This window comes from Macaca nemestrina, chromosome 9 (assembly GCF_043159975.1).
Source record: "Macaca nemestrina isolate mMacNem1 chromosome 9, mMacNem.hap1, whole genome shotgun sequence".
Lineage (NCBI taxonomy): Eukaryota > Metazoa > Chordata > Mammalia > Primates > Cercopithecidae > Macaca > Macaca nemestrina.
Window position 1 is genome coordinate 57,238,240 of NC_092133.1, and position 285,063 is coordinate 57,523,302.

General features: G+C 37.4%; 2 long non-coding RNA genes and 1 other non-coding gene across 4 annotated transcripts; 2 read left to right on the forward strand and 1 right to left on the reverse strand.

Moving 5' to 3' along the window:
• Positions 1–12,211: 12,211 nt before the first annotated feature.
• Positions 12,212–78,890, forward strand: LOC105466179 (uncharacterized). The gene is made up of 3 exons (XR_978029.2): positions 12,212–14,133; positions 14,601–14,726; positions 75,234–78,890. It is a non-coding gene; the product is annotated as an uncharacterized lncRNA (long non-coding RNA).
• On the reverse strand, positions 56,732–176,264 carry LOC105466180 (uncharacterized). 2 transcript variants are annotated; one of them, XR_978031.3, is made up of 7 exons: positions 176,158–176,264; positions 168,774–168,836; positions 128,369–128,498; positions 123,066–123,146; positions 97,330–97,458; positions 93,738–93,987; positions 56,732–56,866 (listed from the first exon to the last, which is right to left on the reverse strand). It is a non-coding gene; the product is annotated as an uncharacterized lncRNA (long non-coding RNA). The 2 variants fall into 2 exon arrangements; XR_011607776.1 differs by lacking the exon at positions 56,732–56,866 and adding an exon at positions 93,253–93,317.
• Positions 105,886–105,977, forward strand: LOC112423919 (small nucleolar RNA SNORD55/SNORD39). The gene has a single exon (XR_003014525.2). It is a non-coding gene; the product is annotated as a small nucleolar RNA SNORD55/SNORD39 (small nucleolar RNA).
• Positions 176,265–285,063: the final 108,799 nt, after the last annotated feature.

Consider the following 285,063-nt stretch of genomic DNA (forward strand, 5'->3'; position numbering starts at 1 on the left):
TGGAACATCTTGGTTGCTGCGAGTAGGGGGTTGTCTATAAAATGCATTACCGTAATGCAAAATAAAGAACTCACATAAGAAAGAAAGCTGAAGTGCCAGGGAGCTCATAGAACATTTAATCATCTTTAGAAAAGAATTTGTTCCTATTTCAACAGAATCAAAAATCCAAAGTGATGATCAGAAGAAAGAATGACCATATACTTACTCTCTGTGTTTATTTCCTTTGAGAGACTCATAAGGTCTGTGCTGGAGAAGATCTAAAGACCATCTAGTCTGTAGTGTTTCCCAACATTTTTGTTTTAAGACTGTAGCAGCCCTTGTTGAAGTGAAGTCCTCCGTAGAGAGCTTGCATATGAAATAGAGAATAACTAACCTGCATGGGAATGGAGGCAGAGCTCCTAGAACCTGCCTGCTTGGTTTCCCACCTCTACTCCATTCACAATCTCTGCTTGCACCAAGGTGTTAGCTCAGGGTTCTTGAAGGTTTTAAAAATCATAGACTATGGTGATCTCATAGAATCCTTTATTTTATATAAAAAACTGAGACCTAAAGGAAGAAAATTATATGTTTAAAATCATTAACTTGGTCAGGTGTGGTGGCTCACCCCCATAATCCTAGCACTTTGGGAGGCTGAAGTGGGAGGATCACTTAAACTCAGGAGTTCAAGTACAGCCTGCACAACACAGCAAGACCTCATTTTTACTTAAAAAAAATAATTAGCTGGGAGCGGTGGTGCACACCTGTAGTTCTCAACTACTCAGGAGGCTGAGGTGGGAGGATCACTTGAGCCCTGCAGCCTGGGTGACAGAGTGAGACCCTGTGTCAAAAATAAATAAACAAACATAAAATCACAAGCTAATTACTGTCAAAACAGTAATAGAACCTAGGTGTCCTAACATCCAATCCATTGTGCTTCACTTACAGTATGGTAGCTCCTCATTTAGCCTGTTTATTTCCTTCAGTAGTCTCAGTAAAGAGAAAACAGGGAAGTACAACCGCCCATAAAGGATATTATTGCTGCTACTGCTACTACTACTACTTCAGCTATTACTATTTCTACAGAATGGAAAAAGGAAAACAAATAAATACATCCGTGATGAAAATGTTAATATAATCCATATATACAACCTGACATGATGTGCTTCTCTCTTCATAAACACGTATTTTTAATAGACCAAATTCTGATTGTATTTGAGGAGATATCAAATATAGAAGAAATTCTTCAACTAATGAAGATGATTAACTGCATCTGTTCTTTTAAATATAAGGTTGACTTTCAGTAACTTACAAATGAATCATTTCATGCTTTTCTATCTGAAATTGATTACGTGGTCCTTGAAAGAGAGTGACAACAAAGAAATGAAAATGCTTTTCTAAGCACTTAAACCATATCTTAGAATTGGGCAACAAAAAGAAGACATCATTGGATACTATATCTGACCTTTGCTTTTGCTACTAGCAACATAAAGTAATGCCATTTACTGCACAGGCAAGTAACAGATTCTGTTGACTGATAGGCTTTTACATGTGCTTGCCAGTGTATTAGTTTTCTATTGCTGCGTAACAAATTACAAAAAGCTTTGTGGCTTATAGCAACAAATTTATTTTCTCACAGTTTCTGTGGGACAGGTTTCTAGATACAAGTTAGATGATGGGTGCCCTGTTCAGACTGTCACCACGCCGAAATCAAGTTGTCAGTCAAGACTTGAAGTCCCCTTGTAAGCTCACTGGTTGTTGACTGATTCATGTCTGTGTGGTTGTATGACTGAGGCTCCTGTTTTCTTGCTAGCTGTTGGCTGGGGACTGCTCTCTGTTTCTAGAGACCACTCTCTTCTCACAACATGGATGTTTTCTTGAAGGCTAACAGGAGAATGTCCCTCTGACATTCCACCTTCTTTTATAGAATACTCTGATTAGGTCACGCCCAACCAGAATAGTCTCCCTTTTGATTAACTCAGTCAGCTGATCAGTTACTGAATTATGGATGCGATATCCCATTACATTCACAGGTTCCCCCCATACCTAAGAGGAGGCAGGGGTTTATTCAGGGCTTGCACATCAGGGAGCTGCAATCTTGGGGACCAGTTTAGAGTACTGCCTACCACATTTGGATTTTTCTAAGTTATGGCCAAAGTAAATGAACATCAGGCAACATTTTCATTTAAACCAAGTTTGTATCTTTTTAGCCCAAGGAATAAATTTCCACAGATATTTGATTGTTGGGGGAAAGATGCAGGCAGGAAGGAAAGAAGTGAGAAGATCCCTTTCCAAACTAAGAAATACTTTCTTAGAAATTAAAAGTTTACACTTCAGCAGGTTTCTCAAAAACACGGAACTCAGTATTTTAGTGTGAAAATGTTTTTCCTGGGAGTCATTATTGTCATTAAAATTATTAAAAACAAAAACAAACAAAAGAAATCCTCTAGATTAAAATTCCATGTATTTTTTCTTTTTTTGTTTTTGGTTTGTTTGTTTGTTTGTTTGAGATGGAGTCTCGCTTTGTCACCCAGGCTGGAATGTAGTGCCATGATCTCAACTCACTGCAACCTCCACCTCCTGGGTTCAAGCAATTCTCTGCCTTAGCCTCCCGAGTAGCTTACAGGTGCCTGCTGCCACACCCGGCTAATTTTTGCGTTTTTAGTAGAGACGGGGTTTCACCATTTTGGCTAGGCTGGTCTTGAACTCCTGACCTTGTGATCCACCCGCCTCGGCCTCCCAAAGTGCTGGGATTACAGGCGTGAGCCACCGCGCCCTGCCTCCATGGTTTTACTCTATCCATGAACATAGCTCAGATCTTGTTACCAACTTATAGGGATACAAACCTAAGAAGCTTAATAACTTTCTGACTAAACATTCTGAGTTATAATAAGGTAGAGGTGGGCACTATTTTAGCAAGTGTGAGGTATCTATTAAATAGAGAATAATTTATGGTCAAAACAATTTTTGCTATGTTTCACACAAAAAAATCATGTAATTTCTGACAATTTTTGCTTTAATTTAATTTGATGAAGAATTCTTTCCCCCTGATTTCAAGTTCTTTCAGTTTCAGGTTGAATTCTTTAAAAACTCTTTCAGACTTTACCATAAGTCAAAACCATCTCAGTGGGACTTCTGGAGCTGACTCCATTTCAGTGGAAGTTTGCAAGCTTCTGTCTATTGGGGTTAAGTTCAGATTGGTTATAAATTCTGAAACTGTGGTTTTGGTTTCAGGGAGGAGTGCCAGCACTTGGTTCGGTTGTTCTACAAATGCCTTTGGGCTCTAGTTTGCGGCCTAGTGTTTCAATGGAAGACAATACATGAGGAATTTGATTCTACTATAATTTGGCCATTCTTTGTGACTCTCATCAAACCTTAGTATTTTGTACTTAGGGTACGTAGTATTTCAGAGCAGTTGCTGAATGTGGCCCCCCATTTCAGTACTTTCAGCCCACAAAGCCTCCCAGATAGATGAGAAAATGGAAAACTTGAAGTACAAATGTGAATTATTCCTCTGTGTTAATATTATTGCCCTTCCTCTGCCCATGCCTCCTTTCCTTCCTTCGTCTCTCTCTGTCTCACAGTCTGTCTCTCTTTATTCACCCCCCAAACTACTTTGAAAACAATAACAGCAGACAAAGAACAGAGAAAAGAAGGGACCTACTCATTCTCAAGTGTCTAGGGTTGGACAGAGCCACATATAAAATGTGTGGTCCCTGGTCCCTAAGTCCTTAGAGCTCTGCTGAGACAAATGTCAAAGACAACAGCTGTGCAGCAGCTTCTCAGAGGAGTCAAAATTTGGCTACATCTTTAGGGATTCAGATCCTTGTCTAAAGAAGATTTTCTGGCCCTTAAAATTGAAGAAGTTATGACATATTACTGAAGATGTGTTCCCTCCTCCCCCCCGAACCCCGCTTCCTCTCTTTCCTTTATTCTGTGTTGGTGGTAAATATTTTATCACTGTGAAAATAACTTGGGTGATGGATGATTCTAATAGGTGTTTCACCCACCCTTACAATGATCTAGCCAGGCCCAGTTGTTTAATAATTATGACCCATGGTTAAATTGTTTCAATGACATTTGCATTGCATTCTGTAGATAAAATACCTAGGATGAATTAGCCCTGACTGTATTGCTCTTGGTATTAGTGAACTGGTTTTTAAACTGGCCAATACGTGGTCACCTAGGACATTTAACCTCAGTATGAGCAATGCGTTAAGTAACTCTGACATCATAAGGACATACGTTTTTCATCTTGTCTTGGGCCTGAGAAAGGCAATCAGGGCATTTTCTGAAGCCACTCTTGTCTTTGTCCCTTGGATGAAGTGATTCTGGTTCAGAGGAAATGGTATGAAAAGATTATCACCACTGGCCTTGTGTGAATTTGAGGAAAAGTACATGGCTCACTTTTTGACATTAAAAAATGTACAGCCAAATCAGTGCAATACTGTACTTGTATCTCAAAAGTTTTGCCACTAATAAGATTATATTTTTCTTTTAAATTAGGCACATTAAACTCTAAAATTCAGACAAACCTCTTTCTATCCTACTCAGAACCCTCTGAGGAGCTTCATGACGTCAAAGATGTGGGAAATTTAACTGAGTTAAGTGTTTTATACTAGACTTAAGTTTTGAATTCTCATTGGAGTAGTGATTTTGCAGAGTTCACATAGCAATTTCAGAGTTTGTGGCATTACCAAAGAGTCACAGGACCGTAGCAGAAAATGGATAAATCAATAAGGCTCTCATGCCCAACATTCTATTTTCTCTTAGTTGATTGCTTTCTTCCAAAAAATAAAAAAACTCAAAGCCCTATATTCCCCCAAAGTACTACCTTGTGCTAAAATACTGCTTTTTGAGCCTAAAATTTCCTGTTCTTGCTACTATGTAAAGCCCATGGTTCATATTAATATAGATTATTGATTTCACTAACTCTCTCTGGTAAACTTGAGGTATTCTGGATAAGAACTTAGACTAAGTGTAGAAGTAGACAGCAAGTGGTTAAACCTGGGACACATGCCAAGTCTCATAATTCTTATAATCATATTCCTTAGGTCAAATCTAAAAATCATGTGAAGATGCCACGGCCCTTTTTTCCCAGCGCTACCAGTCACACTTCCTAAATCTTCATTTTCAAGGAGGGTGACCTTCACAGACTACATGGTTCTCCAGCCAAATATATGCACTTTCCCGCTAGATCCACCAAACAAATAAATAATCGTGAAGCAAGAAAATACAGTCTCTTAACTACAGTAAAGTCATCCTGAATAGGTACAATAGAATAGGCCCAGCACTCCAGACAAAATGCTCGTTCCCCTTTTCTGTTGTGCATTTCAAGCCTGGTGCATGAAAAAAAAGACTTCATGATTACATGAAAAAGGATTCTCCTGATTTAGTGACAGTAAGACCTGTATTTTTCGTGTCTTCCAAACACACTGATTCAGGTTGTCTTTATGTAACAAGCATTTACTCTGAACCTACTAAGAACCTGGCACCATGCTGAGTGCTTAATGAACAGTTCTTGCTTTTAGCAGCTCACATCTAGTATAGCAACAACTGAAGTAGCGGGTAGCTATAATGTGATATTGTGAGCGCTGAACTAAAGAGATACAAGTACAAATAGTTTTACAAATGCTGAAGAAATTGAATGAGTCAAGATTGGGTTCACATGCAAATGACAGAAAGTCTCAGTTTAGTTCTTTCCACATAGACAATTTTTGGCAGCAGGCAGTCCAAGCAGCCCGCTGTCTCTACAGTCACCAGGAACTCAGCTTCCTGATATCTAGATATTCTGCCGTCATCAACACTTGACTTCCACCTCATGGCTATTCAAGCATCAGCCACCAAATCAATAATCTAGCAAGCAGAAAGAGGAAAGAAGTGAAGAATGCCATGCCCTCCTCTCTTTAATGACACTTCTAGAACCGGCACAGCACTTCTGACTACATCCTGTTCACCAAACCTTGATCACATGACTGGCCATATCTGTCAGCAAGAGAGGCTGATACAGTCTTTATTCTGGAAAGCCATGTGCTGGTTGCAAACTGGAAGTTCATTAACCAAGTAATAAGAGAGATCGGTTACTAGAACATGATGGACTTTTTCTGCCTCAGGATTTCAGACCTGGGAGAAAAAGTTTTATCTAGAAAGGAAGAGCATGTCTGGAAGGCTTCCTGGAGGTGACATTTAGCATGGGTTTCCGAGGAAGGGAAGGAGTATATTGAATAAAAAAACAAAGGAGGCACTATATAGGCAGAGGGAGCAGTACCAGAGTTGGCACTCAGAAACAGCTAGCCTGAGAATGAAATGTAGTCAGTCACAATAGATCCATTTTATGCTGCGTGAGGATCTAAAGGAAATATTTCACAATGTTCTCAATATCTGAGCAATTTTGTCTAATCACATGGATCTAGCTGCTAAAGACTAAATTATCACATCATGCTCACAGTAGTGAAACATAATTAGAAAATATATTTATTGAAATCATTGTCCATGTATATTAAATTGGATAATCACTTGTTAAATTAGGAAAGATATTCAGAAAGTTAATTAATTCTGGATTTTGATTATGACATGTAGCAAGTGTGAAATAACCATCTCTAAGGCCATTTACACACATATTCGTTTATTAATAGGCATCACAATAGCATAACATCTTGCTTAAAACAAAGAAACAATGAGTCCTGAACAGAAAAGCACACAACACAGAATAGGCAGGATAGCACAATGATAGTAATAACAACAGCACACACTTAGTAAATACTTGCTATGGGCCAGGTATTCTTCTAGGCACTTGGCATATGTGAGCTTCCTTAATCTTCATGACACTGCGAGCTAGGTTTCTATCACTGTCTCCATTTTTATCAAGGAGGAACTGAGGCTCAGAGAGGTTAAGTAATTTGCTCAAAGTCCCTTGGCTGATATATAGAGACACACAAACACAAATCCATGCAGCCAGATCCTTAACCACTCCACTAGGTCACCAATGGAAGAAGGTTATGGGATAGATCCCACCTCCATGACTAATTAGCAACGAGACTCTTGGGAAAGTTATTTCACCCCTCTTTGTCTTAGTTTCTTCGTTATGGTGACTGAATAAGAGGCTGTATGTGAAAGTTATGTCCTGGGGCCTGGCACAAGTAAGTGCTCAGTAGTTAAAAGGGCCTGGCATGGTGGCTTGTACTTGTAATCTCAACTACATGGGAGGCTAAGGCAGGAAGATCACTTGAGCCCAGGAGTTTGAGATCAGGCTGGGCAACATACTGAGACCCCTACTTAAATTTTTTTTTAAATAGCTAAAATGTTTAACGAGATCGAGTTATTAATTATAAACACTAGCCAATATTTGGTCCCTAAATACACTAACCAAAAGGCAGACCAAAAACTATTTCTGACACACTGTTAAATTCTCTTTCAAAAGAATAAAATCTCTCTTTCTTCTACCCATTTACCCCAATCCCCTGAGGTCTGCCTCTCTGCTGGTTCTTGAGTTTGAGCTGCTTTTTACAGCCATCTGTTACAGTGTTGTGTAACAACAAACAATATCCTCCTAAAAATGTTTACAAATGCTTCTTACATTAGTGCTGTATATTTTTTCATTATGCTGTGGCATCTCCATTGAAAAATTATTTTAATCATTGCAAACTGAATTACACAAGGATAATGCATAAAGAGATAGTACTTAAAAGGCTGAATGTACATTAATTGCTTCAGCTAATGAAAGAAACATGACTTAGCCAATGCACACAACATGAATCCTAAGATGCATGGACAATTGACTACGGTAATAAAACAAGTATTAGTGTGTTAAATCTGAAATCCTCATTATGCTTCATGCAGCAAAACCAACTGTGTACCTGCTGTTCAGTGTGCATTTCCTCCTCTTGACACCAAAAGCTAATTACAGAACGAGGCACAGAGTGAAAGCATGTGACCTACGTTTGGGGACCTTCAACAGCACTGCAAAGTTATGTTTGGTGACTTCTTATTTTCTTTTTAAGCTGATAAAATATGTGTTGGTCGAAATGATTTTGGAATATCTCGATGTTCCGTAGGCAATTTTAATTAAAATATGAATTATTTATATATGCACACAGTTTATTTCACTTACATTGGGATCTTGTTTTATCTCCCTTGGCTCTATCAACTAGTAAATTATTAATGCAAGGATAATTTATGTCACAGTGTTCAAGATGCTGGCCATTGATTTCTTTGCCTGTCTTTCATTTCATGAACCCAAAGTAAAGATGATGATAAAATCATGGCATTTAAGAGATAAGAAGAGAAGTAAATGTCTTATTATTACTGCTTATCTAGAATCACAGAGCATAAATGTTATAGTAAATTATAAACAGATTGCATTAACCTACCACCTTCCATTTATAGAGTAAAAGTATCATGTTATTAGGAACCTCACAAAAAGCTGATATACTTTAAACCAGCACCCGCATTTTTGAGAAACTTTGAGGGCACTAACAATATACTTCAAGGGATATGAACAGTTGGCTTAACTCAAAGTAACTGCTTGATATGGGTTGGCTTTGCGTCCCTACCCAAATCTCATCTTGAATCTCATAATTCCCACATGTTGTGGGAGGGACCCAGTGGGAGGTGATTGAATCATGGGGTTGGTTTCCCCCATGCTGTTCTCATGATGGTCAGTGATTTCTCATGAAATCTGATGGTTTTATAAGCATCTGGCATTTCCCCTGCTTGCATTCATTTTCTCTCCTGCTGCCCTGTGAAGTGGTGCCTTCCACCATGATTGTAAGTTTCTTGAGGCCTCCCCAGCCATGTGGAACTTTCAGTCGATTAAACCTCTTTTCTTTATAAATTACCCAGTTTCATATATTTCTTCATAGCAGCGTGAGAACAAACCAATTACCATAAGTGGGAAAAGAAAATATTTCTTTTCTAGTAGAACCAGATCTAGAAAATAAATCTTTTTCTCTTTTGTAGTTTATACTATATGTTGTCTTTTTAAATTATTTTCTCAGTAAAGCCTTGGATATGTTCAAATGTATTTCTTTTGTGTTTCTTCCCAGGTTTGTAAATTGATGACTTTGGTACCAACTAGCCTCACATTTTGGATGGACACAAGGGCCTTTCAGAGTTCAATTTTTAAAAAAATGATGGGCAAAATTCTCTTTAATTGGCAATACTTTAAGAACTCAGTGCAGATCAGATTTTAGGTGATTTATTTAAATGTTTTTGTCTCTGAAGAAAATGATATACTGGCTTATTTCTTGTTTCAACTAGCTTGCATATATTCTTTTGGTCAATATTATTTCAATTTTTCAATTTTTCTAGTTCATTTATCAGAGTTCTTTAGAGATACCATTTTGAAGCATCTGTGAAGCCAAGTCAACAGCAGCCATACTTCAACAGCAAGAGTATAAATTAAGTAGAAACCCCAGGATCTCAATAAGTGACATTCTGGGAAATTTTACTCTAGGGGTAGATTATGGAAAAGTGGAAAATTTGTGGGGAGAGGTGAGAGAAATTATGGGAAATGTTTTTGATCTATTTAACATATGGTTCTAAATGTTAATGCACATCAGAACCGCCCAAAGAACCTTTCATACATTTGGTCTTCAGGACCTACTCTGCAAAGATTCATCACATTCCAGGAGGGTCCTGGAAATCTGTATCATTCACAGATCACCTGAAACTAGCATAGAAACCATCCAGAAGTGTTTATTTCCAAAAATTAAACATTTTTACTCATTTAGTTACTCAACAAATATTCAGTGAGCCTTTAAACCCTGCCCCCAATCTTAGCCCTCAAGGAGGGCTTGAGGGAGTCTGGTGAGGAAAGTAGATAAGAAAATAGCCAATTTCAATTCAGCAAGATAAGTGGATAAGAATGGGGTGTTCTGAGAAACATGGATCATTTAACACAGTCTGAGGTATCATAAAGGGTTGGAGGAGATGGTGTCTAAGCTGAAACCTGCAAGGTAAAGAATAAGCAAAAGGTAGGAGGACTTAGCCTGTGTGTGTGTGTGTGTGTGTGTGTGTGTCTGTGTGTGTGTGTGTGTGTTGTGTTTTGCAAGGAGGCTGTGGGTTGTGGGGCTGGAGGAGAAGGTGTGAGAAAGGTTAGAGAACTTGTAAGACACATTTTCAGGTCTCAAGGATCTTACAATATAATTGGGGAGATAAGTGATGGCAAAAGATTTTGGTAACAGATGAAGACAAGAGAAGTGACTTCCTAGGAAGCCTTTTGATCAATTAACAATTGAATAATGCAGACTCAGCATGCTACAGGATTTCTCTGGAGAAAATATCTAGTTTCTTTCAGCAGTAAAATTCTGTGATCTACAAATTTCATTCTGTAGTGGGAAAAAAAGACTTCATAGAAGAGATAGGGATTCCACTGGGGATTGAAGAATGGGTAGATTTTTATAACTTCTTATTTTGATAGAATTTTAAGCTTAGAGAAAAGTTACAAAAATACTATAAATCACCTTATGTTGTATCCATATTCACAGACTTACATCTTGCCCTATTTGCTTTTGTGCTCTTTCTTGCTCTGTACACACACACACACACACACACACACACAGGCACACACCCACACAACACAGAGCCATTTTTTCTGAACCATTTGAGAGCAAGTCAGAGACATTGTGCTTCTTTACTCCTGAATACTTTGGTGTATATCTCCTAAGAAAAGAACATATACCTACATCTCACAGTAAAATAAACTTATGATATTTAATATTGATACAATGCTATTATCTAATTGACAATCTGTCATCAAATTTTATCAGTTGCTTTAATTATGTTCTTTATAGGCTTTTCTTTCTCAATGTAAGATACAATTCAGATTCATGCATTGCATTTAGTTGTCTCTGTAATTGTCCTCTCACTTAAACAGCTCTTTAACTTTTCTTTGTCTTTATGGATCCTGGCATTTTTGAGGAATACAAACCAGTTATTTTGTAGAACATCCCTCAATTTGGGTTTGTCCATTGTTTATGATTAAGTTCAGGTTATACACTTTTAGACAGAAAGAAGAGAAGTTAGGTTGTGTCATTCTCAATTTATTATAAAAGGAGACACACAGTATAGGTTTGCCTGAATAGTGGTGATGCCAACATTGATAACTTGGTGGGGTGTCCACTAGCCTTCTTCACTAGCATTATTCATTTCCCCCTTGTAATTAATGATAATTTTGTGGGAAATACTTTGAGGTTATGTAAGTATCATGTTCCTTATCAGGCTTTCATCTGATAGTTTGAGCATCCATCGATGATTTTCTAATCTATCATTGCTTCTATATTTATATTACTCCATCTATGTTACTATAAGGAAGAGCTTTCCTGGCTCCTCTGTCTATTTATTCATTTATTTATATCAGTATGGGCTCGTGGATTTTACTTTTTTAATGGATTATAATCCATCACTGTCATTACTTATTTTGATGTTCAAATTTTCTCCGATTTTACCACTTGGAGTCCCTTCAAATTGGTTTCCGTGTCCTTTTGCTAGGCTCCATTGTACTTTGAACACTTTCTTACTTTCTGGAGCAGTACACTACTTCAAGCATATGTTGTATTTTTCCTGTTCAAATCCTAGAATCTACCTTATGTCCAAGAAGTACTGGTTCCTGGTACCAAAATCTAGGTGCACTCATTGCTACTGTGGTCACAGTTTTTCTAGATTCCCTTGGTGGATAGGCTAGGATATAGATATTTCTATTTCTCTATTTATTTATCAGTATTTTAAAAACCATGAGTTCATTCTGATAATGGTTGATTCTAGTCGTTCTTGCCTTCATATTTCTCCAATCTCCAACAGTGAGAAGCCTAACTCAGAATACACGCATTTTTAAAAGGCGGAGAGAAATAAGGAAGTTTTTCTGACCTTGAAGAGTCTGTGAGATACCCAGGTGGAGATGGGCCTGGACCTGAGTTATTTCTATCAATGAGAAAATTTCCAATGACTTATGGCAATTTATGAAGTAGAATAAATGTTAAGAATGTTACAGTTGCAGGATCTGCATTGGACAGGAGATTTTTTATTCATATACATGCCTTCCATTTTATACACAAAGAAAACATCATCTCTGGCTTTCATTGGTGGAGGATGGAGAGCCCCCTCAGTGCAAGAGGCTTGCATTGAAGTTAATGGCTTCTTGTTTTTAACAGTGAGATATTTAAGGTTAACGTCTTACTGAACTATTTGTGGTGTCAGGTTTCTGTACCAGATGAGCTTGACCATAATTCTTATAAAACAAAACTCTCCTAAAAAAACCTTCTTTCTAATAAATTTGGTTAAGGAGTTCATCTGTCAAGCTAAATGGTAAAACCTCTTCAAAACATAATTGCCGAGCTTTTGTTCAGGACTGAAGAAGTCTCTTTTTGTGACCTGTCTCCCTTCATAATCTTTCTAATCATGGACAGTCATTACAATGCTAGCCGTGGTTGAGCAAGATTACTTTTACTAGTGATCAGTTGAAGGTAACTTGAGACTGCAAAACCCGATGCCAGAGTATCAGACAACTGGAATTTATTTTTCAGCATGTGGTGAGAGAAAAATCATTTTAAAGCTTTTTGCTTTAAAAAGTGTGTGGGGATCACAAAATGTTTCCTAGTTAGACCAATGACTATTTGCTTCTTATCGGAGAAGGTACACTGAGTACTGGATGAACAAATTCTCTCAGCTGAGGGGTGTGATATTGTGACAACTGGAAAGAAATTTTCCCTCTTCCAAGTGAAAATAATGGTAGAAAATAATACTTTAACTGAAACCTGGGCCCAAGACACAGACTATTTCTTATAGGGTAACAAAGCTTGGAAGAACTTCACTCGATGACATGAAAGGTGTCAAGATCTAAGCTAGGCCAAAAAAATATGCCTGAAGCAGGGAAGTTAAATATTTACATCAGGACTAATGCTTTTTGCCTTTTAACTGGAAGGGCAAGAGAGATTAACACAGGCCTGGCTTCTGAAACAAATATTTTATCTATTTGGTGAAGCCTATTTCTGGGATAAATTTTTCTTTATATCTGAATTAGTTTTCCAGCCAGAACCAGACTAATCAATAAGCGACGCAGGCATAGATTGATGTCTCCTGTTCCCCTCCTCTTATGATCTCCTCACTTACTCCCCAAAGCCTGACACTCCATTAACAAATGGCTGCATGTGTTCCATACTCATTTTGTAATACAGAAAACAAATAATGTAGATGAGATATTTAACATGGTGCATGTCACATAGAAAATAACAGTAATGATTATTATTTCACAGTTTCAAAGGTAGCTTCACAAAACTAGTTTTTGAGATGTCACATTATTTCCTTTAGGTAAACTTAAATTCAACTCTGAGTCTTTTTCTTTGTTCTCTTTCATTGGTGGGAAATTTTCTTTCAGTCATTATTAGGCTACCCCCTCCTAGTCCTGTGACCTAATAGAGAAAAGAGTAATTGTCTAAGCACATATGGCCTCTCACTGTTAGGGAACCCTGGCATCTTTGCCTTGCTTGATCCTGGGACTTTGCTGCACACTCTAAGGCCAAGGGCCAAGACCCCTGTGGGCCAACATTTAGTCCCTCTCCACTGAGGTCCCACAAGCTCTCTTTAGTACTAGGGGTGAGTTCAGACCCAGTTCCTGAGGGACCCTCAGAATTTGTCCTGGATTTGGGGGCTCCCCTCTCTCCTGTTACTTTCTTCTCCCTCATTTATTCCTATGTCATATTTGCAAAGTCTCTCTCCTTTCACCCCTAGAGCAGGGTCTCCAGATTTAGAAAAAAATAAAAGAAAAGTCTGCCCAATTAAATTTGAATTTCAGATTAACAACATTTTCTTTTTTTTCAGTATAAGCAAGTTCCATGCAATGGCTGGTATAAACACTAAAAAAAAATCATTTATCTAAAATTTATATTTAACTTGGCATTCTATATTTTATCTGGCAGCATTAGCCTAAGAGTTTCTGCTTTTGAAAGACCCAGGAATGGAAGTTGTGGGTAGGGTCAGATCTTTCAGTGCAAATATTCATTGAGACAGAAGAACAATCTGCATAGACTTAGAAAGGTACAGGGGAAAACCCAGGATTGACAAAACACAAAATAATATCCATAAATAATCCTGTTACTCTCATTATCATTGTAGTTTCCATCGTCATCGTCATCATTATTCCCATCATGATCATTGCCCAAGGTGAGTTGTTGCTAAAGACTCAAGCCCCCTGGGGAAGGCCATAATTCATGGATCTTTTTCTGAATACAGTTTAAATTAAGATAAAAGAAAGGGAGAAACGAGGAGGCACGGGAAGGCTGCAGGCTGAGTCGGTGGAATAGAAAGCAAGGGGAAGAGGTTAGGGCCAGAAAGGCAGCTTTACAGCTCATAATTTCACTGGTTGACTTGACTTGGGCAGCACAGGCTGGTAGAACACACTCTAGCCTGACTTCATTGAAGTCCCAGCACCACCACCACTAAGCCATGTAGCTTTGGGCAGGTCACTTGACTTGTTCCTCCAGTTGAAATCTCTCATGAGATTCAAACCCAGCAATGCACCCAAATGTTTCGTACGTGCCCCAAAGCAACATGTACAAATACAAACTCATCTTCCTCTTCTCCAGACCTGCCATCTCTGTATTAGTGAAATGATACCACTGTCTTCCCAGGGATCAAGGCAGGACACCTACAAGTCATCTCAGACCTGGCTGCAATGTCTTACCCATGGTGATTGCCACAGTGAGTCACCTGGCTGGTGAAGCCTACATCCTCTGCCTCTTTCTCTGCTATGAAAGGTGAGTAGCTTCTCAGACAGAAGAGGTCCATCTGAGGTAGGAGCTGGGACTTTAGTTTGGAGGCAGGGCTGAGACTCCAGACCAGATTGAAGACTGGCTCAAACAGGGAAGAGGAAAAGCACCTCTCCATAAGACATGCCCAACAGTGCCATGTCAGTTTACCATTGTCATGGTAACACCCAGAAGCTACCATCCCTTTCCATGGCAGTGAACCAATGATCCACAAGTTACCACCTCTTTTCTAGAAATTTCTGGATAATCTGCCCCTTAATTTGTGTAGAATTAAAATTAGGTATAAATATGACTGTAGAACAGCACCTGAACTGCTACTCTGGGCATACTGCTTGTGGATCAGCTCTATTCTTCAAGAGCAGTACCTCTGCTGTATACTACTACCTCAATAAAAGTTGCTGTCTATTACCACCACTTTGCCCTTGAATTATTTCCTGGGCAAAGTCAAGAACCCTCCCAGGCTAAGCCCCAGTTTGAGGGTTTGCTTGTCCTGCATCACATTCATACTTTTCCAGGAGGACAAAGACACAATAAAGTATTCAGAGAAAGCAGAAAATGGTTCTTCTGTACATTTAGGGGAAACGTTGAATTACATATCCTCCTGTATTTTTACAATGACTTTGTGATACTCCACTCTACCTTTCTTTTTTTTAATTGATTTGAACAAGTCTCTGTTCCTGTCTATCAAAATAACAAACAGAAAATCATTTTACTCTCTTTTTCTCCATGGACATTTTATCAGAAGATGTTGAACAAAACTAGAATGGCAGGGTACTACTAAGGGATATTTACAGCCTGGGGAACTTCTTGGGTCTTCAAGAGCTAAAAAATACATATTGGAACTTATCATAATGGTAATCTTCTTAAAATACCCCAACGAACAGAAAATTATTTTGAATGAATCCATTGAGTTTAGAACCCAATAGAACACGGTAAAAAGGCTTCTGAAAAGAAGTAACCAATCTTCTCTACTCTTGAAATAGCCTTTTCTTTCCCATGGAACGTAGAGAAAGAAACCAAATAAGTGGGAAATGGATGAGAAAGCACAATCAATACTAATTCATGGTTCCTGCTTTGAAAGACAGCAAAAAATCATTCATAATCTCAAGCCCTTTTCTAGTTGTGTCATACAAAGGCCTATGGTAAAAGGATAAGAGGAAAAGCAGGGTCATTATCCATGTTTGAAAAATTGTTAAATTGTTTGCGAAAGGAAAAAAATCTCTTCTTAATAATCTCGGAGACACAGGACCTAAGTGAAATCAATTTTGGGTAGTTTGGGATCATTCTAGCCCAGTCAAGAGAAAGTTTCAAAATGGACTGTAGCAATGAGGTTCATTTGTTATAAAACCACCCTAGAGGAGAATGCATATGTAGGCACACGAACACACATACACCTCATACTTTGTATTTTTAATGTATTTGTGTATATAAAGTGTTCTGTGTTTAAAATTATATATATATATTATTGACACTCAAAGTATAAATTTTTGACACTCTCCCAGCAAAAATTAGATTCAGAATTAAGTTTAGATCTTTGGTCAGCTTTTGGTAGGGTTTGCAAATAATCGAATATAGAAAGCAAGTGTTTTCTGTTTTCTGAGTTCTATAAGAATCCAGTGTGTGTATATTTGCACGTGTGCATGCATAGAATTCTTTCCCTTATGGTTTGCGATCATCCTACTCTATGCCTCTCAGATATTTAGCTAAGAAAATGATTCAAGTTTCATTAATGTCATTCCAATATCGGATCCTATCCAGAGCTGTTGGTGTGTTTGATGGAGACATAGCTTAAGCAACTGTTTATTGAGTGCCTGTTAGGTAGTAAGTACCTTCTTCATGACAATCCTGCTAGTTCAGATTTTTACCCATTTTTCAGGTTAAGTCACTTACCCAGGATCATGTCTGACCTCCAAGTAACTAAGTTGGAATTCAATTCTATGGTGCCAAACTTGGAAGCCCAGTCTTCCCATGGCTAGTGATGACTCTATGGATCCTGGAGACAGACTGACTTTGAATCCTGTCCCTGTTGCTTTCTAGCTGTTTTACCTTTGGCAAATTACATAACTTTTGTGCCTTAGTGTCCTCATTTGTAAAATGAAAATAATCGTCATTTTAATATTATTTATTAATTTGCTAATCATTTATTAATTTAATAAGAAATTGCTTAACAAGATTGCTGGGAGAATTAAATCATATAATATATATAAGGTGCTTATCCCACCCATTGTAAGATCCCATCTATATTGGTCATTGTCATGATTATTCTGTACTTTGGCAAGAGATTCAAGCCTTGAAGCTCTCATGGCACATGGAGATGCTAGTTTACTAGCCATTTGCCCCATAGACTGATTGGTTCATGGCTAGCAGCAACTACTTTACCTGTCCTATCTCTACATGCTTCTAAATGGGGTAGGGGAGGGACCCCAGGATATGCACATCGAACACAGCCAGGATTTGTCCAATGCATTGCAGGCGACAGAGAACTGGCAAGCCCATGTTTACTTTCTAGATTACTTGGGAAAACTTGAGAACTTGGTGATGGTAGGATGGCTTTTCAGTTAGAATAACCTCATTCAAAATCATACATATTTCTTCCTTTTGGGAAATATAACTTGTTTGATTCTAGTGTCCAAAACATACCTTCTCTGAATGCCTCCCACCGTGGCGCCCGAGCGAGAATGAGGTCATAAATATGCAATTATTCTTCTCTGTGGAATTGACTCTACCAGGCTCATTTACAAAGTTACTCAGCTGTGACTTGGCCACTTAAATAACCCTGTTGCCTAAAGATATCCCTTATTCTAGCCATTTGCCCTCTAAACCATGTTCATGTTATAGAAAAATACAAATACAAGCATGTTCTGCACCAGCAGTATTACAAAGCTGTATTTTGTCAGTTGTAAATTATATCTGGTTTTGAGAGAGGAAAGGGAGATCAACAATTCTATATTCTATGAAACAATTTCATAAGAAATATTAGACCCTCATAATTCAGAAGTCTCATATGCTAGTTTTATTTTGTTCTGGTAGATTTTAGAAGCAAAGAATTCTCTGGGTGCCTAAAAGTAATGCCTAGGTTTCTGTTTTTACATATTTAAGCTATGCATTTAGATACAATTCAAGCATTCCAGGGTGTTAACGGTGTTTACAAAGAAAACTGCCAGAGGCAAATTCAGGCAGTTTCTTAAATTAATAATGCTTTTGTTCAAACTCCAATTTTTTCTTCCAGTTCTGCTAGAACCAGTGTGCATCTTCCCCATTTATTCAGAGGATAATGATGACAATTTCCATTTACACATTGCATTTCATCTGGAAGGCACTCTCTGTCACACACTACATCACTGTCTTCCACCTTCGGCACAGCAACAGGAAATGCAAACTGCATTATCAGTCATTGGTCAGTGAGGAGAAGGGAACCCTCAAACCAAACACTGCGCCAGAGGCTGGAAGAAAGGCAGGAAGGCCAAAAGGGCAGTCAACACATTGCTGTGTTTGCTTGGAAGATATGCCTGGTTCAAGGAGCAGAATGTCTTCCAGTGGCCACCCCTGTATCTCTGTAGGAATAAGTAGGATTGGGGAGCTAGTGGTTTGGAGCTAGACAGATGTACATTTAAGTCATTGGCCTATCACTTTCTTGTCAAGTGTCTTTAGGCAAATCAGCTGATCCCTTTGAGACCTGGTTTTTGCATCTCATTAAAGGGGAAGAATAACTCCTACTTTCCAAGGTTATATATGTTGAATATATATGAGTAAAGCATGTTACAGGGGGTTACTAAATGGTCTCTAGGATTTGCTGTGATTACTAGTGTTGCTATAGTCACTGTCAGTCACTACTACCTATACAGTTGGATATGATAGGTGTTGTGGACTCTCTTCACTTGTCTGATCTTCAGTCCTACCAATGGAGACAATTGTGGTTTTCACAAAACAGGGAGGAGTGTTACCACCCAAGGCCCAAATTATAATGCCCTTTTATGGGGTAAGGAGAACATATGGTGTTCCATGAGCATAGGCTACACAAATGCTTTACACAGTAATTGTCACATTTTGATTTGCCTAAAAGTCATCTGAAGAGTTTTTAAAAACACAGATTGAAGGTCTCTGCCCTAGAGTTTCTGATATGGTAAGTTTTGGGGCCCAGTAATTTGCATTTCTGAAGAAGTTTCCCGGTAGCACTGCTCTGGGGACCACACTCCAAAGACCGCTGCAATGCCGGGCACATTAAAGGTGAAGTCAGGGATAGGTTGAACACCTGCAAAAGGTAAAGACTGGGGGGCAGGGCAGGTGTCAAGATCCTGTGGCCCCTATTTCACAGTTGCATCTATACTTGCTTGGCTTGGCTTGACTCAGGGTTTCTGTCCTTTCTCCCCTTCCTCCTGGCTTTCTCTTTCTCTCTCAATCTCTCTCTCTCTCTGTAGGATTTAATACTTTTTATTTTAATGTCACTTAAGCACAAATATAAAACTAGTTACAGTTACTTTGTGCCTATAGCTCTTGCATAGTCAGCTGGGCCATAACAAAGCACATGGGCTGGTGGTTTAAGCAACAGAAATACATTGTCGCCGTTCTGAAGGCTGAAGGTGGAAATCAAGGTGTCAGCCGGGCTGGTTCCTTCCAAGGGCTCTCTCCTTGGCTTGGAGATGCTGTCTCCACTCTGTGTCCTCACATGGTCATTCCTCAGTGCATGTGTGTATCTTAAACTTGTCTTCTTATAAGGACATCAGTCAGGCAGGATTAGAGCCCAGACTAATGACCTCATTTTAACTTATTTACCTCTTTAAAGATCTTATCTCCAAACATGGTTGGTTATGTTCTAAGGTACCAGGGGCTAGGACTTTAACATGTCAATTTTCTGGGATGCATTTTACTGGCTTCCTCTTTCTAACCACTCTTACCCTCATGGAGTGACTCTTTCCACTGAGTTGTCTCCAGACTGGCTGATGAAGAGACAGGGAAAGAGGGCCTCAGATAGTAGAAACAGCATGCTAACTGGCCTGAAAGCTGGATTCCAGTAGCTAAAAGCAATTCAACTTTGTTGGAGCCTAGAATGCAAAGAGATAGCAGCTTGGGAGCCTGCTGTGTAGTGACACAGGTAGAAGTCGGGTCACCAACTGGACTTGATCCTAAATACTATGGGATATTACTGAAGGGCATTTATAGGAAGTGACACTACTTGGTTTGTAATTTAAAAGGCTCACTCTGCTTGCAGTGCTAGAAGTTGACTGGAGAGGCTTGAGCCTGGAGACAGGGAGACTGGAGAAGGGGACGTTGTATGTGTCTAGGCATGAGACCATGGAGGCCTCCACCTGGGTGAAGCAGCAGGGTGGGAAAGACTCATTGAATCACTGTTTAATTATGGTAGGATTTGTTGAACCATTTCAGTCATTTATTCCAGTCGTTTATTGTAGTGACTCCCACGCTTTAGTAGACAAAGCAATCTGAGCAGGTCCCTGCAACACAGTTTTATGATTCAGTGAGTCGGAATAAGGTCCAAGAATTTCCATTTTTAATAATCTCCCAAGAGATGCTGATGCTGATGCCACTGGTCTTGGGACCAGACTTTGAGAACCACTGACTTACTACTATTTTGCTACCAAGAGAATTATAGCCTTGAACCCTTCCAGCTGATAGGGCCTCAGCTTTTGGTAACCAGCATCAGTGTGCTTAAATAAAACATTGAACCTGTTTGCTAAGATTCTGCTCCTCCACCATCTGCATCAGTTCACCAAGCTCTCTCAGGCTCTAATTCGTCTTCGTGAACCATCAGCCTTGCTCTAACTTTTCCAACAACTGCTTCCTCTCAGGCTTCACTTGGCTTCTACAGCAAATGGAACCTGCTCATCCCCAAGAGATTCTAATTAACTCTCTTGGGGCCAACTCCCTGAGTGAATGACTTGAATAACTCAGCATGATTGCAATGTTTTATTTATTTAAAGATTCCAAATTTTTCTACCCTGCATGCCTATGTTAAACAAGGACAACCCAAAAAACAATCATGAATTAAAGAAATGCTTCTTTATACCCCGAGTTGTTCCTCTGTTCTCCGACTCTTTCCATGTTCCTTTAACTTTCACAGATGGCCAATCTTTCTTGATTTTAATTTGGCAAAGGCCCTCCTTAAACATATTTTGATGATGGTAATAGAAAATAAAAATTAACTACAAGACTGCTGTCCTAATCTGTCATTAACAGGTTTTTCTTCCTTTGGAAAGATTAGCAGAGTATGAGTCATTTCAGAGGACTTCTTTTTCTTTTCTTTTCCTTCCTTTGTTTCTCTCTCCCTTACTTCCTCCCTCCCTTCCTTCCCTCCTTTCCTTCTTCCTTTCTTCTTTTTCTTTCTCTCTCTTTCTCTTTTACTTTAATCTTCCTCCCTCCCTCCTTTCTTTCTTTCTCTCTTTCTCCCTTCCTCCCTTTCTTTCTTCCTTTTTCTTCTTTTCCCTTTTTTCCCCCCTAGGCCCAACCCTTCCAGTCTCCGTTTTTTGCAGCGTCGAATTTCTTGCCACAAAATTGATGGGATTGCCGCATTCTCTGCAATGACTATACAGGCTCCCTTCTTGATCTCAGAGAAGTGAAGCCTATCCTTGTTACCTTCAACTCCTTGCACGGATGAGCAACTTGGCCATGCAGGGACTTTAGGGCCTGCGAATGGATTCCTCGAAGTACTCTGCAGGCATTGATTAAAATGGGAAAGAGAAGGGCAGAGAGACGAGAGAGCCAGCAGAGGCAAATAACATATTAGTGCTCCTTTGTGCCTTACTGAAGTCAAGTCTGACTTCATAGTGTCAGTCAGGGAAGGAGGCCGGGATTCTAAAGAGGAGAGATGATTAAGAGGGAAGCAGAGAGGAGGATGAATTCAGAACCAAGCAGGGAAAAAAACCTCATATCAGCCATTATGATAAAATCAAGTAGGTGTAAGGAAATGAATGGGCAATTTGAGAGTGAAAATTATTTTATATCAGGCAGAAGACTGGATTCAAGAGTACTTCTAGCTTCAGGTATCTCTCACCATGCAATGTATTGGTGTTGAGCTGTAAAATAAAGTACTTAGAGTCTAACTTTCCCATTGATGTTATTATTAATATAATTCTATAATATAAATACATTTAATATATACTTATATGAATATAAATATATTTATATTTTAAATATAATAATGTTACGTGTTTACAAATGATTCTAAGTTATATAAATTATTTCACTAAGCTATACGTATCTTTCTAATGAGTGAGGTGAGGACTTTGGATGAGCAAGAGGATGAGTTGTAGGCTGCTTCTGTGGCATACTGGGTGTTTTAGAGAATTGAATGGGATTTGACTTTACTCTTTTTCCTTGTTTTTGTTCTTACAATCTGATTTTTAAATAATGGATCCTCTCTTTCTTTCTACCCTTGGTGGAAATAAGAAGTATTTATTTCATACTTAGAAGTCCATAGTTTCCACATTTATAATGCCAAATTTAATCTTCTTATCTTTTGCCTAATTTGAGCATAGAAATTTTTTTTTTTCATTAACTTGGATTCCAGATTTGCAATCTGTGAGCTTTTGGATAGTGTCACTTAAGAAAAAAATCAATCAAGATAGGGTCATAAAATTTTTGTCCACTTAGGGAAACAAAGTGACATTGAGAATTTTTAAAACTTCAATTAAAAAACGAATTAATTGCAATTTAAGACAAATCACTACAGTATAAGCTGAATATTTGCTACAGTAAACAGAAATATTGTCCGTAAAGACCCAGATGAACTCACTTTGTGTCTAAGTCAAATTACCTAGAGTATTTGAATGAGGCAAAAGCATGTAAAAGTGATGGTCTCCTACCACGGATTTTGCCCAGTTCAGTCTGGCTGTTTTCCATTGTGTCTGACTTCCAGAGGTTTTGTAGTACAATATTCAGCAGTTCTGGTTGAAAACACTACATTTCACCAATAGGTGTCACTGTCTAACACATGATATATTCAGACATTTAAAAAAATTATTATGTATGAATTTCAAGGTTCTGTAATTCTAATGAATTCCGTACTTTATCAGTGTGGCAGTGTAGAAACGTTGAGCATTAAGTTTCTATAAAGCGAAGACTCCAGAGGCTGCTGGGGGCAGAGGAAGGAAGTGGATCAGATACAGAATTCTAGCATGTTAGCTATTTCAGGGAGAAGTTAAGAGAACAGCATGGATCTTGAGCTCACTGGCACCCAGAAGACTGTGAACAAACTGACGACATAAATAATTTGAACAATTGCTTCTTGAGGTTCAATTGGTTTTCTCCCCCTTTAATCAGTGAAGAGTTACCCTTGAACACTTGACAAAGCAGGCAGTATTTACGGATTAGAAAAAGGAAGAGAATCACTGTTTGGTCAAATTCTCTTAAATATTTAAAGGCCTAAGTAGAATTCCCCTAACCCTTTTTTTTTTTTCTTTTTTTTTGACAGGGTCTTGCTCTATCACGAAAGGGTCTTGCTCTATCACTCAAGATGGAGTGCAGTGGCATGACCAGTGCTCACTGCAGCTTTGAACTCCTGAGCTCAAGCGATGCCCCCACCTCAGCCTTCCTAGTAGCTAGGACTACAAGGTGCATGCCACCACACCCAGAAATTTTTTTAATTTTAAATTTTAATTTTTTGGTAGAGGTGAGGCCTTGCTGTGTTGCCCAGGCTGTTCTCAAGCTTCTGGCCTCCTGGGATCCTCCCACCTCAGCCTTCCACATTGCTGGGATAGCAGATGTGAGCCTCCACACTGGTCACTTTCATCTTGATGGTACAAGAGGAAAGTTGCTTTTTCATGAACTTTAGTGAATCTCATGGAAAGTTTATTTTTTATCAACTGCTTTAAAAATTATTACGGAAGTTTTTGAACCTATACAAAGTTAGAGAGAATAGTTTAATATACCTTGATGAGCATATGACACAGCTTTAACTATTATCAACATATGGTCAACCCTGTTTCCTCTGTACCTTCTCACCCCTGCCTTACTCTTCTCGATGATTTTGAAGTAAATACTAGACATGATATAACTCTACCCCTATATATTTATGTATGTATCTCTAAGAGACAAGGACAATATTTTTTAACCATTTGTAATATCTTAAAAATTAACATTATTTTAAACATCATCTAATATGCTGTCAGTATTCAGCTTTTTTCTTACTGCTCCATAAATATCTTTTCTTTTTTAATTGGTTTATTTGAATCAGGATTCAAATTGCATTTGGAGGATGGGTTTTATCAAACTCTTGTAATAGTTTTCTTCTCTCCTTTTAAAAATGTTATTTCTTTGCTGAAGAAGCTGGATCTTTTGTTTCATAGAATATCCTGCAGTCTGGAGTCAACCTATTACATCCCTGTGATGGCATTTGGTATGGTCATCTATCCTTTGTGTATTTCTTGCAAACTGAAAGTTATATCTAGATGCTCGATTACATTCATGTTCAATTTTTTAGAAAACACTTTTTATAGATGATGCTCTATATTTGTCATTGTATCACATAAGAAGCATATGATGTTACACACACACACACACACACACACACACACACACACACTCTACTGTATTTAACTTTTTACTTTATTTTATTTTTTTTAATGTTAAGATTACCTAAGAGTTCAGGTGCTGTCAGCCTGATTCATGGATCTTTCCCCAAATAATTTTAGCAATCATGATGACCATTGTGTTGACCTATTATTTCATTGGGGATTAAAAATGGTGATATTCTAATTCAATCATCTCTTCCACAGTTCCTAAGTGGAGTTCTTCAAGAATTCTTCCTCATCAACTATTTGTCTCCTTTCGAATATAGTTTGTGTAGGAAAGGCAGGATAAATGTCTTTTTATCTCCCCTTTATTTACCAGATGTAAAATGAGGAGTTGCTGCTTTAACAGCTTTCAAATGAGACTAATGGGGTGTTTAAAAAATATATCCTTATTACCTCGATTAAAAAATTTTTGATGTGTTTTAATCTATTGCAGCTATCCTACTTTCTGGTGCACAAACTATCTCATCTTTAGTTGATAGGAGTTTTGCTTTAACTTGACTCTGATTATCTCTTGACATGACCCTAGTGAATGAGGATAGCCTCTTTGCTTTCTGGTATGACAAGATGTTTCAGGCTCATATTGCAAATTTACTTTACCAGACCTGAAATCAGTCACTTCTCCAGTGATACAAAGTTCTTTTTGTGGAGATAGTATTTAGAAACCACAATCTCAACACTAGGGGTGCTCTGTACCACTGAGGTGGTCATTGCTTTTAGACCTTTTGTGTAAATAGATGTAGGTGATACACATACACACACACATGCACACACACATTAAAAAATACATTATGAGAATATTAGACTTTTAATTTATTTTATTTTATTTTATTTTTTTTTTTGAGATGGAGTCTCGCTCTGTCGCCCAGGCTGGAGTGCAGTGGCGCGATCTCGGCTCACTGCAAGCTCCACCTCCCAGGTTCACGCCATTCTCCTGCCTCAGCCTCCCGAGTAGCTGGGACTACAGGCGCCCACAACCGCGCCCGGCTAATTTTTTGTATTTTTTTTAGTAGAGACGGGGTTTCACCGTGGTCTCGATCTCCTGACCTTGTGATCCGCCCACCTCGGCCTCCCAAAGTGCTGGGATTACAGGTGTGAGCCACCGCGCCCGGCCTAGACTTTTAATTTAAATGCAAATCTACAGGTCTCATTGAACAATATTTCCATTTAACCATGTTTCAGGCTTTTATAAGATTCAGTTTAGAGAAAATTGAATTCATGACACTTTGTTTGAGTTTAATGACAAATATTTATGTGATTTTTTTAGTTGCTATTGTATGTATTGAAGTTATTCTTAATATTCAGTGTATAGAAGAGCCATTACTTCTATGGTTCCAAGAAGTAGAAATATGAATGTTGGAGAGAAAAATAGATTTGCAATGTATGGAACCTGAAGCTGGTTTCTGAAAAATTCTTCTAATCATCAGACATGCTTAATTTTTAGTGGAGGAGTCAGTTCTCATCAACATCTAGTCAAAATAAAAGTGTTCTACTGTTAGGAATATATTTGATAAAGCAGTATATGTTACTGTAAAAGCAACATACACATTTTTAAAATTTATTTTATCATAATTCTTGTTTTTAGGGTACAAATTTACAATGGGAGTATACAAACAAGTACATATTTTTGTGAAGTTGCATATTTTATGTATCCCAGCTATCAATAACAAGACAAATTTTGATTTATTATTATAGAAAAGATTAAGGGCTGTGCATGGTGGGTCACACCCATAATCCCAGCACTTTGGGAAGCCAAGGTGAGTAGATCACTTGAACCCAAGAGTTCAAGACCAACCTTAGCAACGTGGTGAAACTCCATCTCCACAAAAAATACAAAAATTAGCAGGGATTGGTGGCATCTGCCTATGGTTCCAGCTACTCAGGAGGCTGAGGTTGAAGGATCACCTGAGCCTGGAAGGTGGAGATTGCAGTGAACCACAGTTGTTCCTCTGCATTCCAGCCTGGGCAACAGAGCCAGACCCTATATCAAAAACAAAACCAAAAAAGATTAAATTATCTTTCTATTCTTTTATAGGAATTGATATTAGGAAATTATTCTTATAGGAAGAGATGATAAAAAGATTTATAGTCAAAACTGTAAAGAATGCATATATTATAAAGGTATCTTAGGTACTTAGTTTATAAAACTGTATTGGGTTTTTAAAAAATTTTGTGACAGTGAGTATTTGTCAGCTGTTTCAAATTCATTGTTTGTTGTGATTTCTTAATTTAAACACATAAGCACTTCCACCCCTAATTTGTATTTTAAATTTTATACTATTATTTTTCGAAGTGGTTCCCCCAAACTGTAGACATCCCAGATCCCACCAAATCTGGAGTCGCCAGGAGTTGGTTGTTTTTCATTTAACCTTTGCCGTTTTTCGCCCTTCTCTGCCCTATTCTGTGCCCTGGGACCCTACAGATAGTCTCAGCTGGGCTTGCTTGTTCTTTGGCTTCAAGAAAAGAAAAATTTCAGAATATTCATTCTTTCTGCTTCCTTTTGTCTCTCATCCTAGTTGCAGTAGTGAATGTACTCCACTAAGACCTCAGGATTTGGTGGGAGGCTCACACTTCACAGTTTCAGCTTTTATGGGGCCTTGTAACACCATTTTCCCCTTTTTCCCTTTCAGGCCTGAGATATAAAGACGTTCTCCCTGATTTCATTATCCTTACTGATTTCCTTAATTCTCTTCAATACTTAACTATTTACTTCTATTGTTAAATTCTTTAGTTAAACTCTCTCGAGTATGGATTTTTTTTCTGCTGGAACTGATGTGGATATTGAGGTTAAGCCTGAGTAGAGAAGTCTGGGATGAGGAATTAGCCAAAGTTTATTGCCTCCTTTTGGTGCACGTGATACCTCAGTTTGCAAGTTCCCTTTGCATCAAAAAGCTCTTTTGTATCTAGACCCTGTTCAGGGCATGGGGCTCTTTGGCAAGGCAAAGATTTCCTGTGCTTAGGTTTTAGGCTGCACTGGGACACCAGTGCCTCCTGCCACCACCTGTGGGCATGCCTTTTTTCTAGAGTGTCACAACAGCATATGAGTCTTTGATACCCAGGATACCTGCATTCAGTCCTCTTTGCAATGTCTGGAATTATTCCCCTTTTGCTTGCCGCTCACATGGGTACATTCCTCTCTTCCCTCCTTCTCTAGTATCTTTAGTATGGTATCTGCCACTAGTCAGATATTTATTTTCTATAAGAAGAGTTTATGATTTCACATAACTTATGGTTTCTGTCTTGCTAAAATCTCTGAGGCAAAATGTTGAGGACTGAATAAAATGAGTAAAAGGGAAAAATATACAGAAAATCAAAAAACTTAAAATTATGTTGTTATGTCCCAAGACTATCCAAAATTTTTGCAGGGTATTTATTAGTGTGATACAAACTGCTTCCTGGGATCCATGTAGGGCAGATCTTGGTCTGGTTATTTTCAGATCCATACTCTGTCTTTTTCTTCTGCCCTGGCCAGTATTATAAGAAACTACATTTGTCAGGCTTCCAGTCCTCTAGTGTCTGTGCGGGTTTGGCCAGTGTGATACACTGGTACAAAGAATGTATAAAGTAGAGAAGCCACGGTATGCCTTCTCTTTTCTCTACTTTTGGTCAGGTCTTTGGCAGCATCTCTGCACGTCTTCTATGGATCCAGATCCTGCTGGAACACACTGCTCCTCATGATCCAACTTCTAGTCTATAACTACCTCCTGGATTTGAAAGCATGGCATTTTCCTGTGTTTCTCCAGCCCTTTTTGTTGTTGTCAATCTCTGGGATGCCTCACCATCTCCTATTTGACTTCTCAGTTCTTTAATCACCTGGATAATCCCCTAGATTAAATTTTATCTGGTTGAAATCGCTAGAGCGATTTCTGTTTTCTGATTGAAATTAAAATAACACATCATATTTCTCTCCAGTGGAAGAATTTATCTTCAGCTGAGGCTTCATTTCTGTCTGAGATTGTCTGTATATGAAAAATAGCAACCTAATCAATCTAAATAAAAAATGATTTATCAACAGTACACAGAGCTCATGAAATTCAAGATTGATTGAGAGTACGCAGAATGTGAACTCTGTTCTATTGTCTACTCTGGGCAGGTTTAGCCCTTAGATAGTTGTATGGATAAAGAGACCAAACTGATTCAGCAGCTGGCTATTTTACTGCAGCCTCAGGTCTGCTTGTACAAGGTTTCTGGAAAAAACTCTTTCCTCTTTCCAGTCCATGGTTGATTTCAAGCAGTGACTTTGACAAGGGGGAGAATGTAGTTATATAGCTATATGATTTGTTACCCATTTAGACTTGACCAGAGACAATGGGAGGACAATGGGGGTCCTCCAGGTCAATGGTACCTGGAGGACTTCCCCAGATACTTGCTTATGTTTACTGTCAAATTTCAAATTATTTTGCTTTATTTTAATCTATGTAACTAACTCCTCCCACACTTCTTTCCAGACCTCTTCTAATTAATTTTATTTTTGCTTTATTTTCATGTATGTTTTTCTAGTTAGAGTATCTTTAGCATGGGGAAATATCTCTGCGTCCTGGACAAAAAAAGAATGGGTCATGCGCAGACATTTGGTCAAACTTCAGCTATAATGGTGAGGTCTCATTTTATTTCATGCAGCATTCTTCAGTTTTCCCCTTATTATTTTGACTGTGTTTCCATAAGATCTTAGTGACTTAAAAATATTCCTCCAATTTTACTGACTATACATATTTTATTTTTAACTCTATCTTTTTCCAAAGCAATAGCTTCCTCCTCTGATCTATACTGCTCCATCAACAAATCATATTTTAGGATGAATAAGAACCAGGGCAGTACTAAGGACCCTCCACAGCAAGAGTCTGTGAATTTCACTCTAGTGCCCCAATATTAATGTGTCTCAGGTCCCATCTGCCTCCAGTTCTGAGTGGTGGGCAACCTGGGCTCAAAGATGTGAACAAGGTAGTCTCTAGGTGAGCATTCTGTCTTTGTCTCTTAGTTGATAGCTAGCTGTTAAGAGATTTGTATCTTAGAATTTTATCTATTTCTTCCCCTCTAAATCACAAGAATTGGCTTTTCCTGTATTTTAAGAAGCAAAATAATAATACCAACAATGGTCATTTTAACTAGAAGTGTTATTACTTTTAAGAAAAATGAGAGTAATTATAATAAAGTACTGTAAGCTTCAGAGACTGAATAACTCAACTCATGGAGAACTTGGCTAACTGAACACCTTGGCTGCTCGACACCCCTCTCTTATTGACCCTATTGCATAGGTTGGTCTCGATGTGTCCTCCAGAATTGCTACCAAGAAAAAGAATCATAAAGTGGTTGCCTCTGGTGGGACTAACCTGTCGATTTGTAATCCCTAAACCCCAAAAGACCACAGTCTGGATCTCTTCTGTTGTTCTGCAGAAATAGAAAGATGTTAATCAAAATTCCCACTGGTCGTTTATTCACTGATTAGTTCATGTGTATTAAATAATTTGCACAATCAATCAATAGCAACCTAATTGAGGCATTGAGGTCTACTGATGCCTTAACCACAGGTAGCAGGAAAGGCTTGAAAATAGCTACAGGTCCGGAACTTCAATAAGAGTCACATGTAAACCAGGGACCCAGGCATTAGAGATCACCAAAGAACAAAGAGTCTAAGGGAGGTAAACATCCATGAATGCAGCTTTTGCTGAGATGGTACCTTCACATTTATTTAGATGGAGAACAAAGGCCACTTTTCAGATTGTATGTATCAAGGCGGCACTGCCATCCTAAATATTTATAATGTTTATACATATTATAAATATTTTTATTTATAAATATATTTATAATGCAAAGTTTCTATTATAAATTTTTAATTATAAATATATTTATAATGCAAACTGTTTGTATTCTAAACAATTACATACAATTAACAAGGGATTATGTAGTAACTAGGGTTATATGTATGTTTGTGTGTGTGTGTGTGATCTAATTCTCTAAAGGAGTTTATAAGGGCAAGAAGAGTAGAAACCCCTTCTACCTCAAACTATACAGAGTAAGGCTCCTTTCTTACCTACCACTCCCACCCAAAATCTTGGGGCTGGACTAAATGTAGGTCATGGCGGAATTTGTTCAGAGCACCAGTTACAGATCAGCTTAGATTAGTTATAGAATAAATGGATTGTGAACCACAGGACCTCATGTGTAGAGAGAAAGAAAGGCTTTCTACATAACTGGATTCCCCATAGGCATATTACTGCAAAGTATTTTGGTGGAAAATAAAGCCACCTTAAAAATTAGCTGACAGGCAACCTATATTAATAGTCATCAATTAGAATCATTTCAGACAGACCTGAGAATTCTGTTTACTAATAACCAGGAACCTAGGACCCAGAAAATGAAAGTAAAAGCCTGCTAAACTTCGTGGAACATAGAGAAAGAGGAGCCAAAGAATTTTGAAGCAAAAATCTCAATTGGGTCAGTGCAGAGATAATTCACCTACCACATGACTAAAGGTTTCTATCAGCTTCTCTACAAGCTAAACTTAGATCTTAATATCAGACACCTGATGCATAGTATTTATAGTTTCTTATAGATAATGATGCCTAATATTACTATTCTCTTTAGCATTTTTTCTACATAAGTTTAGTCATCCGTGATTTATTAATTTTGCTGCTTTCATTAAGTTAGAAAAAGTCGAGTTAAGAAACTGGTCCGAGTGTCGTTGAAGAAAGAGATCAGCACTGCAGGATCGTATGAGAGTTCAGTAAAGAATCGATTCTCAGTGTGCTAAGACCGGGTTAGGAGCATTACAAGAGGAATGTTGCTGTAGCGGGGGCTTCTTTAGGACTGGGTATGTCACAAACCACATACAGGAATCAAGTGAGAGACCAGTTTCCATTGAAATAAGTGGCTAGAAAGAGGCATAAGTTGCAGCAGAACGATTTGTTGTTGGATGGTCATTAGGTTTAAAGATGGCCGTACATGAAGTTGTTAGTTGTGTGTAGTGCTCAAAGAAACTTAGCTCAATTGCATAACAGCTGTGTGGCTTTAGACTGGGCATTTATCCATTCTGTGCCTCTGTTTCCTCCTTTGTAAGCAAGGTTGGGCATAACAACTCTTTATGGATTCTTGTGAGAAGTTGATGAGTTAGTACATGAAAACCACTTGGAAAAACCATTCAGTAGAGATTAGCTCTTGACATTGTTACTAGCTCTTGACATTGATAAGAATTAATTACATCAATAATTTATTTCACTAAAATAAAGGCTGATATAAAATAAAGACTACTGGATATACTGGGTATAATCTACTGAGTATGAGTTTGAGAATACTCATACTCAGTAGGATATAAGTTTGGAAATATGGCTTCTAGTCATGGCTCTGACAATTACACCCCAAGTGAGCAATAGAATTTTAGAACTGGAATGTGAAAGTGATTCTGAAATTATCTTATTCCAATTCCTCAATTTATGTAAAATATTAGGGCCAGGGGATTCTTGCTCAAGGTCACACAGCTACTTGGTAGCAGCATGCATTCCACTCTACTGCCTTTCTTAAATAAACTTCACCCTTAACTTCCTCATGTGGAAGTCAAAGTGTTGAACTATGTTAATTATTCCCCCAATTCAATTAAAATATAGGCCCTTTAAAGCTCAAATCATTAAATTAATTAACAGATATTTATGTCTAAAAATATCTGAACATATGTTTGTTCTATAACACAGCAATTCCACCCTAGATATATATCCAATAGAAATGTGTATATCAAATGATAAGAACTAGAATGTTCATAAGAACACTAGTTATATTACTCCCAAACTGGAAACTACTTAAATGTCCATCAACAGTTGAAAGGGTAAATATACTGGCACATTCACACAATGCAATATATTGCAGCAAGGAGAATGTATAGCTACAGAAACTACCAATGAGTCTCATCAACACAGTATTAATCGAAAGAAGTCATACCCAGAGCAATTCATGCTATGTGATCCTATTCATATAGAGTCCAAAAATAAGCAAAACTAAACTGTGCTGTTTGAAGTGGGGATGGTAATTTTCCTGATAGGAGTTAGAAACTGAGAAAGGGTCCAGAGGGGTTCAGAGGTGAATAATAAGATTTTGTCTCTATTTTATTTTATTTTATTTTATATTTTATTTATTTTTGAGTCAGAGTCTCATTATGTCACCCAGGCTTGAGTGCAGTGGCATGATCTCAGCTCACTGCAACTTCCACCTCCCATGCTCAAGAGACTGTAGTGCCTCAGCCTCCTGAGTAGTTGGAACTATGGACGCACGCAACCACACTCAGCTGATTTTTATAATTTTAGTAGAGACAGCGTTTTGCCACGTTGGCCAGGCTGGTCTCGAACTCCTGGCCTCAAGTGATCCACCCACCTCGGCCTCCCAAAGTTCTGGGATTACAGGTGTAAGCCACAACTCCTGGCAGGTTTTGTCTCTTAATCTGGGTTTTGGTTGCATAGATGTGCTCAGTTTGTGAAAAATCAATGAGTTTTATGTTTATGATCTGTGTACTCCTCTGTACGTGTATTATTCTTCAATAAAAATAAACCAAACACAGTAAAACAAAAAATATTGAGTGTCACCTCTTGTCAGCCACTATTCTAGGTGCTGGAGATAATGAACAAAATGGACAATCTCTCTACCCTCAAGGAGGCTACTTTAGTGAAGAGTAAAGGAGACAGATTTGCATGATGAAAGGAAGCTAAAGTTATTTTGAAACTGTAGTTGGGCAGTGATTGCTTCATTTATTAAGTAATTACATTGTAGCTGCCATTGTTGTCTCTCAATTTATGGATTCTGATATTATAGTTAAACATTCGACAGTATATCATCTCTCATTCTGTCTCCGAGAGCTTCTTTTAAATACGATTTTTAAAAAAATCTCAAATGGTTTTTCTTTTCTTGGCTGTCTGCTACTTTCCAAGTGGTTTTAGACTCATTTTTCATCAGTATGTCAATGGGCATTGCCAATTACCACAAAGTGCTCATTTCTCATAAAAAATAGAAACAGCAAACTAGAAAAACTTGCTACAGCAGCCAGTGGTATATGGGACCTATTACAGCCATTTAAGTAACCTCACTAGTGATCTGTTTACGAAAGAAAGACATTTGCTTTTTAAGATCTATTGCCCATTTAGCAACCTCACTGACAAAGGCAACGTTATTCAATATTATTGTCATATGTTTTCAAAGTTGGACTTTAATTGCCTTTCAGACAAAAAGGATACTTTAATTATTAAGCTTAATTGTGCAGAGAGAACAATTGCAAAAACTGGGATATGCATTGATGTTCCAATGTGCTTTTTTTTTTTTTTTTAATGGGATAAATGAAGCCCAAGAATCAAACGAAAAATGCTAAGAAAATAGATGAAGAACTCTTTAGGAAAGTACAGATGTTTATTGGTACCATATATAAAAGCCCCTAGACGATGAAGATTTTGATTAGCCTGTAGATAACAGTGCACTTTTCTTTATCACCTTTGATTGTATCAAAATGTCCCCGTGGACTGAAGGAGTGCATAAAGCCTCTAGCTTGAGTTTATAATGAGGTTAATGGTATTATTTAATTTAATGTTTTATGAGCACCATATTATTTAATAAAGATTTCTTATAGAACTTATGGTGACATTTCTTGAGTTGTTATTGCAAACGATTGTTTTCTGGCAGTCTTCTCTTCTCACATCTCAGTTAATAGTGTTATGTGGCCCCGTTGACCGTTTTGCACAGCATGGCTCTGCCCACAGGTTACAATTGATTGGAGGAGGGGACAACACACGTCTCAATCAGAGCACCATTTTCAGATTGTAGCCACAGTTGATTGGTCAAAAGGTTGGTATGTGACCCAAGCTTGCCCATTTCCTTCTCCAAGAAATTTGGTTTGGGTTTTAGGGAGAGAAGGTAGTTACACTTTGGCTGATGTATGAGTGTGATTGTTGTTTGTGGACATTTTTTCTGCCATGTGCCATACTCTATAACAGAAATGAGTGGTGCAGGTGTGTTGTGGGGAGCAGAGTTGGGGAGTGGACATTATTAAAGTCATCCCTGTCCCTGGTTCCTGTCCATTCACAGGGCCAAGTAGCATTCCAGTTTTTGGATTCCATGGGAACATTATTTACTCTGAAATGGTAGAATTGGTTTCCGTACTTGCAGACAACAGCCTTGCCTCATGTAGCTTTCTGACTTTACACCGCTCTCTTCCACCTGAAATAATATATGGACAACACTTTGCAAAAGTCCAGCAAGTCGGCTCAGCTTCCTTTTGAAATGAAATATGTTTTAAATAAATAAAATTTAAAAAGGGTTAAATAAATGTTTTAGAATTCCTAAAAGGGGTTTATATTTCATTTCACATTTGAAATTATGTTTCACTTAATGATGAAGGGTAATTATAGAATCCATTCCATTTTAAAACTGAAAGGGATCTCCCTCCTGTTTTTTTTTTTTATCCTGGCTGAGGAAACTGGGACCCAACGAGGTCAACCTACCTAGATTTCATGGTTCATCAGTCCTAGTAGGGCTTTTCATTTGAGATAGTAAAGTGGAAGTACCTAGGCGGCTACAAAATCTGAGCCTAAAAGCAGAGAGCTAAATTCAAGAGAGAATGGAAGCCAGGGATGATGGGACATTTGTCTGGAATGCATGGAGAGTGGGGTTGTGAATTCGGTGTCAAGATCCCAAACATCGAATTCCATTGCATGCCTTCTCGTTGCTTGACATTGCCTGCTACTTTGTTTTTAGCAAAGACATCAGAAATCTGCATTTTAGCAAAGACATCAGAAATCTGCACCTCCTTTCCAGCTTTGAAACTCAGAACTCTTCTCCCTATCCTTCCTTAGCTCTCAACCTCTTTGGAGGGATCCTTAGGCTAGGGCTGAATGAACAACATCTTAGGAAGGTATCTGTGTTACCAGTTCTTTGAGAAAGGTGTGTATTGGTGAGATTGAAGACAGGTATGTAGATGAGGATGCACTTTAAAATAACGTATTATCAAAAGGAAAATAAATTCTGCATGATGAACTCATCTAGTCAGAGGTGATAGAGAGCTAAATAGAAATTTGTACGTTTTCTAGGTGGACGAGGACACTTTTCTGAATTTCAGTCTCTTAGGTGGGCAAGCTACTTGACCTCTCCAAGGTTCACTCATTTGCCATTTTAAAGGGGTGAAATGCACTTGCAGAATTTAGCACTGTAAGCACTCGCTATATGTTAGTTATCAACACTGGATAGGATAATACCGAAAGGGTAAAATTTTTAAAAGGTAAAATCATGACTCTCACAGAGATATAAAATCAACACATGTCAAAGATTTCGTTTAACCCATTATTAAGTGAATACAGCTGGTTCAAAGGGAAATCTAAAAAGCAGACTCATTTATAAACCAGTAATATTAAAATTAACTGCTCTGAACAGTGCATAGTTTTCTTTTGAAGGCACTCAGTAATCTTTCTTGCTTGTTCCAAATTTCCTGCCATTGCTATAATTATTATTAATTACCCTGACTGAGTCCCCCCATTCATGCTCACTTACCAGGAAGGACTCTAATTTTGACATATCATAAATCTCATGTGCCTAAAATCCACATTTACAATATAAATATTCTTGCCTGTTCTAGGTAGATTTTGCAATAGAGTTCCACTACTACAGCCCTTTATTATCAAGCCTTCAATTCTTGGCCATAACTTACTAGCTTGGATTAAAGTCAAAGGGTGAAAAATATGTTGAGGCTTAAACAAGAAAGAAAAACGGAAGTGGTCACGCTGGCAATTTACCTATTTAGAAAATGTCTGGGGCTATGAAAACTAAATCCACTGTTGGCAGAGCATGCTCAAGCAGGAGAGTCTATTTGGTGTGGGAAATAGTACTCAACCTTCCATTTTCAGCAATTTCATCAAATCTCTCCTGCTCGCTCAAATATTTATTTAGTCTCCTATAATTTATGGTAACCATGGCACTTAGTATTACCCAGGTGTTAAATCAAACACACAAAAAAGGTAAAAAGAATAGTAGAGAAGTATCGAGTGATGCCCAAGGGAACTTATTAAGTGTATTTCATTTAAATAATCCAATTCAACGGATTGAGGCAGAACTCTTTTCTTAAAAAAAGTACAACTTGAAAGAACTTGGCTCAAATTGGAGCAGTCACCTTACCTGCAAGCTGCCCAGATCATTAATTTTAATAATTTCTATTGCACACTTCTGAAGTAGACTGCATTGGTTGTCCTTTGCACTTGTTCTGTGATGTAATTAGGTTGCTATTAGGATCTACACTTGAAAGATGCACAATGAGGTCAGTGATTTGCACAAGGGAATAGTCAGGGCCAAAGACACACATTCTATTTCAGCCAATTTTTGTCTCACTTCTGTGGAACCTGGGATTTTTTCTTCTTAGAAACAGACCATTTTAGAAGGTTAGCCACGTGATCTTGAAGTACTGTCCTACAATCTCGTATCCTTCTCAGAAACCCCCTAGTTTCATGCCTTCCTCTCTACTAGTCAACACCAACTCCATGCACCTTCATAGATTCAGCTAGTCAACTTACTTATTGATTGCCACTCTACCACATCTAAGAACAATTTTTAGAAGAGGAGGAGGAATATTCAATACCATTAATCACCAGAGAAATGCAAATCAAAACTACAATCAGATATCACCTCATACTTGTTAGGATGGCTATTGTCAGAAAAACAAAAGATGAGTGTTAGTGAGCATGGCATGTGGAGAAATAGGAACCTTTGTGTGCCATTGGTGTAATGCTAATAATTAGAATTTTGTGGGCTTCTGAGCATGTTTATCAGCATTTGAACTAACTTAGTAGGAGAGAGATTATTATAATTGACTCTTCAATACTAATATGTTAATATTGTAGGATGAAGAGAGCATAGACTTTGGAGTCTCAGTCCTTAAGTAGTTACTATTTAGTAAATAAAAACATTACTTAATGTTTCTGAGCCCCAGTTTCCATACCTTTAAAATGGAATGAAAATATCATGTGGAGTTGCTGTAAAGATTATCTGCGATACATTGAACATACCTGGAACAAAATACATGTTCACTAAATAATAGCTATTATTTTTAACTTATAACTTTAGACATAAGTCTTCTGTGAATTAAGTATTCTTATTTTTTATCTACCACATGTTAGAGAAAGGAGAATGTGAAGGTTTAAGTACGGCATGCTGCTGTTTTTTTTTTTTAACTGTATAAACTAGGTTATTTACTAATTTGAGTGACATTTATCGAATATGTGGATAATCTGTGACAAGTGTTTTGTTTTAGGCTAAGTTTTAATAATGTATCAGCAATCTACGTGAAGTCTCCTCTCTTGGGTGGTAATTGCTCGGTGAATGGAAAATAATTTTATTGGCATTTTCAGCTAAATCTGGACCATTAATTCAAATGCAGTAATCCAGGGAAATATTATTATAAAGACAAATAAAAATTAGTAGCATATGTTGGAAAGTAGGACTACACAGAGAGTGAAAAGTCACAGGTTCCAGTTCACCTGCCACACATAATTGCAAATGTGACCCAGAGTCATCACTTAACTTCTTCGTGTCTCCATTTAATCTGTGCTGTGACCTGTTGAGCCACATATTCTCTGATGGCAGATGTGTAGAGGCACATAGAGTCTATGCTAATTAGAAGTCAGTTACCAAAACATGAGGAAATAGATTCAGATTATCTGTGTTTTGAATACTACTGTTTCCCTTAATTAACATGAAAATCAAGGATATTTATAATCACCACTAAGAGTGATCACACTAGCATTTCTGTAGGGCTTTGTAGTGTATAAAGTGCTTTTCAAATACATTGGCTTATTTGGATTTCACAGCAACTTGTGAAATAGGTATTACCATTCTCTCTCTTTGACGGGTGTGTGTGTGTGTGTGGCGGGGAGGGGAGTGGGGGGACAGAGAGAGAGAGAAGTAGGGGGTGGGTGCAGGGCGGGCTCAGAGAGCAAGTGCACAGGAGTGCACGAGGGCTTGTGAGCATGAAACTATTGTAGATATGAGATCAGTAACTGGCTTGTTCTAGGGCATTTACACTCCTACAGCTTTGCTGTTCCAGTCATCCTAGATCTACTTATTTTTAGTCCAAGCCCATTAACTTAGGAATAATATTGGAAACTTTGCGTTGATAAAGTCTATGAATATGGCTCAGGGTAACTCAAATAATTAATCAATAATTCAAAGAACCATTGACTTTTATCACGTAGAAACAGATCTTATACCCTTTCCAGACTTCCTATTGTCTCTAAAGATGACTTTTCCTGGACAGGGCACAAATAAGATAGTTTAATGACTTTCTCGACAACTGAAGGAAAAGTGGTCAAAACAATTTTTCCAGTTTAAAAAAAATTAAAAAGAGCTTTAATCTCATCACAAAAACAATACATATTTACTGCAGAAAATTAGAAAACACAGAAAACTACTTCAATTACACAAGCCAGAAGGCACTTCTCTTGATATTTAATAGTGTCAGTGATGACAACTGTGTTTGGTGCTTGTGCTTAAAATTAGCCACCTGTAATCAAAAAAGAATACTCATCTTTCACTTTTTTTCCCCTGAACCTGAATTTGGCTTCAGAATCTTTCCCAACACAGTGCCAGTGGGATCCATAATACTTGATCAGAGTTGGCCTGTGAGTTTAAACCTATTTTCTATCTCTCGTGCCTTTCCAAAGTCTGTACTCTAGCATACACAGAAGCAGATACATATATTTTAATAAAATTAACTTATTTGACTGGCTTCAAAGCATGCACCTGCCTTATTAAAGTGATGCCTTCCATCCTGTTTTTTATAAAAGGTACAACTCTTGAACACCAATCAAAGGATTTTCTCTGCAGCTTCAGGGAATGGTGAGATAAGAGTAGAAAGTTAAAAGGACTTATACCGACAATCATAAAAACAGTTCTAAAAATGAACTTTAATTTGAACAGTTTAAGTGCAAAATTTTCAGAAAGAGACCTTTGTGGTGAAACTACTTAATACCCAACATTTCGTGTTAAGTCTGCGTGCGTTCCAAATAAGGTGTCCCCCCGTCCTTCTAAATTACTGAGCATAAAAGCTGTAATGTTATATGTTCCCGAGGGGCAGAGAGTAATTCAGACATGAAGTAATTTTAATAGAAATCATTCCTCTTTTCTTGGCAAGAGAAGAATTTCGGTAGGAATTTTTCAAAATTACAAAATATCCTTCCCTGGGGGATCCATGCCGCCACTTAGCAGATTTCTCATTTCATTTAACACAAATATTTTGATCCTCAAGGGGAAATCTGCTCAGTTACAGTTTCTGCGTTACTGTCTCCCAAAGATAAACGAGGTGCTTTTCTCCAAAATGGACACAGGAGAGGTAAGGTGGGAGGAAAATAATATAAATCCCGGGAAGAAATTTCTAAAACCGATTGACCAAAGCCCTTAAGAATGGAAACAATATTCAATTTCTATTTCATTTTCATCTCAGAATGCTTTCAAACAGGAGAGATACTATTTTTTTTCCCCCTGGGAAAATTAGCTTGAAAATCTGCCTGGAGGGAACAAAGAAGAAGGTGATTTTGAAAGGCAATGGGGCTTCTCTTTCCTTCCTAGTTCAGGTTATCACAGTGGCCTTCTGGAAGGATGGGCAGAGAAGACTTCAGGCCTGCATCCGGTTTTAGCTGAAAAGTGTTCTCTCATAGAGAAGCCATGTCTACTGGGGAGTTGTGGGCGAGGATGCTTTCCATTTGCTGACCTTGAACTGGGTGCCATCGTTAGCATTGAGTGCTAGCACACCTGTGAAGAAGATGCAATTTGTCATCCGTGCCTGTTGCCAAGTGTCCTCTGCTCTCCAGATATTCTGAAACTGAGTATTTAAACCTGCACTTCTCAAGCAATGTTAAAAATGATAGCTTGTCGTATTGATAATTGTATTGGGATTCCACTTTGCCAAATGACAGGCAGACTGATCTCCCATTTGGGATGGTGAGGTGTAAATGGGTTACACTCCATTCTCTAGTGGTCCTGTAAAAAAACGCTGGGCTTGAAGTAAATAACTAGTGGTGATAAGCACCAGGAGTTGGTAGGGAAAATAGGTATTTCTGTGTTCATCAAACTAGGCATCTCTCTATTCTGTCACTCTGAGAGACTGACATTGCTTTTAAGGTCAACTTTAGCACCATGTTTTAGTAATAAAATCATTTCTTTCTTAGAAGGTAATGCTTTTAAGGCTTTCAGTGGAGGAGGCACTAAATGAGCTTTCAACTAAACTTTGGTGTCTTCAAATAAATTCAGGTTCAAAGCCCCTTACATGCTAACCTTAAGCATCAGGTTTCAGGTTCCAGCATTTGAATTAAAAACTCTAAACCTTAAAAACATGAAGCCATAGACCATGTATATCTTTTCATCATTTTACCCCAGTAATGATCACAGTGGCTGGGTACATAGTGATCAATACGTGTTTTTGCCCCAGCAGTCTAGAAGCGTTAGCAACACCAAGGGAAATTGCTTAAGAAGACTAATCAGAGCTCTGCTTCAGTCATGCAACATGTCTTCATGCAACCATGGATTCATGGTCATTACAAAAATTCAGGGTCAGAAACGATTCTAACATACTAGTAGTCCGATGTCACAGTGATCTTTATTTCCTAATAGAATATTAGAAGTTTCATTGCTTGACAGATAGGCATCAGTGTCCAAGGTATTTGCCAGATGTTTTGATATTAGGCTGTAAGCCCTTCTGCAGGAGAAGAAAAGCAGCTCCCCAAAACCACAAGCAGCCATTAAAAAAAAAAAATTACTCTTTAGAGTTTTTATGAGCATTTAAGTTCTAAGAATTTTTAAAGTGGTATGTAAAAACACCATAATGTCACAACTTTAAATTAGATTTCAAATGAGCTCCTTTGTAAGGAAGCAGACTTTATTAGGCCAATAATCTCTTTACTCTTTTCTGTTGTTAAAGTGAACTAAATATGGCCTGAGAAGGACTCTGCACTTCTACATTGGAGTCCATGTGGACAAACTGCAGCCTAGCTTAATAGCTAGACAACACTGAAAACCTAATTTAGGATTATGTGCCTGTAGCTGAGTCTTGACCAATCCCAGTACTGCTGAGTGTTCAAACTGTGTAAAAATAATGCAAATGCCCACTTGTAACTAATCCAGCCGTTCTGTAGCTCACTTCCAATTTCTGTACCTCATTTCCCTTATTTTGTCTATAAACCTTCTTCCACTATGTGGGTATGCTGGAGTCTCCATGAATCTGCTGTGACTCTGGAAGCTGCCCAATTCATAAATCATTCATTGCTCAATTAAACTCCTTTAAATTTAATTCAGCTGAATTTTTTCTTTTATCACTGTCTTCTGTGTTGACTATTGTCAATTTTAGGCCTAGCAGAAGTCTCTCCTAAGTCAAGTACATAATTTAAGCCCTATACTCATGAGGCCAGGAAGAGGGTTAAATTTCCTTTGGCCAATTTCAAGAAGAACAAAAGCTCACCTAGTTCTTTTCATTTTTGCAAATGTGTGCTACACAACTTGTCCCCTGAAATGTGGAACAAGAGAATATGACTACGTGAGTATCAACACATCTCTACTACTAGTGAATTAATATTAATAATAGTAGTTATTAATATTAAGAACAAATATATTTTGAGTGTTTACTATGGACCAAACTCTGTGCTAAGCATTTAACATAAAATCTTCATGACAAACTTGTAAGGTAATATAAACAATACCCTTTTATAGAAGAGTAAGATAAGGCTCATAGAGGTTAAGTGTCAGATTTGAAGCCAGGTTTATCTAACTCCACGACCACCTTCATTCTGTTATGCCAGTCTGTCTCCCATACTACTACTTGTGAAGTAATTTATTATTGATAAAAGACTTTTAAAATTTATTCCGTTTCATTGAGTGAGGATTACTCATCAAGTGCATGATCTTTGTGGATTCCCTTATAAGTAGGGAAGCAAGGTTAAAAGTAGTGCAGTTCATCCAGATTTGTGCAGCTGGGACAAGCTGCATGAGGTAGGCCCAGTATCAAGGTACTCTCACTCTTCATCCTGTGCCGTTTTCCTTACATCAAAGACATCCAAGATTTCAGGGTCGGTGAATGTCCATAGCTTGCTACCAATGTACTTTTCCTTGGAGGTGCAACTTGAACTGAGAATCAGAAGACACAGCCAAACTTAGCAAGTGTTTATCAGACATACTGCATTAGGCATTTCATCCACATTCCTCAACTTCTAGGAGTTTACACAATGCAATACCCAAGCATACTTATGAAAGTTAACTCTTGGAAAATGGTATGCAATTCATATATGTGAACCCAAGTATGAAATAAATGAGTAAACATATGCATAATTAAAAAAATTACTAAGCACAAAAAGGATTCAAACTGTAATTTCTGCACAATTCCTCAGTTTAAATGATGGATCCCATTTCAACTCTTGCCAGTTCTAAGATAAGTAAACTGTTATTTATACTTAGCATGAGAGAAAGACCTGAAAGACTATACTATATAGGTGAGTTAGAAGAAAGATGAAAGATGTTGGGTGGGCCTGAGAAAAACTGTTGGTTCATATTTCTATGACCTTTTGCTAAAATGAGTTATTCAAAGATGGGGACCATGTGTTATTTTTAACTTCTTACCCCACTTCCTCCAATGCCCAACAATGTCTAGAAACAGTATTCTAACCAACAGTAATGAATGGGCTTGGGCATTTGTTTACCCCTGATATTGAAAGTAGAATAAATGGGGTATGTGGATTTTTCTGGAGAGTATGTTCACAGATCTTGTTGGATCCTTGGAATGTATGACTCCAAATAATAATAATCATCATAATAAAACCTAAATTTACCCTCCATCATGACTGCATGTTAAAATCATCTGTTCAGCTCTTGAAAATTGTGGATGGCCCCTCACTGGGACTACTTAATCAGAATATCCTGGGAGTGGACGATGAGGGGTAGAAATCAACAGGTTAGTACAGTGCACTAAAAGCGTTGACCATCCCTAATCTAGAACATAGTATTGTCAGCTATTTGAATGAGGAAGGAAAATAAAACTTGGAAAATCGTGTGTATGTTTCTTGAGGGTGGTGTAAGTGGAGAAGGAAAAAACAAACAGAAAAAAATATTTGCTTATCCTCAAATTTAATGGTTTTTATCTTTTGCTTTCTGTGAATAGCTTTTGATCTATTTTGCCAATGCTTTTCTTATGAACTGCCGCAAATATTTTCTATAAGTAGGTGGAGGCGTGGTATAGTGTTTGTTTTGGATTATTAACTGTTGTTTTAATGGCAATCAAGAGAAACAGATTTTGACTAGTTAAACAAAAAATGAGAGTATTGAAATGATTAGGGATTCTTACACAACCGGAGAAAAAGCGGAAGATCCAGGCCTCTGGGAAAGCCAGAACATAGAATGCCTTAGGAAGCCCCTGAAGACCTCCACTCCCTGTGTTCCTCTATCGAGGTTCAAAATCTGAGAGGCCAGAACTGGTTCAGGTGTCTTCCAGCTATGCCCAAAGGATGTGTATAGCCAGTGGGAGTCCACCTTTGTGTATAGGGAACAATTCCAGGAAAAACGTTTCAGAAACTTGCAATCATGGCAATTGATGTCTACTCTATTCATCAACGAATTCTGGTCTAACCTATTCAAAGACAACTTTCAAGATATAAAAATGCAGAGGAGATAGAAAAGTCATGGCTTCAGAGGAGGAAGTCCACTAGAGGATTACATGTATGGGTTATGGGTTGGGTTGGTTTTGGTTCACATTGAGACATGGTTATCAAAGGACAGCGATTTTATGATACTTACCCTCAGACAACTAGTAAAGGATCCACAGTATGAGCCATATGACTGGTTAATGCAGGGCTTACATGGTGGCTGGCAGGCCACAGAAATGGAGAGGGCTGGGGCCTAAGCAGGGTGTCTCAACTTCAGCACTGTTGATATTTGGGATCAGGATAATTCTTGGCTGTGTATGTGTGTGTGTATATATATGTGTATGTACGTGTGGGGGTTCTGGCCATTCTAGCAGCACCCATTCCCATCATGCTTATATAAAGAAAACTAAAGAAAGGAAAAGGAAGTTGCCCTTTTGAGAAAATTGAACGCTTCTCCCCTCCACAGGATGCAATTTACTATGTGCTAACTTCCCTACAGTCAGAAATGTCTAAGAAATTTATCCCATTAAGTAAGGGATGGGTGATGCTGCCTCATTTGAAAGTTGTGTGTGATGCTGCAGGGGTGTGGAGAAGGGTGCGGGGGAGATTGGGCCCGAGAGATGGAGAACCCAGGAAGGGGTGCAGGGAGCACCTGCAACAATCAGTATGCCAACAAGACCTGGGAGCTGGTGAGAGTAGTTGGGGTTTAAGTCAACTTGCTGGGAATTCCAAGAGGGTGGAACAGAGGAGTAGGTGGCTGAGGGGTTGACATGCACACCTGCTGAGGATTGAGCCACATTTAGGGCCACAGAGTAGAAGAGGAGGCCAGTTTGCCTCGGGGTATTCTGAAAAAAAGTAACACATGTGCCTACAAGAAAAGCCAGTGTTTGGAAACTGGGTGCCCCAAAACTAAATGGTGTTCAATTGAACACGCATCAGAAAGGAGACAGAGATCTCATTACCATGGACACATGGGTGGTCCAATTATGTTAATCAGGGTTTATGGTCACAATGGAACCAAATAAAACTGACTTGATGTAAAGTAATGGGGCACCTGGTCTAAGGATCCTTAAATTCTCTCGACTAGAATCAGGATTGGTCTCCAAGCCTGGAGGTAGGCTGAGCCTGAAGTGCACGGGGGTTGGAGGTTTGCAGGGCAGAAGGGTGGACAGGTCATTATCTCCAGTTCAGTCTCATAGATGTTCTATGCTTACATTGCCTGATTGCTGGACTCGCACCGAAGCCCCGGCTTCTACAAGAAAAAGGGTCTCACCTTGCATTCTATCAATAGCACCAAAGGGAGTCTTCATTTCCAAAGGTAATTGCCGCAAACGTGTTACACAATATCATTCATTACTTGCTAGGATTGAGTGCTGAAAGTACATTTCACAAGATAATGAAGTTGTTTTCCAGGACTGAAATAACCGGTTTTCTGACTCCTAGGTTCATCCCACATTAGGTGTATTACACACACACCTGTCAAAATAAATAACTTACTTGGGATGTGTCAGAACTCACAACAAGATGATGAGAAATGTGTAGGGTTGTAGAAAGCAAATCAGAGAGGCTGAGTGAGTGAGGGGAAAATAATGGTCCGTGTAAGCAAAGGCATAGCCCAGCAAGAGAGATGAAAGCATAGTGAGATTTTAAAATGTCCACATTCCCGTTCTTGCAGATTTCAGTGAACAGAGCCACATGTGGTCACACCAAAAATATTGGTTGGAAATGAATTCCCGGCTGCAGTGGTGTCTCATGAAGCCAGCTCTGTAATTTACAAAGCAGCCAAAGCCATACAACTGAAATGGGAGTTTTCAATCAGGTAGACTGAGACTAGTGTGGGGGAAATCATACACTAGTTGGAGAAATACATTTTTATCAGGCAACAGGTGCCATTGAAAAAAAAAAAGAAATTGAATAATCTGTTCCAGACAGGAAGAGTTGCAGGCACGGGTTTTCAGCTCTAATTATTAGATGGCAAATTATTTTAAAGGAAGCTTTAGGAAATATTCAGAGTAGCTTCCAAGGAGAAATGATGAGCTTAGAGAGGCATGGGAAAACCTGGTAGCAATAATAATAATAATGATGATAATAATAATAAATAATAGTAACAATGAAGGAGGAGGAGAAAGTGGAGGAGAAGAATAGGAAGAGGAAGAGGGAGTGGGAGAGAATGAGGGAGAAGAAATAAATCTTGCCTGATCCAACTAAATAAAGGAAAAAGTGAAACATGACATATACAAAGTCTAGACAAACAAGCCAGTCACAATTGGAAAAGGTGGTAGGAACGGGAAGATGAGCATGAGAAACTATTGCAGGGTTAAATATGCTTCAATAGCAGCAGTCATGTCTTTTGTGGCATCCTTGTTGAGCAATACCATGTAATAAAACAACTTGAGTGGCACCAGCAATTTGCAGCCATGTCTGTTGTGTATCTAATGAGCTCCAATTCAGTGCAGCAGCATTCCAGTCAAATGGACACGTGGAGGGCCCAGTTCTGCCGCCTCTGGGCTAACAAAGTCTGAGAAGGAACTGAGCATGGGCAGTTGGCCCAGGCATCTAAGGCTCTGGGTGTCCCCCGACGCTCCCCCACCCCACCCCCACAATCCTGCTGCTTTTTCCTCCTCAGCACAACCAATCATAGTTCAGGAAATTTTGTGATCCAGCCATCAAAACCTTCACTTTGCCAAAGACAGAAGAAAAATTAGTAGAGACAGGAAATTCCTGGAAGAGAAAGCTGCTGTGAGAGCTAATAAACCCATATTAGGGTTTGCTTTTTAACCTCCAATAACACGACTGTTATGACCATTACTGACAATAATAAAATGAATAAAAGAGATTGAATCATAGCAGTGAGGAAAGAATCATGGACTGTGAGGGCAGAGAAACATAGATTCAAACCCTGCCTATTGAGGGAAAATTGCCTACTCTCTCTAAGCCTGTATTCTATTGAAGAACACTATTATTTTGTAAATTTGCAAAGATTAAATGAGTATTAATTAGAAGTGCCTTTACTGAGTGCTTTCTACCTGTTAGGGCTTATGTGAAAGTATCTACAGCATCTCAGTTAAACCTCACCTTTATAAGATAAGAACTATAATTTTCCCCATTTTATAATTGGAGAGGCCAAGAAAGACAGAATAACCTGCATGAGGTTACAGAAATACTTAGTGGCGGAATGGGCATTTGAAGTAGGTCTGTTTAGCTTCAGAACCTGTGCTCTTAACCTCCACGTAAAAATGCCCAGTGTAGCCCCTGACACATGGTGAACAGCTCCTATTAGTACCGCAACTGCTTTAAATCCATTCTGGAACAAGAAGGCACGTAAAAAAAAATAAAAGAACACTTATTGCTGGTGGTGTTTTTTCCATCATAGGAGGTATAAAATGCCCTGCTGGTTCTCACAGACATTTTGCGTGGAAAATTGTGAAGACTTTGCCTTCACAGGGAAATGAATTAAGTAAACAAAATCAAATGGCAGAAAAACTTCTCTTTTCTGAAAGGGCTTAGGGAAATGTGCCACTAAAACATGAGGCCTCTGGAAGAGGCTGATGTTTCTGCTGCAGTCTTAGAAGACTTGGAAGTATAGGCTCTCTTGCAATGGGTTGATTAGATTTTTCCAAGGATGCTCTTTTACAGACTCAATAATGTTAACTGTGAAAGTCCAAACAACATCAAATTTAATCTCAAATTGAAAGCTTTTATTTACTGGAAAATCTGGGGTGGACAAGATTTAAGAAAGAGCTTTGAGTTGCCTGTGGCAGTTGACGTTTCCTTGGGACTGGATTTGCTTAGATATTTTATTTCCTTCTGCAGTTGTACTTTTTGATATAAGAAACTATAAACATTATTAAAGGAGATAATTTATATGAAAAAAGCTCCTATTAAATAATTTTACACTTAATTTCTTAATTAGGTAAGAATTACTGAGTTCTGGCTAAGAGAAAAATAAAAAATAAAAACGGTGAGAAAATAGGCCAGGTGATTAGCAATCTATTTTTAGGACTTGACAGGCCAGTTTTATTCCTAAGAAGAAAAAGGGCTTAATCTATTTGTAGAAGTTGATCATAGCCCAGAGCCATTTGTCACTGCAAGTTAAAAACCTCTCTGCTAACTTACTACTTTAAGCAGCCTATACTAATCCCTCTGGAAACCCAATCTTTTTACCTTATCACCAGATGGTACCAGACATCTTTAAGGGGGAGAAGAGAGGTGAATGGGAATGTTTACTTTTTGATTTTTTTACCTAAAAAATGAATCCATTTAAAATGTTAAATGCTGAAAGAATGAAATGTACAGGGCAGGTGAACCAATCTTCCATGATCAGCAGTTTCATAGCATTTGTTGTCTTTGGCTAGGATCTTTTTCATCTTTTCTAAGAGATTTAATTTGATAATATCAGGAAAAGACAGTCTTTCTAGAGTCATGCTTTAAATTGTAGAAAAATATACATTACATAAAAGTTACCATTTTAACCATTTTAAATACACAACTCAGTGACATTAAGTACACTCACAGTGTTGTGCAATCATCACCATTATCTATCTCCAGAACTTTTCCATCACTGGAAACAAAATATTAAACAGGTTTTAAAATAATTATAGATTTCCAGAAAGTTACAATGATAATGTAGTGAGGTCCTGATAACACCTCACCCAGTTTCTTCCAGTGGTTATAGTTTATACCTTTGTCCATTCAGGCTGATAGAACAAACTACCATAAACTGGGTAGCTAATAAACAACAGATGTTTATTTCTCATGATTCAAGAGTCTGGGAAGTCCAAAATCAAGGTGCCAGAAGATTTGTTGTCTGGTGAAGGTCTGCTTCCTGGATTGTCAACTACTGTTTTCTCCCTGTAACCTTACATGGAAGAATTGCAAAGGAGCTCTCTGGGTTTTTTTTGGTTTTGTTTTGTTTTGTTTTTTTAAATAAAGGCACTAATCCTATTCAAGAGAGACCCACTGTCAGACCTAATCACCCCCCAAAGGCCCCACCTCTTCATATCATCACATTGAGGAATTAAGTTTCCGCATATGAATTTGGGAGGGACATGAACATTTCATCTATAACATCTTATATAACTATAGTTCAATATCAAAATCAGGAAACTGACCTTGGTAAAATGTGTGCATGTAGTTCTAAGACAGTTTATCATATATGTAATTTATGTAACAACCACTGCTATCAAGATACAGACAAGTTTGAATGAAGGGTACGAACCTTACCTCTATTAAAGTCCTTTAACGAAAGTCTTCATAACCCCTGTTTATAATATAGTTACCTTATATATTTACTCTCTATATGTTGGGAATCACACCACACTTACATCTTTTGCTTTAACCATCAATTATAATCTAAAAGTCAAGAAGAGAATAATGTATTTTATTTACCCATATTTTTGTTCTTCCTGCTGTTATTTCTTCTTGATATTCCAAGATTCTTTCTTTAATCACTTCCTTTCTGTTTTAGGAACTTCCTTTATGAATACTCTACTGGTGACAAATTATCTTAGTGTTTGTTCATCTGAGAGGGTCTTTACTTCCCCTTTATTCCTGAAAAATAATTTTGCTGAACATAGAATTTAGCACTGACAGTTTTGTTCCATGACTTGAAAAATGTATCACTTCTTTCTGTCCTTTCTGTTAAATAGTTTCTGATGAGAAATTCATTGTATTTGAATTGTTTTAATCGTATAGATAAGGTGGCTTTTCCCTCTTGCTGATTTCAAGATCTTTTTCCTTTATTTTTCTGAAGTTTGAGTATAATGTGTCTTTGAATGGATGTTCGGGTTTAACCTGTTTGAGATTTACTTGGCTTTTCATTTATTGTTTATTACTTTTGCCAAATTTTGGTCTACTTTTTTTTTTTTTAATCACCACCCTCTTCCTCTCCTGGTATTCCAATGACATGAATGTTAGCTCTTCTGTTTTAATCCCACAGGTCCCTCAGAATTCGTTCAGTTTTTTTGTTAGTTTGTGTTGGCTCTGTTATTCAGACTTGGTCGTTTCTGTTGCTCTATATTCAACATAACTGATTTTGTTCCTCTGTTTGCTCCATTACTCTATTGAGCCGATCCATTGAGTTTTTAATTTTGGTTATTGGATTTTTCAGTTCTAACATGTCCATTTGGCTCTTCTTTATGTCCTCTATTTTTTTTTTCTTTTGCTGTAACTTTCTACTTTTACTTTTCTTATTGTAATGGCAATTGCTTATAGAATCATTTTTTGGGACAGTTGCTATAAAACATTTGTTGGATGATTTTTACATATGTGTTATCTTGGTGTTGGCATATGTTAATTGTCTTTTCTCATTCAAGTTTAGATTTTCCTGGTTCTTGATATGATAACTGATTTCTGATTGTATGCTGAGTATTTCAATATTATTTTATAAAACTCTAGATGTTATTCAAGCCTTCTGTTTTCACAAGCCTCATTTGACACTACACTGGCAGGTGAAGGGGAATCCTGCCCATTACTCCAGGTGAAAGCGGACATCTAAATTTTGCAGATCACCTTCATTGACATGACTGTGTCATTCTTTGAGCCCCAAGGTTTTCTCTACCTTTTGACATCTCCTTATGTTTTCCCTCTCTATAATGTAGTGGAGAGTTTTTAGTTGTAGTTAGCAGGAAGAATAAGAAATGTGTCTATGCCATTCCATCTTGGTCCTGAACTGGAAGTCCTCTGGTCATTTTATTTTATTTCATTTTTTTGTGTAGTTGGTGAAACATAGCCTCTGAGTGAAACTATAGCAATAATGATGCTTTAGGTTGAATAATTCAGATGCTTGTAGACCTTACCAGTTTATTAACTTCTTAATGAATTGCACACTTCCGGAGAAGAGCAGCACCTATTGGTCAATGACTGTTTCTACCACATAAGGCAGAGGCAAACTATTTGTTTTTATAAAAAATGTGTAAGGAAGATTAATATTATTTTCTTAAAACCTCAACTGATTTTTTTCTTAGAAACCATTTAAAGAGTCTGTTTAAACACACCTGAAGACTTGCAAATGATAGCCTCATTCTAAGCTTTCGGGTCTTGACAGGGAAGAATTATGCCCTAAAGTGACACATGTCATTGATTATTAAATAAAGACACCATGGAAGGGAATGGAAAGCATAGCCTTCAGTGTATTTTATTCTTCTTCTTGACTAGAATAAATCTGCTGAATTATGAGCTTTAACTATCATGTCACAGAGAAAGCAGCCAAGGTTGAGTACACCTTCTAATTATAGGCCCAGCTCAGCAGGAACACCCAGTTGCTACCAGCAATCCAGCCAAATCATAACCTTTTCTTAGAATGAAAATATCCTTATTGTAGTCTGAAAGTTAGCAAATGGATTTAAGAGCTTTTAGTTTTAAGTTTCTATGATTCCTACCTCCAATGACACTGTGTAGGATGATATACATCCGAAATTGGACATTTTTTTAAGAGTCACATAATAACATTTTAGTCTTTTGCAAGCTGCAGTCTGTTGCAACTACTAACTCCACCATCATAGCATGAGAGAAACCAGACAACACAGAAACAAATGTGTGTGGCTCCATTTCAATAATACTTTATTTACAAAACAGGGAAGTGGGCTAGATTTGGCCAGTGAACCATAGTTTACTGACTCCTGGTATACAACACCATGGGGCAGGATACTTTACTGAAATATTAATTTATATTTTTTTCCCTATAGATTCTTATTTTTTCATTCCCCTATAGACAGCTTTTTTCAATTTTCATACATAAGAAATCAAAAGTAGCCTGAAATCAACTTTTCTTCGCCCTTCCTCTGAAATGCAAGGCAGGGGTTGCAAGCTGACATCTGGAAGCTTGAATATGGCCAATGACACATTTTGCTTGGCCCAAGTGATGTTATTTGATCTAGTAACCAGTATTTAACAATCAGGGTGTTTTATATAAAAACACAGATTCCTGACTTTTCTTTAAAAAATAAGCAGATCTGGCACAATGGGGCCTACATCCCTCATGGTAACAACTGGCTACAGCTGAACAACAAATACCTGTTTTAAACAGTTTTCCCCAGTTCCCACTACTCCTTGTTATCTTCTGAAATAAATGCAGCTGTTAGATGACATTATATTTTTCCTTGACTTTTTTATGATAAAGAATTATTTCTTTATCCTAGTCCCTATACCAGTCTTTATATTAATACACATAAACCTTTGAGTGCCTTCTTATCTGCCATCCTTGATCTGAGACCATTGTAAGAATAATGCTAGGTGTCCCAGATGAAGATGGATGAAGAAAAAGACTTTAAAAGAATAAGAGAAAGAAGACATTTCTCTAAACCATCAAGTGTTAAGATGACTGTGGAACCCCAAGGCAAATAGAGTCAGCAGTATTCTGTGTGGCTCTGGATGTTTTAAAGCATGTTGCAAATGCTTTGGTACTCTCTGTATGAGACTGGGTCAGCCATTGTGACGGTCTCAAGGAGAATGTTATGGAGGTTATACTGGGTAACTTTTGTGGCAAGAAACCATGCCATGTCTTCAGGTTTCTCTTTGGCACTCCTTCTGATAGCCTTCACCAACTATGTAAGAAGTATGGCTACTGCGAGGTGGCTATGTAGAAGGACAACATAAAGAGACCCCATTGAGAAAAAGATGTCCCAGGAACCCCAGCGGTTCTGGCTCCCAGCTTCCTGAACATTCTCAGCCCAGATCCAGATATATAAGTGAGAAACCTTCAAAATGACACCAGCCTCAATCTCCATCTGACTGCAGCTTTATGAAAGACCCTGAGCAAGAACTACCCGAAAGAGCCAGTCAATCTTCAGAGCAAGATAAATGGCTGCTACTGCTTTAATTTTTTTTTTTTTTATGCCAAAGAGATGCCTGTGCTCTGGTGTTCATGGCAGCATTATTCACTGTGTGTGTGTGTGTGTGTGTGTGTGTGTGAAGTGCAATTCTCAATTTGTGTTCCAGTCCAGGGCTTTGGATGAAGATTTTGGAAAGTTCTTGGCAAGCTCTCTGAACTTCTTTCCACTTTGTGTAGTTGCATGGTAAACAAATACATACACACCACAGAGAGTTATTTCTCTAAAGTTCCTCCCATCTTGTTTATGCTCCTACATACAATATCTTGAAATCACAATTTGGATATGGAAATGTGTGTGACATCATTTTTGAAAAGAAAGGTGGTGGGTTCAGAGTCACTCTGAGGGAAAAGGATTTTTAAAAGTAGTTGAGAAAGGAACCTGGGGGGAGATTTAAAAGTGAGAGAGGAGGAGTTTGATGAGGTCCCAGAAAGCTTTCCTGTAAATGAAGAACAGCTAAATGAGCCATTTGTAAGCAAATAACTGAAGAACTGAAGAAAAATGAGGAGGGGACTGGTTTTTGTTCAGGCCAAGTAATATAGGTAGTGCTAAGTTTGGCAGCAGCAGAACTGAGAAAACAGCAAGACTCTTAATTGCTATTTCTAAACCTTCTTGTTGAGGAAAGAAAGAGGAGAAGCTGGGAAAAGATGTCTGAGTGTTCCTTCTACTCATCAGACGTCTCCACAAAAATAGATGGTTAAATTCTCTTTTGGCCCCCATAATTCCTATAACTTCAGCTCATGGGCTCTGGGGAAAAGGAAGTATTGTAGGATTTCTTCAAAATAAATTCTTCTCAAATCCTTGGCCCCTTATATTAAGAAGTCAAACATGTGCCTGCAGAGACTGCCATATGCAAAAATGTAGCAAAAAAAATATTGTGCAGCTGAAACTACGATATACAGTCTTCTGTGGAAAGCAATACTCTCAACAGACTTGGCCTCAGAATTTCATGTATTAAGATGATAAAGTGGCTTATGAATGACAGAAAGACAAAACCAAGGAACAAAAAGGAAATTTGAAGCAGCATATCTTCACAGTCTCTTTAAAAGGCATCATCATTTCATCTGTGGTAGTAAGACCTGGGCCATCTGCACCTGAGTTACCCAAGACTCCCCTTGAATACTTCTAATTACAGGGGAGAGCACAAATTCTGTTTGAGGTCAGGAGAGAGATAACGGCATTCTGATCCCCTCACCTGAGTATGGCAAGAAACGAGCACTTTTGGTTCTCAAAAGTTCATTCTTGTCACAGTATGTAGAGAAAATTACCTCAGAATCATGCCCTGGGCCTCCCAAGGGCCATAAATTCAAGACAGGAGATGATTCTGGAAGGCAGTGAATTTTTTCTCCATTAATTTGCATCCCTTAAGACACCCAAAATGAAATGGTTGTTAGCAGCAAGATGAGTGGTTCCAGAAAGCAGCATGGATGGAAATAAAGGGTTCCTTCTTTGGTTGAAGTTAACTATAAGTGTCTAAGAAAGGAATTGCCAGGAAAAGGTACTAATAGAAACAGATGGAAGGAAGGAAAAAAGGAAGGAAGGAAGGAAGGAAGGAAGGAAGGAAGGAAGGAAGGAAGGAAGGAGAAAGACAAAGAGAAAGAGGAAGTAAGGAAGAAAGAAAGGGTGGGAGGGAGGGAGGATGGAAGGAAGGGAAAGAAGGAGAAAGAAAAGAAGGAAAAAAGACCCTTGAGAATTACGTTAGACATCCAGATATAAATGAACCTCAAAGGACCCATCAAATCTAACCAAGATAAAATCAGAAGTGTCTTATTCATAGCCTTCAATTAAAATAGTAGCATTTATAATTACCATACAGTGCAATGACCCAATTTTTATAAATAATCTGAATGTTGCTTTTAAAGGCAATGGTGTCAGAAAGAAATAAATTCTTCTGAACAAATCAGTCGATTCCTTGCACTATTTCTATAGCAACTAGAAACAAGATACAAGGCTTGGCATCAGGAGATTCTAAGTATGAAAACGCAAACCATTTCAGATTGTTTATCAAGTTCGGTACAAATAATAAAGCAGTTAATCTCATTGGACTTCCTAATTAGACTTTTAAAAGTCCTTCACAGTTTTGTCAACATCATCAAAGGAATGAGTTTCCACCCTGGCGCCCTTGAACACCTCAGAAGGCTCAAAGTTAATATTGGGGTCCTCAAGCTATTTGCAGTATTTCAAAAAGCCTAATGCAAATGGCACATTTATCTGTGTAACTGTTATGAGTTCTGAGCCTACATGATCCAATATCTACATAGAATCACATTCAAGCAAAGCATAGTCCTAAATAGCATTTAAAAAGGGAGTTTTATTTTTCATCTTAAACACATGAACAATACTACTCCATAATCCCATCCATGTTTCTTGGGTCCCCCTTTCTCTCTTCTCTTTTTTCCCCACCCTGCACCACTCAGAGCCTTGCACTCAGGAAAACCCCCTAAAATGCTTCCTCCACCTGCGGCTCTGGGAACTTTTCTCTTTCACTCTTGTCCTTTTTTCCTTCTTCATTTTGTTTTCCCCCACTTGCTTCTTATGTAGCTTTCTCTACCTTCTCTCATACTCTCTTTCCACCTCTTCCTCTTATCTTGCTTGACTTCCTCTTATCTTGCTTGACTACCTATTTTCCTGTTTCTGCCTCTTCCAAGGGCAAGAAGGAGCAGTCTGCTCAGCCGTGGAAACCAAACAGAGACAGCAGCAACCTCAGTTCGTTTATTGAGTGGAAAAGTATCTGTTAATCATTTGAGCATTTTACAGGGATTTTTTTCTTCAAGTGACATCTTATTTTCTAAATCAAGGATAGGAACTTAAGCCCTTCCTGGTTGACTTTCTCCTTAGCTATTCCTGCCTTAGCGGTGCCCCTGTGGTACCTTCAGAGAATCTCCATGGCACCACCACATATAGTTTTAAAAAAAGTTGTAGAGTGATTGTTTTCTTGACCACTGGTTTGGCACTGTCACATTAAATAACTTTTTAGGTGTGTGTGCCATACTTTCCAACCAGACTGCATACTCTTTGGAGATAAGAGATAAGGACAGGCTATCTTTTATACTATGTTAATGTATATCAACATTGTTAACACACATACATGTTAATGTTAATACTATAGAGTTAATGACACTAAAAATCATGGGCTTACTTTTTTTAAGCAAATTTATTTTTTTTAGCACAAGGCACTTTCTCAAGTGTATGCCAAGGGCAATTATTTTATAAAACATTCTACAATAGAAGTATTCTGTGCAGGTTATGAGAAAAGCCAAAAGTATATATACCCCTTTGGAGGTTTCTGGTACCGGTTGGTCTCTTGCTTAACTTGTTTATCCCATCAGATCTAACATGTACTTAGTGGCTCAGTCCATTTGTGCTGCTATAAAGTACCTGAGACTAGGAAATTTATAAAAAGAAAAATTTATTCCTTAGAGCTCTGGAGGCTGGGAAGTTGAAGATCAAGTCCTAAGCAGATTTGGTGGCTGGTGGGGGTGCTCTGTGCTTTCAAGGTGGCCTCTTGTTACTGCATCCTCACGTGGCAGAAAGAGTTAACTCCATGTCCTCAGATGACAGAAGGCAGAAGGGAAAAAGGCCTAATTAGTTCCCTCCAGTGCTTTTTAAAGGATATTAATTTTATTTGGGAGAGGAGAGCTGTCATGATCTAATCACCTTCTATCAGAAGGCCTCACCTTCTACCATCACCTTGGAATTTCACTTGCAACTTACGGATTTTGTAGGGACACATACATTCAAACTATAGCACTTGATCACAAAACCCCCTTCTCCTTTCAAAACGTCCCTCAACGTCCCACAGAGTGAACATGGAGCTCCCTTTGGTAAACTGTGGCCTGAGATCATATAAGCCAAGACATGTCTAAGATAAAATATTTTTCTTGTGACTTTTCTGTTTTTTACTTTATCTTTTCTTAACAAAAGTTAATATTGTAATCAGGTGTGAAACGGAACAATGAAAGCACAGGGGTAAAAACACACAACTCTAAAATGTTCATTTTATACCATCTGTAGTGTGTTTAATTCTGGCAGCCTTTGTAGAGTCCATTTTCTCCTTCTGCAGGTCAGGCTTGAAGTGATACATGCTTTTTGTTTTCTCTGGACACCAATCAGAGAAAGTTCTTTCAACATCTGGTACTGCTTAAAAGCTAAAAAAGAAAAGGAAAAATAAAAAAATTCACTTCATGAAAAAGCTATTAGTAGGCAGGGAAATAAGGCCTTGGTGTTCTCACAAGGGAAGGAACACTTAAGGACAATTTTTAAAAAAATAAAAACAAATAAACTAGAAATTTGAATGCAACTGATATCTATCTCCATTGACAGTTCATTGTCTGGTATATAAAATGATCCACAACAAAACACTGTTCCTTTCTTACATAAAGAAGAAGCTCTCAGACACGCGAAAAGGACAGCCCAGGGGGGAAATATGGGAACACTACATTGAATTATGTTAAATGGGTCACGGTCAGTCACTAAAAGGACATTTCCTAAGAAGCAAATAATCAGTTATTCAAGAGTAGCCCCACAAAGTAAAGAGAATGGTGAGGAACAGACAGCTATGATCACAGGCAAGCATCCTGCTCTGACAGAGGTCTCATTCCTGGGGAAACTGCTGAGATATTGCTAATCATGCTCAAGGGGGAAGCCCTTGCATTTTATTGAGGCCATGAAAGATTAGAAATAAAATTGATAAACAACAAAAATACAGAAGAAATCACTCACTCATTCAAGAAACACTTTTTAAAGCACCTCTCAGGGAGCAAATGGAAACACTGAAAATAGCATGATATCTTTCCTCCAGGAGTTTAGATCATAGTAGGGAATAAAGATATTTGCAGGGGTAACTCTAAAACCAGGTAAGATGTGATAAATTCTGTAAGAGAGACAAATTGCTCTGAAAGTTCAGAGAAGGATGAATCCTTTAAAAAAAGTTTTTTTTTTTTCTTTTACAATGTACTGATAATTTATGTGTAAGTCATTGTTTAGAACAAAGATAAATAAAATGATCTCTACTCTCTAGAGACTAGTATCTCAAAGGATCATTCACAATTCTAATGATCTTCTTTGTACCCAACCACCCACCTTTTAAAATGGGGTTTAGAAAAATATGGCCTTTTGGGACATATCTGGCCCACTGCCTGTTTTTAAAAATAAAGTTTTATCGGAACAGGGGCACATCCTGTTTACATATTGTCTCTGGCCGCTTTCAAGCTACAACAGCTGGGGTAAGTGATTGCAATGGAGATAGTATAGCCAGCAAAGCTGGAAATATTTAACATCTGGCCCTTTACAGACAAAGTTTTCTGGCCCCTGTACTAGAAGACAATCAAAAATATTTCATCTATTTGATTATGATAAGGAATGTGATAAGGAATCTCTTTCCTATACTATTTATGTACTAAATAATCTCCATCACAGATGGTGGGTGATTGTTCTCATTTCAACATGATGTTAGAAAGTGCATCTACAACTCACGCTCTTATTAGAGCTTGGGAGCTCCTTTAGGATGTCAGCATTTCCTTATTACCCAGATACATTAGAATCTAAGTTCCATGCTTGTTTTTCCTTCACCATTGTAACCCTGTTGCTGGGTGCTAAATTAACATTCCTATGATAAAAGCAGATTAGGCCTGGAGAGATCTGTAAACTCTTCCAAAGTCACACAAGGAATGCTGGCACCAGAAATAGTACTCGGGGACTTTCCTTCCCCAATGCATGTTACCTTGTCTTTTCTAGAAGTTTCTCCCCTGGGCTGTTGCAATGGCCTCTTATCTTGTCTCACAGACTATATTCTTGCCTGCAAAAATTCATTGCTATCAGAAGGACAAAAATCTCTAGTGCTTTGCCATTATTGAAACCTTACCAACATTTCAAGGTTTAGCTCAACTGTTCCTCATTTATCATGACTGCTAAACTCTCTCACCGTCCCCTCCAAATGAAATGCTGTGTGCCCCCAGAATGTCTATTTGTTGTAGGGAAAAATGTGTGCTGTAGTAGAAAAACATGTATTGTTTAGAGCATCGTCTTCCAAGTTATCTGATTCTAGCTTTTCATTGCCTTTGAGCTATTTTACAACTCTGTAAGTTGCAGATAACTGACAGTAATGCAAAACAATTCTTGTTTATAAATATGCAAACAATGCTATCAGGTGAAGGTTCAGTTGACTTCCCTCCCCACTGTGGAAGAAGTCAGTTTTTTTCTCAATTTGCTCGTTTGTTACAATATTCCAGATCAATACATGGATTCTATATACTTACTCTTTTACTTCTCCTTTCAATTGGTTTAATATCTGCCTGACTCCCTCATTAATAATGATTTAGGCTGGGTGCAGCAGCTCATGTTTGTAATCCCAACATTAAAAATTAGCCAGACATCATGACATGTGCCTGTGATCCCAGCTACTCTGAGGCTGAGGCAGGAGAATTGCTTGGACCCAGGAGTTTGAGGCTAAGATGGTGCCACTGCACTTCAGCCCAGATGACAGAGTGAGACCCTGTCTCAAAATAATAATAATAATGACAAAAATTGTTAACACATTTTCATTTTATACCTGTATGAGAATCATGATTTGACCTTTTAAAAAATTGCCACTTAATACCTTTGCTTGCTGTTTGGTTTTCAGCTACTATATGCCAAGCTTAGTGCTAGGAGCTGGGCATACAATGATAATCAAAATAGTCACGGTTCTCGCCTTCAAGAAATTTATGTCTAGTGGGGAGATAGAGTTGAAAAAAGAAAAAAAAAACACACACACACACAGATATAAGAAAATATTTAAGCGCCATAAGGAAAAATTACAGAATGTTCAAGAGAAAATCACAGAGAAATTGGTTTAGAGTTGCAGTGAGCAGTGAGGAAGTTAAGCAGGTACCCCTTAGAAAGTGTCATCAGAGCTGAGGCCTGAAGGTGAGAATTAACTAGGCAAAGAGAAGGAGGAGGAACAGTTCAGGCAGAGGGAAGGTACAGGACAAAGTCCCTGGAGTGGGGTGGAGACGAATTGCAACATAAGAGGGACAGAGTGACGGCAAATGAGGACCCTGGATACCAGATTAGGCAGGGCCTAGTCCCCATAGTCCATCGTTTGGATGTTATGTTCAACAGGAGGATGTTAAAAAGTTGTACAAAGATCCCTCCATTTTCACATAGAGAATGGGTCCGATTGGAAGCAGGGGTTGTTAAGAATATACTAGGTCTAATAGTATTTCTATAATATCTTTTTTAAACACTTATTTCAGTCTACCTCCTAATATAAGGGTGAGTACTAGAGTTAACCTCCTGAACTGAGGACAGAGATCATGTGTTATTTATTTCTGAAGCCATCTAGTTTTTTGCTTACATAAAAGGCATGAGGTAAATGCTCATTGAATTGAACACCAGTCAGCATTCTGATAATAACAAGAGCTAACATTTATTGGGTGCTTACTATGATTCAGACACTGTACCAACAGCTTTGCATGAATTATGTAATTTAAAACTCATAACAATTCTATCAGGCAACGTTGATAATTATTTTCATTTTACACATGAGATAACAGAGGCTTAGGGAGGTAAAATAACTTGCCTGAGGTCATGTAATCTGCATGTTGGATAAAGGCAGTTTTGTCTAACTCTAGAAACTGAGCTTTTAATCAGAAGCTGTATTCCTTCCCATTCAAATATTTGAATATCAAGTTTACCAAAGCAGATACCTGTCTTTCTTTTTAGCCCTTCAGAAGATTTATTAGGTTGGTGCAAAAGTAATTGCAGTTTTTGCCTTTACCTTTATTGCAAAAACCTGAATTACTTTTGCACCAACCTAGTACAATCTGACACCTCTTTTTACAGATTGCCTTCAAGCTCTGAGTAAACATTTTGGAAATCACAGCCTCTTTCAGACGCTGTTGTTTATACTTTCTGTTGTCCCTTCAAAGGGGTTTGTCATTAACATCCAGCACAGAATCTGTCTTACATTAGTGATTTGTGTCATCTCCAAAATAATTTTATGCCTAACAACATCACCTATATTGTTTGACAGCAGAAGTCAAACCATGAGAAAAATAGACCCATTCACTGCAGCTCCAGTTGAAACATAGATAAAAGAATAAATATTTGCCAAATATAAAGGAGCCAAATTCAATAGGGAAAGGACCATTCTGTTTCAAATTCTTTGGGAATCTCAAACAATGTAGGAAGGGAAGAAAAAATAAAATGTAATTGAGTATTTGACTTCATTACATTAATGCATCTTCACTGCATTCATCTAATCAGACAATTACACGGGAAAAGATATAATAGTACCAGATTCACTCCACATGAATAAAAAGCAATTTTGGATTATCTTGCTATATTGACTTCTCATCACAAAGAGTTCAGTTTCTTTCTCTTGCATGTAGCTGGGGAAAATTATAATTGCTTTAACTGGTTTTGATTGACCAACTGCTTTAACAGGACCATAAATATAGATGTCAGAACAGCAAACGCTAAATGTTTATTTCTGTGATCCTTCTCTAGATATTGACAATCTGACCCATGAACCCGCCAGCAGGTAATCTCATAGATCATTTTCTCTACGGGAGATTCTTGCAGTTGGACAGGTTTGTCAATACCTCTCACAGAGGGTTTTGATCAAGGACTGCTTTGTAATTGTCTGGAAGATACATTAAACACCTCACTTTCCCCAGGGTTCTAAAGACAGAACAGTCACTTCAAGTGTAAATTGCTCACACCAAGATTTTTCTATCTGGCTATTTTAAAAAGCATGTTTCAGATCCTTGCTGCTTAAAAAATTTCACAACCATATAAATATGACTCTCATACATTTTTCTGAAGCTATTCCCTTGCTCATCAAATCAGAGCATTAAAAAAAAAATCTCTAGTTGACAAATCTTTTTAAATTTAAAGAATATGTCTGCTTGTTGCTCTAGCCAACCAACTCCCACCTTAGAAATGCCGTTAGGTGTTCATATGTTTCTATTCATCCTGACATGGATATACATTAATTGGCATGCAAAACAAATAATGGACAAAATCATCAGGGTAATTTATACCATTGACTCTCTTTTATCAAAAATACTTAACAAAGTGGGGGAGATTTCATGGAGGGTGTGTGTGGAGCCTCAAATGATAGTATGAGATAGTTGAAAGGGAAAAACAATTGAGTAGGAAATAGAAGAAAAGAAGAAAATGTAGGAACATTGAGGGCAGACCTGCTCCTTACACAGATGAGAGGCAGAGAAGGTCAATGGCATTGTCTTCCCCTTCCTTGTACCCCTCCTGCCTCCCCACATTGATCCCAATTTGTATGGAAAGTCAGGATTTGACTACAACATCTGTTCAGTTCCTTCTCTTCCCCAAGCATTTTTTTTTCAATATTTTTTTTTTCTGATGTCACTGTTGCCAAAAATCTCTTTTTGTCAGGTAGGCAGAAAAGCAAAATGGAGAACATCTGTTCTGAATTATTTTTCCCTGAGCATGAGTTACGAGTAGGGGGGAATAATAGAACACTTCTAAATTATTAACAGGGTTGTGAAATTTCAAACACATTGGTAGGGTCTACAGTTGAGGGGTGGGAGTAGGGTGGGAATTACAGCATTTGTATAAGAAAAAGTCTGCAAAGTGTACCCCAGTCTGATCAAGACACTAATCAACGTGGACTAGCTGGTGCCATAGGTCATTAGGAAGAAATAACCCAGTGCACAATTAGATCAGCACAGTAAAGAGAAGAATTTGATCAATTTTAACATGGGCATAATCACCCAATTGCCTTGAGAAAATGCTAAGCTCTGCTACCTGAGAAGACACCTGTGAATCCACCATTCAGATGACAGCCGTTTTCTCTCTAGCTAAGTTTTTATGCTGAACATCAGAAATTCACTGAAAGTCTCTGTAGCATTAAGCTCAGAGGCATTCAGGGTATACTGGCCTTAAAATAGGGTCAGTATTAGTATTTATTGACCAAGAAAGCTATTATAGATGATGAGGAGGAACCTCTTTCTAACAAAGCCTAGTCCATATACAGTACAGTTAAAACAGGATTCACATTTGAGAAGAACTCATCATGAAGAACAAATAAGCATAAAAAAGACAAGAGATTTAACAGGGAGGGGATTTGGGACTAAGAAGACTCCTGACAACCATTCTCAACTTACTGTATTGACATTAAAAATTGCAAATTTAGGAGGCAAAGGAGACAAAGTCAATTCTTCCATATATTTCATTCTCCTGCTCTAGGAATTAATAAAACAGCTCTTAAACACACAGGTGAAAGTGTGAATCTGAGACCTAATGAATACTGGAAATGTTCCCCAAAATTCACAATTTGAGAACAAGTTGTCATGAATTAGTTTTATCTCATCACCCTATTCAAATGGATTATAAAATAAACCTAAATTGCAAGCTTCCTGTGGGCAATCTTATCACATCTTTGGGGTCCAATCTGAAATGGGAGTTGTGGTATTTGTTATGGTTAGTAAAAGAAGTTACATTTCATGTTAAAATATTCATACAACACCTCTCTTTATCCCTTCTAGCTCTCATGTGAATATGGTGAGAGCTATGGCTAAATCTCTAATCATAGCTGCACAATGACCAAAAATTCACTCATCACGTATTCCCTCTCCAAGTCCTTCCACAGAGGGGTATATCTGCATACTGGTAAGAGATTGGACTTCACAGAGACAAGTTGAGCTGGAGTCTCATCTCTTCTAATTACTGATGATGTGACCGCAGACAAGGTTATGTCATACCTTTGAGCCTCAGTTTCCTCATCTATAAGTTGAGGATAACAATATATGTACCCTGAGGAGTTGTGAGGATAAAATGATATAATGTGAAGTGGTTGGCCCAGTGTCCAGTGAGTACTCAATAAAAATTGGTTGTTGCCATTAAGCCACAGTTTTGACCTGCTACCTGTAAACTTAGATGATACATTGTTTCTGTTTTCTTTAGACTAATTAACAGTCTTAAACACTATTAAGCAAGTGTCCAGGTGGCATCGGGTCTCTCATATGTGAACAGTAAGAGAAAAAGCAAAATTGTGTACATGCTTTAGTATTTCCAAAGCTCTTATGCTTATCGTCTCCTTTGATCTCCACAACATTTTGTGAAGCAAAGTGAATATTCTTATCCTCATTCTGCAGTTGAATACATTGATTTACAGGGCAAAGGGACTTGATTGTATTCTCTGCAGTAGATTCAGATTACGTTCTCAGATCTTTTTACTTTCATCTAGAATTAACAAAAGAAAGCTGGTTATCTCTGGCCAGCCTTGAAGTAGGCTTCTACTCGGCCAAGTATTCTGGTTGAATGTGTGTATTTTCCCAGGTTGATGTTAATCCTATCCTGGACTCAGCTGGCTTATGAAGCTCCTGGAGCAACCCTTTAATCTATCCTCCAGGTATATCCTAGAAAACAAGACATCATATTCTTCAATGTAATTTTCATCATAAGGTCAGTTGGAAGAAACCTTACCTGAAAAATAATTTTGCATTCATCTATGATCAAAATATTATTATTAGATGAAATGAAATTATCAAAGTGAGAGAGTCATAAAGACGTGCTTCTTGGCTGCTTATGAAATTGGTTTTATTGAGTGGTCATCAGTCATTTTTTTTTCAATTTAGTTGATTCATGTAAAAATAAAAATAATTTTAAGGAACAAATGTGTGATTATTACAGCAATATGATAATATTGTCTGTTAAACTCATTCTACCAATATTTGAGTGACCACATTTTGCCATGGTTTAGGTTCTAGGGATGCAATAGTGAACAAGGCACAGTCCCCATTCTCAGACAGGTAAGCAGGAAAATGCTTCATAGGGTGGTACATACATTACAGTGAGTGAAAGCACTTAAAAGGTTTGAGAGTTCCCAAAGTTTGGGAGTCCCCAAAACTACCCTCTCTTCTGACACCAGTTGAAAGTTTGGGGGACTCTAAGACCACCTCAGGATCAATAACTTGCTAGAAGTACTCACAAAACTCACAGAAAGCTGTTTTACTCATAATTATGGCTTATCATAGCAAAGGGATACAGACGAAAATCAGCCAAGGGAAGCAGTGCATGGGGCAAGGTTCAGGAGAATTCCAAATGCCAGCTACCAATTGTTCCTGCCCCCCAACAGTGGAATCACAGACATTGCAAACTTCTCCCAGTAGCAATGTGTGACCATACATATGGAGTATTAGTGTCCTCAGAAAAGTTCTCCTGAGCCCTGATGTGCAGAGTTTTTATTGGGGCTCAGTTACATAGATATGGTTGACTATTCATGTTCCTGACCTTAATTTTCATCCTCTATGGAGGTCAAGTCTATACACCCCATGGTGATCCAAAGCCCTCATTGTAAATCGCACTGTTAACTTACACTATTAGGTGTGGCCCAAGTAAACAAAGACACTCCTATCAGGCAGAACTTTCCAAGGACTTAGAGATTACCACCAGGAATCAGGACAAAAATCAGGATTGTGCAATATTAATTCTTCTCCAAACAATCACCACACCAATTTATAGTGGCAAAGAAGACTTCTTAGAGTGAAACATTGTAAATGGAGATCTGGAGGACAAGGAGGAGTTAGTCAACAAATTCCAGTCAAAAGGAACAGTGTATACAAAAGCTCTGATTATTATCTAAGGAAAAGCTTAGATTATTTGTGGTACTTCAGAATGTCTGGAGCAGAAGGTATGAGAGAGCAAGTAGCCAAAGATGATCCTGGAGAAGACAGCTGGGGACAGATCTTGTGATGCTTCAGCCCCTGCGATGTGCTGCAGCCAGCTTGATAAAAGTTCAACAGAGTCAGTTGCTAAATAGAAATTTTTCAAGCTATTGTTCAACAGTTATTATTAAAAATTAAGTTGCTGGGTGTGGTGCTGCCCAGGTAGTCCCAGATACTCAGGAGGCTGAGACATGAGGATTGCTTGGGCCCAGAGTTCAAGGCCAGCTTTGTGCAACACAGTGAAATCTCATCTCTCACTCTCTAAAAAATATTTAATTATATAAACTTATGACTAAGTAAATCATATTTTTAAAAATCTTTAAAACTTATCACTTCCTAACTACTGACTTTACTATTATCTAGGTTCTTGAAGTTATTTATATCTATTATATCTGTATAGTGGAAATTATTTCCAATCCACTTTTGGTAGCTTCAAGTTGGCCATGTTAGGATTACTTATACTTCAGTAACTGGCAAGTGCTAAAAGTCAGGCCCCCTGTCTGTTTCCAAGAACTGATGGTTAAACATTTACCAGCACAACACCTCTCAGAAGCAATATTTCTGTATTGCTTTTGAGCACAAAAAAGATAGCTGGCTGGGCGTGGTGGCTCATGCATTTAATCCCAGCACTTTGGGAGGCTGAGGTGGGTGGATCACTAGGTCAAGAGATGAAGACCATCCTGGCCAACATGGTGAAATCCTGTCTCTATTAAAAATACAAAAATTAGCTGGGCGTGGTGGCTTACTCCTGTAATCCCAGTTTCTCAGGAGGCTGAGGCAGGAGAATTGCTTGAACCCAAGAAGTGGAGGTTGCAGTGAGCTGAGATTGTACCACTGCACTCCATCAAAAAAAAAAAGGGGGGGGGGGCTAGAGATTTTAAGTTGGGAATGATACAAACTTTGTTCATTGAGAAGATAATTTAAGTTTCTAGTGGGAGATGGATTTACTGGACACGACTGGATGGAAGGAGTCTAGTTGAAAAGTTGTGAAGATTTCTTCCCTCATAAGGACATATGGGCAAAATCTGTCTCCAATCCCAATACCAGGGACAGCTACATCTCACCAGAATATCTGGCTTTTCATCTTATGCATGCTATAAATCTCACAACTGGTCATTTTTTCTTCCTCTCACTTGGAAGTATGAAACTAAATTTGTGGTCCTCCACTAACAATTTATGCTATACATGTTTTATGCTCTTTCATTTTCTCATCCTTATTTTTCCCTTTGCTACAATGTTGTAATTTTTAAAATTTATCCAACTGTATTGTGTGTACTTCTAACACAAGATAGGCAGACTCTAGATGGATAAAGATTTAAAAGGCAGCCTGTGTCCCCCTAGGTTCACATTTATAAAAAAGAAACATCAATAAAAACCCACAACTTTTTGTTGTTGTTGACTGATCTTTCACTGATTTTAGCTTGGGCTTGAGTTTGTCCATATGAACAGGGAAAAGAGAGGATATTTTCTCTCCCTATTAAATCTGAAAGGGTTTCATTTAAAAAGTGAACCACAGGCGGGGCATGATGGCTGATACCTGTAATCTTAGAGGTTTGCAAAGCCAAGGTGGGAAGATTGCTTGAGGCCAGGAGTTTGACACCAGCCTGGGCAACACAGAGAGACCCCGTCTCTACAAAAAATAAAAACACTAGCCAGGCATTGTGTGGCATGCACCTGTAGTCCCAGCTACTGAGGAGGCTGAGGTGGGAGGATCTCTTGAGACAGGTGTCTTCAGGGTCAGCTAGGAAGGAAACACATTGCCCTTTTTTCTACCATGATGACATTTTACGTTTGTTTTACATTTATCCTTTCATTCAATCTACTAATCACAACAATTCTCTAGGTGGACATCTTTAATCCTGCTTTAGAGAGGACAAAGTAAGGATTTGGAGAGGCTAAAGAACTTGTCCAAGTAGCAGAAACAGGATGTGGGTTCATGCCATCTGCCTCCAGCCTATCCTTGTTTCCTTCACAGGAAATCCTCTACACAGAGTTCAAGTTCAGCTTTGAGCCACTAAGAGGAGGAATTGGGAAGGGAGAGAGCTGTGATTGTCTGCAAAGCTAAGCAGAATAGGCATTTCAAAGCTGTTCATGTGGGACACCAACAAATCTTGGATGTAAAGAACCATCATACTAAATTGTATTTTGGAGAAATCTCAAGACCTTTTCTCCTATCTTCATTATCACTTGGTTTCTGAGAAACAAAAATAATCATGGTAATAGTTATAATAATGATAGAGCCCTTTACTTGAATTGTTAATGAACTCACCCCAACCCCATGACTGTGTTGTAGGTACCATTATTATCCCCATTTTATAGTTGACGAAACTGAAAGAGAGCAAGTTAGGTATCTTGTACAGGATGAATAATTAATATGTGCTGAAGCCTAGGGATACCAAATCCCCAGAGCTGTCTTGCAAAACCTATTATCTGTCAAGGTATTGGGATGATCTATGGACTTAAAAGCTACAGAACGTAGGCCGGGTGAGGTGGGTCACACCGCCTGTAATCTCAGCACTTTGGGAGGCCGAGGTGGGCTGATTATGAGGTCAGGAGATCGAGACCAAAATGGTGAAACTCCGTCTCTAATAAATATACAAAAAAATTAGCTGGGTGTGGTGGCACATGCCTGTAATCCCAGCTACTCGGGAGGCTGAGGCAGGAGAATTGCTTGAACCTGGGAGGCGGAGGTTGCAGTGAGCCAAGATCACACCACTGCACTCCAGCCTGGGTGACAGAGTGAGACTCTGTCAAAAAAAAAAAAAAAAAAAAAAAAAAAGCCACAGAAGGTAAAATGTGTATTTTCTTATGATTGTATTCTAAGGAATATTCTGCATATTTATAATATCTGCCATCTACAGCACATTCACATAGAAATTATAGCATTAAATCTCATTATTCTCAAGAAAATAATTCCAGGTATTAGAATTCAGAAGGAGGAAGGTGTCCCCCTTTAATCTTATCCCCACTGGACCCAAAGAGGTACTAAGGTGTTAAGCACAATGTCTAAAATGATCTGTATGTGTTGGAAGTGAGGAACCACACGAGTAGGTGTGGAGAAGGGCAGCGGGTCAGATGAGACTGATGTATTCAGTTTGCTGCACAGATTCTTGGAAACATCTCATCTTTTATTGTAATTCCAAAACTGTTGTAAAGAGTTTCACTTGCATCCTGTAAATTAAGCATTTCCATAAAACTTAAATTTTTTCTTTGCTCCTGACTCCCAACTATAATTAGAATAAGCACAGGCAAAAAAAAAAAAAAAGAGAGAGTCACATGCTTAACACATATATATTTATTGAATTTCTAAACTAATTGTGGGCAACTGGAACATTTTATCTTTCCTTTTGTTGCTCTCTGGAGAGCTCACATTTAAACAACGAGGTCACAGATGGTACCTGAAAAAGTTGGGGTTCTGAAACTGCTTCAATGTGCCCCAAAAGATAAAGCCACCAGTCCCCTCTGATTCTTCCTGACCCTTAACAGTTATTCTCCTTGTTGACATATGGATTTTGATATATCATACCTTCTTAGACAAAGAACAGTGATGCTTCGGTTCTGCGCTATAATGGATAATGTGGGGCTTTATTTGAGGTTTATTTTGAATAAAGAGATTTTTCATCCTATAATTGGGGATTAAAGACAATAGTGATATTGTCCGAAACTTCCCTGACATTCTGATGTCTATCTGCCAAGGTCCTAACATACAAAACACTTGCTCCCTTGTGGTATACTTCACAGACAGGTAACTTTAAAAAATAACAGCAATGAAACTCAACAACCCTCTCTGCAGGTGCCATGCAATAGAAAGAACTCAGTTAACTCCATTCATAAATGCACTCTGTATCTGAGAGAACTAGGAGAATGTTGTCTCCCACGTTCTAAACCCCATGCCAGCTGCTCCTTCCAGGCCTCCATAATTAATACCCTGGACTTCAGCCACAACCTTCTCACTACTACAGGTCCCTGTTTTTTTCTGTTTCCTGTGTCCTCTCCGAATCTCACTGCTCAGTACTCTGTCTGTGATCTCCTTTAAAGGCAAATTTAGCCATGTCTTTCCTCTCTACAAAGCCCTTTAATTACTTGGTTGCCTGCAATTTAAAGTTTTACCTTCTTAGCCTGGCACATAAGACCTTCCAAGGTATGACCTTTGCCCATCCTGTAACTTTTCTCCAGGTACTAGGTCTAATCGTTATAGCTAGACCCACCTACTATACATATATGAGTTAATTTTTACAAAAATCCTATAAGATTGGAAACATATTCCTCATTTATAAATGGGGATACTGAACCTCAGAAAGATGAAATAAATTGGCCAAATAATGGCACTGGGATTCAACATTTCATGGCATCAACATATTTTGACCAGTTTTTCCCACTATCTCATAGTTCTGTCCTTTGAAACTACATAATGTGGCTAACAAATCCAGTTTAAGAAAACGATGCCTCCCTCTGCACTTCCACCATATTTTGGTTGGTCTTTACACAGAAATTGGAGCATCTCATGGAGCCCTGGGCTCAAAGGATTTGGAGCCAGGAAAAGGCAAAGTCCCAGAACTTAGGGAAGACACACTCTTAGTGTCTCATTCCTGCTTTCCGCTCCATCCCTTCTCCCACTGCAGACTGGATTTCTCACTGTGTCAGCAGACAGCCTTATCCCAACCCCGAGGTCAAGAGAGAAACCTACATTTGAATAGGATTTTAACTGTGATTCCAGCTCACCAGGAGGAGGAACTTGATTGGCTCAGCTTGGATCAAGCGACCACAATGTTTAATCAAGTGCAAACCATAAACATGACTGCCTAGGGGCCATCTTTATGAGTGATAAAAAATGACCACAAAAAACTTAAACATTTAATTTTTTTTTATTAGTCAATAAAATATAATCACTGGATTTTGTTCAGATTAGGGTCCATGTTTTTAGTCTGGTTAATTCTATTTTTTTTTTTCCTGTTGGGTATTATTTCAAATTACCTATGTGCAGATATACATTCAAGGAAATGTTGGGTTAATGATAATATAAAAAACAGCTTGTCCTACCAATGCCTAGAACTGCCATCATTCACTAAAGTGGCAGCATGCTTGTCTCCCCGTCACATCCATTTCCTTAGGAAAAGAGTAACTCTTCTAACTCCTTGCAGAAAATTTTACACTGATGAGAATGAGAGTAATGCCTTCCTTGAAACCAAGTTTAAAGAAGGTGAAATGAGGCTGGGCACAGTGGCTCACACCTGTAATCCCAGCACTTTGGGAGGCCAAAGCAGGCAGATCACTTGAGGTCAGGAGTTTGAGACCAGCCTGAACAACATGGTGAAACCCCATCTCTACTAAAAATGCAAAAATTAGCCAGGCATGGTGGCAGGTGCCTGTAATCCTAGCTACTTGGGAGGCTGAGGCAGGATAATCGCTTGAACCTGGGAGGCGGAGGTTGCAGTGAGTCGAGATCATGCCATTTTACTCCAGCCTGGGAGACAGAGTGATACTCTGTCTCAAAAAATAAAATAAAATAAAATAAGGTGAAATGTTGCGTGGAGTCACTGGTACCTACCAGGAATGAGAAGGACACTCCACCAGAGGCCAAGGATCCAAGCTGCAGGCTATACTTTTCACAGCTGTGTTCAGATGTAGAACCACAAAGGCAGGTTACACATTTGCTGAAGACACATGCTCTGATCATGCCAAAGCCTGTAGTAATTTTTAGGCAAAGATAGGTGTAGTGAAAGCTGTCTCCTCCTGGTTTTTTCCTCGAAATAGCTCAGGGACAATGGAAATTGCAAATTAACAGCCACACCTGCTTGACAGCAGCTGTGGTCTCCTGTGGGCTAGGTTCTTAATGACTCCACTGGTGAGGTAAGTGTAGGGTCCAACATGAATGCAGAATCATGTATGATACAGACTCAGACACATCATAGTTACATCTACATGAAAGCAAGTTATTTCTTTTTTCTGGGTCTCAGTTTCTTCATCTGTAATATGGGAAGAATAATATCTTCCTTACAAATTTAAGTAATAACTGAGCAAAAATACATGTGTATGATGTATATTACATTTCAATGGATACAGCAGGCACATAATAAGTGGTAGCAATGAAGCTATGTATTTGCTTTGCTCTATCTTGGTTATGAATAACATGAATAATTGGTAAAGCCTCAGAAGAAGATGCTTATCAATGCTTTTGTGATTGCTCTCATCACTATGTTCATTGGAAAGAAAAAGTAATCCACATCAGTGACGAAACAGTCATTTCTTCTTTTTCTTTTTTTTTTTGAGACAGAGTCTTGCTCTGTCACCCAGGCTGGAGTGCAGTGCAATGGTGCGATCTCTGCTCACTGCAAGCTCTGCCTCCTGGGTTCATGCCATTCTCCTGCCTCAGCCTCCTGAGTAGCTGGGGCCACAGGTACCCACCACTATGCCCGGCTAATTTTTTTGTATTTTTTTTAGTGGAGATGGGGTTTCACCCAGTTATCCAGGATGATCTTGATCTCCTGACCTCGTGATGCACCCACCTCAGCCTCCCAAAGTGCCGGGATTACAGGTGTGAGCCACCGCCCCCAGTCAACAGTCATTCTTTACTATTCTTATTTGTGAGCACTCACCATGTGCTGCCATCTGGAGGCCAGGCTGGTAGAGAAGGGACTGGGTCCAATTTCAGGTCTATCACTAAACTCGGCAGCTGTGCAAGCTCTGAAAAATGGCTTAACTTATCTGTGCCACAGGCTCTTCATCAAACATCTGACTTTTATCACAGATTTGTTGCAACCAATAGAAGTCATAGCTGGAAAAGTACTTTGGGGATGTATCTACAAGATACACAGCAGTAAACATGCTGCTGCGATATTCACCCAGACAGACTCCCCATAAATAGAGAACACTCTGGGAGAAGTTCAGAAGGAAAAACCCTGATTTCTGCAAGAAAGCTAGCTGCCTTCTATGGGCTAAATCTACAGATTTACTCTTATTGGAGTTAATTCAATTTTCCCAGGAATAGGAGTAAAAACAATTTCATTAGGATCCTTGACTATAATTCTTCAAACATACACTGGTGCTTGTCAGCTAGTCATTACTTAGTTGCTTGAATGTGCATGTTCACAGATACTAGTATTCCAAATTTAAATTTCCTCTCCTAGGCATCAACCACACATTTTCTTCTCATTGCTCCTCAGGAGGGAGCATTTCCTCATGGAATTCAAGGCCACCATATTGGTGGAACTCCAGGGGAAGGGAGTGAGGGGTCACAGTCCTCGCCCTGACTGTGGTTCTTTCTTCTTATTTTTTTTTTTTTTAGAGCATGTGAGGTTGGGCTGACACTACTTTTGCTTCAGGATACACCCTTTATCATTGTCATCATCACCATCCTTATAAAGTATCAATAAATAGCAAATACTCTTCAAATCTATGGTGAAAGTGGTCATATTTATTTTTCAGCAACATTGTTTGAGTTCTATATGTCAGAATAGCATGAAGTTTTCTATCTCTTGATTTGATTCTCCATTCTTTGAATTTTCCAAAAACCAAAAATTAGGTTCTAGGAGCACAAAAAGAATATGAAAGTCATTCAGACTTACACATACACTCAATATCAGGAGAACAGCATGGGGGTAACTGCTTCCATAATTCAATTACCATCCAATGGGTTCCTCCCACAACATGTGGGGATTATGGGAGCTACAATTCAAGATGAGATTTTGGTTGGGACACAGCCAAACTGTATCATTCTTCTCCTGGCCCCTCCCAAATCTCATGTCCTCTCATTTCCAAACACAATGATGCCTTTCCAACAGTCCCTCAAAGTCTTAGGTCATTCCAGCATTAACCCAAGAAACCAAGTCCAAAGTCTCATCTGAGACAAAGCAAGTCCCCTCTGCCTATGAGCCTATAAAATCAACAGCTAGTTAGTTACTTCCTAGATACAACAGGGGTACAGACATTGGGTAAATATACCTGTTTCAAATGGCAGAAACTGACCGAAACAAAGGGGCTACAGGCCCCAAGCAAGTCTGAAATCCAATAGGGCAGCCATTAAACCTTAAAGTTCTAAATGATCTTGTTTGACTCCATGTTTCACATCCAGGTCATGCTAATGTAACAGGTGGGTTCCCATGGCTTTGGGCAGCTCTGCCCTGTGTGGCTTTGCAGGGTACAGCTCCGCTCCTAGTTGCTTTCATGGGCTGGCATTGAGTGTCTATGACTTTTCCAGGTGCATGCACAGTGCAAGCTGTTGGTGGATCTACCATTCTGGGGTCTGGAGGACTGTGGCCCTCTTTTCTTTGCTCCACTGGTCAGTGCACCAGTGGGGACTCTGTGTGGGGGACTTTGACCCCACATTTCCCTTCTGCTCTGCTCTAGCAGAGGTTCTCCCATGAGGGCTTCATCCCTGCAGTAAACTTCTGTCTGAACATCCAGGCATTTTCATACATCCAGCCAAAAGTTCCTGAACCTCAATTCTTGTCTTCTGCATACTCACAAAACCAACACAATGTGGAAGCTGCCAAGACTTGGAGCTTGCACCCTCTGAAGCAATTGCCAGAACTGTACCTTGGCCCCTTTTAGCCATGACTGGAGTGGCTGGGGTGCAGGGCACCAACTCCAGAGGCTGCACACAGCAGGGGTCCCCTAGAACTGGGCCAGGAAACCATTTTTCCCTCTTCCAGGCCTGGGATGGGAGGGGCTACTGTGAAGTTCTCTGACATGCCCTGGGGACATTTTCCCCATTGTCTTGGTGATTAGCATTTGATTCCTCATTACTTACGCAAATTTCTGTAGCCAACTTGAATTTCTCCCCAGAAAATGGGCTTTTCTTTTCTACTGCATCGTCAGGCGGCAAATTTTCTAAACTTTTATGCTCTGTCACCTCTTGAATGCTTTATTTCTTAGAAATTTCTTCTGCCAGATACCCTAAATCATCTCTCAAGTTCAAAGTTCCATAGATTTCTAGGGTAGGGGCAAACAGCTGACAGTCTCTTGCTAAAAACAGCAAGAGTGACCTTTACTGTAGTTCCCAACTAGTTCCTCATCTTCATCTGAGATCACCTCAGGCTGGACTTCTTTGTTCATATTACTACCAGCATTTTGGTTGAAGCAATTCAACAAGTCCTGAGGAAGTTCCAAACTTTCCCACATCTCCCTGTCTTCTGAACCTTCCAAGTTTCTAGGAAGTTCCAAACTTTCCCACATTTTCCTGTCTTCTTCTGAGCCCTTCAAACTGTTTCAACCTCTGCTTGTTATCCAGTTCCAAAGTTGCTTCCACATTTTTGATATATTATAGTAGCACCCCATTCCTGGTACCAATTTACTGTTTTAGTCCATTTTCATACTGCTATGAAGAAATAGCTGAGACTGGGTAATATATAAAGAAAAGAGGTTTAATTGACCCACAGTTCCATATGGTTGGAAAGGCCTCAGGAAACTTACAATCATGGCAGATGGGGAAGAAAACATGTCCTTATTCACATGGTGGCAGGAAGGAGAAGTGCTGAGCAAAGAGGGAAAAGCCCCTTGTTAAGCCATCAGATCTTGTGAGAACTCACTCACTATCACAAGAACAGTATGGGTGTAGCCACCCCCATGATTCAATTACCACCCACCAAGTCCCTCCCATGACATGTGGGGATTATGGGAGCTATATTTCAAGATGAGATTTGGGTGGAGACACAACCAAGCCATATAAGGTCTCTTAGGGAAGAAAGAGGCCTTAAAAAAACATGGGTAAATAAATCGAAATATCCCTGAAGTTCGTATGTGATTCTCTGAGGAGGTGAGCTATAATATGAGATAATAAATAAATAATAATAAATATATGTTTACATAAGGTGTCATGTTTCTCCAGGATTCATGTCTTTCAGAACCTGAAGCATGGTAACAGGTGATGTGCTGAGAAGAAAAGGAACTTCACTATCCAGAAGTCTCATCCCATAGCATCTTCTACCATTGAATTTAGAGCTCTCCTGGGCCAGCAAGTAACCACTTCCACTGAAAATCCTCAGACCTGGCCTGTTAAAGACAATAAGAGTGAACAAAACCCTAAACTGTACCAAGATCCATGATGAAAACACAACTGACAATCAGTTTGGAACCAATGGCCTCTTGAAGTATGAGAGATCAATCTCAGTGTGTCTAGACCACATAATGACATCTTATCCCCATGTATCAGGAATTAGCAGAAGACTCTAGTGAATAATCTCCTTGTTGTAGGCAAAGGTACTTGTCCCCTGAGATGATCCATGATGAACAGGGATATGATATCCATGGACATCTTGGCCTACTTGATTATTTTTTGAATGTTGTATCATTGTGTATTGACTATTTATCATGGCTAAGGTTAGAGAACAGAGAAGAGAAGGCAGTAGCAGAAACTGGGAAATTATGCTTTAATAGGTCAAAGTCAAACAGTCTCGTTTCTTAGGAAAGCATCTTAGTATGCTCCCCTGCCATCCTACTCCTTCTGACTCTGACTACTCCATAGTGTTTATTGTCACCACTAACAATGTATGTCTCTAGGGTCTGGCAGACCTCAAGAAAACAGTGAAAATTCCAATGTCAATTACTCACAAATAATTGGTTTTTGATGGAATCACGAAGTTGGGCTTATTACTGGCTCCTTTTATGTGAATGATTAAAAAGCCAACAGGTGTATCAAGACACTAAAAAATCAATGGCAGTTCTTGACTTGCTACATACAGGAAAAAAGATGAGAGAAAAATAAACTTAAATTGTTAGCTCGTTGCACAGAGGCTTTTGGCTGAGAAGTTCAAATTCAAGCTAATCCACCTGTTTCCAGTGTGCTGGAGAGAGATATTCCTTGTCTATGATTTATTATGTGTTCTTTGTTATATACGGGCTTTGTATGTGGTCTCCGAACTTTCATTGTCAGGTAAGATGAGACCTATTGGCAGTAGAGTCCTATACATTTGGTTTGGAGCAATGGAAGTAGTGTTGAATGAGGAGACAGGAGACCTGGTCCTTATCCTGCCACTGTTTTTTATTAGCTGTGTGACCTGGCATAAATTGCTTAATATCTCAGGTCTCTATTTCATTTTATAAATGAGGAAACTGCTTCCTGACTTCCTGGCCTTACAAGGTGGTTTTGAGGTAATTAGGTAATGTGAATTAGGAAATTAGGTAATATGAATTAAAGAACTTTTGTTTAAGCACTTTGAACAAAAAGGATGCAAGCAGTTAACACATTCAAGGGCTCATTATTGCAGATAAAATTGGCTCTGGGCTTTTCTTGTAACTCCATTCGGGGCATGCTGCCAAATCTAACAAAACCAATCAATTCCCAAGCACCATTTTAAAGACTCATATTCACATACGCTCTGCCTTTTGACCTCACCTCTATACTAAAACTGGTTTCCTGAAGGTCAACAGTGATTTTTCTAATCAGTACATTTAACATTAACTTTTCCTCAGTTTCTATCCTCAACTTCTCCACAAGCTATAATGCCACTTGTCATCTACTCCTTGAAATTTCCTTCCACTTAGGTGAACCTGAACTCTTCAAACTCCTCTCTGGTGTCTCTAACTGATTTTTCTCCACTGATTTCTTTTTCTATTCCTCAAATTCAGGCATTCTCCCAGGTTTTGCTCTTGTTCCCCTTCTCTAAGCCCTTGGCAATTTCTTTTATTTCAAATCTTTAAGTTGTGCCATAGTGCCCCTCAGAACCACCATGTCCATTTGATGTCAGCATCATCATCCCTTCCATGATCTATACACATGATCAGGACTCATATTCTTAGTACAGAGGTGACAAACTTCATTTAGTTTGGTCTTATGCCTCTGTCCCACCAGTGATTAATCCAACCAATGTTCCTCCAAAATATTCTGATTTCCCCCTCCCCTCTAGGCCCTCATAACCTCTCACCAAGAGTCCTTTAAAATCGCCAACCTATGGGGGTAATCATCTTAAAAGCAGAGCTTCAGTCATTTCTGATGACTCTATTATTCATACATATCCTCCTCTGACTTCCCCATCCCATACAGGGCACCATAGCCTGGTAACTGTATGTTCCCCTCACCTGAGCTACAACCTACCTGTTGGAGGATGCATTCATGACTTCCCCACATATGTTCAGGATTCCAACCAAACTTAATTTTCTAACCCCAAACACCCAATATTTATCACACAAATAAACAAATGAATGAATGTATGTATATTCAGTTTCCTTCATTTCTTGTGTCTGGGCATAGTTTTTTCTACTTACTCCATCAGCAACATTATTTCCGGTCTTTTCCTCTCTCAAAACCCTGTTGATTACAAGACTCAGTACAAATGCCCCTCCTTCTTGAAGCTTTCCCTGATCCTATCAACCAACGTAATCACTCTCCCTCTAGAATTAGGGTGTTATTTCATGATCATATGGTACTGGTTACAGTCCATTGTATTCCTAGGTGACTTTCCTATTCCTCCTCTTAGATCAAGTACTCTCTGAAAGGTGAAACCATGCCTTTTTCATTCTTGTCACCAATAATGTTGTGCATACTGCCTTATATGTAGTTGAATTAAATTGAATGATATTGCTTAGGGAAACTCTCAATTTTGGTTGATTTAAAACTGGCTCTTAAGCTATTAAAACATGAGCAGAATTATTGGTTTCCCAGGTCAGATCCATTATCTGTAATAATATTCAATTGCCTTCCTTGGGTCTATGTTACTTAACTGAAGCTTACTGAGCACAAGTGTTCACCAAAAATCATCATAACTCTCACAGAAATTATTTAAATATAAAGTTATCTTCACTTTATAAATGTGGAAACTGAAGCTAAGAGAGGTTAAGTAAAATTAAAAGATCACACAGCCAGTAAATAGCAAAGTTGAGATTTGAGCTGCAAACGATGTGATCTTAGCCTTGACTATATAATAAATATTAAGGCCAGATATTTGACTGCATCCAAGTTTTTCTCCCTAAGCCAAATTAACTTGTTTATCCATGGATCTTAATTTAGCCTCTTGCAAATCAATTTATATTTTTAACTTGTGCTACCTCTTGTTTTCATGAGTTGAATCTTGTCCTAATCTCCTTTGGCTTAGATGCAACCTTTTGGAAAGTGTTGCTATGTCTGAATGTACTCAGCTGTTCATTGAAGTAGATAAAGCCATAGATGTTTCCAGTGGCAGCTGTCTGCAAACTCCTGCCATGTTTAAAAAAATAACTTAGAAAACTAGGCTCCTGGGGCCAGAGAAGCGTGTGTAATTTATTGTAAGATGGAAAATACTTTAGGAAGCCCAAGAGGCAAAAGAAATCTTTTCACCTACTTCCTGCAGGAGCTCCAAATGGCCAGGCTTATATTTTTCCAGTTGCAAAGGCAGATTTTTCCCTCTGAAACTCACAAAGGCCTTTGTGGTAAGTATGAATTGATGGAAAAGCACACTGAAATAACTTTCATGCTTGTACTGTTTGCTTTCTATAAATCTGATGAGCAATGACCCCTAGCAATGACATGTTATTTCAAAATAAAGCCATCAAATCCATCAAACAAACATTTATTGAGCTGCTACTCTGTGCCTATCTCAGATTATGGTTGGGGCATGCTGTGGGCTTCCTAGAATCAGGAAGTCAGATACATGGCAAGAGCTCAATAATCATGTTAAATTGAAATCAGCATGGCCTTGGAACTCAAGTGTTTGCTCTGAAATAGCCTTTATTGTTTCATATAAAAATGGGAGAGGTAAACCAGGTGATCCAAAGGTCCCTTTCAATTTTTAAACAACACAACAAAAGAATGTTTTCAAAAATTATTCTGTACTCTGGTGGCGTCATCAACAAGGCCATACAGAATGCATAATCCTATGAATTGTATGTAGATATATCATACAGGATGGTGAATTAGCCATGTAGATGATTCCAATGCAGTAATTAGAGCCAGTACAGGCTGTATTCAACAGTATATAATTTAAATAACTAGTGAGAATAAACAATGGTAAAAATATGTCATTTAGTACATTTAGCAAGGAAAAATATAAAATACCCAGGAATAAACTTACATGAAGGATGAATAATATATGTTGACAAAACTATAAAACTTTACTGTGGGATGTAAGTAAGATGAAAAATGGAAAAACCCAATATGTTCTTGAATAAGAAGTCTCAATTTAGTTAAAGTAATCTGTAAGTTGAACCCCATTTGGGCTCTTTTTGGGACTACAATTAAAGTTAAATTAGAGATGACTCATAAGAATGACAAGTTTGAGAATACCCAAGCAGTTTTGAAAAAAAGACTACTGACAGTAAGTTTCCCCAACAAACATCTCTTTGTGTTATAAAGCTACAAAAAAATCAAAGGAGTTTGGTATTGATATCAGAAAAGACAGATAGATCAATAGAAGAGAATAGAAATCCTAAAAAGCATATATTCTTGTAAAAATTTAGTATATAATTTAAAATAAGCAGATATACCAGTCAGAATAGGCTAAGGCAGGTAATAAATTATTCCCAAACTCAATAGATTAATACAGTTGACTCTTCAACAATGCAGGGGTTATAGGTGCTGGCCTCTACACAGTTGAAAATCTACAGATAAACTTTGACTCCCCAAAACTTAACTACTCACAACCTACTGTTTACTGAAAGTCTTACTAATAACAAAAACAATTGATTAGCATGTTTTTGTATGTACTATGTATTATATACTGTATTCTTAAAATAATGTAAGCTAACAACTTATTAAGAAAATCATAAGGAAGAGAAAATATAGTTATTATTCATTAAGTGGAAGTACATCATCCTAAAGGTCTTTATCCTCGTCACCTTCATGTTTTGTAGGCTGAGGAGAAGGAGGAAAAGGAAGAGCTGGTTCTGCCAGATCATCTAATGTCAACTATTTTCTGGTACTGCTTCTTCTATGTCTTCTTCCTTGTTGCCTGATACTGGTTTGGAAGCACTTATCTCTATCAAGTTGGCTTCTCTTAATTCCTTTTGGTGTGGTGTCTATTAGCTCTTGAATTTTTTTTCCAAGATCCGTATTTTGAAACTTCTCCTCCCAACTTTTTTCATCATATCCACAATCTCTTTCATGAATTTCTTGATGGACTCTGCTGTAAATTCTATATCATGCACAACATCTGGATACAGTTTTCTTCAGCAGAAATTTATTGCTTCAGGTTGGATAGCATTCCTGGCTAATTTTTTTTCTTTTTTTTTAACAATGGTGCCATTTTCAGTGGTGTAATTCTTCCAGACTTTCATAATGTTCTCTCTATCGGGGTTCTCCTCCATGGTGTTAACATAGAGTACCATGTGTAATGAGCCTTAAAGATCTTTATGACCCCGATCTAGAGACTGAATCAGAGATATTGTGTTTGGGGGTAAGCATATAACTTTGATGCCTTTGGCATCTGGGTGGCCAGGGGAATTATTCAATATCAAAGGAACTTTAAAAGATAGTCCCTTATAAGCAAGATATTTCCTAACTTCAAAGACAAAGCATCAATAGGACCAATTCAGAAAAGGGGTCCACATTGCCCAGGCCTTCTTGTTGTACAACCAAGAGACTGGCAGCTGGTGTTTCTCTATTACCTTCAAGGCTTGGGAGGTTAGCAGTTTTATAGATCAAGCAGCAGTTCTGATCATAAGTCGGACTACATTTGCCCAAAGCAGTAGAGTTAGCCCACCCCTTCCTGCCTTAAATCCTGGTGCTCACTTATCTCCCCACTAATAAATGTCATTTGTGGCTTTTTCCCCCCAGAATAGGACACTTTGTCTGCATTAAAAACCAATTCATATATCCTTTCTTCTCAATGATTTTTTCAACAGGGTCTGGGAATTCATCTGCTGCCTCTTGGTTGGGAGAAGCTGCTTCTCCTGTTATCTGGATTTTTTTAAAACTAATCCTCTTTCTAAAATTATCAAACTATCCTTTGCTGGCATTAATTTCTCCAGCTTTAGATCCATCACTTTCCTTTTGCTTTAAGTAATGACTTCACTTTTTCTCAATTCATATTAGAATCTATAGGCATGTCTTTCTTATAGCAATCCTGCACCCACATAAAAGTTGCATTTTCAATATGACAAAAAAAGGTACTTGCAAAAAGTAGATTTTTGCACCTGCTTGCATAATTACAGTGACAGCTTCACGGATTTCCTTTCTTTTCCTTTTTTTTTTTCTTTTGCAATGATCCTTACGCTGGATTCATTTTTCCTGAAATGATGGACAACCACAATTGCAGACCCCAATCTATGGTACATAACAAGCAATTCTTTTTCTTGTAATTTCATGACGTTTCTCTGCTTCTTGGGAGCAGTTCCAGTATCACTAGGAGCACTTTATATGATTACCATGGTGTTTTTCAAGGTTTAGGGTATTGCACTGAACATGAAAAATATGCAAGACCCATGAGAGATCGCTTTTTAGTTTCATGCACAATTTACTGGAGTAATGAACTGCTCACGTGGAGATGATTAGCTTCGCACATTGTTTTATGCAGATACTTGCCACACAAGTTCACTAAAATAACTACAGGAGGTGGCTATGAAATTATTACCATAGTATAGTATGCCCTATAGTTAATTTTACACAGTTATCATTTAATACTGCATCTTTACATTTGTTTACATTTCTCTCAATCAAGAATGGCACCATGTACAGTCTAGGTTTATGTGACTAAGTTTTAATAAATTTTAACTTTTTATAATATATTTGTATATATTTTATGGTAGTAAATGATTAAAAAACTACCTACATATATTTTATGTGTTCTTGACATAGTTACCTTTTTATTACTTTTTTTATTTCAAGGCTATGTTGTTCATCTGTGCATTTTTTCAAATTGTCACAAATCTCCACAAAATTTTCCAACATATTTTTTGGAAAAAAATTTGCATATAAGTGAACCCACATGGTTCAAGCCTGTGTTGTTCAATGGTAAACTGTGCAACCAAAGTTTATATCATGGTCACTCCATATAGCTCAGAACAAACCACAGGCTGAGGAGAGGAAAGGACTTTGCTCCACCAGTCATTAACAGATCTAGGCTGATCTCCACTATCCTGTGGTTGAAATATTTTTAAATATGTGACCTCCCTGATTGCAAGACAAGAGGGCTAATAGGGATCTCATGTGTGTTATTAAATGTTTTTCCTGAATATAACAATCTAAAGAACTTATGACCTGCAAGAGTGTTGATAAATTGAGTAGGTTATGGATATTACGTGAGGAATGAATGTTTCTGCCACAATGGAGAATATATGAATCATTTTTCAAAAAGTAGTATCTAAGTAAACTTATTCAACATTTTGATTAGCCGATGAACATTTTCAGATAAACTAAAGCTAAGATAATCTGTTGTCAGAAAAAAAAAAACCCAAAACCAAAAAAAAAAAACAAAAACAAAAACCCAAAAATGCATTATAAGAAATGCTACAGTAAGTTCTTCAAGCTGAAAGGACATGACCGCAGATGAAACATGAAATCTAGATGTACAGAAAGGAACAAAGAACATAAAAAATGTCAAACACATGGGTAAATTGTACATTTTCTTCTTCCCTTAATTTCTTTGAAAGACAATTGATGGTTTAAAAATGTTAACACTGCATTGTGGGGTTTGTAACACATGCAAATGTAATATATGACAATAGGCAAAGAACCATTCTTTTAATTCCTATAATTAGAAAGAATTATGTTGTTGCAAGGTAGTTATATTTTCTGTGAAATGATACACTATTAACTATAAGTAGACTATGACAAATTATTGATATATTTGGTAAGCTTAGAGCAACCACAAAAAAGTTATAGCTAAAAGACAATAAAGAAATTAAAAGAGAATACTAAAATCTCTTCAATTAACCTTTTCAATTAAGAAGGCAGAAAATTAGCAACAGAGGAAGATCTACAACAGAAGATAAATAGACAACAAATAACAAAACAGTAGACATAAACCCAACTGTATCAATAATTCCATTAAACATAAATGTTAAATAAGGAGACAGAGATAATCAAATTGGGGAAAAATACAAGGACCAATTATACGCTAATGACTAAAAGATGCATATTAAATACAAAGATGCAGAGACTTTGAAAGTAAAAAGAGTGGAAACTGTATCATACAATGGTAACTATAAGAAAGTTTGTGTGGCGATATTAATGTCAGGCAAAGTAGACTTAAAGATAAGGAATACTATCAGAGATAAAGAAGGACATTTTACAAGTAATAAACTGGTCAATTCATTAGGAATACTTAACAATCCTAAATGTATATGCATCTAATCATAGAGATTTTAAAAATATGTGAAGCAAAAGCAACCACCTCTAAAGAGAGAAACACACAGACACAATTATAGTTGGAGCATTCAAAATACCTTTCAGTCAGTTATATAATGAGGAAAAATCAGTAAAGATAAAGACAAGTTGTACATCAATGACTGATGATTAAATATTCTTGTTAAGTGCATATGAAATGTTTATTAAAGTAGACCATATGTTGGAGTATAAAACGAGTCACAATAAACTTTAAAAACTGAAATAATTATGGAGTATGTTTTCTGATGACAAGAAAAATAAACTAGAAATAATAATAGTATGTTCTCAAACTCCCAAAGATTTGGCTATTAAACAACACACTTCTAAATAACCCATGGATCAAGAAAAAAACCACAAGGGAAATGATAAAAAAATTATGCATAACTTTCCATCAACAACATTAGATGAAATCTATAAATAGCTTAAAACACAAAACTACCAACACTTATAAAAAATAGAAGAAATAGAAGATCTGTATATTTCTTTATCTATTACAAACTAAATTTATTTAAATATCTTTGTTTAAAAATACCTCAGGCTCATTGATTTCAATGTTAAATCCTATAAAACATTTAAGGAAGTAATATTATTCTTACACAATTTTTTTTTGGTAAAAGAGAGGAAAAAAGTATACTTTCCTAGTCATTTTTAAAAGACCAGCACAACCCCAATAGCCAAACCTGATGAAGATATTATAAGAAATAAAAATAAAAGAATAAGCCTCATAATTATAATTGTGAAATATTAACAAATGAAATACAAAAATATGAAAAAGAAAATATAGCATTACCAAAGGACTTTTATCTCAAGAATGCAAGACTGAGCTACCATTCAGATATCAATTAATGTAATTCACAACATTAGTAGAATTAATAGAGCATAGCTTTATAATGATACAATAGATGTAGGAAAAACAGTTGTCAAATTAAACATTCATTTAATTTTTTAAAAAATAACTTCTCACTCTAGGAATAAAAAGGAATATTCTCCATCTAATAAAGGGACTTACAAAAAAAAGGCAAAACAAAACACAATGACCAGTAAATACTTAGTGTGGAAAAATTGCATACTTCCTCCCAACATCAGGAACTAAGCAAAGATATTTGCTCTTACCATTTCTATTCCATTTTGTACTGGAGGCCCTCGCTACTGCAATAAAGTAAAAAAGAGGAAAGTCATAAAGATTGGAAAGGAAGAAGTAAAACTATCTTTATTCACAGGTAACATGATTGTTTATGTAGAAAATACTAAGGAATCTTTAAAAATACCCTGATAGAACTAATAAAATTATGTAGTAAATTTCTAAGATTCAAGGCAAGTATACAAATAAATTTCTGTATTTGAGCAATGGCAAATGGGTGTAAAATAAAATTAAGAGAAATAATTCATTTCTAAGAGTATTAAACATATAAAATATTTAGACATAATTACAACAAAGGATATGCAAGATGCCTCTACCAGAAACTAAAAACATTGATGAGAAAAATAGCAGAAGACCTAATAAATGAAGAGACATACCATGTCTTAAATTAGAATACTACATATTATTATTAAGATGTTCATTTTCTCCAAATTGGTCTATCAATCTAAAACAATTCAAAGCAAAATCCCAACACACTTTTTGGCAGAAATTGACAAGATGGTTTAAAAATGTATCTAGAAATTCACAGGACATTGAATAGCCAAAGCAATTTTCAAAGAGAAAAAGAGTTGAAAAACCCACAATAGCTGATTTTAAGACTGTATAAAGGATATTGTAGACAAGTATGAGGTGGTATTTGCATTAGGAGTGATAAAAGCATGAAAGGAACACAACAGAGTCCAGAAATAGATATACACATAAATGATCATTGACTTTTTACAAAAGCTCTAAGACAATTCAGGGAAGAAAGGAAAATCATTTTAACAAATGAACTGGAATAACTGGATAAGCATATGGATAAAAAATAACCTGAGGCCCTACCTCACACCACATCAAGAAGTAATTTGAGATAGATTAGAGACCTAATGGCTAAAGCTGTTAACTCTAAAGAGAAGGAGACGTGAATGAAGGAGAGGAATTCTAACAAAGTCATGAGGATTTTTAAAGAATGAAAGGACCCTGGAATCATTTTTTTCCACTTTGTAGACAACAAAACTGGCCCAGAGAGGTAAACAATTTGTCCAATATCACACTGGTCATGTATTTTGTTTGACATCAGTATTCTCATTTTATGTACTCCTCCATTTGAGGATTTTTCCAGAAAGCTAATCTTAATAGTGCCGGGGTACCCTAACTGTATCCCAAATCCAGCTGTGACAGTTTATTGACTGCATTCAAATCTAAGGCTGCCGCACATCAATCAAAATAGAGAGTTAGGCAAATTAAAACTGCTGGTTTGATATATGGAAAAAAGTAGCTTGGAATGGGAGTGATGGTGCCCCATATCTGATCCATGACACATGATCTATCAATTAAAGAACCATTTAATAAATCGTCTCCTACATATCAGGGAGTCCCAGAGGTACAACAAATGGTAAAACATTATTTCAGTCCAGAATCTGCAGACATATTTTTGAAGTTACATGGTAATATTAATAGTTTTATGCAAAACACTTTACATATATGAATTAATTTAATCCTTATAAAAATCTGGCTGTTAGGAATCTTTTTTGTTTTTCCATTTTACAGGCCAGAAAACTGCTTACAGGACTATTAGGTAGTGGGGTCAAGACTCAAAATCAGGTCTTCTTGATTTCAGAACTCAAATTATTATCCTTTCTACAGTACACTCATACTATTACTACTACTAGTACTACAACTACTACAAATGGACACTAGTTATTGAATTCCACCTATACTGGGTACACTAAACTATACATTATAGATATATGGGCACATATATTTGATTAACAGATGTTGGGGATTGGTTCTAGAATCTCCTGCAAATACCAAACACCATTGGATGCTTGTATTTGTCCATTTCGCACTGCTGTAAAAATACTATCTGAGACTGGATAATTTATTTTAAAAAGAAGGTCTAATTGACTCACAGTTCTGCGTTGATGGAGAGGCCTCGGGAGACTTAAAATCATGGTGGGAAGGTGAAGGGAAAGCAAGGTCCATCTTACTTGGCAGCAGGAGAGAGAGCGAAAGCAAAGCGGGGAGCTGTGGAACACTTTTAAAACCATCAGCTCTCGTGAGAACTCACTCACTATCACAAGAATAGCTTAGGAGAGCCATCCCTATGATCCAGTCACCTCCCCATCAGGTCCCTCCCTGGACATGTGACGATTACAATTTGAGATGAGATTTGGGTGGGGATGCAGAGCCAAACTGTTATCAACGCTTACGTCTCTGATATAAAATGACGTAATATTAGCATAAAACCTACACACATCCTCTCATATTCTTTAAATCCTTTCTAGATTACTTATAATATCTAATACAATGTAAATGCTGTGTAAATAGTCGTTGTGCTGTATTGTTTAGGGAATAATGACAAGAAAAATAGTGCACATGTTCAGCACAGATGCAATTAAAAAAAAATATTTTCTATCCACAGTTGTCTGCAAATAGAAAACATTAAAAAAATCCACAAATGTGGAACCCTCAAATATGGAGTACCAACTGAATATATATCTATTATATCAATTAATTTATCCATAATATATATTTTAATATATGTTATATTATAGATATCACATATTATAGTTACAACATATTATATCAGATATATTACATATCATATAACATATTATATATAAAATATATATTATAGATATTATATTGTAATTATAGTGTATAAAAACTAGATTAATAGATACAATAGATACATTATAGATGAATGATAGCTATCTCATATATAGATCTATGTGACATAGGTCTACATAAGATATAGATATATAGATATATAGATAAATATCATATATATCTTAATTGTGTAAACTCTCTGTTCTCTGTAGAAGAGGTTTACTGTTCCCACAAAGATGAAACTAAGATTCAAATAAGTTCATATATCTTTGTATTGCGAAGTGAAATAAGCTAGGCACAAAAAGACAAATACTTGATGATCTCACTTACACATGAAATCAAAGTTGAACTCATCCAAGTAAAGAGTAGAATGGTGGCTATCAGAGGCTGGGTGGGAGGAGGGAATGGGGAGTAGGAAGATGTCATCTGAAGGGTACAAAGTTTCAGTTATTCAGGAGGAATACGTTTTAGAGTTCTATTGCACAGCCTGGTGAGTGTAGTTAATCATAATATATTGTATATTTCAAAATTGCTTAAAGAGATTTAAAATCTCTCACCACCAAAAACAATAAGTGCATGAGGTAATAAATACGTTAATTCATTTAGCTTCATCATTCCACAATGTAAACATATATCAAAAGGTCACCCTGTACCCCATAAATACATATAATTATTTATCAATTAAAAATAAAAAAATCATACGAGGTGAGATGTTTACCCAAAGTCAAGTAGCCAGTGAATGATATACCTAATATTTCAACCTAGATATATTTAGAGCCAAATTTAGTGGGTCAGCCATTGCAACGACACTGTCTTACTGATATTGGAAACTACTAGCTTTCACAGCACTGAATACAGTGCTTGACGAAACCCGAACAACTGACGAAAACCAGATCAAGGCACAATTTCCTGGATTTTAAAAGAAAACACTCCGTACGACCATCTGGGTTTCAAGAAAGATTGAACTTTCCCTGGGAAATGAGTACCACCATTCCCATCACCTGTACAATGCCAGGCACACAGGCATGATTGAAAATATTCATCTAATGCAAGGTGATAATACATTTATGTTATATGGTAGTATAAAGAGTTGAGATTTCCAAATGACTCACTCTATTTAGTTTTATCTAGCTATTTAGCATACTAAAGTAAATGAATGCAGCCTGCCTGGCTATCAAACCAATCTCTTAATTCCAAAGCTCCCAAACGTGTGTTATTTTTCTTTCTTTTTAATACAGGTCAGTGGTTCCAATAATGTCACTGATAAAGAAGTCAAAGCCTTTTAAAATTAATGTTTCACATGCCCTCAGAAATTCAGTTTTTATTTTAATTTAAAACAGAAGTTCTTTTTTTTTTTTAAATCATACTTTACATTCTTGGATACATGTGCAAGAACATGCAGGTTTGTTACATAGGTATATATGTGCCATGGTGGTTTGCTGCACCTATCAACTCATCATCTACATTAGGTATTTCTTCTAATGCTATCCCTCCCCTAGCCCCCACCCCCAACAGGCCCTGATGTGTAATGTTCCCTTCCCTGTGTCCCTGTGTTCTCATCGTTCAACTCCTACCTATGAGTGAGAACATGCGGTGTTTGGTTTTTTGTTCCAAAACAGAAATTTCTCCCTCCCTCTCCTTTTTTTCAGGGAGTTTCCTATTTGAAAGCAGTCAAGTGTATGTTATCATTATACTGAAAGTCTCTGAATGATTTTGAAAAAGATCAAAGTCCTTTGTTAATTGCTAAATATAAGATATTTAATCATTTCATTGTGATTTATTGGGCTCAAATAGAATATGACAGCCTCCTACAAAATTAATGTAATGGTAATAAGTGAATAAAGTAGCAAAATATAATACGATTTTCAAACGTTAAATCAACATAGATTGTGGAGGAGTTTGTTAAACTCAGTACCTTACTTCTTTCTCTTTCTTGAGAATTAGAAATTTGTTCAGTTGACCCTGAGAAGAAAAATTGTGCAAATACAGACCTCTTGGTTGCCTCAATTACATCAAAACATAAAGAGGATGTTATTTTGCTCTTCACAAAATCAAGAGCTATTTTGTCGAACAACAAGAAGTTATTTGACCAGTTCTTTCCCTCCTACTGTCAGTAGTCAGGTAACAGTCAGCTGGGAATGTTTTACACGTCCTCTGCTTTCTTGTATTTTTAGTTTTGATATTTGAATCTATGTAACTGAAAGCACACTCACCACAGTGTGCTAAATCCCAAGTGGATTTCCATGTTTCTTCACCAAAAACTCTATGAAAGCTAAGACTAATGTCTTTAAAATGGATTTTTGAATCATTTAGTCTTATATTTTGACAGGGCTATAGTTTTATTATGACTTCAGTGGGCAATGGCTGGATCTCAGTATTTCTCCCTTGTGTTGATCTTGAAGCAGTGAGGACACAAGGAAAGAGTCATTCATAAATAAACTGACTGTACATTTCCTATAGCCTTGCCTCCCTGGTTTGGAGACTCTAAGGTCTTCAGTCTTAACCTCCATGCTCCTTATGGTGATAATAAAAGTATTTATCTCAGAGGGTGGTTTCAAGGATTAAATAAGATGAAGTATAGGAAGCACTTAGATTAATACCTGAAACTTATTAAATACCCAATAAATGTAAGGTATTACTACTACTAATATTTTAAATAATGCCTTTTGTATTATGCCATTATTACAATTTACTACATACTTTCACATCTATTATTCCAAGCACTTCAAGTTGAAGAAAAAAATTTTTATTTCCTGGGATTATTTAATTGGTTCAGACTTAAATGTAGAAAAATGAGGTAAATACTATAAAGCATTAATTAATGAAAATCTAAAAATCCCAGCATTCTAATTTTATTGGCATTCTCTGCTCTCAGTTTGTAGGAGAAAGAGAAAATATCCTTATATCAAGTACTTATTTTTTTAAAAGTTAGTTTTAGAGAAATTTAGGAATGAGATATTTTTTCAATGCTGCTCTATTTCACATCATTGTTCAAAACACTAGTCAATGCAAATCATTGATTGCAACCAATGTTGGAAAATTAACCTGTTAAATCACTTACTTACGCATCACTCTTAAATGCCTACTAAGTGCCGCCACACTTGAGGTTCCTAAGTAATCAAAGATACATACAATTACATTTAATTTTATTCAACTTATTTTAAGTTAGAAATATGTAGTAATGTATTTTTAGGGGTTTCAACAACAAAGGCTAATCTAAGAGTATTTTAAAGATGAATTTATTTAATGGAAAACAAAATTAAGTATTAGCCAATTCTATAAAAATTCAATTGAGGTTTTGTTATAAATAGAATACAGAATAGCTTTTCCATTAAGTGAATATTGTTTAGATTTTTCTAGAACAATCTTATTTAAATGAAGAAGCTGTTTTTTTTAGTACTGTAGACTCATTCTATGAGGCCATAGTTATTCGGAATAATAGCAGAGCACTTAACAAACAAACATTGAGATAGGGAAACAGTAGTCTCCATAAATTTGTGACAGTGAAGTTTTTACAGACTACTTTGCATTAATTTTTAAAATAGCCATACTGATATTTATAAATTTGAATGCATAATACCTTTCAATGCAATCACCTTGAAAAACACTAACTTAATTTCAATGATACGGGTATCACTCCAAATAATATTTTAAAATCTTTCAAAGAATTGGGCATTGCACATTTTAAAAAAATCTCATTGGCAGCAAATTTTCACTCTTTGAGCCTAAAGTAATCGACAACTAGCACTTTAAACTAGTAAATAACTAATATATATGCTGTCATCCTTGAGGAATGATTCAAAGTTCTTTACATAAATATATGAAGTAATATAAATATTCACCTCTTTTCTCTGGTATTCTAAGATACTTTTACATTTAATCTTTAATTCTCTGTGATTTATTTTGCTGTATGATGCATGACAAGGCTACATCCTGTTCTTCCTAAATTGTTATTTTCTCCTGCCAGAGAGTTTATTGAATGAGTTTTCCTTTTCCTTACTGGTTAAAAATATTACCTAAAATACCTTGGGAAGAAACTGCCCAGTTGGTGATGGTCACATTTCTCTGAAAACTGCCCGCACTCCCAACTCCCAAGCCATAGAGGGGGATCACTGTGTCCTGATGGCCTGGACCGATCATATTTCTCCTAGGGATTTGGAACAGGGACTGAGAGTTAGATGGTCCTTGTGCCTGGAACTGAGAACATCTAAATGGAAACTGAGGATACTATGTGCATGGAGAGGCAGGTCTGCCAAGGGAAAAGGAGAAAGCAGATGTGCACCGAAAGACAGTGATAAGAACCATGTTGAGGAGCTCAGAGCATGGAGACAGAGTGAGAATGACTCAGAAAATTCTTGACACTTCCTGATTCCAGCCACTGTGAAGTCTCTGCTTTTGGGTGCCGGAGAGTAGCCTTATGGTAAAATTTCACTTTCTTATTCATGTTAGCTAGAATTAAGTTTCCTTTGTTTGAATTTAAGAAGCACGTTGACTAAGTGTACCGGGTTGAATTGTGTTCTCCCCAAATTTATGTCCACCTGGAACCTGTGAATATGACCATTTTTGAAAATAGAGTCTTTGCAGATATAATTAAGTTAAAAAGAAGTCATACTGCATTAGGGTGGGCCCTAACCCAGTGACTAGAGTCCTTAAAAGAAGAGGGAAATTTGGACACAGACACAGGGAGAATGCCATCCGCTATGGAGGCAGAAATTGGGGTGACACATTTACAAACCAGTGATCCCCAAGGATTGCTGATAACTACCAGAAGCTAGGAAAAGGCAAAGATGTATCCTTCCCTAGAGCTTTCAGAGAACAGATGGCCCTCCTGATACCTTGATGTTTAATTTCTGACCTCCAGAACTGTGAAACAACAAATTTTTGTTGTTTTAGCCACCCAGGTTATGTTAGTTTATTTGTGGAAACCAATATACTAATAAAGTATTTTTAGAACACACTAGACTCTAGTTTTTAGTTTTGTTTAATTGGTATGTCTGCATAATCCTACAAGAACATCACACTGCTTTGTTTTTGCTTTTTAGTGTATTAATATATGGACTGGCAGTTCCCTCATTATTTCTCTTCAATATTTTCTTGACTATTATTATTCTACAATGACCCTGGGCTCTTTTGACAAAGTCCAGGAGGCTTAAAAAATAATTTGTTTAATGAGTTTTTGTTTAGCTTTTTACTGTTAGTTTATCAAACTATTTCATTTTGATCAGAAAGAATGATGCCTACACTTCCTACTTTGGGGAATTTATTAAGGTTTCTTTCCGGCCTGGTATTTTGACAATATTGGCATTCTTTTGTGCATGTGAGAGTAGGATTTTTCTTCTCTTGAAAAACAAAAAGTAAAATCATTGCTGTTAAGCACATGATTTATTTAAATCCTACTTTTATCCTTATTTCTTATTTCCCTAGTCTATTAAAAACAGTGAGGTGGGTACATATTTCCCAATATGACTACAATTTTGCTAAATAATCTTTACATTTTGGCTTATGTACTTAGATGTCATATTATTTAGTGCATTATAATTATATTTCCAGCATTCATTTTAGAGTATACTTTTCATCACTACAAGATATTTAGCTTTCCCTTACTGACGTGTCCTTGACTTGAATTCTGCTTTATTTTCTATTAGTATCATTGGCCTCTTTTCCTTTAGAATTTGTATAAATTTCCCCAATGTTTTATATAGCTTTTTCTATTTTTTATTGTTTTTAACTACCAAATAAATGCAACCTTCAAAAAATTCAAAAGTGTGCAAGTATGTAGGGAAAAATCTGAAGATTCTTACTGTATCAGTCACCCACTGCAACCTCTATTCCAATGCTAATCACTTCTACCCAAATAATTAATGTCAACAATCTTGTGGGTTTCTTTTCACGTAACTTTCTATTTATTTGTCACTATATATTTATTTACTACTTTATCCAGATACCTGTAAAATAAAAATAAAGTTAATAAATGATTTATATATAAAATACAAATTTACAAGTATGTATTATAAATAATAAACACATAAATATGAGCTCTTACATATGTTTAGTCATACTGCTCCCACTTACATATGTGTGAAGGAGCTAAAGACAGGCCAGGAATAAAGGACTCTGCCCACCGAAAACTACCCTGAGTGCCATATGAAATATAGAAATCATCTCTTAGAATATAGAGGAGACACATTCAGACATTTAGACTAGAGGACCTAAGTTTTCAGAAGGGGGAACCCCCTAGGAGATGAGCCCACCTCTATGGCTTTTATTCTTTGGTCATTTGTTAATTCTGGGCATTAGGCAGGAGCTGAAACAGTGGACTTTTCACCTACAAGGAGCAACTACTGGAAAACAGAGAACAAGCAAACCTTTTTGTGTAGACTTGCTGGAAATCTCAAGCACATCACCAGTTTGTATGTGTGGACTTGTGGTAGGTAGGGGAGGGTTTTCAAGTTCATGGCTAATTTTTCTTTCAGGATACTTGCTAAATGTGGAAGGAGTATTTCCAGGGCTCCATCTCAACCTTGACTCGGCACAGTCCCTGATTGGGTTAAAGTGACTTGACATCGCTCTATTGATCTAGCAGGAGACTGAACATTTTCTGAAGGAAGGTGTCTCCTGAAATTACTAAATATTTTTAACATAGAATATGCAACATTCAGAATACCAGAAAGCAAGGACACATGATTAAAACCAAGAAAAAAATGCACAATAGAAACAGATCCATAGATAATGCAGTTATTAGAGTTAGCTAAAAATGTTTAAATTATCATAATTAATACATTCAAGGAAACAGAGAGAATGATAAAGAAAAATAGATAAAAAGATGGTAAGTTTTATCAGAGAATTAGTAATTCAAATGAAGATTTCAAATGAATATTCCAGAAATTTAGAAATGAAGGGTGTTAAATAATTTTTCTGAAACTGTTTTTTCATTCATTAACTTCTTACAGACATACTTTACTGGTGACAAATACAGTTCGGTACTTCTTTCCATCTAGATTTGTCAAAAAGATCACTCCACGGAAGTATATACAGGTATCACTTGCTCCTTTTTATGGCTGCATATCATATGGATATACTATATGTGATTTAACCAGTCCCTTAGTGAGGAACATTTGAGTTGTCTATCATTTTTTTGTTATTGTAAATAGTGATGCAATAAGTAGCCATGTGATGCGAAAACATATACTATTTTCAACAGTATACCTTTAAGTTAGATCCCACAATGTGAAACTCTTAAGTCAAAGGATGAATAATGTCTCATTATTTTGGGGTCACATTTTTTTTGGTACACCTAGAAAAAACTATTATCTATATTATCTGCTATTAAACTAAGTTAACACCTATTATTAAGATCAGTGAATTTCCTACTGATTCTTATTTGATACCACTCAACGAGAAATCTGGTGAGAAATAAAGAGTGGCAAGATTTTGCTGTTTTTCCAGGTACTTTCCAAATGTCATACGAAGTTCCCAGTCATTCTTTTATTCTATAAATATTTATTGAATCTTATGCAGCAAGGATAGATTCATTTTCAACTAGCCGTTTAGATGTTTGATATGGTTCTCTCAACTTGATTCTCCATGATACAGCTTAGAAAACAGAGAGAATTTTAAAATACATCTTCAGAAAACGCACATTTATAAAAGTTACATTAAACAAAGTAAAATAGCAAGGTCTGCGCATACTCCGATATTTTAGCAAAAAGAAGTTCCATATCTTGAAAATAAACTATTCCTTGAGATAGCGAAATATAATCACTTTTCATGGACATATTTCAGGAAATAATATCTTTGGAGATGATTCAGAAATTAAGATAGTTCATTACGAACAGTTTTCAATCAATTCGGAAAAGATAAGCAGAAAGATGGAGGAGACAAAAAGCAGACTTTGGAACTCCAAAGACAAAGTTTGAACTCTGCATTCATCATTTTCTTCTGTGCCCTTGGATAAGCCTCCAAGCCTCTCAATTTCCTTACTTGTACAACAAGAGTGAAGCTATCCTCACTCCAGGGCTGTAGAGCAGTGACTGAGGCCTGGCTCTTGAGGCTCCAGTATTTCTCACCAATGGCAACAAGTGTTAAAAACCACAAATGTTCGAAACAACAAACGTTGCCATTGGTGAGAAATACTGGAGCCTCAAGAACCATGCTTTTTCCCTCCCTGCCAAGTCAACAACACACCCACTAACAACTGCATTCTTAGAACTTCAGCAAGTGCATTGCCACTGTAATACTTGAATTTCATATTTTATGAAAAAGACTTTTCCAATACTTAGTCCTTTGCTCTATCAGGTAATTGGTAGAGCTTTGACAGTGTTTCTTTCCTCTGCAGATGAACCAGTGTCTATTTGTATTAATGGAGATTTTCTTCATAAGCACCTCATCCTGTATCAGTAGATCTTATAATAACTATGCATGCATGCCCAGCTACCTGAAGAGGCTGTGACCTGAATGTATGACATATCTTCTGACTAATGTAGGGCATCATTGTGAGTTACCAGTCACTTGAAGGTCCGGTTATATAACATCTCTTTTAACCTCCTGTGTGAATAAAATATTCTTGGCATATTAAATAAGTCACTTGTCAAGAAGGCAAAAAGGGAGCTCTTCACTGAATGGATGAAGTGACATGCTCATATTCTTCCTATTATTTTATGGTCTTGGGATAATAAGAAAAGCCTTCTTTTTTTTTTTTTTTTTTTTTTTTTTTTAACGAAAATGCATTGTTTTACAGGGACAGGAAGCCTTAAATGCTGGTGAAACTTTATTGTTTATTCTTCTCCAGGGGACCTTGCTCTCTCATTCAGTAATTTAGGAAGCACAGTCAGTTTCTTTTTGAAGTAGGCAGAAAAATAGATTGATGCTCATTAACCAAGATTCTCAGTCCCAAGGTTAACTGAATAGCTCTCACCCCCATGGAAAGTTTGCTTGACAATTTGAAGGACAGAGCCTACCTGGGTTCTAAGGCCAAGGTTTTCTCCAAACTCATCTTCTCTCTTGTGAAGCCATTGAGCTTTGGGGGATGTTCCAGCAAGCAGTTTATGATGCACAGTAGCTTCACTCTATTCAATCCAGACTCCAGATGGAAGTAATCTGCATTTTATGATTTGACTGCCCCCATCACTATTCACTTTTATCCCCCCTACTCTCTTCAACGATTACATTCATGTTTCCCAAAATGTGCTCCATGGAACCCTAATACCTAAGAATGTTAATAGACATTACACTTGGTAACACTGGCTCAAGCAAGGATTAATTTGTTCATTTACTGTGGGACCCGTCTAAATTTATATTCTTTAGTGTCTAAGAGAGGACTACAATAAGCTATATTTTTTCAAGTGTATTTTGTAATTACACCATTTCCCATCTTCTTTTTGTTGACATCTTATGGAGTATACTACTTCAAGATATTCAATTTTACTAGAAATAAATATTCAATTTTACTAGACTAGTATCGTATGGACAATTAGGTTCATATCACAGATCTTTCTACATGAGTTTTCCTGCCTTTGCACTACTGCATCTATATTAGTGTCATTAACATTTATATTGTTTACCATATGTGAAGAGGCACCTTTAGGCAATTGGTTCCCAAATTGTGTGGTGATATCTTTAAAAATCAACAAAGACCATTTATGTATCTTCCATGTGTGGTGGTAGGATGGTGAAGGGAGGCTCCTCCACCTCTCAAAGCTAAGATATTTCTCTCTATAACCGAGGTTTCTGAAATTCCCTTGGTACTATTTATAGGCGCTCATGTTTTTAACCCGAATATCAGGCAGTATGTTTTTGTGGAGCAGCAACAATTAACTGGCTAAGATTTTAGTTGGGATAAGTTGTGATGAATGCATTGTCATATCAGCAATCAGATTTTGGGGCAACAGGACACAGCATAGTGAAGTGTTGATTAGAGGTAAGAGAAAGAAGGGAATAAAGAATTAAATGTACAATTACTTTGGGGTGAAGTCCAGGCAGCTAGAGGAGCAGCAGACTATGAATCCAGATACATCCAAGCCCTGTTTCATCACTTAATAATTAGGCCTTGTGTAATTTACTTTATTTCCTTAAGCTTCAGTTTTCTCTCTGCAAAAGAAAGACAATAATAATATCTACCCTGCAGGGTATGGAGAATTCAATGAGAAAGTACGTCATTAGCATCAGCTATTATTATTATAGTTACAATTATTAACTTGGTCCTTTGGATGGCACATCAAAAATAAAGCAGTTATTTACCAATGAATCACATGCTTTTGTTGAAGGAAGGAAACTCAAAGGGACATTGTTGAGAAAAGTGAGTGAGTTCTTTGTCATTGACATTCTCTCTTTCATGCAACTCAAAAATTGTGATCCAAACATCTCTATTTATAAATGTATTACATCATTCAAAAGGAAGAATGGAATTCTTTCCTTAGACTCGAGAAATTGATGGATCCTGTGATTGATATACTTGTATTCAATCTTCAACTTAGAGGTATTCAATTTGATCATCTATTTTTGGAGTTTAAGGAAGATACATTTTACTTGTGTGTGCTTCCTAGGTTTTGTTGGTAGTCAATATCTAATTCAATGAAATGTTGCACCATCAACGATCTGTGAAACAAGGCACTTCCAAACCAGAATTCAGAATTGTCCTTTAAACATTCCTCCCTTCACTTGTTGGCACAGCTGTTGTGTTCTATCCAGGAAGACCTGGAGAGTACATTCTCTTTGTGACAGAGATTTGTCTTTTTAGTTCTGCTTTAAAGTTATTAAGAGAAGAATCAAGCTGACATTGAATGCTGATATATAAATACACTGAGGAAGAAAAAAGTCCTCTTGGGATAAAGGCGTGGATGAAAATGTCTCTCCAGATAGCTTGGTGAAAAATAGAATTATTTTTATTGATGTGTCAAATAGAAAATCATCTTGAAAAAATTCTCTTTCTTATTTCCTTTCAACCATTTTTCTGTTTTGTCGTCATGTAATCATTATGAACGGATACTTACTAAGCATCTAGTAAAAGCAAGGTGTACTGCTTAGCTCAAAGATTTTTGTTTAGCTCTTTGAAATAGTTAAAGTATTTAAAACACAGACCTGTCTCCTGGTTGGAGCATTAAAACAGAGAGACACACATATAGGCCACATATAAAACCAAAGGAGTGATATATAACCAAAATAATAGTCCACATTTATTAAGTGACTACTATGTGCCAGGCATTTTTTCTGTGTTTTATGATTATTAGCCATTCAAAGCTCAGACGTTTTATCCCTATGGTATAGATAAGAAAATCAGGGTTTATGAGTTTAGTAACTTTGCTAACAATTTATTGCTAGTAGATATTGGAGACAAGGTTTGAGCCAATCTATCCTCTGAGTCCTCTCAACCAACATAGCACACATATAATAAAATGTATTGAGATACCTAGAAGATATAAAATACCTTAAAGACTGTTACTGATACCAAGAAGAACAAGGATACTTTACCATAACTATGGAGGCCACTGCAGTTTTAGTTTTACAAAAATTTGACCAGAAACAGAGTGCTCCCATATATTAATACTTCCTCTTCTTCGCCATTCCCCACCACCACAGTTTTCCCTATTACTGACACATTGCATTAATGTGGTTCATTTGTTATAATGTACATGATGAGTAAATATTGGTACACGATTATTTAACTAAATCTCATAGTTATATTAGGACTCTCTCTGCATTGAATGGTTCTATGGGTTTTATCTCATGTATTCTCCATCAGAGTATCATACAGAATACTTTCGCTGCCCTAAAAATCCCCTGTACTCCTATTTATCCCTCCCTCCTTCCCTCTCCTTAGCCCACTGAAAACCACTAATCTTTGTACTATCTCTATAATTTTTCCTTTTCCAGAATGTCACATAGTTGGAATCATAGAGTATGTAGCTTTTTCAGACTGGCTTCTTTCCCTTAGCAATATGCATTTAATGTTTTTCCATGTACTTTGAGGGCTTAAGATCTCATTTCTTTTTATCACTGAATAATATTTTGTTGTCTGAATATACCATAGTTTAACCATTCACCTAAAGAAAAGTGCCTTAGTTGCTTCCATATTTTGGCAATTATGAAGTTGTAATAAACATTCAAGTGCAGATTTTTGTGTGGACATGTTTTCAACTCATTTAGGTACCAAGAAACGTGATTGCCAAATCATATGCTAAGATTATGTTTAGCTTTGTAAGGAACTGCCAAACTATCTTCCAAAGTGGCTGTACCATTTGCATTCAGCAACAAATGAGAGAGTTCCTATTACTTCACACCCTTGTCAACATTTGGTATTGGCAGTGTTTTGGATTGTAGCTATTCTAATAGGGGTGTGGTGGTGTCTCATTGTTTTAATTTGCAATTGCCTAAAGATACATGATGCTGAGCATCTTTTCATATGCTTATTTGCCATCTGCATATCTTTTTTGGTGAGGTGTCTTTTCAGATCTTTTGCCTATTTTTTAAGGGTTGTTTTTTTTATATTGTTGAGTTTTAAAAGTTGCTTATTTTGGGTAACAGTTTTTTTTTTTCCTTTGCGTGTTGCAAAAATTTTCTGCCAGTCTGTCACTTGTCTGTTCATTCTCTTAACAATGTATTTGAAGAGCAGAAGGTTTTAATTTCAATAAAGTTCAAGTAATCAATTACTTTTCGATGGATTGTGCCTTTGTTGTTACATCTAAAAAGTCATCACAGTGGCCAAGTCAGCTTGATTTACTCGATTTTGTCTTCTAGAAGTCACACAGTTTTGCATTTTACATCTAGGTCTATGTTCCATTTTCAATTACATTTTAAGAGAGCTATAAAATCTAAATTGACTTTTTTTTTTGCGCATATGGATATCTAGTCATTTCACACCATCGTTGAAAAGACTATCCTTTCTCTATTGAATTGCCTTTGCTCCTTTGTCAAAAATCAGTTAGCTATGTTTGTGTGGGTCTATTTCTGGCCTTCTACTCTGTTTCATTGGTCTATCTATCTGTTGTTCACTAATATCACACTGTCTGGATTACCGTAGCTTTGCAGTAAATCTTAAAGATGGGTAACGTCAGGCTTTCAACTTTCTTCTTCCTTTTTCAATATTGTGTTGGCTCTTCTGAATCTTTTGCCTTTTCATATAAACCATCTAATCAGGTTGTGGCTAGTCACAAAATAACTTGTTTGGATCTTAACTGGAACTGTGGTGAATCTGTAGATCAAATTAGGAAGGCTGATATCTTAACAATATTGTGTCTTCCTATCCATAAACATGGAATATCTATCATCTATCTATCTATCTATCTATCTATCTATCTATCTATCTATGTCTTCTTTGTATTCTTCATCAGAGTTTTGTAGTTTTTATATTTATATACACATGGTTTTTATATTGATACAGACATACACACACAGAAAGAGAGACAGAGACAGAAAGAAACAGAGTGAAAGATTACTTACACTGTATAGATCCTAAAAGAAATATAAAACTATATGCTATGAAAATAAGCTAATATAATCCCTTATTTTTAAAATGGAGAAACAGAAGCCCAGAAAGAAGATGAGATTGGCCCACCAACTGATTAGTGATGGAGGCAGGACTAACACCCAAGTTTTCTGACCTATAGAAGAGTCAAAGACTAATAGACCTTTTTTGTTTTTTTAGTTTGGTTTTATCATAACATCATGTAGATCCTTGTACTAGTTACCTATTGCTGCCTAACAAATGACCTCAACATGTAGCAGTCTAAAACAACAAAATTTATTATCTCACAGTTGTAGGCCAAGAATTCAAACCTGGTTTACATGACTTAGCTGAGAGCCTCTGGCAGAACATACATATTGGGTTAGAACAAGATGTAGTCTCATCCAAAGAATCAAATGGGTGAGGATGCACTTTCAAGCTTATCCATGTGTTTATTTGTGGGCCTCAGGTTCTGGTCACTTTGTCCTCTCCAAAGGGCTACTGGCTTCCCACCAGATAAATGATGAGAGAGAGAGAGAGAGGAAGGGAGAGAGAGAATGAGGTCAAGATAGAAGTGATAGTCTTTTATAACCTTGAAAATGACATCTTGTCACGCCTGCCATATTCTATTCATCAGAAGTGGGTCACTAAATGAAACCCATGCTCAAGGGAGGCAATTAGACAAGAATGTGAATACCAGGAGGCAGGAACCATCAGGTGTCATGTTCGAGGCTTCTATCATAACCCTGCTTTCTAGCTTCAGTCTTTTGGCAACAAAGTAATCAAGAGATAGAAGCAATTGATGGTGGAATCACACTCAGTAGCATTCTTTCTTTACTCAGAGAAGAACTGAACTATTGATCATGGAGGAGGTGACCACTGATACTTCTGCATAATAATACACTTTGATCTTTCATGAAGTCACCAGCAAGCTCTAATTTAAGATCCCAGCAACACTGTTAAATCTATTCTTCTCTGCACATACAGGCCTGACCATATGTAGTTCTCTCATCAGAGGACTTTCTACGCAAAAAAAAAAAAAAAAAAAAAAAAAAAAATCTATCCCATATCAGAAAAGACTTTAAAATTTCAAAAACCTTTAATCTGAAATGGTTTTCTGATACACCTTTTTAACGTGGTTTTAGAACACATACATGCAGAGAATATATGATTATAAAACTCAATAACGCTAAACTGGGAGCATCATAAAAAAGCAAAGAGAGATATATCTATTTTTTTGTCTCTTAAAAAAATCACCTTGTCTTCAAAACAGCCCTGTGAGCTATATAATACTATTATTTTGCACATGAGAAAGGGAAATCTGAGAATTTGCTCAATTTCATGCATCTTTATTTGACCCAGAACCTTGATTACATGGTGGCAGGATTAGATTGAGGTAATCTATATGCCTCTGAACCAAACAAGAGAGAGAACAAAAAATCCTGAAAGAGGGGAAGAAATCCTCGTGTGCCTTCATCTCATAATTGGACACTCCTTCTTTGGCCACTTTCTTTGAAAAGATTCCTTTTTAAAAAGACTGCTGGAGGCAGAGGGAAAAAATGTGATTTAACCTAGGGCTTAGAATAAGTCCTGTGAATCTCTAAAACTTTGTTGGAGATGTCATACACTGGAAAGAACTATACTTAAAAGCTTCAGGCTTTTCTCTGATTCTCCTTTTATATGATTTGTGAACATAAAGTCATTATGCAGATGTTCTCTGCACTGAAAGACCACTTTGATAAACCTTGAAGTTTTTCAAAGATAAAGCAAATTTGAAAATAGAGAGATTCAAGAAAATGTGGACCCAAAAACTGAACAGTTCTCCATAATAATGTAGAAAGCTATTTTTACTTTAGTTGGCATTTCATCCTATTGTATTATGTTTCCCTTAGGAAAAATGTGTTTTCCAAGTTAACATTTAGATTGATTAAATTCCAAAAAATATTTACTGTACTTGGATAATGGGCATGAATTCTTTTTCCATAATTGGGGCAGAGGTCAAAAAGACCCAGGAGATAGAAGGTGTCATGGCAATGTTTTCATTTGATCTTGAAATGAATTGGATTGAAATTTCTAAAGCTCAATTTTGACTGTATTGTAGAAGTATCACATATGGTGTTTTCCAGAATGAATAAACCAGGCTTTTCAAAATATATTGATGTTATCTATTGTGCTAATTTCAAGGAATGAAGAGAGGCAGATAAGAAGGCCTAATTTCTGTGAGACCTAGTGGGAATTGCTCTGAAAAGAATGGACTTCCCTGATGCCAATCACTCCTGGAAGAAAGGTTGCCTTCCATGAAAGAGTAAAAGGGTCCAGATATGCCCTCCTATTGTTATCAACTAGAAAACAGTACAAAATATATGAAACAATTGTCTTCCATCATTGTACAACAGACAGTTCAGGGCTGTGATTTCTGAAAGAAGATAAACAAATAAAGTGAGCTCCACAATTGCCCTGGCTTTATGCCTGGAGGCATTTTAAAACTATGGCACAGGGAGGGGGAGTCCAAACATAGTCTAGAAGCCTTGTTGATTTGGAGATACAGCAATTGGAAACCAGAAATGGTGAGGTGGCTATAATTTGAAAGGCAGATTACTGAGAAAGGGACATATGCAGAGAAATAGCTCCAGAAATATGTGTGTGTCTGTCCTTGGTCTTTGACTAAATACCAATCTGCACATGCAAGAGTGACACAAAGTTGGACAAAGAACAACTTCTGAGAAAAGAAAATTTAGTAGGGTGGGAGGGCAGGGGGTGCAAACCAAACAATTCTCAGATTTTTTTTTTTTTGAGATGGTGTCTCATTCTGTCACCCAACCTGGAGTGCAGTGGTAGGATTACAGCTCACTGCAGCCTCACCCTCCCCTGGCTCAGGTAATCCTCCCACCTCAGCCTCCTGAGTAGCTGGGACTATAGGCATGTATCACCTTGCCCAGTTAATTTTTTGTATTTTGTATAAAGATAGACCTCTGGCATGTTGCCCAGGCTGGTATTGAACTACTGGGCTCAAGCAATCTGCCTGTTTTTGCCTCCCAAAGTGCTGGGATTAAGGCATGAGCTACCATGCCCAGCCAATTCCCAGGATTTATACTGAATTTGGCATCATGTAAATTCCAAAGCCTCATGAAGAAACCTGAATGATTATACAGTTCATCAAAGACTCCTAAAGGAAAAGCTATAGTCTACACTTGATGAAAATGGTTAAATTCAAGACTCAAAAGGATCAAATTGATATGCAAATTGTTTAATTACATGTGGGAATACAGTAAACATTATTTAAAGAAACATAACAAAATTTAGAATTCTACAAAATAAAATCACAACATCCAGGATCCAATACAAAATCACTAAGTGTGCTAAGAAGCAGAAAAGTTTAATACATAGCCAGGATAAAAATGAGTCAAGAGACATCTGGTTTTTAGTCTGAAAAGTAAAGAGCTTGAAAGTTGTCACTCCCATCCTCACAACAAGAGAAATATTGAACAAACTAAAAATCAGCCACTCTTCTTAAATCCGTCAGAGAATTGATGCCACAGGACAAACCACTGGTACCCAAATTACGAGATCACAATTAACCGCAGCAGAAGCCCAGGAGCAGAAACCTTGGTGGCAACCAGTATTGGGGTAGGAAAACTTAAACTGTAATTGATAAATTGCTAGAGGCTCAGTATGGGTGAGTGTGAGAGTTAAAAATTCCAGATAGAGAGAGTAGTCTTGGGGAGGGGGACACATATTTATGTGAATTTAACTTCTAAGAGCTCTACAAGTTCTCACAGCGAAGATTAGAGAAAAATCTCCTTGTGTTTCAGCAGGAGAAAGGGAAAAGCAGACATTTTGGAATATGCCCAGATAATTTTGTTTTTCTTAACAATCTCTCCCTTTGAGAGAAAGTATTTTACCACAGTCTAGCGAGCTGGGGTTTTACTAGGGCCTAATTGACCCAAGAGAAGGGAAACACCCAGTCCCTACTAGCCTTTCCGGTTCACCAAAGAGTGAAACAAAACAAAATGTTATGAAAAAGCATTTGTGAGTGTCACAGCTTGGATATACAAGCAAACTAAAAGAATGAGACCAAATTATAGGATGATAGAATACTTTACCTTTCCCCACATGTTACAAACACATTAATAGGTCTTTTGTATAATAAAAGTGTAATGTAACTATGTCTCAGAACTTATTTAAGAGGAAATCTCTAGAAAAGCCTCAAAACAATAGGGAGACAAAAACAGTACATCAGAGAAAATTATTGCATCTGACATCTACAACTGTAGCAAACAATAAATACAACCTAAGCCCTAGCCATTTAAACATAAAGCCTCACACTCCATGCCTACTTAGTTCAGTTTGGTTTACCCAATACATCATATCTGGCTTTCAAAAAATTACAAGACATACTAAAAGACAAAAAAGACAGTTTGAAGAGACTGAGTAAGCATTGGAACAAGACTGAAATGTGGTAGAGGTGTTCAAATTATTGAACCAGTAATTTAAAATAACTATAATTACGGCCGGGTGCAGTGGCTCATGCCTGTAACCCCAGCACTTTGGGAGGCCGAGGCAGGTGGATCACCTTAGGTCAGGAGTTCAAAATCAGCCTGGCCAACATAGTAAAACCCCGTCTCTACTAAAAATACAAAAAATTAGCTGGGCATGGTGGTGGGCACCTGTAATCCCAGCTACTTGGGAAGCTGAAGCAGCAGAATCGCTTGAACCCAGAGGGTGGACAATGCAGTGAGCTGAGATCACGCCATTGCACTTCAGGCTGGAAACAAGAGCCAAACTCCATCAGAAAAACAAACAAACAAACAAAAAACCACTGCAATTAATATGTTAGGCATTCTACTGGAAAAAGTAGACAATATGCAAGAGTAGATGGGTAATGTAAGCAAAGAGATGGAAACTCAATATTGTTAAAATATCAGGAAGAATGAAAAAGAAATACTAGAAATAAAAAACACTGTAACAGAAATAAAAAATACCTTTGATGGTGTCATTGGTAGACTGAACACAGCTGAGGAAAAAAAAATCAGTGAGCTTGGAGAAGTTAATCAAAACCTCCAAAATTGAAATGCAGCGTATGATGACACCTTGGTAATGCTGCCGATTTCTGAGTGTGCAGTGAAGAGGTGAACTTTGAAAAGTCACATATGTGAAAAAAAATGCACAGAGCGAAAAATGAAAAATACAGAACAGAATACCTAAGAACTGTGAAACAATTACAAAAGGTGTGACATATATAATAAGAATACCAGAAGATGAAGACAAAGAGATAGGAATCCAATGAGATATTTGAAATCATATTGATTGAGAATTTCTCAAAGTTAACACCTCCAAACAACAGACAGGCACCAAAAAAAAAATCAACCCTTAGGCATATAATGTTCAAACCTCATAAAATCAATAACAAAGAAAACTGAAAGAAACCAGAGTGTGAGGGAAGCACCTTCCCTGTAGAAAAGCAAAGATTAGAATTACATCAGACTTCTCTTCAGAAGCCATGAAACAAAAAGAGAGTAGAATGAAAATATTTAATGTGTTGAAGAATAAAAATAGCCAAACTAGAAAATTTTGTATCTATGAAATTATGCTTCAAAAGTGAAGAAAAATTGAAGACTTTCTCAGACAAAATTAAAGGAATCTGTTGCCAGTAAACCTACCTTGCAATAAATGTTAAAAGAAGTTCTTCGGAAAGAAGGAAAATGCAATAGGTTAGAAATTTGAATCACATGATAAATGTGGATCATAAATAAATACATTTTATTTTTATTATTCATGATTTACACAACATATATCTATTTGTTTAAAATAATAAATAGCAACAATATATTCAGTGATTATCACTTACTGATAAATAAAATGAATGGCAGCACTGTTACGAGATAGAGGAAGGGGGAATTGAAAATATCCTGTTGTAATGTAACTACAGTATCTATGATGTGGTACAGTGTTATTTCAAAGAAGGCTTGGATTAGTTGTAAGTGTACATTGCAAACTTAAAGGAAACCACTAAAAAAGTAAAAGTGGTATAATTGATATTGATAATTGACATTTTGAGTCTGATCTTCCAATGGGAGAGATACACAATGAGCAAATAAATAATAAGATATGTAGTATATTGAATGATATTGTTATGGAAAAATTAAAGCAATGTATATGTTTTGTTTTGGGCTTTATTCAAACATATCAACCATAACAAGTTATCTCTGAGACAACTAGGAAATTGGAATATGTACTGGTAATTTATGTTACTGTCAACTATGTTACATTTGATGATGATATGGTGGTTGTGTTTCCAAAACAAAACGTGTTTATCATTGAAAGATGCAGACTGAACTCGGATGGACAAAGCAGCATGTGGAGACCCACATCATGAACTATTGCTCCAAGAACTACAACAGGAACATACCAGGAAAGCTGAGATAATCCACAGATCCTTTGAAAAAGGTGGATTGCCACTGCAGGCTCCGTGGAACAGTTGGGAAATGTGAGTTGGCTTGCTTTCTCAGCCAGGAGGTTTGTGCTCTGGGCAAGCTCTCAGCCGTGCTCACTGGCTGCCTGGAGATAAACTCGGTGCTGTTGGGGAGTCAGACTGACCTTTTGGGCTGTGGGTTACATAAGAGCTGGGTGGGGCCTGTGACTGCTGACTTTCCCCCCACTTCCCTGGTGACCTGTGTGATGCAGCAGAGGCAGCTATAATCCCCCTGGGAACAACTCCATTGGCCTGGGAACCACACCCCCATTCCCCACAGAGGTCGCAGCAAGTCCCGCCTGAGGAAAGTCTGAGTTCAGACATGCCTAACCCTGCCCCAACCTGATGGTGTTTCTCTACTTGCCCTAGCAGCCAAAGACAAAGGACATAATCCACTGGGATGTCTATGGCCTTGCCCACCACCTGAGAAACCTGAATACTTATCCAAATGCCACCTAGGGCAAACTTGTATCCTCCCTATACAACTGCAGCTGATGAGCTTTTCAAAGTGCCACTTCCTGGATGGAGGCAAACCAACACAAAACTAGTGCACTTAACAAAAAACAACCAAGGACCTTTCACTCCTCTGCTACCCCACCAAAGCAGGTGCTGGTATCCATGGCTGAGAGACCTGAAGATGGATCACATCACAAGACTCTTTGCAGATGCTCCCCAGTACCAGCCCAGAGGCTGGTAGCTACGCTGGGTGGGTACATCCAGAAGAGAAATAACAATCACTGCAGTTTGGCTCTCAGGAAGCCCATCCCTAGGGGAAAAGGGAGAGCACCACATCCAGGGAGCACCCCATGGAACAAAAGCATCTGAACAGCAGCCCTTGAGTCCTAGATCTTCCATCTGACATAGTCTGTCCAAATGAGAACAAATGAGATAAACAATTCTGGTAATATGACGCAAAAAAAAATTCTTTAACACCCCTACAAGGTCACACTAGCTCACCAGCAATGAATCAAAACCAAGACAAAAATCTCCGAATTGCCTGAAAAAGTATTCAGAAGGTTGACTCTTAAGCTCATCAAGGAGGCACCCGAAAAAGGTAAACTCCAACTTAAAGAAATTGAAAACATGACACACAATATGCATAGAGAAATCTCCAGTAAAATAAATAAATTTTTTAAAGAAGACATTCACAACAAAACAAAACAAAAACAACTTCTGGAAATGAGGGACACACTTAAGAGAATTGCAAAATGCACTCAAAAGTTTCAGCAATCAAATTGAACAAGTAGAAAAAAGAACATCAGGGTTCAGAAACAAGGATTTCAAATTAATCCAATCTGATGAAGGCAAAGGAAAAAGAATTTTAAAAGACAAACAAAGCCTCCAAAACGTCTGGGATTATGTTAAATGACCAAACCTAAGAATAATCGGTATTCTTGAGAAGGAAGAGAAATCTAAAACCTGCTTGGATCTAGACATCCAAATACAAGAAGCTCAAAGAATACCTGGGAAATGTATTGCAAAAAGATCATTTCCCAGACACATAGTCATCAGGTTATCTAAAGTCAAGATGAAGGGAAGAATTTTGAGAGCTGTGAGGCAAAAGCAAGAGGTAACATATAAAGGAAAACCTATCAGATTAACAGCAGATTTCTCAACAGAAACCATACAAGCTAGAAGGTACTGAGGTCCTATGTTTAGCCTCCTTAAACAAAACAATTATCAGTCAAGAATTTTGTATCCAGTGAAATTAAGCTTCATAAATCAAGGAAAGTTACAGTCTTTTTCAGACAAACAAAAGCTAAGAGTATTTATCTTTACCAACCCAGCACTATAAGAACTGCTAAAGGGAGCTCTAAATCCTGAAACAAATCCTTGAAATCCACCAAAATAGAATATTCTTAAAACATAAATCTCACAGCACTTATGAAACAAACAAAAAAACCCAAGATATTCAGGTAACCAATAGCTCGATGAATGGAATAGTACCTCACATCTCAATACTAACATTGAATGTAAAAGGCCTAAATGCTCCATTTAAAAGATACAGAATGGCAGAATAGATAAGAATTCACCAACCAAGTTTCTGTTGTCTTCAGGAGACTGACGTGACACATAAGGACTCACATAAACTTAAGTTAAAGGGGTGGAAAAAGATATTCCATGCAAATGGTCACCAAAAGCAAAGAGGAGTTGATATTAGTTTATCAGACAAAACAAACTTTAAAGTAAAAGCAGCTAAAAAAGACAAAGAGGGACATTATGTAATGATAAAAGGACTAGTCCAACAGAAAAACATCATAATCCTAAATATATATGCACCTAACACTGGAGTACCCAAATTTATAAAACAATTACTACTACACAAGAAATGAGATAGACAGCAACACAATAATAGCGGGGGACTTCAATACTCCACTGACAGCACCAGACAGCTCATCAAGACAGAAAGTCAACAAAATCAATGGACATAGTCTATATCCTAGAACAAGTGAATTTAACAGATATATACAGAACATTCTACCCAACAACTAAAGAATATACATTCTTTCATCAGCACAAGATAGACCATATGAAAGATCACAAAACAAGTCTCAACAAATTTTAAGAAAGTTGAAATTATAGTAAGTACTCTATCAGACCACAGTGGAATAAACTTGGAAATTAACTCCAAAATGAACCCTCAAAACCATGCATATACATGGAAATAAAATAACTCCTGAATGATCATTGGATCAACAAAGAAATCAAGAAGAAAATTTAAAAATTATTTGCACTAAGTGATAATGGTGACACAAACTATCAAAACCTGTGGGATACAGCAAAAGTGGTGCTAAGAGCATTAAATGCCTACATCAAAAAGTCTGAAAGAGCACAAGTAGAGAATTGAAGCATCAAATTCTTTTTAGACTAAAGTTAGCATTAACTACCAGCTGGTGTTAATTTCTGCTTATACTTAGAGCGCTCAGAAATTGTATAATTTGTGTGATCCTTGTTAGTTTAGCAGCATTTTGTCCTAGCTGAAACATGATAATGAGATTTTAAAATTTTTTTAAAGGAGCTCAGTGGTTAAAAGTCAGCTTACTTAAAATGCTAACATACAAGATGTGTGTGTATGCGTGCATGTGTGCGTGTTTGTATTTTGAGGACTTTGTTTTTGTTTTTGTTTGCTTGTTTGTTCTTCTCTCTTAAGATCTTGCTTGTTTTTTTGAACAATTTTTTTTCTTCTCAGTTGACAGAATTTTGTTTTCACCTGATTTTTTGACTAAAATGGTTATTGCAACAGAGGCTACTTTCAGGTTTTTAAGGAATAATGTAGTTTAGACACTCAGAAATGTCTTTGTTTAAAAAAAATCTTTTAAGTGCGCTGTGAAAGTATCTCCCTCTAGCACCACCAGACATTTTCTCTTTGTATTTTAGAATGTAAATTTTGCTATTTGATTATCACCTGAGTTGTTTCCTTTAATATGAAAATTTAAGGCTATTTAGCTGACAACTGCTTACGGTTGTAAAACAGGTTTATCAAGAATCTGAAAGTCTAACAAAAAAAAGTGGGAGGTCTTTATAAATCTATAAAATGTATCTCTACTGGCATGCCTAATATGTCTATGTATTTATATGTTGTGTACACAATGTTTCACTACTAAGATATAAAAGAGCTCCAATTGGCTTTTAAAAAGTGCTTAAATGAGATACTAAAACAGTAAAGACTAGTCAAATGCCTTTTCAAATTTATGTGGTTTAAGTAAAATTTTTAATAAATAAGCTAGCCTTAAAATTATTGGTAAAATAATATTAGAAATGTCTTAAGGATTTCCAGCATATGTTTTGGTTTGCATTTATTAATAAAGCAATTTCATACTTGTCCCTGCCAAATACTGTAAGGTGTCAAAATTTGACACAGGGGTTACAAAACTATAAACCCAGTCTAAAACAGAATGATCTTTGCTTGTGTAATTTTTAATAAATAAGGCATTGATATCAGTTTAATGAAAATAGCTGCATCTTAAATTTAGTAAGATTACCATAACTTCTAATCTTGTGGCTTTAAGCAGTCTAGTCCACAGGCAATAAGGAGGCTTGTTTTGGGAAAGTACTGTTATCATCTTTGTTTCAAAGCTAAACTACAAACTAAGTCCTTTCCAAAGTTAGTTCAGCCTATGCCCAGGAATGAACAAGGACAACTTAAAAGTTAAGAGGAAGATGGAGTCAATTAGGTCAAATCTTTTTTCACTGTCTCAGTTATAATTTTCAATGGTGGTTTCATAACTTTAAATGATGATGATCACAGTTTTCATAAATAATCTAGGTAATCAATTATAATAATTTGGTAAATGTAATGAGGTGAATACTTATAGATAAACTAAATTCATAATTTCTAAATTAATAATTTAGAATGCAAATTTATATTAAATTAAATAATAGATATTTCATTATTTGGGTATTTTCCGATAATTATATATTGTAGGAAAACATTCTTGCTAAAAAAGAAAAAAAGGTGTGTCCTTTTTTAAAAAAGGTGAACAAGTTTTGTCTAATTCAAAGATTATTTAAAGGTTATGTGTAAAACAAGATAAAAGGAACCAGAAAATAAAAAGAGATCCAAAGAAAGTTATAAAAATAAAGAAGTATTTTTTGTGGTAAAAGAGCTTAAAGAGAAATAATTTTATATGAGAAAGAATCTTGTATGGTAAATTTAGTCCTAAAATAAAATGATTGTTTAAGAAGGAGGGATGTTCAGGACAAAACAGAAAGTCCAAGCATGTCATGAGTGGTTGGTGCAAGTCACAATAGGGGATTTATATTAAAAAATATTTAGTGTGATCAAGTTGTCATATTGTTATTAAGTTTTGGTTTGCTTAGAAAAAAACTGATATTAAAATTTTTGAAAATTAGGGTTATTACATCTATGTATCTCCCTTTGTGTGCTTTTAAAGTCCTTATGACATTGAGTTACAGGACTTTGACTCCTGGATCTAAAAATGACACCAAGTGCTGCTAAATCTTAAACGTTGACAGCAATTAAAGCCTCATCTTCAGGCCCCATAGAAGATGCCAATCAAAATAAACTACATCCTTGTGACACCGGGCAAAAAATTAAAGCTATTCAACTCTTCAAGGCCCAGGGACTATTGTGGAAGAGGTGGGCACATAAGATTGTGAGGGCCAATTTTGAGATAAAATAAGTTCAATTTTTCTATAAATTAATCATTAATGTCAAGGGCATATTGATGTAAGACTGACATATGGGTCCCTCTGTCAGATTAATGATATTTTCTTGAAGCATTAACTAACTCTTTAATACGGGTTACAAAAGGCTTATGGAAATTATATCTTATGGTCAAGATTAAAATGTTACATATTAGTTATAAAATTTTGAAAAACAAATTTGATTGGCTGCATGTTGTTTTTATTAGGACTCATTGTTTGGAAAATTAAGTCTCCTCTCTCAAAGAATAAAAGTTTTAACATTTTTTTTTAATTTTTAGAGTTATCACTTTGGTTAAATGAATGATTTATTTTATAATGACCTCTGATCCTATTTTGTGATATAGTAATAATAATATAAGAATCTATTTCTTAAATTATTTATTTTACAAATACCTCTGATCCTATTTTGTGAAATAATAATTATAATTCTTGTTATTCTTATTGCAAATAACTGTTTTGCCATAAGTTAAAAATAATCACAAATAGTTTCCGAATTCTGGAGAAATCAACTGGAGAGAAATATGCTCCAAATTTTGTTCATAAGAGTATACTAAAAGCTATGAATGATGTGCTTTCCTTTAAGGAATCAAACTTGACTTATGGAGCCAATAAAGCCCTTAGAAAAACTGGCCTCATTTTGTGTACACAGTCCACGTACAGGGTTTCTAACCTGTGGTAACTAAAGAATGTCACTTTCTGACAGGCTCAGAAGTCCCAAGTTTATCTTGAAACCTCAAGAGAAGAAAAAATTCACCCAACTCATAGGTATTTGATGACACAAACCTGTGACTGGGCTTGGCTTTAAAAATTCTTATCTGAGGTTTTAAAAATTCCACCAAAGCCATTTTAAAAGTCTATGTAAAAAAATAATTATTCTTGCTCCACCATATGCAGATAGTTAGGCCAACTGTAATAAAGCAAGCCAGTTCTACCATGATTTGTTTTTAGTAGAAATGGAAAACTGGAGAAAGAAAAATTATGTTTCAAAACAATAGTATACCTGTTGTTACATTCTAGTCTTGCCTAATGTTTTTTCAATTTTTATTATTTTCTACAGTATGAACCAAATTCTAATTTTTCTTGGATACATGTCTTCAAAATAATGTTTTCAATTTTTTCCTTCTTTTTTTCCATTTTTCTTAATTTTGAGTCACTGAAAACTAAGTTGTGCTTTCTTAAAGCCCTCCGAACTGAAGCCAGAGAATATAAACTTCTGAAGAAAACAGCAGCAGCCTATTTACATACATAAGCCACTTTCATACCTGCCTACTAGTGTATGGACTTCAGAGTAATGTGGCCTAAATCAATTTTTCCAGGATTATTCTTTTGTTTGTTGCTGTTTTTCCTCCCTTCCTCCCCACTGTTTCTCTTTACAGGACATGGGACTTCACAACCTGCCAAAAATTACCTTTTGGGACCTACCCATCTAAAAATTAACTGTTCTAGCAATGAGAGATTGGATGAAACCTGAGACCAGAGACTCATTTTCTTGCAAAATGTTTTCTCCAAAATATTTTTTAAAAGAAAAAGGGGAAAATAAGAAAGGAAAATATCTTGGGCCCCCAGAATCACTAGGTTAAAAACAAACAAACAAAAAAAACTCAAGCTGGAAACTGCTTAGGGCAAAACTGCCTCCCATTCTGTTCAAAGTTATCTTTCTGTTCACTCAGATAAATGCATATCTGATTGCTTCCTTTGGAAAGGCTAATCAGAAACTCAAAATAATGCGACCATTTTTCTCTCATCTATCCGTGACCTGGAAGCCCCCTCCCCACTTTGAGTCTTTCTGCTTTTGCTTCAATTTGTCCCACCTTTCCAGACTGAACCAATGTACTTCTTAAACATATTGATTGATGTCTCATATATGCCTAAAATGAATAAAACCAAGCTGTGCCCCAACCACCTTAGGCACTTGTCAGGACTTCTTGAGGCTGTGTCACAGATGTGTCCTCAAGCTTGGCAAAATAAACTTTCTAAGTTAACTGAGACCTGTCTCAGATTTTCTGGGTTCACAACTTTATGATCAAAAGCCTCAGCAAATTTTGCATAGAAGGGACATACCTTAAAGTAATAAAAACCATCTATGACAAACTCACAGCCAACATTATACTGAATGGGGAAAACTGAAGCCATTACCCCCTGAGAACTGGAACAAGACAAGGATGCTCACTCTCACCACTTCTATTCAACATAGTACTGGAAGTCCTAGTCACAGCAATCAGACAAGAGAAAGAAATAAAGGGCATCCAAATTGGTAATGAGGAAGTGAAACTGTTGTTGTTTGCCAATGACATGATTGTATACCTAGAAAACCTTAAAGACACATCGAAAAAGCTCCTAGAAATGGTAAATGAATTCAACAAAGCTTCAGGACACAAAATTAACATACACAAATCAGTAGTGCTGTTATACACCAACAGCAACCAGGCTGAGAATCAAATCAAGAACTCAACGCCTTTTACAATAGCAAAAAAAAAAAAAAAAAAAAAAAAAAAACCTTAGGAATATGCTTAACCCAGGAGGTGAAAGACCTCTATAAGGAAAGCTACAAAACACTGCTGGAAGAAATCATAGATGACACAAATGGAAACATCCCATGCTCATGGATAAGTAGAATCAGTATTGTGAAAATGACCATATGGCCAAAAGCAATCTAAAAATTCAATGCAATTCCCATCAAAATGCCACCATCATTCTTCACAGAACTAGAAAAAAACAAAGATGAAATTCATATGGAACCATAAAAGAGCCCAAATAGCCACAGCAAGACTAAGCAAACAACAAATCTGGAGGTATCACATTACTCAACTTCAAGCTATACTCTAAGGCCACAGTCACCAAAACAGCATGTCACTGATATAAAAATAGGCAAATAGATCACTAGAACAGAATAGAGAACCCAGACATAAAGCCAAATACTTAGAGTCAATTGATCTTCAACAAAGCAAACAAAAACAAAAACAATAAAATGATGAAAGGACACCCTGTTCAACAAATGGTGCTGGGATAATTGGCAAGCCACATGTAGGAGAATGAAACTGGATTCCTCATCTCTTACCTTATACAAAAATTCAACTCAAGATGGATCAAAGACTTAAATCTAAGTCTTGAAACCTTAAAAATTCTAGAAGATAACATTGGAAAAACCCTTCTAGACATTGGCATAGGAAAAGACTTCATGAACAAGAACCCAAAAGCAAATGTAACAAAAACAAAGATAAATATGTGGGACTTAATTAAACTAAAAAGCTTCTGTACAGCAAAAGAAATAATCAAAAGAGCAAATAGACAACCCACAGAGTAGGAGAAAATCACAATCTATACATCTGACAAAGGACTAATATCGAGAATCTCAAAGAACTCAAACAAGTCAGCAAGAATAAACAAACAATCCCAGTATTTTATTGAGGATTTTTGCATCAATGTTCATCAGGGATATTGGTCTAAACCAAATCCAGCAGCACATCAAAAAGCTTATCCACCATAATCAAGTGGGCTTCATCCCTGGGATGCAAGGCTGGTTCAACATACACAAATCAATAAACGTAATCCAGCATATAAAAAGAACCAAAGACAAAAACCACATGATTATCTCAATAGATGCAGAAAAGGCCTTTGACAAAATTCAATGGCCCTTCATGCTAAAAACTCTCAATAAATTTGGTATTGATGGAATGTATCTCAAAATAATAAGAACTATTTATGACAAACCCACAGCCAATATCATACTGAATGGGCAAAAACTAGAAGCATTCCCTCTGAAAACTGGCACAAGACATGGATGCCCTCTCTCACCACTCCTACTTAACATAGTTTTGGAAGTTCAGGCTAGGGCAATCAGGCAAGAGAAAGAAATAAAGGGTATTCAGTTAGGAAAACAAGAAGTCAAATTGTCCCTGTTTGCAGATGACATGATTGTATATTTAGAAAACCCCATCATCTCAGCCCAAAATCTCCTTAAGCTGATAAGCAACTTCAGCAAAGTCTCAGGATACAAAATTAATGTGTAAAAATCACAAGCATTCTTATACACCAGTAACAGACAAACAGAGAGCCAAATCGTGAATGAACTTCCATTCACAATTGCTTCAAAGAGAATAAAATATCTAGGAATTCAACTTACAAGGGATGTAAAGGACCTCTTCAAGGAGAACTACAAACCACTGCTCAGTGAAATAAAAGAGGACACAAACAAATGGAAGAACATACCATGCTCATGGATAGGAAGAATCAATATTGTGAAAATGGCCATACTGCCCAAGGTAATTTATAGGTTCAATACCATCCCTATCAAGCTACCAATGAGTTTCTTCACAGAATTGGAAAAACTGCTTTAACGTTCATATGGAACCAAAAAAGAGCCCACATTGCCAAGACAATCCTAAGTCAAAAGAACAAAGCTGGAGGCATCATGCTACCTGACTTCAAACTATACTACAAGGCTACAGTAACCAAAACAGCATGGTACTGGTACCAAAACAGGATATAGACCAATGGAACAGAACAGAGTCCTCAGAAATAATACTACACATCTACAGCCATCTGATCTTTGACAAACCTGACAAAAACAAGAAATAGGGAAAGGATTCCCTATTTAATAAATGGTGCTGGGAAAATTGGCTAGCTGTAAGTAGAAGGCTGAAACTGGATCCTTTCCTTACTCCTTATACGAAAATTAATTCAAGATGGATTAGAGACTTAAATGTTAGACCTAATACCATAAAAACCCTAGAAGAAAACCTAGGTAATACCATTCAGGACATAGGCATGGGCAAGGACCTCATGTCTAAAGCACCAAAAGCAATGGCAACAAAAGCCAAAATTGACAAATGGGATCTAATTAAACTAAAGAGCTTCTGCACGGCAAAAGAAAGTACCATCAGAGTGAACAGGCAACCTACAGAATGGGAGAAAATTTTTGCAATCTACTCATCTGACAAAGGGCTAATATCCAGAACCTACAAAGAACTCAAACAAATTTACAAGAAAAAAACAACCACATCAAAAAGTAGGCAAAGGATATGAACAGACATTTCTCAAAAGAAGACATGCATACAGCCAACAGACACATGAAAAAATGCTCGTCATCACTGGCCATCAGAGAAATGCAAATCAAAACCAAAATGAGATACCATCTCACACCAGTTAGAATGGCAATCATTAAAAAGTCAGGAAACAACAGGTGCTGGAGAGGATGTGGAGAAATAGGAACACTTTTACACTGTTGGTGGGATTGTAAACCAGTTCAACAATTATGGAAAACAGTATGGCGATTCCTCAAGGATCTAGAACTAGAAGTACCATATGACCCAGCCATCCCATTACTGGGTATATGCCCAAAGGATTATAAATCATGCTGCTATAAAGACACATGCATACATATATTCATTGCGGCACTATTCACAATAACAAAGACTTGGAATCAACCCAAATGTCCATCAGTGACAGACTGGATTAAGAAAATGTGGCACATATACACTATGGAATACTATGCAGCCATAAAAACGGATGAGTTTGTGTCCTTTGTAGGGACATGGATGCAGCTGGAAACCATCATTCTCAGCAAACTATCGCAAGAACAGAAAACCAAACACCGCATGTTCTCACTCATAGGTAGGAACTGAACAATGAGATCACTTGGACTCGGGAAGGGGAACATCACACACCGGGGCCTATTATGGGGAGGAGGGAGGGGGGAGGGATTGCATTGGGAGTTATAGCTGATGTAAATGATGAGTTGATGGGTGCTGACGAGTTGATGGGTGCAGCACACCAACATGGCACAAGTATACATATGTAACAAACCTGCACATTGTGCACATGTACCCTAGAACTTAAAGTATAATAATAATAATAATAATAAAGAAAAAACAAACAATCCCATCAAAAAGTGAGTTAAGGACATGAATTGCCAGTTCTCAAAACAAGATATACAAATGGTCAGAAAATATGAAGAAAATGCCCAACATCACTAATAATCAAGGAAATGCAAATCAAAACCATAATGTGATACCACCTTATTCCTGCAAGAATGGCCATAATCAAAAAATAAAAAAATAATAGATGTTGACATGGATGTGGTGAAAAGGAAACACTTTTACACTGTTGGTGGGACTGTAAACTAGTACAATCACTATGTAAAACAGTGTGGATATTCCTTAAAGAACTAAAAGTAGATATACCATTTGATCCAGCAATCTGTCTCCTGGGTATCTACCCAGAGGAAAAGAAGTCTTTATACAAAAAAGATACTTGCACAAGCACATTTATAGCAGCACAATTTACAATTGCAAAAACATGGAACCAGCCCAAATGCCGATCAATAAATGAGTGGATAAATAAATTATGGTGTATATATATATACACACACACACACACACACCATGGAATATGACTCAGCCATAAAAAGGAATAAAATAATGACATTTGCAGCAACCTGGATGGAATTGGAGACCATTAGTCTAAGTGAAGTAACTCAGGAATGGAAAACCAAACATTGTACATTTTCACTCATAAGTGAGAGCTAAGGTATGAGGACACAAAAGCATAAGAATGATACCATGGACTTTTGGGACTTGGGGGAAAGGGTTGCGGGGTGAGGAATAAAAGACTACATATTGGATACAGTGTACACTGCTTGGATGATGGGTACACCAGAATCTCAGAAATCACTACTAAATAACTTAATAATGTAACCAAACACCACCTGTTCCAGAAACACTGGACAGAATCACTTATGGGAAAGCAAGATGGAAACCTGGAAAGCATCCTCCAGTCAGAGAAAGATTAGGATTAGGAAACTCCATTGAGAAGTGGAGAGCTACCTGATGCCCACAGAGGTCAAAGAAGCACCAGTAAAGCCTTCTTCATCCTGGATCATTTGCTTATAAGTGCTTGCAAAGCAATAAAAAGGAATGGCTTGTTCTCTTCTCCAGCATTAGGGTTAGCTTAGGATAACAGGTTAATAGGCCCCCTGAAAGAAAAATGCTGGAGCAGAGTGTAATGTGTTCCAATGCTCCAGTATTCCTCAGAGCAGCAGAGTGTAAGAGACATACTTATATGGCAATATAGTTTAGCCCCAAACCATACTGTACCTGGGTTGTGCCCAGTCCCAGAACCATGTTCTACCTAGAGAGGTAACCTCTAGGAATATGTTCACAATTGTTTCCTTCATGCGAAAGCCAATAAATGCATTAGGGGACTTTTAAAAAGCTTTTCTCTTGTTTATGAGGAAGATAAATAATTGAATTTGAGTTTAGGGCCTCAGTTTGGGGGCAGATTTTAAAGATTGGTTCCATTCCCACTGAATTTGCAGCGACAGTGAAAGAGCACACACACATGCCTGCACACATACACATATGATGGCATTTTGAGGATGCCAGCCTATTATTCACCCAGGATGATTCCAGCTAAATGAAGGGAACAGGAAGGAAACAGTTTCCAGAAGACAGAGGTATACCAAAAGGAAGCCACCGCTTTGGGGAAATTGAAAAAAGGTTAGTGAAATTACACAGACGGGCTACAACACTCTTCATGAATAACACATGAGCAAACTAAAAATAAGACAGCCCTCCATAATGCTGTGTATTTATGAAGCAATAGAAGATGTAAATAGATCACTTATTGGGGCCATCTTAGGCTAGTTGAATGGCTATCTCATTAAGGGAAGTATTTGGTATTTGCAGATATATAGATGGGGCGGAGCTCCCATTGAATGATATAATTCACGTTTGACATTTAAAGTGGCATATTGAAATCTTTTAGAAGGGCTGTAGTAATTCTATCTCATCACAATCTGTGAAATGACTGAGGACCAGTATACTCATCTAGACAGGTGACAGGCAGGATTAGAGGAATGAGACAAGCCGAGCTGTAAAATTTCCTTTTACCTCCTGTCCACAAAGGTCTCATGTCTATTTAGGCAGAGGTTGTAGATCTGTAGCCTAGCCTCTGGTGAGAATTTCTGTTGCCTTTGACCCCTCTACAGTCCTGGGTTAAAGAGTCAGATTAGTAGTCAACATTTTAAAACTAGGATATCACTGGAATTTCCAACTTCTCTGGTTGAAATGGAAAGACCCAACATCAGGCTTGTGTTTTTGCATGTCTATAATTAATTGGAGTTCAGCAGCAACTCCCACATGAAACTGGACATGTAGTTTTTGTTTCCATAGGTCCTCACCTGCTTTACTTCATTTATAGACTTTCCATTTGCATTTGTAACCCCTGATTTGGAGACATTTAGGCATGCCTGTCCTTTTACCACCGCTGTTGTTGCTTTATGGGGAAATGTGGGGAGGTAAGGTAATCCCAAAGTGCTGGGATTACAGTGGTAAGCCACCATGCTTGTCCAGAAAAATATTATTAATTCAATTTTACAAATATTAATTTAATACCACAAATCGCTATGCAAGGCATATGGGAGGGAGGACACATGGGAATAAGGGCATGAGATACAAAAGACATGGTTCTTGCTCCCAAAAAATCCAGGAAAGGCCATTAATATTTATTTAAAAAGTAGTGAATTTGAAACGGAAACATAGTAGTACATATAAATAATTTGCAATCACTTGCTAGATTAGAGGAAAAGAAAATTACATGCTATCGGATTTCATCATGAAAACTGTTTTCTGTGGATAAACAAAGATAATAAGAAAATGGTGAATACTGTCAGTTTTCTGAAGGAAACTTTTGAGTAGTTGTAAAGAGGTTGATAGTACTTGTTCCCTTGGAATCATGCTTCTTAAGGTATTTTTAAAATAGTTTGAACCATTACATTCTTTTTCTGTATTTCTTTTTAGGGACCTAAAGAGGGTGGAGTGGAGGCAGAAGACAGAAGTAGGCAGGGAAATAGGAGAAAAGAGTAAAAAGAGAGAATGATGAGAAAGGGTTAAAAAGGATAGTATATGTGTTAAAAGTAGATGTTTGAGTTGAAACTAATTGACATGAAAGAGAAATTGAGAGAGAGAGAGAGCAGCTGCTTATGTGTTCTTCATTTGAATATTGATGAAAATGCTATAGACACTTCTCTTATCAAGACCAACAATACCTTCACATTGGTGAATCCAAAGATCAATTCCTCAGTTCTCATCTGATTTCTTAGAGCCATTTGAAGTGGATAATCCTCCCATCCTTTAGAAATACTTTGGCTTTCAGGACACCATACATTGCTGGATTTTCTAACTTACCGGTTGCTCCTTGTCCATTTCTTCTGCTCATGTTCCCAATCTTAGTGCTAGGGGACTCTGAAGGGTCATTGCTTGGGCTCCTTTGCTTCTCCACAGACCCTTAGGGATCTAATTGCCTCATGGTTCTAAATACCATCTGCATGGTAATACACCTCAGCCTTGAACTTCAGACATTTGGATCCACAACATACTCAACATCTCCACTTGACTATCCCATAAGTGTCTCAATTTTAACATACACAGAAATAAATTTCTCATCTTTTTTCTCAAAGTGGCTTCTCCCTCAGTTTTTTCCACCTCAAATAATGGAAACTCCATCCATTTGGTTTAGGCCCCAAACCTTAGAATCATCTTTCACTCATTTGTTTCTCTCATCCCAATAATCTGAAAATTATTTATGACCTTAAAAATCCAAATTCATACTACTTCTCACTTCCATCACGTGTCATGTTTGTATAAGCCAGCGTTATCTCTTCCCTGGGTTATGGCAATAACTTTCAGACTTTCATTGTTATCTCAGCAACAGTCAATCTTCAACACACAAAAAAAGATAAATTATTTTCATCTAGGAGATCACGTACATTCTCTGCTTAAAACCCTGCAACAGCTCCTCATCTTACTTGGAGAAAAATTTAAAGTCCTTAGAATGGCCTCCACGCCTGTAAAACCTGGTAGCCCATTATTTTGCTGAGTTCATTTCCAAAAATTCTCTCTGCTCACTATATTGCAACCCTACTGCCCTTTTTGGTATTCACCGAACATTCTAGACAAGCCACTGCATCAGGCCCTTTGCATTTACTGTTCCCTGTGGTTAGATTGCTTATACCATAGACATGTATTTCCATTATTTGCTCAAAACTTAGCTTCTCATTAAGACCTTTCTGAACCACTCTATTTAAAACTGGACTTTGTCAACCTGCAAGTCACCCCCAATCTCTTTTTTCTTAAAATCTTTCTCTAAAGCACTTATTACTATATTACTCTTTTAATATGTAATATCTTCATTTTGCTTGCGTTTTTTTACACCTCCACTAAAATGTAGGCTTCCCAAAGGAAAGCATTTTGTCTGTTTTACTCACTGCTCTATCCCCAGTACTCAGAATAATATTTTACAAATAGAGGTTCAATAAAGATTTATTAAATTAATGAATGAATAAAATGAGGAAGTAGTGTGACTAGTTCTTGGATCACATAGCTGCCTCGTTTAAATTCCAGGCAGCATCATGGCTTCAGGAGAATCAGTTTCCTAAACCATTGCTATGGTTGGAATGGGTCTCCCAAAATTAATGTGTTGGGACCTTAATCCTGAATGCCACAGTGTTAGGAGATGGGACCTTTTGGGGAAGTGTTTACATCATGAGGGCTCCACCATTATGAATGAGTTAATGCCACTATAGAAGGATTTGGTGAGGGAGTGTGGTCCCCTTACCTTTCTATCTTCTACCACATAAGGACACAGCAAGAAGACCCAATGCCAGCACCTTGATCTTGCACTTTCCAGCCTCCAGAACTGTGAAAAATAAATTTCTATTCTTTGTAAATTACCCAGTATCAGATATTCTGTTATAGCAGCACAAATGTAATAAGACAGCCATCAATTAGGATGCAGGAAGAAAGTGCAGGGCAGATTCCAATGTGTCATCATACTAGAACACATTTGGCCTTTTTCGTTCTTTTTCACCTGGTGGTGTGCCTTGCTCTATTCCCTCTCCACCCACCCCCCTGCTGTGGGGACATATGCATAAACTGAGAGAAAGGTAGTTGGTACAACAGTTAAGGGTGATGTGGGAGTCCTGCCACTTGCCTATATAGCTTTCTTGTGCTCTCTAGACTTGCTTGTGTCTGATACCAGTGGTACCACTTCCATCTTATGAGGATTTCTGTTGAGCCCTCTGAACCTTATGCCTTGATGGGTCTGGTGAGCCAGCCCCGGATGGGCATTCATGTCACATGGCCAGTTGCTGTATCATATCTAATACTGTATCTGTAATAGGGTTCAGTAGCATGCAAAGGAGCTGTTTTAGAATGGCCTAGAGTTCTCTGCAGTATATAGAATGGCCTTGCTACAAATACAGACCTACGTTTCTCCTAATACGATTTGCCATAAACTCTACATAACATACATTCTTAGCACAGGTACGTCTAATACTATAAGGCTTGGTAAGTCCGTGCCCCAAGTGTCAGGGTTGCTTGTACCCTATCTTAGATTTTTTTCAGATCGCTTTCCTGCTCTGGGACCCATTCAAAGCTGGAAGTCTTTCATGTCTCAGTAAATGAGGGAAAAGAGTATTTCCCTTCCTTCCTTCCTTCTTTCCTTCCTTCCTTCCTTCCTTCCTTCCCTCCCTCCCTCCCTCCCTCCCTCCCTCCCTCCCTCCCTCCCTCCCTCCTTCCTTCCTTCCTTCCTTCCTTCCTTCCTTCCTTCCTTCCTTCCTTCCTTCCTTCCTTCCTTCCTTCAGATGGAGTGTTGCTCTGTTGCCTGGCTGCAGTGCAGTGGTACAATCTCGGCTCATTGCAACCTCCGCCTCCCGGATTCAAGCGATTCTCCTGCCTCAGCCTCCCGAGTAGCTGGGACTACAGGTGCCCGCCACCAAGCCCAGCTAATTATCTGTATTTTTAGTAGAGATGGGGTTTCACCATGTTAGCCAGGATGGTCTTGATCTCCTGACCTTGTGATACGCCCGCCTCGGTCTCCCAGAGTCTTGGGATTACAGGCATGAGCCACCGCGCCTGGCTGGAAACAGTATTTCTAAGTGTGGAATACATTACATCCAGAGGCTAGAAAAACCTACAAGGCATTATGCTTCCTTCATAGTTGGTGCCAGAGGGCTGGGGAGAAAAGTTATGAGATGCTATAATTTGTCATTTACTTCGGTGGGGATGTCCCAGCATAACCCAGATCATTAGACTCCAAAAAATGTTCTTCAAGTGTCGAGCCCTTGAATATTCATAAGGTTTATCATTCTACCTTTTGGAGCATATGTGTCTTACCAAGGCTTTGTAGCATACTTCCACTTCTTATTCATACCATATAATTGACATATGTCATTGACTGAGAGGACTCATGTTCTCATCCAGGCACATATGGTTCAGGTCCCTTCAGACTATATCTTTTTTCTCTCTGTCTTTTATTGTTATTTTTAAAAATAATTTTGAGACAGCATCTTGCGCTGTTGCCCAGGCTGGAGTGTAGTAGCACAATCACAGCTTACTACAGCTTTGGTCTCCCAGACTCAACTGATCCCTCCACTTTAGCCTCTCGAGTAGCTGGCTAAAGTGACTACAGGCATGTGCCACCACACCCAGTTCATCTTTTTTATTTTTTGTATAGACGGCATCTCACTATGTTTCCCAGGTTGGTCTCGAACTCCTGGGCTCAAGTGATCCTGCCACCTCAACCTCTCAAAGTGTTGGGATTAGAGATGTGAGCCAGTTGGAAAAGAAGTATCTGACAGGTTAATATCAAGATACAATATGGCTGAAATTGTAATTTGCCCTACCACATATATATCTGGCATTGTAGCTGCAATTGCAGCTACTTGTTGAGTTGAATTTTGGGTTATCTATTCTCATCCTCCAGGATCCATTTGGTTTTCACAGAGGCATATCTTGGTTGGAAAAGGGGGAAAATACAGTTTCTTAGTCTTCTACTTGGTTTTTCCCACTGCAATAGCTCTTATCCCCACAGCCCATAGAAGCAACGTATAGGTTCTGACAATTCTCAGGTATATTTATTTCGATTATACATTCAGGGTCTGGGAGAATGACCAGGGAGTAGGTCCATGGACCCCAGTAGACTCATAATAGGCAGGACCTGGGCCAGAACTGCATTTATTACATGACTCCCATCTAGCCCTACTCTTAACAGGTATCCATGATAATACTCTGGGTCCCCAGATATCAATGTTAATTTAGACTCTCTTTCAAACAGTTCTTGAAATATTTGGATATTTATCTTTTTCCAATGTAGAATTATTTGAGTAAATGCCTTGAGATTCCTTTATGGATGAACTGATGGAATCATTATCAAGTAACTTTCCCATGGTATTGTGGAATCTTTTTCCCTGGGGATATGACCTTTCTGTCAGTCAATATATTCTAGGTTTGGGAATGGTTCCAGTCAGGATATTGGACAAAAGATTGTAAATTTTTATTGGGGTATCTACCATCAGCCTCTTGATCATCTGCCTTTGATTTCTTCTCACTGTATAATTCGAATGATACCCTCACATGATGCCCATCTATCTTGGGAATATTCTATTCTATTTACCAACTTCATTGTAATTTTCAGCTTAGCCTCTTTGACTACCACTTTGACCTTACTAGATATTATGAGAATGGTATCCTCCTTGCTTTTGTAATTTAAGTGGAGCCACCTGGCTTCTAAGAGCTGAGGATCCTCTCATCCTCATTGTTATCAGGGAGCCCAGTTCTTTAAAAGAATCTTTTGCTGCCCTGGTCTACCAAGGACAGCTGTCACTGAGCTTAAAGCAGCTTTCAGTAGCACGTTCCTTATCACTTTGGTAAATAGATTGTCCTCTATTCCCTTCCATGGGGCATTATTGACTTGTGCCTTTTCTGGGTTTATGTAGAATATCCAGCCTAGCAGGCCTTTTGATCACTCCCTCCACCATCTGTCACATTTCTACTTCATTAGGTACTGGCTACTGCTTTTTCCAGGCTACCAAGAGCCATCCTAGCAGCGAATTAGTACTGTCTCCTGGGGTTCTTGATGGGGTGTAAATCCTGTATCACAGGACAGTGCTCACATATTTGATGAACTCATCCTATTCCAGCTTCTTTTTCTGTTCTCCTTAATACAGAATCTTTGGGATGCTATCTCATATAAACTTTCCTGGCTTCTGCTGGCACATGCTAGTGAAATACTGCAGTTTCCTTGATATATAGCCCTCAGTTTCTCTTAGCAGACCCAGACCTCTCCCAGGTGTATTGTATTGTAACTTTTCCCGTGATCCAGTGGCCAGGAGGGAAAGCAGGTAGATCATGATGTGTGCCATTTTGCATAGCAGAAGCTTGAGCATCTTCTTCAAACGAAAGTGGCATGATGAATTCAGCATTTAAGAGAGAGGAATGGACCATTTATGAATGATTAAAGGGCTCAAGAGAAACTGAAGGAACCTAAAGATTCAATATTTTCCAATGCATCAGTCAATATGCTCCCATCCAAGTCTTAATGTCCTACTCCTTCCTGATCAGGACACTGCCCTTACTGTAGCAGATATGCTGGCATTGAAAATTCAGTCTTCTGTGCAGTTTTGCCTCTGTGAGGTCCTCAATGTTTTTTGTCCTCTGGCTGTAAGAGATGAGTATTTCTTTTTATATTATCAAGGAGGCCCTCAAGTTTTCACACCTCATCTTACATTGGTGATATTTCACCCTTAGACTTTCATTTTCATCTCAATTCTCCATTAGTGGAAATTTTAACAAGTTCTCAAAATTGCATAACCAGTGATAGGATTCTTACTCTGAGGCTAGGTGATCCTTCTAAATCTCATCTTATAGTTGTGTTCCTGGAACCACTTTGACAGATACTGTCTCAAGTTGACTTCCTCAGGAGACAAACTCCAAGATGTTGAGATTTGCATGCACGAGATTAATTGAAGAATGTGTTAAGTAACAACATCTCTGATGAGTGCGAGTTGCAGAATAGGGCAGAGGAAGAAGTAGAATTGTGATGCGGTTGCAAGAGAGGCCTCAGTTGACCCTATGGTGCGATATGGAGCTGTGCTCCTCTCTATAGTTGTCCTAACTGAGTGAAGACCCTTCCTACCTCAGCACCCTCAGTTATTGGATGCAGCTGCTCCCTGAGAGTGGGATGTGTAATATTTGATGAGGTAGCTTATTTTAGCCTAGAACAATTCCTGGAGAGAAACTCAGTTTTGAACTACCAACATTCTACACTTCTTGCAGCCCCAGGAGTGAGTGTCTCAGTCTTGAAGGAGTATTTGGGCAGTAAACCACAGAGTCTGCCTCTGTTCCCAATAGAGACTTGTTCAGTTAATGAGTGAATAGTCCTTTTTGGGTTATAATTGATTCCTTTTAAATTCTTTACAGCAATTAGCATGTCACCTTTAATATCATAATTACTTGATCAATATGTATTGAATGAACAAATGAAGGAATGAATTTTAGGACTATTATCCATCAGTGGCCATACGAGGCCTTAGTTAATATACTGGAGGTTTTAAATATAATCCTTCTGCATTGCAGTTTTCCAAAATGTGCTACTGTTACAATGAAGGGTGACGTGGGTTTACCATTTGTGTGAAACAATGACTGAAAAAAGTCACTTTGAAATGTGGTGGTGTGAGTAGACAACAGTTGAACCCAATTTAATTGCTGTTCTGCTCTTCAGTCATGACATCAGACCCATGAGTGCCTGGTTGATGTCAATTCATTGACATGTACCGCCTCAGATAGAGGCTGAGTCTTGCTTGCTGTGGAAATGCCTAACAGCTTTATTCTGAATGCTTAAGAGTATACCAGAAATGCTTTAAAATTCTTTCTTGGAAACAGATTGTTGGTAACTGCCTTATTTCCCCTCGAAATACATAGTTTGTCACCACATGCTTTAATTCTTCATTAAACAATGTCAACATTCCACTTGGTAGGAATAATTGAACCCTTTCCTTAGGTGTAATTATCCTGATGAAGGAAATTAGTCAACATAGTTACTTATGAAGGAGCCCTGCATTTGGAAGGGATTCAACTTACATGTACTATGTGGTAGAAATTTAGCTTGGCACTAGATTCAACTCAGCAATAAGTACAGCCTCACTGAGGGTTCCTTGGTTATTTGGTTGGCTTTTCCTTTATTCCTATAAAGGTGATGTCTCAGGAACATCTAGCACAAAGAACACAGCATGAATTAATCCCAAAGCATACATGCTATGCAGACACAAATTATGTGTACATATTATTTTTAAAAGTAATGAAAACACACATAAGAAATTAGATTTCTAATTTTGCTTTATTCTCTCCTGCCTGTTTGCCATCTTATTAAACCTTCAGATAATGTTGTACATCCACATAAATCTCTCCTATGTCATCAACATTTGGAGTTTGGATTTCACTAAACAAATATACAGTGAAGCAACTCTTTATTGGTTTGAGATCTGAAGCAATTTGTGAGGATGAACACTTCCTTTCAAATATTAAACTTTTTAAGCGATACCCAGACCATTCTCTTTCTGGGTAAAGAGGTAAATAAATTAATTCAAAGGCTTTTAAATCTCCATTGCTAAATTTTCTGGGGTGACAGGAATGTTCTATATCTTTATAGGAATTTGGGTCAAGCAGGTGTTTGCAATTGTCAAAATTCAGCTAATGATCACTTTTACATCAAAGAAAAAGACTCAAGACACATATTGAACTCCAATGCTATGTATTCTGAAGAATGTATGGAGAAGTACTGATGTCTGCAATGTAATTTGAAATACATCAAAAAATAAGATGGGTTGATGGATGAATAGAAAGATAGGTAGATGGAGAGTTACATGATAAAACAAGTAGAGTGAAATATTTATGGCAGAATCTAGGTCACATATATAGGTGTTCTATGTAAAATTATTTAAACTTTTCATAAAAAAAAAAAGAAAAAAATTGCCACTGGCAGTCCTCCTGCAGTGCCATTGAGGCAAACTTTGATCAAAATGGGCAGCAAGCAAATTTATCCAATGTTTATTTGGTACTTATCCTGGCAAAGCTGGTGCTGAGAATGATATTTTGCTGGAAGTCCATACTTAGTCTTACTCCACCCTTCACTGTGCTGGTGGAGCAGCTTCATCCTTTCCTTCTGATTCTTATTCCAGGAGGAAGAATGTGAGCAAGTGCATCCCAATGCTCTGGGATTCATTGATTCATTGATTGACTCAATCATCTATCCTTACGTTCATCCATCCTCCACCCATTTGTCCAACTTCCCTCCATCCATCCATCCATCCATCCATCCATCCATCCATCCATCCTTTCATTCTTCCTTCCTTCCATCCATATCTACTGTATTTCTGTCTTTGGTGCAAGAAATTTTAAAGGTTATCAAGACAGAATTCTTCAATTAGGAAAAAAAAAAAACATGGTGTTATGGGGATGTTAACATCAAGTCACTATTACTGAAAGTTCCACTCTGACCTTGTTTATTCACTCTGTCAGACAAAATCATTTCAAAACCAGAGATGTGATATAAGATATATGAAAATATACTTGTCGGCATCTGGAACACTTCAAAAGTGGTGCTTTTGATTTTTCGTGGCTATTTCCAAAGCCACAAAATATTCTAGTCATGAATAAAAAGCCAAGGCTTTCCTGTGGGAAACTTTAGAGGAAATCTAACAAAACTTTTCTCAATTGGAGTAAACCATTATATACTACTTAAAAGCATTTTAGTAGCATATAAAACCAAGCTAAAGCCTCTGAAAATCATGAGACCAAATCAAATGTTAAGTTTAGAATAGTCCCAACTGAATGCGTCTCACCCAGGTCCTGCCAAGAGAGTTACTGCTCCCTCCAGGGCTGTCTCCTTTTTTATTGGTTTTAATTAAGTTTTACAGGATAAATTAGTTCACCATATTTGGATAACATTTGCACACACAGATGAAAAGTCTTCTTCTTTTTTTTTTTTTTCCCAAATAAGTACTTTATTGCTGAAATAGCAGTCTATGGGATTCAACTACTATTAAAACTCTAGTCAATAAAATGGTCCAATGTAGCAGGAGGGAGAGAAGATGAATAAGAGAGTCAAAGAGAAAAAAGCAGAGCAGAGGAAATGGAAAGGAATAGAATACAGAAGAGGCAAGAAGAGAACAGAGAAAAACCAGGGAATGTAGGTGAAGCCATAGGGCTGTAAATAAGTTGGCTCCCTTAGTAACAGCCAAATGTGGAAAACTTACTGGCAGATATCGAACAAGTCTCTGATTCTCTTTGCTGCCACTCTGTAGTCAATAAACTGCTAGTTCAAAGTTTTCCTATCTTATTGTTTGCCATTGGAAATAAAAGTGCAAGGTACTCTGTAATCCTAAGAACCAACGATCCAGATTCCCATTCTTGGCCCTTCTATATCATCTAGAATAGAAAAAATATTTCTTTTAGCTATTCAGCTTTGGTATTAAAATGCTTGGATGTTTTCCTTCATCTGTATTTACCTCAGCTCAGGTATATAATTAAAAATACAAACAAACAAACAAAAAACTTTGTTGCACCAAAGATAGAACTAGAAGCTTACAGCCATAGGTCCTTCCACATGATGGTGCTCATCTTTCTGTTTCTTATTTTCTGTCTTAAAAACTGGAGTGGCTGTGACTGGGGTTTTAAAATGATTTGGTTGATCATACATACATATTTCTGATGGCATCACAGGATTTTAATGTTGGGAGCTATTTAAGTTACATGGTGCATTTCGGGTGTTAAAGATGAAGAGGGTATCGCAATTTGGTTATTCCTGGATGCGAACTCAGAGCTAGAGATGAAGGCACAGGAAATTTTTTAGTGAATGTTCATGTAATTGACATCTGTGTAACCAAAGAGAAGGAAGGAAGATTGGTCATAGGGAGAAGTCAGGCTGTGGTGAAGTCTCAATCAATGTCTTAGCCAACTCACAGGGCTCTGGAGCTGAGAGGACACTCCACAGCTGTTCCTTTTTCGGACCAGGGTTGGGCTTTTATGCTCCTGGATTGACCAGTCATTGGTTACTGACTCTTCTATCAAAGCAGCATACTGTTCGGTGAAAAAACTCTCTTTAGCAGAGGCACTTCCTGAATAGGGCTGACAACTGAGGTCACCAGCAGCACTCACAGCAGCTGCAGGTATAAATCCTGCCTTCCTAAAGGGGGAGTTTCTGGCACATTATGGCATTCACTACAGGGGGTATTTTTTTTAATGTTTATGTCCCCTGGTATGTGGCATCCATAATTCCGCTTGGTTCTTTGAGCCACCTCATAGACGTACAGTTCAGTACTTTTTTCAGTCTCAGCTTGGTTCTCTGAGCAGCAATAGCTGCAGCTTCAATTTTCCTGTAGCTTATCTTTCACCTTTGGTTTGAAATTGAGGAAGGCCAATGTGTCTCGTTGGAGAAATTCCACCTGCTCTGATTCCTAGACAAGGAAGGAGCAAACTATGACGCATCAATGAGCAATGTGAAGGTTCTGGATTGGTTTCCACTAATTTTTCTGATCTGTTTGCTAGTGCAGAAATAGATGAGGGTTACTTTTCAGTTTCCTGCTCATAAAGAATGTTAATATGAGTTTCAAGTCAATCCACTGGTGGATCTATATATTTTCCTTAGAGAGCTTAAGAAAGGCTCACTAAATAATATTCTTTTTCACCCATCAATCTGTGTTAGGAAGATGTATGACTGCTATCTAAGGTGCTGTCAGTGTGTTATTTTCCATGTTCCTCTTACATGTCAAATATAAAAATACAGGCTGTCAGTGTAAGGGTGATATGGGGCATTGTTCACAGAGACTGTGAAAAATCCTGTAGTGCTCCCTGATTCATCATTTCAACAACCTAATCATTTCATAGCCCCATCTAAACAAAACAGTTAAGGGCATTCCAACTTAGAGGGTACTGAATCCCGCTCGATTCAGAAAGGAAGGAAAAATCCTAAAGAAAAGAAAAATGTTCTAGAGAAAATAAGAGAAGCCTTGTCTTAGCCTCCAATTTCAGAGTTAACTGATCTTTTTCCAAAGGTTGTTTATCAGTTAATTATTCTCCATCGCACCTTGCACCCTGACATTTTGCCGAAGTGGCCGGGAGGCCTCGTTAAATCAGAATTTCTACTTTCGGCTCACCTGTCACAGCTAAAGCCTCCCTCAAATGCATTGACATCGATTAATATTTAATGATTGAATAGTAGAAATATTGGCTCAGCACTTTTTTCCTTTTTTTCCCTTGAATTGGAAAAAAGAGCTTTTAGAATGGATTCTACTTTATATATACCTAGCTCTAAATTTTTACAATGAGAAATTTATGTTTCCCTAGAAAAGGAAAATGACAGTATGTGCTCCAGGAAAAAGGCTTGACTGCAATGGGGAGAACTAACATTTAATGAACACCTGGTCTTTGCTAGGTAGTGTATGAAGTAGTTTTCATAGTTCATCTCTAATACAGCACCACTACAAGGTGGATATCATTATTTTTATTTTACAAATGAGGAAACAGGCTCAGAGAAGTTAGTGAACTTGCCTGAGGTCCTATATTCAAAGGCACAGTCAGTATTTGGATCATGAGTTGTTTGGTTAAATCGCGGATACCCTTTTCAAACAATTGTTGCCTCCCTGGGAGACAAGAAACGTGAGGCCCATTAAGTCAATGCCCTAAGGATTTGACTCCAGCAATCATTTTGGGTCTCTGTGACTCAGTTTTCCCATCTGCTAAATGGGCTATAAGCTCAATCTTGAATTCTAGTTTGGGCTCTTTTAGGAAAATTTTATTCCAGAGCAAGTAGAAAAGTATATAAAAATGCTAGGAAAAATTACAAAATGTATAGGATACATTTTCAGGGAGATCTATTGTCATAACAATGGCAGTGCAGAAGGAGTATGCAAAAGGGAAAGAGTGGGCTTTGGATTCCAACAAACCTAGATGAAGTCCTGCTTCTGTTACAGTGCAGTCACCTGGGGCATGTTTTGTAACCTCTTCAAGGCTCTCTCTCCTCACCAATGAAATAGGGATAATAATTCTTTCTTCTCAGTATTTTTATGAAACATAGGCTAGAGAAAGTGTTTAAGGGGCCTAAAATCATGTTTGGCACATAGAAGGCAACTGTGAACTCACAGATTGTTGTTATTATTAATATTGTTAATATTAATATTGTTATTATTAGTATTGAAAAGGACATAGCCATTATATCAACTTTCTTTACATGTGGAGGATGTGCAGATTTGTTACAAAGGTAAATGTGTGTCTCGAGGGTTGGTTGTACAGATTGTTTTATCACCCAGATATTAACCTCGTATCCATTATTTTTCCTGTTTCTCTCCCTCCTCCCACCCCCTACCCTCTGACAGGCCCCAGTGTGTGTTGTTTCCCCCATGTGTCCATGTGTTCTCATCATTCAGCTCCAACTTATAAGTGAGAACATGCAATATTTGGTTTTCTGTTCCTGTTTTAGTTTGCTAAGGATAATGGTCTCCAGCTCCATCCATGTTCCTGCAAAGGACATGATGTCACTTCTTTTTATGGCTGCATAGTATTCCATGGTGTATATGCACCACATTTTCTTGATGTAGTCTATCATCGATGGGCATTTAGGTTGATTCCATGTGTTTGCTATTGTGAATAGTGCTGCAATGAACATATACATGCATGTGTCTTTATAATAGAGTGATTTCAATTTATATTCCTTTGGGTTTACAGCCAGTAATGGCATTGCTGGGTCAAATGGTATTTCTTCTTCTAGGTCTTTGAGGAATTCCCATACTGTCTTCCACAATGTTTGAACTAACTTACCCTCCCACCAACAGTGTAAAAGCATTCCTTTTTCTCCACAACCTTGCGACCATCTGTAGTTTTTTGACATTTGATAACCACCATTCTGACTGGTGTGAGATGGTATCTCATTGTGGTTTTGATTCACATTTCTCTAATAATCAGTGACATTGAGTTTTTTTTCATGTTTCTTGGTCACATGTACGTCTTCTTTTGAGAAGTATCTGTTCTTTTCCTTTGCCCACTTTTTAATTTTCTTTTCTTTTAAATTTAAGTTCCTTATAGATCCTGGATATTAGACCTTTTTCAGATGGATAGCCAGTAAAAATTTTCTCCCATTCTGTAGGTTGTGTATTTACTCTGTTGATTCTTCTGCTGTGCAGAAGCTCTTTGGTTTAATTAGATCCTATTTGTTAATTTTTGCTTTTATTGCAATTGCTTTTGGCATCTCCATCAAGAAATCTTTGCCCATGCCTATGTCCTGAATGGTATTACCTAGGTTTTCTTCTAGGGTTTTTATAGTTTTGGGTTTTACATTTAAGTCTTTAATCCATCTTGACTTTATTTTGGTATATGGTGTAAGGAAGGGATCCAGTTTCTATTTTCTGCATATGGTTAGCCAGTTTTCTCAGCACCATTTATTAAATAGGGACTCCTTTCCCCATTGCTTTTGTCAGGTTTGTCAAGGATCAAATGGTTCTAAGTGTGCAGTTTTATTTCTGAGTTCTCTAATCTGTTCCATTGATATGTCTGTTCTTGCACCAGGACCATGCTGTTTTGGTTACTGTAGCCCTGTAGTATAGTTTGAAGTCAGGTAGCATTATGCTTGCCTCTTTGTTCTTTGTGTTTAGGATTGCCTTGGCTATTCAGGCTCTATTTTTAGTTCCATAAAAATTTTTTTAAAGTTTTTTTCTAATTCTGTGAAGAAGGTCCATGGTAGTTTAATGGGAATAGTTTTGAATCTATAAATTACTATTGGACAGTACAGATATTTTCCCAATTTTGATTTTTCCTGTTAATGAGTACAGAATGTTTTTCCATTTGGTTGTGTAATCTCTGGTTTCTTTAAGCAGTGCTTTGTAGTTCTCTTTGAAGAGGCTCTTCACTTCCCTTGTTAGGTTTATTCCTAGGTATTTTATTCTTTTTGTGGCAATTGTGAATGGGAGTTCATTTGCAATTTGACTCTTGGCTTGCCTGTTGTTAGGGTATAGGAATGCTACTAATTTTTGTACATTGATTTTGTATCCTAAGACTTTGCTAAAGTTGTTTATTAGTTAAAGAAGCTTTTGGGCTGAGATGATGGAGTTTTCTGGATATGAGATCATGTCATCTCCAAAAAAAAAAAAAAAAAAAAATACTTTGTTTGACTTTTTCTCTTGTTATTTGAATATTCTTTATTTCTTTCCCTTGCCTGAATAGGAGTGGTGAAAGAGAGTAACTTTGTCTTGTGCGGTTCTCTAGTTCTTTCAGATGTGATGTTAGGTTGTTAACTTGAGATCTTTCTAGCTTTTTATGTGGGCATTTAATGCTATGGATTTCCCTCTTAATACTGCTTTAGCTGCATCCCAGGGAATCTGGTACATTGTCTCTCTGTTCTTATTAGTTTCAAAGAACTTTTTTATTTCTGCCCTGATTTCATTATTTACCCAAAAATCATTAAGGAGCAGGTTATTCAATTTCCATGTAATTGTATAGTGTTGAGTGAATTTTTAAATCTTGAGTTCTAATTTGATTGTGCTGTGGTCTGAGAGACTGTTATAATTTCAGTTCTTTTCCTTTTGCTGAGAGTTATTTTACTGTAATTTATGTGAACAATTTTAGATTAAATGCCATGTGGTGAAGAAAATGTATACTCTGTTGTTTTTGGGTAGAGAGTTCTGTAGATACCTATCAGGTCCACCCAATTGAGAGCTGAGTTCAGGTTCTATATATCTTTGTTAATTTTCTGTCTCGATACGCTTTCTGTCAGTGGGGTGTTAAAGTCTCCTACTATTATTTTGTGGGAATCCAAGTTTCTTTGAAGGTCTATAAGAACTTGCTTTATGAATCTCAGTGTTCCTGTATTGGGCACACATATATTTAGGATAGTTAGCTCTTCTTGTTTAATTGAACCCTTTACCATTATATAATGGCCTTCTTTGTCTTTTTTAATTTTTGTTGGTTTAAAGTCTGTTTTTCCAGAAACTAGCATTGCAATCCCTGCTTTTTTTCTGGTTTTGATTTACTTAGTAAATGGTCCTCCATCCCTTTATTTTGAGTCTATGTGTCTCTTTGCATGTGAGATGGATATCTTCAAGACAACAAACTTATGGGTCTTGGTTCTTTATCCAGTTTGCCATTCTGTGCATTTTAATTGGGGCACGTAGTCCATTTACATTTACAGTTAGTATCGTTATGTGTGGATTTGATTCTGTCATCATGATGCTAACCGGTTATTTTGCAGACTTGTTTATGTGGTTACTTCGTAGTGTCACTAGTCTGTGTACTTCAGTTTGTTTTTGTAGTGGCTGGTAATGGTTTTTCCTTTCTATATTTAGTGCTTCCTTCAGGAGCTCATGTAAGGCAGGTTTGGTGGTGATGAATTCCCTCAGCATTTGCTTGTCTGAAAAGGATCTTATTTCTCCCTCACTTGTGAAGCTTAGTTTGGCTGAGTATGAAATTATGGGTTGGAAATTATTTTCTTTATGAATGTTGAATATGGCACCCAATCTCTTCTGGCTACTAAGGTTTCTGCTGAGAGGTCCACTATTAGTTTGGTGGGCTTCCCTTTGTAGGTGACCTGGCCTTTCTATCTGGCTGCCCTTAACATTTTTCTTTCACTTTGACCTTGGAGAATCTGATAATTATGTCTTGGGGATGAGTTTCTTGTGTAGTATCTTACTGGGGTTCTCTGCAGTTCCTGAATTTGAATGTGGGCCTGTCTTGCAAGGTTGGGGAAGTTCTCCTGGATGATATCCTGAAGTATGTTTTCCAAATTGGTTCTATTCTCCCAGTCTCTATCAGGAACACCAATTGGCCATAGATTTGCTCTCTTTACATAATCTCATTTTTGTCAGAGGTTTTGTTCATTCCTTTTTTTTTTTTTTCTCTATTCTTGTCTGCCTGTCTTATTTCAGAAAGGCAGTCTTCAACCTCTGAGATTCTTTCCTGTGCTTGGTCTGCTCTGCTATTAATACTTGTGATTGCATTGTGAAGTTCTTGTAGTGTGTTTTTCAGCTCTATTGGGTTGGATATGTTCCTCTCTAAATTGGCTGTTTTGGCTGTCAACTCCTGCATTGTTTTATCGTGATTCTAAGATTCTTTGCATTGGCTTACAACCTACTCCTTTAGCTCAGCAAAGTTCATTTTTATCCACATTATGAAGCCTACTTCTATCATGTTAGCCATCTCAGCCTCAGCCTGGTTCTGAGCCATTTTTGGAGAGGTGTTGGAGTCATCTGGAGGAAAAGGGACACTTTGGCTTTTTGAGTTTTCAGCATTTTTGCATTAATTCTTGCTCATCTTTGTGGGTTTGTCTACCTTCAATCTTTGAGGTTGCTGACTGTGATGGTTAATATCGAGTGTCAACTTGATTGTATTGAAGGATGCAAAGTATTATTCCTGGGTGTGTCTGTGAGGGTGTCGCCAAAGGAGATTAATATTTGAGTTAGTGAACTGGGAGATGCAGACCCACCCTCATTCTGGTGGGGCACCATCTAATCAGCAGCCAGCACAGCTAGGATAAAAGCAGGCAGAGGAACATGGAAGCACTAGGCTGGCTGAGTCTTCTGGCCTCCATTTTTCTGCCATGCTGGATGCTTCCTGCCCTCAAACATCAGACTCCAAGTTCTTCAGTTTTTGGACTCTTGGACCTACACCAGTGGTTTGCCAGGAGCTCTCAGCCACAAACCAAAGACTGCACTGTTGGCTTCCCTACTTTCGAGGTTTTGGGACTCAGACTGGCTTCCTTGCACCTCAGCTTGCAGATAGCCTATTGTGGGACTTAACCTTGTGATCATGTGAGTCAATACTCCTTAATAAACCCCTTTTAATATAAACATCTATCCTATTAGTCCTGTCCCTGTAGGGACGTAGTCCCTGACTAATACACTGAACTTTAGATGGTGTTTTTCTGGTTTTTGTTGTTTTCTGTTCATTTGTTTTTCTTTTAACAGTCTGGCCACTCCTCTGAAGGTGTGCTGCAGTTTGCTGGGGTTCCATCCAAACCCTAATTGCCTCAGCTTTTTCCTATACCTGGAGGTATCAACAGTGAAGACTGCAAAACAACAAAGATAGCAGCCTGCCCCTTCCTCTGGAAGCTCCATCACAGGAAGTTAGTGACCTGCTGCTGGCCCAAACATGCCTGTAGGAGGTGGCTGGACACTGCAGTTGGGAGGTCTCACCCAGTCAGGAGGAACAGGATCAGGGACATGCTTCAAGAAGCAGTCTGTTTCTGGTTGCTTTTTGGTAAGGCAGCTGTGCTGTGTTGGGCATCCCTTCAACCCCCAATTTTTCTGGGCTCTCCAAGGTCCACAGGCTGGACTGGCTGAGATGCTTGAACAGCCAAGGTGATGGCATGTGCCACTCTCTGGGCACTTTATCCCAGGGAGAAATTAGAACTCTGTCAATTGTAGAACAGGGGTAGGGGTGGCCAGAGGCCCTGGCTGGGAGGACCCGCCCTGTGAGGAGGAGTGAGGTCCCGCTTAAAGAAGCAGTCTGGCCACAGCATGACAAAACAGCCGTATTGTGCTGGGGAACCCCTCTGTCCCTGTCAATTTGGACTCTCCAAAGCCTACAGGCTGGAATGGTTGAGTTGTCCAGACAACCAAGGCAGTGGCCCACCCCAACCCCAGGCACTTCATTCCAGGGAAAGATCAGAGCTCTGTCAATAGAATATGGGTGGGATGGTTAGAGGCCCCAGCTGGGAGGTCCCACTCTGAGGAGGAATGGATTGGGGTTCTTCCCTAAAGAAGCAATCTGGCCACATTCTGGCAAAGCAGCTGTGCTATGTTGGGAGGACCCTTCCTTATTCAGATTTTTTGGACTCTCCAAAGCATGCAGGCTGGAACAGCTGAATCATCCAAACAACCAAGGTGGCAACATGCCCTCCTCTTGGGCACTGTGTCCCGGGGAGCAATCAGAGCTCTGTCTGTAGAATATGGGCAGGGGTGGCTGGGGGACTTTGCTGACAGGTCCCACCCAGTGAGGAGGAATATATGGGGGTCCCACTTAAAGAAGCATATATTAATTTCATAAACGTACAAGCTCAATTTTATCATTTGTTGATGAAACTAGGCCTCATAAAAATTAGAAACTAGGCCTCATATAGAAAAAAATTAACACCAGGTGGCTCTGGATAGGGTCCCACCCTGCCTCGATAAGGACCCACCCTGATAGGGTCCCACCCTGCCAATTCCGGGAAACAACCTCATGGGGTCCCACCCTGCCAATTCCGGGGGTCCCACCCTGCCTCGAAGTTCCCGGAATCAACAACTCCAGGAAAAAAACCTCATATGGTCCTGCTCTAACCAATTAGCATAAGACACCTTGCTCAGGCCATAGCTAGACCCAATCATTTTGCGCCTTAAGCTTTGTTTGAATTTCACGCCATAAGCTGTGTTTGAACTTGTGTTTGCCTATATAAACAGCCTGTAACAAGCAGTCGGGGTCCCAGGGCCAACTTAGAGCTTGGGACCCTAGCGCACTAGTAATAAATAACTCTCTGCTGTGAATCTCGTGTCGGTGATCCTTCGCGGCGACCCCTGCCCAGGAGGGAATCGACAGTTCGGTTCCAACATTTGGTGCATTGGCCGGGAAGTGGGGTCGTCCGAGGACCCCCGACCCATCCGGCGGAGACCCATCTGGCCCGGGCCACGGACTGCTGACTGAACGGACCCACCAGGTACTTTCGTTTTGTTCTGTCTGTCTTGCTGGCTAACTCTGAACTCTGGGGAGTACTCCTTCTGAATTAAGTGGGGAAGGGGGACAGACGTGTCTGGCACCTTCCCACTTACGCCCCGGGGGACGCCCTGGCGGTAGTCTGGGAGAAGGCTGACGACTCAGTCAGCCTCCTCAAATCTGTAGGCAGGCCGCCCCTGCCGTCTGAATATTTTGTGATCTTGTGGTGCCACTCTCTGGCCGCGCGGCTTCTCCTTACTTGTCTGGTCTTTATTTTTGTTACTTTCGTTTTGTCCTTGTTATACGTGGACGAAATGGGACAGACGTTGACGACTCCTTTGTCTCTAACCCTGACTCACTTCCCTGACGTCTGGGCTCGAGCCCACCACCTCTCTGTAGAAGTCCGTAAGGGACGATGGAAAACATTCTGCTCGTCCGAATGGCCAACCCTCCATGGGGAGTGGCCCCGAGATGGAACATTTAACCTCTCAATCATCTTGCAGGTTAAAGCAAAAGTGATGGATCCTGGGCTACTCGGACACCAGGACCAGGTGGCCTACATAATTATTTGGGAGGATCTGGTCTGAAATCCTCCCTCTTGGGTGAAACCCTTCCTCCATTCCCCTTCCCCATCCCAATCTACCCTCCTTGCCTTAGAAGCCCCAAAGAATCGGAATCCGGACCCGCCTAAGCCAGTCCTCCCAGATGAACCCCAGAGGGATCTCCTCCTTCTTGACCCCTGCCTCCTCCACCCCAGAACCCCCTTCTGGGACCTCCACCTTACACTTCACCCTTGCCCCCTGTCTTGTCCCCAGCTCTTTCCTCTACCGCCTCGGCCCCTACCCTTTCTCCAACTTCTCCCTCGGCCCCTCCCTCCACCCCGTCTCCTTCTCCAGCCCAGCCCAAGCTCACCCCTCGGACGCCGCCGCCAACACCTCCACGTCTCTGCTTGCGGCGGACTGAGGACCCAGATGGCCCTTCCACTTGGCAGTCCTCCCTTTTTCCCCTCCGTACTGTCAATCGCACGGTCTAGTACTGGCCCTTCTCTGCCTCTGACCTCTACAACTGGAAAACCCATAACCCTTCCTTTTCCCAAGACCCCCAGGTCCTAACCTCATTGATAGAATCCATTCTCCTCACTCACCAGCCCACTTGGGATGATTGCCAGCAACTCTTGCAGGTCCTCCTAACCACTGAAGAAAGGCAGCGAGTCCTCCTGGAGGCCCGGAAAAATGTGCCAGGACCAGGAGGCCTCCCAACCCAACTTCCCAATGAAATAGACGAGGGATTTCCCCTCACCCGCCCAGACTGGGACTATGAAACGGCACCAGGTAGGGAGAGTCTCCGAATCTATCGCCAGGCTCTGTTGGCGGGTCTCAAAGGGGCAGGAAAGCGCCCCACAAATTTGGCCAAGGTAAGGACCATAACTCAGGAAAGGGACGAAAGCCTGGCAGCCTTCATGGAAAGGCTTCTGGAAGGGTTCCAAATGTATACCCCATTCGATCCAGAGGCCCTAGAACATAAGGCTACCGTAGCTATGGCATTCATAGACCAAGCTGCATTAGATATAAAAGGAAAACTCCAAAGGCTAGATGGAATCCAAACCTATGGATTACAGGAATTGGTTAGGGAGGCAGAAAAAGTGTATAATAAGAGAGAAACCCCTGAGGAAAAGGAAGCCAGGTTAGCGAAGGAATAGATGGAGCGAGAGGATCGTAGGGACCGAGTGAGGGATAAGCATTTAACAAAAATCCTGGCGGCAGTTGTGAGAGAGAAAGGACCAGGGAGAGAGGGAGAGAAGCGAAGGCGGCCAAAAGTGGAAAAAGACCAGTGTGCCTACTGCAAAGAACGGGGACATTGGATTAAAGATTGCCCCAAGCGTCCTAAAGACCAAAAGAAACCTGCCGCTGTCCTCACCCTAGGTGAAGATAGCGAATAGGGGTGTCAAGGCTCTGGAGCCCCCCCCCGAGCCCCGGCTAACTCTCTCTGTAGGGGGACATCCCACCACCTTCTTGGTGGACACAGGGGCCCAACATTCAGTTTTGACAAAGGCAGACGGGCCCCTGTCTTCCCGCACATCCTGGGTCCAGGGGGCAACAGGGGGAAAATTGCACAAGTGGACTAACCACCGGACAGTTAATCTTGGACAAGGAATGGTGACACATTCCTTCTTGGTGGTACCTGAATGCCCCTACACCCTCCTAGGGCGAGATCTTCTGACCAAGCTCGGAGCCCAAATCCACTTCTCCGAGACTGGGGCCCAAGTATTAGATCGGGACGGTCAGCCCATCCAAATTTTAACTGTGTCTCTGCAAGATGAGCATCGGCTTTTCGACGCTCCAGTCATCACTAGCCTCCCCGATGTTTGGTTGCAAGACTTTCCCCAAGCTTGGGCAGAAACGGGAGGACTCGGACTAGCTAAGTATCAAGCCCCAATCATAATTGATTTAAAGCCCACGGTGGTGCCTATGTCTATCAAGCAATACCCCATGAGCCGAGAGGCTCATATAGGAATTCGGCAGCACATTAACAAATTTCTAGAACTCGGAGTGTTGCGACCTTGTCGCTCGCCCTGGAACACTCCTCTTCTGCCAGTAAAAAAGCCTGGTACTCAGGATTACAGGCCTGTCCAAGACTTGAGAGAAATTAACAAAAGAACCATGGACATCCATCCCACGGTCCCCAATCCTTACAACTTACTCAGCACCTTAAAACCAGGCTATAACTGGTATACAGTATTAGATTTAAAAGATGCTTTCTTCTGTTTACCTCTGGCCCCCCAAAGCCAAGAACTCTTTGCCTTTGAGTGGAAGGATCCTGAGAAAGGAATTTCGGGCCAACTGACCTGGACCCGGCTTCCCCAAGGATTCAAGAACTCTCCCACTCTCTTCGATGAGGCTCTTCATCGAGACCTGACCGACTTCCGGACCCAAAATCCAGAAGTGACTCTACTCCAGTATGTGGATGACCTCCTCTTGGCTGCTCCTACAAAATAAATCTGTATACAAGGTACCAGGCATCTACTCCAGGCACTGGGTGAAAAAGGATACCGGGCATCCGCCAAGAAGGCACAGCTCTGTCAGACCAAGGTAACATATCTGGGGTATATCCTGAGTGAAGGGAAAAGGTGGCTCACCCCTGGGCGCATAGAGACAGTGGCTCGCCTTCCACCACCACGAAATCCCAGGGAGGTACGTGAATTCTTGGGAACTGCTGGGTTCTGTCGCTTGTGGATACCCGGTTTTGCTGAACTGGCCGCCCCCCTTTATGCACTCACCAAGGAAAGCACCCCTTTCACCTGGCAGACAGAGCATCAATTGGCTTTTGAGGCACTAAAACAAGCACTCTTGTCTGCCCCGGCCCTTGGGTTACCGGACACCTCAAAGCCCTTTACCCTCTACCTGGACGAGAGGCAAGGGATTGCCAAAGGGGTCTTGACCCAAAAATTAGGGCCTTGGAAGAGACCGGTAGCATACCTGTCTAAAAAGCTGGACCCTGTGGCGGCCGGCTGGCCCCCGTGTCTTCGTATCATGGCAGCCACCCCTATGCTGGTCAAGGACTCTGCTAAGTTAACCCTTGGGCAGCCACTGACTGTTATTACCCCACATGCTCTAGAGGCCATAGTGCGGCAGCCCCCGGACCAGTGGATAACCAACGCACGCCTAACCCACTACCAGGCCCTCCTACTGGACACGGACTGCGTCCAGTTTGGCCCTCCAGTCACCCTAAACCCTGCTACGCTGCTGCCGGTACCAGAAGACCAACCAAGCCCACACGATTGTCGGCAAGTACTGGCTGAGACCCATGGAACACGGGAAGACTTTAAAGACCAAGAACTCCCAGACGCGGATCACACCTGGTACACAGACGGCAGCAGTTACCTTGACTCAGGTACCCGGAGGGCGGGAGCGGCGGTAGTAGATGGCCACAACACCATTTGGGCACAATCACTACCTCCTGGCACGTCTGCACAGAAGGCTGAGTTAATAGCACTAACCAAGGCCCTAGAGCTGTCCAAGGGAAAGAAAGCTAACGTTTATACTGATAGCTGGTATGCCTTTGCAACGGCTCATACTCATGGAAGTATCTATGAAAGAAGAGGTCTCCTAACCTCAGAAGGAAAGGAAATCAAGAACAAAGTTGAAATAATTGCCTTATTAAAAGCCCTTTTTCTTCCTCAAGAAGTGGCTATAATTCACTGCCCCGGGCATCAGAAAGGACAGGATCCAGTCGCAGTAGGAAACAGACAGGCTGACCAAGTAGCCAGGCAAGCTGCCATGGCGGAAGTACTGACCCTAGCCACAGAACCTGACGAAACCAGCCACATAACTATTGAACATACTTATACCCCAGAAGACCAGGAAGAAGCAAAGGCCATAGGGGCTATAGAAAACAAAGACACTAAAAACTGGGAAAAAGGAGGAAAAATAGTTCTTCCCCAAAAGGAGGCCCTGGCAATGATCCAGCAGATGTATGCCTGGACACACTTGAGTAATCGAAAGCTAAAATTACTGATTGAAAAAACTGACTTTCTAATCCCAAAGGCAAGTACCCTCGTAGAACAAGTGACATCTGCCTGTAAGGTCTGTCAGCAGGTAAACGCTGAGGCTACCCGAGTGCCAGAAGGGAAACGAACTCGTGGTAACCGCCCAGGAGTCTATTGGGAAATAGACTTCACTGAAGTAAAACCTCACTATGCTGGATATAAGTACTTACTGGTGTTTGTAGATACCTTTTCAGGATGGGTAGAAGCCTACCCCACCCGGCAAGAAACGGCACACATAGTAGCCAAGAAAATTTTGGAAGAAATCTTTCCTAGATTCAGACTTCCCAAGGTAATTGGGTCAGATAACGGGCCGGCCTTCGTTTCTCAGGTAAGTCAGGGGCTCGCCAGGATATTGGGGATTAATTGGAAATTACATTGTGCCTATAGACCCCAGAGCTCAGGACAGGTAGAAAGAATGAATAGAACAATAAAAGAGACCCTTACTAAATTGACCTTAGAGACTGGTTTAAAAGATTGGAGACGCCTCCTATCCTTAGCTCTGTTAAGGGCCCGAAATACGCCTAACCGTTTTGGGCTCACTCCATATGAAATCCTCTACGGAGGACCTCCCCCTTTGTCAACCTTGCTTAATTCCTTCTCCCCCTCCGATCCTAAGACTGACCTACAGGCCCGGCTAAAAGGACTCCAAGCAGTACAGGCCCAAATCTGGGCCCCCTTGGCAGAACTGTACCAACCAGGACATCCACAGACCAGTCACCCCTTCCAGGTGGGAGACTCTGTCTACGTTAGATGGCATCGCACTCAAGGACTAGAGCCTCGGTGGAAAGGACCCTACATTGTTCTCCTGACCATGCCCACAGCCATAAAGGTTGACGGAATCTCCACTTGGATCCACGCATCCCACGCCAAGGCTGCTCCAGAGACGCCCGGACCAACTCCACCTAAGACACGGAGACTCCGACGCTCCGAGGACCCGCTCAAGATAAGACTCTCTCGTATCTAGCCCCTTGCTTATTACTAGCCCTCCTTCCCTGCGTTGCTGACAGTAATAACCCCCACTGGCCATATAACCTGACCTGGCAGGTAATTGATTTTAGTACTCATGAGGTCTTAGATAAAACCTCAAAAATTGCTCCTATGGGGACTTGGTTCCCTGACCTCTATTTCAACCTAGACAAAATAGCAAAGATAGATGACATGGAAGGGGGAGAATGGAGAAAACAGGCTAGAAGGGTGTCCGTAAGCCGGAACGGGTTCTATGCCTGTCCCGGATTCAGGACAGGAGAAATGAGAAAAACTTGTGGAGAAATAGATGCCCTGTTTTGCGCTAGTTGGTCCTGTATAACTACTAATGATGGAGAATGGAAATGGGCCACGAAACCCTGGTACATAACCATGTCCTTTGTCCAGCGCTGCACCAGAACCCGATATTCAAAAACTTGCAATCTGGTCCGCATCAAGTTTGAAGATGCAGCAAAATCTGATAACCGTTGGATATCCGGGTTAATATGGGGCCTATATTTATACCAAAAGCCACTGTATGGAATCCCTATCCAAATCAAATTAATAGTCAACCCTATCACAGCCCCTGTTGCAGTAGGACCAAACCAAGTTTTATCAGAAACAAGGAAGCCCCTGGTTCCTGCATCGAGAGAGCCCCAACCAAGAGCTCCTAAAAGCACTTCCCCGCCTCTAATCTCCACCTCCTCTAAATACACACCCTCAGCCCAAAACGTCACCCGCGGGCCCCTTGACCTGGGAATAGGTGACAGGCTCCTAAATCTCATAAAGGGCTCCTATTTCGCTTTAAACCAGACAAAGCCAGAATTTACCTCCTCTTGCTGGCTATGTCTGGCAACAGGCCCCCCTTACTATGAAGGCATTGCCTCCACTAATAATTTCACTAACTCCGCCAATCCTACTGGATGCGCATGGGAACAACAAAGAAAACTAACCCTGGCTGAAGTTTCTGGGTCGGGAACCTGCATAGGCCAAGTGCCCCCTAGTCATCAGCATCTTTGTAATGTAACCTTGACAGTACCCAGCTTCAATCACTATTTGGTCCCCTCCGAGACGGACTGGTGGGCTTGCAACACTGGGCTCACCCCCTGTGTATCCACAGCCGTTTTTAGCAGTGGCACCCACTATTGCGTGTTGGTACAAGTTGTTCCCCGAGTATACTATCACTCTGGAGACTCCTTTGATCTCCGGTATGAGCAAAAAACTCATACTAGACCAAAGAGAGAACCTATCTCCCTCACCCTCGCTGTAATGTTAGGAATTGGGGTAGCGGCTGGAGTTGGGACCGGGACAGCAGCCCTAGTGCATGGTAACCATCATCTGCAACAACTTAGAGTAGCCATAGATGAAGACCTTAGAGCCATAGAACAATCCATCACAAAACTTGAAGAGTCCTTGACTTCTCTGTCTGAAGTTGTATTACAAAACCGACGAGGACTAGAAATTGTCTTTCTGAACGAGGGCGGGCTCTGTGCAGCCCTGAAAGAGCAATGTTGTTTTTATGCAGATCATTCAGGAGTAGTTAAAGATTCTATGGCAAAACTAAGAGAAAGATTAGACAAGAGAAAAAAAGAGAGAGAATCTCAGCAGAATTGGTTTGAAAATTGGTACAACCAATCCCCTTGGCTTAGCACCCTAATCTCCACCATTTTAGGACCCCTCATCCTGCTCACGCTCATCCTGACTTTCGGGCCATGCATACTCAACCGCTTACTCACCCTTATTAAAAATAGATTAAACATAGTACATGCTATGGTTCTGACCCAACAATACCAGACCCTCAGGACTGAAGAAGAGGCTCAAGATTGAGCCTCTGACACAAAAAGAGGAGGGAATGAAACTAGGCCTCATAAAAATTAGAAACTAGGCCTCATTTAGAAAAAAATTAACACCAGGTGGCTCTGGATAGGGTCCCACCCTGCCTCGATAAGGACCCACCCTGATAGGGTCCCACCCTGCCAATTCTGGGAAACAACCTCATGGGGTCCCACCCTGCCAATTCCGGGGGTCCCACCCTGCCTCGAAGTTCCCGGAATCAACAACTCCAGGAAAAAAACCTCATAAGGTCCTGCTCTAACCAATTAGCATAAGACACCTTGCTCAGGCCATAGCTAGACCCAATCATTTTGCGCCTTAAGCTTTGTTTGAATTTCGCGCCATAAGCTGTGTTTGAACTTGTGTTTGCCTATATAAACAGCCTGTAACAAGCAGTCGGGGTCCCAGGGCCAACTTAGAGCTTGGGACCCTAGCGCACTAGTAATAAATAACTCTCTGCTGTGAATCTCGTGTCGGTGATCCTTCGCGGCGACCCCTGCCCAGGAGGGAATCGACAGTTCGGTTCCAACATTGATAGACACCTGTCAAAAAAGAAACCGCCTATATTACATATAGATGAAGATACAAAGGGGTCATTTCAGTGGTTCAGTGTTCTAAGTGTAGTGATAGATTCAGGAATAGCAGGTTTCAATGGGCAGAAATGGGGTGCTTACACAGGTCTGAAAGGGTCAGAAAGGCCTTCTGGAAGAACTAGCTGTATTGTCTTTTAAGACATAAAGAGGGGCTTCCAGAAGTTGTGGATTGCTGGATGTCTTACAAAGTCTGTTCTCTCCTCTGTGGTGTAGAGATACAGATTTGCACATTGTTGCCCAGTATAAAACAAGATTATCCAGCCTCTCTCGTAGCTTGATGTGGCCAGTGCAACTGATTTATCATCAATGTGTAATGTGTAAACAATCTGCGGCCATTGATTAAATGAAATGGCTCATGCATTCACCTATGAATAGACATTTGAGTTGTTACACACATGACAAAACTATGCAAATTGCATACTTTAAATAGATGCAGTTTATTGTATGTAAAGTATACTTTGATAAAGTATAAACAAAGTAATAGAAAAAGAAAAGAGCTCACTCTTCAAGTTTTCTCTGCCTTCCTTCCTATGAGCTGAGCTACAAATCTAACTGTGACTCAGATTTGAACATTAAGTCAAGAACAACATCCTAGGGGGAAGACAGAGGTGCAAAATAGTGGGAACTTAGGTCATGATAAAATCATGGCACAGAACTACCATGGCGGCTTGAAATTCTTATCTTTGGACTGATAGATGGGTATGAAATAAACATCTATCTTATTTAAGCCATTGTGTTTGGGGTTTCTTTGTTACAGAATAGTTTGTACTTTAACTGTACCACACCAGGAAATAATATCTGTATAATAACTTGGTCAATATTTTTGAAAGGATGTTCCAAGTGCCATCTGCATTAGAATTACCTGGGCTACACATTAAGAGTGCAACATTAGGGCCAGGCACGGTGGCTCAAGCCTGTAATCCCCGAACTTTGGGAAGCTAAGTGGGGGCGGGGGTGGAATTATTTGAGGTCAAGAGTTTCAGACCAGCCTGGCCAACATGATGCAACCCTGTCTCTACCAAAAAAAAAAAAAAAAAAAAAGCAACATTAAACAGTAACATTAAACCAACTCCTTCTGGAAGAGAAATGCAGGAAATCTACAGTTTAAACATGCTCTTGAGTGATGCCTGTACAAACTGAGGACACAACTATTCTAGTTTATTAGCTTTCGGCTTTTTCAGAACCTGTAGAAAAGTCAGTAGATAGGGATCACCTTTTGAAGCAAGTACATTTTTGTATGAGAGGACATAAAAGTAAAGTCAGGAGCATTTTTTCCGTAGTTAGAAATCTGTGTAGGAATCGCAATTATGCCCTTTTAGCTTTGCTACTCAGACTTTGATCCATGCATTGCAGCCCCAACATCATATTGGAGTTTTTAGAAATGCAGCAGCTCAGGCTCCAGTCCAGATCTACTGAGTTAGAGTCTGCATTTTAAGAAAATCCATAGATGATTCAAAAGCATATTAATCTTTGAGAAATCTTGTATATTCACTGAGGTGAAGAAATAAGTCTCCGAACCTTATTGATTGCACTGTGACATGCAATCAATAATAGGCCTGGCATTTATGTAAGTGGTGACCATGGTTAGGAATTCAGTGTGCAACCTTTAAAATAGTAGCAACAATTCTAGAAGTCAATGCTTTTTGTGACAGTGATTGTGCCAGATTTATGTACACTTAGGTGTGATGGTCCCTACCCTCGTCATCAGACCCATAGTGGATATTCTGAGATTAAAAATACCTGGTACTCAGGTCTGGGACCACCTCTATTCCATCATTACATAAATGTAATCCCTTGTCTGGCTAAACACCCACCAAGTGACTTTCACACTCTTTAGTAATAAGAAGGCTCTTCTACCTGTCTTTTCAATTAGACACCTCTTAGTTCGCCTTCCCATGGACATTAGGAATTGTCTTGCATGTTGCCTGTAATTGTGACATGGCACACAATCAAATGTGCATATCATAGTGTGTCAGTAGATATTCCAAGTACAGTAAGTTAAAAATTTCCAGTCAGGCAGAGTTATGATCCCTGTCCTAGAAATAAATGTTTGTGGGAGGCTTTTTTATCAGATCTCTGGGTGGTAGGTACTAATCGCTTTGATTCTATCCAGTAGTTTGGTTTCCACAATGAGACTGAAAGTTCCTTAAAGGCAAATGTCCTTCCTCCCTTTAATAGACTGACCAGGAAGGGACTGCCCTGGCTTATCACTGCAGGTAAGGTTTGGATGACAGGGGAAGGATCATTGCAGTTCTCTCTTCCCTTTTCTCATCGTTGGTGCTATTGGAGGACAAATTTATACACCATGGAATACTATGCAGCCATATGAAAGGATGAGTTCATGTCCTTTGTAGGGGCATGGATGAAGCTGGAAACCATCATTCTCAGCAAACTATCACAAGGCCAAAAAAACAAACACCGCATGTTCTCACTCATAGGTGGGAATTGAACAATGAGAACACTTGGATACAAGAAGGGGAACATCACACACCGGGGACTGTCATGGGGTGGGGAGAAAGGGGAGGGATAGTATTAGGAGATATACCTAATATAAATGACGAGTTGATGGGTGCAGCACACCAACATGGCACACGTATACATATGTAACAAACCTGCACGTTGTGCGCATGTACCCTAGAACTTAAAGTATAATAATAAAAAAAAGAAATCTTATTTGGCATTGAGGTGAAGAATATCAACTTAACACGAATTAGTCTACTGTTAGGAATAATAACAATTTTCACAACTATTAACCATAATAACAACCTATCATTTATTGAGCTTTTCATTTCATTTTTATTTTTTTGAGATGGAGTCTTGCTCTGTTGCCCAGTTTGGAGTGCAGTGGTGTGGTCTCAGCTCACTGCAACCTCCATGTCCCAGGTTCAAGTGATTCTAGTGCCTCAGCCTCCAAAGTAGCTGGGATTACAGGCATCCACCACCACATCCGGCTACTTTTTGTATTTTTAGTAGAGACAGGGTTTCATCATTTTGTCCAGACTGGTCTCAAACTCCTGATCTCAGGTGATCTGCCCATCTCAGCCTCCCAAAGTGCTGGGATTACAGGAGTGAGCCACCGTAACTGACCATTGAGCATTTTCTAAGAACTTTACACATATAACCCCATTGAATTATCCAAAATATCATGAAAAATTAAGAAATGAAGGCTCAGAAAAGTTAGGTAATTTGTTCAAGATAGCTTAGTCAGTGAGTTGACCAGCTGGTGTTTGGCTCTGGAATTGTCTGATTCTAAATCCTCTTCTTTTACGTACTAAGATCTGACCTCTCCAAACAGGCCATCCAAAACCAGGAACACTAAAGCTGATTACCAATTTTGAGGTATAAAGCCAATGAGAATTCAGTGAGTTAAGTAAGATGTCACAATAAATCAATGCAAGATGCAAGATGGTGTGGGTAAAATCTGAAGGTGCAGGTTAATGTTCACATGCAGTGGACACTCACAGGAGTTTGGTTTCCTGGGTCCATTTCCACCTCTTACCAGCACCTTAGTTTCTATGGGGGATTACTTCTTCCCCTTAGCATACTATATGGTGGGATCCTAATCAGGAGCCCTGATGTCCCAGAGCAAAAAAGTAGGCATGTGATCTAAAGCCACCTGGACACTCACTCCCTAGAATTTGACTCTTGAACAAAATAACAAGCATATGGTGCATGATTAAAGTTTCATTACCCTGGAAGATGACCCGACTGTTCCTGCTGTGGGTTCATTCCTCTGGTTTCTGCAGTCCTTGATTCCCAGTTCCTAGTTTGTCATTTCTCCTGTCACTTTCAAACTCGGTCTCCAACTTACTAGTCAACTCTCTGAGCTCCCAGTATCCTTTCCATATATTTCCTCTTACTTAAGTTAGCCCAAGTCAATTTCTGTTGCTCATACCAGAGAACCCTGATTGTTACCAAAGAACCTTGATTGACACACTACAGTTGTATTTTATCCACTCTTTGTACCTTTAAGAGTAAGTAGGTCAGGGGTATTTAAGGAGACTTACTAGAGACATAGAAGTGAGATTATATTTGCTCTTCTGTGTCTTCCACACAATACTGAAAAACAATGAGTCTTATTGCTTTATTAGCAATAAATAAAAGTAAATTAACTTCTAGGGAGTAGGTAGGAATTTTTGAAAGCAGAGTATGGGCTGAAGCCAGGGAGCTTCAGGTTGAATAGCAAACCTTCTCTACCTAGTATTCAATGACACACTCTTTAATTTAGTATATATGTACTTAAAATTTCCTACTGAACAAAGTTTCAATTTTAAAAATATCAAAATAAATACTTAAAAGGCATTTCAGTGATCTGAAGTACCTTATCCATCAAAATAATCAAAATTGAATTTCTGACCATTGGTTCATACTCTGCATTGTGTCTTCCAGTTGGATATCTGGACAAAAAGGTCAGTCCTTGAATAATGAGTATAATCGGAGAGTCAGAATAGCATGCAGTGAGGCATAGGAGAAATTTCCTTCTCAGCCAGCAGGATCATTGTAGATGAAAGCCTACAAAGTTCTGGGTTAAGAGTAGAAACTATGCCTGTCACTGAGTATGTCAGCTGTGATATAAAAAGGAAAGTCAACTGGTATCCAAGCCCACAAAAAAAGGGACTGAAGGCAATTCACATGCTTTGTCTATTGGAGAGAGAAATCCATACAAATCTTTCCTTGTTGAAGGAAAAACAAATAGAAAAATAAAATTAAATATGAGAGAATATTAAACATAGTGCACCACGAAGAAAGAGTGCATTGGCCTAAGTACATATAAGAGGAACAACCCTTGGAAAATGATTTGTTCCAGTAAACCAAAGAGAATATTAGAAAAATGAGTCATTAGCAATAGAATGCAATACAACCAGACCTTGTGAAAAGCAGAAAATTATAACAAAAAATTGGATGAGATGAGAAGGAAGATTCCTGAGTGAACAAAAAGGACTTCAAGAACACCAAAAATGAAATAGCAGTATAGAAATGAATAGAAGCAAAGAACAGAGTAGATACTGTAGAAAAGCAAATCAATGATGCATTGAACTAACTCTAGAACTCTAACAAAATGCAGAGGGAGGGGATAAAAAGATAAAAATGATGAAGAAAGAGATGGTAGCTATATGAGGCAGAGGGTGAGATGAAATCTAATGACTTTACATGTTCAAGAGGAGAAAAACCAGAGCAAGTGGAGATGAAGCGATAATCAAAGACATATGGCAAGTAAAAGGAAATTGTCTGAGTCATACAAAAACTTAAGTATCCAGAACAGAAGGATTCACTGTATGCTAGAAAAAAATCAAAGAGAAGAGAACCACATTTGAACATGACTGGCCAAAATGTTTGAATTAGAAGAATAAAAATAAATCCTACATTCTCCCAGGCAGAAAGAAAAATGTTGCCTCCAAAGGCTGACCTTAACCTTTCTGTAATAGCAAATGCCAGAACTGGAGAAAAGTCTTCATTTTCTTGGGAGAAAAGTTTGTAACCAAAGAATTTTAAAGCCATTCAGATTGTATTTCCCATGTGACAGCAACAGAAAGACCTTCACCATTGTTAAAAGGCTCAGAAACAACTCACTAATGGAAGCCTTCTTTATTTAGAAATATGTAAAATATACCATGAACATCCAAGAGATGAAAATAATGAAGAAAAAGAGAAATTCTTGGCACTGTGCTGAGTAAGTCACACTGCATGCTAAACTCAATAATAAAATGGATTTTGTAATTCAAAGCCAAAAGGGGTTATGGGGCTAGGGTTAGCCTTGCAGTTTCCCTGCATTCATTTACCTTTGCCACTTTTTCAGCACCAGATGTAACTCATGAGCTGTATCATTTACCCCACTGCCCTCCCTTTCAGATGAAAACTCTTGTAGTATTCACATTACTCTCCTCTGTAAGTGCTTGTTAACAATGGATGACCTATGTACAATGTTGGGTCAGAGAGCCTGGAAAATGATGAAACAAAGAATTGCTTTTGTTCTACATAAAAGCAAAGTTGCAAAGAGCTATATTCTGGCCGTTTTCAATGTCAATGAGCTTGACTAATGGTGTTCTGTATTTCTCAAACATATATTGAATAACTTCAATCATTGGGATTAATCTGGGACATAGTATAAACAACCCAGTGAAAAATTTTGTCACCATGGCCCTCTTCACAGCTGCTTTTTACTTTAACTATATAAAACAATTATGGCTACTAAAATTCCATGAGGAAAATGCAGCTAAATGTTAATAATATTAACTAGTGGGTGGTGTGATTTAAGGTAATTTCATTTTTTCTTACAATTTGCTGTAGTTTATCATAATTGAGGATATATTACTCTTATACTTAGGAAGGAATTGAATAACAAACCACAATACTCAAAGGATCCAAATAGGCAACTCACAAGCAGAAAACTGACTGACTAGTAAACATACGAAAAAATACTCTGCCTCATTAGTAATAAAATACATTTAACAGAAAACCACAATAATGTATCTTTTCATCCCCATCAGCACTGGCAATCATTTAAAAGTTTGGCTACACCTGTAATGTTGAAGGTGGGGAGATACAGGAACTCTCATACCCTACTGGTGAGAAGATACATTAGCACCACCACTTTAGAGTTGAATATTGCAATATCTAAGAGAGTTGCCAATTTACATATCTATAAGCTGGCAATTATAATTTTAGATAATTGCTCATTGCTTATGTATTAGTCTGTTTTCACACGGCTATAAAGAAATACCTGAGACTGGGTAATTTATAAAGGGAAGACGTTTAATTGACTCACAGTTCCTCATGGCTGGGGGGGCCTCAGGAAACATACCATCATGGCAGAAGGGGAAGCAGGCACGTCTTACATGGCAGGTGAGACAGGGAAGTGTGCACAAAGCAGGAACTGTCAAACACTTATAAAACCATCAGATCTTGTGAGAACTCACTCACTATTGTGAGAACAGCATGGGGGAAACCACCACCATGATCTAACCACCTCCCACAAGGTTCCTCCCTCAACACTTGGGGATTACAATTCAAGATGAGATTTGGATGAGGACACAAAGCCTAATCATATCAGCTTATAATGACAAAAATTAGATACAAAATCCACAAACAGAAAAGAATCAGTACAAAGTCTGTAGTATACTCTAAACTGTGGTTACTATAACCAAACATGAGCTACATAAAACAATATGGGAAAACCCCAAAAACATAATAGTGAGAGAAGAAATGCAAGGTACAAAGGAGCATTTATAGTACAATTTCCAATTTTAAAAGTTTCAAAACATTAAAAACCAACCCCTCAGCCCCTATTTTGTTTATGCACATAAACATATATAGTAAGACTATAAAAGCATTCAAGGAAATCATCAATTCAAGATGGTGGTTATTTCAGGGGAAGGAAGGGACTTGACTTTGAACAAGGTTATCACAAAGAGTGTTGGCAGTTCTGCAAAGTTGGAGTTTTTTTCCTTGGAAAAACATAAACATCGAGGCATGTATGTGAATCTATTAATATCTGGCAAAGCTTATAGTAGGTATAATTTTATTTGCAAGATATATGTTATAATAAAAATGAAAATAAAATATTAATAATGCATTTTATTTATAATATATTTTATAAATATAAAATAAAGTCTGCATTTACAATTTAACATGCTATCTGATCACAAGCAGATAAAATATTTATGATATAAAGCCTGAAAGGAAATAAAAAGGAAATCAAATACTGGTTATATCTGAATGATATATGTAATTTCTTTGCTTTCTTTTATTTTTCTATATTTTCAAAATTTTCATTATGAGATTACATTATTTTTTAATTGAAAACTTTTGAAAACTTTACAAAAGTGTGATTAAAAATGTCGGCTTGGGCCTTATGACATAGGGTCTTGAATGTCATATTAGGTTTTTAGCTTTATGATACAGGCTATCATTTCCCAAACTGTGTGCTATGGAACACTAGTGACTCTTGAGAGGTTAACTTATGTTGCTGGGAAAAAGAGTTCCACGGTTAATAAGTTTAAAAATGATGGGTCTCATGCTCCCTGTTTCAAGAAGCACAATAGACATTTCTACATTAAAGGCTCCAAGAAGTTCTACAGTTGAAAAAACCCGCACACAACACAACAAAAACTTATTTGCATTTGCTTAACTCTGTGTCTCCCAAATACATATAATTACAGATCCCTTTAACAAGGAGTTAATTTATTATCATCTAAGGGATATTATCTTCAGGACACATGATTTGTGAAACTTCTTAGTTAGAAAAATCTCCAAAACATCATACAGACAGTGGCATGATGAAAGGAGAGATTTTGGAGGTTGAAAGTGGCAGTGTTGGGTAGGAGAGATTGGAGGTGATGGAGGCAGGATACAAAGAGGCCAAGTGGGCAATAATTGCAGTAGTTGGTTAGTAGGTGATAAGGGCTTCAGCACAGGACTGATGGCCTCAGTGAGCCTTCACCAAAATTATGCTTCTGGCACACAATAAACATTTATTTCTCATGTGTTATAGACCTGCTGGGATTCAGCTGGTTTGGCTCCTGAATAAAGGTTGAAACAAAGTCTGTTCCACATGTCTCCTTGTCCTTAAACAAGAGGTTACCTGAGACCTCTTTTCCCTATGGAAACATGCAAACCTGTTTCAAGTCTTGTATCCTATCAGTTAACATCCTATTGGTCAAAGCAAATCACATGGATGGCCAAACCCAAGTCAAGAGCTGTTGCAGATTGCTTATCATGAAGCTGAAGCAAGACAGGGCTAAGCTTAACATCAAAGGGGTGGGGAAGTATATTCCTCCCAGGAAACTAGGAATAGGGGAGGAAGTGAATATTTGCTGAACAGCAATATAATCTATAACCCTGTCTCTGTCTATAAAGTGAAAAAAACACTTGCTAGATTGTGGAACTATGTATATGTGGAGTCCATCAGTGTGGATTCCATTTCTAAAAGGCACCAAGAACACCATGAAATGACGGGATTCAGCATGGCACAAACCTAAAGATAGTAGTATGAAATCTGACCCTATTGTAGCTTCTCTTTTCTCCAGGTGTCATAACAAGTGAGTGAGCATGTAAAGTGTCTGGGAATTCCTGAGAAGAAAATTACTAAGAAATTAAAACAGGATTGTAAGAGCTTAGCCCAAATCACTGTGCGTGGCAAAGATAACCAGATGAGTAAAAAGCTCCTCATTCACATTTTACACAGCTTTCCATTAACTGATATTTAGTATTCAGAGACATGACACAGTCTAGAGTTCAGAGAATAGTTTCAATCCCCAAGGGAAAAATAGGAATAATTTTGAATATTTTGAAATAATGTGATTAAAACATAGGATCAAACAACCTGTCGCCTTTTTATATCCTTAACATTTTTATTCCCAAATGATCTGGTGCTCACTGCATTCTACATTTAATACTCATAAAGATCATGTTCTATGGATTTTTTCCAATTGCCATCTCCATATTTTAACTATGTCAACATGATATATAGGCAACCCTTCCTACTTGGAATAACAATATTTTATTGTTTCTTCCAAAAATTAACAATAAAATATTTTTCAGATTTCTATTTACTGGCTGGAAATTTTTGAAAAGCACAAGGCTTGTGACCAATTGTGCTGCAGGAGAATTGTAAAATGAAGCAATGACTAGAAGGAAACAGCAAAGAGGGTGACCCATGACAATTGTGAAAATGGCAACATTTGCTCCTGGCCTTTGGTTCTCAGGAGTACTCTAGCCCTTCTCATTGTCACAGGCTCAATGACCTCGTGGTCTTCATTCTGGCTCTGGGGGCAGGGAATCTGAAACTCATTTCTATCATGGTATAAGTGACTGATAAGAACTCCTGCTTGAAACATGAAAGAGAAAATCTACAATGAACACTGAATATCAGGAATGGTAGGAAGGGATGCATTTTGGAGGGTGGGGACTGTCTCAGTGCCCATAACATCCCTTTAGGACAGCACCAGACATGTTCTACCTATAGAAATACATACCTATACAAAATGGTTAGTGTGCCACACTGTGGCTATAAAGAGCACTTAATATGTGCTACTAAAGGAAAAAAAAGGAAAGAAAGGGGGCATGAGACAAGATATTCTAGATTTACACTACATCTCTTCTATGGAGTGTGATCCTATTATTTTAAAAATTATAACAACATAAAAACAAAATTCACAGGATGACGGAGATGTGAAGCATTGAGAGATGAAGTGTCAAACAATTATTATTAACACTTAGTATTCAATCTTATATCTGTTGAGTCCCACCTGAGGAGTTAGCCATGGACAGAGATTCTTCTAGAGACCAGTAACCATGTTGTGTAGGTTAAACTGTTCATTGCTATCCATCTGATATTTAGTCCTAGGTTAATAACAATTATTGGCAACAATAATGATGATGATGATAGCTATCATTTACACAAAACAATCTTAAGAGCTGTGATGGTTAATTTCATGTTTCAACTTGAAACATGAAGGAAGATAAAGACTAAGGAAGACACATATAGCTGGTAACACACTATTTCCGGGGCTTTCTGTGAGGGTGTTTGTGGAAGAGGCTACCATTTGAATGAGTAGACCTAGTAAGGAAGATTGGCCTTCACAACTTGAGTAGACATCATCCAATGTGTTGATGGCCCAAGTAGAACAAAATATGGAGGAAGAATGAATTTGCTCTCTTTGCTTGAGTTGGGACATTCATTTTCTCCTGAACTTGGACATGGGCATTTGCGGTTCTCTAACCTTCAGATTCAGAGCAGGACTTACATCATCAGCCCCTGGCGTTCTCAAACCTTTGGGTTTGGACTAGGACTTCATCGGCTCCTCTGGTTCTCAGTCCTTCATGTTTGGATTGAAACTATACCCTCAGTTTTCCTCCAGCCTTTTTACTCTAATGTGCAGACAGCAGATTGTGAGATTTTTCAGCCTCCATAATTACATAAGGCAATTCCTCATAATAAATCTCTTTCTGTATGTTTATAATATATCCTATAGGTTCTGCCTCTATGTAGAACCCTCATACAAGAACAAATTACCATAGTTTTGATTTAATGTCTTCTAGTTTCTATCATTAATGAGAAAGATGAATTGTAGATGGTCTTCACTTTTTTAGGTCTCAATTCTATGCTCTTATTTATTTGACAAATATTACTGAGCAGCTATTCAGTGTAAGCCTTTGTAATGTAAACAGAATAGGTTCATTGCCAGATGCACACAGCAAGTCACTACGCTGAGACACTGGGTTGCAGCAGAGAAAGAGGTTTCACTGTAAGGTCATCAAATGAGGAGATGGCAGGGAACCTCAAATTCATCTCTCTAAGGAATTTAGTGTTAGGGTTTTTAAGGGTTTTGGAGTTGGCTGAAGAGTGATCATTGATTGGTTGAAGAGTGCAGGGTGAAGTCAAGAAACAGGGAGATGAATCAGCTGTATTATCATGCTGATCCCATTCATCTGTGGAGATCTGTGGGAGTTGCTGGAATTTGGGTCTGAAAAACATCTAAAGCAATCATTAAAGAGAAGCCTTATGATTCCAGTGTCAGAGTCCTATCTATAAGAAAACTGGGGATGCAAATGGTCAGAATCATTCCATGCAAGGAAATGATAAGTTCAAGATGGTGGTTATCTCTGGGGAGTGAAGGAAGGGACTTGACACTGGACAACGGTAACAAAGGGGGATGGCAGTTCTGCAATGATTTTTACACATTGAGTTTTAGCCACAAGGAAGTGGGCCAAAGTACAGCCAGATTAATGCTTAATTATAACTATATTTCTGCCCAGAATCTGGATGCAATTCTTGTCAATCCTGTATGGATAGTTTCAGTCAGGTGCTGTGGAAAATGCCATACCAAAAGGAAAAATACACAATCTTTTCTCACCACAAAAATACAACATATATATATGTATGGATACATATACATCCTACTTATATATGTAAAATATATAACTTAATTATATTATTTATTTATTTATATTATATATATACATAATTTAAATGCTATAAGACAAATGTATCAAAAATGCTCAGATATTCAAGAGAGAGAGGCATTATTGGTTGGAGTGTGCAGGGGAGAAAGAAGAGGAACAGGGAGAAGGTTTCTTGTAAAGGGAGCTTTGGGGTGGGGCTGGAGGGATGGTAAGGCACTACAAAGTAAGGAAGTTGTCTAACAAAGAATACAGAAAAAGGAGACATTTTTGTCCAAAGGTGGCAATTCCCACTTGGCTGCATTGCAGGTTACATGCATCAGGAATAGAGGGAGTAAAAGTCAGGGAGTTAAATTGGGAGCAGAGCATTGAAAATTTTGAATCTCCAGATAATGAGATTAAACTTTATTTACAAGGTACTAGCAAGTCACAGAATCTCTTTAAGCAGTTGTTTGGCATGATGTGAGCTGCACTTTGTGATAATTACTCTGGCATCATGGGTAGGATGATTTGGACAGGAAAGAGTGCGAGAGCAGCTTCAGGCTTCAGGCCACGGTAGCACAATAGATCAGGTCAAAAGAAAACATGGGCCTGGCCGGGCGCAGTGGCTCACGCCTGTAATTCCAGCACTTTGAGAGACCGAGGTGGGCAGATCACCTGAGGTCGGGAGTTTGAGACCAACCTGGCCAACATGGAGAAAGCCTGTCTCTACTAAAAATACAAAATTAGCCGGGTGTGGTGGCGCATGCCTGTAATCCCAGCTACTCCGGAGGCTGAGGCAGAATAATTGCTTGAACCCAGGTGGTGGAGGTTGCAATGAGCCAACATCGTGCCATTGCACTCCAGCTTGGGTAACAAGAGCGAAACTCCATCTCAAAACAACAACAACAACAGCAAAAACAAAACAAAACAAAACAAACACCCAAAAAACAAAAAACATGGGCCTGAACAAGGGGATAAATAATAAGGGATAGAAGTGAATAAATTTTTTTAGATGAAGAACTGATGAGGAGGTTGGGAGGCCACTGGGAGGGTATCAGTTGTGGCTTATTTTTTGAATCCCCCCAAATTCCCGTAGACCAGGGTTTGACATTTAGACTGGATAATTTTTGACACCACTATTGACATTTAGACAGGGTAATTTTTAGTTGTGAAGAATTATCCTGTGCATGTTTAACAGCATCCCTGGTCTTTGTCCACTAGATGCTAGTATTACCTCTCCTCCAGCGTGAAAGTCAAAACTGCCACTGACATTGGTTAATTCCTTTGGGGGACAAAGTTATCCCCAGTGGAGAATCACTGCCCTATATAAGACAAATAGAGCCACTATGATAAAAAATTCAAAAAAAATCCATAGACAATATATATTCATATCTACTATCTATCTATCTATCTATCTATCTATCTATCTATCTATCTATCACTAAATGTTAAGATATTTCCAAAGACTCCAAAATATGAGGGATTAGAAAAAAGCCCTGAGAGCCATCAGACATGCACAGTATTAGCATCTTTGTAGAAGGAAGTAAAAGAAAGGCAATGTGAGTTGTGAGGATTCTGATACCAGAGTACTCCATATTTCTTATAGATATATACTGGAAAATGACTGAACTGGGTAAGAGTCTTGCAGGCTCTGAGTCATGGGTGAGAACAAGGGGACCATGTTCCATAGGATCTAATGGTGATGGAGTAATCTGGGCCCTCTAAGCCGTTGATGATAACAAGCCAACCTTCCCCTCCAAAAGAAACTGTTAGCATGAGCTTCATATTGAGAAGAACAGGGACAAAAAGAGCAGGAAAAAAAGAAAAAAGAAAAAAAGAAAAGTTCAGATGAAAAGGAGTTAGGGAATAGAAGAGAGCGATTCCACAAAATGCAAGCCTATGCATATTTAAATTACTGTAAGGTAAGAAACAGAAGAGGGAGTCCTAGAGTCATGAATCTAGAAAAGTTATTTTGCCCATTCCTCCCTCCTAAAAGTACACAAAAACTCATTTACTTAAGCATGAGCAAAGGAAAAAGTATGCAGTCTCAGAAGAATGAGAAGCAGAATTAATTCCCTATGACCTGGGAGGCACAAAGAAGGACATGCCTGCAAAAACAGATGAAGACTGAAGCCCAGTATTTCAAAATGAGCTAAAATAAACCAAGCTAATGGTAGAAGCTGTGACAAGAAATCACAAATGGAATAACTCAGAAATGAGGTGATAAAGGAAGATTTAAAATAAGAGATTACGTAAGCTGAGAAAAAACTAGAAATAAATAAAATCATTTCACTAAAGAAGTTGAGCCAAGAGGAACACAAAAGCAAATAAACAGAATAATGCAATGAGAGAAATAGAACATGGAAAGAAAGAAAAAAAATTAAATCAAAATGATGTAAATAAAGTGTTATGAAATAAAGCACCTGAGAGAAAATGATGGTTTAGAAATTTCAACATATGTCTAATATAGGGGTTCCTAACCTAGGGTCCTTGGATGTCAGGATTTATGGGTAAAATTTAGGTGGTGCAACGAACTTGGTTAAGAAATATATTATGCATATATTTTTACTACCTCTGGCTGAAATGTAATGTTTTTCTTTAATTATCAACATATGCATTAAACCACAGTAGTATTGACAGTATCTATGATTTTATCACCAAAAATAATCACAAAAGTCAAAATGCCAAATTACAGTTTGGAAAAATAGCTCCAAATACCATTGATGCTCATCACTTTTTAAAATTTGTAGTTGTTAACTATATTTATATCTTATTAAGATCTGTATCTCATTACTTAATAGTTAATAAAGAAGTTAATATATTACTGCAACATAATTTTAAATTATTTTGACAACTGTATTTCAATATAATTAGTCTCCTTTGAAATGCTGTATGTTCTCCTTTATACATCTAAAAATATTATTCTGTGAAACACTCCATTGTTTTTGCCAGACTGCTGCTTCCACGATACAACAAATTTGGTAACTACTGTTATATAAAAGGAATCTCTGAAGAGAAATTATAATTTGAAAACTTTCTTAAAATAAAAACAATTAGAAACTATGTATTAAGGGGACTTGAAATTTGACCCATAATGGCCAACACCATCCTTTAAAGAAAATATCTTTAGGCTATCCCACCAAAAAGATAAGTAGAAAGAAAATTATATTGTCATCAGAATTTTTAACAGCCATACTTTTAGGGCTAAAAATATTATAGTAATATATTTAAGATACTCACAGAAAGAAAATGTCAGCCAAGAATCTTATGTTCAGCCAAACTGACCTTTAAGTGCAAAAAGCCTATGGTCAACTGATATCAACATGCGAAAACACAGAGAACGTTGTTCTCTTGTTCTCATGTGCTCTTCTTAAGGAGTCTACCAAACCACAATGAAATAAGAATGGATGTAAGAGCAAGTGTTCACAATTTTTATGGCACTTAAAATAAGAGATTACATAAGTTGAGAAAAAACTAGAAATAAATAAAGTCATTTCACTAAAGAAGTTGAGCCAAGAGGAACACAGAAGCAAATAAACAGAATAATGCAATGAGAGAAATAGAACATGGAAAGGAAGAAAAAAAAATCAAATCAAAATGATGTAAATGAAGTGTTAAAAAATAAACTACATGGGACATTTTTTATAAAGTACATGACATCCAAGTACATGAATCATTTCTCAAGTAATTTGTTTTCATTGTATTTTACAAAAGTATTTTTCCATAAAAGATTGTTATAAAGTTTTTAAAAATCCCTGTACTAAAATATGAGCTTCATACAACCAAATTTACTGAAAGCATGGGTAAAGAACATTAAATATCAATTTGCCTGTACAATCAAGACCAAAAATACACTATAAATGAGTCAGTCTAGTATGTAATGTCTACATGCTCTGACAATATAGATAATGACTATGTTTTAAATGAGGGAATGAGGAATAAGGATATTATATTAAAGTTGGCTTCTAGTTTTGCCCACTGAAAAGGCCTAGAAACAGTTATCAAGTTATTAATAATAAGCATACGTGTCATGCAAGTTGTAGTCTTTAAACACTATTTCCTACTCCTTGGATGTGGATGGTTGCAAATTCAGGCAGAAATGTGTACGATGAGCCTACAGTGCACCAGAGAACAAGGAAGCAATCAAAGGTTGCTTGACTAAGCTTGTGTCAAAAAGAGTCAGCAGCTAAGTTGAAGAGGCTCACAGTGGCCAAAGATGGGGTAATTACTCCAGAGAGTGTATTCTGATGAATTCGAACACATCGGATAAGATTAATTCCTTGAGTTCACAGATATATAAGCAAATAAAACAAAATTATTGGTCAATTTTGAAGCTTGCTAGGAAAAAAATTTATTATTTTTTAAACCAATAAATAAAGATAATTAAGCTATCCTGTCATTTTTATATGACCTGTATCTTAGAGCAGGGGTCCCGAATGCCTAGGCCACAGAGTGTTACCAGTCCATGACTGGTTAGGAACCGGGCTGCACAGCAGGAAGTAAGTGGCAGGCAAGCAAGTGAAGCTCCATCTGTATGTAGATCCCCCCTCCATCTCTTTCATTACCACCAGAGGTCTGCCTCCTGTTGGATCAGCAGCAGCATTAGATTCTCATGGGAGTGCAAATCTTATTGTGAACTATGCATGCGAGGAATCTGGATGGTACACTCCGTATGAGAATCTAATGCCTGATGATTTGTCACTGTCTCCAATCACCCCCTAGATAAGACCATCTCATTGCAGGGAAACAAGCTCAGGGCTCCCACTGATTCCGCACTATGATGAGGTCTACAATTATTTCCTTATATATTACCATGTAGTAATAGTAGAAATAAAGTACACAATAAATGCAATGTGCCTTAATCATCCCAAAGCCATCCCCACCTTCCCAGTCTGCGGAAAAATTCTTTCACAAAACCGGTCCCTGGTGCCAAAAAGGTGAGAATTGCTGTCTTAGAGTAGCCAGATAGTTGATAAAGTAAAACTTCTCTTTACCGAAATACTCTAGATAACAAATATACTAAGAAAGCAATGAGATAATTAAAATATCGCCATTTTATAACCTTTAGTATGTTGCTGAATCTGGCCAATGATCATCAGTGGCTGTTAACATCACAAAAAGTGTGACAATAAGACACTATGTGCTCTCCGGTGGAGGTATATAAGAATATCTATGCGATATTCTTTCCAAATAGGCTGGTCATCTCTCTCTATATGACTACCATTTTACAAGAAATACAGGTTACAGAGGAGGATATTCAATGATACCAAGGGGATGCATTCAGTATAATACAGATTGAGGTAAACTCTGTCCAATAAATTGTCATTTCTTCAACAATAACTAAAAGGACCAAAAAAGATGAAAGAGATTAAGGGAAACTTTGACTTTAAAAAGATATAAGGTATATATCAATGAATTACAGTGTAAGCATTATTTGCATTTCCTCCAAGAAAACATTTTTAAAATGAACAGAGAATGTGAAAACTGCTGACTAGATATAATATTAAGAGATCATTGTGTATTTTGGGTACTTTATATAATGGTTTAGTTTGAAGAATCTTAGTCTTTTAGAGATATTGTATTCATTGAGATTTCTCTGGAGAAACAGAGGTAAGAGGACATATATAGAGACAGCAAAAAATTTATTATAAAGTGTTGACTCACTCAGTTATTGAGGCTGAGCAGTCACATAGTGTTCCTTCTGCAAGCTGGAGATGCAGGAAATCTAGGGCTACAGTTCAAAGGACTGAGAGTCAGAGAGCTGATGATCTAGATTCAGTCCAAGTTTAAAGGTCCGAGAACCAAGAACACTGAGGGCAGGAGAAGATCTATGTCCCAGTTCAAACAGTCAGGGAGACAGCAAATTCACCCTTCCTCTATTTTTTGGGCTCTATTCAGACCCTCAGGAGGTTGAATGATACCCAGCCACATGGGGAGGGAAATTTGCTTAACTCACTCTGCAGATTCCAATGCTAATCTCCTCTGGAAACACTCTAACAGACACACCCAGAAATAATGTTCAACCAACTTTCTGGACATTCCAAGGCCAGTCAAGTTGACCCGTAAAATTAACCATTGCATACACTTAAGTATTTGCAAATAAATAATGTGCTATCTGAGATTTTCTTCAAAATATTTCAGGGTGTTGGTGGCAAAAATATGGAAGAAAAGAAAAAAGACTTGAGGTAATAATTGTTGAAGCTGGGCTATAGATACATGGAAGTTCATTTTACTATTTTCTCTTATTTTCATATCTTTGAAATGTTCCCTGACAGGAAGCTTAAAAAATGATACGATATTATGGTACTGGTAGGCTCAGCTAAATTACTAGCTGGTATTTGATACTACAAACTTTATAATTATTTTATTCTGAGAAAATATTAAGGATATATAGTGTAGGTATGAGATGAAGAGGAAAGGGCCAATAATTATTCAAAGTTTTCTAGACTAGATTATTAGGGGAAAAGTGATTGAGAATAAAAATGAACATGAAAGAAAAACAAAAATTTAGAAAAGGATCTATCTTGTGGGAGTCAGATGATGTGAGCTTTGGGTACATTAAATTTGAGAGCTATGGCCACCAGACAATGAGAAAAACACATCTGAAGTGCGTTGGAAAGGTCAGCGCTAGAAAGGTAGCTTGGAGACTTAACTATTCAGACAGCAGAAGCCTCTGGTGCATACAACTCCACTGAGACAGAGATTGTAATATGCTATAGTTTGAATGTCTCTCCCTAAAAGCATATGTTAGAAACTTAATTCCCAATGCAATAGTGGTGAAAGATAAAGCCTAATGGGAGGTGTTTAGGTCATGAGGGCTCCACCCTCATGAATGGATTAATGCCAATTATAAGAGGGCTTGAGGCTGCAAGTCCTATCTTTTGCTGTTTCTCATGCATGCTGTCTTGCCCTTCTGCTTTCCACTATGGGATGACAGAGCAAGAAGGTCCTCATCAGATGCAGACTCCTTGACCTGGGACTTCCCAGCCTCTAGAAATGTAGAAAATAAATCTCTGTTTTTAAAAATAAATTACCCAGTCTCTGGTATTCTGTTAAAGCACAGAACAGACTAGGACACAATGAAAGTAGGGAAGGCTGGTAAGATCAGCAACTTTGGGAGTCCCTATGTACAGTGGGTGAAGAAGAGACAGGGAGGAAGACCAAGACACCAAAACCCAGGGAATAGATGAGATTTACAATGAAGCGCATATCAAGAATGTCACAGTTATAGAAAGATTAAATAGAATGCCAAAGGAGAGAACACACTGGACTTAGCAATGAGGAAGTTACCAAGGATTTCTGAGAAAGCAACTGGGCAGTCGAAGGAGATGTTATACTGTAAGGAATTCCACTGGAGATCATGACATGAAAGTGATGAGGTAAACTCCCTCAAAAAGTTTACTAGGGACAGCAAAGGAGGTACAGGAAAGCAACAAAAATGCCAGCAAAACTAAGAATGGGGAAGACCAGAGCACATTTCATAGACAGTGGAGGAAGCCCTGTGTAGAATCTAACAATAGAATTCTTCCTTCTAACAATAGAAGGGAGAGAAAGTGATGAGGGTGATAGAGAGAAGACCTGAAATGAGAGATCTTTAAAATCTTCCCACTCTCATATGTCATTCTGTCCCTGAAAAAATTTTTGGCCACTTGGTCTGGGTAATTAAGGCATTTACCACTTCTAGGGCAAGAAACATTGAAAGAGAGGCCCTGTGTTGTTTGGAGTGACTAGAATGGGAGGAAATGAATTAATGGGTGAAGTTACAGCAGACCCCAGTCCTCCTTGCTCAGACTGTCCCATTTTCAGAAGGCTTTCCCTGTGATTGCTGCCATATATTATGAGTGTTAAATCAGCCTGAATGATGTTCTACGTATATGTGTTTATGAACCGTGGTCCTCTGGCAATTGACAGCATAGAAAAGACACTGTCTTAGCTTTTAAATAGGTTAGTTAGGTTCAGGAAAGAAGGCAGCAATTCTTAGAGCTCTCGAAAGACTCAAATTCATACACCATTGAGTCCTACTCCTGAGGAAAGAAACACTACTCTTCTTTGATGCTATGAGGTTCACAATTATTTCTCACTGAGATGTTAAGGGCTATCTAAACACATAATGTGCATTTCATGTTCTTAGACGTTGTGTTTCAGGCACTGCTACTTTGAATATCCAACAATTTTAAATCAAGATTTTTTTTTTTTTTTTTTGAGACGGAGTTTCACTCTTGTTGCCCAGGCTGGAGGGCAAAGGCAAGATCTCGGCTCACCGCAACACCCACCTCCCGTGTTCAGGGGTTAAATCAAGATTTTAAAAGGCCTTGGGATAACAAGGGAGTATCACCCTTAAGCAAAAGGATCTTGAGACAAAAGGTAATAATCATCATCATCTCCCATTTGCATAATGCTTTTAATTTTTTAAAAACCTTTTTTATATCTATTATTTCACTTGCTCTTCACAAAAACCATATGAGGCTGTTCACTTTAAAGAAATGAACTCAAAAGCAGTGAACATTTAAAACGCTTCCGAAAAATGCAGTAAAATCACAAAGACAATTCCCAGAGCATCTATACCATAGCTCTAACTTAAACTGTATTTACTGCAAATTGTATTGACTCGGAAGAGATGGTAACTCATAAATATAGTTTCTCTGTCCTGAACCACATTCAAACTGCAGTTGTTATGAATACAAAAGAGCTTTCTGAGTACATAACTGTAGTTTTGCTGCATTAAAGCAAAAGGCTGGCATTTGGACTAGAAAACAGCCTGTAACTATGTCTGTTCTGCATGGCAGGCATCTCAGGGCCTGCCAGCAATAGGGATGGATTTACATATATTGACTCTATCCAACATATGAGTAACGATCAATTTTCTTGATCTATTCCATTCTGTCAATCTGTGCATTTGCTAGCAAATGAGGAGACATTGCTGTCAGCCAGAAATAGAGTTTCCTAGGCTTATGTGAGCTTTTAAGATCTCTTTTCTACTTAATTAAAAGATACATACGGCGGTTGACAGAGAGCAGCAGGCTAGTCAAAGTAACAAAATTTGCCACGTATACATGAGTTCCTGGAAGAAAAATCATGAAAGATGGCTAAATAAATGTAAAGGCAGACTTTCATTTCTGAGGATAGTATATTGTGATGTCAATTTTATTAACAGAAAAATAAATACAAAGGGACAAATGCAATTTGTCTGTCAGGAGTAGCCAGTAAAGGCATCCTTTTTCAGGAGTCGGAAATTACTCTTCCAGGTAACGATATGCAACCTGCCGGACAAAATGGAGAGAAAATGCTTTTCTTTTTGATCTCCCACATTAATGTACCATGTCATATTAATTCATTTGCTTTGGGCTTAGGTAATCTCTGCCCCAAAACTGTATGGGGATTTTAATTAGGATGATGGAATAATAGATACAAAGCAGGTGAGAAACCTTCCCACTAGAAAGTCTAGGAAAAACTTGACACATGTTGAGTTTCTTCTGGTTCCCTTCACCTCAAATGTGGCTGATGATACCAGAGAATGCATCGGGCACCCAGGCACAATGTAAATCCCTTTCGGGGAGAGTTTTACAGTGGGTGAGTAACTGAATGTTTCTGCTGGGGTTGCAGTCGCGCAACATTCTAGTTTCTACTTCTCTGACTTTCAAGTGTTTTGCATACATGGAGATTCTGAATCTGTACAAGTAGGAAGTGGTTATCCACACATTGATTGGCTTTAATTAATTACTGGACTGGATTGGGTTTGGCTTCTGTTTGTTTCCTTAGATGCTCTCGAATGACAGTATCAAGTACCTCTGGAAGTGTCTCCAACCCACCAGGGGACTGATTTTAGGAACTGCATACATTAGGAAGGAAGAATGCTTGATATTCTATGCTATAGCGATGTGAACCAGGCCATGGATTAGAAGCCAAAAATCTTGGTTTTTGGCCTGGCTCTTCTATTGAGTTCTATAATCATGAGAAGATAATTTCCCTTTTGGACCTCAAAGTTCTATTTGTAGAATGGAGATGTTTTAGTAGGTGCATGATTTTCCAACTGAATTTGCAGTGTCCTCAGCAACTGTCACTGGGAGAAGGTGGATAGGATGCCAAAGATCCTTGCTTCTGTGACAACCTTAGCAGCTATTTGGGGTCATTTTGCACAGTGTGCTTCCAATAAGATTTTGTTCAAACCAAAGCTAAAAATGTTTTAAAACCTGGCACTAAAGGATCTCCAATGTTTCCTACATTTTCAACAATTTAGGACCAACATTAGTTCGTGTAAGCTTCTCATCCATTGGGTTTATAGTTCAAAATTATGTTTTCTAAATCCTAGGAATGTTTTCATTTTTTCGGTTTTGTTTTTGTTTCTGTTTTTGTTTTTACTTTTAGTGATGGGGTCTTGCTGTATTGCCCAGTCTGGCTTTGAACTCCTGGGCTAAAGTGATCCTCCACTTCAGGCTCCCCCATAGCTGAGAATACAAGCAGGAGCCACTGTACCCAGATCCAGGAATAGATTTAAGCTTAGTCACCTCTTATTCTCGAATGGCTCTTCCTCATTTGTCATGTCTGACAATAACCTCCATTTGGCTAGCTCATAGATGTAGTGTCTGGCAGATAGGATGAATGCAATAAATAGGTATCAAGTGACTATCTGGTTCCTATAAGATTTATACTTCTAGATTTTAACTAAAGGAACTGATAAGAATGACTAAAAAGTGAAAGGGCAGGCATTTGGCCTAGGGGGTGCCTAAGAAAGACATAAAAATAAAATTAAGGTGTCTGATCCCTAAGATTCAAGAGGTTGACACGAATTCTACATTTATTCCCTAATCCATCTCATTTGGTTTGGAAATGAAAAGAGACATACGGTGCTCTTTGAAAAAGCTGCATCTCTTTTTTGATCTCCGCCTCCACTACCACCGCCTTGACACATGGTGCTAGATTCTGATGCTGAGCCTTTGCCCTCTGGAGATAGTGGAATAAAAAAGTTCAACTCAACCAAAACCACCAGGGACAGCACCAGTGGGAACTGAGATTGTCCCAGAAAGGAAATGGAAGCTCTGTTAGTTAGACATTTCTGATAAGGAATCTGTGACCATTGCGGATTGGAAGCAAAAATATATACTTCCTTACGGTAAGGATATTCTTCTTCCTATTGCGTCAGGTTTCTAAGGCTCACATTCAACCCCTGGTATTCATAACTAAATCTACTGGGACTGTTCTTTTTTAATCTATTCCTACTTCTTTTAAAACTAAGGAAATCAAGACCCATGATGGTATGGAACTTGTACAAGGACATGTATTTTGGTTGTGAACCTAAAAAATGTGCTTGCCCTTATGAATGAATGCTCCTAGATGAAGATGTGACTTTATCTTTAGGTTTCTCTTCACAGAAGTAGAACAAAAGGTCCATGAGACAATCAGTCACCCTATATTTACTGAGCATCTACTATGCGCCAGAGATGGTGATAGGCACTGAAGATACTGTCATACAGAAGACACACTTTCTACTTTCGTGAAATTCACAATCTTGTAGGAAAGACTCTCAATAAAGTTCTTTTGAGTAAAAACTGAAAAGTAGTCCAAAGTATTGTTAGCATAGTATAAAACAGATAGGAAGGGGATCCAACCTTATTTTGGGGTCCAGGGAAGGCTTCCCTGAGGAAGCAATGGTTAAACTGAGAGTTGAGCAATAAGAAGAAGACAGATAAGGTAGAGTTATTCTAAAATTGCATCATGAAAAATTATCTGGACATTTGCTAAAAATTACATATTTCCAGACTCCTTCTCTTGGAGAGTCTGATTAAGGAGATCAGGGGATGAGGTTCAGGAATCTGTATTTATAACGTCCCCAAGTTGTTCTTGCAATTTGAGAAGTTTGGGAAATCCTGAATGAGGCGATGAACTGTTCCAGGCGAGAAACTATTCATCCTAAGGCATTGCATTAAGGGTAGAGAGGACCTGAGAAAAAACATTTTGACTAGAGTGTGGAGTGCGACGCCAGGTAACAGACAGAAAGGGTTTGCTAAAATTTGTTGTAAGACCTTGGAAACTTGCACAGTAGCTGAGGAGATGCTTAAGTGATTACTGGGATGTAGTAACAAGAGGACATTGACAACTGCTCTACAGAAGGAACTGAACCTGTTAATTCCTCAGAGGTACTCCCAAATAAATAGTTTGCTTTTACTTTCTTTTGACACTAAGGAGAAATGTAGGTAACTGCATAAGAAGTATAGTTTGTTGAGAAGTCTTAGGCCGACCCCATTTTCAAAAACACTTCCTATCATTATGCAAAAAATTGTGCAGGAAATTACTTTTAAGTTTACATTTTAGCAAAATGTAAATAGTCATGGCAAGGGACTTTCCTTCAGCCACAAATCTGGTTGTATTCTCTTGTGTTAAACATTGTGCTTGAACCTTCTCAGCTGTTTATGCAACTAGATTTCAGAAGAGAATATGTGCCAAAAACATGAACAATTAGCTTTGCTTACCTTGTATTTCAGAGAAAGATGCACCATATCTTTAGGTTTATAATCTCCAGCAATAGTTTGCTGAAACTGGCTCATACTGGCTCTTGAGACACAATTGTTAACATCTATTTGCAACTCTGTGTTCAGTGATTTCACATTTGTAGCCTGAAATCAGCCATCGTGGCAGCATTTACACTATGGAAATCAGCAATTTATCCCCATGATTGCTGAGAGCCTGTTGTTAACATTTACCAGCACACCATGACTGACAGCTATTCACATTTTTAAAATGGTGGCTATTTATGTATGAGAATATTCACTGATTAGTCTCCTACAAATAAATACTTTTTTCTCACTGCTTTCTTTGTTATTAAAGAGGAAAGTCTTTCTCAGAATCTTCAACAGGCTTCTATTACTTCTTCTTGGTCAGACCTGGTCCCATGACCATTCAAGAGAAGCTGGGATAGTGAGTATCTAATCTGGCAAAGCTACCAAGTCAACTGGTAGCTTTGGTACCAATGGGTACATTTGGTTCAATTGAATCCTGATTCAACTGTGAACTTGGACACAATAATAATCTTAAACAACACTCGAGCTCTGTTAGTAAGGGAGGAAGGGACATCATCCTTGGTCAGGAAATGAACAGTATTTCCCATTTTAGTAATACAAGAAAGGGATGAATGTGGTCTCCAACACCCAGAAGACTGAACTGTAACAGAACTAAAATAAGTTCTATTTTTGCTTGTTTTAACAGCTGTTGGCATTTTATGCCCAGCCTCTTACAGCAGTGGTTCTCCAAGTGTGGTCCTCACATTGGTAACATCAGCATCATCTGGGAACTTGTTAGTAATGCAGATTCTTGGGCCCCACCCCAGATCTCCTGAATCAGAAGCTGTGGTGGGAGGAAGTGATGGTGGAGGGGAACATGATAAAAGATGTGGTCCAGTCATCTGTGTTTTAACAGGTGCTGCAGATGATTGTGATGGACCCTGAAATTTGAGAACCTGTGTAAAGAGTGTCTAACTCTATCAGTGTGATAATGTGTAAAGTGAATTTCAGTGAATCAAAAGCACCTTATTGGTACTAGGTACATAGTAGGCACTGTCATTCACTCATTCATTCATTCATTCATTCATTCATTATGCATTTATTAAGCACTTGCTAGTGTTATCCTGTGTCACACAATCCATTCCCCACTAACAGCCAGAATGTTTTAAAAATGTAATCAGATTGTGCAACTTGCTTGCTTAAAACCTCTCAGTGGCTTGTACAACAAGATGAAATACAAACTCTAAGTCACTCCATGGCCTGGCCTGCCTGCCTCTCCAAATTCCTCTTCATTGCCTCTTGGTTCCTGGACCAGGCTAATCTTCCTTTTATGAATGACTCTATATAGTCATTTTAGTTCCACCTTAAATGACAGCTTTTCAGAGAAGATCTCTGCATACCTTATCAAAGGTGCCTCAACTTGCCCCTATTTATCTTTATCACATTACTCACTTATTTACTTCATAGCATATAAAACTATTGTATCTATTCATTTGCTTATTGTCTGAGTCTTCCCCTAGAAAATGAACTCCATGTGGGTGTCCATTGCCTCTCTGTGTCTATGTGGGCCTTTGAATGCTGGAAGTCTCAATAAATATTTGTTGAATGAATTTCCAGGTACTGTCCTAGATGTTTCATAACTGAGATTTGAATTGCTAGAGAAAATTTACAGCAGGAGTCAGCGCTTTGGCAGAGGCACATCGTGTCTCTTTCTTTTTTTTTTTTTTTGGTTGTAAATTATAATTTATTCAGTTTGTAGAAACTTAAATTTACTTACAGGAAGCTCTTCAAAGGTTCATGAAACTCAGTTGTGAGATCAGTTGGCTTCAGGTTAAGAGTGGGCATTATGTTTATTTATTGACAGGGGATTACTAGGAACTTGAAAAACAATCCAGAAATGTTTTTTATCTTGTACCACATCAGATAAGCAAGTAACTGACTCAGAAAATTTATGATAGCCTTACCGTTGTTTTCCCAGGGACTGTTCTGGAAATAGAAAGATGAAATCAGACTCTAGTGCCATCTAGTGGTCATGTTTAGTTCCTCGAGAAATAAAATCCAATGCAGTCTAGCACTGATTTTTCACTTTTTTGGGAGGTATTAGGCTTGTGTATGTGTCTTTCCAATTTCAGATATCACTTTAGATATTTTAATAAATATTAGATTAATGCAACTGATGTAAATTGGTCAAATTTTTTTTTCATTTTAAACAAAAATTAGAACCTCAAAAGTTTTTCATAAAATTTTCATCTCCTCTGGTCATAACATAATTTATAGGATCCACAGAAACTAATGGAAATAAGTACTCTGGTTGCATCTAAAATGGATCATGGCCTGTGCTTATCTCTTTATACACACTCAATAGCCCTTCACAATCTAATGATATTCCCTACATTAAAAAGAGGAAGAGTAATACTCATAGAATTGGCATTTGTTGAGACCCTAATATATGCCAGGTATCATGCCAGGTATTTTTAATACATTATTTTATTTAATTATACAAACTTTTCAGAAGTATTTTTTTTTATCTGTGCCGATGAAGAAACTGAAGCTCAAAGGAGTTGTTAACCCAAAAACCCGTATCTGGAGATTGCAATTGGAGCCCTTCAGGCTGGCTCTATATCTCTGCTCTTTCTAATCATTTTCCAGAAGTTTAAAAGGAATTTTGATTTTTAACTTTTTTTAAAAAAGTTTTTTCCTGCCACATCATGTCCCATCAGAAGATCAGCCGTTTGAGGGCAGGAACCACATCTAATGCCTGGCATGTAATATCTCAATAAGTATTTGTTGAATGAATTGAAGGAGGCAGGCTTGAAAAGGTTTCAGTTCTGCAGCCAGTCATTTGGTTACCATTCATATTAGTTATTTATTGCTGCATGAGACTTAGTGGCTGAAAACAATAAATGATAAACATTTGTTATCTCAGAGTTTCTGTGGTTCAGGAATCCAGAAGCAGGTTACCTGGATCTCTCATGAGGCTAAAGTCAAGATTTTGGTCAAGGCTATAGTCATCAAGGCTCAGCTGGGGCAGGATCCACTTCCAAGATCACTCATATGGCTGTTGGCAGTCCCCAGAAGATCTGCATCCAAACTCATTTGTGTGGCTATTGGCAGGCTTCCTCTCCCTACCATGTGGGCTTCTCCACGGGGCTGCTTCACACACATGGCAGCTGGCTTTCCCCAGGATGAAGTGATCCAGGATGGAGAGAGAAGGCTCAAGATGAAAGCCACAGTCTTTTTATAACCTAATCTTAGCAAGTGATATCTCATCACCTCTACTGTATTCTCTTCAATAGAAGTTATCCATGAAATCTCCTCCTACTCATGGGGAGGAGATTATATAAGAGCATGAATATTAAGAAATGAGAGTCCTTGGGCCATCTCCGAGACTGCCAACCACCACATTCGTGGCATATCCATTGAGGATTGAGCCTTGAGATCACTCTGTAATATTACAGATCATTTCCTTCCCATGCTACATGAGAATGTCTTGTAATCTAGCCGAGACAGGCTGTAATAGTGCTAGTATTAGACAAATCCAAATCTTAACTCCTTCACTTTATAATTGTGACCCTGTTGCTTCATTTCTAATATATGAAGTAGGCATTATAATGGTACATGCTTCATAAGCCTTTCATGAAGATTAAATGAGAGTATCAGAAAAGTGCTTAGTATATTGTCTGACATGAGGAAACTAAGCAATCACTTCTGGCTAAAACAGTCTAAATATACTAGTGACTTTATTTTGAACATTCCAAAATGCTTTCCTATGTGTCACTTCCTGTTTTGTTTTATTCTCATTGTAATTGTAGTAATGTGGTAGAATTTGATGCAGTTATACATATTTTAAATATTACCATTTGAGGCACTTAAAATTGAATAACTTACCAGTAGATATTGAAGTCAGGGGCAAGGAACATTCTCACTACCTCATTTCTATATAATCAGTATTTATTGTTATGGAGTTATAAGAATCATGTAAGTAATGAAACCAAAAGTTGCCTTAGAATAGACAGAGTCATATTTTGAATGTCATAAAGGAAATGTCTATGAACTAATCATAATGTATACACCACATTCTAAACTGCACTGTTATGGTAGCTTAGGAAACCCACATCCTGGCTTCAGTTCCTCATGCTAAGAGTATGGTTTTTCCGTTAAGTTAATGAAAAATCACCTCACAAAGTTCAGATTCTATCTCTTAATTTGAGAATGGTCTACTAGAAAGCCTAGGAGACTTTCTTATGATAAATTCCAAATGATATTTTACCTAAACCAACAATAAAACTCTGTAATATAGACCTAAAACCACAGATACATCCCCATTTAATTTCTATTATTCTCCAAGTCCTCAACCCCTTATCTCCCTTTCTCTCCCAGAAACCCCAAATTCAGGCCAAACAATAATGAAGAAAAACATTGTTGACTATGTGTCATAATCACATCTGTCTTTAGAAGGGAAGGCTCTATTCCCCAGATATTAGATTGAGCCTTGAATCATTTTCACTTACAAAGCTGATCTACTCAGAAGAAAGGTCATTTTATTATTAAAGCTTAGTGTCTCTTTCTCCCCCATTTTCTGTTTACACAAAAAATAATAAACAACAGCTTCTCTGATCAAGCTGTAGCAAACTCGTGCTGCTGAACTCATCCCCTTTAAATGACTATAGCTTTCTTCTAAGCCCTCTGTTGTCTCGTCTCACATATGCATGGGAGCTACCCAACTTTTAAGACTTTTGTTTATTAGTGTTTACAATGTGCTTTGGAGGGGTTAGGAGAAAAATGAAGGAGAGCAGGAGAGAGGGGTTGTTATAGATGAAGAAGTGGAGAAAACAATGTTTGATAGGTTTTCAACTCTAATTTATAAATAATTATTGGAAATATGTCTAAGAAAAAACAAAGTTCTAAACCCCTTTGTGAGGTATCAGACAAGGTAGCTGGTGCCACTTCACTATTTCAAAGAGGGAAATATTTCACATTCAGGCTCCGTAAACGTTATGTTTTGTTCCCTGGCTAACAGGCTTGGTTCTTCTGGGAAGCCTCCAAAGGCAATAGGTCATCACTACCACTGATGTCCTTGTCCAGCCCTACAGCCAAGCAAGAGAATCATGTCACCACTGACCTTTTGGGGGCTGACCTAATAGAACACTATGTTCTTCAGAGATGTTGAAGATTGAAGAGCATGTATACCAAAACACTCGTACCACCATCATATAAAGTGTGTGGAATGAAATGGTGTCTGTGTGGGTGAGTGGGTGGGTGGATGAGGGCATGTGTGTGTTTAAACCTGTTGCATCCATATATAAATGGAGATACGTAGATAAGCACATGCGTATATCAACCTAATTATTTCTATATAATCACCAATCTTTAAGAAATACTCTATGGTCAGACCACATTCGGTGTACTGTATACAGCCCTAGGTCACAGGGTCCTGAACAAGTTAAGATATATCCAGAGAATGAATCTGGGCTAGGAAAAGGTCAGAAACTACTAGCAACAATAATCAGAAGAAGAAAGTGGGTATGACTACCCTGGAGAAGTGAAGACATAGTAAGAGCAGGGTCACTTTTAAATGCCAGAACACTGTCATCTGGTGAGACGAAATACCAGCTATGTGTCTCTCCAGGGGCAGAGCAAGGACAAACTGGCAGAAGCAATGAATAGGAAGGTTGGTCTTCAGTACATGATGGGCTTTCTAACAACTTGAGACTGCAGCAAAGCAATCAGATCAGTCAACTCAGCTGTCCTACCAGTGTCCAGTTCAACTAACTGGACCATCTCGCCCATGGGGCAGCCTAAGAAATGATGCCAGGTGCATTTTCAGAAATCCAGACTCAGATTATCTGCCCTGTACTGCTGATCCAACAGAATAATAATAATAATAATAACAATAACAATAGCAAACATTTATATAGTACAATTACTCTGTGCCAGACCCTGTGCAATTGTTTTGCCAATCAGAAGATAACAGCTCCAGAGAAATCTTTAATGCCTTCTGATGTGAAGCAGAAAGTAGGAAAATAATTCCATTTTTTGTTGACAGAAAAGAGTAAGTGGAATGGCAAAGAATTCAACAAGGCAAAATAATATACCTCAATTCTTTGATTGCTTTAAAATTCTCTCTTCTTTTCGATAACACGTGGTATACACATACAGCAGAGTATTATTCAGACATAGTAAGACTGAAGTTCTGATACATGCTAAAATATGGATGAACTTTTAAAATATTATGCTAAGTGATGAAGTCAGGCTTATAGGATAAATATTGTAAGATTCCACTCCTATGAATATATAGAATAGACAGATTCATAGACATTGAAATTAGATTGAAGATTACCAGAGGCTAGAAGAGGGGAATGGGGAATTATTACTTAATGGGTTCAGAGCTTCTTTTTGGGGTGATGAAAATGTTATAGTGGTGTTGGTTCCACAGCATTGTGGATGTATTTAATACCATTGAATTGTACACTTACAAAAGGTTAAAATAGTACATTTTATGTTACATGTGTTTAACCACAATAAAAATTTAATTAAAAATTTTAAAAGGGATGTCAACCATTAAAATATTATTTCTTCCTTCTTGCTTACTCAGGGAAGAACTTGGTTTAAATTGGGATATTTCTGAAGAGAAGAATCAGTTTCCCAAATGGCAAGTCCTGGAACCAGAGAAGTGCCTAATGGAAAGAAAATATTCAGACTTCAAGCCAACAGTTGTTCCCGGGAACAATACCTTCCTGCAAAGAGGAGCCCCTGTCATGATGAACCCGTTGCTTTAGAGTAGTGCTGTCCAATAGAACTTTCTGTGATAATGAAAATGTTCTTTTTTTAAAAAACAAGACAAAACAAAACAATTTTTATTTTTGGTTCAGGGATTCATGCGAAAATTTGTTACATAGGTAAACTCATGTCATGAGGTTTGTTGTACAGATTATTTCATCACGCAGGTATTAAGCCCAATACTCAATTGCTATCTTTTCAGCTCCTCTCCCTCCTCTCACCCTCTACCCTCAATTAGAGCCCCGTAGCTGATGTTTCCCTCTTTGTGTGCATGAGTTCTCATCATTTAGCTCCAACTTATAAGGAAGAACAAGCAGTATTTGGTTTTCTGTTTCTGTGTGTGTTTGCTAAGGATAATAGCCTCCAGCTCCATCCATGTTCCTGCAAGAGACATATTCTCATTCTTTTTTATGGCTTCATAGTATTCCCTGATGTATATGCAACGAATTTTCTTTATCCAAACTGTCATTGATGGGCATTTAGATTGATTCCATGTCTTTACTATTGTGAGTAATGCTGCAATAAATATTCGTGTGCACATGAATGATTTATTTTCCTCTGAGTAGGAACCCAGTAATGGGACTGCTGGGTCAAATGATATTTCTGCTTTTAGCTCTTTGAGGAATTACCATACTGCTTTACACAATGGTTGAACTAATTTACACTCTCACCAACAGTTTATAAGCATTCCCTTTTCTTTGCAACTTCACCAGCATCTGTTATTTTCTTGATTTTTTAAATAATAGTCATTACGACTGGCGAAAGATAGTATCTCATTGTGGTTTTGATGCACATTTATCTAATGATCAGTGATATTGAGATTTTTTTTTCTTTGCTTTTGTCCACATTTATGTCTTCTTTTGAAAAGTGTCTGTTCATGTCCTTTGCCCACTTTTTAATGGGGTTGTTTTACTCTTGTAAATTTGTTTAAGTTCCTTATAAATGTTGGATATTAGACCTTTGTCAGATGCATAGTTTGCAAATATTTTTTCCTGTTCTGTAAGTTGACTGTTTGCTCTGTTGATAGTTTCCTTTGCTGTGCAGAAGCTCTTAAGCTTAATTAGATCCCACTTGTCAATTTTTGCTTTTATTGCGATTACTTTTGGAGTCTTTATCACAAAATCTTTGTTTATTCCTATGTCCAGGATGCTATTGTCTAGGTTGTCTTCCAGTATTTTTACAGTTGTGGGGTTTTACATTTAAGTCTTTAATCCGTCTTGAGCTAATTTTTTATATGGTGTAAGAAAGGGGTTCGGTATGCCCCAGAGCCATTAGCCACATGTGACTTTTGAATATTTGAAATATGGTCAGTATGACAGAAGAACTGAATTTTACATTCTATTTCATTTGAATTAATGTAAATTTAAATAGCTACATACATCTAGTGGCTATTGTATTGGACAGCACATATTTAGTGAGTTTTTTCTGGCCCTTCCCTGGTCAGTTCCTTTCTCAAGATGGGAGTGGTAGGAGGGGCCCAGGAGTCTACCATTGTCCTCTTCCTCCAGGCTACAATCAGGGTAGTGTGGATGCCAGAGCCATGAAAAAATGTCTATCTGAGCCGTTTAAGGAAACGTGGAATTAGAGTCTTATATTAGGAAGAGAGAGGCACATAGGACATTGGCAAGAGTTGACTTTCATCCTAGCAAGTGCAGGCATAAAAACCGGAGTTGAGATAGAAGAGCCCAGGATGTGAAGATGAGAAATGGAAGACTGCATAAAATTTTATGTTCTTGGGGTCACCTGGATGTTATATTTCTCCCTGCAGATTTGGGGAAGAAAAATAGATTCTTCCTGGACCCGTTCAACCATGAGAGAGAATGTTTACATTTTGCCAGAGGCTGGGACATTCCTGGCTCCAGGTCTGGGTGTAGCTCAGTCTGTAAGATAGTCCATGGTCTTCCAGAGCTGTGTTGGAATTCATAATAGATTTGGAAGAGGTGGTCATGTGGAATAAGTACTGCAGTAATTTGGCCCAAATAAAACTATATGACTTCTCAATTTCCACCTCTTCATGTTCTTCTGCATGTCCTTAAATACTGCCTTCCTTCTAAGGTTTTCACATCTCCTATCCTTTTCCCCAAACTATAGAACTGAAGACATAGGTCAAAATCAAAGAAACCCGGGTTTGGCTGAATCAAGGCTCCAGTGAATCTGGGAATGAAAGGGGTGAATTATCAGCAATCCAGTTGCTGATTTTTTTTTTTCCTGTGAAAAAACCCTTTATTTACTCTGTCTTGGCAATCACTCGATTGATTTAGAAAAATTACACCTTAATTTCCCTTTGGAAATATTTGCAACAATGAAGAGGCGAATTACTTTTCTAAAGCCTTGGCTGCCTTGACGTGTCTGTACAGTGATGTGATTAGAGAATCACTGAGAAGCCAAAAGAGATCCCATCTCAATTAGCTTCTGTGGGAGGTGAGTGAGAAAAAGCTGCACCTTTGCTTCCCTTGACTGCTCACTGAATCCAATGAGGAAAGAGCACAGTTGTTCTAAGCACATGGCTAGCTTTGGATAAAATTGCAAGGTAATCATCCGATTATTATAAAAATACCATCAACTTTTAAGCTAGTGTATGATGAGTGCCTACTCCATTCCAGGCATTTCCCACGCATTTATATTCTAAAGCCTATCGTCTCCTTGAAAAAGCAATTGAGGCTCAGGGAGGGTAAGTGCCTTGCCCTGGCTGCAGAACTGGTGGGTAATAGAGCCAAGGTGGGAACTTAATTCTGTTGGGTACCAAATGTCATAAATAGGGTGATTCTTGTGTTTAACCTTATTGATCTCAATTTACTAGGTCCTCAGGTACCTGCTGCTCTCATAAATTCTTATACCCTTGTGTTGCACTCTCAAGTCCCCTGCTGTGCCCACAGACCCCATACTCCCCACCTGACCTGTCTCTTTTTCCCTTTTCCTGAAATCTGACTTGGTCTTTTCTTATTTCTTCAGCAACTTGTTAGTCTCACTTTCAGTAATTTATATGAAAAAATTAATACACTACTTATACCAGTGATATTTGCATTTGGAAAGAGGTCCTCTATGGGCAGTATTATGATAATCCAAAGGAATGATTCTCTAATATGAAAAAATTCAGGCACTTACTCTGATTGAGAAATAATTTTGGTACATCTGAGGGTTCATGTGTCTGTGTGTTTGAATAGAGGGTTGCTGCTAGGGAAAGACTTACGGTAGTATTCTCCTCATATAACCCATAGTCCAATGTTTTTCAGTCTTTTTAAGTTAATGATCACTGAAGAACGTTGTTTTTTCTAATCTTCTTTTTCCTAGATATACCACTATCTGTTTATGTACTAAATGTAATCTGTGCTTTATACATAAAAAGAGTAAGATATTTTAGACCACCAAGAACCAATTTTGCCCCATTGGGGTCAACATCTCTATGGCTGAAACTGCATGCTGATAGACCAACGCTTGCCTACATTTTTGAGGGACAAGACAACCTAGTGGTAAGAGCATGCTGAGTTTAAAATTGCAATTCTGCTACTTCCTGGATGTGCCTAGGCAAGTTATTTAGCCTCTCTGTGCTTCAGTTCTCTTGTATGTAAAATGAACATAAGAATAGTCCTTTTAGGCCAGGCACAGTGGCTCACGCTTGTAATCCCAGCACTTTGGGAGGCCGAGGCAGGCAGATCACGAGGTAAGAAGATGGAGACCATCCCAGCCAACTTGATAAAACCCCATCTCTACTAAAAATACAAAAGTTAGCTGGGCGTGGTACTACGTACCTGTAGTCCCAGCTACTCTGGAGGCTGAGGTAGGAGAATCGCTTGAACCTGGGAGGTGGAGGTTTTGGTAAACCAAGATCGCACCACTGCACTCCAGCCTGGTGACAGAGGGAGACTCTGTCTCGAAGAAAAAAAAAAAAAAAAAAAAAAGAACAGTCCTTATATTGTAGGATTGCTCTGAACATTAAGAAGGGTATATATACATAAAGCACTTAGAACAGATCTGGAGACAGAGTTGAAATTAAGCATCATATAGTATATTTCTTGTTAAGGTACATATAAAAAGAAATATTATTTGTATGGTACACAGGAATAAACTGGGATGGGGGCTGATTTTGGGGGGGTCAAATGGGACTTGAACAAAGTTAGTTTTGTATTATATACTTACTATAAGAAAAAACATAAACAGGAAAAACACAATCTCAAATTGGCATATAACGTTGAAATAAAACAGTTTCAAAAAATGTACTGATATGTTTGAACTTATTTGTCATCATTGACAAAAATTTTTGCTCAAATAGATGTGCTGGTAAATGGCCCTGGGGAGAGGCTTAAGGATCTTAAGTGTCAAATAACAATTATGAATTTAGAACATTTTTAGAAACAGTGATTTAAATAGTGCCTAAAGATAATTTTAATCACTGTAACTGTTTGAGCAGTGGCTTTAAAGAAGGTTAAATGTTTTAGCACTACGGAGATGGATAGCCCATCATATCTCCTGGCCGACTCCTAGCTTGCCTTTGGCTGTCACAAAATGGTTAGGAAGCTTTGGCTTAAATTGCCCCCTCACCCATTCCTAGGTAAGACAGGCCCAGAACAAATATGAATTCTTCCTAATGGAAGTCCTTTTCAGAAGCACATTACCAAATTGTCTTGGTCCAGATTAAAAGAGAACCCAAGCTGGGCCTTTTAAAGAGGAACTATTTCAGGCCCAGTTCTGAGCAGTCACCACATGGTTCACAAATGAGAGGGGCAGCAGGGTGGCCTATGCAGCTAGAGCTCTGAATGGGAGCAGAGTGGACACTAGCCAAGGACCAATATAGAGTGGATGCTGATGGCCAGGGTCTGGCCAGTAAGACTGGAAGCTAATTTATGGATCTGAAGTCTGTTTCTGAGCTGGTTTCCTCCATACCGCCCAAGTGCAGGATTCCACAGAGCTCATTTACTATACCCTTCTTCACTACATGGTGTGAGGAGTGTTGGTAGATTTCTAAAAATATGGAGTTAAATCTTTTCTTGCCTTTATTTGAATAATTCCTTGCATTTTATTATTGTTTCCCACCAGTGAACTCGGAGAAGAACTGCATGTTCCAGCCAAGCCTAATGATTGTTTTATAAATATTTATAAATCAGATACTATCTTCTTTTCTTTCTCCTCTCTCCCTGGCTATACATTATTTGAAGGCCCATTCTTCCCTTCCTACCAGCTCCTTTGACGTTTTGCTGGGCTTGGAGTGTATTCGGAGTTTGACATTTTTCTTTGATTTGCTTGCCTGTACTTTGGGAGTCTTTGTTAAAAAGCTTCATTCTAAAGTATTTAAAGCTGGCCTCCTAAGGCTGTCTCATTGTTCACATGTGCTGAAACCAAACTGAAGCCTCTTTGTAGAGATTTATGCTCTTTCGGAGCAGAGAGAACCTGTTTAGTGAATTCGTTTATCAACAGAGGAAACCTCACTCTTGTTGAGACAATGTCTTATGCCTATCTATAAAAACATCAGAAATGAGGAGGGGGAATAAAAGGAGAAAATAGCCAGAACAAAAAAGTCAAGAATTGAAACCAATCACCAGTTCTATACATCAGGTCTAATTCCTGGAAAGACTGCTGTCCACTTTCTGGCAGGGAATGGCATTCCATCTATGATGTTTGGAAGCATGCCCCAGTGGCCATGGCTTTCAGAAAGTCACGCCAGACTAATTAGATTAAGTTAACCGGATGAGAAATATTATGTTGGATTGATCTCAGTTTTTATTCTAAACTTGGAATCAATACAGAAGCTAATTGCTAAATAAATGAGAAGTTTTTTGTCTGATATCAATAGGTCCTTCTGATCACCACTGATCGTCATGGGACAATGTCATGGCAGGAAAAGGCACAGTGAGACTAATGGGATCTTCAGAGTGGTCAACACCTCAACTAGAACTTGCTTTCCTCATTCCTAAGTGAGCCTAGAGCCAAATTTCTTATATTAAGATTTTCCAGGAAACTAATATTGACAGGAAAGGGAGATTTTTCTGTGCAGGCTTCTTCACTAAGTGAGCTGTTGGAAGCAGGGGTGTTCCATCTTCACGATAGGAACCATTACCCCAAAAACCATCAGAAGAACTGCAAGGGCAATAAAGCAAGAGTATGTCAAGTTTCTACCATGTAACAGGACAGGTTTCATACAAAGAGCTTATCCCACTTTCTCTCATTTTACAATGAAAGACACTGGAGAAACACTTAGCACAGATAAAAATATTTGAGGCAACTGTATGGGATAAGTGATATTATTCCCAATCTTACGAGAGATGAGGAAACTAGGACTCAGAGGAACTAAATAACTTGCCAGAGGTTAAAAAGTGACATGGTTGGAGAAACCTGAGACCATCTGACCCCACAGCTGGTGCTCTGAAGCCCTTTACTACCTCCTATAGTAAGGAGCTGGGCCCTGGGGAGCAGTAGAAAGAACTCTTTATTGGCCTCCATTTTCTCATCTGATGAAAACACTTAGAAGCCTTCCTGAGTTCTTCAATGATCCTGTAAAGTCCTCTAGATGGAATTCTTTGCTCTTCAAGATACCTCCAGTTAAGACCAAGACAAAAATTAGCTTTTAGAATATACTTTGGAGAAAGGAACAGCTCATTTTCTAGAGCTCTCTGAGTCCAGAGTCTTCCTGAAACCTAGTCCTGGGTTTTGAAGGGTGGTGTGGAGCTGCCCCAAGTGTTAATCTAAGATGGAGAATCACATCTGGAGACATGCAAGTTCCCTACCTGCTGCCAGTTGAGGGGAAGAACCATGGCATGATATGCACCAGACCAGACAGAAGGCTGGCTGCCAGCAAGCTGCCAACTCACAAACCACAAACCCAGCAAAGTACCACAGGGCAGCCCTCCCTGGCCTCTGTGGAAAGGCACAGGGAAGGGGGCCTGGGAACTCGACTTATCAATTTTTAAAATCTAGGCAGATTAAAACATTGAAGAGTTTCACCAAATTAGACCCAGTAGACTGCATTCATCTGGGTATACAGCAGTGGGTTTCATACTTTTATATAATTAAACAATAGGCCCTTTACAAAAACAAAGTAGCGAGTAGATCTTTGCTCTATTAAAGGGTTAAAATTGGAGTTGGGAAAGGGGACATGTGCTCACCTGATTACTTGCTCGGTTCACTTTGCCACTCAGGCATCTCCAGAGCCCCCCAGGATTTGTAAACTATTCTCTGCTATATTTCTGGGAAACTCTCTACATTTATATTAATTTTGAATATATTTTATAAGCGAAGACTGATTTCAGTTCAATCAAACTAGTATATCATCCTAATGCTCACAGAATTTAAATTAGCGAATTACAAATGAATGAAGTTTGGGCTGGGTGCGGTGGCTCACATCTGTAATCCCAGCACTTTGGGAGGCTGAGGAGGGTGGATCTCCTGAGGTCAGGAGTTCAAAACCAGCCTGGCCAACATGGTAAAACCCCAATTCTATCAAATACTAAAAATTAGCCAGGTGTGGTGGCTCCTGCCTATAATCCCAGCTACTTGGGAGGCTGAGGCAGGAGAATTGTTTGAACCTGGGAAGTGGAGGTTGCAGTGAGCTGAGACTGCACCACTGCACTCCATCCTGGGCAACAAGAGCTAAACTCCATCTCAAAAAAAAAAAAAATTAATGAAGTTTGGCTGACTTTATATAATGTAAGTATCACAGAATTTTAAAATAAGATTCTTATAATAGAACTTTTCAAACATATATAGAATAGGTAGACAATTTAATGAACCTCTGTGTATTAATCACCAAGGTTATTAACATTTTGTCAATAACCCCTCTTTCTTTTCAGAAATATTTTAAAGAAAATCTGAGAACCCACATTATTTCACCCATAAATACCTCAGTATTCAACTCTAAACAGCAGGACTCCTTTTTGAGAAAACAAAACCCATGCCATTATGATACCTCAGAAAACCAATAGTAGCTCTATAATACAATCGTGGCATTTTAAGCTTGAAATCCTAACCCAATCAGCATTTCTCCAAGTGTATTTTGAAGAATACTAATTTTGAAGGATATTAACTAGTATTTTTAGACTAAAGAGTTTTATGGTCATATTATGTTGGGAAACTCATGATTTAAATAAAATTAGATTGTCTACCTGAAAAGTTTCTTAGAATTCTAATATGCTAAGTTTCATGGGACCCTCAAAGAAGGAAATAGACTCTATGGAAGTTTTGAAATGTATTTGACCTCTGAAGCATTTTTTTTTTCACAAGACAGGAGAAGGGTTCCAAAAATACACTAGAGTAGAAAGCTGATTTCGGCCACTGGATCATCTATTTCTTAAGGCGCCTCCATATTTCTATTCCCCAGAGAGTCAAGAGTCCAGCCTTGCTCACAATGATGATACACTTGAGAGCAGGGATTATACCTTTGAAGAGATCCTTCCAAATAAAACACCTTAAACAAAACAGGCTTAAGTAAACAGATGTTTATATACTGAATTCCACTGACTGGGGTGAGCCATGAATTCATGCATGTCAGCATAAACTCATTGATCAACATAATTAGCCTATCAACTACTGCTGACAAGACCCTACGAAAATGAGCCATGGGAAATGAGGAAGGAAATACCAGAAATGCAAGATGTTTAGGGCAGAGGATACCAAAAGAGAGGGCTCTGTCATGAGGCTGAAGGCAGAAGTTAGAGGGGAGGCTGAACTGGTGAAACAAGAGCCTAAGAGAATGGGGCCTCTGTGCAGCAAGGAGAGAAGAAAAAAGGAAGATCAAACGGCCATGAAACGCCTTCACTCACATTCACATTTCTCCATAATTAGTGATGCTGAGCATTTTTTCATACGTTTGTTGGTCACATGTATGTCTTCTTTTGAGAGAAGTCTGTTCATGTTTTTGCCTATTTTTTAATGAGGTTATTTGTTTTTTGCTTGTTCAATTGTTTAACTTCCTTATAGGTTCTGGATATTAGACCTTTGTCAAATGCGTAATTTGTGAATATTTTCTCCCATTCTGTAGCTGGTCTGTTTACTCTGTTGATAGTTTCTTTTGCTGTGCAGAAGCTCTTTAGTTTAATTAGGGCCCACTTGTCAATTTTTGTTTTAGTTGCAATTGCTTTTGAGGACTTTCCCAAGGCCAGTGGCTAGAATGGTGTTTCCTAGTTCTAGGATTCTTATAGTTTGTGGTCTTACATTTAAATCCTTAATCCATCTTTAATTAATTTTTGTATATAGTGAAAGTTAAGTGTCCAGTTTCATTCTTCTGCACATGGCTATCTAGCTATCCTAGCACCATTTATTGAATAGGGAGTCCTTTCACCATTACTTATTTTTGTCTACTTTGTGAAAAATTAGATGGCTGTAGGTGTGCAGCTTTATTTCTAAGTTCTCTATTCTGTTCAATTAGTCTATGTGTCTTTTTGTACTGCTACCATGCTGCCATCTTACACCAATCAGAATAGTGAATATTAAAAAATCAAAAAACAACAGATGTTGGCAAGACTGTGCTTATACACTGTTGGTGGAAATGTAAATTAGTTCAGCCACTGTGGAAAGCAATTTCATGTATATTTCTCAAAGAACTTAAAATAGAACTACCATTCAACCTGGCAATCCCATTACTGGGTATATGTCCAAAAAATACAATCATTCTACCAAAAGACACATGCATTTGCATGTTCATTGCAGCACTATTTACAATAGCAAAGATATGGAATCAACCTAGGTACTCATCAACAGTGGAATGGATAAAGAAAGTGTGGTACACATGCATCATGGAATACTATACAGCCATAAAAAAGATGAAACCATATCATTTGCAGCAAGATGGATGCAGCTAGAGGCTATTATCATCAGTGAATTAATATGGAAACAGTAAACCAAACACCACATGTTTGCTCTCACTTATAAGTGGGAGCTAAACATTGGGTACTCATGGATATAAAGATGGGAATGACATACACTGGAAACTACCAGAGGGGAGAGGGAGATAGGAGCATAACAGCTGAAAAAAAACTACCTGTTGAGTACTATGCTCAGTGCCTGGGTAACAGGATTGTAAGTAACGCAAACCTTAGCATCACGCAATGTACCCAGGTAACAAACCTGTTTCCCTTTGCATGCAACATAGAAGTTTTAGAAAAGAGAAAAATAAAATTTGTTTTATTTATTTATAAAAAAGAGAAAAATAAATAAAAATTCTTCACTCAGGTAGAAAGTGGAGTCCTATTTTAAGAAGAGTTTTGAATTTTAGAATTGTGTTTAGAATGAGACCATTATTTATTGGAGTTAAATAATGTGTCTAATCTAGATCATTGCTAATCAGAAAATGGTTCATGAGCTGGGATGAATAAATCCTCGAACTGTTTGTTTCTGGTCAGCAATAAGATAAGCATTAGAATGTGAAGCAGCCATATGGCATGGCTGGACATACAAGCAAGTGGTTATTTTCTAGTAATTAATTTGTACTGTTTTTTACAAAAGTATTAGTTTAAAAGATGTTGAACAAAAATAGTGCTTCACCACAGATGGTTTGAGAAGCAGAATCTAGATTATTCTTGAAAAGGCCCTGAGGAATATATCTTCTCTCACAGCCAGTTTTTTTTTTTTTATTGTGCATTAAAACAAGTAACTGTTTCTTTGTTGGAGAACCAGATGGCTTGCATTTATAGGGCATCTTATTAGAAAATCATACATCTAATCCCTAGAAGCCATACCCAGCTCTGGGAGATACTCACACTTGAAGAGGCACAGAGAACTGGGAGGGAGTGAGGCTGCCCATCTCCTGTTCACTGGGGATTTATTCTCACTGAGTAGAATAGCAGGAGGAATGATTGGCCATGGTCAAATTATTCTCTCTCACTCTATCCTTCTCTCCCTCATCTTTTTGCTGACCACATACATTTGCTATTTTACAACTGTACAACGTGACTCCGTTATGCAAGACCATTGTTCACACATATGCTTTTGTTCTTTTCTAATATTTTCTCTTTTGACATTTTCATCCTAACTGAAAACAGAAATAAGCAGGAACTGTATTGTTATCCCATTTTACAGGCGATGAGCAGAAAGGATTTGAGACCTAACGAATTCACTCAACTGGAACTAACATCTGACTCTTTGCTGAATGGTCTGGACTTTTGGCCATGACAGGAGGCAGCTGGGCAGAGTCAGAGAAGTTCCAAAACATTTAAAAAATGTAAATGAAACAGTGTGTGCAAAGAGCCAGCATGGAAACTGGCATAAGGGGCATTCTCAATAAATGTTAGTTTTATTTTGTTTTTTTTTTTTTTTTGGTTTTTAAGAAAAGCCAAAAGGTAGCATGAATTGAGGGAAGAAGTTGTGCCTTGAGCAAGACATAGCCCATGCTCTTTAAATTCACTGAGGGTTGACATTGCACAAATCATTTAAATCAACCTTTCCAAAGTGTTTTCCAGCCCATGTTAATTAGGTCCCAATCTCTGCTACTTACTGTTTGACCTCCTTCAACTGTTTAAACTCTCTGAGCCCCAGAGTTTTTTCATCTATTAAAAAAGGTTGATATCATTCACTTTGCAGAGAGGCCATGAGTTTTGAAGAGAATATGCCTAGCACATAATGGGCACTTGATATTTGACACGTTTGTGTTATGTGTACATGATTTCGGCATATATCTGGCATAGAACAGTAAAATCAACCAATACATATTGAGCACCACCTTCTTGTTTGGAGTGGATCTGTTATCCTTAATTGCCTATTCTTTGCTTCCAGAATCAGGGAATTAAGTCCAAGTGCCAACAAGATGCAGTCACATATACAAATAAAAAATGCCTATATGCATTTGCTTAAAATAATATGTATCCTTCTTGAATTTCCCTTTTACGGCACAATATTTGAGACCTGAAGGGATGATTTATTAGAGTCTAGCAGCACCGCTCTGTCGAAGCCAAATACACTGGAGGAAGATTAAGGGGGAAGACAAAACCATTTGACAGCATAATTACACACACAACTTTTAATGCTATTGTGTATGTATCAAAGATACAGTATCAAAATTTAAAGAGATAAATATTTTAAATTTAGAAAATTAGAATAATTTTTGTTGGTGGAAATGAAAAAAAACAGAGAATTTAATAATATGCCATTCAAACTTGCTTTAAGTAATTATGTTATTTCAGATCTGCAAGATAAACAGGCCACACCACATAACAGAGCATGGGTTATAATTTAATAAACACATGTCCCACAAGAGTGATGAAGAATATGGCCAAAGGCTGAAATTGGATGCATACATGATCTGGGGGTGTAACTTCATTTGTAAAATGAATCACAGTCTAAACTTGGACTCGGTTGACTTATTGAAATCATACTTTTGCACGAAATGTTGTTTTTCCTATAGGGGCATTTTTCCCAGCTTATTTTTAGTTGAGTTCTTTTGAACAAAGCACTCTAGTGTTCACTAGGGGCCAGCTAAGGACACTTTTTAAGACCTTTCTCTCCATATTTAATTTTCTTTGAACCACCTCCAAAATTTCTCCAACCACATTGACTCCCTCTCCCCCATTCTCTTCAAATTAACTGCAGAAAACAAACATTTCGAAAGCTTTCAAAATTTATGTTTAGTTGGCTTCTGTAATCACTCATAACCCCAAGCAAAAAACAGTGCAGTGTGGTGGGAAAAATACAGGATCAGGCTAATAGGACAGTAGGGTCCTAAGTCTGCCACTGACATTAATGATCTGGGGACATTGAACAAGTCACTCCATTGATCTCATCCTCAGTGTTTTTTCATCCGTACAGAGTAGAATGAACCAGGGAATCTTAAACCAAGGAACTAAACTATGACACTCTGTGATGCATATTTTCTGCCTTGATTCAGTCAATGACATCAATAGAGAACTTTTTTCCTCTGGTTCAACTACTTATCAACTGTATTATCATCGGCAAATTCATTTTGCAGCATCAGTTTCCATATCTATAAAATAGGAAAAAAAGTATTTCTCGTAAAAAAGAGTTGTAATGATTAGATAAGATTATCTATAGGTATTCAGTAAATGTTACCTACTATTTGTCTTTCTGGATACACAGTTTTGATTTATCTTGGTAAGAAGTTAATAGATGCTGGGAGTTGCTCAGAAGACATTATTTTCAGCGATCACATTTCTTGTCTCAATTTCCCTATTCAGATCTCACCCAACCTTTTTCTACTCTAGGGAAACCAGGCAAATAACAGTTTACCCCAGCAAAGGATGACCATACAATTGTTCCATTCCACCTTCTGGGTACACGGTTCATGATTGCCTCATGCTAAAAACCATCTAACTTTCATTATTGGTTTTGTCTTTCTTAATCCAAGATTCTAAGGATAAGTAAGTGTCTTAAGACATCATCTTAGATTAAAGTCTGGGGTCAAATTAAAATAAACTGATGCATAATCCCTTCAGGTATAGGCTCTGGGTTCAATTATTGCCTCCTGACATCAGCTTGTGTATAACCTTAGGCAAGTTACTTCACTTCTCTTATTCTCTCCATCTGTAATATGCAAGTAATAAGATCACATATCTTGTAGAGTTTATGTGAAAAATAAATGAGTTGTTACTTAGGACAGAGCTAGCACATAGTAAGCACTATAGATTTCATAACTGTCTTTTCTTTTTCTTTTCTTTTTTTTTTTTGAGATAGATTCTCACTCTGTTGCCCAGGCTGGAATGCAGTGGAATCTTAACACACTGCAGCTTCAATCTCCTAGACTCAAGAAATCCTCAGCCTCCCAAGTAGCTAGGACTACAGGCACACACCACCATGCCCAAATAATTTGTTTTTAGTGGTTTTATAGAAATGCTCTCTCAGTATGTTGCCTATGCTGGTCTCAAACTCCTAGGCTCAATGGACCCTCCTGCCTTTGCCTCCCAAAGTGCTGGTATTACAGGCGTGAGCCACCCTGCCCAGCCTTATTTTTCCTAATTATTAAATTTTCTGGAGAGAGGAAAGGTGTGAGAAAATGAGCTCCAGATGAACGAACCACTTACCCAAGATTGTGCTGCTGGTAGGCCAGGGTAAAAATGTTCAGATTAAAGAAGAATGGTGTTTAGACATGTATTGGGTGTGAAAAGGACATGCCACAAGTTCTACATAAAGCAGAAGGGAAGAAATACTGATGGAACGGAAAACGTTTTATTCTTTTTCTTGAAATGCCTACCATTTGCCAGTCATGCTCATACATTACCTCATTAAGTAGTCTTAGCAGCCCTCCCTGAAGTATCACCAGCTCCATTTTACTGATGAGTACATCGAGGCCCAGAGAGATTAAGTTGCTTGTCCAAGTTCACACAGCTGGAATGTGGCAGAGCTAGGATTTGAATCTGCATTTGACTGACTTCAGAATCCATGTTTGTCTAGAATGTCATATTGCCTTGCAAGTAGGACGTTAGAAATCCGAGGAGTCAAAGAAGTGGTCTGGGAAATTTATTTTGATTTTTGGTCAAAAGTTTGCCAATGCTATTTTACAGCCTCATACATTTTTCTTTGAGAAGCTTTAGAATGTGCTGATACCATCTCCCAAGATACTTCATCATAAAATAAATTTCTTAAAAATATGGGAAGCGTGATAATATTTTCTTTTGCTTAAAAATGCTATTAGGGATTTTTTTCTAGATAGAGGGAAGTTAAATGACAATGGCTGCTAGAAAGTCTAGTTTTATGTAATATTTTTTAGTTATTTTACAGTGAATATTAATTCAAAACATAAAAGTTTGCAAGGTGGTGTGCCAAAATTACTCATAGAAACTCCAGAAATAGTTAAAGAGCACAGTATTAGTCATTTTTCTCCAAAGGACTTTCTTATTTATCTTCTTTTTAAAGCTAAAACCTTAACAAACTGAACTATTGTTGAAATGCAGAGATTTTCTTTTTTGCTTCAGTGATTATTCTTGAAAGAAAATGAGTCTTTTAAGAGTGAGGCTATAAATGGTGAAAAAGAGGGAAAAATGTCATCAGACAATCTTATTGAAAAACCTTAAAAAGATCAGAGAGTAACTTTCTGGTCTGGCTGTAGCAATGTTTTTATTATGAGTTTGACATCTGACCTTACTGTCCTCCTTAACCAAAAACGTTCAACTTTTTATTGTACTAATTTCAAATTTATATGTGCATAAAGAAATAACCTACTTTCTTGGAAACATGTTCCATTACAGATTATAAATAACATAGTGATTCAGTTATTTTGAGCATATTTTTGTCCTCTCACTTCGGTTCATTTTGAGTATCAAACCAAAAGATGATCCCTTGAAGCAACACAAGAAGAACTTTTTATTTTTATTTTAATAAAACCACTCTTCTTTTTTATCACACTTTCATTAAACATTTTATGAATGTACTAAAAAATATTGAAGCCAACATTAAAATGCTGTACTCTTGGCAGAATTATGCTCTTTCATTCTTTTCACTCTGTGTGTCATGGAACATTCCAGTCACACTGTGAAATGTGGTCTTTATGAGCCCCTGAAGGTCTAAGTATGGACTCTGGTGAGAAAAATACCAACAAGAATATAAAAGTAAAATAAAACTAATTAAATATTATAATGGCTTGTTCTATGAAAATTATCTTTAAATTTTAAAGTGTATTTCACATCATTAATGTGTTCATTTATTTAATTCATTTAACAAATATTTATTGAGGTTTTGCCACATGCTGATGCTGTGATGGGAACAAATAAGATACACATCTCTGCCCAAAAAGCTTACATTCTAGAGGAAAGAGGCAGATAAAGAAGTAGAATGTATAGTTTATTTCAAGGTGATAGTGGCTATAAAGAAGAATAAACAAAGAAGAAGGCCAGAGTGCTGGGTAGGATTGGGGGTTGCTATTTCAAATACAGTAGGTAAAGAAGGCCTGACAGAGGAAGTAATGTGAGTCTAGATGTAAAAAGAAGTGAGAGAGGAGGCCGGGCTTGGTGGCTCACTCCTGTAATCCCAACACTTTGCGAGGCCAAGTCGAGCAGATCACTTAAAGTCAGGAGTTCGAGACCACCCTGGACAACATGGTGAAACCCTGTATCCACTAAAACTACAAAAATTAGCCAGGTGTGGTGGCGCTCGCCTGTAACGCCAGCTACTTGGGAGGCTGAGGCACAAGAATCGCTTGAACCTAGGAGGTGGAGGCTATAGTGAGCCGAGATTGCGCCATTGCACTCCAGCCTAGGCGACAGAGTGAGACTGTCTCAAAAAAAACACACACACACACACACACAAAAATATAGTGAGAGAGGGAGGCATGTGGATACCTGGAAGAAGAGCTTTCTAAGGGAGGGACCAGTGGGTACAAACGCCTGAGGTAGAAATGTGCTTCGTATGTTCAAGAAACATCACAGAAGCTTATGTTTAAACAGAATCTTTCAAGCTGCTGGTTTAAGATTAGATAAAAGAGGGTTAAGGTGGAATTTGAGACACTAAGTAGGAAGCTACTGAGTCCTGCACGTAAAAATTGATGATGCCTGGACAGAGGTAGTAGCGTGGAAATTATAAAAAAGGAAAAAACACATAAAAATAATGCTAACTTGTAATAGTTCATCTCTGCAAACAAGCATTCAAATGAGGAAAAATATTGTTTGATATCTGCTTTTAATAGAGTTTATTTTCTATTCTTAAAATCCACCTCATCAGAGGCTTTAAAAAATAGGCCTTTGCTTTTCCACATCAAATTAGACAATTTCCCACACAAAAAAAAATTATACTGGAATTTTGGCTGGGATAGCATTGCATACATTGATTTATTTGAAGAAAATTTGCATATTTAAATAGCCTTCTAATTCATGAGCCTGATTTATTCTTCCACTTATTGGTCTGCTGTAGTACCTCTTAATGTTTTATAGTTTTCTGCATATAGGTCTTATACATATTTGGTAGATTTATTATTTTTTATTGTATTTTTTCACTCCATTTTCTATTATTTTTGCTGATAATTAGAAATATAATTGATTTCTACACATTGAGCTTATATTCAATGACTGTGTTAAATGATCAGTTTATCTGAAGATCCCTTTGGATTTTCTGTAAATACAATCATATCTTTTGTAAATAATCACAGTTTTGTTTCTTTCCATAACTTACAGAACTGACTAGAACCTCCTATATAATGTTGAATAGAAACAGTAATAGTGGATTTCTTTGTCCACCAGTCTCAGGTGGAAACCTTTTAATAGTTTACCGTGAAACACATATTTACACTAACTTTTTAGAGGTTCCCTTACCAGATTAAGTCCGTCCTATTCTCAGTGTGCTAGGAGTTTGATGGGTGGTTGATTTTCTTCAGTCACTCTTTCTGTATTTATTGAGTTAATCATCTGTTTTTTCTCCTTTTTTTTTGTCCCTATGATGAACTAAATTAATTTTCACATATTGAATCAACCTTGCATTTCTGAAACAATTCCAACTTGGTCTTGACTCAGAAGCTAGTGATGTTAAGACTTAGCATTGTATTTGTGATAGTGTATTTATCCTCTCTTGTAATGTCCTCATCATGTTTTGCATCAAAGTTATCCCAACCTCATGAAATGAATTTCTATTTTTAAAATTTTACAAGGATTTGTGTAAGATTTGTGTTATTTCTACTTTAAATGGTTGAAAAATTTCACCAGTGAAGCCTTCTGAGTGTAGTGTTCTCTTGCAGGAAGGTTTCAAATTACACAAATTCTTTAGCAGATATAGGACTATTCAGGTTTTTTATCTCTTGTTGGTCAAATCTGAAAATTTTTGTTTTTCAAGGCATTTATACATTTCATGCAAATCACCAAATGTATTACAATAATGTTTGTAATAGTTTCTTTTGTCTTCCTAAAGTCTGTAGGATTTGAAGTTATAAGCCTCCTATTGTTTCTGATGTTGGTGACTTGTAACTTCTCACTGTTATTGATACTTGGTTTTTTCAGAGGATTAGTGTTCCAAAATTTACTTTTGGCCGTTTAGTATCATATCTACATTTGTTCTCTATTGCGTTATTTCTGCCTTTTATTATTTCCTTCCTTTTACATCTTTGGATTTAATTTATTCTTCTTTTTCTGAATAGTTAGAGACCTGATTTTCAGCCTCTCTTCTTTCCTAATATATGTTTTTATGACTATAATTTTCCCTCTGAGCAGCTGTAGCTACACCCCATAAGTTTTGATATCATAGCTTCATACTACTTGGTTCAAAATAGTTTTTATTTCATTGTAATTTTTTGTTTGATTTATGTGTTTTTACAACAAATATATTGGTTAATTTCTGTATTTGTGGATTTTCTACTTGTTTGTGGGTATTAATTTTAGCTTGATTTTACTCTGGATAGGAAATATACTCTGCATGATCCCAATCTTTGAAATTTATTAAAACTTGCTTTATGGCCCAGAACATCATAAATTTTGGTAAATATTCTATATACTTTTGAAAAAAATGTAATCATTGAATGTGGTCTTATATAGGTCAAGTGTATTAATCATGTTGTCCATATCTTTGTGTTCTTATCATATGTTTGTTTTGTTTTGGTGTACTTATTCTATTAGTTACAGAGAAGGTTGTGTTAAAATATTCACCTACAATTGTTGATTTCTCTCTTATTTTATTTCTGCCAACTTTTGCTCTGTATATTTTGTGGCTATTTTATTAAATACATACATTTAGTTTTTATCCTCCTATTAACCAAATATTGTATAATTATGAAAAGTCTCTATTTTATCTCTCCTGATTTCTACTTTTTTTGAGATTAATATAGTTATACCAACTTTGTTTTGATTCATTTTGCAATGTATATTTTCTCATCATTTCACTTTCACTCTTTCTGTTTCCTTGTATTTAAAGTATGTATGTCCCTTTTAACAGCCTATAGTTTTTTATACTATCTGATATTTTAAAAATAGGAGCATTTTGTTTATTTACATTTAGTGTAGTTATTGATATGTTTACATTTAAGTCTGTTATCTTATTTGTGTTCTATTTGTCTTTCCTATCTCCCTTTCTTTCTTGGCTTCTTTAAAGTGGTGGTTACTACAGTTTTCACTGTCCTTGCAGTAGGTTAGTCTAAGGTGTTACTACATGTATCTTTGATGTATTAATTTCCAACTTTAATTATTTCTGTCACTACCCGAGTAATGTAAGGATCTTAGAATACATTTAACACCATTTCTTACTTCTGTATTTTTTGTTTATGTTGTTGTATCTTTTAATCACACATAGTAACTCCCACAAGACATCAGTAGTATTACTGTGTACAGTCAATATTCATTTAGATTGGTCCATGTGCTTCCCTTTTCTCTTTTTCTTTATTTTTTCCAGCTTCTCAATGCTTCCTTCAGGGATCATTTTATTTCAGTCTAAGGAAGATACACAGCATTTTTAAAAGAAGGTCTACTAGTGATGAAATCTCTATTCTTGTCTGAGAGCATTTTATTTTTCTTTCTTCTTTTCTGAGTCATTACGAGATATAGAAATCTAGGTTGGCATTTTTTGGTTGTTTTTTCTTTCTTTTCCCTAGAAACTTGAAAATATCATCTGATTGCCTTAAAGCTTTATCATTTCTGCTGAGAATTCAGCTACCCTTTCTTACTTTTGTTCCTTTTTCTTGGAAAGGTCTTTTTCTTCCCCAGCTTTATTGAGGTAAAAATGAAAAATAAATTTAGGGTATGTAATATGATGTTTTGATATATAATTAACATTTCCATAATCTCACATAGTTACCTTTATGTGTCTATATGCCTGGTACACTTAAGATCTGCACTTCTAGCAAATGTAAGGTATACAAGACAGGATTATTAACTATAGTCACCATGCTGTACTATAGTTGATCCCCAGAACTCATTTATTTTGTGTAGCTGAAACTTTGTACCCTTTCACCAACATCTCACCATTTCCCCTACCCTGAAGCCACTGGCAACCACCATTCTATTCTTCATTTTTATGAGTTCAACTAGTTTTGATTCCACATATGAATGAGATCATGCAGTATATATTTTCCTGTGCCTGGTTTATTTCAATTAATATAACATCTTCCAGGATTATCTATGCTATCACAAAATAATAAGATTTTCTTCTTTTTTAAAGCTGAATGATATTCAATTTTTTATAGGTATATATCACATTTTATACATTCATCCATTGGTAGACACTTAGGTTAATTCCATATTTTGGCTATTGTGAATACTGCTACAATGAACATGGGAGTACAGATATCTCTTTTGAGATACTGATTTCATTTCTTTTGGATATATACTCAGAGATGAGATTGCTAGATTGGATGGTAAATCTGCTATTTTTTTTGGGGGGGGAAGCTTCATATTGCCTTCCATAATGGTTCTACTAATTTATATTCCCTCCAATAGTGTACAAGTCTTTGTTTTTCTCCATATTTTCACCGGCTCTTATCTTTTGTCTTTTTTAATAGTATCCATTCTAACAGGTGTGAGGTGATATCTCATTGTGGTGTTGATTTGGATTTCCTTTATGATTAGTGATGTTGAGCATTTTTTCATATACCTATTGTTCATTTGCATGTCTTCTTTTGAAAAATGTCTATTTAAATTGCCTGTTTTAAATCAGGTTGTTTGTTTTCTTGATATTGAGTTATTTGGATTTTTTATATATTTCAGATATTAACAGTTTTTCAGCTGAATAGCTTGATAATATTTTCTCCTATCTTGTAGTTATCTCTTTCCCTTGTTGATTGTTTCCTTTGCTATACAGAAGCTTTTCAGTTTGATGCAATCCCATTTGACTATTTTTGCTTTGTTGCCTGTGCTTTTGGGATTATATTAAAAAAAATCATTGCCAAGACCAATAATCTTTCCCCTCTGTTTTCTTCTAGTATTTTAACAGTTGCAGGTCTTATGTTTAAATGTTAATCAATTTTGAGCTGATTTTTCTATATGGTATGAAATAAGGTTCAATTTTATTCTTCTGCATATGGATATCCAGTTTCCAAAATCCATTTATTGAAAACACTATTCTTTCCCCATTGTGTCTTCACATCTTTGCTGAAGATAAACTGATCATATTTCTGGGCTCTCTGTGCTGTTACATTGGTCTACATATCTGCTTTTATACACCACCATACTTTTAAAATTACTATAGTGTTGTAGCATATTTTGAAATCATATAGTGAGATGCCCCCAGATTTGTTCTTGCACAAGATTGTTTTAGCTATTTGGAGTCTTTTGTGGTTTAGTGTGAATTTTTGGTGTGTTTTATCTATTTCTATGAAAAATAATATCAAAAATTTTATATATATCATTTTGGATAGTACAGACATTTTAACAATATTAATTATTCTAATCCACGAAGGTATCTTTCCATTTATTTATGTCTTCTTTATTTTTTCATCAATATTTTATAAGTTTCAGTGAACAGATCTTTCACTTCCTTGGTTAAATTTATTCTTAGGTATTTCGGGGAGGGATGTTATTGTAAGTGATATTATTTTCTAATTTATTTTTCAGAGAGTTTGTTGTTAGCTTATATGAATACAACTGAATTTTGTATCCTGAAACTTTACTGTATTCATGTATTAGTTTTAACAGTTTTTTTTTTGTTGGAGCCTTTAGGGTTTTCTACATAAAAATTATGTCATCTGCAGAAACAGTTTTACTTCTTCCTTTCAGATCTGAATGCTTTTTATTTCTTTTTCTTGCCTAATTGCTTTGGCTGGGGCTTCCAGTATTATATTCAGCAGAAGTCCTGAGAGTGAGCATCCTTGTCTTGCTCCTGATCTTAGAGGAAAGTGTTCAGCTTTTCAACATTGAAGGTGATGTTAGCTATGGGCTTGTCACAAGTTAGGGTGCATTCCTTCTAAATGTAATTCGTTGAAACTTTGTTTCATGAAAATATGTTGACATTTGTTAAATGCATCTTCTGCATTGATTGAGATTATCCTGTGATTTTTATCCTTCATTCTGTTAGGGTGGTGTATCACATTTATTGATCTGCATCTGTTGAACCATATTTGCATGTCAGGGATGAATCCTCCTTAATCATGGTGTATGATCTTTTTAATGTGCTGTTGAATTTGATATGCTAGTATTTTGTTGAAGATTTTTGCTTCTATATTCATCAGGAGCAGTGGTCTGTAATTTTCTTTCTTTCTGTTTTTTTTTTTAATGTCTTTGCTGACTTTCATTTCAGGGTGATGCTGGCTTTGTGAAACAAGTTTGCAAGTGTTCCCTCCTCTTTAATTTTTTTGGAAGAGTTTGAAGAGGATTCGTAGTAATTCTTTAAATGCTTTATAAATTTCACCAGAGAAGCCATCATGTCTTGGGCTTTTCTTTTTGGGGAGGTGTTTGATTATTAATTCAACCTCCTTGCTCTTTATTGGTCTGTAAATATTTTCTATTTATTCATGAGTCAGTCTCGGGAGGCTGCATGTTTCTAGGAATTTGTCTGTAGCTTCTAGGTTCTCAAATTTGTTGGTGTAAAATTGTATATAATAGTGTCTTATAATCCTTTATATTTTTGTGGTATCAGCTGTAATATGTCCTCTTTCGTTTCTGATTGTATTTATTTGAGTATTCTCTCTTTTTCCTGGTCTAGCTAAAGTTTTGTCAATTTTATTTATTTTTTGAAATAACCAACACTCAGCTTTGTGGAGCTTTTCTATTGTTTTTCCAGTTTCTATTTCAGTTATTCCTGCACTCATCTTCATTATATCCTTCCTTCTGCTAACTTTGGGTTTATTTTTTTTCTTTTTTTCTAGTTCCTTGAGGTATAAAATAAAGTTGATTATTAGAAATCTTCCTTTTTTTTCTGAGTGTACATGTTTATCACTATAAACTTCCCTCTTAGAACTACTTTTGCTGCATCGCGTATGTTTTAGTATGTTGAGTTCCCAATTTCGTTTGTCTCAAGATTTTTTAAATTTATCTTTTGATTTCTCCTTTGACCCATTGGTTGTTTAAAAGTGTGTTGTTTCATTTCTAAATATTTGTGAATTTAAAAATTTTCCTCCTGTTATTGATTTTTAGTTTCATACCATTGTGGTTGGAAAAAAACACTTTATATTATTTCCATCTTCTTACATTTGTTGAAAATCGTTTTGTGACCTAACATGATATTTCCTGGAGAATATTCCATGTGCACTTACAAAGAATGTGTGTTCTTTTGCTGTTGGATGGAATGTTCCACATATATCTATTAGATTCATTTGTTCTTCAATGTTTTGAAGTCTGATCTTTCTTTCTCTCTTTCTTTCTTTCTTTCTTTCTTTCTTTCTTTCTTTCTTTCTTTCTTTCTTTCTTTCTTTCTTTCTTTCTTTCTTTCTTTTTTTGAGGCAAAGTCTTGCTGTGTCACCCAGGCTGGAGTGCAGTGGCACAATCTGGACTCACTGCAACCTCTGCTTCCCAGGTTCAAGCAATTCTCCTGTCTCAGCCTCCCGAAGCTTGGACTTCATGTGCACACCACCATGCCCGGCTAATTTTTTGTATTTTAGTAGAGACAGGGTTTCACAATGTTTCCCAGGCTGGTCTCAAACTCTTGAGCTCAGACAATCTGCCTGCCTCAGCCTCCCACAATGCTAGGATTACAGGCATGAGCCACTGCGCCCAGCCAAGTCTGATGTTTCTTTATTGATTTTCTGTCTGGATGATCTATCCATTGTTGAAAATGGGGTATTGAATACCCTACCATTACTGTATTGCTGTCTATTTACCTCCTCAGTTAATATATGCTTTATACATTTAGGTGCTCTGATATTATTCGCATGAATATTTATAATTGATATATCCTTTTGATAGACTGGCCCCTTTATCATTTATAATTAATATTATACAATTAATAATAATTAATTACCCCTTTATCAAAGGGACTCTCTTGTCCCTTGTAACAGTTTTTGACTTAATGTTTATTTCATTTATGTATAGCTATCCTTGCTCTCTTTTGGTTTCCATTTGCATGAAATATGTTTTTCTATCCCTTCACTTTCAGTTTGTGTCTGTCCTTAAAGGTCATTCTGCAGGGGACCTGGAGCCTAGGTCTGTAGTGCAGGTCTGAATCCTGGTTCTACAAAGGCTGGCCTACTGGAACGGGCTTGGAGTCTGAGGCTATGGGGGATAGCCTGGTAACAGAGTTCACTGTGACAGGCCTGGTGCTTCTCTGTTTGAAAACTGGCAAATCCCTCAAAGGAAAAATTGCGTAAATGTTAGACTTATCTAAGAACTTCGCTTACCTCTGGAATCTTGGCCCTTGAAGCCTTTGCTAATTTGGTAAGCTTTCTGATGTCCTCAAACAAGTATTTTAAAACATTTTCTGGAGTTTATAATTATCCTTGGCAGCAGTGCTGGTTTGTAATAGGCTTATCTATCATTACTGGAAGTGGAAACCACTTCCTGTTACATTTTGTTTTTCTCAATTTCATATGCCAACTATCTTTTCTGTTTCCTTCTCTGGTTTATTACCTTTTATCATATTTGACTTTATCTTTCTTATTTCAAATCTACTTTATTGCAGATGCTACCTCAGTGTTGATGTTATTATTTTTTATCCTTACTCTTTTAGTGAATTCATTTGCACAGATAAGTCTCAAATCCATTTCTGTAAGGCCTGTCCTGAGTGTGATTTCTACCCATCTTTCTCTCAAAAACAGTCTATTGATTAAAGGAGGGACATTGAAATAGTATGAGTTAGAGTCAACTCTTGTTTCACAACTCACTAACTGTGTTGCTTTTGTCAAGTTGTTTACCGTCTTTATGTCAGTTTCTCCATCAAAAATATGGAAGTAATATAAATAGGATTATTGTGAGTATTAAATAAGGTCATGTATATAAAAATGCTTGGCATAGGCTTGACATAAGGTAAGCACTTTGAAAATGTTCGCTTTTACTGTTCTGAATACCTATTGTAAGTTAGGTAGAGGGGTAGGTATTAGGAATTCAAAAATATGGTATCTATCTTCAGGATAATACCTCCCATTCTCTACTGGAGGTATTTTCTATTAACATGTCTCAATAATTCTTAAACTAGATATGTCAAAACTGAAGTCTATGCTTTCTTGACACAGAGTCAATCATTCCTCATATTTCCAGTGGCACCTTATATATTCAGCTCTCTAAGATAACAAACAGAATAATTTTACACTTCCCCCAACCCTCTGTCATGTCTGTCACTATCTCTAGCCAATTATTTTTCTCTAATGTTTCTGCTTCTCTTTTTTCTCTCTTCTGCTGACACTTTTATTCTGGTAGAGGGCCTTTCTCACTCCATGCATACGTAGCTTAACTAGCTATTTTTAGTCATCCAGGCTTTTGCCCATTCACCTGTTACATCTTACACCGCAGCATGAGAATCATCTTGTAACACAATTCCATCACACACTCCTCTGCTTAGCTCTATAAGATTTCTCTCTAATACTAGTTATACCAGATCCCAACTCCTTAGACTGATGTGCAAAGTACTCTAAATTCCTACCCACTTAACTATCTCCACTCCCATCTCACCAAGGTTAGTTCTCATTAATGAAATGAAAGGTCTGAAGATCGGAATGCAAAGCTGATCTGACATAGCACTCAAATCTTAGTCTCTAGTTCCTGTTCTTCAATATAAGTAACTCAGTCTTCCTGGAGAAGTGCTTGATTCTAAAGCTAGCGGAAAAAATACAACATAAAGCTGGAATATCTTGTAGTACTGAAAGCAAGTAAATGCTTAAAAAAGGCAGCTTGTCAAAAGAACACAGGATCCAACCCAAAGAAACCCCCCATGGCCAAACCTAGACCAATTTGAGCAACAAAATATATAATAATGGTATTGAATTGAAGCCATAGAATAAAATTAATTTTCCTTGAAAAGTACTTATACACATAAGTAATTAAATAAATTAATAGAGCAGAAGAGACAGCTCTTCCTCACAGAATTCCAATTAAAGGTAGAAAAAGAGATAGAAATAGAAAATCACCATTAGGCAAACACTGCAGTAATAAATATTGCAGACAAGATCCACCAAAGGATACTAAAATTTGGAGGCAATTATTTGAACATAAACAGGATTTACATAGTCTTAAAGTAGCTTCCTCCAAATACCTATCAACTATAAAGGAAAAGATGGTAATTTCACAGTGGAGAAATCTGGTGGACACTAGTAATAATATATCAACATCATGAACCCTGAGATATGATGCACTGAGAAGGATACAAATGTCATTTTGAGATATTCTTGCCAAAAATGAATGACCTCATTCCAATCACAGGAAAATATTGAACATGTGCAAATTGGGAGACATTCTACAAAATAGCTGATCAATATTCTTCAAAAGAGTCAAAGTCATAAAAGACAAGGAAAGACTATGATGGACTACAGGAGACTAAGGAGAAACAGCAGCTAAATGCAATGTGGAATTCTGGACAAAGTTCTGCAACAGAGAAAGAATATCAATGGAAAAATTGGAATTTTGAATGTGATTTGAAGTTTAGTTAGTAATACTGTACCAATGTGAATTTCTCATTCTTGATAACTACAATGTGGTTTTGTAAGATGTTAAGGTTAGGGGAAGGAAATGAGGAGCATAAGGTAACTCTTTTTTTAAATATTTTTGCAATTTGTCAATAAGTCTAAAATTTGTTCAAATAAGCAGTTTTAAAAAATAGAAATCGAATCTGCCTCCAAAATGTCACATGATCCCTTACCTTTATTTCTATGCTTTGCTCTCTGAGAATGTGTTCATCTTTCCAGAGCCAACATACATTTTCATTCAGTTTCTTTGAACACAGTATACATAATATCAAGCACTTCAGCTTTAGGTGTCAGACTGACTTGAGGTCAGATCCTGACCCAGTCTGTCATTAGCTCAGTAATGTTACATATATTGTGCAGCCTTTCTACTTCTTGATTTTCTTATTTTAAAAACAGGGGCAAAATAATACTTTGTTAAAGGATTGTTATAAAGATTAAAAGAGATCCTACTTGCACAGTGCTAAGCACAGGGACTTGGAAGTAGTAGGTGCTCAACAGAAGTTAGGATTTTTAGTGCAAATGCTATTTTCTTTAGAGCTTGTTGATTAATATGTAAAACCTCTTTTACTCTTTGTTCCTTTGGTATAGACCAATTCAATTCATAACATTTAAATTTGTATTTGATATTTAATAAGCTGCTCTTAAGTTTAGATAATTTCCTCAATTAAATTATAAAACCGTTTGATGCAGTCTTCTACTTCTTTTATCGCGCCGCAACTGACTGATTCAGTATTCTGCACACAAGGCATGATGAATGTTCACTGACTGACTGATTATAAAGTTGGCAACACTGTATCTTTTCAGCTTTCTAATGAGTTGAAGCTTTCATATACTGATAATATTTAATACACTGAAAATGCTGCAACTCTGCATGTTGGCAAAAATATTCAAATATTGCATTAATTTCTACATTTTGAATTAAATTTGCCATGGTGCTACAGTCATATTATGGGGTGATGTCTACAAAGCACACCATCATCTGACAGTTTGGAACATGGGTGAGACAACAGTACTTCATCAAAATTCATTACAACATCTTCAGTCTAAACAACTTTCATTCTACTCTGTTCACTTATGAATGGTTCACTGTAACAAATCAAAAAAATACATATGTGGTTTTTAAAATCAGATACTGATGAATAAAACCTCTATCCAAGGAAGTTGTGAATTTCATTCTTTGGTTTGTGGGAGAAAACTCTTCTAGATAGAGATGATTTTTATTTTTTTCCTTTTTATTCATCTTTGCCTCAGTTTCCTTATCTCCAAAAGGAGAATAATAGTAGCATCTATCTAATCAGATTTTTGTGAGCATTAAATAAACAACTGCATATAAAGTATAGAGTATCATGTACTTCATAATTGCACAATAAATGCTAGGCTTTCTATCTATAGATAGGTCCATTTCTTTCTTTCTTTCAGGTCCTAGAATCTTGGACAGTTAGAGCAAACACTGATTTTAATAGTGGTCAGACCAGTTATTTTCACACAGAAAGAAACTGAAACACAAAAACTTGCTCAAGATGGCAAAGCTATTTTTATTTATTGAAAATGGCTAATCAGGGTATGATAAAATCTTTACAAAAATACATTTATTTGAGTTAGTAGGCAGATAGCAGTCTTTACTAAAATGCACACCCGCTTACCCCTAAACAGAAGTCCTTACTAAAATGAATTCAACCTCTATTCCTTCCTTTTTGGTTGGTTTCATGACAATATGTCTGAATTGGAGACGTGCTTAAAGAAAATCACTGGGTGTTCATCGTGTTATTATTGCTTAACAAACATTGACATGTCAGGCAAGGCAGATTGCAAAAAGAAGAAATACTCTAAATGCTTATTGATAGACGAATAGATGGTGTGGTATATTCATAAAATGGAAAACAATATGAGCATCAAAAAAGAATACAATAACTATATGAAACAAAATTGATTCATCTTAGCAATGGCTTTATGTAAAAATTGTAAGTCCCAGAATATTACATACAGTATTTTTAAAGTTAAAATCAACTAAAATGAGAGAGTATAATTTTTAGACATGACAAAATGATATCAGTGAGAAGCAAGCTGATGATGGACACACGATTTGAGACATGGTTATTTTTAGGAGGAAACAGGGATAGTAGGAGGTAATACCAATGAAAAATACGTAAGTAATTTCAAAGGTTCTAGATTCTATGATGGGGGGTGGTTTTTTTGGTATTTAATATATTATCAAAACAAAGAAAAGAAGGCCTCGTACAAATCAACAACAAGGGTATGTCCTGAACAAAAATATTTTGAGCACAATAGAATGTATGTGTGTATGCATAGATGTACGCATATATCTAAATTTATCCATCTATATACTTGCATTATGCTTTGTATTTCTTCATATTGAAAAGTTAAGCTGAACATGTCACATGTTGCTTTGTCCTCATGAGAGTCTTAAGAACTTCCTTTTTCACAGTAGGAAGGTCAGTGAGAACAGCTATGTTTAAGGCAAATTACTTTTATTTCTGGCACAGAAGGAAGTGTAGCAAATGAGATCTTACATATACACACAGTGCCTCCCACTGATGTTCAGGGATTCAGCAGAAATCTGGGTTCTGCTCCTCGGCTGCCTGTTTTTCTATTATAAAACAGTTTGTCAAACAGCATGTCTATCCTGAAGGAGGCCAGTGCAATCGTATTATGCATTCTCCCATTTTACGGATATGAACATTAAGGTAAAGCATTTTGCCTGAGTTTATAAACGTTCTTGTGAATACTTGAGGTGAAAGGGGTAGAGACGTTCATTAGATCTAGGAACAACCTTCTCTGCTCCCCTATTTCTAAGTAACTCTTTATGTCTTCCTCTTACTTTTGTCTTCCTTCTTCGCTGCCACGATGATAAATGAATAGGTAGGACATGATTTGAGTTGGTGAAGAATGTCTAGAAAGAAAAGATGACAACACTGATAACCAGCATCTGTTGACTGCTTACTGTATGCCTGTCATATACTATCTCATTTAATTCTCAGGACAAGGATCAAACAGCTAATACAAGTAAAATTATCTTATGCAGAAATTTAATTCTGTGTCCTTCTCTGCCCTTCAACATAATGTATGCATGGCAAGTGACAAAGGCTAATAGTCATAAGAAGCCATCTAACACATCGGGATGAAAAAGATTCCCTATATGTAGCAGTTGCTAAAGTCCATGGTGACAAAATCCTTGTGATAGCTCAACTAGGTGTGAATGTTTACTTCATTTAATTTTTGGCAGGTCTTTGGGGCCTTTCAAAATCACATTTGGTTTACTACTATGCTTCTTATATCTCTTCTAAGTTGTTAGAGAATTTGTCAGCCACACATTTCACCAATCCATCATCCCCAGTAGAGCAGGTTTGAAGGTTTATGACTTTTCTTCCCATGATGTAACACTTCCAAAGCTTCATTATATGTGACTGTGACTCAAATATTAGGAATGAAAGGAGGAGCCATTATGGAACTTAATTAGAATTGCCTTCTGCAGCATGAAGGCATAATTTCCTTCATGTACCTTATGATTATCCATGTTGAACATACAGTCAAACTATCACAGGTGGAGTTTATTAGAATGCTCATGCCATTATTCTAACCTTGTTTTGTATGACATAATATGGCTGGAATTTATGCCTTTTATGCTGCGAAACCTTGCCTAGAAGCATACCAAGGAATATAAGAGGGAAACTTCTAGGCCTTAGGGTTATTGCACATGCAAGCTTGTCCAACCTGCAGCCCACAGGTCGCATGCAGCCCAGGATGGCTTTGAATGTGGCCCAACACAAATTTGTAAACTTTCTTAAAACATTACGAGAGTTATGCACAGACTCTTTTTTCTTTTTAGTTCATCAGCTATTGCCAGTGTTAGTGTATTTCATCTGCCACCCAAGACAGTTCTTCAATTCTTCCTCTTCCAACATGGCCTAGGAAAGCCAAAAAATTGGCCACCTCTGCTAGAGTGTGCAGAGCCACAATGAAATGAAGGTGTGTGAAAAAAGATTGGAAACTCCAGAACGAATCACACTGCATCCTCCTACCCACTCGTCCTGCTGCATATTTTTATAAATAAGTCCAATTAATGCACATGGGGCTTCATAACTAGGTAATGGGATGATAGGTGCAGCAAACCACCATGGCACATGTTTACCTATGTAACAAACCTGCACGTCCTGCTCGCATATCCCAGAATCTAAAATTAAATTAAATTAAAATAAAAAAAAAAACAACCCTAAGACTTGAAGAGGTCAAAGGTCAAAACCCAGGAAGTCAAAGAGTACAGGAGAGATGGGGCTGATATTTTCAGTGGGAGGTAGTATAGTGAGTCCAACTGATTAGTCATATGACTTTGAGTATGTCAATATCCCTGCACCTCCGTTTCCTCAGTAGAGATAACAAAAGCACCTTCTTCATAGGATTACTTTAAGAATCACATGAAATTGTGTGTGTAAATTACTTAACATGGTGTATGGCATATATCATGCAGTCAATACTTATCAGAAATAATTGTTACTGTGAAAAAGAAGAATGATAATCCCTTAGAAGGCTTTTATGAGGCATAAATGAGATAATGTATGTTATATGCCTGATATCATGCCTCACACAGCGTAAGGGCAGAGGATGGGTAGCTTTTATTCCTCAGCTTGTGTTATTAACGTAACATCAGTATTTTCAAAGAATGAGGCGCAAGGCTCTGATGATCATTTTTGAGGCTTTATGATTTGTAAAATCACCTAAAATGTACAAAGTGTTTTCCAATTTTTAACTCAATCGGTCTTCACAATAAGCTTGTTACTTCCTATTCTGAAAAATCAGCTTAATCATTCTCCAGCTTTGCAGAAGACAAAACGCTAACTCATAAAGTTTAAGTGACATGTACAAGTTATGCAGTGGGAGAGGAAGGATTTGAACTCAGGTGTGTAGGATCCTGAAATCAACATTCTTCCCATATGACCCTTCTAAAGGGGTTACTATTGAGCTAAGTAGGTCAAATTACAAATTTCTGCCTGGCCATTACCTTAAATAATTCATTCAAGCTGTTTTCATGGTGGTATTGATGCAACCGGGTTCATTAACTGGGTTCCTTAGAGCAGTGCCAGAGTTGAAAAGCAACTACAAACCAGGAAGCCAAAAAAAATGAATACCATGTAAATACTTTTTTTTTTAAAGATTGTAGTTTGTTTAAAGAAAAAGAACTTTCAGCCGGGCGCGGTGGCTCAAGCCTGTAATCCCAGCACTTTGGGAGGCCAAGACGGGTGGATCACGAGGTCAGGAGATCGAGACCATCCTGGCCAACACGGTGAAACCCCGTCTCTACTAAAAAAATACAAAAAACTAGCCGGGCGAGGTGGCGGGCGCCTGTAGTCCCAGCTACTCGGGAGGCTGAGGCAGGAGAATGGCGTGAACCCGGGAGGCGGAGCTTGCAGTGAGCTGAGATCTGGCCACTGCACTCCAGCCTGGGCGACAGAGTGAGACTCTGTCTCAAAAAAAAAAAAAAAAAAAAAAAGAAAAAGAACTTTCTGGAGATGCAGCAGCAGCAAGTCTATCAGCTCCTTGCAGTGTCATCAATCACAGAAGCACAGAAAAAAAAAAAAAAAGCCAGCTGGACCCAGTACCCATCCTTGTAAATTATTTTTCAGGAAATCCTGCAGGCTTGGTTTTTTACCAGGAAACAATTACAGTTTAATATAGAGGACCACAGAATTCACATGGAACCGATTTCTATTTCTTTTTGTTCTGGTTACACAAAGGAAATGTAATTTTCCAAAAACCAGCAGAGAAATACACAAGCACTGGACTAATATAGTGGCGCTTGTCACTTACAACTGAGGGATTGTGTTATTTCTCATTGCCAGTCCTGACAGCACCTCAAATAAAGAGGTGTCTTAGCAAATTATGTTCTTGATACCGCTTACTGAAATGCAACGACTCCATTTTAAATATTAAAGTCACAATGCAAAGACCCAAACTGGCTATGAAGAAAGTTTACGCAAGCTTAATTGATGGCTCATTATATTGCTCATGTCATTATCTTAATCTCATATTTTTATCACGTGTCTTTAAATGTGCAATGTTAAAAGGCCAGAGGTAATTTTATATTTTATCTGAATCCAGGAAAAGAGATTGTTAAGTTATCCTCACAAGATATTAAATAACTTGAACCTGTATAGTGACCTTTGAATATGCAAATGGGGTACCTTTATAATCCCCCACCAAAAAAATGTGGTTTACTAATTGTTAAAATGATAAATCGGGGAAAAAAATGGAAGAAACCTGGAATTTAGTTTGATGCAAACCTCGTTGAAGGTTTATGTGATAAGGATAAAGAAAATGTTTTATATTTATGTACAGAAGAATGATTGTCTAGAGCTGTTCAAATCTGTGACTTTGCAGCTGTAATCAAAACCAGCAGGAGAGTTTCTGACTTATGTCCCTGGCAGAGAACTAGAAGAATACATAATACATACCCAGAAGAGTTAAAAGAATTTCAATAGTTTCTTAGGTAACAATTTTCATTCTCTGCACTTGAGATGTTTGAAAAATGAAAGGCTGCAACCCCAAATCAAACAATAATTAAACATCCATCTTTACTTTAAAATGAGCTTTTTAACACCGACGTACTTACCAATCTAATGCCCCTCAACTGGGGGATGAATACAACTTTCTGGGATCGTGACATCTGTGGGCAGGTTTTCCATGAGGAATCTACCATTTTAACCTTGAGCTTCAGCTCTTTGGATATTTGATTGCCAGGGTTGCCTCAAGCAGAGAGAGGCCCCATGTAGGCTGGGCTTGGACAAACACCTATGGGGACTTAGACATGGCATCCCCTTTGTTTTTACTCTTGGGGGATTTGGCATAGTCTCCAGGCCAATGGCGATTCTGTCATGTTACAATTGTGGAACCCACTTCCTTGGCAGACTGGGAGTTATGTGCATGTAACTCTACAGCAGACAGTTCTCTACAGATGTTTACTATGAATGACGGAGATGGCACCACATTTCCTGACTTCCCATTTCTGCTAATGATCTCCCATTGCTTTAGCTGCAGCATATCACTGTGATTTAAAAACAGACTCTGAAGCCACTTAGGGCTTCAACAAGTTACTTACCTGTGCCTCAGTTTCCTCATCTCTACAATGAGTAGTATCATTCTATTACCCATTTCAAAGTGTTGTGTTGTGAGCACTCAAGTTAGTTATTGACACGCTGTACTAGAACTGCCTGGGTCATTAAAGACACAACCCCAGAATCCTGGCTCTGTCTTAGAAAAATGGAGATGGATGCAGTCAAAGCTATCTCAAAAGAAGCAGTGAAATGCAGTGAAAATGATAACAATTAATAACATTCATTCGGTGCTAGTCATCTCTAGACATTCTTCTAAGTGTTTAATACGTCACACTGATGCCAGGAGTTGGATACTGTTTTTATCCTTATTTTACAAATGCAGAGAGCAGGTCAGTAGGAGAGATTAAACCCCAATTTGCTTGTCACCAAATCTTATTATGCTCTTAATAACTCTGCTAGAATGCTTCCGTAGGAGGTTACGATTGGGAAATCCGGTGACTTGGGACCTAAACTTCCTTAGGCCATTAACTAGCTTTGTAGCTTTGTGGCCTTGGATAAATCATTTCATTTCTTTGTAACTCTATTTTTTTATCTGATAGAATTGTATGATCTCTATGGCTTTTTTCCAGTTCTAACAATCTATGTTTCTAAAAGGAGAGAATATATTTAGGAGGGAGGGAGAAGGAGAGGGATGAGGAAACGAAGAGGGAGGGCTGAGAGACTTCTATGTATAATTATAATTGAACATAATGGTATCTTTGTAGCTTATAAGGAACTCAAAACACTTTCACATATTTTAGTACCTTCATTCTTGTACAATATGTCTATATATTATCACCATCACATTATAAATGAGGAAACTGCAGTATAGAAAGTTTGTAACTTGCCAAGGTCACATAGCTAAGTCATAGAATCTAGCAATTTTACTGCCAATGTGAAATAGCATTTTCTGGATTATGCTGAAAAGCCAGTATATAAAACACTCTGAAAACTTCTATTGCTTAATAATGCAAATAGAAATGTACTTCATGTTATGCAATCAAAGAGTTATTTGAAAGGTATAAATCAAATGTCTTTAAATCAAATCCTATTTGTCACTGGCAACTTTTTAATTTCAGTTTGATCTTCAATGGGTGATAGCTCCTTTAGAATTTTTTCCTGCCTTATTTCTATACTTAGTCTCCAACCTTTATTCAGTTATTCAATGCACAATGAAAATTCATACTTAAATGAGCCCTGCTGTGAATCCACTAAAAATTCTGTGACTACATATTCATAATGAAATTCATTTCTTCTACTATACCTCTATATGCCAAAGTTTCTGTATATATTAATTGTGAACAATGGTCTCCAATGTAACCTCCTTGACAAGGTTTTAAAAATTAAATGAGATACCTGTGACAAAGCTTGGACCAAAGTAAAATACGTAAGAGGCATCATTTCTTTTGTAAATCTGAATTTTTGCGTTAAATTTGTCCTCATTACAGTTTATTAAATGATGAGTAGTTTTATTCTGCTACCAAGTGATTTTGGTAAAATCATAAATCTTCTTTTAATATCATACAAACTGGATTTGGAAAACTGGTTTTAAAGCCTCCAAAGTTTTGACAGCAAGTAAGTTTCACCCTATAGGAAAATGTGGAGCTAGCCTTAAAAGGGAATAATGGAATCAAATCTGTTAGCAATAATATAAAGATAAAAATTTTGGTTTCTATTTTTAACAGAAGCCTGGATCTGCTAATATTTATGCATCTTCCTAAGAGTGTGTGTGTATATATAAAGCTTCTCCTTTTAAAATCTCAATTGTAAAATAAAATCAGAGCCCTCACTCCTTTCTTCTTCTCTCTTTCTTTCTCTTTTGAGTTTCCTGTTCCAGAGGAATTATCTTTTGCAGGGTTTCTTGATGGCAGACAAATTTGTTTCTCAGATAGAGCATTGGGTTTTGCAGTGCTGCTCAAGGGCTCCAGGAGATCAGAATGCCTGTTTGCTTCAGAGACTCCTGTAAAATTCAACTTCCCTCAGCCATACATCTCTCTGATTACTGCTTAGCTATATACATTTTGACAAGGAGAAAAACAGTCTCAATCGTTAAAGCTTTTTGGTATTAAGAGTTTTGCTTTGACTGCACCATATGGATATATTTAGGCTGAAATCCTTCACACATTTTGTTCTCAGATTATAATTACACTTGCCAAATCATTAGGCATAACTTAGAGGAGAGTATTGTTATTAAAAGAGAAAAATCCCCAGGGATATAGAACCTACATACATACATATCCTATAACTATATCTATATCTATACGTGTGTGTTTGTGTGTGTGTGTGTAATGAGCATTTACAATGTTTAGCAAAGGACTGTTCTCCAAAATAACTCTGTTAAAACAATCATATCTCACAAACCTCAGACAGCGCTAGTGTGTTGGGTTTCTAACCTCTGGAGAATATTGCATTGTGGTTTACTCATGATAACCAGAGATGATGGAAAAGTCAACTACTTGGCAGTGGATCACATTTCTGTAATAATCAGATACACATTGTAAAGTGATTTGTTTCAGATTTGGCACAAAATTAAGCAACAAATATAGACATTTCTTTAGCTGTCTGAAGGTAGGTTTGACCATGAACTTCATTCAGATGGTATTTTTTCTTTTTCGCAACTAATTTCAATGGGGAGTCAGGAGTCCATTTGCAAAAATTTCAACCTCCATATTTACGGGTTTGGAATTTTGGTCTAAATCCAACTCTTTTTGTATTTAAGTTCATTCGCCTTCGGAAAAAAAAAAATCTGTTTTTAAAACGAAAGAAGTCATAAGAGAACTTTATTAAAAAAGTTTCAACCAGCTGTTTAAAAAGGTTATTGTGATGATGTCAGTGCAAGTGAATAAGAAACACATGGATTTAAATTCCCTTAAATTATATAAGCCTTTAAAAATTAAAGTAACTACGTTGGGAAAATGTGTTTCAAGTTTATTAACTTAAGAATCATTCTCCCATGGTTTCTAAACAGCTTTGTATTGGGAAGGACGCTACAATTATTTGCTAAACTTAAAGACAGGTGAGAACATGGTTCAGTAAGAGCCAAGAGGCTTATGTTTGTGAACCTAATGGGAGTGGGTCCCTAACAGCTGACAAGAAAGCTCATACAAATCCCCTCCCCCTTCCTCCCCAATAATATGGGAGTAACAGAGGGAGAATGAGTGGTCCGCTTTCAACTGGCAACTACACTCTCTGTGATGTTTTATCTTCTTCTTCTTAAATGTTTATTTTCCTATTGTATAGACAAAGCCCTAATATTTGAAGAGCTGTTGGATTTATACCAATTATTGAAAGAGATCTGCGAATATAAAGGTTTCTCCACGTCTTCTGAAAATCATGGGCTCATTCTTCTAAAATTGAGGGGGTTTTTAGCTTTCATAAATTGGACAGGGAGACAGACTATAAACAACTTTACTGTTCAATTCTTAAGGCAACATGATACCTCTTTGCAGAAAAAGATGTGGTGAAGTTTTGACAAATGAGTACATTCATACATAGACCCTATAACCAAAGCATTTTGAAAGCATGATTGATGTCCCAAAACAGTCATTTCTTGTTCTTAATTTGGTGAAAAATAAAAGTACATGTCTTCACCTGCTTGTTCCTTGGTCTTCTGCAAGCTGTTTCTTTTATCACACTCTGATATGATGCTGGGACTCTGAGTCCTCAAATAGCAAACGCCAAACCACATCTGTCCCAGTGATGTCCTAATACATTTTTTCAATGACTATAAAGTACTAGATTCTACCTCTTTAGTCTTGGGAAATTTAGCAGTCCAATCTTCCAGGAATAATAATGAGATTAACCCATATTCTCCACTTTACAGAATGCCAGATGTTTGCAAGTCTGATGAGGGAGAATAGAGCTATTATAACTGATGTTGCTCATAAGTGTTGTGTCTTCCACTCCCTAGTGTAGGTAAACACTTAACATAGTGGTATAAAATAGATGCTTAAGAAACAATAGTTATTATTTCACATACATTATTGCATTGATTGTTTCCAACTCAACTATGAGGTAACTATTTTTAATGCCTTGTTGCAGATTAGAAAAACAAGAATCAGAGAGGAAACGTGACTTGCTGAGACAACATAAATGTGATAAAACCTGAATAAAAGTCATGTCTGTCTAATTCTAAAGTACAGGCTCTTCAAATTAAAAATATTGACAAGAGGAGCTAAAATTAAAAAGACTGACAATATAAGAACATGGGCCTTGCATACTCTGTTGGTGGGAATGTAAATTTATACAACCACTTTGGAGGACTGTTTAGAGGTTTCAGCTAAAGCTGAGCATCTTCACAGCTTACATTCCCACAATTTTATCCCTAGGTACAGCAATAGAAATGCACACACAGACTCACCAGAAGACATACACAAGAATGTTCATAGAATTATTTATAATTGCCCCCAGAACTCGAAATAACCAAAATGTTCATGAACAGTAGACTGCTTATAAAGATTGTGTTATATTCATACAATGGAGTGCTAGACGGCTGTAAGAATGATCTAACTGGCTGGGTGATGTGGCTCACGCCTGTAATCCCAGCACTTTGAGAGGCCGAGACGGGCGGATCATGAGGTCAGGAGATTGAGAGCATCCTGGCTAACACGGTGAAACCTCGTCTCTACTAAAAACACCAAAAATTAGCCATGCCTGTAGTCCCAGCTACTCGGGAGGCTGAGGCAGGAGAATGGCGTGAACCCAGGAGGTGGAGCTTGCAGTTAGTAGAGACCGCGCCACTGCACTCTAGTCTGGGCAACAGAGCGAGGCTCCGTCTCAAAAAAAAAAAAAAAAAAAAAATCTAACTACAGCTAAAGATGACCACATGGCTTAATCTCAAAGACATAAAGTGAAGTGGCAGAAGCCAGATGTGTTTAAAAAGTACTTTCTATAGGAGTCCATTTATATAAAATTCAAAAACTGGCAAACGTCATCTATTATAAGAGATAGTGGGATAATTGTCACCATGGGAAAGAGACAATGACTGGAAGGAAGCATGAATCATGCTTCTGGCATAACTGGAAATGCCTATTGCCTGATATGAGTGTTAAATGCATGGGTATGTTCACTTTGTAAAAATTTATTGAGCTGTACTTACCATTTTTGCGCATTCCCACACAAAGTTTCTTTGTAAGATTTGCTTTAGTTTTTTTTTTTTTTTTTTTTTAAGCAGATTTAGGTTCACAGTGAAATTAAGAGGAAGGTACAGAGAAATTCCATATACCTCTTGCTCTCACACATGCATAGCCTCCACCATTATCAATATCTCCACCTTGGGTGATACATTTGTTACAACTGATGAATCTACATTGACAGGTTATTATCTCTCAATATTCATAGTTTACATCAGAGTTCATTTTTGGTGTTGCACATTCTATAAGTCTGGACAAATGTACAATGACATTTATCCATCACTCTAGTATCATATAGAATATTTTGCTGCTCTAAAACTCCTCTGTGCTCTGTCCATTCATCCTTCCCTTCTCCCTAACCCCTGGCAACCACTGATCTTTTTATTCTCTGCATAGTTTTGACTTTTCTAGCATATCATATAGTTGCAATCACACAGTATGAAGCCTTTTCAGATTGACTTCCTTCACTTAGTAACATGTATTTAAGTTTCCTCTTGTCTTTTCCTGGCTTAATAGCTCATTTCTTTTTAGCACTGAATAATATTTCATTGCCTGGATGAACCTCAGTTTATTTATACATTCACCTACTGAAGGGCATTTTGAATGCTTCCAAGTTTGGGCAATTATGAAGAAAGTGGCTATAAACATCTATGGGCAAGTTATTGTAATGATATAACTTTTCATGTTTACATAAGTTTTCAATTCTTTGGGTAAGTACCAAGATGCACAATTGCTGGATCGTATGGTAAGACTATGTTTAGTTTTGAAACAAACCACAACTATCTTCCAAAGTGGCTTTACTCTTGTACTTCCACAGGGAATGAATGTGAATTTTTGTTGTTCCGTACCTTTGACCACATTTGCTTTTGTCAGTGTTCTGGATTTGGGCCATTCTAATAGGTATGTAGCAGTATCTCATTGTTTTGATTTGGATTTCCCTGATGAATATTATGTGAAGCATCTACTCATATGCTTATGTGTCTCCTCTGCATATCTTCTTTGGTGAAGTGTCTGTTCAGGTCATTGTTGCATTTATTTATTGGATTGCTTATTTTCTTATTGTTGAGTTTTAAGTGTTCTTTGTATATTTTGAATAATAGTTTCTTATCAGATGAGTTTTTGCAAATATTTTCCCAGTCTGTGGCTTTTATTTTTATTCTTTGAAAGTGTTTTTCATAAAGCAGAAGTTTTAATTTTAATAAAGTTTGGCTTATCAATTATTTCTTTCATGGATTATGCCTTTGGTGTTGGTGTCTCATCTAATAAGTTATTGCCAACCCAAGGCCATATATATTTTCTTCTATATTACCATCTAGGAGTTTTATAGTTTTGCATTTGATATTCAGGTCTGTGATCCATTTTGAGTTAATTTTTGGCTGTAAGCTTTGTGTCTACATTTATTTTTTTGCATGTGAATGTCCAGCTGTTCCAATACCAATTGTTGAAAAGACACTCTTTTCTCCATTGTATTGCCTTTGCCTTTTTGTCAAAGATCAATTGATTATACTTATGGTAGTCTATTTCTGGGCTTTCCGTTCCAATGATCAATTTGTTTATATTTTTTCCAATACCATGCTGTCTTGATTACTGTGCTTTGTACTAGGTCTTGAAGTTGGGGAGTATAGTCCTTCAACTTTGTTCTTCTCCTTCAGTATTGTATTGGATATTGTGGGTCAATTGCCTCTCCATAAAAATTTTAGAATCAGTTTGTTGATATCCACAAAATAACTGCTGGGACTTTTACTGGGATTATATTGAATCTACAGATCAAACAAGGCAAAACTGACATCTTGATGATATTGAATTTTCTATTCATCAATATGAACTTTTAATTTATTCAGTTCCTTGATTTTGTTCACCTGAGTTTTGTATTTTCCTCCTATAGACCTTACCTGTATTTTGTTATACCAAATTATTTCATTTTGGGGGGTGGTGATAGAAACGGTACTGTATTTTTATTTTAAATTCTACTTTTTTTCTGGCTAGTATATAGAAAAACAAATAATTTTTGGATATTAACAATGTATATTGCAAACTTGTCATAATTACTTATCAGTTCCAGGAGTTTTTTCTTGATTCTTTGGGATTTTCTACATAGAGATCATATCATCTGTGAACAAAGATGGTTTTATTTCTTCATTCCTCAATCAGTATAGTTTTCACTGCCTTTTCTCATCTTTCTGCATGAGCTAGGACTTCCAGTGTGGTTTTGAAAAAGAGTACTGAGAGAGGAAATCCTCACCTTGATACTGATCTTAGTAGAAAAGCTCTAGTTTCTTACCATTAGGTATGATGTTAGCTTAAGTTTTTTGTAGACATTATTGATCAAGTTGTGTAAGTTATACCTCTTCTTCTAGTTTACTGAGAGGTTTTTTCTGAGATTTTTAAAATCATAAACATGTGTCTGATTTTATCAAATGCTTTTTCTGCATCTATTGATATAATCAAAATCATAAACATGTGTTTGATTTTATCAAATGCTTTTTCTGCATCTATTGATATAATCATGTAATTTTTCTTCTTTAGCCTGTGGATATGATGAATTCTAATGGGATTTTTGAGTGTTGACTGAGCAAATTAGCCTTGCATCCACTTGATCATGGTCCAAATTCGGTTTTCCATACAAACTTTACTCTTACAAATTTAAGACATTACACAGTCAAAAAGAGGAGTGTGAAACTAGTATACTGTAGAGGAGAGGAATCCTCTCACCCCTCCTGGTGGGCCCACACCAATGTCTCCAAAGCCAGTCTTGAGCTATGAAAGCACAAGTTCTTTCAAATAAGCTCAAGTTTGGGATTACTTCCAGACATACAGGTATTAGATAACAATATGTCACCAAAGCAAGAGAGAAAATAACATAGAGCCTTCTTCCCACTGATAGAGCATCAGCCATAGAAGAATACAACTTCAGTCACCCACATGTGAAAATATATTTCTGACATTGAGCCCACAAAAATTCTGGTCAGTTCGCTAATTTATCCCCTCTCTATTAATATGACTGAGCCTGGGGGCAGCATGCCTCCCTGACTCAGGCTGTCTTGGTGACCAAAGAAACACATGCATGGCAATTAGAGCTGAGTGTTTACTCTCAGAACATCTCAATCTCCAAGCCTAATGAAAACTTTCCCAGTAAGGCGAGGCAGCTCTCAATACATTCTAGACTTGTTACCTGATTTCTTTTGGCACTGCTGAGCATGTGGCCACAGCCTAATTTGAATAGCTTATATCTACACCCAAGTCTAATTTGGAATCACAAGACCCCAGGGTCCCTGATGCTAAATAACCTGGGACTTCCATCTGTAGCACAGCATATGTTAGTCTGATGCAAAGTAAAAATGGGCATGAAATCCAAATCTAATTATAAATATACAGTCAGAATGTCAGGTAAATTATACTATCTACAAGTAAATTATTACTTTAGAGCTCAGTGAACTTTGGCATAGTGGGCCATCTGCCCTACAGCGTCCTCTGCCTGTAAGTACCCAGAGTGGGACTTTGCCAACTGAATGTTAATTTAAGGAGTTTTGGAGCCCTTAACAAGTATTTGTGCTGTGTCTACAATTTATCTAAATTCTATGAAATATATAGGGACAGACAAATGAAAGCAAAGTTTAAACACATTCAATATCCAATCGCATGTTATGATTATGAAATGCCCTAGGGCGGGGTTTTTCAAACTGGAGGTTACAATTCTTAAGTAGGTCATAAAATTATTTCAGAGGGTCATGACTAGTACTTTTAAAAATAGAAATAGAATTAATTAGAAAATTTAAGAATAAGCTACCTGTGTGTGCTGATTGTCAGTTTAGTTTAGAGTAATGTTTTATTTTGTTGTTGTTTGTTTGTTTTGATTTCATGTGTATGTGTGTGCCTACCAAATCAGGATGTACAATATGTTTCTAGCTGGATGGAAGTTTTTAAAAATTTGAAAAGCACTGCTAAAAGGTGCCTCATGAATAGATGGAATGTCATAATTGCTATGACCTTATCACCACAATAATTTTGTAGCTCTTTCACTTAACCGTACCAAGTCCGTACCTGACATGTGCTAGGCACTGAAAATAAAGTAGTGGATGAGACCAACAAGGTCGTTGCTTTCATGTAATGTGCTTTCAGAGGGGAGGTATGTGTTAAGCAATGAATGGCACAATTAATTACTTAGGCAATTACAATCATCACAAGCAGCACAGAGGGAGCAAATTCAGGAGTTATAAGAGTGAATGACAGGGGGACCTGACAGAGATTTTAGAGGTGTCAGGAAGCTCTTCTTTAAAGAAGTGATATCTGAGCTTCTGATAAGGAGTGAAGGATGAATCAGAATGAACTAAACTCGGTCTCAGAAACTTTAGCTATTTCAACACAGCCTCTTGATTTTCCCAATTTTCCCATTGGTACATCAAGGCATCTTTCGTGCCTTGTTTGGACTCCACAAAAGCCCTTCTTGACATGGACAGTGTTCTAATTAATGATGCGTCCTCACAGTCTCTTTTCACAGTCCCTCACAATCTATTCAGACTGATTCCTACTCACTGGTACACACAGGCCTGTGAAGTCATCATGAGAGACACTTTTCAATGAGTACCTGGAAGAAATAAGAAAAGATTTTAGAACAATGCAAGAGACGACCTTTGAATTATTGGTTATGTGTTGACCAGGTCTGTCCTCCTCACCACCCCCCTCCACCCGATTGCTGCTTCTCTGAGAGTCTTCTATTCATGGGAAAGAAAGGGCCACATGATACCCACTTTGCCTCACAGAAGACCAATTTCAGCTCCACCAATTCACATGACTCTTTCCAACTCAGATGATGAAACGGGCAAAACAAATCATATAATAGATTTCTTCTTGGGGTGAACAGTGCATTTGTTTATAGAAATACTTTGGAACCACTGCTTGGGATGGTATTGGGGGAATGCCAAGAGGCCAGTCTGGTATAAGACACTTAATCACTTTCTGTTTAAGGTTATTGGCATCTTGCCATCCACTTAATGCCATTCCAAGCAGTGATTCCAAAGTATTTGGAAGGAAGAGCAGCTTTTCTTTCTGTGCAAAACTTGTATGGAAGTGTGATGGTAAAGACTGGAACCTAGTCAAAGGGCTCAGTATAATAGAGAGAAGTTGACGTTCCCTGGAAGCGATCCAAGAAGCTTCATGCTACGTAGAAGAAAGATAAGAAAGAAAATCTTTTGGGGCTCCTCTCTTAGCTTTTGGTCCTTGTGGATTTCCTTCACTTGTGAGCTCATCTGTGCATTTAAAGAGATGTTTACACCGTATCTAGTATTTCCAAATGTTGGAGCAGGAAGGTTTTTCACAATACGTACTTTGACATACTGCAGCAACAGAAGTCCTCAATATATTCAAATTTTGAGCAAATGCCATTCATTACACAGTATATACAGACTATTTTTAGCAACAATATATTCTTCTTCCATCATCCAAAATGTAGTTTCTAGGATAACTGTAAATCTCAGCAGCACCAGTGATATTGCTACTTCTCTAGAATCTGTGTGAAATATATTATTAAGGAAACTAGGAGATAGCACAGTAATGAACCAGATCTGTCCTCCAGACCAATGATCCTCATGTTTTGACCAGATATTACAGACTTCAAATTGCCAAGAGTCCTCTACTCATCTCCAATAGAAACAGAAATAAAAACCAAGCCAATTTTGGTAAGAAAATAACCATCTTGTTTTGCTTCCTCTCTCTTATCTTGGGGATAATCAAAATCGGTAAGGAGCTTTCAGTTGCTAAGTTTTTAACAGCTTTCAGAAAAAAGAATTCTGGAAGAAGTTTTAAAAGGGATTTAAAAATTGTTTACTATGGGGAAGGTGACACCTCTCTTCCACTTTCCACCTCCCCTAAACACTTTAGTGAAGTGTACATAACTCCCTGATACTTCTGCATGCATGTGTTCTTTGTGTGAAAATGAAAAGGTGTTGAATTTGTGTCTCAGAAGGCACAAGATGAAAATAAAGACATAGAAGCCAGAAGACAAAAAAAAAGAGACACTTTTTATTTACCCCTTAAATGGGAAAGCACGGTATTTTCTTTTATAGAAGCATCAAGATAGAGACCTCACTTGACTTTCTGTTTTACTGACAAGTAACAGTTATATAAAATAGTATAAATTAGCTAGTCTATGTCAAGGATCAGTGAACTGTTTTTCTTAAGGGCCAGAAAATAAATCTTTCAGGTTTGGGGGCCAGAAAGTCTGTGTTGGAACTACAGAGTCCCCCCTTATCCATTTGTCACTTTCTGAAGTTTCAGTTATTTGTCAACTGCAGTTGGAAAATATTAAATAGAAAATTCCAGAATATAAATAATTCCTTAGTTCCAAAAGGCACGTCATTCTGTGTAGTGTGCTGAAATCCCTTGCCATCTGGTTCCATCCCACCCAGGACGTGAATCTTCCCCTTGTCCAGCCTATCCACACTGTCTACACTCCCCACCCGTGAGTCCCTTGGTAGTACTCTCTGTTATCACATTGACTGTCTTGGTATTGCAGTGTTTGTGTTCAAGTGACTCTTATTTTACTTAATTATGGCCCCAAAGTGCAAAAGAAGTGATGCTGGTGATTTGGATATGCCAAAGAGGAAGAGGAATGGGTTTCCTTTAAGTGAAAAAGTGGAAAGTTCTTGACTTAAGGAAAGAAAAAAATTATATGCTGAGGTTGCTAAGATCTACAATGAGAATGAATCTTCTACCCATGAAATTGTGAAGAAAAAAACAGAAATTTACGCTAGTTCTGCTGTCTCATTTCAAACTTTGTCATAGTTATGTATAAGCAAAAACATACTATACATAGGGTTCCTAACTCTCCATGGTTTCAGGCATCCACTGGGGGCCATGAAACATATCTCCCTCACTCTTGGATAACAGAGGGACTATTGGACTCAACTCTGCCACTGCGTTGCAAAACTAGCCATAAACAATATGTGAACAAATGTGTGTGTCTATGTTCCAATAAAGCTTTATTTGCAAAAACCCATTATGGGATGAATTTGGCCTACAGGCCTTCAGTTTGCCAATCCCCAATCTATGTAAAAAGGCAGAACCTTAATGGGGAAAGATCTGCCTACACCAGTCTTAGGCTTTCCCAATCACTGCTTATTTACAAGGCAATTATTGTAATTTTTCAGTGGTTTGTAAAGACTTTAAGGACATCATATACTCTTTCTTTACTCCCTTCAGCAAATAAAAACTTCAGAGTGATTTTCGGTACCACTGTGCCTTTTTTCCCTTTTTCTGACAGTTGTGCTGATGTCACTGTTTTTTAAATAATCAATGTTTTTCCCCAGAAGGAAATCTGTACATCTGATTTCCATGTGTTGTTAGAATGGAAATCAAATGCCCTATGACTAGAGAGTAACACTCTGAAACAAATCTAATCAGGAGGCTGCCTGTGATTCAGAAGGATAACTTGGCATTCACTAGACCTTATCCCAGTGAGTCCAAAACTATGCCAGTCAAAGACCTATATGTTCTTTTAATATTTTAAAATTCAAATTTGCTTTTCAATTAGTAGAAACTCCACTTACAGCTCCAAAAAGAACGAGTTTGTTTAAAAAACTCATTGTATAGTTTCTTGGATCTGATGGGGTCTTGGAGGTCACTGGTCAGCTCACCAGCCCATGCTGTCCCCCGTGCCCACCTCCAGCTTGCACACTTCCAGTGATGGGAGTCTCTCTTTGTTCTAGGGCAGCTCATTCCTTCTGTGGTCAGGCCACCATTCAAGATGTTATTTTGCTGCATGGAGACAGTTGCCTTCTTTTCAACTTTTTCTGTCCTTCGAGGCCACAGTACCTTACTTATCTATTCACACCTTCCAGTTAAACTCTTCAGGTATTTGAACATAGCTACTTGTCTTTCATTATCACACATTATCAATTTTCTCCAAAGTTCCCATATGACAGCATTGAAGAGAAGAGTCTCCAACTCAGATGTCTACAGAGGTAGGACATCTAATGTACACAAATCCAATTTGTTGTGCATGTTGGATGGGACTGAAGTGAGCCAGAGAGAGAGCAACCCAGGAAAGAGGCAGATGCCACTCAGCACCTGCCAGTTGTTGCCATTTGAAAAGTGGCGATCAGGGCTGCCAGTGATTTTTTTCAAACAACCTGAAGATCAAGATTTCTATTTGAAAACTCCCAACTTTTAAATGTTGGCAACTAATTCAGAAAAATGTTTAAACACGCTGTAAGCCAAACAAAACGCATATGTGGGCCAGATTTGGCTTATGGGAGACTAGCTTGCAACCTTAAGTTCGGAGTCATCTTACCATCCTGGTCGCCATATTTTGTACATATTCCAGTTTAGTCAGTTGTAACATGAGGAACATGGATCATCAAAAAGAAAGAGAGAATTCATTAGTTGAAAGGAAAACAGAGAACCAGTAACTTCAACACAGATGAGCTCCAGCGATCAACTTTACTGCATAATCAAAATTTAGGTCACAAGTAACATAAGGTTACGTTTTTAACTTTTTAACTATTGTGAACTCTAAAAGTAGAGACATGTGTTAACAGTTGATGTGATAGGTCGACAAGAAAACATACTGCTCTTGTCTAAAAGAGGTCTCCTAAAAATGGGAATAAAGCGCTCAAGAAATATAATATAAAACCATTACCAGACCATATGTTTGTGATATAACATGAGGCATTTTCTTGCCAGGATATCACATAACCATGGCAAACTGCCACTAGCTTCACTCTCTCTACCACAAAAGAAAGAAAGAGATTCAACAGACATTCTTGGGATAAATTAGGTTAATGTTTTATTATAAGTATTTAATTTATAAAATATATTCCTGGAAGTGCCACCCACCAGAATAAATAATTCCATCATTGGACTGAGAGGATATTGTTTTGTCATTTCTAAGCCTGCCCTTTCTATGACACATTGTTTTATGGATTTTAGAAAGACATATCTGGAATACATTTTCATTACTGTGATTCTTACCCTCACTAGTGTGTGCTGATTTTCAAGCCAGTTTGCCCTTTCCCCTTATTTCCTCAAGAATCTGTTAGGAACTTAATTGAAAGAACAAAATGAACTCTAAACCCCAGCTGGACAGTCCCTGGTGTTAAGGTTAATCCACCAGCACCTTATCTAATTGCTGACCTCTTCCTCATGGAAAAGGTGGTCTTCAATGATCTGCGAGTCAGTCACCACCAGAAAAGTTTATTTTGCCCACAGTTGGCAGCTCATAAAGAAGGAAGAAAAGCTGAGTTGCTTTGTGGAATATCCTTTATGCCACAAATTTATTAATTTCAAAATTGCCTCTTCTTTGCAGTTCAAGCAAGCATCTTTACAAAAACAATTTCTGGGAAGAGAGCTCTGAATACATATTACTGAAGACAATCACTAAATTAAAAATTTGAACATATCTTCTAGATTTATATTAAGAAGCTATTTCAAATAAGATATTGAAGTTGTCTTGTAGAGACAAGCTGATTTTAGAACCAGAGAGTATTTTGTTATTGCTGGAGTTAGTCTTTGTGATTATTAAAAAAAAATGCATGCCAAGGAAAACCATTTACCCTTAGTTAATAGAGATTAAGAGATTTTATATGCATAGGAACTGAAATGAGCCAGAGAGGGAACACCCCAGAGAAGACGAAATACCAACCACCTAGCATTAGCCAGTTGTTGCCTTGTGAAAGTGTGGGCCAGGGCTGCCGGTAAATTACTTGCTTCTTTAGCCAGGCAGTAAATAAAGCAATGTCATATATAGTTGTAATATACAGTCCATCTATTAGGTGAAATCTAGAATTAGTAACACTGAATCTGCAACTTAGAAGGAAAAGTACTCATCTTCTTGTTTTATGTTAACACTCCTAATGAGACTTAATCAAGAATAATAAACAAATAAAATCCAGACAATTGGAAAAGATAGACCAAGGGTCCTTTTTTTTTTTTTTTTTTTTTTTTTTTTTTTGAGACGGAGTCTCACTCTGTCACCCAGGCTGGAGTGCAGTGGCCGGATCTCAGCTCACTGTAAGCTCCGCCTCCTGGGTTCACGCCATTCTCCTGCCTCAGCCTCCCGAGCAGCTGGGACTACAGGCGCCCGCCACCTCGCCCGGCTAGTTTTTTGTATTTTTGGTAGAGACGGGGTTTCACCGTGTTAGCCAGGATGGTCTCGATTTCCTGACCTCGTAATCCGCCCGTCTCGGCCTCCCAAAGTGCTGGGATTACAGGCTTGAGCCACCGCGCCCGGCCAAGGGTCCTTATTTTCACTTCACTGCTACAATAAATCTAGCTACCTCATAAATTCACCCTTTTAAGGATGCTCACAGTCCTTGAAAGTTTAGATCTTGCTTTCCAATGTATGTATTTCGTTTAATCAACTATGAAATATAGCACAGCTATTTCTTACAAACTTTGATACCTAAAGAAAGTGCATTAAACTATAGCTTATAACTTCTATCTCTTTGAATACCACCTTCTAGTTTTCTTAATCTCAGACTTTGTAGTCATTCTTACACTGCTTATGAAACAGTTACTACCCTGAATGAAAGTGTTTCAAAAGTCCTATAAAGGATAGGCCATTTTAATGTATAATTGACATGAATTAGCAGCAGTTTACCCACATGCTTCTCTGCATTTTGGTTGAACATTATTCTAATGTACCTGATATAAAATAAGCCATGACATTTGCTATCTCACCTGCTACTGCCAAGACATAACTTATAAACACTAGCAGAATTTCTGATCCAGACAACAATGTCGTTAGAAAAAACCTAAACTAGTGTCTCTATAGTTTTATATTGTGTGTATATATATATTTATTACATCATATGTGTGTATGCATATATACAAATTATATATATATATTACATTAATTCAAAACTTACGCTCTGTGAAATACCTTGTTAGGAAGATAAAAAGGCAACTATGGACTGAAAAAAAATTGTAAACCACATATCTGACAAAGGACTCATATCTAGAATATGTAAATAACTCTAAAAATTCAACTGTAAAAAAACAAAACAATTCAACTAGAATGTGGACAAAAGACATGAAGGAAAATGTTTCACAAAAGATATACAGAAGACACAGCAACAAAGCCATGCAAAGATGTTTGACATGACTAACTCTTAAGGAAATGCAAATTAAGTCCATTATGAAATATCACTGTGTACTTATTAGAACAGCTAAAATAAAAAAATGTAGAATACCAAATGTTGATGAAGAGGCTGAAAAACTAGAAAACTGCATCTCTCACACATTGTTGATGGAGATGTAAGAGCACACAGCCACTCTGGGAAATTTTTTGGCATTTTCTTTAAAAAAGTAAGTATATACTTATCATGCAATGAAGCAATTTATCTTCTGAGCACTTACATTAGAGAAAGAAAAGCTAATGTCCATACAGAGACCTGTACACAAATGTTCATGGCTGCTTTATTTTTAACACTTTCAAACCGGAAGCAACCAAAATGTCCTTCAATCGGTGAGTAAACAAACCGTACTACCTCGATAACAAAATACCACTCAGCAATAAAAAGGAATGGACTGTTGATACATGAAATGACTTGAATGGGTTTCAATGAAACGCTCAATGAAAGGAGTCAATACTAAATGGCCTCATACTGCATGATTCTATTTATATAACATTTTAAAAGTGACAAAAGTGTGGAGATGGATAACAGATTAGTGGTTGCTAGGAGTCAGAGATGGTGGTGGGGTGGAGGGTGAATGCTATTATAAAGGTGTAGTATGAAGAAATCTGTGCTGATGGACAAGTTCTGTATCTTGATTATGATGATTGTTGCACAATATATGCATGTGATGTCATAAAATTATGCATACACATTGTACCCAATGTAAATTTCCTTGTTTTGATATTGTACTATAGCTATTAATATGTACCAATTGGGGGAATTGGGTGAAAGGCACTTGGGATCTCTATGTGCTTTTGAAACTTCTGTGTGACATAGTTTTGTTGTGTGTCCCTGCCCAAATCTCATGCTGAGTTGTAATCCCCAGCATTGGAGATAGGGCCCTGTGGCGAAGTGATTGGATTAGGGGGGCAGATTTCTCATGAATGGCTTAGCACCATCCGCCTTGCTACTGTCCTCATGATAGCGAGTGAGTTCTTGTGAGATCTGGTCATTTAAAAGTGCGTAGCACCTCCAACCTCGCTATTTCTTGCTCCTTTTTCGCCATGTGAAGTGCCTGCTCCCACTTTGCCTTCCGCCTTGAGTGAAAGCTCCCTGAGGCCTCCCCAGAGACAGGTGTCATCATGCTTCCTGTATGGCCTGCAGAACCATGAGCCAATGAAACCTCTTTTCCTTATAAATTACCCAGTCTCAGGTGTTTCTTTCTAGCAATGGGAGAATGACTTAATACACTGTGAATCTAAAAATAATTTTAAAAGCTTTGGAGAGCTATACAGAATTTAAAGTCTATATTTTAAATATTCTTAATGAGGTGATAGACTGTTGACTGTTGTTTTAATGAATTTGTATCCTGAAATATACGTTAAAAGCCTGGATTTTGGTGTCAACCAGACCTACTTTTATTTACTAGGCATAGGTATTAGGAAATTACTGATTGTCTCCAAGTATCAATTTCCTTCCCTGTGAAAAAATGATCAGGGAACTAATAATAGAAAAATATCTCATAGTAGTTTTGGAAAAATTAGAATGAGGTAATGTATGTGTTACTCTTAGCAGACTGTCCAACATCTAAACATGCCCCAATAAATGATAGATAATGTTATTTTCTTTCTTTCATTGAACTCTGTACTATTGCTTTATTTTACTACTTTATTTAAACTGATAATGTTTATGAGTTGACTGTCCAGCTGCATGAAAAATTTCATTAGCTTGAGAACTAAGTTATATCTAAGACATCATTGGCACCTAGCAAATTACTCCACAGGGTAAATTGTTAGCACATACTTGTGAAATATATAATCTGCATTGTACAATCCAATGGTCACTTTTAAGTGTCCTCTAGAACTTATACCTCAGCATCACTTGACATAGTTGACCATTTCCACATTTTAAATCTTCTTTATTCTTTTTTTATGACATCCTTTTCTCTTGGTTTCTCTTTTACTTTTCTGGCTAGTTCTACTCAATCTCCTTTGCTTCTCCCCATCTCCCCCAACCTTTTACTATTGAAATTGCTCTTTGCTCTTATCCTAGGCTTTTTCCTTCTTTTAACTAAGGGCATTCTTCCTAGATGATCTGATCAGTTGCCAACATTCCTATTATTATCACTATGATGGTAACATCCATATTCATATCTCCAGTTCACATCTTGCTTCTGAGTTCCTACCCATCCAAATTTCCACTGAGATGCCTTAAAGTCACCTTGAAAACAATATGTCTGAGATGCCTTAAAGTCACCTTGAAAACAATATGTCTAAAACTGAACATGTATCACTTAGGCTTCTGGCAGGAAACAAGAAATTTTAATGAAGGATCTATCTGCAAAATTATAGACAAGGTGCAGAAAAAGAACAAGGGTTGACACATTGCTGTAGGCCTGGTAACAGCAGGAAGTTATTAGCACTCCTGGGTCTAAAAGGCAAGGAAAGGAAGTTATTACAAGAACGCACACACACACGCGTGTGCGTGCACATGCACACACACACACACACACACACACACAGAAAGAGAGAGAGCCGTGTAAACAGAGCTGTCTGATAGTGGTACGAAGCCAACCCAACCCAAGATAATCCTGCAGGAAGAGACCCAATGGAAGAAATATCTAGGTCTCACTTTCCTCTCTTCCTTTGATCTTTTTCTTCTGAGCCATTCACTGAAACCAACTCAAAGCATGAGGGCAAAGAGGCTTACTGATGTAAGACAAGGTCGTTCACCTCGAGTAGAGAGTGGAGTGGTAAAAGAAGGAAATTCCATCTGAAAGAGCAAAAGGAAGCCATCTGGCACAGAAATCAGGGAGCATAAACCACCTTCCTTTCCAGTATTACCCAGGTCCAGCTGCATATCTAGTACTTCTTTACTCAGCAAATGTTGCTACCATCTACACAAATCCTAAAGCCAAAATCCTGAAAGTCATCCTGATTTCTGTTTCTGTTCCTGTATTCACATCAGAGACTGTCGATACAACCCAAATATATTACAAATTTGACCAGCTGTGTCCATTTCTATTGCCACCACTCTGATTTGAGCTCCCATAATGTCTCTTTTGGACTACTGGAATAGTCTTACCCTGTCTCCCTCATCACCTCTTGCCTCTCTCTATTTCATTATCTGCACGCATTCAGTGTGATTGTGGTGGACAGAATAATGGCTCCCAAAGAAGTCCACATTTTAATCCCTGGAATTTAATAATATGTTACATTATATACCAAAAGGACTTTGCAGGTGTGGTTAAATTAAGGACCTTGAGATGGGAGAGTATGCTGACTTATCTGGGTAGATTCAATCTAATCATGGGTCCTTGAAACTTAATGTTTCCTGGCTGTAGTCAGAGGCTAAATGCGACTGCAGAAGAATGGTCAGAGAGATGAAACATTATTGGTTTTGAAGATGAAGTAAGAGGGACATGAGTCAAGGAATTCCAGTGGTCTCTGAAGCTCAAAAAAGCAACATTGACTTCTTGCCTGAAATCTCCACAAAAGAACACAGCCTTGCCATCACTTTGCTTTTAGCCCACTGCAAGCCATGTCAGACTCCTACCACACAGAAATGTGAGATGATACATTGGCGTTGCTTTAAACCACCACTTGTGGTAATTTGTTACAGCAGCAATAGCAAACTAATACAGTGATCTTGCAAAAATCTCAAGTTTGATCATGTCATTTCATCGCTTTAAAACTTTCAAATACTTCTCATTGCACTGACAAAATCTAAAATTCTGAACATGAATCTTGTACCATCTTTCTGTGTCTCCCTCTTCACCTCATTGCAGATGCTCCCCTCTTCAGTAAGTGTACTCCAGTCATACAAGACTTCTTTACCTCCCTGAACCACGTCAAGCCTTGTTTTGCATTAGAGTTCTTGCACCCTCAGCAACATCTAGTTGACTACTCTACCTAACTTCACACTCTTTCAGAGTGTATTGGTTTTTCATTGCTAACAACTTATCACAAATTTAGCACCATTGAATAACACACATTTCTTATCTTGCAGTTTCTGCAGGTTAGGACTCTAGGCATGGCTTAACTGGATCCTCTTTTCAGAGTCTCATCACACTGCACTCAAGTTATCAGGAGAGTTGCATTCTCATCTGCACAATAGAGAAGAATCTCCTTCCAAACTCACAGAGACACAACCTAGCTCCTGTCAGTTGTATAACTGAGGTCCCTGTTTTCTGGCTAGCTGTTGGTTAGGGATTGCTGTCAGTAGCTAGCAGCCACCCTTGGGTGTTTGCCACATGGTCTTCTCACAGACCTTCTCACAACACGGTAGGGCATTTTTTTTCAAGGCCAGTAGGAGAATCTTCAGTCAGCTTTGACAGAATCTTACATAATGTAGCATAACTACAGGAGTGACTATTTTACCACCTTTCCCATAAAACATAATGTAATCAAGGGAGGAGTTTTCCCATCATATTCACAGGTCTTGCCCACACTCAGGTGAAATGTGTTATTCAGGGTGCATACAGCAGTGGGGCAAGAAAATTGTGAAGGTCTGGGTGTGGCGGTTCACACCTGTAGTCCCAGAACTTTGAGAGGCCGAGGTGGGAAGATTACATAAGCTCAGGAGTTTGAGACCAGCCTGGGCAACATGGTGAAACCCTGTCCCTACCAAAAATACAAAAGAAAAATTAGCCCGACATGGTGGTGTATGTCTGTAGTACCAGCTACTTGGGAGACTTGAGGTCGGAGGATCGCTTGATCCTGGGAAACAGAGGCTGCAGTGAGCTGTGACTGCACCACTGCACTCCAGCCCAGATGACAGAGTTAGATCCCATTTAGAAAAAAATAAAAATAAAAATAAATATAAATATAAGTAAATAAATAAATAAATGAAAAGAAAATCTCGCAGGGGTCATTTTAGTATTCTTCCTATAGGCTTCCTTTAGTATTCTTCCTATAGTATTCTTCCTATAATAACTATACCTTCTTCAGATATTAGTTTACACATAATATTTTCAGAGAAGATTCTTACAGTGTTCCTGCCTTCAGGAACACAGTTTCGGATTGTCAAATCAGTCTCATGCAAATCAGAGATTTTACCCTGTATCAAGTTTTACTAAATTTCTAGAATGAAAACAATCACAACCCACAGACAAATCAGAGAGGTCAGAGACATCTGATGTTCCTCCCAGAGCCTTCCTTCCCTCCTGCATCTGATATACTGATATACACATTTGAGCCCAGAATATTAGGCATGGGCTACATGCGAGGTTTATATTTAAGTTACGAAATATCTCCATTGTATACCTTCAGAGATATGTACATTCTCTGGGAATCTGTGATTCATAGACCCCTAGAATTTAGGTTTGTTTGTTGACCATAAGCCATCCTAAACCAGAGATATTCTTCTAAAGATATTCCTTAGATTAGGACTCTCTTACTAGCAAATAACATTGGTCTAATTGTATGGAAGTCTAGTTATCATGTGTAAAAGAGATCAGAAAACTAGAAGCGTCATCTATCTTAACTCTTCTCCTCAGAAGTAATGGGAGGAGAAATAAAACATACGCTGTGTGTTAGTGTCCCAGAGCTGCTGTAACAAATTCACACAAACTGGGAGGATTAAAACCACAGAAACGCATTCTCGGTGTTTTGGAGGCTAGAAGTTGAAAATCACAGCATCAGCAGGGCCATGTTCTCCCTGGGGACTCTAGGTAGACAATAATTCAATAATTTATTAATGATCTCTCTGTCTCAAGGTTTTCAACTTAATTACACTGAAAAGATCCTTGTTTTCAAATAAGGTAACACTGATAGGCTCTAGGGATTAGGATGTGGACGTATCTTTTGGGGGCCACCATCCGATCTACTACAGGCCAACTGCAGGAATGTCTTTCCCGGTGGGTGTCCCCATTCCATGCTCCCTGGCATCCTGCAGTTTTCTTGCATAATTACAACTGTGGTTACTTGTTCAATGTCTGTTTAGGTCCACTAGAGCACACCGTCTTCGCAGGTAGAACTGTGTCCGTCTTACCTACAACTGTGAATAAGCACACAACATGATGATTTGCCTATATTAGGCACACAATAAATGCATTTTTCCCCCAAACAAACTGGATCATAGTTTTCTCTTTCACTTTATTGGGTAGAAATAGCCCAAGTCATTGATAATGAAAGTTCTTTCTACTAATTGTGAACTTGTCATCCCTCAAGCTGTCTCATTTCTTAAAAAGCATTCATATTCTGAATTTCAATGAAGATATTTCTTTTCTAATGCATTGCTTTACCTTAGAAATTTCAGGCCAATCTCACTGTATAAGAGGCACATCTATGGTGCAACTCCTCTGTTAAAGTCCATGGCGTGTAAATGTGACAGAAGAAACCATATCCACGTTAACAGCTCAGTTCTGTGAGGCTGACAAGATTCCTTTCTACAATAAGAATATTTAATACTTTCACATCTGAACTCTGTCTTCCTACGTGCTGTCTTATACAATGCAGAATACAGAAGTGGTGCTCAGCAAGTTACAACCAACCACAATAATGATTGTAATGCATACCGTAATATTGTTACTAGAAATATAATTATGTGAACAGACAATTTACAGAAAAGAAGAGACCTCAGAGCCCTTGTGTTGTCAATCTGGCCTCTCTCTTAATCAGGGATAATAATAATAAAAATATCCCCCCCATCTGCAGTCAGCTTGCCAACATAGCAATATTTATAGAACGCTGTATATAACAATGGCATCTTCATGCAGATGGATTAAGATCGAGGAGCAGCTGCAGATGGCTGTTCATTAACTGAAAGAAGAAAATGAATCTGAACAAAGGCACTTATGGATCCCCTAATTTATTAGTGCTGTAATAGGGAAGAGGAGCTCTCTGGAATGGTAACTGAGTGAGACTGGTAACAAAGATAATTGTGAAAACAAGACACAGATTCAGTACAGCATACAGGGATATTTTATTGCCTGTAAGGTCTGTAGAATTACAAGGTCAACAGATATCAGACTCAACATCTAATCCTTCATATTTATTAATTACATTCAATAAAACACTTGCCATCAATCTATATACTGAAGCTAGATTAATATTCTGTCACAAAATCCTGCTTAATTCATCCAGAGAGAGGTAAAGATTTCTTTTACTTCTCTGCTGTAGTGAATACAGCGCACGAGCATGCACGCGCGCATGTACACACACACACACGCACACACATCCTTTCCACAAAATACTTCTTGACTGTGGCTCTCAGGATGACTTCCTACTCATTCCAAGATAACAAAATGTCTGACATGAAGAAGATGCTTCATGGCTGTTTTGTTTTCCTTCCGTGTCACAGTTGCCACATGAGCAAGAGAAGTGCTGACTACCTTACGTATTTGGTTTCTACTCTTCAAAAGAGTCCATAAGTATCTAAAAATCTGCTATTAACAGGGATCTATGTCAATGATTTTAAAAGTAAGTGTTCCATAAAAACAAAACAAAACAAAAATGTTCATTGACAGGCAAACAGTTAAACACATTGTGGTGTTTCCACACAGTGGAATATTACTCAGCAATAAAAAAAAACAGACAGCCAGGCATGGTAGCTCACACCTGTAATCCCAACACTTTGAGAGGCCAAGGTGGGCAGATTGCTTGAGTCCAGGAGTTCATGACTAGCCTGGGCAACATGGTGAGACCCCATCTCTACAAAAAGTACACACACACACACACACACACACACAAATTAGCCAGGCATGGTGGCACACCCCTGTAATCCCAACTACTTGGGAGGCTGAGGTGGGAGGACTGATTGAGCCCAGCAGGTCAAGGCTGCAGTGAGCTGTGAGCATACCACTGCACACCAGTCTGGGGGACAGAGCAAGACCCTCTCTCAATAATAAATAGGAACTGACAGCTGCTATAACATGCAGCAATGTGGATGAATCTCAAAATTATCAGGCTGGGCACAGTGGCTTAAACCTGTAATCCCACCACTTTGGGAGGCCTAAGCAGGCAGTTCACTTAAGGCCAGGAGTCTGAGATCAGCCTGGGCAACATGGTGAAACCCTGTCTCGACTAAAAATGCAAAAATCAGCTGGGTGTGGTGGTGTGCTCCTGTAATCCCAGCTACTCAGGAGGCTGAGGCATGAGGATCATTTGAACTCAAGAGGCAGAGGTTGCAGTGAGCTGAGATTGTGCCACTGCACTCCAGCCTGGGCAACAGAGGGAGACTGTCTCAAAATAATAATAATAATAATAATAAAGTATTATGCTGAGCAAACAAAGGCAAACTCAAACAGTACATACTGTATGATTCCACATAGAAAATTTTAGGGGAAAAAATTCAACTATAGTAATTGAGAGCAGATCAGTGGTTGCTTAAAGAGGGGTGGGAAAATTTTCTGGGAAGGGGTTGATGAAATCGTTCTTGACCTTCACTATGGTGCTGGCTCCATTTGTCAAACTCATTGAACTGTTCATTTAAGATGAGTTTGTTTACTGCATGTAAGTTATAACTCAAAAATTGGCTTTTACAACTTTTTTGTTCAAATATGTGTAAGCAATATTACATCTTATAGTCTTATCTTAGGAATTCATAATTAATCAATTAAAGACTCTTAATCCATTAAAAGCAGTTGAATCATTCTTTTAGTGATTTTTCAGAGAAATCCTATGGTATAGAACATTGAATAACTGTTGATTTCCACATTCTCTGAATCTACGTTACTTTTAATCTATCTTTTTTAAATAATGAAATCCCATTAACATACTTGAATTATTAATTTACAAGTTGTGTGACCATAGGCAAGTCACTTAAAGTATTTGTATGCCAGTTTCCTTATGCAAAAAAATGGAATATTAGTCCCTATCTCATAGATGTAGTGAGGACAAAATGAGCTAATGTTTGTAATGCACTTAGAACAGTGACTGGGACAAAGTAAGGGCTCTGCCAGTGTTAGCTTCTCTTGGAACACATTTGCAAGATGGAAAACCTTCCAGTCAGTCATCCACTCAAGTGCAGAGAGACAGGATACATGTTATTGTCTTATACATCCCTGAAAAAGAAGGGAAAGGTGAGCTATGCTTCTTAATTGAGAACACGCAGATGATCTGTACGTGGAGTAATGTGTAAGGATGCTCCAGAGAGGGAATTGAACTTGAGTTGATGCTCCAGCTCTGAGGCATCTTTACTGGCTGTGTGACTTGCAAAGTCATGCTATGTCCCTAACCTCGGCTTCCCCTCGTTTAAAAATAAGGTGGCCATTGTAACAGAAAATAGATTTGTGATTAGAGCTGGAAATGTCTGGTTAGTGGGCACAAACTGTATTTTAGTGGGGAGGTTGTTGACAAAAACGTTCTGGGATTAGATAGTGTTGATGGTGGCGTAATATTGTGACTCTACGAAAGCTACTGAATCATACACTTTAAATGGTTAAAATGGTAAATTTTATGCTATATCAACTTTATCTCAATAAAAGTACAGGGTGGTTGAAATGTATAATATTAAATATCCCTTGTAGTACACTCATTCACTAAATAAATCTCTACTGAGTTTCTGATGCATAACAGGCAACGTACTCTACCGTCATGACACAATAATGAACAAAAAAAGACATGGTCTCTAACCTCATAAAATTTATATATTAGTAGCTTCCTTTTTAATTGGTGACCTTAATTTAAAGTACTACACTTTGTTCCCTTTAAGTCAGTGGATAGTTCAAGAGTTTTGTGCTGCAGCATGAGTTATTAGTTGATATTACAGAAGGAAAGAATAAAGAGAAAGGGCTAATATTTAATAGCCTCAAGGAGCAGTCACTGTGTACTTACCTGTGCCTAGGTCATTTAATCCTTACCATGTTTGCATGAAGTCAGTGTTATCTCGCACATTGTACTGATAAACTAAGCCTTAGGGAAGTTAAGTAAGTTTTTCTTACATTATAGATTTTCTAAATAGTGTAGCAAGGGGTTGAAATACATAAACCCATAGATGTCATATAATTTTCTCCTGTAATATAATTTTTATAAATCTAACATGATTTATATAAAATAGGGAGTGCACGTGACATTAAGATTTACAATATTTTCTGTGAAGTTTGGCCTCACTGTAACAGATGCCAGCAAACAGCGCTAACAAGCTGAAGAAAACTAATTAGAGGCCAAAGAGCCAGTAATGCCTACAGTAATGTATTTTGCAGTATTTATATACTCAAGATACTTGTTAATATTCACAACCATTGTATAGAATTTGTTTGTTTTCATTTGAGGAAGAATATTGTTATAAAATGTCCTGTGCAACTTCTAAAAGACTCTATCATAACAAAATCTTGTGGTCATCGTAGTTTTTAGTCACTGGATTCCGGGCACACTCTAAAAAAATAAAAAAAGATAATTATAGAACATGCTCCCACACTCATTTACAGTTTGCATGCACACATCAGGTAACTACTGAAATGTAAAAGGCAAGGAAATTGAAGACAGATTGGATAATAAAAGATACTGAGGAAAGACAAACAGAACATTTACTTTAGTCTGTAACTTGCTGACACAAAGCTATTGCCACATTTAAGTTATATTATCAACTGGGGTGTTTGGTGGGTTAAAATTTTTGCTTTAATCAGCAATTCAGTAGACATAAAGGTTGAATTAACCCTTCACAATTCAATCATTTGCTTATTAGTTTGAAAGGAAATTTTCTAAGGAAAGCAGTCTCTTGCTCTTTTTCCAGTTCTTGTGTCTTACTTCTTTTTCTTTATTTCTTGTCTACAACTGCCATTATAATGTAAAAGAAAAATGGTGATAGAAGCACATTTTCTGACTTTAAGTGACATGCTTCTTACGTTCTCCTTCCCTCCTCCCCTCCCCCTCCCCGAGACAGAGTCTTGCCCAGGCTGTAGTGCAATGGCTGGTGGGATCTTGGCTCACTGCAACCTCTGCCTCCCAGGTTCAAGCAATTCTCCAATCTCAGGTTCCCCAGTAGCTGGGATTACAGGTGCGTGCCACCACAACCAGCTAATTTTTGTATTTTTAGTAGAGACGGGGTTTCACCATCTTGGCCAGGCTGGTCTCAAACTCCTGACCTGGTGATCAGCCTGCCTCGGCCTCCCAAAGTGCTGGGATTGCTTATTATGTTTTAATATAACATATGTTTCTTTTCATTTTAGGGGGAGATACCCATTATAAACTGTCCTTCTAATCTCAGTTTGCTAAAAAATTTTCCTGAATGAATGTTTATCTAATATCTTTTTCTGCATCTATTGATATGAAGATACTGGGTTTACTTTTTCATTCTGTTAATACTGTCTATTTCATCAACATACATTCTGAGTTTGAACCACCCGCACATTCCTGGTGTCATGCTGGGCCTTATTTATCTCTTCAGTCTCACCTCTTGCCAATTCCCCTAACAATTGTGATGAGCAGTCTGGTCCTATTTGAATTTCTTTCAGTTCTTTGAGTATATTTACTGTCACATGATACCTGATGTTTCTCCTCTCTGGAGTAGTCTTCTAGGCTTTTCTCTCCCCCAAAACACTGATGTTGTCGAAGTATTGTCTACTATCCTTGAGAACAATTTTTGGAGGAAGGTTTATTTTAATACCTTCCATTCTCCCACCCCCTATAGCACCCACTACCCTTTCAGAGTACTTACTTTAAATTGCAATTATATGTTTAATTTTTTTCCTTTTGAAATATGCTGTATAATCCATGAGAGAAGATATTAGGTATTTTTCACTAAAATTAACCCTATACCCCACAGAGGATCTGAAGCAGAGTAAGAAATCAATAAATGTGAAACAAAGAAGGAAGGAAGGAAGGAAGGAAGGAAGGAAGGAAGGAAGGAAGGAAGGAAGGAGGGAAAGAAGGAAGGAAGGAAGGGAGGGAGGGAGGGAGGGAGGAAGGGAGGGAGGGAGGGAGGAGAAGAAGGGATGGGTCAGGGTTGAGGAGACCAAAAGACTACCTTAAATCCAACTTAAATTTCTGAAATGTTTCTGAATATGGCATAGTTTGAATTTCTGTTAATTAGCCTCAGAATTTTCTGGTTTGACTCCAATCATGATATACATATAGAAAAGCATGAAAAGGAATTGTATATCTTGAGCCTATGGACCAAGATGAAGAAACAACACTGCTGGAGAAGGGAAAGAAGGTATTTCCTATTTTCTTCGTACTAATGAAGACAAAACTGTATTTAACTGTCTTTTTCTTTTTAATGTCACACCATGTGAAGGATTGCAAGATATTAATTCATGTTTACATCCTCAAAACTACCATTTTTCCAATAAGCCTAGCAGTTGTGATATACAGACACTACAACTTGGGTATTCTGATGCTAAAATGCCAGCAGCCCTGGGGCTGTCAGAGAAGGATCCTAAGCAACAGGACAAGAGTGTAGGTGCAGGGAGAGAAAGAAAGGGCACAATGACTTCTAGGACCATCTTTGTGAGAATGAAAGTCAAGGGTGCTGAAAGTAAACAAAATATGAGCCTGTTTCTTGACCTTTTTAAAATTAATAGTTACCTTTCAGGGCCAACATCATGTCTCATTTAGATTCCATTTCCCTTCCACTATGTTCTCACTGCTCACCCCCTGGTTTATCCTCTCAGCAGTTCATGCCTGATTCTTGCCTTCTAGCTCTTCCTGTGCCCAACTACTTTCTTCCTAGGAACATCTCCAGTCCCATCCCTCTTCCTCCCCACTTTCATCCAGGTCCATGGGTTTGTCTCCGCTGCAAGTCCCAGCAACCTTGGGGGTTTGTCCAGGACATAACAGGAAGCATATCAAACACTGGTTTGAGCAGAGGCGGTGCTTCATCCTCCATCTTCTTTCTCGCCAAGAAGAAATGGGAATGGGAGTTATCACATTCTTTCATTCCAGTCTTCTTTCTCATTTCATTTGAGTCCAGTTCTTTACTCAAGTTTCTAAATTCCATGTTAATCTCCCTGGCATTTCTTGTCCATCTCTGTGCCTCCCACTCTTGTCATCCACATGAGTACCAATATGCTGGCCAGATGTCTTATTTCCCTGCCAGTTCATCACCTTGAACACAGTACTCAGATGTCCCTGGTTCTTTAATTCCTCCCTACCCCAGAAGTTGTTTTGACCTCATTGTTTTTGTAAACATCCAAATATCTTTCAGGAGTCAGGAATGTCATAAGCAGTTGAGTAAATAAACAAAAACAAATTTAAAAATAGACTCTTTTCCTGTTGTGTGCAAGCCAATTGAGAGTTAATCTACTCGTTGTACTGTCTTGACTGACTCTACTTCAAGTCTTGATCTGCACTTGATCTTGTCCCTTTTCTGTTTGCCTCCCAGGACCTGTAGCATCCTTACCTTGTTGCTGCCAAAAAGATCTGCTTTCATACTTTGCTTCCTCTCCACTCATAAACCCACAACATTCAGCTGCTTAACCCAATGACTCTCAAATTATACATGTCTCTCATTGTCACCCAGGTGTCCCCTGTAAACTACAAATAATGGGAATCTTCTGTTACACAGAAAAATTAAATGAATGGATTGAATTTTTCTCATTTTCATGTTCTTCAATAGGTCTTTTAGTTGTAGCACACAGATAAAGCCAAAACACTCAATGGGCCAAAGAGTAAGTAGTCATTTTTTTTTTACTTAACCAATGTTTGTGGTTTGGGATTGATATGAAATTAAAAGCAGGTTCCCAAACAGGAAAAAGATTTTAATATTTTTATGGTCACACTATGGTCTCTTGAACATTTTGGAATATGATATAATAAAATAAAATATTAAAAGCAAGCTACTATATATAATATATTATATATAATTAATGTACAGCTAGTACAAATACATATATTTTTGGTCATCAAATATATACAAAATATAAATAGTCATCTCCCTCAAAACACATACACACATAGGAGTATTACTCATGGAGTGATTCCTTCTGTTAGTGAATATTTATAATTATAATATGTTTTACTTTATAAATGAGAGCAGTAATATTCTCTACATCACGCTAATCCTTCTTTTCTTTTAGCTCATTTTGCTTTCTAGTTTGAAATATAAAAATCTATATGTCTTTGATTAAAATAAAAAGTCTCTTTCTGTTAATAATCAGAATTATTAACCGAAAGACAAGGCTAAGACAAGAATTCCTTTGGAAATATGCCTAGAAGACCCCATGAGTATCTGGTAACACTTAAACCTCCACTAAATATCCTATTATATATTTATCAAATAACGTATCTTTTTATGTCAGGCTTTACAATAACTCACTCTGCAGCATTAGGCAGACATATGGATTGTTTAATGACATTGGCATGTCTTATGTCTCCAGAGGAGTTTGCTGCCATGGCATCCACACACTATAAAGAAATTATAGATGCATTTTTTGGATATAGAATACATTTTGGAATAACAGCCTGGCTCAGTTCCATGTTCTAAAAATGAATGATAAAGCTTTCTCAAAGGATCTTGGTTAAGAAAAAAATTCTAAAATACTGATTTATAGAGATCCTTGAACTTGTTTTAGTTACTGGAAATTTAGTATCCCTGGTAACTTATTCTGATAATCTAGGTGATACTCACTATTCTATTTGCTGCTTTTCCAAACCAATAATGTGGAGAGATGCTTATAATAACTGTTTTCCTTAATCCCCTACTGCACTGATAAAGGTGATTTTCTGAAATCAAAAGGAAAAAGGCATTCCAAGTAATCACTGATGATAACGATTGCTGGACAGACTTCAGACATCTAAAAATAGGAGGGCATTAGTTCCTGCCTACACAAAAAGAATCTGATGTCAGCAGTGTCAGAAATGCAACCTAACCAGAGCAAAAACACCCCATGGGGTTATATAACTCACTGGAGTCATTTTCAGGTTCTGCATGTAAATTGTATAAAACTCCCAACAATAAATCCTCAGGATACGGGGATGATTGGCAGGCTGCAAAGCTTTTTCTTTAGACTCAAACAGTTCTTTGATACAAACAATATTTTTCATTTCAAAGGTAATTGTTGGTAGCCAATAGGCACTGATAGTCCCATGTGGGTAGCACAATAAGTACATTGCCTTTCAAAAAACAGTATTGCTTTTCATGTGATAGAGACCATTTGTGCAATTGAAAACCCATTCAGAAAGCACACTGATAGACAGACCCTTTAAAATTCCAAGATGTAAATGTATTGAAGTGCACTATCAGACAGACTCTCACACAAAGGCTCCTTGGAAAATAATTTAATATATATATTCAGCTATTATTATATTTACTTTTTTGGCAATAATTTCTTTTCCTTTATTTTCCAATACACTTAGTGGAAAACCTCAGCTGTGTTTCAGCCGAAACAAAGGCAAGCCACAACCACAAATTTCTGATTTTATCATTATCTCAAATGTTTCTCACAGTTCCATTTTTGTTTCTTACCAGAAATTTGTAACTAACCTAAAGGAACCAAGATGAAAAATAATTTTATAACCTATCTTGGCCCAAAAATATCCAGGAAATTAGATTTTCAAGTAAATCTTACAAATCATCTCTTTATCTTTCAGGGTGAATTTTACATTAAATGACAAGTGGATTTTTTTGTTTTTATTTAATTTCTACTAACACTTTTCTTGGAAAGAGTAGATCAGTAAGAGAGATCTTCAGTCTGTGAAATATTTTAATATTTGTGCTTATTGGCAGAGCCAAAGAAAACATACAATAATAGAGTATTGCAAAATTAACTATTAAAAAGCATATAGTCAAGAATAAAGGATTTTGCATCATCATTCATCAAGAGATTAACCATAATCCTATTAAGAAATCAAAGTACATTTCTAAAAGAATTCTGCACTCAAACCTCTCAGTGATCAGTTTTCTGAAAGAAAATCAATTTTTACATCACATCCAGAATCATCTTTAATGAATCTCTACAAAGCTATTGACAGCTATGCAATTAATTAAAATCATAAAATTTCAATGACAATCTTGAGCCATTATTTAATCAATCCTTATAAAATGAAAAATGAAAAGCTTATTTAACTAGGCCTTGGTACCTTGGAAGAACTAGGTCACAATGATAAAAACAGTGCAGAAATTCATTTTTTTTTCTGCATTGAGTTACGGTATGACCTTAAACTAGTTGCTTAATCTTGGGGTTTGTGACTTTTTTTCTGTAAAAATGAGTCCTAAATCAACAGAAATGACAGAGGGATAAAGATATCATTTTCCTAAAAGCACCGACAACTATTGAGAAATTCATGCACTAAAATTAAAAATCTATTTTTCAAATTAATGCATTTATTTATCTATGTGTTAGGAGGGCTTCACACTCTCTAATACAAATGTATACATTTCAAGTATAATTTTTTTATGGGTGTCTTAAGGCTCTTTCACTTTTCCCACCACAGGTTGTTTTCTTAGCTAATCTAGGATATTTTCTGTACCAAAATTATCATCATCATCCAATATTCATCTAGGAACTTTGGCTAAATTCCAGAATGCTTGTTAATGACAACACTATAATACTGCCTTATATATGCATATCACTTTGCAATTTACAACCTGATATGGTTTGTCTGTGTCCTCACCCAAATCTCATTTTGAATTGTAGTTCCCATAATCCCCACATGTTGAGGAAGGGATCCAGTGGGAGGTAATTGAATTATAGGGGCAGTTTCCCCCATAGTATTCTTGTGATAGTAAGTTCTCATGAGATCTGATGGTTTTATAAGGGGATTTCCCCTTTGCTTGGCTCTCATTCTCTCTCCTGCCACCTTGAAAGACATGTTTGCTTCTCCTTCCACCATGATTGTAAGTTTCCTGAGGCTTCTCCAGCCATGTGAAACTGTGAGTCAATTAAACCTCTTTTTTTTTTTAATATATTACCCAACCTTGGGAATGTCTTTATTAGCAGTGTGAGAATGGACTGACACACAATCTAATTTACATAATCCTGTCTTGGTTAGTAAAATATTCTGTTTTAAGGGTGGCGGTACACATGCTATGACCTCAGTCCTTCTTAGCTTCTTGTTCAAGATCTGAAGCTACAAACCCACCCTGCAATCACTCTGTGACCCAGTCTGTGGAGTTTGCCATCCAGTGACAGAAAAATGTTTGGGATTTTGACACTTGAGCCAAATCATATGATTCACCAGTGTAATCATATTCATTGGCTAAAATCACATACATTTGACTACAGCAGAGTGTGAACTCCAATGCCCATAGGGATCAAACTGTCTAAAATGAGCGAAGTGAAAGTGGCATTGGAGAGACAATAAGGAGGATTGGGGATTGTGTCAAATCCTGATTGTTCTGATTGTTGCCATGTGGGAACTCAAGCCTGATAGTAATCTCTGCAAAATTCTCAAGAAAAACATGAAATCTGTATACATGCATGTAAAATATCCAAATTTTTAAAAAGAGAAATCCTTTAAAATATTTTGAAAACTGTGTGAGAGACCTCTGTGTTATGATGTAATAAGTGTGCAACTGGAAGTCTCACATTATCAAAAAAGTTCATGATAAAACAGCTGTTTAAATGGGTGAGTATTGGTTAAATGCTCAAGAATTTCAGTCTTTCTATAACACAAGTCTTTACCCTGTAGGAATTTCTCTATAATGGTTGTTTTTATAAAGTGTAGTGCTGTAATACCTAAACATCAGGGAATATTGACTTCATATGGACTTCTGCTTGAGAGCAACATCTTCTGTCACCATAAGCACTATCCCTGAAACAGTACTTCTTAACATTTCTGTCACTTTCCTCAATGCTGTTAAGATAAACAATGCAAAAAGTTACTCAAACAAAAGAGATGGGTTATTAACGAAACTACACTGTACACTTGTTGCTCCTGATTTTTATCTCATTAAAACCTGAAACACATATACTCTAATAAAATATGCACAAAAGTGGTCTTTTTATTTTCTGTTACTGTTTTCATTTTACTCTGAGACATCCCTTCCAGCTGCAGAAAAAAAAAATACTTCAAAACTTACCAATTACAGTCTGAGGCCCTTTAAGTTGAAAATCCTATCTTTTGATTTGAACAGTTTTGTTTTAGATATTATGAAGGGAATTGGAAGTTCAATCCCTACCACATCTGCTTCTTTCCTCCTGCTCACAAGGCAGTTTCTGGTTTCAAGGATATTTTTCATTCTGATGGTGGGTAGTTGGGACTAAGGCTCTTCATGCTCATTTCTGGGCCTCCATTGACCCACCCAGGTGTCCAGCTTTGGTGCTCAACAATGAAGTACTCACTTAGTGAAATTCATATTATGTTTCTTAGGCACGTATAAAGCTTGTTGAGCAGTTAGCCGTCACTAACTAACTGGGTAGTCAGCCAACACTCCCTGCTGACAAAGCCCTACTTCTATTATTATTATTGTAAAATGTACATATAATAAAATTTACCATTTTAACTATTTTAAAATGTACAAATAAGTAACATTAAGTACATTTGCTGTGTTAAGTAACATTAAGTGCGTTCACCATGTTGTGTGATCATCACCACTCTCTATTTCCATAACCTTTTCATCGGTCCAAATAGAAACTGTGTATTCAATAAGCATTCATCACCCATTCCCCCCTCTCTGCAGCCCCTGACAACTACCAATATATTTTTAGGTCTCTATGAATTTTTTTATTCTAGATATTTCATATAAATTAACCATATTATATGTGTTTGTGTGTGTGTGTGTGGCATATATAACTTATATGGTCTTCAAGAGCCATCCATGTTGTGGCATACATCCATGCTTCATTCCTTTTTTGGCTGAATAATATTCCAGGGCATAGATATATTATATTTTGTTTATCCATTCATCTCTTGATGAAAAGCTGGCTTGTTTCTACTCTTGGACTATCGCAAATAAAGCTGTTATCAATAATTGTGTACAAGTGTCTGTTTGAAAAGTTGTTTTCAATTCTTTTGGGTCTATTCCTAGGAGTAGAATTGCTAAGTCATGTAGTAATTCTTTACCTACTTCTATTCTTGTTGGCATGCAGATCATATCATTCTCTGCCACTTCCTTCATCTCACCTCTAATTAATGGTGTCCAACCCACAGTTTTCACTCTGGGGACACTTAGTTTCTCTTTACAGAAGCTCTTCAACAGGCCTGTAAGCTTGAAACTCAGCCTTCTGGTAGGCTTAAAACTCAGCCTTCTAGGAAAGGGGTCCCCAACTCCCAGGCCACAGATGGGTACCAGTCCATGGCCTGTTAGGTACCAGGCCACATAGCAGGAGGTGAGCAGGGGGAGAGCAAGTGAACATCACCTGTATTTACAGCTGTTCCCCATCATTCTCATTACTGCCTGAGCTCCACCTCCTGTCAGATAAGCAGAGCACTAGATTCTCATAGGAGCACGAACCTTATTGTGAACTGTCATGTGAGGGATCTAGGTTATGCACTGCTTATGAGAATCTAATGCCTGATGATCTGTTACTGTCTCGCATCATCCACAGATGGGATCATCTAGCTGCAGAAACACAAGCTCAGGGCTCCTACCGATTCTAGATTATGGTGAGTTGTAACTCTATTTCATTACATATTACAAAGTAATAATAATAGAAATAAAGTTCACAGTAAATGTAATGTGCTTGAATCATTCTGAAACCATCGCTGCCCCACCCCCTGACCTGGCCCTGGTGCATGGAAAAATTGTCTTCCAGAAAATCAGTCCCTGGTGCCAAAAAGGTTGGGGACCACTGTTTCAGATGGAGAGAGACACTTAGATATTTCTAAATCTCTTGTGTACCACATGTAGACAAGATATAAAACCAGCAGAAGTCTCTGAGGCTCAAGCCTCACCTTGTTCCTTCTATGCTTTTTTTTGCTACTCCTGAGCCTCATCGGATGTGCTGGGAAAGTGAAACATCTGTCTCCATGTTCTCACACCCTCTCTCCACCTCTCTGAGTATTCTAGCAGGTATTTTTTCTTGTCTCATTACACGTCTCCCATCGCCCCCTCAAACCTTCCCCTCACCCTGCCACACACACACACACGTGCACACACAAATACACACACACATAACCTATCTGGGTGTTTCTATTCTTTCCACCAAGTAGATTGCTTCAACTCTAAAGAGGACGGGACATTTCTCTCTAACATTCATTCTCCATGTCTTTTTTTCTTTCCGTAACTGGAAGCACTTTCACTTCCTGGCTGGCAAGGACTTCCACTACATTCTTTCGTAAGTATTATCTGCCCTTGTTTCTTTTTTTTAAGACTTTGCTTTTTTAGAACAGCGTTAGGTTCACAAGAAAATTGAGTGGAAGTTACCGATTTGCTATATATCCCTCCCCCACACATGCATAGCCTCCAACATTCTCAACATCCCCCACCAGAGTGGTACTCTTGTTACATACAACTGAGAAACTTACACTGACACACCATTATCACCCAAAGTCCATAGTTTACACTAAGGTTCATTCTTGGTGTGGCACATTCTATGGACTTGAATAAACATACAATTGCATTTATCAATCATTACAGAATCATATAAAATACCTCCACTGCCCTAAGCATCCTCTGTGCTCACCTCTTCATCTATTTCTCTCCCTAACCTTGGGCAACCACTGATTTTTACTATTTCCATAGTTTTGCCTTTCTAGAATGTCATATAGTTGGAACCACACAGTATGTAGTCTTTTCAGGTTGGCTTCTTTTGCTTATTGGCTTCTTTCACTTAGTAAAAAGCATTTAAGTGTCCACCATGTCTCTTCACAGCTTGATAGCTCATTTATTTTTAGTGCTGACTAATATTCCACTCTCTGGATATACCACAGTTTATTTCTTGATTCACCTCTTGAAGGACATCTTGGGTACTTCCAAGTTTTGACAATTATGAATAAAGCTGCTATAAACATCTGTGTGCAGATTTTTCTGTAGACATAAGTTTTCTACTCCTTTGGGTGAATATCATGGAGTGCAATTGCTGAATTACATGGTAAGACTATGTTTAGTTTCTAACAAACTACTAAACTGTTTTCCAGACTGGCTATATCATTTTGCATTCCCACCAGCAACGAATGAGAATTCTTTTCGTTCCACATTATTTCCAGCATTTGGTGTTGTCAGTGTTCTGGATTTTAGCCATTCTAAAAGGTGCATAGGATTATTTCATTGTTGCCTTTCTCTGTTGACATTGATATGGGGCATCTTCTCATTTGCTTATTTGCCATCTGTATATCTTTTTTGGTGAGGTCTCTGTTAAGGTCTTTGGCCCATTGTTTTAAATTGGGTTGTTTGCTTTCTAACTGTTGAGTTTTAAGAGGTTTTTTTTTTTTTTAAAAAAAGACATATTTTAGATAAAAGTCTTTTATCATATACATCTTTTACAAATGTTTTCCCCTGGTCTGTGGTTCATCTTTCAGTTATCTTGACAGTGTCTTTCCCAGAGCATTAATTTTGTCCTTTCTTGGAGTTATAATGGCAGAGGGCTGCAGGACATTATGATTTAGGGAGAAAAGAAACATGTAAGTTTAATATTTTAAATATGAAATTATCTTCTTTTCATATATAATAGCAGTCTATGTAATGCAAATCATGTGCCTTAATTAATTGCTTAATTTACATTCAGTTTGTTTAGGCATTCTTGTACGGTAAGAAAAATTGCATGCATTTTTAAGCATCTGGAAATACAAATATGTCTGGGAAAATTTCAACTGGGTCCACGTGTCCCATGCTCATGTTCTCCAAGTTTACCCACAGAATAATGATGATACCTTTCATTGTGCTATAGGTAAACTTCTACTACAGCCATCCATTTGACACCACTGAGGTTTCAGCCCCAAAAACTGTGTTTTAGCTCCTGTCTTCTTCAAGGTATGAAGCTACAAACCCATCCTACAATCACTCTATAACCTGGCCTGTATCCCAAAACCCCTTGCACTATGTTGACTGGGAGGTAAATCATCAACCAAGTAAAGGTGTAGTCAAGAGAGCAGGGAGCTACACAGAGGAAAAAACTGTTAGCAATGTCAAAAGTTCGAGAGAGTAGAGGTATAATGAAGAGAGAGAGAGAGGGAGAGAAATGTGTTTTAACTACCATAGTGACCAAAACTACAGCAGAGCAGTAGAGCTTGACACCCTAGATAAATAGCTGGTACTTGCAAAAGTTTTTTATATCAGTCTCTGCATCTTTGTAGCACTCGTTGTGGTTGTAATCCATTTAGTAAATAATGGTTTAATGTTGACTTTCCTCAAAGTCTTTAAGTTCCATTAAGTGTAAAGACTGTAGCTCCTATACAATATCTCTGTATCTTGTATCCACAGAATTAAACAAGATTCCTGGTACAGAGAAAACGCTTAAGACATAACTGTGGAATGAATGCAAATTAGCAAAAGTTTAAAGACACGCAGCCTTTTGGGTATTGTGGGTGAGAGTGGAAATTTCAAATGTCAATTATAGTTCTAGTCCCATTATTAACAAGCTGCCTAAGCTTGAACACAGCATTTAATTTCTCTGATCCTCAATTCTCTCTTCTAATAAGGTGACCGGATTAGCTAAAGATCTTTCCATCATTAGTGCCTTTTTACTAAATTCAGCCCTGTTTTTTTATTTATGAATGAAGATTTAGTGTTTTCTTCTTAATAGACACACATTTTATTCACAGCTCCAGGCCATTTATTGCCTGCATTTAACTTACTAAAATGAAGATATGTAGTAATTCTACTTCCCTTAACTTTTTGTCTCTTTATCTGGTTCTGGGGATTCTAACTTTCTTCACTTCTTTCTCAAATTTAGGTGTTCAGCCTTATTTATTTCTAATTTGGTTTCTACTTGCTCTTTTTCCTTCCATGGCAAGGGAGAGAGGAGAAAAGGAAAATAGAATCAGGCAACCTACTTTGGTTAGCAGTTTGACTCTTCCATGATGATCTTTTTCCAATAGTGAAGATTTTCCTCTGGGAACCACACTACCAAAGTGAATTTATATTTATACCTCCTTCAGAGATCATTTGTACTAAAGGGCTCTTTGTTGAACCTCTCTCTGGATTTTTCCTGTGTATGTGAACCTGGATTTATGCCAGTTTCCTTAACGGGTAAGCCCACTTATAATTGTGAACCCTGTAAAAAAACATTTAAACCAAACAAAGTAATAAAAATTAAAAAACAGGATTATGCTACAAATATGCAATTTTATTTCAGAAAGAAATAATTTATAATGGTTAATGATAGAGGCACGTCCCTCTTGATTACATCAAAGCATCTTGCACCACAATCTTCACGGTTTCTTAGCTACTAAAAGAATCTAATATCCAATAGAAACTAATTCAAGAAGGCTTAAAGTAAAGTAAGTTTAATATGCAGTCCAGTTCTCTAGTCTCCAGTATTATGACACAATGAAATCAGGCTCTGAGTGGCCTCGAAAGGAAGATTCCAATTCCTATTAGAAAATCAGGCAATTAGGGGAAAAATGGTTTAAGGGAAAAGAAACCTTGAGATATTGTTGAATTAATTATGTGAGTTGAGTAAAATAAGTTTGAGTTGAAATTATTTTTATAACTTTAGTCTTCCTTTCTTCAGCAGAAGAATTGGAAGGTCACACATGACAGTTTTGGAAGAGAAGATAAGGGAATGGTTGTAAAAGGGAAGAAGTGGTCAGTTTCTTCCTATAGTCCCATAACTCTTAATTCTTTTAAGTTTTCCTGCTGGAGAGCATTATTTTTCATTGTAAAAATGTCCTAAGTTCTTGCCAATAAAAAGCACCTATATTTTATAGTCTATTGAATCAAGACTGATATATGGTAAGTAATTTACAGAAAGATGCATTGAGGCCAGTCCCCAGGAGGGATGCTACCATTTCATGCAAAAGTGACTCTAAAGTAAAATGAACTCTCAGAAATGTTATTCTTTCACTGGCCAACTCCTGTCATCCTACAGTCAGAACCTAAAGTTAATAGGCTCATAGGTGGGAGGTTGCTATTGTAGCTATGTTTCTAAGTCTAGGGAGTTATGTTTTTATATTTTATATATTAAGAGAACATACTGCAACACTGAAACTTTTTCTTTTGAATTTTTGCCTGTGTCAAAGAATTGAAGATATAACTTGTGTTGAAATAGAACTACTACCGAAGGGAATCCCACCCCATACACCCACTAATGACTTTTATGCACAAAGTATTAAGAATTCCTCTATTTTTCTAAAATACAGTGATAGATGCATTTTGGTAAGGTGAAAATTGAATATAAAATGTTATGATGAATTATAAATACAGATATATTTCATTTTCTCATCTTAATACTTTGCATTAAATATGAGTGTTGTATTTCTTTCAAGTTACTGAGTTAATTTTATCTGAGAAAATAATAAAATGATCATTCATTTCAGAAAGGCCTTTTGGAAAAGTTTACACTCATTTCCTTTTTACTTTCATATACATACATAACCTACTCTTGAAGAGCCAAGAAAATGCTTTACACCTCATGAACTCCATCAAGTGGAAAAGAACTTAAAGCAAATATTGACATAGAGTAGTGACTTACCCTATTACCTAGTGGGGATAAATTTAAATTAGCTCCTTGAGGGATGAATCAACAAAACCCAATGGTAAGTGAAGTCTAGATTGATCTTTGAGAAACTTGAACTCTGGAGTAGACTTTGGAAATTTTAATGAGACTGAAATGGAAAACGAGATGAGAAGTAGTTTACAAATCATCCATAGTTATTTGAAAGATGTGTGTGTATGTGTGTCTGTGTGTATACAGATGCAAAGAATAAAAGGGAAACAGCAGAAACCAGAGGGTGTATCAATTATAACTTAATGGCAAAAAGTCAATGTGATAAATGTAATAAAATATTAATAATAAAATAAGATAAAGTAACTCAAATGTAATAAAACTGCAAACACGGTATCAATCTCTATACAAGCTATTCAGAAAAGAGAGTCAGAAAACCAATTTTTCCTTCCACAAAATTTCTCCATGCAGAAGAGTTTGCGAGTTTGATAAGGAGCTCATAAAGCTTCTCATCCTAGCAGGCATCACCAACATTTTATGTTTTCTGCAAAGAACAACATAACAATCATTTGTGACTGGACAACGAACTCATGGACATATGCTCTTCAATTCCTATGTCATGTAAGTCTCTTCATGCATACAAAGATAATTAAAAGAATATTTTTAATAAATTCATTGGATCAAAATTATCATATGCTTAATATTTATTTATTTATTTATTTAAGATGGATTCTCACTCGGTTGCCCTGGCTGGAGTGCAGTGATGTGATCTTGGCTCACTGCAACCTTCGCCTCCACAGCTCAAGCGATTCTCCCCCCTCAGCCTCCCGAGTAGCTGGGATTACAGGCTCCCACCATTATGCCTGGCTAGATTTTGTATTTTTAGAAGAGACGAGGTTTCTCCATGTTGTCCAGGCTGGTCTCGAACTCCTTTGACCTCAGGTGATCTACCTGCCTCGGTCTCCCAAAGTGCTGGGATTACAGGTGTGAGCCACTGTGCCTAGCCGGCCTAGGCATTTGTAAACTTTTACTTGTTAGTTGAATTTTTAATATATATGCCTAAATGTTAGGCATACAGCTTACTAATTTTCAGAAAGTGAAGAGGCTTATGCAAACACTATTCCAGTTAGAAAGTAAAACATTACTAGCACTCAAGGAGTACCTCCAAACTTGTGCTTCCTAACAACTGCCATCCTCCACCATTCTCCTCAAAAATAACCAATATTCTATCATTTTTACCACTGTAGATAAGTTATACCTGTTTTTAAACTATATGTTTGGAATCAAACTCTTTGTCTCTTTGTAGCAGATTTCTTTTGCTTAAAATGATGTTTGCGAGATTTGTTTTGTTGCATGTGGATGTAGTTGTTCATTTTCATTACATATGGTATTCAATTGTATCAATGTATCATAATTTCTCTAACCACTATGTTGCTGATGGCATTTTCATGGTGCTCAGTTTCCAAATATTAATAATCCTGTTATGAGTGAGCATTCTTCTGCACAAAGCTTTTGTTAGATGCGTATCTAAGAAGGAAATTGGGGAATTTGCGGATAATGCCAAACAATTTCCAAAATGATTTTAACAATTACATTCTTACCAGCAGTGTATAAAGGGTGGCATTGCTCTGCATTTTTGCCAATACTTGGCATGGTCAGTTTTTAAATGTTAGCCATTTTGATTATTATAAAGTGTTATTGTGATTTTTATTTGCATTTCTCTGGTGACTAATGAGGTGGCACACTTATATGTTTATTGGCCCATTCTGCTGAGGTACTAGTTAAGTCTCTTGCCCAGTATTCTATTGAGTTGTCTGTTTTTTTTCTCTGACTGATTTTTAGGAATTCTTTATATATTATGCACATGAGCCCCTTGTCAAATTATATGTGTTAGAGATATATTCCCTTACTTGTCTTTCACTTATATAATTTTTATTTGACAGTGATTCTTATTTTTCATGTGTATGTTTATAATATTTTTCTTTATGGACATGGCTTTCTTTTTTATTTTATTTGAGAAATACTTCCCCACCCTAAAGTCTTAAAGATATTATCCCATTTTTTCTTCTCAAATATTTATTGCCTTTTCTTTCATGTTAAGATATTCAATCTACTTGGAACCCATTGTTGTATATGGTGTGTGGTAGGGATGGTTTTGTTTTTTCTCCATGTAGATATTCAATTGACTCAGTGACGTTTATTTATTGAAAAGGGCATTTTTTTTACATAGTGCTCTTCAGTGAATGTTTATCATAAATTATAGATGAGATGGTTTGCATTCTTTATGGTGAAGCATTTGTCCATCTTAATGTTAATATCATACTATTTAACTAACTATTAGTGCTTTATAGTAAGCCTTTATCCCTGATGGAGTAACTTCCCTCACACTTTTGCTTCATATTCAAGAGTGTTTGGACTATTTTTGGCACGTGCACTTTTATGTGTATTTTAGGCGATCGCTAGCAATTTCCACAATAAAAATTGGAATTCTTTTGTTTGGAACCAATAAGTATACTTGAGGATAATCTACATTTTTACAATATTAGTATTCTAATTTTTGAATAAGGCACATATTAATATTTCTCCATTTATTTGGTTCTTCAGTTTTTCTAAATTTTCCATATACATCTCTCTCTCTCTCTCTCACACACACACACACATACACACACACATATACACATAGATATATGTACATAGTATTTGTATCTCTATATCTGTCTATCCTCTCCTCCCTAGTGCATACATCGGAAGGCACATAAAGTAAGTTTGTCTCCTTCTAGCGGTTTTAACTTTGATCACTCAATTAAGGTGGTACCCACCAGATCTTTTCACCTTACAGCTACCATTTATTTCTCTTTACCATTCATTTCTTTTTTTAATTAATAAGTAAGCTGAGAGATACTTGAAGTCTAAGTAAATATCTTGTTCTTCTTCACACATGCACTCAACGGTTTAAACATTCATTTATGATTCCTATCTGAATACATTTTCAATTATTGTAATATAAAGATGAGCTTTCTCTTCACCTTTATTTCTTTATTTACTTAATATTTGTATGAACTTATGGTTTCTTATTTTATTCAATGGTAATGACTGTCGCTTTTCATTTTCAAGTTAAATTTGCCTCGAGTATGGCCAGTTGGAAGCCTCTTTAAGTTGGCTTTGTGTAATTTTGACAAGTCCTCTTTATTTTTGAGGACTTCTTTATTTTTGGCCTTATAAGATGTTACAAGCTCATTTTTTAACTTTAATAAACATGGAATTAGCCAAATCTTCAAGGAGCCCTCTTTTCTTTTAATTTGCTAAATTAATTTTTCATTATAATGTTTATTATAAATTCTTTCGATTTTAATTCATCTATAAATAATGGTGGTTTTCTTTCTTTCTTCCAATCTTTTTTTTATCTTTATATTTCCTGCATTTTGGGATTTTGTAGGATTCCTAATACAATATTAAATCTAAAAAGTGATATTGAGACCCTTGTTTCGGATCTAATTTCAGGGGAAAAGCTTTCAACCTTTCACCTTCAGAAAGGATGATGTTTGTACTATGTTTTTATAGATGCCTTTTAAGATGTAAAAGTTTTCTTTTTTTCCTAATTGCTAAGATTTTTAAAATCATAAATGATAAAGTATTAGTGTCCTATTGCTACTGTAACAAATCAGTCAAATTCAGTACAGACTTACTACCTTACAATTCTGGAGGACAGAAGTCCAAAATGTATCAGCAAGGCTGCCTTCCTTTTGGAGATTCTAAAGGAGCATATGTCTCCTTGCCTTTCCAGGTTCTAGAGGCTGTCCACATTCCTTGGCTCATGGCCATCACTCCAGGCTCTGCTTTTGTGGTCACATCTTCTCTGACATTGCCCCTCCTGCCTCCTTCTAATAAGGACCTTAGTGATTACATTGGCCTGATCAGGATAATCATGCAGAATATGCCCACCTCAAGATCCTCAAATTAATTACATCTAAAATGCCCTTTTACCATGTAAGGAATCATTTCCATTGGTTATGGGGATTGAGTTATGTAAATCATTCATTAGAAGCCTTATCCAGCCTATCACATATCCAGCCTATCCCAGAAAATAAATGTTTATCAAATAATTTCTCTGCATCTACTGAAATGATCACAAATCATCTTATTCTATACATGTGGTGACTTCATTTTCAAAGTTTTATGTTAAACAACCTTGCTTTCCTTGAATAATTCAGTTTCCTTGTGATGTGTTACCCCTTGTATAGGTTGCTTGATTTCCATTGATGATATTTTGCTCAGCATTTTGCATTTATCTTCATAAGTAAATTAGCCTGTAATTTTCTCTCTTTTGATGTCCTAGACAGTTTTCTTTTTTAAATACAGTAATTCTGGCCTCAGATAATGGGTTCAAAAGTATTTTTCGTTTTTCTAGTCTCCTTAAACTTTCTGCTTTTGTCTTTATTATTTCTTTTCTCATACTTTCTATAGATTTAATCTGCTTTTTCTTTAATTTCTTGAGTGAGAATTTGAGCTAGAATAATATGTATATTCTTTCTGATATACGTATTTAATGCTAAAAAGTCCCTCTAACATAACTTTAGATGCAGTTAACAAGTTTTGACATGTAGCCTTTTCATTATTGTCGTCACTAATTCCAAATATATAAATAAAGTCTACTTTTCCTTTTGATTTCTTTTTACCTATAGCTTCTTGACTGTCTTATCCAGAATATGTACATTCATACACATATACACACAGATTTTCTCTGTGGGCATATTGATCCAAATTGTTTTCCTGTCATTATCAGCAGCAGTTTTCTCTGTGACTATTTGTAGACTATTACTATATATACATGAATCTACAAATAATATATGGTATTGTTCCTTGAGCTTTCAAATGTGTGTATATATATGTGTTATACTGTATCATTTTACTCATTGTTGCTTATATTTAGATTTTTATATTTGTTAATATTGATAGGTATAGCTCTAGTTCATGTATTTAAATCTCTGTTTATTTCATTGTTTCATATTAATAAAAACTACAATTTATTTATCCATTTTCTTTTCGGAAGTTTTTAAGGTTATATCCACTTTTATTGATATTATAAACAGTGCTACAATTATCATGTTGTATATATCATTTTGTGTATTTTTGCCAAATGTGTCTCTAGCTAATATGCTTGAAGGAAGAAGTGTAGCATCATTAGGTGTAAACTTCTTCAATTGACTGGATATTTTTCAATTGCTAAACAATGTGTTTGTAGTTTAGAAATTTACAATTTTCTTACCAAAGTACAAAATCTCAATTTTACAGCTTTCTCCCTATTTTTTGTCAATATTTGATATTGCCAGATTTCTTAGATTTTACCAATACCGTGTGTGTAAAAATATTCTTCACTTTTGTTTTGGTATTAATTGTATTTTTCTCTGAATACTAGTGAAGCTCAATATCTCTTAAAAGTGTGTAGGTTTTCCCTTCTGTGAATAGTCTGCTTATGTTATTTTCTCATTTTTCTGTTAGATTCTTATAACATTGAAATGTTCTTGATTTGTTTGTTAAGCTAGACTTTATTTGATTGTGATGTGTATTATGTTATTTAATTTCTTTTAGTGTTTTGTTTAGAAATTTTATACATACATTCATAATTTTCACTGTTTCATTTTTATGTCCTCTGACTTTGACTTCAAGGTTTTTAACTGTCTCATAAAATGAGTTGGTGGTTCTCTTTTTTTCTGTTCTGTTAAATATTTTGTACTTGTTGGTTTTTTGAAGGTCAGAAAAAAATGTGCTTTGAGAATAGTCATAATCTGAAGTTTTTGTGCATTGCTGCTAGTAGAGAAAGTGCGTGAAAATTTTTGAATATAAATTAAATTTAGTTAAGAGCTCCTAGTTCATAATACTTTTCATTTTAATTTGGAGAATGTGTAATTTTAAAAAATATATTTCATTCACATTTTTATTTCTTTAAACTTTTCTTTATGCTATTATCTTATGATCTTAAAAGTTGATGTAATCCGTGGTTATGTTACTTTAGTTCATAATAAAGTCATGTGTCATTTAATGACAAGGATACATTCTGAGAAATATGTCTCTGGTGATTTTGTCATTGTGTGAATATCATAGAATGTACTTACACAAATCTGGATGGTCTGGCCTACTACACACTTAGGTTATACGGCGTAGCCTATTGCTCCTAGGCTAAAACCTATACATATGTTACTTTACTGGATACTGCAGGCAATTGTAATACAATGGTAAGTATTTGTGTATCTAAACATATCTAAAAATAATAGAAAAGATGTAGCAAAAGTATGGTATGAAAATTAAAAAAACATAGTACATCTGTATAGGGCAATTACCATGAATGGAGATTGCAGGCTGGGGAAATTGCTCCAGGTGAGTTGATGAGCGGTGAGTGACTGTAAGGGCCAGGATATTATTGTACATTACTGTAGACTTTATAAACACTTTGCACTTAGGATACATTAAATTTATAACAAATAATTTACAACAAATAATTTACTTCTTCAATACTAAATCTTAGCTTACCGCAACTTTTTTTCCTTCCAATTTTTATTTTAGTTTCTGGGATACATCTGTAGGTTTGTTACATGGGTAAATTGTGTGTTGCAAGGTTTGATATACAAATTATTTCATCATCCAAATGGTGAGCACAGTATCCGACAGGCAGTTTTTAATCTTCCCCCTCCTCCCATCCTCCACCCTCAAATAGGCCCCGGTGTCTATTATTTCCTTCTTTTGCATCCACGTGTACTCAATGGTTAGGTCCCACTTATAATTGAGAACATGAAGTACATGGTTTTCTGTTTCTGCATTAATTTATTTAGGATAATGGCCTCCAGTTGCAACTATGTTGCTGCAAAGGACATGATTTCATTCTATTTTAAGGCTGTGTGGTATTCCATGGTATATATGTACCACATTTTCTTTATCCAGTCCACCACTGATGGGAGCCTAGCTTGATTCCACATCTTTGCTATTACAAATAGGGCTATGATGAACATAAGTGTGCATGTATTTTTGTGGTAGACTGATTTATATTCCTTTAGGTATATACCCCATAATGGGATTTCTGGGTCAAATGTTAGTTCCAAATTCTGTGAGAAATCTCAAACTGCTTTCCACAGTGGCTGAACTAATTTACATTCCCACCAGCAGTGGTGAAGCATTGTCTTTTCTTCACAACCTTGCCAGCATTTGTTATTTTCTTTTTTAATAATAGCTATTCTGATTGGTGGGAAATGGTATCTCACTGTGGTTTTGATTTATATTTCTCTAATGATGAATAATGTTGACCATTTTTCATATGCTTTTGGCCATATGTATGCTTTCTTTTGAGAAGTTGTCTGTTCATGTCCTTTGCCCATTTTTTAATGGGGTTGTTTGTTTTTTGCTTGTTGATTGGTTTGAGCTCCTTATAGATTCTATCCAGAATATTAAACCTTTGTCAAATGCATGCTTTGCAAGTATTTTCTCCCATTCTGCAGGTTGTCTGTTTACTCCGTTGATAGTTTCTTTTGCTGTGCAGAAGCCCTTCCGTTTGACTAGGTCCCACTTGTCAAGTTTTGTGTGTTGCAAGTACTTTTGGCGTGTTCATCATGAAATCTTTGCAGAGGCCTATGTACAGAATGGTATTTCCTATGTATTCTTCTGGGGTTTTTATAGTTTTAAGCTTTGCATTTAAGCCTTTAATCCATCTTAACTTGATTTTTGTATGCGGTGTAAGGTAGGGGTCCAGTTTTAGTCTTCTGCATATGGCTAGCCAGCTATTCCAGCACCATTTATTTAATAGAGAGCCCATTCCCTATTGCTCATTGTTGTTGACTTTGTGAAAGATTAGTTGGTTATAGGTGTGCAGATTTGGTTCTGAGTTCTCTAATCTGTTCCGTTGGTATATGTGTCTGTTTTTGTACCAGTATCATGCTATTTTGGTTACTAAAGCCTTGTAGTATAGTTTGAAGTTGAGTACTGTGATGCCTCTGGATTTGTTCTCTTTACTTGGGATCGTTTTGGTTATTCACGCTCTTTGTTGGTTCCCATATGAATTGTAGAATTTTTTTTTTCTAATTCTGTGAAAAATGTGCTGGGTAGTTTGATAGAAATATCATTGAGTCTGTAAATTGCTTTGGGCACTATGGCCATTTTAATGAAATTGATTATTTTGATTATTCCTAGCCAGTAACGTGGATGTTTTTCTATTTGTTTTTGTCATCTCTGGTTTCTTTGAGCAGTGTTTTGTAATTCTCATTGTAGAGATCTTTAACCTCCCTGGTTAGCTGTATTCCTACGTATCTTATTATTTTTGTGGCTATTGTGAATAGGATTGCATTCTTGATTTGGCTCTCAGCTTGGACATTGTACAAAATCAGTAGTATAAAAATGCTACTGATTTTTAAACATTGATTCTGTGTTCAGAAACTCTACTGATGTTGTTTACTAGAAATAGGAGACTTTGGGTAGAGATAGGGTTTTCTAGGTATAGAATCATATAGTCTGTGAAGAGAGATAGTTTGATTTCCTCTCTTCCTATTTGAATGCCTATTATTTCTTTCTCTTCACTGGTTGCCCTGGGTAGGACTTTCAGTACCATGTCAAGAAGGAATGGTGAAAGTGGGCATCCTTATTTTATTCTGGTTCTCAAGGGGAATAGTTCTAGTCTTTGCCCATTCACTCTGATGTTAGTTGTGGGTTTGTCATAGATGGCTCTTACTATTTTGAGGTATATTCCTTTGATGTCTAGTTTCTTGAGGGTTTTTAACATTAAGTGATATTGAATTTTATCAAGAGCTTTTTTTGTATCTATTGAGATGATCATGCGGTTTTTGTTTTTAGTTCTGTTTCTGTGATGAATCACATACACTGATTTGCATATGTTGAAGCAACCTTGCATCCCAGGAATAAAGCCTTCTTGATCATCGTGGATTAGCTTTTTAATGTGATTCTGTATTTACTTTGATAGTAGTTTGTTTAAGATTTTTGCATCTGTGTTCATTTGGAATATTGGCCTGAAGTTGTTTTGTTGTTGTTGCTGTGTCTCTTTCAGGTTTCGTGATGCTGGTCTCATAGAACGAGGTGGTGGTGGGGGAGTTCCATTTCCTTAATTTTTTGGAATAGTTTTAGTATAATTGGTACCAACTTTTCTTTATACATCTGGTAGTATCTGGCTTTTAATAAGTCTGGTCCAAGTCTTTTTCTGGTTGGTAGACTTTTTATTACTAACTGAATTTTTATAACTCATTATTTTACCTCTGTTCAGGGATTCAGTTACTTCCGGCTTCAATCTTGGGAGATTGTATGTTTCCAGAAATTTATCCATTTCTTCTAGATTTTCTAATTTGTGTACATACAGGTGTTCAAAATATTCCCTGAGGGTTTTTTGCATTTCTGTGGGGTCAACAGTAATGTCCTATTTGTCACTTACTATTGTGTTCATATGTCTCTTCCCTCTTTTTTTCTCTATTAGTCTAGCTAGCAATCTATCAGTCTTATTTATTCTTTCAAGAAACCAACTTTTGGTGTCATTGATCTTTGGTATGTTTTTTGTGTCTCAATTTCATTTAGTTTAGCTGATTTTGGTTATTGCTTTTATTCTGCTAGTTTTGGGGTTGATTTGCTCTTATTTCTTTAAGTTCCTCTAGGTATGATGTTAGGTTTTTGATTTGATATCTTTCTAAGTTTTTAATGTGGCTGTTTAGTGCTATAAACTTCCCTCTTAACACTGCTTTAGTTGTGCCACAAATATTCTCATGTGTTGTATTTTGCTTTCATTAGTTTCAAAGGATTTCTTGATTTCTGCCTTAATTTCGTTGTTTATCCAAAAGTCATTCAGGAGCAGATCATTTAATTTTCATGAAGTTGAACAGTTTTGAGAGATCTTCTTGGTACTGATTTCTGTTTTTATTGCGCTGTCGCCTGAGAGAGTGATTGGTATTATTTCAATTTTTTGGATTTGCTGAGAGTTGCTTTATGGCTGAGCATGTGGTTGATTTTAGAGTACACGTCATTTGCAGATAAGAAGAATAAAGATTCTCTTGTTGAGTTGAGTGTTCTGTAGATTTCTGTTAGGTTCGTTTGGTCAAGTGTCGAGTTTAGGTCTTGAATATCTTTGTTAGTTTTCTGCCTGGATGATCTGTCTGATACTGTCAGGAGATCCGTTTAACACTGCCACTATCAGTTGAAACTTCCCACTATTACTCTGTGATTATCTAAGTCTCTTCATAGGTTTCTAAGGGCTTATTTTATGAATCTGGGTGCTCCAGTGTTTGGTGCATATATATTTAGGAGAATTATGCCTTGTTGGATTGAATCCTTTGTCATTATGCCCTAATTTGTCCTTTTGGATTATTGTTGGTTTAAAATTTGATTTGTTTGAAATAGTAACCCCTGCTCTGTTTTGTTTTTCATTTGCTTGATAAATTGATAGATATTTTTCCATCCTTTTACTTTGAGCCTATGGTTTTCACTGCATGTGAGATGGGTCTCTTGAAGACAGTACACACTAGGGTCTTGCTTCTTTATCCAACCTTCTACTCTGTGCCTTTTAAGTAGAGCATTTAACCCATTTACGTTCAAGGTTAATATTGATATGTGCAAATTGGATCCTGTCATCATGTTGTTAGCTGGATGTTATGTAGACTTGATTGTGTAGTTGCTTTATAGTGTTGATGGTCTATGTATGTAGACTTGATTGTGTAGTTGTTTTATAGTGTTGATGGTTTATGTACTTAAGTGTGTCTTTGTGGTGGTCAGCAACAGTCTTTTGTTTCCATATTTAGCACTCCCTTCAGGACCTCTTATAAGGAAGTCTGGTGGTAATGAATTTTCATAGCATTTGCTTGTCTTAAAATTATTTTATTTCTTTGCTTATGAAGCTTAGTTTAGCTGGATATGAAATTCTTGGTTGGAATTGCTTTTCTTTAAGGATGCTAAATATAGGTCTCCAATCTCTTCTGGCTTAACAATGTTTCTGCTGAAAGGTCCTCTTTAGCCTGATGGGGTTTCCTTTGTAGGTGCCCTGCCCCTTCTCTCTAGCTATTTTAATATTTTCTATTCAAAAGAAAGGCAGTGTGAAGGTCTCCAAGGGCAGTATCACACATAGAGTTGTCATCTCCTGTGATAACAATGTCTTCTTCTTTAGAATACCTCCTGAAGGACCTGCTTAGATTGTTTTGCAGTTAACTTGAAAAAAAAAAACAGTAGAAAGAGTAAGCTCTAAAATAAAGATCAAAAGTGTAGTATAATAAATACATAAACCAGGTACATAGTTGTTCACTATTATTATCAAGTATTTTGTACTGTACATAATTGTATGTGTTATACCTTATAACTGGCAGTGCAGTAGGTTTGTTTACATCAGCATCATGACAAACTCATGAGTAATGACTTATGCTATATTATAGTGGTCCATCACTGACCAAAATGTCGTTATGTGGTGCATGACTGTAATTTTTATGTTTTATTATTTTTCTTGATAATTCCTGTAGGTAATGGGACTATGTTATTAGATTTATTACTTCATTAAATAATTATATTTACTTTTGTTTATCTTTCGTTCATTTGATTCATTTTGCAATTAATTTCTCATCTTAATTTTGAAATTTCCTTCTCCCTAATTCAGAGGTGTTGTTTGTCACTTTTCTAGCTTCTTGATTTGAAAGCTAAATTTATTTGTTTTCAAATATTCTTATTTTTTAATAAAGGTATTTAAGACTGTAAGTTCACTCCAATCACAGATGTAGTTAAATACTGCATACTTTTATTATTTGCTATATTTATTATTATTCAACCCTAAATATTTAAACATTTCTAGTAATTTAGAAATGCCTTCCTAAATTTTTAACTTTCTAATATAAATTATTATTTATTACTAAATTATTAATTTAATTTTATTTTCAAAAGAACATGTGAAATGTATGAATTTAATTTTAATAAATGATTCCTTGTTCTTGAAAGTATACTTTCTATTTCCTAGGTGTAAATCAATCTCTCTCTCTTTGTGTTTCATTCAAAACTTCTATAACTTAACTGATTTATTCTTGGCTGCTTGACTTATAGAGTTCTTGACAGAGCTGAATTAAAATATCCCATCATGATTGTTAGTTTATAAAATTTACCTTATCATTTTGCTGGTTTTTGCTTTATATAGATTAAAAACTACATTTTTAGCTACTCAAGAACTGATGATTCTTATATACGCCTTGTGAATTTTTATTTGTTATGTTTCTTCCAATTTAGTTCTTAAGTTCTGTTTTGTCTGATATTAATAATTCACTGCCAGCTTGCTTTTGGTTACTGTTTATATGGCATCTTTTGTCACATCTATATTTTCTATTTCTCAGCTTAGTTACAGTTTGAATTTTGATAACTAGTCTCAAGTTAGTAAATCATACTCTTTTGTTGTGAGCTTAATCTATTACATATACATTTATTTTTTTTTTGACCCTTATTTTGTGTTTTTTTCCCATATCCTTTCCCTTTGCTCCCTTTTTCTCCTGTTTTCTTTGGAATTAATATTTTTTCTGCATTTTAAATATTTAATGACAGGTGGAAATATTCATTACGTACTATTGATAGAAACAATTGTTTACAAAAGTAACATACATAGTATAAATCCAGTTTTAGCTTAAGAATTACATTTATTTTTCTCTTGTTTCAAAAAAATCTTTAAGGCGATTATAGGAGATATGTATGATATTAAGATAGATATGTATGAAACTCTACCACTCAACAATCATTGCAAATAATGCAAGAGACTGAATATCTCTTATGGTTTTCTTTAACTATAAGAAATACATTGAAAATAACTGTGCTCCATTTTCTGAAGCAAACTTAATGAAAAATGTCATGGGTATTGTTTAGTTGTTAAAATCATTTGATATATGCATGCAGATATATGAATCGTCATCGAATTATGGAAATTTTGAAGGAAATAGAAGATAGTTAATTTAATGAATCAATAAAATTTTTAATAGCTACTTTTACTTTTCTCTACAGGCTTAAAAACTCTAATTATATAATCACTTTGATAGATACACTAAAATTTTGAGAAACATATATAGTTGGTTACATTTTTTAACAAATTCTAACAGTACGCAACATTTCTCCCCTTCTCTCATATATAACACAAAACTTATCACGGTACAACTATGCATTAATCATTTCAACCTATCATCTAGTTATTTATAATTAGAATTATGATTTGACATTTTCAACAATATATAAAATAGTAAATTGTTTTTATGGTCAATACGTAATTAAATTTACTGACATTTGTATCCGTTCTTTTGTTCTCTATTTGATGGCAATCTTTAATTATTTTTTTAAGCTGAGTGTCTACGGTAAATACTCTTAGTGGTTATATGTTTGAAACTGTCTTCATTTTATTTTCAATTTTATGATTTACCTGGAAATAAAATTCTAAGTCACAGATATTGTCTTCGACATCTTAAATACAGAACTCCATTGTCTTCTGGGTTTTCTATTATTAAAAAGAAATTTCCTGACAGATTGTGTCATTTTTCTGTAATGGTTTTCCTCTATGTTTTACAATTATTTTTAATATCTTTAACCTTTTGGTTCTGACTGTATTTATGTGTATCTTGCACACAACTCAGATTTCAAAATTTGTTATAAGCATTTTTGTTTTTCCTCACTTAGGGAAAATTCAGTTATATCTGTTCAGATTTTATTTATTCTTTCCTTTCATCCTGAAGTCTCTGAAATCAATCATCTGTATTTCTTAGTTGCTTTGCTTTGCCCTTTAGAAATTCATTTTGCTCTTTGTTATGCATTCTATGAGAATTCCCCAGTATAATTTTCCAATTCATGAATTCTTTTTCTGTAGAGTCGTTCCAACTATAAAGTTGTTTCACTGTGTGTGTGTGTGTGTGTGTGTGTGTGTGTGTGTGTGTGTTTTAATTTCAATGACTATATTTTTTTCACTTCCAGTTGGTGGTTTAGTCTGTATCATCTTCTTTGGAAATTATTTACAAATGTTTACATTTTATAGATTCTTGCTCTTGCTATGCAGAAAGTATTCTTTCATTTGAGGTTATGTCATTGTCTTCCCATATCCCTGTAACAGCATAGTTTCAGAAAGTAAATCAGCAGCAGTGGTTTTGGTTTTGTTTTTCCAGGTTTTGATTTTGCTTTTTAATGAGCAGGAACCACCCACGCACCCCAACCCCTGTTTTCAAATGATTGTTGTTTTGGTCTTAATTTCATGTGGAACTTTTTAAAACCACCCTAATAATGACTGCAACAACCTAGATCTGAACCTGTGGAGTCAGTCTTGCTCACTGTTTTGCTTTCCTATTCTATGTCTTTTCTATATAAGAGTTTATCTTGGTGAGCCTCATGATGACATTTCAAATGCCTAGCATATTTTATCTGTTATTGCTATAATTTTGGAACTGTGCTATGCGAAAAGTGAAAACTATGCTCCCCTTTGCTTATGTTTGGCAATTTAATTGTTATTAAATTAAAAACTGTAAATATCCTCCTATCCCAAACCTGGTAGAAAGTATATTATACTTCCAGATAAAGTATTAATGAATATCTTTGGGCAACCAATTAAGAATTCTCTGGTAACAATGAGATGATTTGGAATGGAAATAAGGAAACTGTATTATCACTTCTACTTCTGCAACTGGAACAAGCTAATCTTGGAATAATATTCATGATGCCCAAATTATCTATGAAATGAGATTTACTGTAGATATATAAAATAAATACATTTTTTGAACATTGTGAATTACAAAATTCTTATTAAATATCTTTCAATAAGATTTTCCAAACTTGTGAAATTCCACGGAATATTGATATATTTCATAAGAAAAAAGTAATTTCTTGACAGGTAAGCTTCATAATTCTGGTTAAATGAAGGGAAACAGGCTTATTTATAACTGGAAGTTTCAGAACCTTTAATATGCTGATGTTTGGGAGTCTTCTTGATTGAGCCATCCATGCAACACTTCAGTCATTCAATATGCAAAGATTGACCTTGGAGCCATTTCTCCTTTACTTTTGAAAGAACTGTTTTGGGAATTAGTGTTCCATAAAACAAACATTTCAAATTTAGTGTTAGATTTTTTTTTTTTAAGTTACAGTGTACTTTCTATAAGAGAATGTATACCTATACCTACTACTGGTTGTCTGCCTTCTTAATTTTGATGGAACTAACTTCCTTCTTAATATTGATAGAACTAACTGGGGCAAGGCATGAACCCAAAGAAACAGTATCAGAAAAACTGCCTAGGATTTCAGCCCATTATTTAACCTTTTAGCAACCTAATCTAACTACTTACAGGATCAATGTTAAAAGGAAATTTGAATGTGACTTACCACATAGTATATGTTAGGATTCTTAGGCTTGGAAAGAGAGAAATCAACCAGCTAAGGAGATCAACTTCATGGGGCAATGCTAATGGGCCCTGACGTGTTAGCTTCTGCTTTTATGGATGACTACTCTAGCCAGTTACTTAGGTTAGATGAAGCCAAGAACTGTATTTCTTAAAAGGGAGCATATGCCATTTGCCTATTTTTATCCAACATGATGATAAGTGACCTGGACTACAAAGAGTTTTCAAATAGCACTAGTCAGCAATGTCAATAATGAGAAGATTTGAGAAATAATTTTTAAAACGAAAATGTACCAGGACCAGACATGTGTGTGTTAATGGATACATTTTTTAGCCATAGAATCAGACACACATCATAAAAGCACTAATGAGATATAATTTATATATTACATATATATCTATCCTCATTTACCTATAGTAAGTTTAGTTTACTTAAGTCAATAATTTCACATTTTGTATCTTTCTTATAAGCTTTTTAGCAGACTAATCTCCTCAATTCCTATATTGTACTTTCTTGAAATTTGAAATAATTTCTGAGAAACCCTTGGTAAGCAGCCTCATTGTTTGCTATAAAGTGAGTCCTAACAACAGAAAGATATTGTAACACAAGCCGAGACTGAGTTCTTAATTCCTTCTTTAGAGTTATTTCCCCTCTAGCAATTCCTCAGAAATAAAATTCAAAGCACTGCCATAATTACAGAATTTTAAAACTGTTATAAGGGACCCCAAAGGTTATTGACATAAAATTTATGCTTTTTGGTTGTAATCTCCAATAATCACTTAAAAGATGTTTGTAGCATGTATTATTATTTCTGATGACTTATATACAACAAGCAATATCTTAAGTAATAAATTTCCATAATATTTATTTTCTTGCCTTTTGCATCATTTCTCCCCAGGCATCTGGAAAACATAAAAGAAGAAACTTTTGTAGTTGTGTAAAGTCATCTACTTAGTTATTTATCCTGTCGTATTTCCATTCCCCCACAAAAGGATCTGAGTTGGCTTAGGGAAGAATGACTCCATAGCAAGAGCAGAATTAAGTTATCAGAATCCCCCATGACTTGATTCTGATTTATCCCCAGTTGCAACTCTCATGACTTCCTACCTTTAAATTTATATTCCAACAGCACATAATCTTATGCAACTGACTCATTGTTCTTTGTTTTTCTCCATGTAACTGAAATGATCTTTTTTGCTACCTATAACCTTCTTTTCTCTTGGCCTAATAAACTCCTACTTGTCCTCTAATACTTGCCAAGGAAGACTTGCTGTCCCTCCTGGGTTGATAATTGCCTTTTTCTGGATTCTCATAATATCTCATGCAAAGATACACTTTTGAAATTTTCATAACACATTAGATTTCCGTGGTTTCTCCTCTCTGCTTGAAGAGAATGTCTGCATTTTGTTCTTTGTGTCACCAGTGTGTACCTGGCACACAGTAGGTGTCCAATTAATGTTTTCTTGGTTCACAAGTGCCACATGTGACAATTATACATTAAAATATTTGGAGGTTGCGTACATAAAACCCCACTAAAGTGAGGATTAAAAAATAAAGCTATGTGAAGTACTGAGGAAGGTCTGAAGGACTGAAGATAGAAGTGCCTGAGACTTTGGTGTAAGATAATCACTGACTGTCTTGCATCAATGAGGCATTGAAGTATTCCTTATACACTTATTGTAAGTATTAATATATCATACAAGACACAGTTGATAAGTAACATGCTGGGTAAGATTAAGAAGTCAGCTCTATTTCGGTGTTCTTTATACCAAACTGCATTGCCTTCATGGTTCTCAGCTGTATTCCAATATTTGAGATGTACTGGCAGTAAGATCTTTTTATTTGTGTGAATTTTCAAGGTCTACCCTCCTACACAACCTTTCTGGTTTACAGGTTGTTTGGGAAAGTGGATGGGCTGTGGGATAAGTTAAATTTTCAATATGGTGGTAGAAAAGAACCGAAGACAGATTTTGCAAGTTTGCCGTGAATTGACCTTGGTAATATACCAGATTTTAAGCTCTTTCCTATAAAACCATTGAAGGCAGAAATTAATTTTTAATCTAATTTAATTAATCAACTAATTAATTTTATTTTAATTTATTTATGAAAGACTGATTTTTATTAGCCTTAGCCTTTATTAGGCTATGCTCAACAGCACAAGATCAGTGCTTAATAAATATTCAACCATCGATATGCTCATCCAACAATTTATGCATGAAAGAATAATTTGTTAATTATTAGCACAGTAATCTCTCTATATATTTTCTGACTCAGAAATTCCAAGTGTTTCTAATAAATTTATTTGTAGATATGAGATGTTTTACTGCCAATGGTATTTTGTTCAAAGATAAAAGATATGTTGACCCAAACTAATTACAGAAAGCTAAGAAAGTCAGCCAGGCTTTTAAAAATTCTCTTGCTTCCCTTCCAAACACTTTGATCTTAGAGTATTACACCATCTGTAATCTCCTTAATTCTTAATCTCACTGACTAAAAAAAAATTGATCTTCTAGCAGCCCCAAATGGAATGCTCCTCTGAATGAGAAAGACAGGAATGTAAACTAGATCTCCGGTCTAGAGCTCTCTCCAAGCCTCCAGATTCGTATATCCAAATTCTTAAGGGACTTTTCTACTTACATGTCTAGTAGTTGTTTGAAATTTACCATATCCAATACAAAACTCTTAAATTTCCCCACTTAAATAACTGCCACTTCTATCATCTTCCCAATCTCACCAATGACAGCTCCATCTTTCTGTTTGGCCCAGACTTTTACTCTTTGTTGACTCCTGTCTTCTCTCGCACTCATCTCTAAACCATCAGCAAACCTTACAGCTTCTCCCTTAACATTTCAGGAGAACCTGGCATTTTTGTATCTTTCTTTAACCATGATTCTTGTCCAAGTCATGACCATCTCTCAGCTAAACCATCACAGGGGTTTCCTAACTGCCTTCCTTGCTTCTCCTTTCCCCTCTACTGTATATATATATTTTTTCTTGAGGCAAGGTCTCACTCTGTTACCTAGGCTGAAGTGCAGTGGCACCATCATGGTTCACTGTAACCTCAGACTCCTGGGCCCAAGTGATCCTCCTACTTCAGCCTCCCAAGTAACTAGGACTACAAGCCTGTACACCTGGCTAATTTTTAAAAGTTTTCATAGAGACAGGGTCTCGCTGTGTTGGCCATGTTGGTCTCAAATCCTGCACTCAAACAATCCTTCCACCTCGGCCTCCCAAAGTGCTAGAATTACAGGCATGAGCCATTGCACCCATTCCCCTCTACTGTATTCTTAACACAGCACCCCAACAGTATTTCTAAAATGGAAGTCAAATCATGTCACATTTCTGCTCAGAAGCCTCCAACAGCTTCCCATCTCATCTGGAGTAAAAGTCTTTATACCAACCCCTTCTATAATTTATCTTCTAGTATGTCACTCTGGTCTTTCTGTTCCTCAAATATGCCATGTCCACTCCTTCCTCAAGACTTTTGTACTTTCTTTCCCTGTTCATTGTTCTCCAAAGGGTCCCATCTCGCTCCCTAATTTCCTTCAGGTCTCACATGCCATTGCATTACTGAGACTTTCTCTACCCAATCTACCTGAAATAACAACCCCTCTCCTCCATCACTCCATGTCGCCTTTATGTTATTTTTTGCTTCCTTTTGCCACCTGTCATATGATATATTTACTTGTTTTTAAAAGTTTTACTTTATATTTCCCTACCCCAGAATGTGAATTCCATTTGGCAATGACTTTGTTTTGTTTAGTGCTCTATTCACACATCTAAGGCAGTGTCAGACAGGTAGTTGATGCCCAGTAAACATTTGTTGACCACATGTATGAGCTTGTAAGTGGTTAACAATGGCACATCATTGTCCATGAACTCACTTTCCCCTCACTAGACACCATGACCTATTTATAACTTCAGTGGCTCAGAAATTGTTAGTCCATTGAAAACCAAGACTTCAAAGAGTGTCTTAGAACTCTCGTGATTGCAGGTAATAAAAACTCACAAAATCTAGAAAAGCAATAGAAAGAACTCCAGCAATATAACATTGGCTATCTCACAGAATCAGAGAGCAGGTGGATAGCCAAGCCACAGGCAGGACTTAAATGGAGTGGTGAGGTAAGAAAGCTGACAAGTTGATTCTCTCTCCTACCCCAAGATAGCTTAGGAATGCATCGACTCAGTTTCCCTTTCTCATATTTGCTTTTCTCTTCCTTTCTACCACATTGTTTTCTCCCTGCAAATTAACTTTTTCTGTTCCTTTATGCATGTGGAAGAATGCAGCTTTTCATAGGTCACTTTTTTTTTTTTTTTTAAGATGGAGTTTCACTCTTCTTGCCCAAGCTGGAGTACAATGGTGCAATCTTGGCTCATTGGCTCACTGCAACCTCTGCCTCCCAGGTACAAGTGATTCCCCTGCCTCAGTCTCCCGAGTAGCTGGGATTACAGGTGCCTGTCACCATGCCCGGCCATTTTTTTTTTTTTTTTTGGTATTTTTAGTAAAGACGGGGTTTCACCACGTTGGCCAGGCTGGTCTTGAACTCCTGACCACAGGTGATCCACCTGCCTCGGTCTTCCAAAGTGCTGGGATTATAGGCATGAGCCACCATGCCCGGTCCACAGCTTACCTTTTATTAACCTTGCCTGGGGGAGAAAATCTGATTGGTAAAGTCCAGTTTGCTATGGGTAAGTAGCAAAGAAGACAGCTAGCTTCCCATAAAAGTGAAAAACATTTTGAGCTGGTTAGACCCCTACAAACTCTCTAAAATAAGAAAGAAAATAAATTTGCCCTAAGAAGTTGAAGAAGCAGTATTTGAACTGGGGTCTTCTTTTCTAAATCTTGGGCATTTTAAACTTCCCCATACATATTCTTTAGTGAGTTACCCATGAGTTTTTCTGTCACTTTGATCACCATAAGCAAGAGTGGTGCGGTAAAAAAAAAAAAAAAATGTGAAATAGGACAAGAACTAGGCACAGTGTCTCATGCCTATAATCCCAGCATGATTACTTGAGGCTCTGGAGGCTGATCACTTGAGACCAAGAGTTCAAAACCAGCTTGAGCAATGTAGCAAGACACCATATTTAATCTTATTATTATTATTATTATTTTTAGCAGCTGGGCATGGTGGTGCACACTATAGTCTTAGCTGCTTGGAAGGCTGAGGAGGGAGGATCACTTGAATCCAGGAATTCAAGATTGCAGTGAGCTATGATCAAGTCACTGCACTCCAGTATGAGTGACAGAGTAAGACCCTGTCTCTGAAAGAAAAGATGAAATGAAATAGGCTGTAGGGGAAGAAAAAAAAAGCAGAAAAAGCAGATTATGAGAATGAGGACATCCTTATTCTGATAATCTAAGTCCAACCATCATGCTGCCAGAAAGATGACCACAGTGTCCAGTTAGCTCAGACAGCATATTCATGGGCCTGGTGCTGGAAAGCCCGGGGCATAGAGATGTTCGTGTTCCTTTTGTGATTCCAGTGTGCCCAGTGGAGCATCAAGGGAGTTGGTCTGGCATAATTCCACCACTGGTGGGCATAGGCCTGCACGGTAAAATATTATTTTATCAATTTTATTTTAACTGCATTCCTTTCCAAAAAAGAAATGGCGGTATCTCTGTGCTATTGGTTTATAAAGAAATGTAATTTACTTTACTTTCGGCCCACAGTTAATTTATCCTCGTTGTGTCCTTGCCCCCAAGTTCATGGAAATGTGACTTCACGAGGGAAGAATCCATGTAAAGATTGTACATTATACTTTAATATTGGAAAGGTGGATGAGTTGCCATCATATAATGGACAGTGTATCACCCTTTTACTAGGAGATGTAATAGCAGAAACAGTCTTGACTGTGGCAACTGCCATAATAACTGCTATGCTCATTTTTTATTGATGATGGATAAAAATTCTCATAATACTGTAGCACAGTAACTTGCTGGAATATAGCTTCGGGCTGCCCCTAAGGCAGACTTTACTTATGCATCCCTACTTTCACTATTTGTAATGATAATGATAATGATAATAATAATAACAATAAATATCAGTACTTTCTGAATTACAACAGGAACTAGAAGTTTCAGTGGGACTGACTCTGCCGAATTTTCTTTTAAAAGGGTAATGCAAAAAACAGCCATTATAATCCTCACCATTGTCCTGGTTGCTAATAGACCTGTGCTAGCAATTTGGAACAGAAAGTGAAATCTGCCCACTGCGGGTTTTGCTGGTTTTGCAACTATTATCACAGGCTTTTTAAAAATGATTAATTTATAAAGTGCCCTGAGCCTTACAGAATATAAGCAATCGAGCAAACTGGGGAAATAAAGTTACATAAATCGCTATTAAGTTAGTAGCAGAAACCACCGTGACCCTACGATGGTTCAATACTGTCATTTCAGGAAACCAGGCACAATCAGGAGTTTTGTAAAGCCTGAAAAAGGAAGTATAGTCAAAAATGGATAAACTTGTCATGAGATTTATAGAGTGTCAAATGGAGTTTAATGGAGATTCCAGAGAATCAGAAAAAAAAGATGTCAGATAATGTGTAAAGTTCTTGTTAATTTGACATTTTGATTACTTTAGAAGTATTCATGAGAGAAGTAAATCAGCCCAAAAAAGGGCACCTCACCATTAATAAACGTGCTTTCCACAAGTGACCCTACAACCTCCTGTCATCTCATGAAACTCATCGCTGGATTTATTGTATGAATGATGTTAAGAGTGTTGTTCAATAAACGTCTCCAGGCCCAGGGAGAGAGATCCTGTCTGTCTTAGTGCTAAGAACACTAGTATACCCCTTCTGAGTAATGGGTTTTTAATATATACGCACACATATATATTATATATACACATGTATTATATATTCATTTATATAATATATACATATATTATACATTATATATATACATAATATATATATGATGGACCGTGGGAATTGTGTAATTGACCAGGTTTCCCTTTATATGCTGGCAGTGAGAGGAAACAATTCTAATATGCAGCCTTCTCCTAGCAGTGTATAGGTCCTTATTATTATTATTATTATTATTATACTTTCAATTCTGGGATACACGTGCAGAACATGCAGGTTTGTTACATAGGTTTACACGTACCATGGTGGTTTGCTGCACCCATCAACCCGTTGTCTACATTAGGTATTTCTCCTAATGCTATCCCTCCCCTAGTCCTCCACCCCCCGACACACCAGTGTGTGATGTTCCCCTCCCTGTGTCCATATGTTCTCGTTGTTCAACTCCCACTTATGAGTGAGAACATGTGGTATTTGGTTTTCTGTTCCTGTGTTAGTTTGCTGAGAATTATAGTTTCCAGCTTCATCCATGTCCCTGCAAAGGACATGAACTCATCCTTTTTTATGGCTACATAATATTCCATGGTGTATATGTGCCACATTTTCTTTATCCTGTCTATCATTGATGGGCATTTGGGTTTATTCCAAGTCTTTCTATTGTGAATAGTGCTGCAATAAACATACATGTGCATGTGTCTTTATAGTAGAATGATGTATAATCCTTTGGGTATATACCCAGTAATGGGATTGCTGGGTCAAATAGTATTTCTGGTTTTAGATCCTAATGAGGAATTGCCACACTGTCTTCCACAATGGTTGAACTAATTTACACTCTCATCAACACTGTAAAAGCTTTCCTATTTCTCCACATCCTCTCCAGCCTCTGTTGTTTCTTGACATTTTCATGATCACCATTCTTACTGGTGTGAGATGATATTTCATTGTGGTTTTGATTTGTATTTCTCTAATGACCAGTGATGATGAGCTTTTTTTCATATGTTTGTTGGCCACATAAATGTCTTCTTTTGAGAAGTGTCTGTTCATACCCTTCACCCACTTTTTGATGGGGTTGTTTGTTTTTTTCTTTCTTTTTTTTTTTTTTTTTGAGACAGAGTCTTGCTTTGTCGCCCAGGCTGGAGTGCAGTGGCCGGATCTCAGCTCACTGCAAGCTCCACCTCTCGGGTTCACGCCATTCTCCTGCCTCAGCCTCCCGAGTAGCTGGGACTACAGGCGCCTGCCACCTCGCCCGGCTCATTTTTTTTTTTGTATTTTTTTTTAGTAGAGACGGGGTTTCACCGTGTTAGACAGGATGGTCTCGATCTCCTGACCTCGTGATCCACCCGTCTCGGCCTCCCAAAGTGCTGGGATTCAGGCTTGAGCCACCGTGCCCGGCTGTTTGTTTTTTTCTTGTTACTTTGTTTAAGTTCCTTATAGATTCTGGATATTACCCCTTGTCAGATGGACAGATTGCAAAAATTTCTCCCATTCTATAGGTTGCCTGTTCACTCTGATGATAGTTTCTTTTGCTATGCAGAAGCTCTTTAGTTTAATTAGATCCCATTTGTCAATTTTGGCTTTTGCTGCCATGGGTTTTGGTGTTTGAGTCATGAAGTCTTTGCCCATGCCTATGTCCTGAATGGTATTGCCTAAGTTTCCTTCTAGGATTTTCATGATTTTAGGTCTAATGTTTAAGCCTTTAATTCATCTTGAGTTGATTTTTGTATAAGGTGTAAGGAAGGGGTCCTGTTTCAGTTTTCTGCATATGGCTAGCCAGTTTTCCCAACAGCATTGATTAAATAGGAAATTCTTTTCCCATTGCTTGCTTTTGTCAGGTTTGTCAAAGATCAGATGGTTGTAGATGTGTGGCGTTATTTCCGAGGCCTCTGTTTTGTTCCATTGGTCTATATGTCTGTTTTGGTATCAGTACCATGCTGTTTTGGTTACTGTAGCCTTGTAGTATATTTTGAAGTCAGGTAGCGTGATGCCTCCAACTTTGTTCTTTTTGCTTAGGATTGTATTGGCTATACAGTCTCTTTTTTGGTGTCAAATGAAGTTTAAAATAGTTTTTTTCTAATTCTGTGAAGGAAATCAATGGTAGCTTGATGGGTATAGCATTGAGTCTATAAATTACTTTGGGCAGTATGGCCATTTTCACAATATTGATTCTTCCTATTCATGAGCATGGAACGTGTTTCCATTTGTTTGTGTCCTCTCTTATTTCCTTGAGCAGTGGTCTGTTGTTCTCCTTGAAGAGGTCCTTCAAATTCCTTGTAAGTTGTATTCCTAGGTATTTTTTTCTCTTTGTAGCAGTTGTGAATGAGAGTTCACCCATGATTTGGCTTTCTGGTTGTCTATTATTGGTGTATAGGAATGCCTGTGATTTTTGCACATTGATTTTGTATCCTGAGACTTTGCTGAAGTTGCTTATAAGCTTAAGGAGATTTTTGGCTGAGACAATGGGGTTTTCTAAATATGCAATCATGTCATCTGCAAACAGAGATAATTTGACTTTCTCTCTTCCTATGTAAATACCTTCTCTTTCTTTCTCTTGCCTGATTGCCCTGGCAAGATTTTCCAATACTATGTTGAATAGAAGTGGTGAGAGAGGGCATCCCTGTCTTGTGCCAGTTTTCAAAGGGAATGCATCCAGTTTCTGCCTGTTCGCTGTGATATTGGCTGTGGGTGTATATACACACACACACACGTACGTATATATATAGCTCTTCTTATTTTGAGATACGTTCCATCAATACCTAGTTTTTTGAGAGTTTTTAGCATGAAGGGGTGTTGAATTTTATCGAAGGTTTTTTTCTGCATCTATTGAGATAATCATGTGGTTTTTATCATTGGTTCTGTTTATGTGATGGATTACATTTATTGATTTGTGTATATTGAACCAGCCTTGCATCTCAGGGATGAAGCCAACTTGATCTTGGTGGATAAGCTTTCTGATGTGCTGCTGGATTTGGTTTACCATTATTTTTATAGATTCTTATAGTCAGAGTTTTTCTCATCATTTCTGAATCCACTTTGTGCTCCTACACCACGTTTTATTATGTTTTGTTAGCTTTACACATCTGTTTAGCTGCCTTATTTTTTACATACTTACTTGAAAGATTGTGGGGGTTGGGGAGGAGAAAGATTAAGAAAGTTGAAATTTGTAAACTTAGACATAAGCATAACGTTCTATGACAAATTATAAGATCTCGTTCTTCTATACTTACTAAAAGGTAATTAAATTCCTCTTAAGGGATCCACATCTCCAAGGCAAAATAGCATTGATAAGTAGGTACCAGTTTTAATTTGTATCACATTCATGAATGTATCCATATTAATGCAGATTGAATACAGACTCACAGTTTAACACTATGGGATATTCGTTAGGTTTCTTAATCTCTCTTTCAATTTATTCATCTATGAAATGGTGGTAATAGCATATACCTTAAAGACTTGTCATGAAAATTAAAGAGAATTTCGTTGAAAAGCAAGCTTTAACCTTCTTGTAGCTCGATTTTCTCATCTATAAAATGGATATAAAATAATACCTATGTCATAAGTGAGTTGTGAAGATTAAAGAGGTAAGCATATGTATCATCCTAAGAAAAATTCCCACGTAGACTAAATGCAATTATTATTTTTATGTTTTTATTTTACAAAGGTTTTATAACTATCCTAAATTAATTCCCTCATCTTAAAGGTTGGAAATATAGATTTCCTCAAACCAAGTACTACAGTAGCATTTTTTAATGGGCTTAAAATGATCATTTTTAAAAATTGCATGGTGTCTCATTGCCTTTGTGGGATTCTCTGTTTACTTTGGCCCAAAATACCACAAGATTAGCTTCTGTAGATCAACAGTTCTTATCCTTGGGTGATTTTGTGTCCCCCTCTCCTTCTGCCTCAAAGGTATTTGGCAGTGCCTGGAGTCATTGTTAAATGTCACAACTGAGGAGAGATGTAAAACTGGTATTTAGTGAGTGGAGGTCAGAGAGGCTGTAAAACATCTTAGAGTGCACACAGCAGCCCCCATAACAAAGAATGATCTGGCCCAAAATGTTAATAGTGTCAAGGTTGAGAAACCCTGAAAGGTTGGGAAATCTTGGTGTAGAATTTCGCTTCCAGAAGGGAACTAACAGAAGAAACTGCCATAAAGCTGGTGGAAATAGATGTTTCTTACTCAGGTACTGCTGTTTCTGGATTTTGTTTTTCTGATTTTTGCTTCTAGTTTTGTCAGAGACTTAACAAATACTGTAAGAAAATAAGAATAGGTGAATAGAATAGTTTAGAGTCCTGGAGATTACTATTACCCATCTGCCTCAAAATTCATAAATAATTCTATTTCTAAAACTGCTTGGAACCAAGTTAAGAATCTTAAAAAGATCCATCTGAGTCCACATCCAACATACATCCTAAAGAAACCCTTGTGCATGTGAGTGTGCAGGGCTACACAGAGCAATAGCATTGGTAATGGTAAAACTTGGATGCAATCTAAGTATCTCTTAAGAAGAAATGAATAGAATAAGAGAATTTTAAATGAGCTACATACATGTCAAGGTAGATAAAGGTCAAACATAATATTGAGTGGAAAAAGTAAGTTGCAGAACAACTTGTTAAGGCAACCTCATTTTTATACAAATCATTACAGCAAAATAATACAGTACCAGTTAGGATTGTATCTGGCTGCATTTAAAGAAATTTAACAACAGTGGTTCAAACAAACAGGGTGTTCTAATTTTCTCATGTAAGATTTCAGCTAAAGGTGATCCAGCTGAAGTTGGATCCCAGCTGCCATCAACTGTGTCCCCACAAAGCAAGGAGGGGAACAAAATTTACCCGGTCTGGTGGTCCAAAAGATGAACAAAGGATGATAAAGTGTAATTAGTCCACTTTTGCTAAAGGGACTCAAAAATTTATTTTCGTATAGGCGCAAACCTGCCACCAGAGTCCCTTTTGTAAGGATCATGGCTTATTTTACTTTCTTCTATGCATTCATCCTCAGGATCACAAGACGAAAACTCTTGTGACAAATATTGCATCCATGCTCAGATCTAAAGAGGGAGAGACACAAGATGAAACTGAATCTAAATCTGCCCCATCTTACCAAGAAAATTTTGGTTTTACTAGAAGTCCTACCTTTTAAATTACTTATAGCTCCTTGACCAAAACTTGGCCATGTCCTTCTCTACCTACCGTTTGGCTTTTTAGCTAATGACAGAAGAACCTGGGAGCGGGGATGACTAGGACTCACTAGGCCACAGACCAAAGTTCTGATAGGACAGAAGAGAAGAGGGGATTGGTGACAACTAGGTGGGTCACTAGAATTTATTGTCTCAAGTATTACATGTTGTTTAAATATAAGTAATAAAAGATATCAAAATGTAGACTGTGAGAATACATACCAAATTTGTGAAAATGTGTGTCTCCAGGCAGGGAGAAAGAGGAATACAACTGAATAGAAGTACAAAGAGGATTTTCAGTTGATCTCCGTTATCTTTAAGCATTCATATTTTAAAACATCTGAAGCAAATGTGACAAAATATTAGAGTTGTTAAACCTGGATGTTAGATACATGAATCTTATACTCTGTACTTTACTGTAATTGTTCAAAATTAAGAAAAAAATCTTCGAAGGTATTTTGTTAACCTTCAAAATGCTGGGGCTAGTTGTAAGTGTTCTTTTACCTTGAGAGAGAAAGAAACATGAAAGTATCTGCCCAAAAGATGAACGAAAGGAGGACTAAGATAAAAATTCCAGGGAGCTACATTCCCACTGGCCCCTAAGCTAGACAATTCTTGGAAGTTCTAACACCCAAATCCATATTACATACAGAGTCTCCCAGGGGCATACTCTGAAACAATTAAACTAGGATTTGAGCAGAACTATGGGGGAAAAAAATTAAGTATTCATGATTCATCTTGTTCTCACTGAAAGTCAGCATAAAAGCTTACACGTACAATGTTTCCAAATAGCTGACTGTCCTAACATTTTCTTTCATAAGAGATAGGTCACGCAGGATACGCATACAAGAAGTGCTTTTATGTAAGACATTTTTATCCTCCCTCTTCACCATAAAAAATGTGTAATGAATTATTTTCTAAAATTGATGGTTTTGGAGCATTCATTTTCATGAAAGTCAAAGTCACCCCCACACAGTCATGAATTCTTTTTGGATGCAATTCAGACTTTCCAAGGTTACCATTTCAGGTTTTACAAAAGAATTATACCTCTCTGACAAGAGGTATCTAGGAGAAGTTGAGGAACAAAAAGTTAAGGAAGCAGAAGACAAGATGAGGTGACATCAGCAGCACTGGGCATTTAATGAGTACTTAAGAACTTATTTTCATGAAATATAGACAAAGTCAGTTTAGAGTAGGTTTTAATTTATTCAGATGAAGAAGTCAAAGAAAGAAAAGAAAGGAAGATGCCATTTTAGTTTCACTTTTACTTGCTGCAGATTAATATCCCATGACCTAAAGTGCTTGCATGCAAAGAGGAAGAGTTAGGGAGAGAAAGGAAGGGGGAAACCTGTGTCATAGAAACTTGAAGGGTCTTCTGTCATACAACCCTACAGATTCCCTGCCATGGTGCCTTTCTTGTATTCTTTTAATTGTTTTGGAAAATGTAGTAAGGGTGTCAGTGCAGGAAGGAGGAAAAATGAGTGTTCTTTTTTCCAGCTCTACTGAATACAGAAGAGAAGCCAATCAAAAGAAAACACTCTGACATAAATAATTCTAGTACCACAGAAACAAAGGCAATTGCTTTTCTTTGAATGAATGTGCACAACTTAAATTTCTGTTTGGGAAGAGGTAGTCAAATGACTTTTCTCATTTTCGATGAGTGTTAGAATATTTCTGGAAATGGACCCTGTTGGCAACAAACCAGCTCAGGGCCCAAAGAAAGAGTGGTAATTCAATCCCATTCTGATTATGCTGAGAAATGGAGTTGTCATTTTATGGAGGTGGGTTTGTACCCACTTCCAGGGACAGTGAGACTATTTTACTGGTTAAAGCTAAGTGTAGAAAATTTCAGACCAATGGGAAAAGTATATCTACTTAGATTTTTAAGTTGATTTGTTGTCACTACTGCCCCGTGTTGGAACAAAGTCCTTTCATAATGCATTCCTACCTTGGGAGCTGAATCTTTGGACTTGAATCCCTTGGACCCAAAGACTTGACCTTTTATAAGTCTGTTGACCTCTCTGAGTGCTCATTTCCTCATTTGTCTTTTTAGGACTTGCCTCCAGAGTGGCTGTCAAGATTGAGATAAAGATGTGAAAATGTATAAACTTTGAAATGGTGGGCAAGTAAAATTGTTTCAAGGATATTATAGATATTACGTGCTATTAGCAGAAAACTAAAGATGCTTAACTTTTTGTTTTGTTGTAGATTTTGTTTGTATTTTGCTTTTATGTACAGTTAATTCTGATCTTGAGTATGCCATCCCTAGACTACAACTAGGCTGATCCTTCTCTCAGCTTTCATTTCTTTGCTTTCAAGAAGATAAGGAGATCCCAAAGGCTCCAGGAGTATGTGACTCAAAGTACAAATAAAGGGCAGAGTCTATGAGTAAAATCCTTGTACAGGCAACCCCTGAAAGGAAGTCCACAGCATGACACTAAGTGAAACAGCATTTTTGAGGGACTTGAAGCTGAAAAAATAGAAGTTATGATAGTCAATGTTTGCTTTAGCTTTTCCAAGAAGTTGGAGAAACAAGGCCTATAGTTTTTGGAAGATTCTAATTGAAAAGAGGATTTTTATTAAGTTTTAGAAAAGCCATAAGATGAGGGTGAATTTTGTGATAGCTGCTCAAATATTTCCTGAACGTTATCCCTTTCGAGGGACTGGAACTTTGATAAATGTGTCTGTCACCCCAGAGATGCCATGGTGTAATAAATGGATCAGTGCCTGGATGTTTAGTCTTCTATGGAAGAACATAGAATGCAGAAATTCAAGGGTGAGCTTATTTTGGTCGGTGCTGATTTTATATCTGTGCAGGTAGGTGAGCAATTTTAAAACACACATTTTCAAGATGCTATATAGATCACCAGCTCTCAGGCTATGAAGCAGCATGTGTGTGCAGCAGAACCAGAGATGTCTGCAAGTTCAATCTAGTCTGATTCAACAGTCTCTAAAGTAGAAGCAACAGCAGATCCAGAAATATCAGCCATTGCCTCTCATGATGTTGACTCCCAAGCCAAAATAAACCAGACTGAATGAACTTTTTTGTCATATCTGATTCAGCAGCACAAAGCTTAATGGGCTCCTTCCCAAAAGAGAGAAGTGGTGGTGGACATCTGTTCTTAAAAATGACTGACATGTTTCCCAGACTAGCATTTTCTCTATGGCTTTTAAGCCATTTATCACTATCACTAAATATTATTTTAAATCTTTCAAAAAGGATTTGAAAGAGTTAAGAAAAGAGATTATAATCCTCAAGTATGGGCCAAGTATATCTTCCTTCTAACATTGTGTTGCTGTAATTAAAGTTGCTAGAGAGTAATGGCCCCAAGTATTCCTGTTAGCCAGTGATTCTGTAAAAATAAACCTCAGTGCTTTTTGACATGTGACAAATGAGCATCTTCTGCCCTGGATATCTACGAGGGATACACTTTAAATTATTCTGAAGGCCTGTAAAGTGCTTTTAAGTCTTCTGTGGGGCTTTCACATGAATGGTGCTTTACCACTTTGAGCACAGAAATGTGGCTGAGTTCAGACAGAAACCTCTCCAGAAGGGTTGCATCCTTTGAAAAGAAGACAGCAGATCATAGCCAAAACCACTGTAAGTCTAAGATGAGCTCTTGCCATGTTTGGGGGATCCTATGGTGCCCATCCCACAGTGATCAAGGGCCATCAAGCTACAAAGGTGTGTTTTCAGAAAACAAACAACTCTCATTTATTTTAAATCAGCCCTCTAAGATCTACTTCCTTTTTTGCATTTCCTCTTGTATTTCAAAGCGCATGTTGGAGCAAGGCTAGGGACTTCAGGTTCCACACAAAACTCATAAAGAACCAAAATGAGCCCTTCACAGGCAAGAAGTTAGGTGTCAGGGAGCGATGTTTATGGAGGCTATAGCAACATTTTTTAAAGACCACTGATATAAAAATTTTCTCTGAAGCAAGTAAAATGTCTTATTCATTTGTGTATCCCTCACATAGCTAGCAGTGGTTTGTATATGATAAATATTAAAAGATATTTGTTGACGTCATTGATCATTCATAGAGCAAAAATATTATTCCTCATGTACCCTGAGAGTCTCCGTGGATTACAGAAAAAATAATAAAATGAGATTTCAATTCCAGAGTTTACCACAGGGGCACCATTTGGTCTAGGCTTCAAATTCACAAAAGGCCTGAAAAATCTCTCATTTCTCCAAGTGAGGTTATATATGCCTTCATAGAGGTGATACTGAAAAGATTGAGAGCTTAAGTTGTTCAAAATATATTCTTAACTTAAGCCAAAGTTTTGGGAGCTCTTTCGAGTTTTTTTTTTTAATTTTTAAAGAATGAACTAGTGTATTATTCCATTTATATCTATCTATCTATCTATCTATCTTAAAGGTTCACAAAAGAATAACCTTTAAAGTGTTAATAATGAATTGTAATAAGGTGGGAGTTCATGTGATTTTTGCCCTCTGTATGTTTTACCCTCTGTATGTATTTTATCCTTTTGTATGTTTGAAATTACATTGATCACATATGACTTTATATAATCAGAGAAAGCAACAAAACTGTATTTATTATATGAAACAGAG